Below are 254,853 nucleotides of genomic sequence, written 5' to 3'. Positions count from 1 at the left end.
CACACACACACACACACACACACACACACACACACACACACACACACACAGGTCCTGGAAGCCAGAACTCAAATCTTCCTGTACACCCGTGGGGAGGGAGGTACCCCCCAAAATCCCACAGGGGGAGAAAGGATGTGCTTCCTAATGGGCAGTCTCTAAAAAGTGCTAGATCCTCGGATTCCAGCCAAGTGTCCTTTCACTCCTCACTCCCCCCTTGCACACGCGTGCAAGAGTGCGTGCATGTGCGTGCATGTGCACACACACACGTACCCACATACAATCTCCCACGTCCTGGCACGCCAGCGTTTCGACATCTCTACGCGGATCTGGGTTTTTCTCTCAGGGCCATCTGTCGCTGACTCTGCTATAAATCTTGTTGTGTTTCCTTGCCATATGGCATAATTAATTACTTCAAGGCACAAAGGACCCCCCCCCCCGCTCCGCAGGCTGGGAGCCAGCTGGCTCCACGAGGCGCTGTTTGCCGTGATGCGGCATGGCCTGGCTGCTACACTCTGTCACCCGGCTCCCACCGCAGGACCTGCCGTGGCCGAAGCCCCCAGCCCTTGCAGCTGCGCCTGACAGCAGTCTGGTGGTGGCAAAGCCCTTCCGGGGACACAGGTGACATTTACATACAGTCAGGCCACACACTGTCTATTCCCATAGAACAGAGTGAGTGTCTGTTAACTCAGCCTTGACCCCTAATGTCATTAATATTTGTCATGTAATCACTGAGTCGAGAACACTCTGTGTATTCCAGTGGGGCCGTGGTTTGTTGGACTTCCCAGTCTTTGGAGGGCAACTGAGGGGGGATAATTATAGTGGCTAAACAGCCATGGAAAGCTAAGCCATGGAATGAGCACCCCCCCCCCCACCGCCGACACACACGCACATGGAGCCTCCATAAACAAGGAGGATCCCATGAGCATCTGGTTCCCTTCCAGCTCAAGCATGCCAGGACTCCTTCGACCAACCAAAAAACATTCAGCCCACTACCAGGCCCGTGCTAAGTGCTGAAGACACAGCTCTGACAGGGCAGACATGGCCCATTCGCATGGAGCTTGCTCCTGAATGAGGGAGAGCCATACATGCACATGCTCTCTCTCTCTCTCTCTCTCTCTCTCTGTCTCTCTGTCTCTCATACACAATACACACTTAAACCGACCAAATGATCACAAGTGGTGGCCAATGAGATGAGGGGCTGTATCAAACAGGGATCAAGTTAAATGACATCAGGGGCACCATCTTCAGAGAGAAGAATCCTGGAAGACCCCCTGGAGGAGGTGACTTTTGGTTAATCAGATTCGTTGAGATGTAATCCACATACTATAATATTCACCCTTTTAAAGTATCCAGTTCCGTGGTTTTTAATGTATTTGTAAGGTTGTCCAGACATCATGATAATCCAATTCTGGAACATTTCATCACCCAAAAGGAAACCATGTATCTGTGAGCAGTCACCCCACCACCACCCCCTTCCCACCAGCAACCACTAATCTGCTTTCTGTCCCAACGAATTTGCTCTTCTGGACGTTGATTATAAATGAAACCACACACTATGGGGCCTTCTGTGAATGGTTCCTTTCACTTTGCACAATGTTTTCAAGGTCTACCCACACTGTAGGCTGTGGTAAGTCACTCCTTCTTACTGCCAAATAATATTCCATTGGATGGACATAGCGCATTTCATTCATCCATTTGCCAGTTAATGGACCTTTAGGTTGTTTCCACTTTGGGGCTATTATGAATGCTGCTAAGAACTTTCCTGCCCAAATTTTCATGTGGAAATGGTTTAACCTTGAAGAGGTGACATGTAGCCTGAGATCTGAAGGGTAGGAGAGAGACAGGTAAACAGCTGGGGGAAGATTGTTCTGGGCTGAGGGGACAGCAGAGGCACAGGTCTGGACAGGAGCGGACTCCAGGATCCTTGGTGTGTCCTGCAGACTTTAGAGGAATTGAAAAAGCATCTCACCACGAGCGGCACAAATCTGACCCTGCTGACCCGTCTCTGGTCTCTTCCTGAGCCCATAATCTGTATTTCTTCTGTGTAAGGGTTCACTGTCGGTTCGGGGAAACACCATGGATGGGACAAATTGAGGTGATCTCCCGCAGACCCCACAGATCAGGGGGAAGTGTAGGGTTCATGGGCAAGAGGGAGTGGAATGGAGGGATTCAAGGTGGCAGCACAATGTGGAGGCAGAGGATTTGAATGACAGATCCTGGCACTGGCGTGAACGCATATACGCCCCCCCCACACACACACCATCCCACAAAATGCAGCCTGGCTGCCTTGCTCCAAATATCCTCTCTCGATTTCTAGATCACCTTGGCCACCAGTGAGATCGTTTTCCCTTAAGAGCCCTTCCATTTGGTCCCCACCACCCCCAGCCTTACAATTGACATGCGTTATGTGTACATTTGACATAACATTATGTAAGTTTAAGGTGTACACTTATTGATTTGATACACTTATATATTACAAAATGATTACCACCGTGTTAGCTAACACCTCCATCAGATCACGTAATTGCTATTTTCTTTTTTGTGGTGAGAACATTTAGGATCTATTCTCCTAGCAACCTTCAAGTGTAAAATGCAGTAGGAGAAACTATAATCACATTGCATTTGTTTTTCACCTGGCTTCGCCTGGATCAACCTGGCCCAGGTCGCAAGGGGGCTGAGCTTGCACCGGCTCGGATGTCCCAGGAGAGGGTTCAGGGAAGGCAGTTCGCCAAGTGCTGCTACAGAGAGGGTTTTATAGGAGTGTGTTAAGAGAGCAACAGGAGGCTAAATCTGCCTACTCAGCAGGGAAAGAAGTTGAGGCTGAGGGGAGTTAGGACCATAGAGCCTAGATCTAGATCATAAAGCCACAAAGGGAACATCTGGCTCTTGAAAGTGGATTCTGGAGCTCTTTGCAGCAACCCCTTGGTCCACCAAGTACACTCCTTTCATCGTTAACAAATCTTCACAGAAGACCCAGGCTTCTTACATCTTTCTGCTCTATCGTTTTTAACATTTCACCTCATAGTCCAAAATGGTGGCTGTGGCACCAGACATCCCTTCTGCATCATAGTTCGGGGGTGGGGGGGAGTAAATGGCAAAACTACTTTGACTTCCCAGTTAAATTTGCTTCTTTTAAGGAATTTTTCTTGAAGCTCCATCTAATAACTCTGACTTAAATCCCATTATATGCTCCTATCTGTAAGAAAAGCTAGGGAAGGGCGCCTGGGTGGCTCAGTTGGTTAAGCGACTGCCTTCGGCTCAGGTCATGATCCTGGAGTCCCGGGATCGAGTCCCGCATCGGGATCCCTGCTCAGCAGGGAGTCTGCTTCTCCCTCTGACCCTAAAAAGAAAAGCTAGGGAACATGCTTATATAGCCAGGAATATGGCTGAGCCCAGCAGCAGAGTGTGGCTGTTACTCAGGTAGAAGGGAAGGGTGGATAAGATGCAACTAATAGCCTCTACGGCAAGGTCTTAGTTTAGTCGCCTTCTTGGAGAGAGCTCCCCTGCCCACCCTCTCCAAAATAGCACCTTTCAGGCTAAACCTCCACTCTGATACACTCTCTGAAATAACTGTATTAGTTTCCTCATTAACCAACTGCCCTCCCCCACGAGAACGTAAGATACAGGAGAGCAGAAACCGGATCTGTCCTATTCATCTGGCTCAGTGTGGACGGCTGTGCAGATGTGTGGCTGACTGTTGAATAGCCTCCCCCCTCCCCCATCCTATAGAAGGACCATGGGCCTTTAATGAGATGCTGAGTACAAAGCATGAGCCCAGAGCCTGGCACGGAATGGGCTGGGACTGACTAGTGTTTGCTACACCATTTCCCTATTGCTGCCATTGGCATGGCCAGGGGACTGCATTCTGGCCAATGGAGTAGGGTCCGAGTGACATGAGCCGCTGGACCCTAAGCCTCTCATGCCACCTCCATGCTCTCTCTTTCCTCACTGGCCAACGATTCAGTGGAGGCGCCTCAGGATACAGTGGGACTATAACGTAGAAGAGGTCTGGGTTTCTGGAATGACGTTGAGCCACCGAGGTTCGGGGCTGTTTGTTATAGCAGCATGTCATTAGCCTTTGCTGTGCCAGAAACCACTCCAAAATGCACCTTCAAGCAACATCTTTTGTCTCTTGATTCTTTGGGAGGCTTCTGCCTTTTCCTGTGCCAGTTTAGCTTGGGTTCATTCACATGGCTGCTTTAGGGCAGGGGGTGGGCTGGGCCGGAGAGTCCCAGATGGCCTCTCAATGTCTAGCAGTGGGCGCTGGCTGCCTAGGGAGCCTCCTCTGATTGCCTCCACGTGGTCTCTCCCCTGCTAGTAGGCACAGCCTGGTGGTCCCCCATTCCAAGAGGGCAAGAGAAACGAGACCCAGCCTCGGGAGGCACCCAGCCTTAGCCAAGCCACATCCTGTGGGTCAAAGCAAGTCACGATTCGAGAGGGTGGAGAAACAGACTCCACATCCCGAGGGTAAGAGTACCAAAAGCCCGTTGCCAAGGCGAGTGGACCCAGAGAGACAGGACTCCTTGGGGGTTATTATTATATTGTCTACCCCAAGGAGCTCATGTCACGAGATGTGTACACCTGGCATTTCCACACCTTTCCCTCCTGTTCTTGCTCTGACCCCAAGTAACTCTGCTGTTTTGCCGGGCTCTCGTATGCACACATTCGGTGGCAACAGGGAAGTCAGTGGGAATTGACTCAGCAGGACAGAACTGCATTGACAGAGCTCAGGAGCAAAGGGAACTGCCCTCCCTGGGCTTGGCTTGGGGCCTGGAGCTCAGAGGAAAGGTCACCCGCTCCCCCTGGCAGGAGGTCTGAGTCAAAGAGCTGTTAAACAAAACAAACGAACACCCACCTCCACCACCACCGGCCACACAGATGTGACCGATTCTTTCCTTGAGAGAGAAAAGAAAAGACTTCTCTTTGTTGTTTGACATTCTGATCTCTGCAGCATGGAAACTAAAAATAATACCCATAGGGAGAGCGCTGTATGCTTTTCCTACTGTTCTTTGCACTCACGACAGCCTGTGCCATGGACACCTAGATGAGAGAGGAAAGAGAACTCGGGACATGAGCAGTAGGGTCAGGCTTCAGCTACTGGCCTTCAGAAACTGAAGCTCACATTTTTATGAACTTACCTTTTATGAACCCATTCATCTATATCACCCCACCTACCCCCCCACCCATCCTCCCATCTATCTCCTATCTACCCATCCAGCTACACTTCCATCTACCCATCTACCCACATACCTGCCCATCTACCTGTCTATATCCATCCATCCATCCATCCATCCATCCATCCATCCTCTATCTACCCATCCATCCACCCACCCAACTACCCATCGACCCAGCAACCCATCCAACCTTCTATCCATCCATCCATCCACCCACCCACCCACCCATCCATCCTTCCATCCATCCATCCATCCACCCATCCATCCACCCATCCATCCACCCACCCAACCACCCATCCACCCTTCTATCCATCCATCCATCCATCCATCCATCCTCTATCTATCCATCCATCCACCCACCCAACCACCCATCAACCCATCGACCCATCCACCCTTCTATCCATCCATCCATCCATCCATCCACCCACCCAACCACCCAACCACCCTTCTATCCATCCACCTATCCATCCATCCTCCCTTCCATCTACCCATCCATCCATCCATCCATCCACCCAACCACCCATCCACCCTTCTATCCATCCACCTATCCATCCATCCTCCCTTCCATCCACCCATCCATCTATCCATCCATCCATCCAACATTTATTGAGTGCCTTCTATATGCTCAGCACCATGCCAGGAATTCACTGGTGAACAAGACCCATTAGGAATCTGCCCTTATGGAGTTTATAGTCCAGAGGAGGTTCAGACAATAGCAAAGGAAACAAAACAATAAAGATTAGAATTGCTTTTTGGGTGGGCATAGTAAGCCACTATCCAGGGGATGCAATTTGAGCCCCTCTTCTCGGTCAGGCACTGCTATAAGGACACAAATACTTTCTCATTTAATTCTCATTACTACTTTATAAGGTTGTTACTATTAATATTCCTGTTTCAAAGGAAGACAAGCAAAGACTCAGACCGGCGAGGTGACAAAGTTACATAGCAGGCCGGTGACAGAGCTGGGATTGGAACCCAAGTGTGTCCACTGGTCATGGCAAAGCATTGAGTAGTGAAATCACCATTTCCGGGGCCTTCTGCCTCTGTTCATTCTGTGCCTTGCAGCCACATCAGGGCCAATGTCTCTGGGGTCTTCCTGCACAGTCACCCTCTTGCACCTGCTCTTGGTCTGATGACTCAAGTCTCTGCGAACAGGATAAACATTAACCTGGCTTGTCTCTGCCAGGCCACAGGACAGCCATACCTCCTGCTGAGCTCATATCCCTCTCTCCCAGGGTGTCACCGGCCACCAGCTTGGGCCCTCCATGGCCATCAGCACATGGCTTGCAGCCACACAGTCTCAGAAAAGTTCCTCAGGGACATAAACGAGGATGGTACTAAAAGACTAAGTGGTGGCCACCCCCAGGGGTCCTCAAAAGCATCCGACACGCATCCTGCTTCCGGTGTCCACATGGCCACAGACCTGCTGTGTGACTCTGGGCAAGTTCTGCCTCTCTCTGTACCTCGGTTCCCTGCCTGCATGCCAGTGGGGCTCAGACCCTGCTGAACTCACTCATCCTGATGTTGTTGAGAACCTACGAGGTTTCATGTTAGGCCCCGGGGAATGATGAAGCATGGACATCCAGTTACAGAGAAAAATCGTGAGGTGTCACGGGAGGGTAAAACAGGCTGCCTTGACCTAGATTAAAGGCCACGAAGGGCTCCCTGGGGAAGTGGCATTTCAGCTGAAACTTGAAGGAGGACTGACGATAACTAGGTCCAGATACAGAAAAGGGAATTCCAGGCCGAGGAACCAGCATCTGTGAAACTTCGATGTGGGAAAAAGTCCCGAACCTGGGAAACTGCAGAATGACAAGACAAGCCCAGGAAGGTCAGGGGTCTCGGGGTTCAGGTCCTTGGAGATGGCACTGGGATGGGGACCTTGAGCAGAGGGAGACGTGCAGCCACTTAGTTCCATAGGGCCCAGAAACTCACGCGACAGACACCACTTGTTGGGCTGGAGGCTGCACAGAGGGAGGTCAGGGGGGACACTGAGGTCAAGAAACGAACTTGACCTACTTCACAATGCTGTGAGAAGTGGATTCAGTAAGAGAGCTTGGGTTGGGGGGATAGGACAGGGACCAGTAGCTTGAACTGGAGCCTAGAAATTCACACTATGGGAGGGCAGGGCTCAGAACTTGGTGTGAACAACTGTAAAATTCTTTTATCCTTCTACCATTGGTTAGGGCCTCCTGTTGGCTCTGGGACCTGGCCTTCCGCTAGAGCTCTATCAACTGCAGGTAGCAGAGAACGTGACCTGAGAGAAGGAGATTTGTTGGCTCCTGTTTTGAACAGCCCAGGGACAGACCTTCAGGTGCGGTTTGATCCAGGGGCTTGAATGATGTGACCGGGACCCAATTTCTCTCTCCACTTCTCAGTGTCGCTTCCTCGGGGTTGGCTTCATGTAGGTCCTTCAGTCAAAACTAGTGTCGGTAGCTCTACATTCCATTCGTTCTTCATTCCTCTGAGAGCATCAGAAAAGAGGTCCCAGGCTCTTCTCTGCACCTCAAGCCATGCAACAAATGAATTGGGACCATTAAGTGTCCAGAAAGACAGAAGGCGCTAACTGCTTGGCTTAGGTCACATGCTCCACCGCATCCAGGGGGTGAAGTCGACTCTCTTGAAAGCCCAGAGAATGAGAGGATGAGTGTGAGCAAAGGGGACCCTCACCCCTAGCAAAATGAGGGTGCTGTTGCATATAAAAGAGGGGAGGGTAGTAACTTGGATGAAAAGAGCCTCACGTTTTCACCGCATAGAGGGGCCCTGCAATCCCCCAGAGGTGAGATCCTCCTGGGGACTTCCTGGGGAGTGGAAAAGAGCTGTCGCAAGCTTGCTAAGATTTGAGACAGGAGTGACATCGTTGCCAATGATGGGCTGGGCGTCAGTCAGGAAGATGAGGGAAGAGTCGGGGAGGAGCAGAGTCACCAGAAATCAGAGAGCTAGAGGAAGTGTACGCACGGGTTGAGTTCTGAGCACACAGATATGATATCGAGAACTCGGCCTGCCACCCGGAGAGCCGCTTATAACTGAGCCGGGAGGGGGGCAGGGGAGCTTGTGCTCCAACGCCCTCCCTCCCCCTCGCACCCCCAAACAGCTGAGTGGGGAGCTTCTCTCCATCACCTGCCAGTGTACAGGGGGCCTCTATGGGATTCAAGCATCCTGGGGTGGGGGTCTGAGAAGATCAGTGGAAGATCTGGGTCTCCCTCTGGGCGGGCTGTGGGCCACTCAGGGCCTCTGCGGCGGCAGGACCCAAGTCCCAGGAGCACGAACACTGCCGGGCGCCTACAGAGCAGGCGACACAACGCGGTCTCTGGAGGCCCGAGTGCTGCCTTCCGAGCCGTCCAGCCCTGGACTCGTGAAGCCGGCACCTCCTGGGCAGCAGCTACGCTCCCAGACCTCTTTGCAGTCTGGATCCCGTCCCTTCCCAGGACCTCTGTGCCTGAGGGTGACCGCGTGTCCCCGGCTCACCTGGGCCGCCTCGGTTTATAGAGTTGTCATCCCTGTGTCATTATTCACATTATTCATCATTCTCGAGGTGTCCTGGTGTGGATGATAAATCACCGTCACTTGATACACCCCTCCATTCCAAACTGGCCGCCCACTGTCTTTGTCACAGGAGCCTCGTTTGATTCTGAGAGCTCTTAAAACCTGAATCCAAACTATTAGCAATCAAAACATCCATTCCCTCCCCCGGGTTTCTTTATCCCCGGTCCCTGGAGGGGGGGGGGGCCTGCAGGCAAGGACAGGTGAACGATTCTTTTTAAAGCAGCAAAGAAAAGCGATTCCAATCAAAACAGTCCCGGTCCCAAGGGCTCCCCCGCGTCCACCCCTCCACATTCCTGTCCTCATTTGTCCCCACAATAAACTCCCTGTTTTTAAGGTAACTTGCGTGGGGCTCTTTTTCCTGCCACAAAAGATGGGTACCGAAAATAGGCCAGGGCCTGGGCCTGTGGCCAAATTTGGATGAAAAACTGGGTCAGGCTGGGGAGGGAGCGGCAGGCTGGGGAGGGATACTCGAGGCCTGGGCTAGACAGCCCCCGCTGATGGGGCACTCCTGTGTGCCAGGCACTGAGCGGCACATTTGACACTCACGAGCTCATGCCATCCTCCACTTGCCCAAGGAGGTGGGTAACATTATCTATAGCTGACAGAGGGGGAAACTGAGGCTCAGAGGGTCAGGATGGGGCTCTGCCATCCCAGTCTTCTGACTCCAGAGTCTGCGCTTTGGGGCACGGGGCAGACTTCCAAACTATGAGAGGGTGGCTAGAATCTTCAGCCATCTGGCATTTCGAAGTGCAGCCCAGCCTGGCCCAAGCTGGAGCTCCTTGGCACAAGAGTGTCTGAAATTTCCTTCACCATTTTTTTTTTTTAAATGAGTTTAAGGAATGAGAAAGGGCCACAGGCCATGGTTTCAATTTAAACAGCTTTAAGTGAAAGGAGGAATTTTTGCTTGCTTCAGGCATAGCTGGATCCAGGGGCTCATGTGATGTCGTCCCATGTGCCTGCCACTCAGTTTTCTATCTTTCCTCTTCCCTCGGGTGTTGATCTCTCTAGAAGGCAGGAGGAATGGCCACAGGCAGCCCCAAGGCTCATTGCTATGGCTTACAATCCCAAAGGAAAAGGGCTGTTTCTCCCTGTCTTTTTTTTTTTTAAGATTTTATTTATTCATTTGAGAGAGAGAGAAAGTGAGAAAGCGATCACGAGCAGTGGGGAACAGTTGAGGGACAAGCAAACTCCCTGCTGAGCAGGGAGCCTGATGCAGGACTCGATCCCAGGACCCTGAGATCATGACCTGAGCCGAAGGCAGGCACTTAATCCACTGAGCCACCTAGATGCCCCTCTCCCTACCTTTCTGTATCTATCTCTCTTCCTCCCCTTTTTTTCCCCTCCCTGATATAGGAATCCAAAGTACGGTGTGGATTGGCTCTGCTTGAATCACATGGCCATCCCAGGACCAATCACTGAGTCCGAGAGGATATGACCATGGTGTTAGGATTGGCTCAGCCTGGTCCAGGCTCTCCACCCTGTGAGGAAGGTGGTAGATTGTGATAAACAGCCTGGAGGTGTCTCGTGGGGTAGGGGAGGGGAGGCATGGTTCCATCAAGGAAAGAATGCTGGTGGTCGAAAACAAAACACCCACTGTTCTTAGAAAGGAAGATACCTTCCTGGGATAACTAATTTAAAAGTTTTTAATATGCTTGTCACTTGCTTCCCTGAGGGCAGCTTTTGATTTGTACAGCCCTGAGCATCTGTTAGTCTGGGGGAGATTAGAATTTATTTCACAAAACAAAAAGAGAAAGATCGAGGTGATGTCCAGACTTTGGCATTCAAAATTAGATGATGTCCCAGACAACAGCCAGAGAGGCTCTCCAGGTTCCTCATCTTTCAGCTTATTGATAATTGTGTCAGACGACTGAGAACATAGATTTCCCATGAGGTAGACGGTCTGTTCCCTCCAACTAGAACCACCGGACCAACTCTGGGTTTAGAGAGGAGATGAGGTACATAAGCAGAAGAAAGGTCAGCCCATTTCCTGACTTCGAGGTTATGGGGAGAAGTGGCAGCTGAATGGACAAATCCTGCTCCCGTGATGCTTCTCTGCCACGGGCATCGATGATTACTATTTCGGAGCCCTTGCTGTCTCCCAGTCACTGCTCTATGCAAGAACTCACTCATTTTTTAATTTTTTTTAATTTTATTTATTTGTTTGTTTTTTAAGATTTTATTTATTTGACAGAGAGAGACACAGCGAGAGAGGGAACACAAGCAGGGGGAGTGGGAGAGGGAGAAGCAGGCTCCCCGCCGAGCAGGGAGCCCGATGCGGGGCTCGATCCCAGGACCCTGGGACCATGACCTTAGCCGAAGGCAGACGCTTAATGACTGAGCCACCCAGGCGCCCCTCACTCATTTTTTTAATATCCCTATGAAGTAAATACTTGTATCAGTCAGGACTCTTGATTGCTGGCAAGTTCTGTCAACTCGAATGTGTTTAAAGCAAACAGGGGAAGGTATTAGATGACATATCTGGGACAGTGTGGTGATTAATTTCATGTGCCAACCTGACTCGGTCACGGGGTGCCCAGAGATTTGGTCAAACATTATTCTGAGTGTGTCTACGAGCGAGGATTCACATCTGAATCCGTAGACTGAGTGAAGCAGATGCACTCCCTAGTGTGTGGGGGGGGGGGGGGGGAGGGCTTCCCTAATCACTCAAAAGCCTGAATAGCACAAAAAGGCTGACCCTCTCTGAGTGAGAGGGAACTCCTCCTTGAATAATTGCCTTGAGCTGGGACATCAGTCTTCTGCCTTTGGACTTGAACTGAAACCCTTGGTCTTCTTGGTTGTCAGGCCTGCTGGCTTTTGGACTGGAACTTACACTGTCAGCTCTTCTGGTCTCCCTGACTACAGAACTTGAGATTTCTCAGCCTCTATAACTGTATCAGTCTTATAATTTCATTCCACATCCATAGCTGTTGATCAATAGATTGATATATCAGAACCAATATGGTGTGTCTATGTGCATGTGTGTGTCTGTGTATACAACACACACACATCCTATGGGTTCTGTTTCTCTAGAGAAACTCTAATACAGACATCCAGGACAGATTCTGTGTTGGCTTCAGGTATGGCTGGATCCAGGCGCTTTAACAATGTCAGGAGGCTCTGTCATCACTTGCCAGACCTTAGACAGGATTTCTTCCCATGGTATCCATGCTAGCGGACACTGGCAATCCTGGCTCATGTTTTCTAAACTTCACACTTTAAGAAAGAAAGAACATCTCCCTACATTCATCTGATTGGCCTCACTTGGGTCAAGTGTTTTTCCTGAGCCAATCACTGTGGCTGAGTGGATGTGCTGTGGCAGGGCACCAGGATCGACAGCACACATAGAGTAGGGGAGGAGTCCTACAAAGCAAAGTTGGCCAGACTCCAACTACAGATCAGGTGGGCACTGTTATTATGTCCATTTGTGAGATGAGGAAGCTGGCTCAGAGTATTTACGGGAATGGCCACTCACAAGCCTCAGAGCATAATTGCTAGATTCAAACCCAGGTCTGCCCATGGGCTCTAACCACTATTCCACCCTGCCCCTCACCCCTGAGTCCTCATCATAAAGCCAAAGTCCTCTGGCACGCCAATCGTTGGTCCTCATATACAGAGTTTTAAGTGCCCACCTTGTACCTGGCACAAAGTCGGGGTACAGGAAGCGTGAGTGAGCCCCTCCCGTGCCTCTGGACAGAGCCCTCAGTGCCTTGCCACACGCAGCTCTTTTCGGTATACCCCATCAGATCTTTGTCTGGATTCTTCTCCCCAGCTCAGTGACAAGGAGGGACCAAGGGACACGCTGAGTCTGCCGGGGGTTGGTATCTGTCCGCACACATCCGTTCCCATCCACTGATGCATTTTCATTCCATTCGAGAACTGCCTATTTTGGGCAGCTCAGGAACAGGTGTTTCTTAACGACCACAGTTTACCACGGGTATTTTTAGTCCCCTCATCTTGGTAAATTGTTGGGATTTTGTTGGTGCTCTGCAGAACAGACAAAACATCTGTCCAAGCCTCATATGAGATGCCGGCAGTGGGTGAGCATAATGATTAGGCATTAGTGATCTGTTGTCGCATATCCAATTGCCCCAGAACTTGGCAGCTTAAGACAATAAACATTTACTGTCTTGCAGTATCTGCAGGTCTGGAATGCAGGAGCACCTGAGCTGGCTGGTTCTAGCTCGGGGTCTCTCAATGCAGTTGCCAACAGGATGTTAGCAGGCTGAAGTCATCTAAGGGTTTGCCCGGGGCTGGGGGACCTGCTTCCATAAGGCTCCCGCACACAGCTGCTGGCCACAGTCCCCAGGTCCTCACCGCGTGGGTCCCTCTTAAGGCTGCTGGAGTGTCCTGACAACATGGTGGCTGGCTTCCCCAGAGGGTAATGCTCAGGAGGGCAAGGGGGGAGTCCCGGGGTCCTATCCTTGGAAGTGACCCCCCGCCCCCATCACTTCCATCCTGTTCTGCTCATTAGAAGGGAGTCAAGAAGCCCAGACCATACCGGAGGGTTCCACCTTTTCAAAGGAGGATCAAAGAACGTGCAGACATATTTTTCATCTGTGTAAGCACTCTTATAGAGCATGAGGGCTCTAAAAGAGCCCCAGCTCTTTCCCCTGCCTGGATTCCCACTCTTCCCAAGTGACCTTGCAGTTCCTTCTGCTAAAGGGTGGAGCATGTCCCCCCACCCCGCCCTGCCGCCCTTGATGCGGAGCTCGGTCCTTTAGCTTGCTGAGTTCAATAGGAAGAGGTGGGAGCGACAAGTGCTGGTTCCCAGGCTAGGTCCCGAGAAGCTTGGACTGTTTCTGGTTGCCTTCTTGCGCTCCTGCCGTTGCTGGGAGAGGAACACAATCCCACCAGCCCACTGACCCCAGGAGCGCCCGAGAGAGATGCGGGGAACAGAACGTAGCTGCCCCGCGGAGCCCAGCCTGGCTCAGCCAACACACAGCCGACTCATGAGCTAGATAAACACTTCTCGTTCTGTGGCACCGAGATTTTTTTTTTAGACCCCGCCTTATTAAAATGTTATTTTTCTTTCCATAAGGTGACACCCTTTCCCAAGGAAGTGATAAAATTTTGCACAATCTATAGCTGTCTGTGCTTGTGTTTCGAGTTCCTTCTGCAGTAAATGGACCACCACTGGGGCATCTTCACCTGGTGAGAGTCCCCCGCAGCGCTCCTTGTTGAGGACTTTGGTCTTGAAGCCCCGGGCAGGCTGCAGGCACGGCAGGAGGCGGCGGCAGGGGAGAAGCAAGGGCAGGGAGGCCATCACCATGCTGGGCTTTGCACCGATTGGAAATGCAGCTCGAGGGGTCCCCGCAGAGGAGTGGAGAGCACGTCAAGTTCTGCTCTATGATGGACTTTGCTGGAGCGGAGGGCTCGAGGCAGATACCAGCATTTTCATGACAAACACGGTTGTCTTGTTGTAGCCAAATCTGGGAAGAAGGCGGTCTGCCCCATCCTAAGGCACCGAGATTTTGGGGTCATTTGTGGGCAGTGGCCTGATACCTGTATGTAGGCTTGGGGGTCAGCCAGTTCTGCGTCCCAGTGTCAGCTCTGCCACCCACCAGGCTTGTGGCTGGGGTAAATCACTCCGCTTCCCTGAGCCTCAGTGATCTCATCTGTAAAATGGGATGATGATACCACCCCTCTCAGAGGTTTTGTGATGATTAAGATCATGCCTACAAAGTGCTTAACAGAGTGTCTAGCACCGTGGTGATTGTTACTAACAAAATACTCTGGGCCTATTGTCCCAACACGGGTGTGCAGCCAAGGGTATGATTTGAGCCTTGAGCTCAAGCATCTGCTATAGCTCCCTCGTTCCAAGTTCCCGACTGATCTCAAGGCTTCTTTCCTCCTCCTCCCGTGCTCACTGGCCACTCACCCTCACTCTCTTGCCCAACAGCCAGGACAAATGCCTGATGCCTGTCTTGGACCCAGAGCTCCAGCCATGCACATCCGGTGAGCTTCTCTCCACACCGGACCCCCTCTTTGTGCTGGCTCATCTCCTGTGGGACAGTTGCAACAGTCCTTAAGCCCCCTGGGTCTAGAGTCAAGCACATCGGGTGGGCTCTGAAGTCTGGCTTTACCCCTTTCCAGTTGGGCAAACTTGGGAAGTGACTAGACTTCTCTGTGCTTCTGCTGCCTTGTTTGCAAAGTGGGGATCAGGTAGCCGTGGGAACTGACCTTATCGGGGAACTGTGGGGATTTGATTTAGCACACAGGTAAAGTCATATCCCTACACCTGGCATGTTGAAAGTGCAAATAATAGTTAATAGCTCATATTCCTCTCCATAAAAATAGTTTCCCCAGCTGTGATTGAAGGGACTGGACTTGCCCTGTAGTGTCTTAGGGTGCTGACATTGGGAGCAGATGTTAAAGGGCTCCCATGGGTGGGTGGGGGAATAAGTTGGAGAACCCCCATTTCCACTCCAACACTCTCTTATCTTCTTTGCATATTGGGGTGCCTTCTGCTAGATTACCCAGAAAACAGTTTCTTTGCTTTTAAAAAAATTGGAAGCCATTGGATCAGATCGTCTTGCTGGGCCTTTCGGGCTTTATGTTTGGGTATTTCATGGCAGGGGGCCTACACAGGGCTGAGCAGCAGGAACGAGGGGCCGCCCGCCGTGCTGCCATGCAGCCCCCCAGTGACTTCAAGGGGCCAAGGCAAAGCCGCTCTTGGGCTCCAGACATGGCGTAGTGCCCGCTCCGCTCTGCCACCCCCAGCGCACCCCCTCGCTAATGATTCTCCTCCTCCAGACCGCGCCATGCTCTGTTTCCTTTTGTATATTTTAAATCCTGCTTCTTGGCTCCCAGCCCCAGAGCCCTGGAGGAAAACAACACTGGGGGGCGGGGGGGGGGGACGGGAATGCCTTTAAATGTAAAGATACAATGCAAACCAAGTCAACTCTATGAGCTGAAAGCCCAGCAGTGGGCATCAGCCCAGGGGGCAGCAGTTTGGGGGTGGGCTCTCTATGGCCCCCTTCCTTTTTGATCTTTTATTAAGAGCTTGTTTTGATTCTGTGGTTGCTATGTTACGGGCAGCATTTGGTGGCTGTTTCTGAGAGGCCACGTGGAAGACTGTTTGTATCAGTCCAACCCTGGAGGCAAGAACTTAGCGGGTGGCCGAGCTTCAGGTTGGGGAGGGGGTGGGGGTATAGAGCGGGTCTTTAGGAGGAAGCCAGCTGGCCACGGAATTCTGTAGCAACCACCCCAGGGACCCAACCCAGGGAGGTTGCCCAGAGAGAGTGCACCGACCCCAACATGCTGTGTGATCTGCAGAAAGTCTCTCCAGTTCTCTGAGTCCCAGTCTCCTGATCTGTCCAGGAAGAACAACATACGCCCAAAAGGAAGTGAGGAGAGACAAATGAAATCTTGTCTAATACACGGCACCCATCATCTCCTGAAATCTTTCCAACGCCCCATGTTGCACTTGTGGAAGGGAAGACCCAAAGAAGCGCCGAGACTTGTCCAAAGCCACACAGCCCGGGACGGGAGGCTGTTCCATAATCGCCTCCACACCGTCTCTGATGCTCAGTTTTAACAGCATAACGATTATAGGAAGCACGTGCAGTTTTAACAGCATAACGACTATAGGAAGCACGGGCATAGCTGGGCTGTCCTACATGCTGCCCCGACAGTAACATTGTATCACTCCTTCCCACAGCTCTGTAAGGCAAGAATTGCTCTTCTCATTGCTAGGAGTGAGAAAATTAGGGTTGCTTGGGCACCCTGCCCCATTATCCAGCCCAGAGGTTAGAGAGATGGGATTTGAGTCCAATAAGCCCCTTTCCAGTGTTCTCGCCACAGTGGCAGCCCTGGGGCCGCTCAAGGAGAAGTTAGAGAAAGTATTCCGCAAACACATGGGGGTTCACCGCAGTGTGGTTTATAGTAACACACACGGGAAGCAACATGAATGCCCCATCAGGATGGGACTCGGTCAGCAACTTGCATTATGTGTACACTGTAAAGCACTCCACACCAGTTTCTATGAAGGATCTAAATCTACTGCATGTTACAACATGATGGATATAAACATATAGTAAGAGTTGTAAAAAAATGAACTGGGGAAAAAAAAAGATAAGGCGGGGGTACATTAAGGCAGGGGAGGGAAGGGAATGGTTGGGGGGAGGTGTGCAGCACCGTATCTGTAACATTTTCCTTCTTATGAGAGAAACGTCTGAAAAAAGAAAGGAACAGATGTGCTTTGAGAAGTAGAAAGGACTGGATCGAATGGAGCTCCGGTAGTCCGCAAAGCTTCCAAGGGCCCCTTCCGAGGAGTGGGTGCACAGGAGAAGTCCCACCCCAACCCTCAGCGCACCCCCACCCAGGAGTACAAGCTGTTGGCCTCCTTCATTTAAAGAAAACAGCTTCTGCCTCTCTGCACGTTCCCCAACTCCACACACTAGCCAGAGGGAGTGTTCTCCAGTGCCAATCAGATGGTGTCACTCCCTTGCTCAGAACCCTCCCATGGCTCCCCAGTGCCCTCAGGATCAAGCCCCAACTTCTTTCTGCGGTCACCGTGTACCTCCATACTCCCGGTGCGGCTACCTGACCAGCCTTACCTCCCACTGCTCTTCCTCCTGCGCCCCACAGATGCCCCAGTTCATGCCCGCAAAACCACCGACATTTCCCTTCCACTATTAAAGTTTTTCTCACCTGGATCATTTTGTACTCGTGACGCCCTTGTCCTGGAAAGCCCTCCCCACCTCCCCACTAGCCTTGCCCCCGTGATGCCCAAAGCCAGACTCTTCACCCAGGTGCACAAGGCTGCGGGGGGGGCGGGGGGAGAGGGGGGAGCCTGAAGCTCTGTGCCAAAAAATTGGGGGATGGGCCCTTCCCCACTTCCCCTCCCTAACTTCCTGAAGTCTGTCTGCTGGTTAACAGCTTTGCATGTAACATTGAGGGTAAAAGTCAGCTCTTTTCACTCAAAACCAAAAGCATGCCCCCCCCCAAACAGTTGAATAAAACAAAAGGACAAACTGACACTGTCCTCTTGTTTAGCCCACAGGCGTCCCTCTGGCTGAGCACAGGGGCACCTGCCCAGGGGCACAGCCCTCCCTGCCCACCCCTCCCCCTCCCCTCTCTCCAAGGCTTCAAGCCCAAAGACCACAGGCAGCAAATGCACCCCAAAGTCCCTTCCATTGCCTCTTTCCAGAACTAAGGGAAGGAAGCGAGAAAGTCGGGCTGCTCATGTGTGTGCGCACACACATCGGTGCAGAGAGGCACTCTCTAGACTGAAACAACTGGAACCTCCTGGTAGCCCTGAGGTTGGAGGAGCATTGAAAATTTAAAAGAGAGAAGTTAGGTTACTTTTGCAGCAACAAGGCACCCAGCTCTGAGCCCACGCTTCTGAGGTGCAAATAAGCCTCGTGCACCCTGTTTTCAGATGAGAACACTGAGGCTCAGTTGCTTAAGGCACACAGCTATGAGGGGTCAGGAGTCAGTCACATCTCACCGTGCAACTGATCCCGGGGTCTGTGCTTCAGAAGGGACTATTGGGCAATTGGCACCGACTCAAGGAGGAGGAAGCGTTTCCGAAGGAGCCTGAACAAGGAGTTGGCTTCAGAAGATGGGGGTGGGGTGGGCACATGTCAAGAGAGCAAGACAAGTTTTTCCTCCTGGTGCCTGATTTTCATTGGACTGACAGTCTGAATTTTCCATGGCCTTCTGCCTGGACATGACTGATCCTAAGGAGACTGTCCTATTGGTTGGTCCCTAATCTCGGGGTTTGACCATTCATTCATTCATCCATTCATTCTATAAATATCTATCAAGTCTCAAGCATGCATGTACCAAGCTTTTGGATATACGGAATGCTAAATTAGACCTGGCTCTTGCACACAAGGAGACTTGAGTCAAAGAGGGAATGGAGATGAATCAAGGAATCAGACAAAGAAATATAAGACAGCATGTGGGATTAGGCCCTCAGGAGATAGGTGAGCAGAGCAGAAAAGTGGGTGTCATCAGAGCATTGGCCTGGCCAGTAAAGCCAGGGAAGACACCGAGCTGAGGTTTGAAGACCGTGTAGGGGCTCATTAGGCCAACTGGGGACACCCTGTGGCTGGAGGGCTCATGATGGGTGCAAAGGACAAGAAAGAACTAGTGTATTTGTGTAGGAGGAGGCTGCTGACATGAGGTGGAAATTAGTCCTTGAAGGTGTTGGGAGTCAGGGACCAGGGTCTTCATCCTGAGGGCAATGGGGAGCCATTGCAGGTTAAGGAGGAGGGTGTCAAGATCGGAGTTGCATTTGGAGAAGATCCTTCTGACGGCTGTGTGGACTATAGTGCACGGAGGGAGCACGGGGAGACCCTTAAGAAGGCTATTGGGATTGTGTGGACGAGGGCGGGTACCAACCTGGGTCGGGGCATGGCTGACAAGTGGGTGGATTTAACAGAAGTTCAGAAGGTCGAAAGGGTGCTGGAAATTCAGAAGACCAACGCAGGGAAATCATACACCCTTCCCCTTCTAGGCATTTCCTTCGGGACAGTGTGGCCAAAGCTTCCTGATACCAAGTCCATCACCACTGAACTACCTCCTTATGATGGGAGCAAACCCTCGGTTTTCAGAATACGTTGCCATGCCAACCATGGCCTGGCTTCCAGCCTGCACACCCCACAGAGCCTGTGTCAGCAGCCCCAGGATGCGGGGACCAGCCAGCCAGCCAGCATCAAAGACCCAAGGGAGGAGGGGCAAGGAAAGGACTATTCGTATAGCCGGGGTCAGGGTGCCCTGCCCAGCAGCATCTCTAGTACTGGAAGCTCCAAAGGGCAATCCCCTTACCTTCCAGAGAGGCTGATGACCCAGGGTTAGAGAGAGCCCTGGGTTTAAACTCCAGCTTTCTCCCTTCTTACCAGTGTGGCCTCCTGCAAGTCACAGCCCCCTCTCTGAGCCTCAGTGCTCATCTGCAAAATGGGAACAACCCACAGGCTGTTGCAGGTCAGAGAGTGAGTAAAGCAGCCAGCAATCCCTGAACGCCCACCATGAACCGGTCGTGGTACCAGCGACACTGAGGCATGTCTTAGAGCTTCCATTCTAATGGAAAACCAGCATTACATAAGTAATTACCTAGCTACCCAACTAACCATTGAGCTACCATCGTGATGAGTGTGAGGTGGGCATTTGTGGGTGGACTTGGGGAAGAGGAGAGGAGCTCAGAAGAAGAACTATGTAAGTTGGGAACACTGCATTTGCCCATGCATTCATGCAGACAGTCATTTAGGGTCGGGCTACCCCATGCCGGGCACGGAGGAAACTGGAATCGGGCCACCCTGGTCCGGCTCCCCTCGGTGGAGATCGGAGATCCAGTACATAGAGCTCTTTTGGCAGGTCAGTGTTTCCTCCCTATTGCACAGGCTGCATGAGCATTTGAGGACTAACCTGGAGGAGCAGGGGATCAGGGAAAGCTTCTCCGAGGGAAGCAGGAAGGGCACCGCGCATGAGCCCAGCCAATGCACCGACTGGCGGGTGGGGGGGTGCTGTGTGGGCGCGCTGGTGGGGCAGCGTGGAGTTGTGAGCAGGACCCCCTTCCCTGTCCTCATGAAGTCTCCAGTCCAGTTGGGAAGCAGGGCCAAACACATTGTGAATAATTACAATTGCATCTGTCATGAAGGTGAGGGGCTCATGGGAGGGCCTGACGAGCGGACCATTATAAGAAGATGGAACAAGTCAGTGATAATCATGAATATAAAGTACCCACTCAGGGTGCCTGGCTGGCTCAGTCGGAAGAGCGTGCGACTCATGATCTTGGGGTCGTGAGTTCGAGCCCCATGTTGGGTATAAAGATTACTAAAAATAATAATAATAATAATAATAATAATTAACGTTAAAAAAAAATAAAGCACCTGCTACTGTCTGAGGGGGAAAAAAGGATTTGACCAATATTTAGATTGATATTTTGGACCCAAACTTCTGACTGCTGCCTTGGAAATGGCAGTGAGGTCCACCTGGCTGGTCTTTTCCTCGTTCCTGGATTAATGTAGAGAAAGGAGATCCCAATCCACTCAAGTCTGTCTTCTTTTCTTTCTTTCTTTCTTTTTTTTAAGATTTTTTATTTTTTTATTTGACAGAGAGAGAGCACAAGCAGGGGGAGCGGCAGACAGAGGCAGAGGGAGAGGGAGAAGCAGGCTCCCTGCTGGGCAGGGAGCCCGATGCGGGGCTCGATCCCAGGACCCCGGGATCATGACCTGAGCCGAAGGCAGCCGCTTAACCGTCTGAGCCACCCAGGCGCCCCTAGTCTGTCTTCTTTAAAGGAAAAAGAAAAGTAACTTCCTGCAATAACAGGTTTAGTCGTAAAGTGTTCATGAACGTCATCTGCCTATTTTAAAGAAAGACGCAGAAAGGTAAACTCTTTGCGGAAATACAAAACCCTAGAGCAGTGATTCTCATCTTGGCCTTGCATCAGTGAAACACAGATCCCTGGCCCACGGTGAGGAGGTGAAGAGGTAAAGGAAAGAGCGAGGTGGGGAATGAAGAAAAGGTGGGGGCAAAGGGAATTCAGAGCAATAGGAGGAAAAGGGAGAGGAAGGACAAAGAAGGAGGAAGCAGAGGGAGAGGGCAGGAGAGGAAGAGCAAGGCCCGGGAAGAGAACAGAGAAGCAGGAGGAGGAGGATGGGAGTGAATGAGCAAACTGGCAAGTGAATGTGCTGAAGCACTTCCGTCCTGTGCCACCGGACGAACTCCTACTCGTCCTACAAAACCCGGCTTGAAGGACTTCTCCCAGGGGCCTTCCCTGACCTCACCCACGATATCATAGCCTCCCCCTTAGCACTTGTCACACTGGGTTCATTTACTGACTCCCTGCCTGTGGCTGGCATTGCCCCAAAGACCACGCATGACATCTCACTGAATCCTCACTGCAGCCTTAATAAGCCGGCGCTGGTGTTTCCCTCATCTCAGGGGAAACTGAGGCACCGAGCGTCTACTCTAAGCCATACGTCTGAGTGGCAGGATGAGGCTTTGCTATTTGCTTCCAGGGACAGTGGGAGAGACGGTGATTTGGAAGCACCTTCCTCATGCAAAGAATTGGCGCTGAGTTTGTTTCCCCTCCCAGCAAGCTTTGGGGAGGAGAGCTGCAGAAAGGAACAGGACCGTAAGACCTGTCGCTGCTCTGTCACTGTTCAGTGAGATCTCGCTCTCCCGAGCCTCGGTTGCCCCACTGTCCTGGGAGAGGCTCTGAGGCCCCGCCCAGCTCTGGCAGCCGCTATGACTGACAGGGCTCGGCTCCAATCAGGGGCCGAACAGCTGGCCGCCTGGCGAGGGAGCCTGAGGATGACGCTCTGCTGACACCTGGTGGCTGGAGGCGGGATTGCGCCTAGCGGATGGCCCTGGGGAGACCTGAGCGGAGGCAGAGGGGTCCACGCTTGGAGGTGTTGGCGGGGTGGGGAAAGGGACCCACAGAGCTCAGCCCCCGCTTGACAGAGAGAGGCGGCGAGGATGAAGGGGGGGGTTAGGAAAGGAAGCGGGAGACAGAAATAAACAGAGAGAAACAAAGAGAAAGAGGCAGTGATAGCAGCAAAGATAAAGTCCCAAGAGAGATAAAGATAGAGATAGAGGAAAATAGAGAGAGAGAGAGAGAGAGAGACAAGGAAACACAAAGACAAGTAGAAACAATCAAAGCAACAGAGGAGGAGAGTGACCCCAACCGGCCATCCTGTCCAGCCTTGTTCTTTCACTGAAGAGGACGAGGAGCCCAGAGAGTGTCCCACCCATGGCCGTGTGGACCCTGGCTATCTGTTCTGCCTTGTCAAAGCCCACTCCCCGTGTCTCCTTCCCCTTGGCAGAGTGTGTTTTGTAAAGATGGCCATGGTAATAGATCTCCTCCCATACACTGACCTTCCTCTCTTTCCTGGTGGGGACTTTGTCTCCTCCCCTCCAACTTGGGTCCACCTATGTGACCCCGCCCCCTTCCAATAGAGTATGGAAGAAGTGATGCTGTATGACTTCTGAGGCTAAGTCTTAATGCCATGAAGCTTCCACCTTCCTCTGGGGACACTTGCTCTTAGAACCCAGCTACCATGCTGTGGGGAAGTGAAGTGGTTGCACGGAGTGTCCACATGTGTGGGGGGGGGTTCTGATCTGAGAGCCATAGTTGAGGTCCTAGCCAACAGCCAGCACCAATACCCAGCCATGGGACTCACCCCCGGGCTTGGAGCTACCCTAGATGACTCCACTGGGAGCAGAGATGAGCTGTCCCCACGGGGTCCTGCCCAAATGACACATGTGAGTGAAACAAATGATTGTTGTAGTTTTACCACTAAGTTTTGGGTAGGTTGATATGAAGGAATAGATGAGTGGAAACCCTCTTGGTGCCACCTACCACACATCATCATCATCATCATCATCATCATCATCATCACCATCATCATCATGCAATCTCTCAGGACTCTGTGCTTAGCCAACTTTCAAAGTTTCCATGCCCTGAAGTGCCCATTATGCCTAAAACACTGGAACACACAATGTTCATCCCTAACTTTGCATATTCTGTTCCCTTTGCCAAGATTTTTCTCCCCAAGATTCGCCTGGAAAATGTCAACTCTTCCTTCAACAGCCCTACTTCTTTGGGAGGTGTGATGCCCCAGGCAGTCTCTCTGCCTTCTCTTGGTGTCCTTGGCCCCTTCCTCTGCCATCACTGCATTAGTGTCCTAGGGATGCCATCGCAAATTGTCCCAAACAGAGTGGCTTAAACAATAGGAATTTATTCTCTCACAATGCTGTGTGCTGGCAGTCCAAGGTCAAGGTGTCAGCAGGGTTGGCTCTCCATGAGCATATGTGCCAATCCAATATGAGACAGAGGTAGCATTGTTCCGCAGTGGGGGAAATGGACTTCTCAAGAAATGATTCCAGCACCCCAGTGGCCCAAAGTGGAAAAAGGGAGATCCGGAAAGAACCTAGATCCCTGCCACACGCTGTACGCAAAAATCAGCTCCAGAAGGATTGAGAACTTACATGTGAGGAGCACAACTTGCGAACTTTCAGGAAAAAAAAAAATATTGGAGGGTATAGTTGTGACCTGGGGTTAGAAAGAATTTCTTAAAGGTGCAGGGGAGGTGCAGACTATAAAGGAACAGATTGATGTTAGATGACATTAAAATTTAAAACCACTACATCAAAAGGTACTGAATCCAAAGTGAAAAGAAGCTGCCCTCTGGGAGTGGATATTTGTAATACAGATAACCAGCAAATGATGACCAGTTATCCGGAGAATGCCTGAGTTATCTCATTTCATCTCCACCAAAACCAGATTAGGGAGGTGCTATTTTTTCCCCAGGTACAAAGATGGGGGCTCTGAGATGCAAACTGACTTGTCTGAGGCCAGATCACTGGTCAGGGCTCTGGAACAGCCATTAGAATCCAGGCTGACCGTGATGCTAAGTGATCAAGCCCACCAAATGATGCACAGAAGGAGCAAGGAACACACAAATGCAGAAACATGTAATTAAGACTTGTCTCTGGGACGGGGTGAGATTGCAGGGTTTTTGGTTCCTCCGGCTGATCTAAGAAAACTGCCAGGCTCAAGGTGATTGCACACTAAGTGGGAATCGCAGGCAGCAGATACATTTTTAGGGACTGGAGCATCCTCCATGTGCCTCCACGAGTGGCGGTTCTCAACCACCATGGAAAAGGGAGCTAGGAGGTCAGCCAAGCAGCCACTCATGGGGCAAAAGTGGTTGTAAGCCAGGCAAAGAAACAAAGGCTCAGAGAGGTTGGACATTATGCCCAAGGTCACACAGCCAAGTAGTTACATAGAGTCTCCGTGAGGGCTCTGCAGACTTACCCCAGCCCAGACACTGTCTGGTTCTATTTCTCTCAGTCTCTCTCTCTCTCTCTCTCTCTCTCTCTCTCTCTCTCTCTCTCTCTCTCTCTCTCTCTCTCTCTCTCACACACACACACACACAAGCACGCACCCAACACCCACTCCAGTTCCCATTGGAGATAAAAAGCAATGCAACACACAAATTGCAAGTCACACTTTATTCATTCGCCAGGAGGTCTGGGGTGGGGGGTCCTGGGCAGCAGACCAAGCCCCTGGGAAGGAGGAAAAGGGGGGCACTAGTTGGAGGGGTGGAAGGCGCCCCGTTGGTGCCACTGCATGTCGCGGATGCGGCGCACGGACTGCACCTGGGGTTGGGGAGCCCCAAAGTCCCCGCTGTCCTTGTAATCTCCCTTCTCCAGCAAGTACTGCAGCCCGCGGTAGCCAGGGTACTGGTAGCCGACCCACCTGCAGGCCAGAGGTGAGGAGGGGGTGTGGAGGACAGAGGAGAAGCAGACGGGGAGAGAGAGAGAGAGAGAGAGAGAGAGAAGGAGAGCATCCTTAAGCCATTAGGAAGGGGGGAGTTCCCAGTCACTTCTCACTTCCTGATCGTTGAGCAGGAACACCACCCTTCTGGCATCCAGCCTCTGCTTTCTTCCTTCTCTTGATGGGGAGCTCACTACCTGCTGAAGCAACTTTTGACTGAAGGCCTGATACTGAGCTCAGAGGAAGGGGTGATCTCAAGCCCACTGAAGCCTAGAATAAGACAGGTCTCTTAACTGCCTCTCTCCATCTTCATCCCAATGCCATGCCTGGCTGTAAGGCCAAAGGAGAATAGCCTAGGTCCTAGGAACCCTCTGTAATCCCTTTGTCATGTGAAGTCATCACCATCTATGAGGGGGTCCTTCACTCTTGGGAGCACCTAATGAAAGTTACAGTTTCTTTGCCCCAAAATGTTACTAAGTCCTGGCCAACAAGGACCTGCCTGGCCAACCCCTGTGTGCACCTGCAGGTCTACCTCTTGGTCTTGTGTCCTTATATCTCTGTGCATTAGCAGCCTAGAGTTTGTAGAGTCGCTCAGACTCACCAGGCTCCTCCAACCACAGGGCCTTTGCCCATGCTGTTCTCTGTCTCGAATGACCTTCCTTCCTCTCTTTTACACCCGCACTTCCTACTCTTTCTTGGGATCTGAGTTCAAGAGTCCCTTCTTCAGGGAGGAAGTCCAGATTTGTGGTGGATTCTTAAATTATTAACTATTGACCCCAACGAGGCTGTTAGCTCTACGGAGCAGAAGCCAGGTCTCTTTAATCTACCTTGACATACTGAGCACCAAACATGATGCCTGGCACGTGGTGGCACTCAACACACTGAATAATGAATGAATAAATAAATGAAAAGGACCACGAACACAGAACTTTCACACTCTTTTAGGAGCCCGATGAACCCCAGAAAGCCAGTACATGTTGCTTAACCAGCTCTCTGGAGGGAAAGGGGGTCTTGATTTGTAACATATTCCAAGTTCTGTGGTGTAAATACTTCCACTACGGCCGATTTTTGAGCTACCGAGGATTCAACAACCAGCTCACAAAAATTCTGAAAATTGAGGAATCGGCTCTTGCAGGGTGGTACAAGCCGGCTCCAGCTCACCACTGCCCGTAGCCCATCTGCGGACCCCCAGAGAATCGAAGTTTTGCACAAGGAGAAATTCCCATGGATGATGGCCAGAGTCTATGTACCAAGGAAGTTTAATTCAATGGGAAATGACACATCCTGTTTCTAAACTCAGGGACTCATGCAGTAAAGAAACAACATTGGCTGGACTTCCTGCCACTCACAGCTCTGTTAAGACCACTCAACTCATCTCTACCCTTCCGTTCCCCCTGCCTCTGCCTCATCTGCACCCCACTAACGTTCACGGTCCTGCTCCTGGGGACTGAGGTTAAGGCCACGCCTTCTCTCCCCCAGAGGTAGGGTATTGGCCAAAAGGCAGATCTGGACGGGACCACAGGGGCTGAAAGCCACAGACAAGCGCCTGATTTCCATGCCCGTTTTCCAAAGGGAAGACCGAGGTCGCAAGTATACAAGATCAGCAGGGTCCAGGACAGAGCGGGACTCAGGATCCCAGCAGTCTGGGCTCCTGGGGCAGGGGGAGCCGGGGCTGGGGCTCCACTCACGTGCCACTCTGCACCCGCACTGACGACACCTTCTCCTGGTAGCCGTGGGCATGGAAACTGGGCACATCATCGTCTATGATTTCCATCTTCTTCCCCGTGAAGTTGGGGTTTTCGTAGAGGATGATCTTGTGCTCTTGGCTGTCCTGTTGATAGGGAGCGGGGAAAGTGAGTGTGGGAGAGGAGGCCAGGGTGAGCCTTCCCACCCATCCAGATGCCCCAGCATTGGGACCAGCACAATCCACCTATAGACTTCCTGCTCTGTAACCCTGCCACCCAATTGTCTCCAACAACAGCAGTTAAACACGGGCCGTTTGTTGGGGTCCCACTGGGCTGTCTTCATGTGACACTTCAGAGTCTACACTTTAAGGCACATTCAATTCTGATGTGTCATTTTCCCTCAGCTCCCTATAAAAACAAAAACAAAAACAAAAACAAAAACAAAAATGGCAGCCCTGATCTACACATGGGTAGGGGCCCCAAGCAAGCACGTGAGATATTTTGGCTTTCCTTCCTTGCCCCACCTCCTCTCATCCTCCTGTTCCTGTGATATCTTTCTTAGTCATCCCCTTTAATCCTTTAAAGGCTCTTATGCAATCTGGCAGATGAGAAAACCGAGGCTCAGAGAGGTAAAGCCACCTGCCCAGGGTCACACAGCTGGGAGCGCCAGAGCCAACGTAGGAACCCAGGTCCATGGGATGCTAAGTCCAAAGTTCTCCAATCTTCCGTCAAGCTCTGGGGAGAGCTGGCCTGCCTTGGGGAGGCTTGGGAGTGGACCCAAGCATTACCAGGCCCTGGTCCCTCCCTAAGAGTTCACGTTCTAGTAAAAATCAGGCTCAGAGAAGCACCAGAAGGTCCCGCCGGCATGAGTTATGACCACGAGCTAACCCACCTTTTCCTCCACACCCAATCCCAGATTTTCTTTTCACAGTTAGGATGGCTACCATTCATCAAGCAATTCATCTGTGATGGGTTCTAACCCCAGGAATCTCAGGGCAGTAGATCTGAATATCTCCATTTTACAGACGGGGAAACTGAGGCCCAGGGATGTGAACGACTTATGCTAGGTCACACAGCCAGGAAGTGTGCCCCGCCCGTCAGAAGTTCGCACACTGCCGGAGGTGAAGGCTCCACCCTGGTCCCTAGAGCCCCGGATCCAAGATGGCAAAGAGAGGAGGCAGCAAGAATCGGCAGGAGGCTCACCACTTTGATGGGCCTCAGGGAGCTGAGGGAGTCCGTCCTCCGACTGCTGGTCCATGAGTCCCAGCGGGGGTACTCGCCCTTCTCGAATACAAACTGCTCACCCTTGCAGTTGGCTTGTTCGTAGCCCACCCAGCTGCAGGGGAGACAGAGGGAGGGCAGGTCAGGCCAGCCCCGAAGCTTCTCCTGGCAGGACCCTGGCTAGTCGCTCGAGCTCCTGGGGCTCACACCTGCCCATCTCCCCCATCAAACTCCAGACACCTCCAAGTCATCCAGAACTCAGTTGGGAACCATCAACAATCCTTAATAAAAATATCAATAGTTCTATTTCTAAAAAAAAAAAAAAAAAAAGGAAAGCAGAGGGGGGTCAAGTCCATGTGAGAAATTCTTCCATCCAAATGTTAACATAAAAAGGCAACTGAGACTCAGATACAGTGTTTAAATGGTCAAAACGTCACTTGCCGGGGAAGACATGCTCCCAGGCGCACCAGATGCCCAGAGCGTGTCGGATAATGGAGGTTGGACGGGGCCGTTCCTTCAGCCGGGTTCTCCACACCCGCAGACTCTGACTCGAGTGACATTGCACTCTGCAGAATTCCCTGAGAACCTTGAGCTGTGGGGTGGGTCACCCGGGATCCCCAACCCCACCAGGATCCCTGACCTCTTGGGAGGGGGTCATGGGTGGCCACCCCTGATTCCTGAGGCTCTTGCAGAGAAGGAGAGGTCAGGGAACCACAAGGAACGGGCCCCTGTGGGCTGTGCTGAGCTATGCGCCATGAGCAGAGCAGGGTCATATCCTACCAGGTACGTCCCCTTCTCTCCGGGGTCAGGGACCCAAGGCTGCTGGCCTCCAAATGTGCCAGTGAATCTGCTGAGATCCAGTATGGCCAGGATTGGGGAAGGGGATTGGGGAAGGACATCTGGCTTTAAACCTCACAAGAGAGGGAGGACACTCCCAGAGCCAGAGATTGGCAGCTCTAGAAAAGTCCATGAGCGTCACTGTGTCATCTCCCTGCCTTGAGGAAGTGGCTGGCCTTGGGGTCAAGCTTTTTCCACAGAGGAGGAAAGCCAAGGTTCAGAAAGGGAAGTTGTTGGCGCAGCGTCACACAGCCTGAAAGTGGTGGAGCCTGGATTTGAACCCAGCTGTATCTGACCCCAAAGCACAAATTCTCTCCAGAGGCTGCCAGCCACCAAATCGCACGTTCCCGGGGCACAATGAGGGTAGATCCCCCCAGCTCCACAGCCCAGGTGCCTCACCCTGGTGGCGCCCAACCAGGTGAGCCCTCCCCTCCCCCTCCCCCCCTCCCCCAGTACATACGGTCCAGCCTGCACCAGGACAGAGCCTGCCTTCTCCACGCCAGTTTCTTTCAGGTTGGGGCAGGGCCCGCTGAGCTCATGCGAGTGGCCCTGGAAATTCTCCTGCTCAAAGATGATGATCTGCAACAGGAGAAGAGGGTCGGACCCATCATCATGGGGAAGTGGGAAGCAGGGCATTGGGGGTGAGGAGGGGGCTCTGAGAGCCTCCGGGGATGCTGCTGGGCTCCTCCCTTGGGAGTCACCGACCCAACACGAAGTCAGACAGCCCTGGCTCTGCCAGTTACCAGCTGTGAGACCTTGAGCCAGAACTTCCCCTCACTGAGCCTCAGTTGCTCCACCTGTGAAATGGGAAATGACAGAACCTACCTCATGGGGCTGCTGGAAGGATTCAGAGAAGCGTAACGGTTCTCACACAGTGTTTGCTCCGCGTGTGGGAGGCAGACTCCTGTGAATTAAGGGACGTCCTACAGAGCCCGGGTGCCTAAGTGGTAGAGCTGAGGTTGGAGTCCAAATTTGTCTGATGCCATTTCCATAGGGGCAGCACTTTGCAAACTCACGTGCACACAAAGCCCCTGGGATCTCGGTGAGACGTGGTTTCTGAGACAGCACGTCGCGGGGTGCGGCCCCAGATGCGGCATTTCTAACGAGCTCACGGGTGAGGTAGGGCTTCTCTTCTGCTAGAGCCAGCCCACCACCCTACACATGTAACCCCATTTCATCCCTGGCTCTGCGGGTCCCCTCTGACCTCCCCTGGGATGCTTCTTAAAGGGGCTCCACTCCCTTTGCCTCACCGGGAGCTCTCAGCAGCCCAGGGAAGGGGGCCAGCGAGATCCCCATCAGGGAGGTTGAAGGGGTCCCCCAAGAGCACTAACTAGGAGACCAGCTGCCACCTTCCCTGATTGCAGAGCACATTTGGAGGCGCAGAGGTTTTGTGGCCACACTTCCCCAGGGAGCGGCCCCGGGTGAAGAGGTAGGCCCCAGGAGGGGCAGCTGCGCCATCCCCACGGTCAGCACTGGCTGGGTAGACATGTCCCTCTCTCCCAGGCCGGGGATTAGCGAGATAAAGCCAGGACGGGGAGGCCCAACGGGGCTCCGAGACAAATTCCATGGGCTCAGTCCAGCCTTTATGGTCACTCACTTGACCACAGGAGGGTCAGGAGCCACGGGCTCTGATGTCACCCCGTCGCATCCGGCTGCACAACCTTAGGAAGCAACCTGGTTGCTTCCGGCCTCAGCTAGCCCATCTGTAAAATGGGGGAATCATGCTTCTTTTGCAGCATCCTGGGAACACTCAAGAACAGATACGTTAGGGACTCGGTGCTGATTACCCCGGCCTGGGAGACAAGGACTTGCAGCCGGGAGGACAAGGAAGGTCAGCAACCTCACGCAAGGCCTCGGAGAGCCCAGAAGCTCAGGACTAGTGTTACTGCTATTGTTTTTTATCACCCCACGGGGGCTCAACATTTTACACAATATCTAATCCTCTAAACGTGCGCTGCCCGATGCACGGCCGTTAGCTACCTGCCTGCGTGACGTGCTCGATCAGTCCAAATGCAGATGCTATCACGGAGGCGACACATCGGATTTTTGAAGATTCAGAATAGGAAGGGAAGAATCAAAAATTGCTTTCTTATAATGATTCTATTGATTCGACAAGAGGCTGTATCGGGTTTAATGAACTAGAATACGAGAGTTAATTTCTCCTGTGCCTTCTTTGTCCTCTGTTTAGCGTGGCTGCTAGGACGGGTTAAATCGCATGCGTGGCTGGCTTTCTCTGTCTAGGGGACAGCGCGGCTCTGAACACAGCGCAGAGGCCTTTGTGCTGGTCCTCAGACTCACGCAACTCGCTCCCACTTCCGGGCCTTTGCACTCGCTGCGCCCTCCGCCTGGAATGTTCTCCCCTACCCCCGCCTGACTCACATGGCTGGTCACCCGGGTCTCCACGCTAATGCCACCTCCCTCAGAGAGGCCTCCCTGATCACCTCTGCTAACACTGCCTTGCCTCATTCATCCTGACTCTCTGCACCCCTTCCCCTGTTTCATGTTTCCTGAAACACTTCCAACTCCTCGAAGTCCTAGACTTGTTTGTTTGTTGTCTGCCTTTCCTCTAGAAAGTAAGAATGGGGTTAGTGGGTGGGGGGCTGCGTCAGCTCAAGCTTCCCCAGGCTGGGGAGGCCCCATGTCAGACCAAAGGGCAGTGCCAGGCCAGGGGCCCCTGAAGCAGAGGGCCACAGGAGGGAGCCAGGCGGAGGCGACCAGGTAGATGGCTGCTGGTAGAGGGTTGGGTACAGATTGGGTAGGATGAGCCCCCAGCGATTGGGCGAGGACGCCCCCCGCCAGGATCCTAGGAGGGCGGGAAGGACAAGGAAGCAAAGCGGGCAATAACAACTGGTATTAGGTGGGCACACCACACGCCGGGCTGAGCTGGTTTCCTTGGCCTCTTCACACCCACCCTGCACCACGAACCCAGTTGTCCCCATCTTACCAAGGAGGGAACCGAAGTTCAGAGAGGCCAAGCGACTGGCCTGGGTCTCCAGGTCAGGAATCCCACCTCCCCTCCCGTTCACAGGCCCCCTCTCACACTGGACTGTGGGTCCGCCCCAGCTGTGGGGAGCCCCCCGTGGGCATTGGGGTACAGGGTAAAGCAGAGACAAATTAAGTCACCAACGCTGGAGGCCGGTGTCAGGAATCTCGGCGCGCCGGTCGTGGGTTTGGGAGGGGCCTTCAGAATCAGCACCCCTGTGTGCAAGTGGGGGAGACTGAAGCCCAGAGAGGGGGAGCTTCAGGAAGAAAGATGCCAACTCGACATTCCAGAAGAGAAACGGAGTCTGGGAGAGGTGCTCTGCTTGCCCCCCCTGCCCTCTCCCACCATGGTACCCACCTTGGGGTTGAGGGGCTGTGGTTTGCCCGCTTGAGTCTGGTGGTCTGAGGCCATAGTGCGTGGTCCTGTGCAGGAATGACCTGGAAGAGATTCGGGGAGTGGCTGTGAGGACCTCTCTGGGGCCTCGGCTTTCCCACCTGGGGGCCTTGGGGCCGTGCCTCTCTGGCCCTAGAGCCTGCTCTTGGTCGCCCTGGTCTCGGGTTGTCCCAGAGCAGCGGGGGTCATGAGCGGCGGTCTGAACTTCCAACCTTAGCTGCATTTCTTTGTGTCCAGGCCAGCTCCAGAGGGAAAAATGAGGTCCGCTAAGAAAGTGGTGATGAACTAGAGCTTCAGCCGGGTCCCAAGTGGGTTCCCATCACTCAGCTCCAGACAAGCAGAGCAGAACGCAGACCCAGCGATATGCAGAAATGTCCTGGTCATGGTAGGCAGCAGCTGGGAGCATTCCTTAGCTGGCAAGAACGTCAGAAAAGTCTGGAAAACTGGCACTGTCTTCTTTCCTGCACGAGGGGCAGTGAACCCAAGACTGCGTGTTCCCGCTGAAGACGGGAGACCTGAGCTCCTGTTCCAGAGAGAACGTCCAGCTTCCAGAAGCCCCTTCCACACTAGAGGCCAGGCCAGGACGTCCCTCAGAGAGAAGAAATTCGAATAAGCAGTTTGGGGACCAAAACCGCTCTGCTCTCCTATGTAACCAGCCTGTCACAGGGTCAGAGGCCCCGCAGCACAGCCCCGGTCATCGGCCTTCGCACGCTAAAGATTAAGCTCAGTTGGCTCAGCTCGGGGATGCTGGCTCCACTGTCCGTTGTCATTGCGGCCCTGGGTGGGTCATCCCCTCTGTGCCTCAGTTTCCCGTTCTGCCAAGTGGGGGCAGTCATGGCACCCAACAATATCTATGAACAGGTGGTGACGGTTTGAAGCCATGATGTGGGAAAAAGGCAAGCACTTGGCGGTGGCATCTGTAAATGGCAGCCACGATGGTATTATTAGGGTTATTGCCACCAACCTTCAGGGACCTTGAAATCCTCTGTTGCTGGGAGCGCCCAGAGACCTCCGGCAGCTTCTTAGCCACTGATGTTCCCCAACGCTGGACGTGTACCAGGCGCCCGGGAGTGGGGAAACAGGGAGAGCTGGCTCACCAGCCTAGAAATGATGCTGAACCTTCACGGGTTTGATTCCTTCCACATACAAACCCTCCCTAGTTACTAGCAAAAGAAAGGTGCTCATGGACTTGTTCATATTAATAGAGAGCATTGTCCGGGTCCGCACTATGTGCCAGGTGCTGCACCAGACCACCCACGGCGAAAGAGGGTTTATGACCCATCTCCCCACTTAACAGAAAAGAAAACTGAGGCTTAGAGCATAGAAGTCTTTGCCCAAGGTCCCCGCATCAGAAGGGGGTGGCATCTGGATTCGAACCCAGGCCTCCCACGTTTTCCATCAGGGATAAGGATGAGAGGAAAAAGGCAAGGCAAGAAAGAAAGGCATTCTTACCAGTGACACCAGCCCCCGAGAGTGCCCGTGGCGCCCAGCTGGTGGGAAGTGGCATTTATACCTTCCCCAGGAGCGCTGGTGCCAAGACGGGTGATCACTACGTCCCCACAGAAAGCAGGACGAGAATGCTGGATTAAGCCCACACCAAAGCCCGGGTCAGCAAATGCCCACAGACATTGTGTCTCTGCACAATAATGTCATTAGCTTTTGGATTCGGCCGCGCCAGGATGGTCAGGCGGCTGGGCAAGGGGATGCCCACTTTGCATGCATCAGCCATCCGGCTGCCAGGACCGGGGCCACGCTGGGTTCACTGGTGTGATCAGTTGAGCCCTGGGGGAAGGCAGACAGAGGCAAATCTCAGTGGCCCTGGGGAAAGAAAACAAGGAAAGGAGGGTGGCTTGCCAGGGTCCGGCATCCATCCATCCACCGACCCATTCATTCATTCAACAAATATTCATCAGGCATCGACTTGGTGCCAAGCTCTGTTACAGGGGGGTAGTGTCAGGGAGGGGATCCACCACAGTCTAGACGGTCCAGGAGAGCTCCCAGGAAGAGACAGAGTCCTCAGGGATGGGGACAAATCAGCTTGGGAAACCAGGCTGGGAAGAGACTTCCAAACAGAAAGGGACCGTGTGCGGGGGCTGGTGTGTTATTTAAAGACGTGAAAGCAGGTTAATATAGCTAAAGCATAGCAGGGCCCAGGCTCGGGGCCCAAGGTGGACAAGGGCCTGATCCTGCCGGCCAAGGAGGGTAAACTTCCTCCTGAAGAGCCTGGGCTGTCCCAGCACCTGCTGTTCTTAAGTGGGTACTCTTTGGTTTCTCCAAACCTCAGGAGCCCGGGGTCCTAAGAGCACCCACTGCCCCATGGGGCCCTGGCGTTTATGTACATTTCCTCCGGTGTGCATATCTTTCTCAAAGCCAGCCTGAGTCTTGACCAAATCCAAGATCAGGCAGGATAGAAGGAACAGCACTGTGGCTCAGAGACCAGGTTCGAGTAAGACTTGCTCTCCCCCACCTTCCATGCCCCCGACAGACAGACAGACAGACAGACAGACACACACACACACACACACACACACACACACTCAGCCATGCTGCTTCTGTCTGTAGCACTTCTCACCTCCTGACACGACGTTACTCATTTATTTGCCATCTTTCCAAGTAGAAGGTAAGCATCACGAGGGGAGGGCCACGGTCTGCCTGGTTTACCGTGGAACCCACAGAGTCCAGCACATGATGCATGGGAGGTGTTTTATTGGTTTTCTGGGGCCGTCATAGCAAAGGACTGAGACCGGTGCCAAATAGCGTGGCCTCTATGGAAACAGTACGGTGATTCCTCAAAAAATTATCAGCGAAATTTCCCTAACCCTCAGTGATTCTGTTTATGGATATACAGCCTCCGAGAATCAAAAGCAGGGCCTCGAACAGATCCTGGGACGCCCGTGTTCACAGCACATTATCTGCAGTAGCCAAAATGTGCAAACAACCCAAATGTTCCTTGACAGATGAATGGATCAACGAAATGCATCCATAAAATGGAATACAATTCAGCCTTAAAAAGGAAGGGAATTCGACCCGGGCTAGGGCGTCCTCGAGGACAGGGTGCTAAGTGAAATATGACAGTCGCTAAATCTAAATGAGGCATGATGCCCCTGATGTGACATTCTTAGAGGAGCCAGATTTATAGAGACAGGAAGGAGAACGGTGGGTGCCAGGGGCTGGGGGAGGGAAGATCAGGGGGTTAGTGTTCAACGGGCCCAGAGTTTCAGTGTGAGACAATGAGAAAGTTCTGGAGACGGAGGGTGGTGCGGGTCACACGACAGTGTGAATGTACTTTAATGCCACCGAACTGCACACTTCAAATGGTTAAAATGGTAAATTTGATGTTATGTAGTATATTTTTGCACCATAAAAATAATGTCTGAAAAAGCCCATCCCCCAGAAATGTATTGTTACCCAGCTCCGGGGGCCAGAAATCTAAAATCAAGCAGGACTATGCGCCCACTGAAGGCTCTAGTGGCGGGGGGGACCTCAACGCACTTGGCTTTTGGTGTGTCCTGAGCCATCTGCTCTTCTAGACAATGAGCTCGATCAGAGCTGGGCTCGGTCTCGTCCATAGTCCCAGCGCCTGCCTAGACCCAGCACACAGTAGGTGCTCAGAAGGTATTTGCTGACTGGTTGAATTAATTAGTGAATAAGAAATACAGAGATGAGTGAAGGTGTCTTAGTTTGGGCGTGACTGGAAGCAGACTCTAAGACAAGGGTTCAAGGGCATGTAGTTTATTTGAGAAATGACCCCAGGAAGAATCAGCAGGGAAGGGAAGGCAGCCAACAGGGTGTATGTATGTGTGAGCAGGTTGCCACCGGGTCTTCTTGAAATGACGTGGGGTCATGTGATTCATTCTGGTCAGTGGATTCTGAGATGTCTCAGAAGTCTGGTCATTTTATTGCATACTTTCCAGCCCCTTCTCTTCCATTCACTGAGATGCATCGTTGCAAGAAGGTGAAGCCTCTGCCAGCCTGGGTCTATGAATGACTGGGTGAAAGACCAGCATTAGACCAGCATTAGATATGTGACACAGGGTGAGAAATAAACCATTGATGTTAAACCACCAAGACTTGGGGGCTGTTTGTACCCAGCATAGCCTGACCAATACATGGAGAGGGAGGGCTTGACCTTCCTCTCTGCCTCACCTTGCTACAGGGACGATAGGCCTTGGTGTCCCCAAACACAGTTCACTCCTTAAACATAACAGGAGCCAGAGCCAGAAGAACCTTCGAGACCCTCAAGTGGAAAAGTTCTCAACTCTACCAGAACCAGCACTCCCTTCTCGTGACGATCATTCTGTAAGAGCCCCTCTGCTTTCCTGGAATAAAATCGATCGTATAATCCACCTACATATATGCTTTCAAAATAAATGCATTGTAAAATGCCCAGACTATAATATAAAGGAATAATCAAATGAAATGTGTAGTGATATGTACTTCGATATGAAAGGTTTGGACACAGCAATTATACCAGATGAAGTAAGAAAGGGATTTGAGGTGTTTGTGCTACTCCTCATAGACAGGTTTGGACAGGAAGGTAATATTGAACAGAACATGCATTTGACATGCTCACGTGCCTCTGAAGAATCATCTTGAACATAATACCATCACACATACAGACTGGCCCACCGGTAATTTATCAGTGATGCTAACTCCATGGGCAACACCACTACGGGCCCCGTGATTCTACAAAATGGGGAAGAATGCTTGGCAAAGTTCCCGCCTGAGGAGTGGGAGATGCATTCCCTGAGGCTTTCCAAGGCTGGGGTCCCAGGAGAATGCCCACAGAGCCTGCTGCCCAGCTCCCAAGAGTCCTTGGGCTCCAGTCCTGCCTCCACGAGCCCGGCTCACCCCCCGGGTCCCCTCCTCCCAGTGAAGCATTGCTGCTGCTTGCATTCTCACCATACAGCCTAGTAGCCCTATGTCCTGGTTTGCACCGGCATCCTTAGGATGAACCCCCGTTACTGAGTAATTGGGAAGCCCCTGCTCCACACAACCATGGAGCCCATCTCCAGGGTCACCATTTTTTGATGATGATGTGGAAGATGAACACTTACCTAGCAGTTCCTCTGTTTAACCCGTTGTTCTCAGCCCTTCCTGCAAATTACATTCGTGTTAATACTCACAACAACCTATGAGATAGGTAGTGTTGTTTAGCCCCAAGTTACGGATGACCAAGGCACAGAGAGGCTAGGCCACTTGCCCAAGGGCACACAGCAAGTGGTTAAGCCTGGAAAGGACCCCAAGTGGTATGGATCAAGAGCTGCACTCAGTCATTCTGCCTCTAACCCCTTGACCATGCTGCCTCTAACCGGGAGACTACACTGCCTCTCGATTAAACAGCTAAAGTGATTTCCTGACCCTCGCCCTCACCCGCCTGTCACGGAGAGATACTCTTACTTTACTAACCCTCTCAAGCTCTGTGCCTGCAGAAGCTAGAATTTGAGTCTAGGTGGGAGCTAAGAGTGGCCTTTTGGAGTTAGATGGGCCTGGGGTCCAATCTCAGCTCTGTGTGACCCCAGGCTGTGTGACCCCAGCAGTCAGCTCTCCCTCTCTGAGCTCCCCGGGCCATTAGGAGGATTGAATGGGAAAATGCCTTGGAGTCCTCGCAGAGAGCAAGCCCTCCCTGACCCAGACGGTTAGTATGGGTCTGAGGCTTTGGATAGTCGTTCAGACATCAGTGACCTCCTGGATCCCTCTGGATCTGGGTCCGGTGGCACCCCACCTCCAAAGTCAGCCCAGCTGCAGACCCCGGGCCAACCAGAGCATGGACAGCCCACGGGCGGGTGTTGGGAGGGAGATGAGCTTTGGAGGCAGAAGTGAACTTGAGTCCTAGCCCCACCCTCTAAAGCTCTGGTACTCAGGCAGTTTGCTGCAGAGCTCGGGGCCTCCATTGCTCTCTCTGCACACGGGGATCTGCGTCGCCTGTCAGTAGATTAGAGATGACACCGTGAAACACCCAGCAGTGTACTCTGCACACTGATGGGGACAGTCGGGTGGCTTTTATTATTATTGTTGCTACTGTTGATTTTCTTCCCTGCTGTGTGTCCCTGCCCCTGAGGGACACGTCACCGTGTGCGGGGCTCAGGAGCGAATGTTCTAGCATCTGCACACAGACGGCAAACCTCAGCTCTAGCACTTCTTGTATGTGCGGCCCCGGGAGGGTGATGCTGCCTCTCTGGGCCTCAGTCTCCTCATCTGTGAAATAGGAGGAGTAACGGTGCCTGCCTTCCAAGGTCATCTTAGGGTTCAGTGACCCAGATGATGTCCAAACAGCCCTAGCACTTTGAGTAAGGACCGATTTACAAAGCAAAACAAGGTCTCTGTCTGTAAAAGGGACAAGGGGGTGAATTTTGGGGGCAGGGGGAGGTGGGAGGAGTGGGGTGTTGCCATCCTTGCTGGGGGTGGGAGTCAACCCAGCCTTTGGCCCGCCTTGCTGGGGGCCCCTCACCTCCCACCCCGAGCCTGACGCCCCACCCAGTTCTCCCCTACACACCAAAGTAAAAATAATTCAACGTGATTGCTCGGCTGTGCGTATATATTTTTTAAAAATATACAGGCTGAAGTAACTGACAATTGCTGCATTCTTTTCAGTGTTTTCCTGAGGCCCCCTCAGGCCTCCCACACACCAGCTGCATCAGCTGCAGGGGCAGGCTGCAGGTGGCTGGGACTGGCTCTGGGCACAACAGGGGAACCAAGTCAGGGAAATACGCAGCACTGGCTCATGGAGGTGGGAAGGCTGAGGGCAGGTCCCTGGGACTGCAGGAAGCTAGCTGTCACCTGACTGGCAGAGGGGACACTCCCTCTTCTTCCCACTGGGGGCCAGAGGAGACCCCCGTTTATGGCTGGCACTGCCGTGGCAACCCCTTCAACTAGATGAAGGAACAGAGGCTCAGAGCTGTCACGGTCAGTGGCGGGAGGTGGGATGGGGTCTCGGTCCCCCATTCAAGGCTGCAGAAGACCTCTGGGATGTGGACAGAGCTTCCGACACAAGGAAAAGAGACAGTCCGGGAGATCACACCATCATGGCTCAGCTAGTGGCCTCCCGGCTTGTCCCCCTGCCTCCCCCATAGCCCCGTGGTCTAGACTCTGCTCCACAGCCAGAACAATCCTGTTAAGTCATGTCTCGCCTCACTCAGATGCTCCATGGCTCCCACCTACTTCAGACAAGAGTCTGTGGAGCCCTAACTACCCTGACCCCACGCCCCCTCTGACCACTCCCCCATTCTACCGCTTACTTCTTTCCAGACCGACTGCTTTCCTCGCCAAGTCTCCATCACCCAGCCACGCTCCTGCTTGGGTCCTTCACACCCACTATTCCTCTGGCTGGAATGTTCTCATGTTCACTCAGGTCTCAACTCAAATGTCACCTCCTCAGAGCAGAGTTCTCCGACCACCCCCCTCATCACCTGCCATCGTAATATTGCACTTTCCTGCCCATAGCACAGTTAGTGGATTCAGAATCTACTTGTTTGTCTCCTGTCTCTCTCCTAGAAGGTGAACTCCATGAGAGCAGGACTTTGTTTTGTTCCCTGCTGTGTCCTCAGGCCTTGGACAGGGCCTGGCATTTGCTGAATAAATTAATGAAAATAGACACTGACAGAGAGAGGGAGATGGAGGGGGACATGATGGATGGATGGATGGGAGAGAAATAGAATGGATGGGGGCGCCTGGGTGGCTCAGTTGGTTGGGCGACTGCCTTCGGCTCAGGTCATGATCCTGGAGTCCCCGGATCAAGTCCCGCATCGGGCTCCCTGCTCGGCGGGGAGTCTGCTTCTCCCTCTGACCCTCTTCCTTCTCATGCTCTCTCTCTCTCATTCTCTCTCTCAAATAAATAAATAAAATCTTAAAAAAAAAGAAATAGAATGGATGGATCGATGGGAGGATGGATGGCTGGCTGGATGGACGGACGGCTGGATGGGAGAGAGAATAGATGGATCAGTGGGAGAATGGATGGAAAGAACTGATGGATGAACTGATGGAAGGGTGGATGGAAAGATGGGTGGGTGGAAGGATGGATAGATGGATGGACAGACTGACAGACGGAGACACGGGAAAACAAACACAAAATCAGGGCAAGATGTGCATGTGATTCTGCTAAAACAACTAGAGCTTAGGGGAGGAACCCAGCTCACAGCCCCCTTGGTGGTTCTCAGAGCCCTAAAGCCCCAGTCCCCTCAAGAAGTGAACGCAGAGGAACATGGCAGGTGGGGGACCGGCCCCAGGCTTTATTGAGCAGATTCCGGGGAAGGGGGGACAGGCAGACCATCACCCTGGCCCTGGAGCCTCCTCTTCTTGCCTCTGTTGCCCCCCCAGGGCGGGCCTGGGCCACTGGGGCCTGGGTGCCCTTCAGCTGCTGAGGAAGCAGCCCCGCTTGTGCCACTTCTGGTCCCGGATGCGGCGCACGGACTGCAGCTGCGGCTGGTTGGCGTCCCACTCGTTCCAGTGGCGGTACTCACCCCGCTCGAACACGTACTGGCGCCCGCGGTAGCCGGGGAACTCATAGCCAACCCACCTGCCGGGCACCAAGGTCCGGGTGAGGACGGTCAGCTTCCCACCTCCAGCCAGACCAAGCCTTTTACAGCCAGCATCTGACCACGCTCTCTGCCTGCCTAAATTCCTCCCTGGCTCCCCAGTGCCCTCCGGATGAGTTCAAACTCCCGCCCCTGCTCACAGGTCCTTCGCGAACCATCTCCAGCCTCATCCCTCAACGTTCCTTCTTCACACCCCACACTCCAACCTCTCTGACTCTACTTTCCTTGAAGCGGAGTGTCTCTGAGCCCTTACACATGCCGTTCCTTCTGCCTGGAACACTCTTCCTCGTCTTATCATGTCCACCTCCCCTTCCATTCATATTCTTTACATCTCAATGTATATGTCTCCTCCTCCAGGAAAGCCCTTGCTGACTCCCCTGGGCTGAATCCAGTGCATGGTGGGGACTCCCAGAGCCCCAGTGTGTCCCCCATCATAAACCTGATCACAATGAATTGTGGATACCTGTCTACTTGCCTCCCTAGCAGACTGACATTCTTGGCGGCAGAGGCTGTGTAATTCTTGTTCTCCCCATACTCTGCACATAGAAATGCTCAGTAAAAAGTTGTTAAGTAAATTATCATCAGGGAAAGGTGGCATCTTTCAAAGCTCAACCCCAGATCTCAAGCCCATAGGGTGAGATGTAGTCACTGACAAAGGGAAGGTGATCTTAAGATTGCATTAACAGAGGTATTAAGCCTAGAAGGAAGGAGGTGATGTACTATGTACTCTCCTATGCGCTATTCAGGTCATACCCAGAGAACCACTATGTCACTTCTTACCCTGGTAAGAAGGACCAGGACTATGGAAAGGACCTAGAAGAGCAGGGAGCGGCTGCTGTGTAGGAAACACAGTGAACAGAGATTCTCTCTGGAGCCAAAGCCGGGGCAGGGACAGGAGTGGGGAATGGGTCCCTTACGTTCCGTTGATGGCCCGGATGCTCGCCACGCGATCCTGGAAGCCATGAGCCCAGAGGCTGGGCACGTCGTCGTCCACTATTTCCATCTTGCGGCCGCTGAAGGCTGGGTTCTCGAACAGGTGCAGCTTGTGATCCGGGCCGTCCTGGGGGCGGGGTCACAGGGTGAGCCGGCTGCTCCCATGCTCAGAGCAGGGGTCGTGAGGTGCGGGAAAGAGTCCAGTGGCCACAGAGCCCCCGAGCCCAATGCCTGAGGCTTCCCAAGAGGCCTGCAGGAGGGACGGGGACTAGGGCGGTCCCTCCAGGGCCACTCTCCTTAGGAATCTCAGAGCCAGGGAGCCATGAAACCCAGAGGGGACTTCTCAGCTCTTGTGAAACTCCATCATTTAGCAGATAGGGAAACTGAGGCAGAGAGAGGCCGGAAGGAGATAAAAATCAGTAACGTAGGAGGATTCCCTGTTTACTAAACCAGGTTCGGATGTGGTCTCCCTAGCTTTCCTCTCAGCGTCATCCAAGCAGGTAAATGTTACTGTGACAAGGAGAGAGGCCTGGAGCGGCCACCGAGTGTGGGGGAAGCAGGTGGGGGAGCAGAGCAACATTCAGATGTGTCACGGTGGACCGAGTCCCTTCCAGGTGTTTGGGAAAGGCAAGCGAAGACCCATTTACTTGCTGAAGCTCCTTTTTGAACATGTTGCTTTGAGCACAATCCTGATCCGAGGCTGGGCCACGAGGCTCCTGATTTGCAGTGGGGTTACGCAGGGAAGTGTCAATGCCGTGCTGGCGAATTCAAGATGTGAATCCTGGTGTCCCAATCTCCAGCCCCGGGACCATTCAACAGCCAACTTCCCCTCGCCCCATGCCATCTTTTAGGCCAGAGGTGAAGAGGGCCCTTCCCAAGCCAGGTCCGTACCAGCCCCGCCCTCCGCTGAGCTTGTGCGGGGAGCTTGGCCGACCAGCTTCTAGGAGTTCCCCGAAGCGGGCAGGAGCTGTACTTACGATGTGCAGAGGCCGGAGGGACAGGAGGCTGTCACTGTGGTGGCTGTTGGACCAGGCGTCCCAGCGAGGGTAGTCCCCCTTCTCCAGGACAAACTGCTCCCCACGGAAGGCTCTGCGCTCAAACGCCAGCCACCTGTAGGAGGAGGCCAGCCTGGGTGCCACGTCTAGCGAGGGAAGGGCCCTCAAGCTGCTGACCTTTGACCTTGAACCCTCCCTCCAACTCTACCGCGGACCCCTGGTCCAGGTATTTGAGCAGCTCCTAGAATATACTGGAAGCTGAGACTCTGAGCCAGAAAAATCATCCAGGGAAACAGTATGAAGAATCTGTTTTATGTGCAGCCTCTGTGTAGGTGTTCAGGAATGTCCTTTCAATGTCTGGCACATAGTAGGCAATCCAAAGACAAATTCCTCTCCCAGCTCCTCCTCTTTATTATTACATTGTTATTATTTATGTGCATCTTTCCATTCATTTTCACAAAAACTCTGAAGTGCATGCCACCATTAAGCCCATTAGACAGATGGGAAAACTGAGGCCAGAGATGGCGAGGGAGTCACTTAACGGCCCCACAGCACATCTAGAACTGGAACCCGGACCTCCTGACGCCCAGGAGGCTCGGGGCTGCGAGGAGGGGGCTGGGGGGGTCCAGGTACTCACGGCCCAGACTCCACCTGGATGGAGCCCACCTTCTCCAGCAGGCTCTCTGTCAGGCTGGGGCACTCGGCTGAGAGCTCGCATCGCTTACCCTGGAAGTTCTCCATTTCATACACGATCACCTGAAAGGGCAGCATCCTGAGCATCCCATGGGGGTCGGGCTCCCCCATCCAGCCCCCAGACCCTGGCCTGCACAGTCTCCCTTGGGGCAGGGCGGGGAGGTACCATCCCCTGGGCTCCATCCCCTCTGCCTTGGACGTGCCTCGAGCCAGCATCGGCCACGGGCTTGCGCTGCCCCCTCGTGGCCACGGAGGGGAACGCCTCCCGGAACCTCCAATTAAACCAGGGATTGCAACCAGTATCTGGCAGGAACCAGGCCCCAATCTAAGAGAGTGAAGTGACCTAGGGAAGGAAACGAAGCCGCCTATGGCCAGGAGGGAATGTGGGCCCCATTCTAAACTTTCCAAGAGAGGCCGGAAGACTATATTTCCCTGAATGCGAAATTTCCCTGTGGAGGACAAAGGAAAACACCCGTTGGCAACCTCTGGGTTGCCCTTCACCTGTCCCACGCCCAGAGAGAAAGAGGCTGCAAAGGAGGAGGAAGGCTTAGCCTCTCTTATCCACCTAGAAGCACAAACTGTCTTCGGAGAAGGTCCCTGGGGTACATCTGTTCTGGTCATTTTATAGAAGGCTCAGAAAGTGTAAGTCACTTGTCCCGGGCTGCACAGCAAATTAGGTAGAGGCACCAGGATTCAAAGAAGTGGGCTGGCTCCTTTCTCCCCTGTCCTGGTGGGCAGGGCATGGCCCACAGATGCCAGAGGAGCCAGGAAGGCCCGACAGAGGCACCCACCTTTGTGGTGGGCATCTGCCTCTGGGGCTTTGCAAAGGCCTTTAGAAGTCACTAGACCAGCCGTGTGCTCCCACCAATCAGGCCCAGGGCCAGGCAGGCCCCTGCTTCTTGGACTCCGTCTCAGATTAAAGCCCCCAGGGATAGCTCAGAGAGCGAAGAGCCAACAAATTCCAGCCGTTGGAATCCTCCTTGGCACCAGCTCTGGGGGCTGAGACAGGGAGCATTGCTCCCATTTTCCAGATGGGGCTGTTGAGGCCCAGAGAAGCCGGGGAACTAGCCTGAGGTCAGGCAGGAGAGTCAGCACCATGTCTCCTGAGACCCCCCGCCCCCGGGCCTCTGTGCCCCACTGAGTCAGGCTGCGTTTGTGCGACCAGTTCCCTTCTGCAGATGAGGACACAGAAGAGAGAAGATGCAGCACGACCGTGGTGAGCGAGGTGTCTCCCTGGCCCCTGATGGCTGGAAGGGCCGCTGCTCCTTTCTGCCTGGCAGGGAAGCTGACCCCGAGGCTCGAGAGCAGCCCCAGGCCCACAGATCCTGGGACCCCTCCCTGCCCTGTACCTTGTAGCTGCCTCCAAGGCCTCCATGGCTCTTGCCAGTTGCAGCCTGCTCCGGCGCTCCGTGCTGTTCTGCCATCTCCCCAGGAACACCTCTGGCTCCAACCAAAGGAAAATGAGTGAGTCACCAGCGCCCCCCCCCACCCCCGGGGCCACACTAGGTGTTGATGTGATTGAAGTCAAGGATGAGCTCCAGAGCCGGGCTGCCTATGGGATGTGGTCATCACTCACTGCATTCGGTCATTCAGTCATTCAACAAACATCCACCGAGCGCCCATCATGGCCCACAAGGACCGGGACAGTCAGTGGGCTCAGGATCCCTGTTTGATAGAGGGATATCCTGAGGCCCAGTGAGGTGAAGCCACTTCCACAAGGCACACAGTGAGGGAGCCGCCAAGATTGGGCCTGGCTCCAAAGTGCACGCCCTTCCCCTACACCCAACTGCTTCCCCCCTGAGACAGGGTTCTTCAAGTTCTGTGTGGATGCACCATCCCTGGACCTTGGCCAGAGGGTGGGCTTCAGCGGTGTCCCTCTACAGGGATCTCTCCCACCTCCACGCTCTGGGCCAGTCTTTTGTTCATTCTTTCCTCTGTCCACCAAAGATTCCATGAGCATCAGCTCAGTGCCTGGCCTGGTGCTGCGTGACCGGGATGAACAGGAGACCACAGACTGGTGGGAGATGGACAGACAGACATCTAGAGAACGCATGATGCGGGGGACTGAGTCTGGGACACCTGGGGCAGCCCAGTTTCCATACATTCGGTTATTCATTCCACATGCATTTATGAAGCACTTACTATGTACGAGCCACTTAAAGAGACACAGACAGAGAGAGACAGTTCCCCTTCATCCCTGTGGGGACCGTGACACACAACACTGGCCTTGTGGCAGTCATGACGAGGTAGTCATGGGAGGATTCTCATGATCCCCACGACACACAGATGCACAGGACTGTTCTCCAGTTTATCAGCACACACACACGCACACATGCACACACGCATGCACACACGCATGCACATGCACACACTCCTGTGATCACACAGTCCCATCACACCCACCGAACACGACAGCCCCCCCATCTCTCACATATGCCCCTTTCAGACACCCACAGTGGTCCACAAGGCACACACATCTACACCCCACACTCTGGCAGGCACAGCTGCATGGCCCATGTGCTCTGGACACAGGCCAAGTGAGGCACAGCCTGCAGGCTGCCTGTCCTGCTTTTGCCCAGCCTCCACAGGACAAAGGGCCTGGTCCAGCTCCTGGAGGACTCCCAGGATCCTTGGCAACCCCCAGATTTGCTCACTCCCCTTCCTCCACTGCGCTCAGTCTTTGGAGGCCCCCTTCCCTAAGCACATGCCCAGGGGCTCCACCCTGGCTGCCTCCCTCGGACACCAGTTGGTCTTGGTGGCTGGATTGGGTCCTCCCTCTTGGCTCCAACCCTTAAGTGAATCCCCAGTTTGTGCAGGGGCCAGCCGTGCACGCCCCACGGAGATCCCCAAAGGCCTGGGCCTGCCAGGGCAGCCCTCGCTTCCCCGCCCCTGCCCGTCCCAGAATGAACCTGCTGCTGTAGCCTCGGGAAGAACAGAGGGGCCAGCACCGTCTGCAGACAATCTGCCTTTGCTAGCAGTGCCCTATTTATGGGCGCTTTTCGACGGCCCAGCACATCCCAGCCTGCTGAGGCAGCGCCCTGTCCACCCAATTCCGTTCGGGCCATTTCACTCCAATAGCGGGCCCAGGAGGCCCCAGTGCCTATGTCCCTCCACCATGACCCCTGATGGCGTCCTGGGGACAGACGGACCTCATCAGCTTTGTGGGAAGTCTGAGCGCCGGCGGGCAGGGGGCATTGGGGTGTAAAGCTCTCCAGTGCCCCCCAACTCCCTTTCTGGGGCTTCCTGGAGCCATCACCTTCCTGTTTGGGCAAAGGACATCCTTGGAAGGACACCAGCTCTTAAAGCGAGGGACCCCAGAATCACTCAATTTTCCCATGGGCCACATGGCCTGAATTTTAAATCAGATCACCCTAAATATAACCCCCGAATTGGGTTTCCACGGGATGCTGTAACAGACCCAACAAAGGTTTATTTTCTTCATGTAGAAGGCATACCCCACGGACAGCTCCCACTTATTGAAGACCTACTGTTTGCAAGGCACTGCACCAGCTTCCTGAACATTATGTTTAATCTTCCCCCAGCCCTCTTGAGGGAAGGAATTGCCATCCCCATTTTATAGATGGCTCAGAAACTGAGTTCAGAGAGGTGAAGCCATTTACCCAAAGTCACACAGCAGAGAAGGAGGAGGGGTTGGCTTGCCACAGGGCCCAGATCTTAGCTTCAACAGAAATAAAGGTGATCATGATAGTCACCTAATTTGCGACCCCAAAAAACAAACAAACACAGACAAACAGAAACCAAGAAAACAATCCAAATCAAAATCCTAGGCCCGTGCATTTTCTAAGTATGATTAATGATTATCGGAAGACTAAAATGAAAAGAGCGCCAAGGAGTGAATTGTTACGGAACAGGGTTTGGTTTTGTTGTGATTTTTTGGCTAAAATCCTCCAGTCAGCCTAAAACTCAGTCCCCCCGCACCCCTGGAGATGGTGATGGGACAGTGTGGGTGGCAGCTGCCCTCTGGAAGCAGGTGGACCTGTGTGACCTTGGGTGAACTACTGGAGGTCAGCAACAACCGTAAATGGACAACCACGGAGAGATCGTGGAACAAAGCGCTTGGCTCGGGCTGCTACTTCCTTGCTTCCATTCACTGAGGATCCTGCCCACTACTGGCAGTTCAAACCCAGGGACTACCTCCTGCTGGGGACCACGGAACGCAGAGTTGGATTCGACCCCTTAACTTGGGATGCAGCCGTCACCTGCTAGGGATCTAAGGGGTAAGAAAGAGGTGGTGTGACTTCCTCGCATCAGATCCTTTAGGATCCCAAGGAACTACTGTGTGCCCAGCACCTTCACATGCCCTTCTTTCCTTCAACTCTTGCCCACTAAGGTCTCTCTCACCAACGCCCAATTTGGAGTTCCAATGCTCAGCGATATCCCACAGCTGGGAGGAGGCAGAATGAGGATTCCAGCCCACGCTGAATGGAAATCCTGCTTTGTCTCCACAGGTCCCCCTCTCCCAGGACCCCAGCTCCCCCCTTCCTGCCACGCGGCCCCCAGCTCAGCACAGACAACAGACCGACTCAGCTGGTGACGGGCATGCATGCATGGGAGAGCCCATTCATCCACACACTGACACACCAAGTTCTTCAGTGCAACTTGCATCGAAGCTTTATTTGCTATTTTCATGGTCTGAATGCAACATCTTTGTACATGCAAAGGTCATCCTGTCTAATGGCAGTTGACCAGATTCCCAACTGTTCTTCTGTGCGTATGAAACCTCTTTACAGTTACAAAATATAAAAGCACTTGTAGATACCCAATACTATGTGAGGTCCAGGAAGCCCCATTTGTTTTAACGTTAAAAATATAGGTTTTTCTAGATGAATGCTCAGTCACGCGATTAGATTCTTTCTGGGATTGGATAAAGTGCCTGTCGTCCACCTTCTTCTGTTCAGAACCCCCTTAGAGCTTGTGAATTCATAAGGCAATTGCAAGAACGCCAGCAGGCAGCAGGTGTAACTTTCCTACACACGGGACTCAAGTTTCTTTTCTACTGTGACTCAAATTTTATCTCCGGAAGGGACTCAGAAGAAATGCTAGGAAAATATATAGTGTATTTGTATGTATTTCTGCTCTCCGCCCCTTCTTACAAAGTGTTTTGAGGATCAGAATCATCTGGGAAGTGCATCACTTCTAGGATATTGGTATGATTTAGGAAACAACACAGTACAAAATATCTTCCGTAACACAATATATTACTTTTGCGAGCCCCCTATTTACAGGATCTATAAGGCTATTTGGAATGAGACCAGTAAAAAAGCTCAAATTGTTCTTTAGACAACGGCATGATTTTTGTTTGTTTGGTTGTTGTTGTTGTTGTTGTTGTTGTTTTGTCTTTTTTTGCAGACGTGATACCACTGGAGATTGTCAAAAAAAAAAAGGGCCGGTCTGAGTCATGGAGGGAGATGTTCAGGTACCAGGTTAGAGGGTGACTATTTAAGGAGATTTAAGGGAGGGGGAGAAGCTGATTGATTTTAAGGGTTAATTTGCCAGGAACCTCAGGCTGATTTTCCAGAACACAGATTTCTGCACCCCTCCCTGCAGGAACCAATCCCAACAAAAGAAAGCAAATTCTAGAGTGGGGGGAAGCCAAAGGGGAGAGCCTGGCGAAGACCCGGCACGCTTGTGCCCACTGGCTTCCCACGTGGCTCTGCATTTCCAGAACCTCAGCTTGCCCAAAACCCCAACAGGGTTGACTTGTAGCAGCCTCTCGGCAGAGCCCGGATCCACGGCTCCCTAGGTGGCTGTAGCCCAAGGTGGACCCCCTTCCAGATGTGGAGTGGGTCCCGCCTGCTTCAAGTGGTTCGCTCCATGTCAATACTGTCCCTCTTCCCCCGTGGAATCACGATGCCGTGGGAGTTTTGCTTCCACATTTGAACGCGTGGTGGAGGAAGAAAGGCACAGTTGAGGCTGCAGGAGGCTTCCCCATTTACTCTAGTGACTTGTCATGGTGTAAATTAGGGGCGAGGGTGTCCCCCCCTTGGATAGACCTTTTCTCCTGCCTCTACATCCCTCGGGCTCACCCTGAAATGCTAGTTTACACACAGGCTAAGTAATCTGGCTTCCTGTACGAAGGGACGGGACTGGGGGGTGCAGGGGGACCACAGGGATTGAGGGGGAAACACAGAACTGGAGAGCGAGAGGCAGGCTCAACAGCGTTCTCCGTGGGACACAGTCTTCCACGCCGGCCCAAGTTGCCTTTAAAAAAGCATTTAGTTTTGGAGGTGATCTGACCACACGCCTGTGGATTTTCAGCTGTATGATTATGCCTAGCTCCTGGGGCAATCTGGGGGCATTGTGATGAAAAAATGCACAAGTGTTAAGTGGACAAGGCGGCCACCAGGGCCGAGTGCGAGCAGCTGAGCTCCCCTCTGGGGGGCGGGGGCACACCATGGGGGTTTCCTCCACTCCCTTGCACAGCCTCTAAGCTCTGGGACCTCAGGCCTGCGTCTATTTCGATGCTTGCTCCTTAGCAATACCTAGAGTTGGCCTCACTTCCTTGGACGCACAAAGGCAAACACATTTGTCTGAGAGCACAGGACTTGGCTTGTCCCCCTGGAAGAGCTCCCATCTGATTGTCCTTTTCCCGAATCCTGGATAACCTGAGGCTGTCAGGTCTGTGTCACTCCAAACCCCCCCATGAAACAACACGAGGCTTCGGCCTCACCAGAATTTCTCTGGTGGCACCAAGGAATTCTCCGTAAAACTGATTCTTGAGGCCTCGCCATGGGATTTCATAGGCCAAAAGCCTCTGTTTCATCAGGCAAGGGCCACGAAGAAGGGGATCTAGATACAGACTTATCAAAACACCAGCCATCAAAATGCCGATGTGCAAAGGGTGTGTGTGTGTCTGTAGACAGATTGTACATACATAGAGATTTGCTTTCTGTGCAAGACTTTCATTTAAGGAGAGCCAAAGGCCCCCAGGAAGGTGATTGGATGAGGGCAGATGACTTGATTGCATACAGACAATTAAGGCATATTAAGTTAGTTTAAAAAGAGATAAATTTCCAAAGGTGGCTCCAGGCAAACTCAAGAAACTAGCATACAAACGGCTCGCTTGGCGCCAGAAAGCACTCGGCTTAGAAAGAGGGAAAAACCAACGACACGCTTGCCCAGCTATCTGCAAAAAGTTCCAAGCATCAGCCACTTCTAACCTGGTTGCAATGAGCATAGTGGGATCCAGACGTCAAGGGGAGCCTGCATGGAGAGGGTGGTTCCTGACCCACTGGGAGGGTCCGCTCTGCAGTGGAGAGATGAGGCTGCTCTCATCAGTTTCAAGGGGGGGTGGACTTTGTATGTCCTAATCAGCAAGGAATTAAATGGATTTTTGTTTCCAAGCAAGGTGTGGGAGGTTGGGCAAAAGATCTCCAGGTTCATTTCATGTTCAAGTGTTTTTCTTCCCTGTTGGATATACTTGGGCTAAAACATAACTAATTAAGAATTGGGGGGTTTTGCATGGTAGCTATAGTCTCACTGAACAGAGTAGGTTTATTCCTACTGTCCAAGATGGTACCAAGGGGCCCTTCCCACCTGAAGGAAAGACAGCAGCCAGGAAGAGTTGGTCAGAACATGAGGAGTGTCCTTCAAGGGGACCTATGGCCCTGGAGAGCCACCGCATCAAAATTGTTTTAAAACATTAACCAGATCTCAGGGAGCCTGGATGGCTCAGTTGGTTAAGCATCTGACTCCTGATCTTAGCTCAGGTCTTGATCTCAGGGTCATGAGTTCAAGCCCTGCGTTGGGCTCCATGCTGGGCGTGAAGCCTTCTTAAAAACAAAACAAAACAGAACATTAACTGGATCTCAAAGAAAGAAAGAAGGAAAGGAAAGAAAAATCACCCAAAGCAGCAGTTCCTGGAGGAATCAAATTTCCACCCAAGGGCCACAGATAACAGAATGACCACTACCTCGGGGAATGAAAAGAACACAAACTTATCAAGCAGGGCCAAAGCTCCGGACACAGATGCATGAGGCTTCCAGATGCAAAAGGCTGGGTGGGTGGCAGGGTCCGACAACAGCCCCTGGGTAGCCAAAGGTCAGCCAAAGTGCAGATTGGGGGAGGGGGCAGGGCTTCAGTCCCTGTCCATGGTGCTGAACCTGGAGAAACAGGATGGGCCCTCCACCCCTCACCCCCACCCCCAAGAGAAGGAAGAGATGGCAAAGGGTGAAGAAGAGATGGGGGAGACAAATGGAGACTCCTGGAGACGTGGCCAGGGAGAAGGAAGGTATGTTTTGACACCATTTGCAAATAATGGGTTTATCAAGAAAGATTTTCATGTCTTGGAAAAGTCAGTGGGTGGGCGTGCATGTGGCCCATCCCTTCCCTCTCTAGCCTCAGAAAACTCAGCCCTGGGGCCCCTCAGCAGTCACAGGGGGCCCTATGAACTGCCCCAAGAGTCTTTCTCACCAACGGGCATCTCCCAGGCAAGGTTGGCACACAGTTTATGGCAACTCCAGGCATGGCAGGTGGCCAGTCAAGCACATCTGGGATGTCTGCTGGAGTCTTGGTTTCAGACGTGGAGGAGGCTGGTGTTGAGGATTTCCAAAAAGAAAGACCACGTAGGGAGTGCCTACGACCCCCAGAGGTCTTAGAGATTCCTGGGAATGAGCTTAGAGCTAGCAAGAAAAAAAAAAAAAAAAAAAAGAGGCAAAGCAAAACCTGTACTTTGTCACCTGGCATCCAGCACTTCTGTCCAGAGAAGGATTTCAGCAAGACCCCTCCCTTCCTGCATTTGGACCTAAAGGAAGCACTTAGTCAGGCAAAGTTGGCAGGGGGTAGGGTGGGGGAGTGGCAGAAGGAAGAGGGGAGAGAAACAGAAGAACCCCCTCCCTCCCATTCACGCATTTGTTCCAATTTGGAATGATGCTTCCATCTTGGGCAGTGTTCAAAAAAGACTGGAGAAGAAGATTCTCAGGGCGGGTCTGATGTTTGGGTGCGAAAGGCACTGCCATCGGGCTGCCTTTGATGAACCTTGAGGCCAAGGGACAATGGTCACTCCACAGAAATCAGAGCTCAAATGAAAAGAAATCAGGAAAATATATATACAAAGGTGACAACTGGAATTTTCTTTTAAAAACACGGATGGGTTTAAGATAACCTGAGATGATCGGATACATCAAGCCAATTATTCACACATCTTTTCTTCTGCTCTTGAACGTAAAAAACGTATACATACCAAATTTCAAAGAAAGCTGGCTGAATTATTGCTTTAACGCCTTCTAAAGCAAACCAAAGTGATGTATAATGAGCAGGTCGTCTATGCGCACAGCCCCATTGTGACGATAAATACACTTGAAACAAGAAGGTGGTATGTTTAAAAAATTGGAGCTGCTGAGTCTTGGGAGAGGGAAGGAGATGGAACTCGCCCATAAAGCAATCACAACCCAACCCCGTGACCCTGCCTTGGGCCACAATCACGGCAGGAAACGGAGTTTCTTCTTCCTTGGCAAGAGGCTTTTGAAAGGACCTGCCCTGGTGGTGGGGCGGGGGGTGGCGAGGGGAGAGGTGCTCTCACAATACAGGTGTTTTCCAGAACCCGGGGAGATGGTCCAGCCTCAGACTGACGGTCCCGAAGTGATGTCTACGGTGGGTAGAAATGCACAGTATTCACATAAAACACAAAGCCACCAGCATGGACAATTCTGGGCAGGCTGGCTTCATCCTCAGCCTCAAGTGTTGTCTGGGGAGACGTGCAAGGGCTTGAGGAGAGCGGGTCTTCGCACCCCAATTGGCAGTGGGGGGGGGGGGAGCCTGTGGAGAGGCAGGAGGCACGGGGCCGTGTTCTCCACCCCACTGGAAGGGCCCAGGGAGGGAGCCTTGTGCAGGAAGGAATGGCATCAGCGTGGCCTCATCTTCGGGTTCTGACAGTTAAGGCTTCTGTTTGTTAGACGTGGCAGTGACCGTTGTCTGGAAAGGAAGGGACAGTCCTGGCGTCAGCAAGAGGAACATGGGACCCTAGGTGTCTCGGCCATCAAGCCTTTAAATCTTGTCTGGTATTCTCCAAGACGGCCATCCCCCCATCCCCACAGGCCACAGGCCACAGGCCAGGAAAGGTGACTTTTTTTTTTGGAGTCGGGTGAGGAAGGTGGCAGGTGGCCTGCTGCACCTGCAGTAGAACCCACGTGAAGTTTAGGGTCAGGTGAGGGTTCCAGCCTGTTTCCTCAAATGGATGGCTGGAAGGTTCAGAGAGATACCACATGTAGAGCACTACACACAAAAATCAACACAGGATCCCATTCCTTATCCGAAACCTTGAGCACAGATTACCTGGGAATTTAGAATTTGGGGGGGGGGGTATTATATACACAAATACACATGCATATGTGCACACATACATATTATGAAACGCCCCCATAATATACCCGCAGCGTAACGTACAGACATCCACACAGGTCAGGTTTTGCCACTAAGCAGGTCACGAAAACGCTTTTTTTTTAGGTCATGAAAACGCTTTGTGGTCAGTGTTTTCTGCATCTGAGGTCTCCGGCTAAGGGGCTGGCAGGTCTCCTGGGCTGCTCACATCAGAGCCAGCTTTCAGGGGGCATGAGCCATATGCTCCTACACCTAGGACTGACCGCCAGCACTTTAGTGCCTCCTCAGTGAGCCCCGGGGACCCCTCAGTGACATGGGCGCTGTTACCCATTTTACAGATGGGGAACCTGAAGTTCCCCTGAGATATGAAGTCATTTGGGATCCACACCAGGGCATATCTAATCATTTGACTTTTTTAAAATCCTTTTTTTATTTCAAGTTAAATTTTAATCATATAGGTTGTATATGAATGTAAAAATTGGAGACATTTCAGATTAAGCTAACCCCTGATGTCCTGCCTTTCCACTCCATAAAAGGGTTTTGAGATGCAGTGAGAAGTGTGTGAGCCCAGAGCTTAGGTTATCTGGCTCCTCGACCGGGCTGCCCACCTGGGTTTTTTTCCCCTAAGAGGAAACAGATCAGCACTACCCTCTTTATTGGAACCCAGAACACCCGCACCCGTTTTCCCTTCTCTCTCCTAGGATACAACACCTCGAGTCTCTGACCCTTTTGTCTCCTGGTCCAGGTTCCTCACTGAGTCCCCACTTCATACCTGCTCAAGCTTGGTTCTCATACAGGCTTTGCCTCTTCTTGGATTTTAGCTCCTTTAACCACTGGGGAGAGGGCTCTTCCGACCTGAAACCACAAAGCCAGTGAGAGTCAACTGCGAGCCAGCCTGAGGGCTCCTTGCAGGCAGGGCTGTGAGGTACCCGACCCCGCATCCTCAGTGCCCAGGTGATGCTGAGCCGGGCACTTGCAGGTGGTAAAGATGCCATGTTAATGTGATCGATGAGCAAGAAACAGGAATTAAACAAAGCACCCAACAACAAGGAAACATAAATGAATCACGGTATGCCCATTCTATGAAATAATCTGCAGCTGTGAAGTCACACTGACACATGAATGATCTCCATCCATCCGTCACCCCAGGCATGCCTCCATCCTTCTAGTTCTCAACCCAGGTAAATGCCCATGATGGTTAATTGTATGTGTCAACTCGGCTAGGCCACGGTACCTAGATATTTGGTTGAACATTGTTCTAGATGGTTCTGTGAAGGCATTTTTAAAGACGAAATTAGTATTTAACTCAGTCGGCTTTCAGTAAAGCAGATTACCCTCCTTATTAGGGGTGGGCCTCATCTAATCAGTTGAAGACCTTAATAGAAAAAGACTGACCTCCCCAGAAGAAGAGGGAATTCTGATCACAGACTGCTTTGGGGACTCAAACTACAATATTGGTTCTTCCCTGAGTCTCTAGCCTACTGGCCTGCCCTTCAGATTTTGCACTTGGTGGTACTACCCACGATTGGGGGAGCCAGTTCCTTAAAATCAATCTCAATTTCTAACTCTCTCTCCCTCCCTTCCTCCCCCTGCCCTGTGTGCGTCTGTGTATATACACAGCCTATTGGTTCTGTTTCTTTGGAGAACACTGGACTAACACGATGTCCACGAGACACAGATAGATGCCTTATGTTTACCAAACAGTAACACGTGACCGTTTGGGGGAGGTAAGGTTTAACTTTTTTAACGTGAAGCACACACATGCAGAAAAGTACTCAAACCGTAAGTGTGCAGGCCAGTGAGTCTTCTCGAAGGGGATATATTCGAGCAGCCACCACCTCAGTCATGACACTCGCGAGTATTTTAGTTTTCACTTTCTTTGTGGCCTTTGCTGTGTTCTCAGAAGTGCTTGTAGCGAGAGACCATACCACCCTAACAAAAGCCATAAAGCCGTGACTCTTCACAACTCTTTTCAAGAAAAAGATCGTTTTTATGAAGTGTGTGTAAAGGCCTTGGGAAAATGGCCCACATGAAACACGTAACAGGGAAAGAAGCTACATGTATGTTGTGATCTCAACTACATTTTAAAAATCAAAATGGAAGGAGAGATGGCCCGATGTCACACTGGTGGTCTTTGGGGGGTGGGATCATGGGTGACTTTGTTTTCTGCTTTATATTCTTTTTATATTTTCCAAAAAATTTTTTTAAAGATTTTATTTATTTATTTGACAGAGACAGACACAGCGAGAGAGGGAACACAGCAGGGGGAGTGGGAGAAGCAGGCTTCCCGCTGAGCAGGGAGCCCGATGCGGGGCTCGATCCCAGGACCCTGGGATCATGACTTGAGCTGAAGGCAGACGCTTAGTGACTGGGCCACCCAGGTGCCCCTATATTTTCCAAAATTTCTATGGTGAGCATATACTACTTTATTTTTTTAAATTTTATTTTATTATGTCATCACCATAGAGTACATCATTAGATTTTGATGCAGTGTTCCATGATTCACTGTTTGCATATAACACCCAGTGCTCCATGCAGAACGCGCCCTCCTTAATACCCATCGCCGAGCTCACCCATCCCCACCCCCCTCCCCTCTAGAACCCTCAGTTTGTTGCTCGGAGTCCATCGTCTCTCATGGTTCGTCTCTCCCTCCGGTTCCCCCCCCTTCATTTTTCCCTTCCTTCTCCTAATGTCCTCCACGCTATTCTTTATGCTCCACAAATAAGTGAAACCATATGATAATTGACTTTCTCTGCTTGATCTATTTCACTTAGCATAGTCTTGTTAGAATGGCAAAAACTGACAAGGCAAGAAACAACAAATGTTGGAGAGGTTGTGGAGAAAAGGCAACCCTCTTACACTGTTGGTGGGAATGCAAGCTGGTGCAGCCACTTTGGAAAACACTGTGGAGGTGCCTCAAAAAATTAAAAACAGAGCTGCCCTGTGACCCAGCAATTGCAGTCCCGGGCATTTACCCCGAAGATACAGATGTAGTGAAACGAAGGGCCACATACACCCCAATGTTCATAGCAGCAGTGTCCGCAATAGCCAAACTGTGGAAAGAGCCGAGATGCCCTTCAACAGACGAACGGATAAAGAAGATGTGGTCCATATATACGATGGAATGTTACTCAGCCGTCAGAAAGGATGATTACCCAACTTTTACATCAACATGGATGGGGGACTGGAGCATATCCTACTTTATAATCAAACACAAGTACTCACAAGATCCAACCTGTGTTTGATCTCAGAGAAAGTTCCTGACCCCAACCCCCAGAGGGCTCAGGGAACAGCTGCTGACCAGCTGGGGTGGGATGGGCGGTGTGCAAGGAAGGAGAGGTCCCCTGGGCAGACAGGGCTCTGGGGTGCCCCAGGCAAGCCTCCCCCGATGGCAGGGGCACCAGACCAGGCCTCCAGAGAGGTTCCTCTGAGACCCTGGTACGGGGGCTCCTCCAGCCCCGGAGAAACACTGGAGTGCCTGGCTGACTCCAGAGCCACCCTGCAATTCCGGTATCTCCAGAGCACGAGAGGCACCGTCTCAGCTATGGCCCTGGTTTCTCGTAGCCTCTTGTGTCCTTCTGCTTCCCACAGCCCGCTCTGTGCTCTGCTACTAGGCTCTGCCTACAGACCCCCTGTGACGTCAGGCCCCCAGGCCTTTGCACATGCTGTGACTTAAGCCTGGGAACCCCTCACGCTGCCATCTTTTTTGACTTTGTGGGTCCTGGGGTGCCTGCTACAACTAGTTAACCCCACAGCCCTAACAGGGGAGCAGCCCTATACGGAGAGGAATGGGTATGGCTGGGTGCCAATAAAGCTTTATTTACACAAACAGACGGTGGGCGGAACTTGGCCCGTGGGCTACAGCTTGCCAAACCCCGCTCTGCCGCAGCACTTACAAACATTACAACTTAGTGTGAATAATCCCTCACTTTTATGTGTTAACTTGCGGTAAGAAAAGCCCGATGCAGGGCTCGATCTCAAGACCCTGAGATCGTGACTTGGGCTGAAATCAAGAATCGGACGCTCAACTGACTGAGCCACCTGGGTGCCCCAGAATCCCACTACCCTTTCTCGAACATGTCTGCAAGCCAGCTCTGCACACACTTTCTCCTTTTGTCCTCATGACCACCCTGGAAGGTTAGAATGATGAGTCAACCCATTTTGCAGATAAGGAGACTGAGGCCCAGAGAAGCAGAGTGACCCCCCCCCCCACCCCAGGCCAAGCAGCTCGGCTGGACTAGGTCAGTAGTCTTCCCACAACACAGCCCTGGATTTCCATGTGGGACGTGGAGGGGGGTGGGGGAAGGGCAAGGCCGGCCGGCCTGATTCCTGGTCGTCTTCCCCCCACCCTGGCGTGTGTTTTTAGATCTCAGGCTGCTGAGAGTTCACGTGAACAAAGTTCTGCTGCTAGAGGGGAACACACAGCTGCAACTCCCCTTTGCAGCCAGCTCTAAGACCCAGACAAGCACCTCCCAGAATTGCATCCTGAGTCCAGGGTGGAGGCCTCATCCCCAAGACCCCTCACCTGTCGTCCTTCTCCATGCTGGAGGGCAGCACGCGACTGCCCAGCTGGAAGGGGGACTTGGGGGTCTTGGGCTGGGGGGCCCAGCCTGAGGCCTCGCTGGGACTGTCGGCCTCTGGCCTCTTGTGCAGCTGAGCCTGGGGAGAGAGGAGAGAGCCGAGTCTGTTACCACCTCGGGTCTGCGGAAGGCTCCCATCTGATGGCAACCGTCACTGTTTGGCAACAACAGGGCCCCCCGGCAACTGGACCCAGGCAGGAAACACAGGGGCGGGGGAGATGCCGCCTGACTTTGGAGGCTAAGAGAAATCGGAGGCCAGGCGGGTAGTCTACACAGTTACCCTTGGCCACTAGGATCAAAGAACCACCACCAAAACCCCACACAATCCTGTCATCTCCCCTTTGATGGAAAAGCCACCATTTGTATGCTCTTGGGACGGGATGTTCTGTCTCCTTTCACTTCCCAAGAACCCCGGCATGGAGGTAACGGCCCCATCTTGCAGATGACACTCAGCTCTGCGAAGCTTCTTGGTCCTGTGTCCACAGGGATATAATGAGATTTTGACTATCACGTTCCCACAGGAAAAAGGCAGGGCAGATTTCCCCATTTTGGGCGGGCTATGGTCGGGAATGGGATGACAGTATGATGTTCACAGAGTTCCCCTGGGGGCCCAGGGGTGTGATGGTGGCAGGTGACAGGTGTCTCCGAGGCAACGCTGGACGGCCCCCATCACCACTGTCCACCTGACACCTCTGTGCGCCAAGCACCCGCCATTTGGTGACCAGGCCTAATGTATGTGACACACATCAGCCGGAAGTAGAGGCTGGCTTTCCCCATTTTACAGAGGAGTAGCCTCAAGGTCAAAGATCAAGCAGTGTGCCTAGAGGCACACAGTTTTCAAGACCTGGGATTCACCCTGGGTCTGCCCAACCCCAACCCCAGGGCTCCTTCCAGAATGAGCCCAGTAGCCTCCCCCGACTGTTGCTGACTGCTGAGCGTTGCCCGATGGGAGCAGGTGCAGCTGCCCCCAGGTTCAAGGAGCTCACGCTAACCGTAGCAAACGAGTTGCAGGAGCCTCATCTCGACAGCATGCGGGAGATCTGAGTGGTGTCCAGGGACCCAAGGACCAGCCTCGGGAGTTCCGTGGGGCACCCGCCTGGAGCCCACGCCTTTGCAGCCTGCTGTGCTGGGCTGCCCTGGGACACAGCATTTGTTCCAATGCTGGAAACGAAAGGCAGGAAACCCCTGGCCTAGGGCAGCGGCCGCCAGACGGTCCCATTTGCCAGGTTTATAAATCAGCCACAGGGACAGGTGTGCCTGTGCTGTTTACTGACTTTTAGGTCTTGCAAAAAATGGCAGATACTGTGGCCATGTGGGGTATTACTGGGGGAAACTGGGTGGGGCACGCATGCCGACCCCCTGCACTATTTCTGCAACTTCTCGTGAGTTGAACTGTTTCAAAACTGGAGGGGAGGGAAGGAGGGAGGGAAGGGGGAATGGGGGAAGGGAGGGAGGGAAGGACACATGGGGCCTGTTCTCCTTGCTGCCAAGGTTGAGGGTAGCTCTGGGTGTGAAGCTCGGTACCTTTAGCACTGCCGGGTCCATGCCTGGAAACACAGGCATCCTCTGCGGATGGCTGGTGGGGGTCCTCTCAGCCCTGGAGGGCTTCTCCTCCTCATCGGACTCTTCCCTCCTGGGAGATTTCTCTTCTGTCGCAAAGAAAAGAGCACTGACGTCACTGGCAGCCACCGGACCCTCGGCACACAGTCCCTCATGCAGCCCTCGCGCCAGCCCAGCCCGGAAGTCGTCACTGGCCCGTTTTATGAATGAGGACAAACTCAGGTTCCTCATGGCTGACAACGCAGTATGACGGATGGTCTCCTGGGAGGAGGCACAGACAGACCCCCCTCCTGGCTCCTGGCTCCTTCCCAGTCAGGGAAAGAGAAGGAAGTCTTTGGCAGAGAGGCAAGGAGATCCCTCCAGCAAGGCACGGGGCTGGTGGTCTCGGAAGAGGGCGTGCAGGGCTTCGTGTGTCTCGTGGAAGGCCTGACCAGAAGCCACTTCCCTTCGCCAGAGGCCCCATTTCTGGGACTTCCCTCCATTGCCATGTTCCAGCCTCACAGGAGAGACTCTGGCGGCATGGGCCGTTCGTCCTCACTCCTCTGGGAGTGTGCGGTGAGGAGTTTCAGCCTCCCGGGGGCCCTGGGCCGAGCTTGGGGGCAGTGAGGAGTGCAGGGAGGACGTGGGGAGGGACGAGGAGGAACCAGGCCAGGCCTGCTCCCCTGGAGCCCCTAGGCCATGCAGGGAACGGGGGTGTGTTCCGAAGGCATACCCCCAGGCCTTCCCCAGCTCCAGGCCGGTTCCTCGAGGCTGCTGGGAACCGGCAGTCAGAGGGCTGCTGCCACGTTCCAGCTGGGGATACTGGTATGATTCTGTCCCCATGCTGGTTTTTATTTGCTCCAGGCAGCTGGGTGGAATTTAGCTCAGAAAACCCAAAGAGTGTGCAGAGGTCTCAATCAAGGCATTTAAACACTTCCTTTAATAATAAACATGAGACGGGGGGGGGGGGCGGCCTGGGTGGCTCAGTCGGTTAAGTGGCTGCCTTCGGCTCAGATCATGATCTTGGGGTCCTGGGATCGAGCCCTGCATCGGGCTCCCTGCTCAGCGGGGAGTCTGCCTCTCCCTCTGTGCATGCTCTCTCTCACTCTATCGCGAATAAATAAAATCTTTAAAATAATAATAATAATAATAATAAACATGAGGTAGGAGAGGGAATAATAAACATGAGGTAGGAGAGGGCAAACCCCATGTGAACAAAGGCCCTGCAAGTGTTTGGGGGACACACCGCTGCATATGTGCAGAGCAGGGAGGTCACCTGCTACAGTATCCAAGAGGAGATTTTGCTTCTTAATACTCCTCCATGTGTCCCCATCCACAGACAAAGTTGAACTCCTTAGCAAGGAATCACGACTGTCCATGAGCAGGCCTCTGCCCACCCTTCTGGCACGACCCCTGCTATTCCTGGCTTGAGCAGCCCTGAACTGCTTAGAGAGACCTCTGCCACACACAGAGATGGGCCTCCCGCACACCTGCCCCTTTGAGCCCACTGTTCTGTACGGAATACCCTTCCCTGGCTGATGCCTATTGGCTCTTTGAGATTCAGTTCAGGTTTTGACATAGGACTCAGCCAAAGAAGTCCTTGAAGGAAAATGAGTAGCCTTAAAATAATTCATTGGAAACATAAAGACTGATGATAAACAGAACTGATCTTTCACCTCGAGAATCTGGGCAAAGACCCGCAAACAAACCTCAAGAAAGTATCAGTGACTTTAGTAAGGGTAAAGGCAGAAACAGCAAAAACCTATTAAGTTGTATCTCTGTCCCTGACAACCCGTGGAGCCCCAGTGAATATATCATCCTGAAAAAAATCTTTTTCGCCTAATTTCTAATAAGGTCTGTAGAATCAGAGAGCACAGGTTCCTATGTAACTGCCTTCTAACATCCTACAAAGTCAAGAAGTTCTTGGTGTCTAACCTAAATCTGTCCTGCTGTTCAGTGCGGCATCTGTGGAGAAGGGAGGGCACGGTGTACCTGTTGAGTCCTTGAACATCCACACGTTGTCAGCCTCCTCCTCCAAAGGACACCTGTTCTCCGACTCACTAACTCGGCTGCGCCGGAGGGAGTGGGAGATGGGAGCCCGGCGGCGGCTTCTCTTGCTGAGCTGCACCCGGGTCTTGAGGGCACTTGAGTCGAGGACTGAGGTTTGCTTTGGGAGTTGGCAGGCAGGAAGAGGGAGAGAGCAAAGGGAACCATTAGCTGAGGGCGCCACCCACGGGAGCTTCCCTGACACATGAGATGCTGTCTGAGTGGTACGTGGGCCAACATCTTCACATTTTTATGGGCACCTCAACACTGTAAGCCCCCATTTCTCTGCGAAACACACCACAGAGGCTGGTTACAATGATCACATGAGCCTTGAAGGCCCTGGCACAGCCCCACAGTGGACATGAATGAAAATGCCTTCTCCCCGCTGGTGACATAGGAGCATGGAAGCTGGAACAGTGCTCGGTATACAGCAGGGGCCCAATCAGTGTTTGTATGCTCACTGAATGAAGAACTGAATACATCATCTAACTAAATTCTCACGGGAACCCTATTCATACGGGGCCCGGGAGCTGGGGCATCCTCGGTGCGGTCCCCCTCCATCCACAATAATTGGGGGGCAGGTAGAGGGTACAGAGCAATGCACTTGCACCAAGCCTTTGCCTACAAGCATCACACTCTGCGCAGAGGCAGGTGGACAGTCGGTGACTGAGTGACGAAAGGTGTCAGGGAGGCACACCAGCCAGGTGGGCCCAGCCAGGAGGCGGGGCAGCCCCTGGCCCAGCGATCGCCCAGGGGGATGATGGCGAAGAACTGAGAGCTCTGCGTTCAAATTCCCCTCGGTTCAAATCCTAGGTGTGTCAGCTCGAGCCGCGGACTTCACCTCCCTGAGGTGTCCCTCTTTGGAGAAAAGGGGGTCACAGGAGTCCCTGCCACCCACGGTGGTCGAGAGAATTCATGAGTCCGGGCGGGGCAAGTCCTGGTTTGAGACAGCGTCTGACCAAGGCTGACACAGGCAGGAGCTGTTACAGGCCATCTCCTGTGCGCGCCTGAAATGTGGGGTCCTCCCTCTCGGGTCGGCTGTGGACAAGCTCCGTCAGCCAAGGCCTTTTCAAGGAGCGATGATGATGGGCTAATTTCAGTGAATCATTTCCCACCGGTTGGTAAGCGGCAGACACCACACCGGGCGCGGGAGGAGGGAGCTGATGTTTGTGCAGCTTCTTCTGGACGTGGTCACAATGGCAGCCAGTGGGGGGAGCTGACGGGGGGGGCGGAAGTCCCAAACTGGGGGATCGCTTCTCGGATCCAGTTTTTCAGACTCAGAGAAAGGGGGAGGAAGGGGCTGGCTTGCAGGGCAGTTGGGTCTGTTTCCCCAGGGCTACCCCTTGGCCACAGGCTGGGGCAGGGCCCGGATGCCTTGGTGTCTCAGCTTTCCTTTCAGCCTCCAAACGGCCCCCGCAGGAGCCCCCAGTTCCGGTGGGCAGTGCCCGTAGACTTAAGTACGTGATAAATAAGCAGCCAGACCTGGGATCGGGGACGCTCGCATTTGAGTCACCCAATGGCCACGTTGGTTCTCCCATCTGCAGGATGGGGCAGGAATTTTTGCCTCCTGGGCTACTGGCCTATGAGCAGTCTCACCACTCGGGGACTGGTGGCCGTTGGTATTTATAATGGACCCTGAGAAAGAATGGCTTAGTGTTCTAAAAGGTAAGTCCAGCGGATTGTACCATGGCCCGGGGACATCATATAAGCACGTAAGCTACAGCCACGCTTGGCACACAGCTTGAGCTTGGCACATGTCTGTTGAATGAATACCTGAGCACATCACCTAACCGAATCCTTCCAACCCACACCATGTGCATGTTTATATAATGGGGTGGCCCAAGGGAGACCAAACTTGTGTCTTTCCCCATCTCTGCCCTTAATCCAGAGGTGCCAGCAAGAGACCCCGACTGTACTTAGAAGGGGGAATTCCCTTTGAGGATCCAGAGGAAGCCCCTTCTCCCAAAGCACTGAGGGTTCCTTCTCTGGGGGGGAATCTGGGTAGCCATCCCTAAGGGTGTGGGCATGAGGCTTTACTGCCAGGAGAGTGGGTTGCTTTTAGGTTCTGCACCATTTAGACGATGCATCCACAGGACGGTGGGCTGGGGGCGGGTAGCCCTACTGTCAGGGGGCAGAATAATGGGACTTTGAGGATTGAAAAGGAAACTGTGCCTGCCCCCTGCAGGTGGGGCCCGTGCGGGAGGAAAGAGGACAGGTACTGGTCTGGAAGGGGCTAGAGCAGGATGCCACTGGGCCTGGGCGACTGGCAGCTGGGAGGCTGGTTCTGCTTGGGACCTAGAAAAGCTGAGTTCTAGGGGCTGCCCCTGGGGACCCACGTGAGGGCTATCTATGCCCGAAGGGTCCCCCTTCCTGGAGCTGCCACTACCCATTTACAGAGAGACTTGGATCCGCGGGCATCAGAGACACGTCCTGCCGAGCAAGACCTTGGTGAGAACACCCAGCAGAATGGGTCTGAGCAAAACTCCAGACTCTGCACGCCTGGAATTGCAAACCTCAGGCAGCCCACCCCCCCGAACTGTCCCCCAACCCCCCGGAGATGAGGCGCCTGACTTCCTGCTTACCTAACAGGTGGGGGCTAGGATCAGTGTTAATTTGAACCCATGTGATTATATTTGAGGTCGTGGAGCCCACTGTGCTGGTTATCAGTGGGTGAGGAAGCCAAGGCTCAGAGAGGTGAAGGCATGTGCCCCAAGACACACAGCTGGGGTGTGGCAGGTGCAAGATACACACAGACATCAGTCCCATCGCAAAGACTGTTCCCTCTGCACCCACCACAGGGGTCCCTGGCACGCAGATTCCACCCCTGAAAGGGGCCACCCACTGGGAGATGCCAGAGCATCCCTTTAAGAAGAAAGGACTCTTTCCAACACACGCTCCCGGTTACGGACTTACATCAATGAAGGAGAAGTCGTCCACCCTCTTCGAGGGGCAGGGGTCTGGCGGAGGCAGCCCCTCCATCCCATCGGTGGATTCCAAATCGGTGCTGGATCGGTCCACGCTGGTGCTCCGCTGGTCCCTGGAGCAGCTGTGCTGGTCCCCGGCTGAGGTGGCCTCCGTCTGGGAGGACAGTGAGGACAAGCGGCTGCTGGGGAGCTGCTTCCGGGCCGACACGGCACTGCTGTCTGGGGACGGGGACTCGGGGGCCAGACTACGAGAAGAGAAGGAAGGGAGACATCATTTGTGCAGGTGGTTGCACAGAACTGAATTTCAAGCACAGCACTGAATTCCAAGTAGAGGAGGTACAGAAAGCAGGTTCAGGCTGTGCTTTCTAAGACACAGGACATCCCTGTAGGGTATGTCCTTTCTGGGCAAGCCTGGCACTGTTCGTGGTGCTTCCAGAACACCTGGACAGGGATGGAATGGGAGGAGCCGGTCTGGTCCCATTCCAGACCCTCCAACCCTGCCCTGGGCAGGAGGGCTGGAGACACTGGGCACACATGGCGACTGGGCCCTTGCCATGTGGCGAGTGTGAGCCCAGAGTATAGAGTCCACACTGGATTCCCACCACTTTGGAAAAAAAAAAAGAGAGAGAGAGAGAATATAAAATACTGATGCATGTTGAACTAATAATATTTCAAATCTGGATTCACTAAAATATTGTTATTTAAATTGTTAAGATGTTTCTTTTTTACTCTTTTGAGGTGGCTCCTGGGACATCTTAAATGACCCAGACCCCGTGTTTGCGGCTTGAGTTGTATTTCTGTTGGACAGCGCCGACATCGATCGAAAAATCACCAGCAGTCCCTTGTGGTAGAGCAGGAAGCAGGGGAACTTTCTGCATGGTTCCATTCATTTATGCATGCATTCAGTCAAGATTTACTGAGCACTTACTATGTGCTAGGCACTGCTACCCACTGAGTCACTGAATCCCCTCCCCAGTCCTACTACGGCCACCATAATAGTATCAAGTAGGATTAGCCTCAGGAAGTTAAATATGTAAAAATAAGTCATTAAGCTAAAAAGCACCCCCCATTAAAAAGACACCAAAGTCAAGAGCATGGGAGAGCCAACCCTGAGGAAGGGCAGCCGGGCACAGGACACCACCTCCTGATAGGAGGGTCTCCCCTGGAAGCCACCCGGGCTGCACCCCTGCCCAGAGCCTATCCTGGTGCTTCACGGCGGGAGCACATCCACGCTCTGTCCGCCCTGGGATGATTTTATTACTCGGAACAGGCAGGATGTGGGGGTGCGGGGTGAGACTGAAGCAACCTCCCCCTACGCCTCCCCGCCCAGACAAGAGGGAAATACCACCGAGGAGGCAGCAGATGGCGCTGCTGGCCAGGGCTGAGGACTAGCGGCTGCCGGACGGGCCGGGGAGGGGGCGCTGCAGTACCTCCGGGGAACAAAAGGGGGCGCCCACCCCCCACCAGGAGCGGCCCCAGGTCCCAGAGGCCAGCTGCCGGGGGGGGGGGGGGGGGGGGGGGGGACGACGGAGGCCCAGGAAGGGGGTAAAACCGAGACGCAGGCTTCCGGACTCAGAGTCCAGAGGGCTCTTGCAGGAAATCTTAAGTGAAGTCTAGTGACATTTAAGAACGCTCATTAACGACACCCCTGTCACGGGTTCAGCGAGAAAAGGCTTTCACAGGTACTACAAGAAACCTTTGCTTCCCTTTGTCTTCTTCGTACCCATTTTCAATTCCATCCACCTCCATCCGACTTTCACATCGTCAGCTGTGGGACATAACCCAGTAGAGGCTTGTGACGACCACTCCCGGCTGGGAGCACAGGGAAAGCAGGTGGGGGACCTGGGGCTGAGTGCACCCGATCCCTGGGCATACCAACCACAGGCGAGGAAACCGAGTCACACAGAGACACGGGCCAGCACAGGGCCACGCTGGAGGCAACCCAGGTCTCTCTGACTTCAAAAGACCATGCAACCCTGACCGTGGTAGTGTGCCCACGCGATCCTGGGGCCTTAGGCTAGGGAAGACGTGAGCTGAGAACACGGCAGTGTCCACCCCATGTGTCCATGAAGCCACTCCTGTGCTCGATCCCGCCCCAGGGGGAGAAGAAAAATTGTATTTTTAAAACAATGAACAGGGCCCATGAGCAGGTGCTCCTACTATGTGCCAGGAAATATGCTAATTGCCCACAGGTTCCCCTCCCAACAACCCCGTGTGGTGGGGTGCCTCAGCCTTCACCTCTGCAAGATGGGGCAACAGGATTAGACGTTAACACATTTACGTACTTACAACAGTGCTTGGCACGTACGCTCAGTAAACCCCGGCTGTTTTTACAAGCATCATTCCCTTCCTACAGAGGAGGAACGTCAACTCTGGAAGGCATATAACTCAGTTACCCAGAGTCCCATCGGCAGCTAGGGTGGAGCTGGGATTCCGAGCTGCCTGCCTCCTGTATCAGGCAGACATCTGAGGGCCCTACAAGCCATCAACTGGGGTGATGTTAAATGCAAGACACAGCTTATGAAGCAACATGTGGGGCATGCTCCTCTGTTCATAAACACACACGGACTTACTGGAAAAAAAAAAAAAAGTCTAGACAGACGTGTAGCAAAAAGCATCAGTGCCTTCGTTAATGACCCGTGTGCTGGGGTTACAGGTAGTTTTGATTTTCTTTGTACTTCCTTTCATCATGGTCAAATACACATAACGTAAAGTTGACTATCAGTGACGTTGAGCACATTGACGGTGTGGTGCAGGCATTACCATGATATAGTTCTAGGACATCTGCCCAAAAGGAAGCCTGGTACTTAACCCCCACCCCCCGCCCCAGCCCCTGACAACTAATCTACTCTCCGTCTCTATGGATTTACCTATTTTGGACATTTCCTATATCCTTTTAAAATAATTTTTTTGTACTTTCTCAATTTTTTTCAGACAAGAATGGATTACGCTGCTACCTACAGACGACGTGGGTTCAAGGGATACAGAAATGGGGGGGGCATGTGGGCCATGCTGCCTTCCATCCAGACGCCCCACCCTGCAGCCCGGAGCCCCGCAGGCCCTACCTCTCCCGGCTCTGGCGCTGGTCCGTCCATGTCCCATACTGGCTGTCAGCTTCCTGCACGAGGGTGTCGGTATCCTTGGCCTCAGGGGGCCGCCTGGAGAAACACTGCTTCAGCTGGTCCTGCAGAGACAAGCCAGAGGGGAGAGATTTCCATCAGGGGAAAATGCGCAGAACCTGGTCCCCCGGCTGACGCAGATCACACGGCACTGCCCCCGGCTCAAACCCGCCCCAGCTCTCTACTGTGCTCAGAGGCCGGTGCAGATGTCTGGGGTGGGCATTAGGGTGACCAACTGTCCCAATGCGCCCAAGACACCACAGGAGGCAGGACGGTCGGTGTTCAAGGCAAGCAAGCTGGGATGAAGGCGTCACCCGTGTAGGGTCCTGCTGGGCACCATGCTGCCCATCCTCAGTGCCCCTCTGTCCGCCTAGCACCGCATGAAGGACCATCTTCTCTCCATCTTCGGTCTCCCAGGACTTGTCCACCTGGTTAGGGCACTCCCTCAGCTGTCCCCCGCCCCCGGGTTCCCACCACCACCATGCTTCCAACACAGCAACCACGGAGCATTTAACTGTGCCCAGCGTCGACCAAGCTGTCTGCACACCACCTCACTGAACTGAAGTTCCATGGCCATCCTTATTACAATCCCATTTTCCAGATGAGAACATTGAGGCTCAGATTGGTGAAGAGACATGTCCCAAACCAAATAGCCAGTGCATGGCGAAGCAGACCTCAAACCCGGACAGGACGCTTGGGTCCACATCCAAACCAGTAACCACTGCACCCCAGGCAACCTGGGGTCCCTCGGCTGTCACTGCCTGCTTGCTCAGTTGCTGCCTGTGCCCTTGCCCGGGGCACTTGGAAGGAGCGCTGGCACAGCATGGGCAGCCACGGAGCTCCATTAAATGTCTGAACTGCTGGCTTCCCTACCTTGCTCACTTTCGGCGAATTAAAAGCCCACTCCCTGCTCAACAACCTTCAATGGCTCCCTACTGTCCTCCAGCGGAAATCCAATAGCCCTTGTAGTTGAGCCCCCAATTTCCTCTCCAGTCCCATCTCCCACCCCACCCCAAACAAACCCTTCCTCCCACCCTCCCTGACCTCCTCACACATCCCAGCCTCTGCGGGTTTGCTTGCACCCCTCCCTCTTCCTTACCCATCCTCCTGGTCAAAACCATTACAACCCAGTGATCTCTCCCCCTGCCGAGCTCTTCCTGCCTACCCTGGACTCACTGTTGTACCAGGTAAAGTTCAACATCAAAGTTATTTACTCCACAGAAATTTACTGAGTGCTTACTATGTGCCAGGCACCAGGGAACTGGGCTTGGTGGTAGGCGGGGGGTGTCACGGCACAGACGAAGCCCCTGAGAGTCTGTAACTTAGCACGAGGTCGGGATGTTCTATCATCTCTGCTCACACTCCACGCCTTTTCGCAGCTTCTACAAACCGTTTTTGGTGGAACAAGCCTGTGTGGTCCAGGGGAACGAACCGTTTGGGGATACTTGTGTACCCCGGGATGCTCAAGGGGGTGCTGTGGGAGGGGTGTGTGCAAGGACAGGAATTCAGAATTAAACCCTCAGCCGCCTCTGATAAACGGCCACGCTCGAGGACCCCAATAACAGCTTAATGTCCAAACAACCCCAACACCACTCACTGCCCACAGAATGCTTTCTCTAGTCACCAAAAGAACACGTGTTTGTTGTACAACATTTAGAAATCCTAGAAACGCACAAAGAGAAAGCCTTTAAAAATAGCCGTCACCCATGGACAATACTCTGGCACAGTCCTGCCTGGAATTTCCCCGGGGTCACTTCATCCAGATCCTCAGCTTTAAATGGCTGAAGAAGATCCCACTGGATGGACTCAGTGCCATTCATGGGACCAATCCCCAAGCGCTGGGCATTTAGGTTGCTAAATATTTTTTGCTGTTCTAAGCAACAACGTGACGAACATCCTTGAGGCTCAAGTGACACATCTCTGTGATTATTCCCCACAAGAGAGATTCCTAAGTACAGAATCACCAGGTCAAATGGCGGCCTATTTTTAAGGCTTTGGCTCCTGATGAGCGAGCGGGCCTTGGGACAGGCTGCCCAATCGCCAAGCCCATGGGCAGTGTGTGTGTTGGGGCGGGGGGGCCTGTATGCACGCTTTAGGGATGAAGTCAGTCTCCACTCGGGGAAACTTGGGAGGTTTTTGCCTTGAAAGATCACCTGACATTCTCAGACGCCCGCACCCTGAACAGAATTCTCCCTGGCACCCAGGAAGGGAAGTGGTCATCTGCGCATGCTCCCAGCTAAAATACTGTTTTTCAAAGATGTCACAGAACCGGGCATTCCCTAACTTAATCCCCTACATGGGTCAGATTCAGAAACCAGAGGGTGGGGCCTCAGGGGTTCCTTCTGGTGGGCTTGGCATTGCTGCCTGAGCTTGTGCAGGGGGCTTGGATGTGTCCCCCCCAACCCCATGCTAAGCTCAGCAGGAGGCACAGGGTTGACAGCTCTGGGTCACAGCTCAGGAGAAGGGGAGTGCTTGTTTGTCTCTGCTCTGCTCCTGCTGCATGGCCTGGCATTCAGGCCTCAGTCTATTAGAAAAGCAAGGGTTGTTGTGTGGCTTCAAAGAGGTCTCTGGAAATCATTCGGCTTAGGAGCCAGGAGCCAGGTGATCAGAACCATTTTTTTTTTAAGATTTTATTTATTCATTTTGAGAGAGAGAGAGAGAGACAGAGCATAAGCAGAGGGAGAGGAAGAAGCAGACTCTCTGCGGAGCAGGGAGCCTGATGCGGGGCTCGATCCCAGGACCCCGAGATCATGACCTGAGCCGAAGGCAGACGCTTAACCATCTGAGCCACCCAGGCGCCCCAATCAGAACCATTTTCATAGTCCTCTCCTCCCCGGGGGACGGGGGAATCTTTCAGTGCTCAGAGATGGAGGAAGGGAGGTCCATGTGGGGCCTCTGGAAATCGGAATGGCAAGGTGGGTAGGATGCTGAGGGTGGACTCAGGGCGGGAGGCAGGCAAGTTGCTTTCTGGCCTCCTCCGGATGGCCTGGAGGCAAGGGAGGCAGGGGCCAGACGTTAAGGGTGTTCAGCAACCACAGGTGGGTTTCCATCCATCCCTGTCTGTGGGCCTTCCTGCAGAGGTTTAGGATTTGCGCACGGGGGTGTGGGACCCCCACGGGCAAGGATGCATGCCTTCTGCCTCCACCGCCTAATGCCACACTTGAGATTCCCAAGGGCAGCACCCCTGACTCCTCTCTCCCTCACTCCCCCAGTCCTTCAAAGTCTCCTTCTGGAACTTTCTGTCCAGCCTCGGCCAGCTCCGGGGTTTCCCTGCCTCCCTCACTTCCGGTTCCTCCCATGACACGTCCCAAAACCAAATCTGGGCCCACAGGGTCCCTGCCAAAGCCCTTTAATATCCCACATCCCTCAGGGGGAAGTCCAAACACCTTAAAAATGGCTTGTGGGACCTTCATCAATGGGGCTCTCCCCCCCTCCCCGCCCCCTGCCCCTTCCACTAGCTGTGCCCCCCTTCATGTGCCCCAAGCCACTCACTCTCTCTCACCTCCAGACCTGCTGGAGCAGCCACCCACTACCTCCCAGCTACCCTTCAGATTTCAACTTTGATGGCTCTTCTTCCAGGAAGCCCTCCCTGAACCATCCCCTAGATCTCAAGTCTCTCTATCCGTGCTATTCAATATGGTAGCCACGAGCCACATGTGGCTATTCGAATTTAATTTAAATTTGTTCAAATTTAAAAATACAAAGAATTCAGTCCTTCAGTGGCACTGGCCACTTCAAGGGCTCCATAGCCACATGGGGCTACCACAGTGAACAGCACAACTACAGAGCATTCCCATCACTGCAGAAAAGTTCTGGAGGATGGCACCTGCTGTACAACTTCCCACAATATAATAATTATAATTGACCTGTTTCTTTCCAGTCTCCCTTGGACGAGTACTGTTTCTGGAGCCAGAATGTCTGGATTCATTACTTGAATCCGCAGCTGTGTGACCCTGGGCAAGTGACTTCATCTCTCTGTGCCTTCGTGTCTGGACAAAGCAGATGTTAAGTATTTGGCTGAATGCCATACTCTTTAACACAGACCCCCTAAGTCTGGAGTAATTCAGGGGTTAGGATGATCTAAGGGAATTCATCTTATAAATGAGGCTTAAGAAAGCAAGCCGTTTATCAGCACTTTCTCCGATGAGTATCCTGGTAACCTTGTGTGCACTGCAAATTATTCATGCCTCCTCCCTCTGGCAGACCCTGGCAGCTCTTCAAATCAAGCGAGGCTTGAGCTTTGCTCCCAGGGTTAGGAGGCCTTGAGATCAACCACCAGAGGGCCCCAAAACTCTTCTAGAAACTTTCTAAAAGTCAGATTTGTAATTAGCTCAAAGGCAGGATATTCTTCCAATTCAGTTTTGCCTCAGAAGCTGCTACAAAAACCCTCACGGTCCGCAGACAAGTAGATACCAACCGGGTCGTCTGAACACACACCTGACAAACTCACAATGAAGACGCACCCATCTGAGGCACATGGGTGTCCCGGGGAGTCCCCCGTCTGGAACATGAGCCGGGCTCTCCTGATGTGCACGCATGATGGATATCCACCCAATGCCCACTCACACTGCAGTTGCCATTTGTCACACAAGGATAATCAAATCGTGTCCTTTAAAGCAAGAAGGGCTGTTGAGTTGATTCAGTTGACCGTTTTCATATGAGAAACTGAGGCACAGAGACAGGAACTGCTGTCTGGCTCTTAGTTCTCCCAGTGAAGCAGCACTGGGATGCCGACTTCCTGTTCCGGAGGTCCTTCCAGCCCCCAACATCCACCTGCCTCTACCTTTCCCGATGCTTTGAGAGGCTCTGAGGAGGAAGTGTCCATTACAATGGGAAAATGTACATGAGAAAGCTCTTAAAAACTTCAACAACTTGGCAGGTTTAAAAACCACTTGCTCAGACCAATAGCTCACCAAACCCCCAGCCTCCAATGGGTGACGACCTTGCGTCAGCCCAGAGCCCATAATGGGTAACTTCGTAACAGCCATGCCGGGGAGACCAGGCTAACACAGGCCTTTAAAGGGCTGTGTTTAAACACGCTGTAACACACATCCTGAAACTTAAAACATGCATAACCCTCGACTCAGGAATTCTGGTTCCAGAAATTTATCTCAAGAAAATCATTAGACACGCCTGCCAAGATCTATGAACACAGATGCTCCCTGCAGGGGAGCAAATATTGCAAAATACTGGGAATATCACTGCAAAATCCTTGGAGACATCACTGCAAAATCTTGGAAATGACCTAAACATCCAATAAGATGGGGATCGGTGAAATGCAATATGATATATCCATACAACTCAATAAACACAGCCGAAAGAATATTTACTATCAGAAAAAGATATCCATCTTATACTAGCAAATGTGAAAAAAAAAAGTAATGCGACAGCATGTGTGTATGTGTGTTATGAGACCAGTTTTATAAAAATGCATAAATGTATAATGAGCATAAGTGAAGGAAAACCTCTGGAAGGCCCCCCAGCAAACCATTACCAGTGGCACTGTCCATGGGGAGTAACAGGCAATTACTGATGATGACTTTATGTAGCATCGGAACCTGTAGTTTTATATCTCACTATAATCAGACAGTACAATCAAAATCAAATAAAACTTATTAAATCACACCTCTAATACGATCATATTGTACACACCATGAATGGAGAACAAATCAGAAATCTTTACTTGTTAATCTGTATCAGAACCCAGCAAACTTTTTCTCTACAGGGTCAGATAGTAAATATTTGGGGCTCTGTGGGCCCAATGAGTCTCTGTCCCGATGACTCAACTCTGCCAGTTACAGACAATATGGGAGTGTGCGTGGCTGTGTTCTAATAAAACTTTATTGACAAAACAGGTGGCTGGCTGGATGTGGCCCACAGGCAGCTTGCTGATCCCTGACCTCTACCCTTTGGAGTACCAGCTGCATGAAAACGGGGACCGTTCCATCCAGTGCTGCATGCCAGCACTTAGAACAGTGCCTGGCCCATGGTAGTTGTTGAATGAATATTTGTTGGAGGAAAGTGTTTCCAAAAATAACTTTTTTTTTTTTTTTTGCAGTGAATAGGTGTGAGCTTCTTAACCAGAAAAGGCGATGCAGTTAGGGAGGGGGCGGGGAAAAGAGAAAATACGGCGCCTGTATGTATTCTGGGGTGTCTGACACATCCGCCCGGGAAAGAACCCTGAGTCAGGACGGCACTCTGCTGACAGAGCAGTTTTGAGCAATTCAAGATGTGCATCCCCTCCCCAGTCGGCAACTCTACACTCCCAGCTGTGCGGGGAGGCTGGCTGGGTGACACCTGCTGGGTCTCTGCCCCTGAGGGCCTGCAGCCCTTCCTCTCTCCTGGTCAACTCCGTCTTGCACAACAGCTGAAAAGAAACAGTAACAGTAGTATCGAGGGCTGATACTCCAGAGTGCTGGCACCGTGCCCTTCATCTTGCCATCTGATGGTCCCAAACAACCCTATTTGGGAAGAATGCCATGGACCCATTTTACAGGGGAGGAGACTGAGGCCCAGGGAGGCAACCTCACATGCCCAAGGTCATGCAGTTACAAGGTGTGGTGGAGCTGGGATTTGAACCTGGGTTAGTCTGACGCCCAAAGCCCATGCTGTTGTCTCCCAGCTCTGGCTTGACATGGAGAGCTTGTCGGGTCCTCCATGGTCATTTTACAGATGAGAAAACCAAGGGCTGGAGACAGGGAGGAAATGCCTGGCCGGGCCTGGCATCCAGGTGTCACAGCTCCCTGTCTCGAGCCGGCCACCGCACAGTCCATCTCTAGTGGCGCCCATCGTGGGGTCTCAGACCCAGAAAGGGGAGAAGGAGGGGGAGGCAGCCGGTCAAGTGTGGGCTGGGTCCCCCAGTTTGTCACATCCACCCTGTGCACCCCAGTCCAGGCTCTTTTCTTAAAAGCACTGTCCATCTTATCGCAGTCTGCTCTGAACCCCGAGGTCCAGGGCCCGCTCTCCTCGCTGCATCTGCTGCCCCTCACCGCCCCTCCCCTGCGGCCACAATGACGCCCCTTCGCACCACAGGCCTGCACCCGCGCTCTCCCCTCTGCCCAGGACACCCCTCTGCCTGGCCAAGTGCTGCCCCCAAGCGTCAGCTGCTGGGGCGGCTCCCTATAGCCCAAGTCCCGAGTCCCAGCTGAGTCCTCTCTCTGCGAGGCCTGACCCGGGCTGGGGGTTCCCAGCACTTGTATGATTCATGGGATGCCTGTCTGTCCCAGGACAAAAAAATCTCCCGGACTGGGCGAGTTGCATTTCCTCACCTTTGGATTCACAGTGTTATTTGCAGTGCCTGGCACTTAGTAAGTGCTCAATAAAGCAAACGGGAGGAGAGAGGGAAGGAGGGAAGGGAAGGAGAGGAGAGGGAAAGACGGAAGAGGGGAGGCAGACAGGCCAGAAGGAACTAGACGGGGAGCGGGGCCAGGCAGAGCCCTCAGAGTGCGCCCGGTGCTATCAGCAAAACCTCACACGGTGTCCCCTCCCTGCGGGCTCCTCACAGCCCACCACGCCACCTCGGGCTACAGCACACTGCCCAGTGGCGGGTGGTGGCGCCCCCCAGGGGAAGTCGGTACAACGGTTACCATGCCAGGTGCCGACCCCTCTCCGTGGGCTCCAAGAACAACTGTGCAGCCACGGTCATCTGTGGCCAGGTGTGGTGGCCTGGATCGGGGCCTGGCTCAGGGGTGGGCCGGTCACCCGGCTGCAGTCCACTCGGGACACGCCACGGGCTTCACTCAGCGGGGCAGGAAGGTCTTGAGGTCATCTCTGGAGTGGGTGGCAAGCTTGGGGTGGAGGAGGGAGGGTGGAGAGAGCACAGGACAGACATACAGACAGGCAAACGGAAGCAGAGAGAACAGCAGTGAGAACAAAGACAGACAGACACACTGGAAAGAGTGACCGAGAAGTGGAGGAGGGGGGTCCTGCCTGAACTGCGGCTCTAGACACCGCCCACAGACACACACCTGTTGCAGGACTCCATCCCCGGACCCGGAGTCATGGGCCCAGCTCCTCGTCTTGGCTGTGGCTCGCCTCTCCTGACCACCTCGAGCAAATCCCTCCCTTCCCTGAGCCTCAGCCTCCTCTCTCGGGGAGTCGGTGGCCAGGGATGGAAGGTCTCAGTGGCCCTTTGCAGCCTGGCGGCTAACCTCTGCCACTTGCTGGCATCCTGTGTCCACCAAGAGCGCCTGCGTGAAATGCCCACTGCTTCCCAGCGGACAGGGTTCGGTTAAACCGTGAAACCAGTGGGCCACACCTCCAACAGTTTCGCCCACCTAACTGATGAGGACATGATGCTCTTCAAGCTTTGAAGGCTTGAATAAAACCAGTTGTCATCAACACCCTATGGATAAGCGAACAGTCCCTGGTGATTAGCAACCGAAACCGCAAACTTTTAGGTTGCAGATGCGAAATGAACCTACCCCACCGAGGCTCTGTTGAGCTGGGAGGCAGGACAGGTTCTAAGATTGGGCAGAGAGGGGCATATCCAGCCCTGCCTTTTGCTAGCTGTGACTGAACATCTCTGAATCTTGACTTTCCCATCTGTATGATGGGGATGGGGAGGATGCAAGGACCCCTCCTTGGGTCAGGAGGACTCTGGGAAGTGTCTGGCGAGAGCTTGCACAGGCCCAGCATGTGGTAAGTGCTGAATGGCTGCAGGTTGGCTTGATGATGATGATGGTCATGTCCACTGGTTTGATTCCCCCAAAAGACACGTCATTTTAACAAACACTCTAACAAAGTGCAATCAGGCCCTCATGAGGCCCAACAGTCCCACTCCTCAGCTGAGAGCTGAAGCTGCCTAAGCCAGACCGCAGAGTTTTTCCCTTGACCTGGACATGAGTCAGCCACTCCTCTCTGTCACGAAATGCAAGGAGCTAGACCCCAGCTCTGCCCAGCAGACCTATGGCCCTCCAGGGCCAAGCGACCCACTGGGGTGTGCAGGCTGCAAGATGATGGGTCTGGCAGAGACATGCTGTCTCCAGGGGACAAGCACATCACCGAAAGTGATAGGAACACACATTTGCAGCTGGTGCTCGGGAGGCATGGGCATGTCTGGTTTTGGCTGGGAATGCCCACAGGACTCCAGAGCAAGGGCTTCCTGAGTCTCCCGTCGGCCACCGAGGCTGTACATAGAAATGACAGCTGGGCTGGGGGGGCCCAGGCTCTCGCCAGCCTCAGAGGCAGGGTTCTCCCAGACCCAAGAAGTCCAAGGGCACCCTGCTCTGATGTCAGAGGTAGGCAAGAGAGAAGTAAGAATTAATGACCACGAACACTTAAGGAGCACCAACTCTGTGCCTGGCACCAAGTCAATTTCTTACACGGATCGTCCAGTTTAATGCCCAAAATAGACACTACCAATGCCCCATTTCCCAGATGAAGAGTAACACCAGACACTTCTATGGCCCTTACTGCCTGGCCAGCTGCCACGCTTTGTCCTTCCTACAACCCTAAGAGACAGGTACTTTTAGTACCCCGCTTTCCAGACGAGAAGATGGGAGCACAGAGAGGGAAGCAACTTGCCCAGGGTCCCATGAGTGAGTGGAGACGCCCAGTTCGAACCCAGGTGGTCAGACGCCAAGGTTATGGCTTGTTCTCCTGTGAAATGCCTGTCTGGGAGGCTTCGTGGTATAGTCCGTCAGCCACTAGCCAGTGCCAGCCCGGGTTGGCTCAGAAAGTGTCTTTCAAACACAGTCCAGGCATCACCTCCTCCAGGAAGCCTCTCCTGACTGCCTCCATCTGCAGCTGGGCTCTGTCTCTCCTTGGGACCCACAGAGCCCCCCTGTGTTCATCCCACCACAGAACTTAATGCGTTGGCTGTGCTGACAGGAACACACGTTTGCAGTGTGTCCAAACTGTTTGTTTGACTGTCTCCTCCAAACTGTGAGCTCTCTGAGGGCAGGCACTGGGGTCAGTTCACCCTCAAACCCCAGTGCCCAGCTGAGACAGCACAGTGGTCAAGAAGCAACTGATAATGGATGGATGGATGGATGGATGAATGAATCAGTGAACTCAAATGATCCCCTGTCCCCTCTCTAATGTCTATGACTGATATTACTGTTTACTCAAACTCTCTTGACATATCATAGGACTGTCAGTTTTTATATATGCCCTTAAATTTTAATTTTTATTACTTTTAGACACAAACCTTTGTTCTAAAACACCATGTTCAGGGTGCTGACAAATGGTGAAAGTGGCTTTTTTTTTTTAAGGTGCAAAATAGGAAAGATTGATCCAGGGAAGGAAGACAATCCCCCAAAATTATCAGGAACCTTCCTGCGGGGCGGGGTGGGGGGAGGAGCATAGAACATTCTAGAAGTACTGCGATACTTTTTGCATGGAAACAAATTCAGTTTCCCTTTTAAACCTAAGCTTCTATGAATAAAAGGTGTACAGTTCTAAGGTTAAGATGGGCCCAGGGAAAAGAGAATTTGGGGTTTTTAAAAATGTGTTTAACCCAGGGGCACTGGGGTGGCACAGCCGGTTAAGCGTTCGACTCTTGGTTTCATTCGGCCCAGGTCGTGATCTCAGGGTCGTGAGATCGAGCTCCGCGTCCAGCTCTGCGCTCAGCACAGAGCCTGCTTAAGACTGTGTCTCCCTCTCCCTCTCAAATAAATAAATAAATCTTTAAAAAAAAAGTGTTTAACTCAAATGATAGAACAGCCATAACACAGAATGCTACTTAATTCTTAAAAATAACTGTTCAAAGAGATAAGGCAGATGTAGACGTACTGATCTGAAACGCCCTCCTTGCCTACACTGGCACGTGAAGAAAGCAGGTGGAGCGGGCTCCCATTTGTGAGGAAAAAAATATATTCTCATACATGTAAAAACACCAATATATGTGAATATTTGAAAATGTACGGACTACAGAGAAGGACACAGGAAAACTATAATAACACTTGTCTCTGGAAGGGGAACTGGGGGGTGGGGGAAGGGGAGAGAAGGAGACCTATTTTTTTATTCTACCTCTTTTTGTATTTTGTCACATTTGTGGTTAGTGATTTTTTTTAAAGATTTTTTTTTTTTTTATTTGACAGAGAGAGACAATGAGAGCCGGAACACAAGCAGGGGGAGTGGGAGAGGGAAAAGCAGGCTTCCCGTGGAGCAGGGAGCCCGATGTGGGGCTCGATCCCAGGACCCTGGGATCATGACCTGAACTGAAGGCAGACGCTTAATGACTGAGCCACCCAGGCGCCTCTTTAAAAAAATAAATGTTAACCATGTACAGTTCTGTATAAATATGTAGTTCTCTTAGGCTTCCTAGCATTTTCTCCCCATGGACTGGCTTCCCGCCCATCCTGATTTGGCTCCTTTCAGAAGGATTCTTAAAACAATCTAAGCCAAATTTGACATTTTTTTTTTTTTGAAACATCACACGTCGAAACGTCCCTGTCATGTTTATTTCAGGCTGGAGCTCAACTTGTCAGGTGACAGAATTGTAGCCCTGACACATAAGTGTGAGCCTGACAAATAGGCGGGAGGCTGGGCGTGTATCTCCCCCGCCTTAGGGGCCTGAACCTTCCAGCATGGCTCCCCGGCAGCACACAGCCGCCGTCTCCTCCAGGACCTGTGCCGGTGAGCACATTCTGATGTCCCAACATTGCCCCAACACCCCTGGTGACCTGCCCAAGAGCTATGCAACACAAACACACAGGCGCGCACACACAAACTCACACACATACGCAGAAATATACGCACGTGCAAATATAGACACAAATACACATACACAGATGTGCACAAGACACACAGACACACAAGCACAAAAACACAAAACATATACACACATACATATGCAGATGCATATACACAAAAACACACAGATATATGCACAACACACACGCATACACAGAAAACACATACCATGCTAAAACACATTCAAATACATGCCCACACAAATACGCAACTACACACAAACATACAAATACACACACACACACAGTCACACACCCTGGGATGTTCACAGCAGCACTGTTTTTGGTAACAGCAAAAACACAGTGGCCTTTCCATCAGGGCATCTGATGCGTAACCTCAGTCTATCCCTGCGAGGCAATGCCATGCTGCCATTAAAAACAATGAAGTGGAACTTTACGAGCTGATATGGAAAGATGTCCAAGCCATTATAGGTAAGGTTAAAAGGAGCAAGGGGCAGAAAAGTCTGCCTTAGATCAGCCCCTTGGCCATCCTGGGCCCCATGACTAACAAGGGTGTCCTATCCCAGGTACTCCTGGACCTCAGACAGAGCAGGGGAGAGGGCACTCCCCTGGGCTCTGGAGTAGTGGGTGACAGAGGGCTTCACGGAGGGCAGGTGACGTGACCTTGAAAAGTGGGTCCAATCTGGGCAGGTGGGGATGAACAGAGAAGGGACTGCAGGTGAGGGAACAGCCTGGGGTAAAGTGAGGCAGGAGGATGCGAAATGTCACCTTCATCAAGAGCCTATTGCGTTGCAGCACAGTGCCTGGCATGGGACAGCCCTGTCCGCCCCATCCAGCCTGCGGAGCATGCCACACAGGAGGGGGAGCACCCTCCTTGCCGAGAAGGGACTGGTGTGCAGAGAAGGGGGGTGCTCAGAGCACAGAGCACGAATGGGGCGCCTCTTCCCCTGCAGCGGGAGCCAGGCAGGAGTAGGGGCCTGGCCTGGAAGCTCGCTGTCATCAACAGGCATGGCGGCTCCTGTGTTGGACACCCAACCCTGGTGGAGGAAGAAAACCAGTCTGGCTGGGCTGACATTCCATCGCCCGGGACAGAGCCAAGGGCTCTGTTTCCTTCTGGGGCCCGGCCCAGCTTGTGGCTTTGTTCAAAGACTCTGGCCAGGGCTCAGGGTGCTGGCTGTTCTCACTCAAAGCTAGATCCGTCCCCCGCTTCCCAATCCTGCCCTGGGTGAGCCAGAGGCCCTGGAAAACGCCCCCAGTCGGGGCAGAACTGCCCCCTGCAGTCTTCCTGTCTGCTCAGCACATGACTCCCTGGGTCCCCAGCTGGTGAAAGCACTCACAGCTTCCACTGTGAGCTCCGGGATGTGGGGGTCAGGCTCCATGCCCCACTCAAAGCCGGCTGATTGGTCGGCGGCAAAACACGGGCACACCGACAGAGCCCAGAGACCTGTTTGGGCAGGCACCACACCTTGGTGAAGCCCACAAACAAAACCACAGATCCATCCTGAAGGAGCCGGGGCCCGTGCAGGCTTCCGGGCATGCCAGAGAAGCCCTTGGGGTCAGAGCTTACTTGGCGGGGCTTAGGAAGTCCAACCTGGTGACCATGAGGCTCTCCGAGGCTGCTGAAATGTGTGTGCCATGTCCCGCCTCCGGAGGGCCTGTCTCAGGGTGGGGGTCACACCCAGGCACTCGGGCCTTTGGCTTCATCATGGGTGAGCGTGCTGGGGTCGGGTGTTGAGCAACGTGCTTCGCTGCCTCAGCCCCCAGGGGTCCCCCCACCAATCTGTGAAGTGGGTTCTAGTGTCGTAGCTCCACTGGGCCCCAGATCCCGAACCCAGGGGTTTAACTTGTGCCCTCTAGTTTCTGTTTCCCAGGCTCTGGTGTCATATGAGACCGCACCAGGAATAGCCAAGAGGCCAAGGCCCAAGAAGGGAGCAGGCAGATTAGGCCTCAGAGAAGGGGGCGGGGGTGGGGGATGGGGGAACAGCCCTGGCATAGCACGGGTAGGAGAATTTCCACCCCCTAGTCCTGCTGGGCCTGCCCTGCACCCCGACCTGCCTCCTCAGCTCAGCACAGAGAAGGGGTCATCAGGGCTCAGACAGACCTCCTAGGCCGTGCCTCTTATGAGCTGTGTGCCCTTAGGTGGGTCACTGTCTCAGAGCCTCGATTTCCCCCTCTGTAAAATGGGGGTCATCACCGGGGTTGTGTCACTGGGTTAGGATATCATCCAGGGGCTCTGCTGCCAGACAGACCCTCTTGGACCAACGGTGGCTCCCTGCTGGGCCCCGTTGTCTACAAAACCACCACCAATGAGGAGAGAGGCAGAGAAAACACCATGTCCACTGCACAAGCCGTGGGATCTGAAAGGGGGCTCAGAGGTAGCCAGGAGCTTGCCCAGGACAACAAGCACTTATTTAGCACCTACTGTATGCCAGCACTCTGCTAAGGATGCCCAGGCTGCCTCAGGCATCTGCCCAAGGGAAGCTTAAAATTGAGCAGGGATGTGGACGTGTAAGTAGATCATTTAGACAGGGTGCATGCAGGAAGGGCAAATGGACTCAAATGGATGCAGCACAGAGGAAGTACATGGGGGAGGTCAGGAAGGCTTCCTGGAGGCTGTGACTCTCGAGTCAAGTCTTTCCTGAGGAGTAGGAGTTAGCCTGGGGAAGGCGAGAGGTGCTTAAGGCAAAGGGCACAGGTGTGTGATGCAACAAGGAAACTCTATGGGGCACCGTATTTATTCTTTGGGCATCAAGTCAGAAGTGAGGGGAGCGAGGCAGGGGCAGGGTCAGGCAGGGCCTTCGGGGCCTCGCTAAGGAATTTTTATCCTGGGAGTGATGTAGAAAGCCGCTGGAGGGCTTTGAGTCAGGGAGGGACAATATATACAGCAGAAATCTCATTCCAAGGTGAAGAGAACACCACAGCCGCTGTGCGTAGAATGGGCTGGAAGGGGGGCAGGAGAGGAAGCCAGAGGGCCAGTGGGGAGGATGCTCACCGCCACCGTCCTGGTGAGAGACTCCGGAGGCCTGACCCGGGGCACAGCAAAGAGATGGAGAAGCACCGGCCCTTTAAGGAAGATGTAAGGAGCTGAAACTAGCAAGGAGCTGAAACTAGCAAGACCTTGCAGGTGAGAGAGACAATCAGGATGTGCCCTGGCTTCCAGATTCAGCAGCAGACGGGGAGGTGGGGGGCGGGGGACACACGCACACAGGACTGCCACCAACAACCAGGCTGGAGAATGTGCTAAGGGTCCCCAGGGTCCGATCTCGGGGAGGGGTGAGGATGAAAGGCTCTGGGGAGGAGCCAAGATGCAGGGGAAGAGACAGGGACGAGGCAGGAAGGGGAAGGCCAGGAAAGGGGAGGCAATGGGGTCTAAGGCAGAGATCGTGACCAGCGTCCCACAAAATCAACATGCAGCTTGCCTCCTGCCTGATGCCTGTCTGCATCTCCAGTGAATTCCTAAGGGCATGGAGAAGCCAAGGGTTGGTTCCTCAGGCCTCTGAGCCTCTTGAGGGGCTGGGATGTTAGCTGCAAAGCATGCAAGTCACAGCGATTCAGGGAAGAGATGCTGGGTTGGCAGGTGCTTTGGGGCCACACGGACCTGGACTCCAACCCTGGCTCCCTGGCACTTAGAAGCTGTGTGGCCTTGGGTAAGTCCCTCCACTTCTCTGAGCCACCCTTATAGCAGGGAATCACTCCCATGTCCAGCGCTGATGCCGGCATTTCGTGGGCTAATGATCTATGTAAAGGGCTGGGCGCCGTGTCTGGCAAATGGTAGGTACTCAGGAAATGACTGCAATTACGATGATGCCCATAAGTCGGAATCATCTGTCTCTGGCTCAGAAACCAACAGGAGACACAGGACCAAAGAGGCAGGATGATACAAGGAGCTCTTAGTAATGAGGTGTGTTCGGACTTTGTGGTGTATGGATCACCGCAGCACCCCAACCCCCGAGGAGCTGGCAGAGTTTATAGGAATTGCGAGATTCTTACAGCAAAGACTACCCTCCCACTTCCAGAAAATAAGGCCTGATACTCTAAATGCTGTTCTCTGGAGGGTAAATCCAAGCAATTACGGGGGTGAGAGGCACTTGAGACACAAGACACTATGGGGAATCCTGAGGCAGGGCAGAAACCTCAGCTGCAAGCCTTTGCAAGGGTCCAGGGGCAAAAATCCCAGGAGAGCTGGAAGCTCCTGGGCTGACACCGCTCCTGGGGCTCATGCCGCCTGGAGAAAGTCCGAGCTCCCTGGCTAGGCGCTTGCAGCCCCAGGACACCTGCTATGCCTGCTGCTGGCTACTCCTCCTTGCACAAATCCCACTTCGAGAGGCTGCACTGTGTGGGACAAGCAGCACCAGCACCTGCTGTGGCCACCTACCGCCTGGAATGCCTGGCCCCACCTCTTCTGCCGGGGAACTCCTACCCTACCCTCAAAACCCCACTCTCCACAGCCCAGGGGAGCATGCAGTCCTTACTCGGAGTTCTCCTAGAGTGCTTAGGACCAGGGCGGCAGGGGTTTGCATCCGCTCTGACTACCCCACCCCAAGACAGAGCACCTCTGAGGCTGGGACCATACTGGGTTCACCTCCCTTTGCCCAGGGCCAAACCCTGGGCCCAGCACAATGTAGGGGCTCAGTGAATGTTTGAAGAAGGAGGCAGGAGAGAAGGAAGGGAAGGAGAAAGGGGAGGAGGGAGGGAAGAAGGAAGGAGAGAAGAATCAAGCACTAGGCTGTGGATAATAGAAAGAAGGTATCCAGGTACTAAGGTATCACGTTCTAATGTTCTCATCAATAAAAATGGGGACAATAGGGGCACCTGGGTGGCTCAGTCGGTTCATCGTCTGCCTTCAGCTCAGGTCATGAACTCAGGGTCCTGGGATCAAGCCCAGCATTGGGCTCCCTGCTCAGCGGGGAATCTCTCTCATCCTCTCTCTCTGCCTCCTCCCCCTTGCTCACGCTCTGTCTCTGTCTCTTTCAAATAAATAAATAAAAATCTTAAAAAAAAAAAATGGGGACAAGAGAACCCACCTCTCCAGGCTGTTAAAGATCACATGCAATAATCAGGGCAAATGCCCTGGCACCCAGGAAGCCTGTCCTCCTTTTGTGCATTCGTCTGAGCACCTACTGTGCACAGGCACTGGGCATGAGGCAGGAAGGTCCCTGCCCTGGGGAAGCTGACACTCTAGCACGGGAAACAGACCAAATGCAGCACAGACTACAGATGACACCGCAAGGGGAGATGTGCGGTGGAGAAAAATAAAGCAAGGCAGAAGCCGAGGAGCTGCAGGCGGGGGGCGGGGGGCAGGGCAAGGGGGGCTGCAATTTTAAACAGGGCTGTCGGGGTCAGGGGATGTCTCTCTTCTGAGACATTTGAGCAGAGACCCAAAGGAGGTGAGGGCAACAGCCAGGGAGATGCCCAGGAGGAGGGACAGGCCAGTGAAATGGGCTGCAGACAGGCTATCACGCTGAACACTCTTTTACTACAGATGGTTTTTTTGGCATCTGGCGTGCTGATTTAGGAGTCAAGGCTGAGCATCCCCACCCCCACCCCCATTTCCCCAAATCACATTCTAAGTCTAGCATCCCCACTGCCCACTCTCAAACCTCCAGCTTCCCCAATAAAGACACGAACTGAGCACACAAGCATTAGGTCCTTACTATATTCCCAAAAGAGGGATATAAGCCACTGAGGACCCTCATGGGCTAAGGTCGGCCTGGCTCATCCAGTTCTTCCGATGCCAAATAGTCCCCGCCACACAGGGTTCTTTTACTTGCAAACACCAATTAGGCACCAACTGTCTACATGCAAGACTGTTTGCTCGGTACATTCATAAATGTCATCTCCAAATGTGAAAACCAGATCTGGGGGGCTTCCAATATTCTGCTCCCACTGTCAGTATATCCCCTTTTCCAGATGGGGAAACAGGTTCAAAGGGAGGTGACCCGCACAGGGACACATAGGAATCAAACCAGGGCAGCCCAGGCTCAAGTGTGTTTCCTAGGGTAGCTTCCTAGCCTCTACTTATTTTAAGCAACATTACAGCAGAGGGAGGCTTGGCCCTGAGAACTGCTATTGTCCCCCAGATGTTTTCATTATAAATAACATTTCAGTGATCTGCTGATGAGGCCCCGGGGCAAGGCTGGGAGAGGCAGAGTGATTCTTGAAAGAAGGGCAGGCAAGGGATTTGTCTGAGCCAGCACACCTTGGGAAAACTACGTGATGTGCAAGTCCAAGTGTTCTGGTGGTGGATCTGAGGTCAAGAGGATCTGGGTTACATCCTGCCTCTGCCCCACACCAGCTGTGTGACCCTGGGCACCTCGCTTCGCCTCTCTGATCCCATGCCTGCTGGTTCTGACGACTAGAACTGTTATTCTCATTTATACTATTATTACATTCTACCAAACACTGCTGACACGGTCCTATCCGCAAGGGGCCTTCCGACCCATGAGAACTTGACAGAGTTAGGCAGAGATCACCTTCTGAGTGTGTCACTGGGTTTCTTAACACATGCTTTGTGAAGTGGATCGTGTGCACACAGGTGCATCTGTCACGCATACCCCGGGCAAAGGATGGCTGGGCTCCCCCACCTGAGTCCTCCATCCCTGCATCAGAGCTGCCTGGGACCTCAGTTTAGGGACAAGGAATGTGCAGCCCAGGCAGGGGAAGTGGGCTGGGCAGGTGACGCAGCACATGGTGGCACTGTGCCAAGGGGACACAGAGTCTCTTGCTGCTGCTGCCCTCCTAGACGAAGCACAGGTAGGGGGTCACCAGGAACAGTCCCTCCCGATCCTAAACATCCCTAGGCCACGTCCCCGGAATATGTCAGCAGGGCCTCAGTCAGGCTGGGGCCACAATGTGGCCTTGGAGAAATCGCAGTCACGGTCACTGCCCAAGGGGCAGGTTGCTGGAGGAGTCTCCTCTTTAAAACCCAGTTCTGCAGCTTGTGCTGCCGATGGGAATGGAAACAATGGATAATCTGCGGGGGGGGGGGGGGGGCGCTGTGGCCAACCTCCACCCCCTCAGGCTTTCCGACACCAAAATGCCACTAGTCCAGTGGTTTTTTAACTCAACCCACCCCCACTGGGGAAAAGAGCCAGTGGCTTTTTTTTTTTTTTTTTTAATTCTTCCTCCAGCTCCCTATTTATAGCGTGTTGACAGGCGAGGGATGGTTTCCAGCAATAATTAGGGAACCCACACTGGGCTCCAGGCCTCAGGTGGGCCCTGAGGCTGTCAGGTGGCTCTGGGGACCATCGGGATCCACGCACTGTCCCTAAAGGGAAGGGATTCCTAGCCGCACCCAGACTAAGGTGCCCAGGGTCAAGGGGGACTAAAAAGCAGGTTATAAGGGCATTTCCCCCTGAATTCAGAGGTCACAGGCCTCCCACAGGGGACACAACCTTGCTCCTCCTCTGTTCTCTCATGGAAATCATCAGATATCATTATTAGCCACAGGGGGACCTTGGCAAGGTTGCGGCTAACTAACGGTGAGTGGGGCTTACACAGGGCTTCCGGGGGAAAGAAGGAGGCTCAGAGTGGGGACCCCTGGTATGCCCAGGCCTGGATTCCAAGTCCCTTGGTCTCCCTGGGCCTCAGTTTCCTCAACTGCACAACAGAGATAATAGTCCCACTCCCTTTACTCGGCTATTGTGAAGACCATCCAAATAGTTGATTTAGGTTTGGCGAGTTTGACTCTCCTCACAGGGGAGGTACGTGACTCTCCAACCCTGTCCCAGCCCAAAGTCCATACTCTTGTTTTGCCAAACCCTAGAACTGCTTTATGAGCTTGCCCAGTGGCCTGGGGGTGAGGGAATGTCATCTGTTGAACTGGGCCCAACGGAGAGCCAGGGGCCAGGAGTCGGTAGAGAACATTTACCCAAGGGGTCACCAGCCCTTTCAAAGGAGTATCAGGTGAGCCAGACATGTGTGCATATGTATGTGGTAAGTGCAGATGAGTGTGTCCCGTGGGAGATGATGAAGCAGGGGAGGCTACCCAGAGGAGGGGGCATGTGACCGGGCCCTGGAGGATGGGGCACTGCCAAGAAGTAAAGATGAGGGGCCGGGGGCAAGGGCTTTCCAGCAAGGATCATTCTGCAAAAGGGTAAAGATAGAAAAACCTGAAGCATTTAAAAGCCTAGCTAATAGTTCCATAAAAAAGGGGGGGAGGTGGAGGAGAGAAAGCACATGTTGTGCTTCTGTTAGCCAGGAAGACACACTCATAATGAATTCCCTCAAAAACTCTGCGATGTGCTATTATTACCATTCTCATTTTACAGACAAGGAAACCGAGGTTCAGAGAGGTTAATTCACTTGCCCAAGGTCACACAGCACATAAACGGCGGCACCAGGATAAACCTGGTCCAGTCTAATCCTAAACCGAAGTTTCTAGACCACCAAACTGTCCTGTGTTTTCAGGGCTTTGCTGGGGGTTGGGGGCATATCTGCCTCAGCTGAAGTGCAAAGAAAACTGGGCTGAAGGCTGTCAGAGGTGTGAGTCAGTGGCTGCGGTTCGACCATGTCCAGGCTTAGGAATCACATCTGTCAGATGAGAAGCTGAAGCCAGAGGAGCGGAGGCCAGCGTTTCACAGCCATGATCATTCACAGAAGGGAAGGAAGGGAGGGAAGGAGGGAAGGAAAGACTGACGGAGAGGGGGCTACACTGGGCTGCCAACGTTCTAATCTGCTACATCAGGACCCACCCCTCCCCCCTAAAACAAAACAAAACAAAACGGTTCGTTTCAAAATGGGTTTTTGGATGATTTTAACACCCTCGAATAATGACAAACATCACTTCCAAATAAAAGGCAGTCCTTTCTGAATGAATGGAGTTTGCTCTTTTTTCTCACACTGGCCGCAGGTGCACATGGGCCCGGGCTGTCTTTCTGCGGCCTGCTGGAAACTCCATGAGGGAGGGGCTCATGCCAATCACCACCGTCCCCCTGGCACCTTGCCCAGTGCCTGGGACAGGGGAGAGGCTTGAAAAATATTTCATACAGTTGACCCTTGAACAACACAGGTTTAAATGAGCGGGTCCACTCATAGGCAGATTTTTTTTTTTGTACAATAGAGTACTGTAAACGTCTTTTCTTTGCCTTAATGATGTTCTTAATTACAGTCTTTTCTCTAGCTTACATTTTTAAAAAGATTTATTTATTTATTTATTTATTTTAGAGAGAAAGAGAGGACACACAAGCAGGGGGACAGGCAGAGGAAGCCGGAGAGAATCTCAAGCAGACAGACAGCCCCTCCCTTCCCCCCACCGCTGAGAACAGAGCCTCAGGCAGGGCTGGATCCCAGGACCCTGAGATCATGACCTGAGCTGAAACCAAGCGTAGGCTGCTTAACTGACCACAGTATGTATACACGCACTGCCGAAGTGAGAACAAGAACACAGCAACGGATACACGTAACATATAAAATACGTGAGAATCGACTGCTGATTGTTAGCAGCAAGGCTTCCAGTCAACAGCAGGCTGTTCGTAGTTAAGTTCTGGGGGAGTCAGGGGTTATACATGGATTTTTGACTGCACAGGGAGTCGGCGCCCCTAACCCCCATGCTGTTCAAGGGTCATCTGTGGATGGATACAGGAGGAAGGCAGGAGGGCAGGGAGAAGACCAGGGCAGACCTCTCCAGCCCGTGGACCGGTGTTTGGAGACCGTATGTCCAGACGACACCAATGAGGACTCCTCCCATTGGAGGATTCCCAGTTTGAGAACCAGAGATGCTGGTAACTCTGCCTCTAAAGGGGGAGGAGGGGTGTCCCTCTTCAGTTTCCATGTGTGGCATGAGGACAGCTTGGATTTCATCCACCTGGTCTGAAGGGAGCCCACATGCACTGAGTGCGACAGACAACATCCCTCTTGTCTCAGCCCAGAACCCCACAGGCCAAGAGGGCAGCTGGTGCTGGTTCTCGGCTACAGCTGAATATCCGTGGGGATCATGCGCTCCCTGTCGTGAGAGAACCGGTTTCCTGACCCTTCTGTGGCCTCCAAAATTTTGCTTCTGGCTTGAGAAGGCTCTGGGAAGGGACTGGATTCTGCAACTTGACACTGCTCATTTTGTCCTTCCCATGTAACTGGATATCAGCGCCACCTCAGCCCGCCCAGCATTCCAACAAATTAGAAGATCCACCGGGTTCCCTGTTGCTAGGCGACCAGAGGCTGCAGCTACAGCACGCATCCCGCCCCCTGCCGCCCACCCCCCTCCCCGGGACTTGAGTGTGGAGTTCGGGGTGCCGCAGATGTTAAAGGTCTGCCCGCGGAAATGCCTGAGAGAGAAGTTTGCAGCTCATTAATTCTTAATCTTGCACAAATCACCACCATTTTTGTGGTGCTTCCTCGAGACTCCCCTCACTGCAGTCTCCCCCTCGCCCGTCCCTATGAAGCAAGGACTATCATTACCCCATTTAAAGCCGGGGGCTGAGGCTTGAGGGGAGAAAATTAGGACACAGTGGAGCCAAGGGTTCAAATTCACGTGTACTTCTCTAAAGAGCTTGCACAGACCCCTGAACTCATGGTCTGAACAGAATCACTGGAATTAAGGTTCAGAAGGCTGGCAATTAGAAACCTACTTCAATGAACCACCTCTTTCAATAAGATAAATGTGAGGAGACGTGCATCCCCCCGATCAGCCGTGCTGAGCATCATGGGGAGGGCAGTGAGAGAAGGGATATATCACCCCAAAAACCCTGGCAGTCGGGGTTTTTCTCTGACAAGAGAAGGTACATATTTTTGCTGTGAAATAGAAATATGGATCTAGACACAAAGATACGTATTAACAACAGGAAGTTATAAAGAGGAAAAAAAAAACCACCCACAACCCCACCATCGAAAAGAATCACTGTTATTTTAAAATGTGGGCAAATTCACTCCCTGTCAGTTTTTGGATCGTTATTTTACAAAGTTGGGATCAGACTTCAGGGGTGATTTCCCAGGGTGATTATCTGCTTAACGTCTGATTCTTCCCACGCAGCTGAGGAACTCCTAGGCGCCAAGCCCTGTGTCTCATCTGTTTCATTGTCTCAAGAAGGGCAGAGGCTCAGAGAGGTGATGGTCTTGTAGGAAGTCACACAGCATGTTTCAGGAAGAGCCTGAAGGAGAGCTCTATTTTTCCAATTCCCCTTCGCTCTCTCCCTCCCATATGTACCTGGCCAATGTCCTGAGCAAGAGCTGAACTGTTGATAACGGCAATGACCATTTCTGGAATGCACACCTTGAAGCAGGCACAATTTCTCACGCTGATTCCCTGCTCAGGAGCCTCCCATGGCTGCCCGTCACATGCAGAACAAATCCCAACATACTCACTGTGTCCGGCTAGGCCCTCCTCACTGCCTTGCACTCCCCACCTCTCCCCCCACCCTCACCTACTGCTGGTGGCAGACAGACTCTAAGGTGCCCCCCTATAGCCCCCACTTTGTGTGACCCCCTCCCCTTAAGTGTGGACAGGACCTGTGACTGACTTCTGACCAACGGAATACAGCAAAGGGGATGGGATGTTCCTCCTGTGATTCGAGTATATAAGACGCTGTCTTGCTAGCTGCCTCGCTCTAGAGATTCTCTCCTGGCTTGAGGAAGTTGTGGACCAGGCTGAGAAAACCCAGGTGGCAAGGGACTGTAGGCAGACCCCTCTAGGGGTCTCGGTCCTTCACTGCAAGGGACTGAATTCTGCCAAACAGCAAAGAGCATGGAAGGGGATCCTTCCCCAGTTGAGCCTCCAGATGAGAATGCACCCCAGCCCTCACCATGATTACAGTCTTGTGAGACCGTAAGAAGAGAGAACCCAACTAAGCTGTGCCTGGATTCCTGACCTATAAAAACCATGAGAAAACACATCTGAACTGCTGGACACCAAAAGGTTCTTGGTGGTTTCTTATACAGTGGTCGTGACTAACACAGTGCCCTCGCTCCACGACTCAGCTTCTACCTGCCCCCACCCTCTCCCTGCCCCAGCCACAGAACTCCCTGGGGTCTCTGAAGCAAGCCAAGCACGGCACACCCCCAACTTAGGGCCTTCACACATGCTGCTTCCGGTTCTGGAATGTTCTCCCTCCACACACCTGCATGGCTCCATCTTTCATTCAGGCCTCTGCTTGGATGTCCCCTCTTGGAAGAGGGCTTCCCTGACCATCTGTATAAAGTACACATGCCCCCCATGCCTCTCCACCCCCTGACTTCTCTTTATTTTTCTTTGCAGCGCTTGCAAGCACTTGATAAATATCTTTTGTTGTTATTCTTCATTGTGCCCCTTCCCCAAGCCAACAAGAAAGGAAATTACGTGAGGGCAGGGACAGCGTCTGTCTCGTCCTCTGACGTACCGCCAGCACACAGTAGTTCCCTAAGAAGCACTGGCTGAAGAGATGACTGGTCTCATTAAAGCCTTGCAACGCCTTCAACAACTGAACAAGTGCTAAGTTATTTTTTAAGACAAGGGGAGATGAAGGCTCAGAGAGGCACTGTGACTTACTCAAGGTCACACAACAAGTAGGTAGCAGACTCAGGATCTAAGCCCAAGTCTGTTGAACCCCCACCTACACACCATACAGCCTCCCCTCCTACCTCCTAGGACCCCCACCACCACCACCACCACCTGCCTCCACCCCATAACCAGGGAGGCCTGCTTCTGATCAGGCTCCACTTCTTGGGAGCCAGGCTGGAGGCTACAGCCTGCCAAGCCTCCATCTTCCGACGGTCCTCCCAGGTGAGCCACATCAAGGGGGCCTCGACTCCCCCGCCTTACTATGTCAGTGCCACTCTGAGTACCCCAGGAAATGAGAGTTCCTTTTATAAATATCTTCTGAGCGGCATCCCCAGAATCCCCAGCTGAGAAGAGATGAGCACAAATGCTCAGGAGGCCCCTTAAGACTATGCCTAGACTCCGTATTAATTGTTTCTCCACTGCTTCTCAGTCGAGGCCTGGGAGGTGGGGGGGGGGGGGGCGGGTGTACAGCTGGCTGGGACTTCTCTCTGCTTAAGCACTGAAGCTGGCATTCCCTTTCCCCCAAAGGGAAGAATAGGCAGGCCATGGAATTCTCAAGCCCCCAAAGACAGAACATCTCCCCGAGCAATCTAGCACCCTCCTAAGGTGGCCGGGTAATCACAGACTGGTCTGATACTGGCTTAGAAGCGTCTGGTCCACAGCCCACCCAGGGTACAGCAGGACCCAAGGGTGAAGGCAGCAACACTTTGGTGGCTCGGAGAAACGCGGGCCTGAAGTTCCTTAAGAGAACTCTGGTATTTGAAAGTTGGTTTTCTGCGACAGCGTGGCAGTCTTCTGGGATGAACCAGCAGACGAGTAAGTGGATGGAGATGTCAGGTTTAGGAGATTGTGCTGTACTCGAGAATGGGTATGTGGTTGACTCAGGGCTCCTGGACAAATCCAAGAGATAAGGACAGAGTTAATCCGGAAGGGTGGCACACACTATCAAGAAGGGAACAAAATGGAGCATACATATTTATGGCCTTTCCCTGCGAAAAAGGGTACAGTCATGTGACTTGCCCTCGCCAATGAAATGTGAGCTAGAAGTGGTGTCACTTATTTCCAGGCAGAAACTTTAAGGGCCAGGGACGGCTGGCCATGCTCTCTTTCCCTGTGCCATGTGGAGGGCCATGTCCCAGGCAAGCTGCTCCATCAACCTGGGCCCTGGAGTGACAATGACATGAAACACAGACAAGGCCAATGTCAGTGGACGTGCAGGGCACTCGAGAGAGAAACCTGGTTTTCTGCTTTAAGCCCCTGAAGTTTTGGGGGGCTGTCTGTTACTGCAGCATAACCTAGCTCATCCTGACATAACAGAGGCAAACCGTTTTTAGACAAAGAGGAGAAAAAGGAACCATCGTGGTACTGAACATCCGCTGCTGCACAACCATTCACTTGACAGATTTAAGAGCAGGAACTTCTGAGGCAGACAGGCCCACCTCTGCTGCTTTTAAGCTGAGACACTTAGCCCTCAGTGTCTTTCACCTCTCTGGGTCTCGGTATTCCCCACTGTCAATCATCCACCTGCTGGAACTTCCCCAGCTATCACAGGTCCTGGCAGGAGGACAAACTCTCCCAAGAACGTTTCTGCAACTTTTATTTTGCTTTGAAAGGAAATCCCTTGATGAGGGTATGACGGCTCATATGAGCAGGAGGAGGAAAGAGACTTACATAATCTGGTAACCTAGGCCCATCTTGATTCCCCAGCACATGTGCAATTTACCTATCGATGAGGGATAGGCTTGGAAAATTAGGCAGGCATATATTGGTGTCCCTGCAAGACACGGAAGAGGTGAACCTCCAATGACCTTGTTTATACCTGCCTCTGTTGAGCTCAATTACCGGCTACTGCCAACTTCCCCAACTGAGGGAAACCAAGGTAAAGTAACGACCACTCCGTGATTCCCTGACACTTTCCTGACCACCACCCCGCAACCCCCAGAAAGACCCCACGGGCCGGGGAAAGTAATAGGATGGAGAATTCTGGGTGTGGGAGCTGGGGTCTGTTGCTGCTATGGCTGTGGACATCCAAGCCCGCCCGTCCCTGGATTTTAAAATACAGAGTAAGAATTTCATGTTGGAATCAGGAACTGTTACCCTTTAAAAGGGAAACAACAAAGATAAAAGTAGAAAGTGGTAATAGCCCTGCCTTACTTGCCCCTGGCAGACATCAATAATCAATTACAGAACTGAGCCCCCACAAGCCCTGAGAGTCTGCAACAGCCCTGGCAGCCCCTGCCAGTTTAGAGTTAGCAGGTGGGCGGAAGCCTCTTTGGTACCCTGCTCTAGGCTCACCAGCAGGTTATCCCTTATCAGGATCATGGGATTACAGAGCTGAGAGGTATTTCAGAGGCCATTCTGCCTTGCATCTAGAGCACCCAGCCTCTGCTTGCTTTCCTCCAGAGACAGGAGACTCACCATTTCACATTCTCTAATGTGAAGGGAGTGTGTAGTTGGTTGTATAATCTTGAATGTCTACAGCCTCAAAAATGTACCCCAGTGATGGGACCTGTCCTTCTGCTGCTAGGGAAGAGTTTCTTGTTTGTTAAGTAAAAATCCCATTATTCGCCTACGTTCTGCCTTGGAAGACACACCGAACAGAGGTGCTTCATTCCCCTACCGCAAGTACAGTCTCCCAGAGGTCGGCTGGTCGGCCCTGAGCTTCATCTTCTCCAGGATAAACACTGAGGCATCTGATGCTCTAATCAGAATACACACGAAATGTTGGCATGCAGAAGAGGCTCGGAAACCGGGGAGACCAAGACCTTGTGGTACAAATGGGGCAATGAGGCAAAAGCAGGGGCAGGATTTACTCTGGCGCCACAGCGGGGTCCTGTTAAGAGTCAGACTAAGTACCAGGCTTCCCGACTCCTGGTCTAGGGCCATTTCCATGATGCCAAGCTCTGGGTCCACATTATCCCTTCTCCTCTGTGGGGACAGGATCAGGAATGCCACTGTCTGGCTCAGTGTGGGGAAAAAGCATGGGCTCAGCATCACCGGACCTGGGTTCAAATTCTGGTGTTTACAGGCTGTGCAATCTGGGTAAACCCTTTATGTCTCTGAGCTTTGATTTCTTCATCCAAAGAGAGAGGGGGCGGGAGAGAGGAGTATATAAAGAAAGGAATGAAATGGTAGCTACATGTAATAGGCTCAGAGAGCCCAGAGTAGCGTCATAAGAGTATCGGCTCCCCAAGATGTCCATCGACAGACGAATGGATAAAGAAGAAGTGGTATATATACACAATGGAATATTATGCAGCCATCAAAAGGAATGAGATCTTGCCATTTGCAACGACGTGGATGGAGCTGGAGGGTGTTATGCTGAGTGAAATAAGTCAATCAGAGAAAGACATGTATCATATGACCTCACTGATATGAGGAATTCTTAATCTCAGGAAACAAACTGAGGCTTGCTGGAGTGGTGGGGGCTGGGAGGGATGGGGTGGCTGGGTGATGGGACATTGGGGAGGGTATGTGCTATGGTGAGCGCTGTGAATTGTGCAAGACTGTTGAATCACAGATCTGTACTTCTGAAACAAATAATGCAAGATATGTTAAGAAAAAAGAAAACGAAGAAGATAGCAGGAGGGGAAGAATGAAGGGGAGTAAGTCGGAGGGGGAGACGAACCAGGAGAGACGATGGACTCTGAAAAACAAACTGAGGGTTCTAGAGGGGAGGGGGGTGGGGGGATGGGTTAGCCTGGTGATGGGTATTAAAGAGGGCACGTTCTGCGTGGAGCACTGGGTGTTATGCACAAACAATGAATCATGGAACACTGCATCAAGAACTAATGATGTAATGTATGGTGATTAACATAACAATAAAAAATTAAAAAAAAAAAAGAGTATCGGCTCCCTCCCCTTCTTCCTCCTCTAAATAAGGTCAGGGCAGTTTCCAACTCAGAGCTCAAGCAGGCTGCAGAGTTTATGGCTCTGGGACAGCACCGTGGTGATGCTCATGTGCTCAAGTCCACAGGCCTCGGTCGAATGCTGATTCTCTGGCCTCCCGGCCGTGCAAACTTGAGCTGGTCATTTCACCTCCCTGAGCCTCAGTCCCCACCACTGTGAAGTGGGGTAATAAGACCTAACTCACAGGATGCCTGGAAGGATTAAAAGCATCCAAGCACCATGAAGAACCTGGAACAGCACCTGGACAGAGCCAGCGCTCAATCAATGTCATCTGCCAATAGCCTTGTTATGACTGTGGTCCAGCCCGCCCAGGGACCCAGAAGGTGCAGGACTCAAGAGGACAGATAAGAGGGCATAGCGTGCGTGGTCTATTTCTGGAGCTGATGCCCACCCGACAGCCATGGGGGGGGGCAGAATCACCTTCTTTTGGTGGCTGCCATTTTAATGACATCTAAAAGGTCACCTTCCCCCCACTTAAGAGGCGTTAATTAGTCACACGTCTGGCTTTGATTCTTTAGACTTCAAGAGTGGGAAGGAAAATTCAAGTGTGAATGCAGAGGGAAAAACAAGCAGCCAGCACTACTAGGAGAAACACACAAAAATCCATGCAATAAAGGACTTTCCAACAAACAGCCCGAAGTGCTCGGGATCCCTCAAATCCTTGGGTATAAAGTAGAAAGGAGATGGCAGAGCCTGGGGGCTGTGTGTGTAGGGAGTGTCACAAACAAATGTCTACCCGTGATGTTCCATTAACCCTTTGGCAAGTCAATGAATTTCTTCAAGACTCGGCTGTCATCCCTATAAAACTGGAATGTATATATAATGATGATTAGGATAACCACCAATACTTACAGAGGGCTTGCTGTGAGCCCTCTGTGTGTGTGTGTGTGTGTGTGTGTGTGTGTGTGTGTGTATGCATTTTATGTATTCCCATCTTCCCTGAGAAGATATTGAGATCCAGAGATGTTAAGGCATGTGCCTGCCCCAGGATACAGAGCAGGCGAGTGGCAGATCTGCGATTCAAACTCTGGTCTGCCCAACTCCGAGCCCTGCGGCCATTCTGAGGTCCTGCCTCACAGAGCTGCCAAGTGCTCGGGGTGGCTCAGCTGCGATCTCCAACTGCCTCCCGCATCCCAGTTCAGCACAACAAGGTTATCTGAGCTTTGCTGCTCACCAAAGGAGCCCAACGTGGCTTAATATGCTGGACAACAACAGAATTAACCAAATTGCTGCTAGGTTTGCTGACGTGAGAGCCATTTCTGTTTCTGGGGTCTCCAAGGGACGATTCCGTTTCAACAAATTGATAAAGAATGCTAAGGCCAGCGCTTTTAAAAGCAATAAAGAAAATCGTATGCAGTCTTACAGGACTCTAAAGAGGGGTGGGGGAGGCAGATTTCAGGGTCTCTCTCTCTCATACAAACACGCACACCCCCCACCAGGAGGGTGGGGGCTGGTGAGGAGATGGACCCCACCCTCCTACAGTTCCTGAACTGCATGCCAGCCAAGCCTGTGATAAACACAGGAATCCAGCTGCCAAGCCCTCTGGCACATTCATTAATTAAACACTATGGATTCGCTCTGTTCCCGGAAACCTCCACTCATTTCAATAATGATCAGAGGCCAACCAGGCTTAGGCTGTAAAAACAGCATGCAAGGTACTCAGCCAGGTGGAGAACAGCAGAAAAAAAAAAAGCCCCACAAAACCCAAAAAGCAAAAAAACCCAGGTCCAGAGGTGAGGTTTTCTGGATTCCAGGCCTCCCCGAAAGGGGCTGCAGGACCTTAGCCAAGTCATTTTTATCTCTGGGTTCAGCCCCTTCTCTGAACAAAGAGGGGAGAGCTAGACCAGATGGAGAGTTCTTCTTCTGGAATTTCAAGGCCCTCTGGGGCCTGTCCCATCAATGGCTGGATGGGAGTGATTCACATATCTATACATGCACTTTCCTCTCCACCCAAGAAAAATAGAGGAAGGAATTGCACCATTGTTGACTTCATATAAAGGCAGTTTGGACAACAGTCCCTCAGTGGCAGCCCATGTATATAATTCTAGAGGGGGAAATGAAAACGACTAGGTGCATTTCCCAAAGTGTGTTATGCAAGATATCAATCCAAGCGGAGCACTCTGTGAATCCACAGCCAACGCATACCACCGAATTCCTCCAGCTGGAGACACATTCCCCGCCCCCCACCAAGATTTAGCATTTCTGAAAAGCGGATGTCTTAAAACTGGTGTGTCCATCCACCGCCACGAGACGTCCCCATTCAGGTGAGCAGGTGAATCCATAGCACTTCTCTCGACTGGGATCCCAGACATCCAGGATGCCAATGATGGTCTCTGGAGGAAACTAATGTATATTTGCACAAATAAAAGTCCTGCGTTAAAAACATCGTTTAACCACGTGGCTCTGAAATGTACTGTCACTGGTATTCCTTGTGCACGGAACATCTATTGTGTTAAGTGTAGCAGAAAGAAATTCTGGGAACCTCTCAGACCAGAAGAGTGAGGGGAGAGACCGCAACAGAAATCCTCCATGGGGACAAGGTGGGAATGGCTGGTTGGACAGGTGTCTTCTCTGGCCCGCCCTGATACCCAGGGAACACATCTGTGAAGGTCCACTCGGACTCATGACCTTATAAGAGATACTGTTCACATGGGTCTTGGGCAGCTTCTCGAAACATCTTACCGGTAAGAAAACCAAGGCTCCAAGAAGTGTACGAACTGGCCCCTGGTTGCCTGGAAGCCAAGTGGCTGACCTGGGATTTGATCCTGGGTCTGTCTTACCCTGAAGCCTGGGTTCTTTAGGTGACGCTGCCTGACTCAGTGGTTCTCAGGCTCTGGCAGCATCACCTGGGATGCTCTGAAGACCCCACCTTCCAGGCCAGCAGCCCAGACCAGTTACATCAGACTGTCCAGAGGTGGGGCCCCAAGCACCTGCATGTTTTGAGAACCTTAGTTCTCTTGACAGTGGTTTGCAAATCAGGAGGCTGAGAGCCTTACCGGAGTGAAGGTTTGGGAAGCCACCCACATCCCGCTTACCAATTATGTGTCTTGTTGAATCGAACTCATTTAAAACCAGTGGGGATCCAAGAGGGAGCAAGTGTGTCTGGTTTGTTTTAGGGTTGTTTTTTTTTTTTAAAGCTTGACTTAAATCAATTCTGGGGATAAGGCAAATGTCATTCATAACCATCTCCCCTACAATAGAAATGACAGCCACTGCCACCACCAGAATCACAACAGAGACTGACAGGTGCCTCCGAGGGCCCAGGTGTTGCACTAAAGTGGCCTCACCTCAGCCTTATCATAGAACAACCCTGGGAGCTGATGCCTCCATCACCCCCTTTCAGAGAAGAAGAATCTGAGGGACTGAGGAGCAAAGTAACCAGGAGGTGGCACACTTGGGATCTGAACCTGGAACCAGTCTGCCCCACAACCCCAGGTGTCTCCGTGAGAGAAAGGATCGCATCACCCTGTTCTCAGACAGCAGGGAGGAGACCATGTCTCCACCAACCACAGGGCGCTCCCTGAGCCCGCCCCACATAAGAAACAAAAACAGGACACAGGCGCCAGGCGGGCAGGCAGCCAGGGCCGAAGGTGGCCCCCAGCACTGAATGGTTTCCTGGGATGACATCAGCCGGAACGGGTACAAATAACCCCTTCACCTGACCAGCCACACAGCGCAGGGGTGTGGAGGGTGACTTCATCACTGCCTCTCCAGAGGGAATGAGCAGCCCTGTGTGCTGGCTGCCAGGCCCCGAAGGGAGAAAAACCGAACTCAAGCCCCCCCTTAGCAGCAAAGCAGAAGGAACCTGCTCAGGCCCGGGGGGAGGGGGCGGAGATCAGGCACCACCTGTGGGCTCACCTGTGTAGCCCAGATCCCTCAGTGAGCATCACAGGGGCCCGGCTGCAGGCAAGCCCCCTAGACTCAGCTCTCCAGGGCGGGACCACAGTGGGGAAGGCTCAGAACTTGGGAGTTAGCAGCCCAGGCTCAGAACCCACACCGGCTACTGTCAGTGGCAAGGCTAGCCCTGTTTGCACATCTCCTCCTCTCTGATGGAGGGCAGTGGATATTTCCCAGCTTTCCTTTTCCTTTTTCAGCTTTAGGAAAATCTCTTAAAACACTATCACATTAGTCATTACAAAGTTATTACAAAGATCAAGAAGCAACCTGGATTTGGGGCATGGTGAGTAAGGTGTGGGGGGCTGGAGCCCTGCCACGACCCCTCTCCTCCTGGTCCCCCCCAACCCCATGAAAACCACTAGGAGAATGTGCTCTGGAAGCTTCTCCACCTCCCATACTCTGCAGGTCTGGGACACTAGGTTCTGCTTCCCCGGGGACAGGAATAGGTTTGGAGGGCGGTGGGGAGAGGGGCTCTCAGCCTAGAGGCTGGGGGCCCTGTGTTGCTGCAGGTGCCAGGGAGGGCACTGGCCGTGCCCGAGCTCTTGGGGGAGGCCCAGACACACGGGGAATCCTGCAGGGCACATGCCTTCCGGACCTTGGAGATTTCTCCACCCCAATAGGATAGGCATTTATTTTTTTTAGCAATTTATTTTTTTTAGCAATTGGCCTTTATGGGATCTTTTTAGGATGTGAAATTTTCCTAGTGTGATGACTTTCTTTCTGCGCTCCTATTTCAAACATTCACATGACAGCTAATCAAGTTAAGTAATGATCACAAGCACAAGCGGCCTGAAGAGGTTTGGGATCAAACAAAACGGATTTCATTCATTCATTCATTCATTCATTCATTCATTCATTCATTCATTCAAAAAGTGGTTGTTAAGTGCCAGGTCAGGCAGACTGATTGGAAGGGGCATGAAATAATTTTCGGGGGGAGGGGGCTGAGAATTTTCTAGATCTTAAGACAGGTGTGGGTTACATGGGTATGTGCATTTGTCAAAACTCATCAAGCTGGATGCTTAAGACATACACGTTTTGCTGTATGTAAATCACACTGCCAAAATATTTCTTATAATATTTTGCGTATTTATTTATAATATTCTTATAAGTGACTATGATAATAATCATATCAATACTAAGCACATCTATTTTTTTTTTTAAGATTTTATTATTTGAGAGAGAGCATGTGCATGCATGCACGCATGCAAGGGGTAGGGCAGAGAGGTTGGGAGAGAAAGGGAGAGAATCTCAAGAGAATCCTACAACCCTGAGATCATGACCCAAACCGAAACCAAGAGTTGGACGCTTAACGAACTGAGCCACCCAGGCACCCCAATACTAAGCACACTTAGAGCCAGCTAAGTGCCAGGCATGGTCCTCGGTGCTTGAGACACATCAACCGATGCATCCGTCAGGACAACCCTGTGAAGTACTGATATTATCCCCCTTCGAGGTCAGGACACTGAGACACAGAGCCGGGAAGTAACTTGCCTCTGTCACTCAACTAGTAGGCTGCAAAGCTGGGATTTGGACAGACACTTCTGGCTCCCAAGTCTGCGCTTTACCTAACTAGCTTGGTCTGACTCTCAACAAAACAGAGAGAGGCCACTATCCTCACAGCACTTACGCTCTTAGGGGAAAGACATAACGAAGCACCCCAGCAGCTTGGCTCACGGGAGCATAAGTGCAGAGAAGTAGAAAGGAGAAGCCCCAGCCTCAGTGGGCAAGGACCCCGGCCACTAAGCATGTTCCTCCCTTCCACTCGACCCTGGAGGGTGACCACGGGGGTAGAGTGATGTCAGGCACGTGGATGCACCCAGTACCGTGCCTGGCACACAGCAGGTCCTTAACACAGGTTAGCTGCATAAATGAGCAGAGGGCAGAATCGACATCAGCTAGTAAGAAACCTTTCTCCTATTAGTTCAGAAAGGATTCCAGATTAGGTCCAGGGAAGGCTATCTGACTCCAACCCCACGTTCCCACACAAAGACGGGTGAGCCCAGAGTAACTGCAAGAATCCTGGGGTCCAGAGAGATGACTTATGACACAGAGATGGGGCAGGGGCCCAAGTGGCCCAGAGGGTACCAATTAGGGATGCTGAGAACAAAACTGGAATTTCTCTAGCTGGTCAAGACAAGGTCTGACCCTCAAGTCCCTGAGACTTGACCCCTATAGGCCCCGTAACCCTATGGGGAGGACACTCTGCTGTTGAACAGAGAACTCTGATTTAAATCTAGAGCCTCTCCACACCATGTTCCTAGCAAGAAAGCCCAGCTCCACTGAGCCCTATAAGTTATCCACCCAATGATTTTGGCTGGTGGCCACCCAGGAGCGTAGAGTCCATTCCTGTGTCTGTTTGTGTTCACTCATTCATCCGACCATCAGCTGTTTATGGAGTAGCATGAATGTGCCAGGTGAGTGCTGAGCTTGGAGGACCAGAAAGAGCAAACACTTCTCAGGATGGCCTTGTGGTCCAGCAAGAATCACTAGGGAGAATTTGGAAGAAAGGGCAGAGACACCTCTACTGTCAGAACAGGGGTGCTGACAATCCATGCAGCTATGCCTTTGTCATTCAGTCATGCATTCATTCACCCATTCATTCATTCATTCAAGTACAAGATGTCCGTTCGAGCAAATCCGCAGCATGCCCTCCTGTAACGACATACTGTCCTCGAGGGCTGGAACCTTCTCTGCCTTGTTCCCTGCTGGATCCCCGGGCCCCCAACTGTGCCTGGCACCCAGTAGGTGCTCAAGAAATATTTGCTGACTGAGTGAACTGCTTGAAGGAACTATTTGTTTCCACCTGGGGCTCCCGCTACACAGGCAGATTCTGGGGCCTGCCTTAGCCCCGTAAGAGCCCCACCTGAGACTCTGCTCAGAGAACCAGCACCCAAGGTGCCCTCCAAAGTCTGACTTCAGTCCTCCCGGTGTTAGCCCCTTTTGGCACCCAAGGACAGAAAACACTGCTCGAGGAAGTCAAGGCCCTTGGCCAAGGCCCATGACAGAGGAAGTAGCCACAGCAGGATTCGAACCCAGGCCTCCCATCTGTACCACCCCTGTGTTTCCTCCATCCCCCACCTGCCCCGGCCAACAGACGCCCACTGAGGCAGCACCGACCCTTCCTCATGGTTCGGCTCAGAGGAAGGATTACATTTTCCCACCGATGGCACGGAGTTGTTGAAAATCCACGGGGCTCCACATTATACAGAGCTCTGACAGCCTGTTTCTTTTTCCAGCCCTCCCCCAAAAGGCCCTGGATTTATGCATGAGGAAAGGAAAAAAAATCTCCGGCGTAGGCTATGAAAAACCTCCAACTGTTGTTCCCTCAGTTACAGAGCAGAACGCCTCTGATTAACCCTTTGTAGCCACTTCCTTCCTAATTAGCAGTGGCTGTTAATGACCCCCCCCAAATATGTTAATGACCCCACGCACCAAATATGCTTCCCTCATCAAGCAGCAACTCAGGGGCGGGCGGGAGGGCTCAGAGTGGTGTGTCCTGCGAGGTGGGTGGGGGAGCCACGTGGAAGCAAAGGAGTCTGGTATCTCTGTAGGCCAGGCCCACCTGCTCTCCTTGAAGTTCCACCAGAGCCTGTCTCGCCATTCCAGGCAGGGGAACAGCCTGTGCAAAGGCCAGGAGGGGGAGGCTGGAAAGGGAGACCAGGTACGGTGAAGCACGTGTGATTACCAACCACTACCACGTGCCAGGGGCTCTGTGGGGCATTTTACACCTGTGACAAAGGAATTCTCGCTGCCCTAAGTATGACGATTCCCTTTTTATAGATGGGGAAACTGAGGCTTCAGCAAAGTCACACAGCTAGCAGGTGGGGGAGCGGGGATTTGCATCCAGGCTGACTCCACTGGGGAGGCCCTAAAAGGTCACACCACAGCCTCCACCTACAGATAGGGAAACTGGGGCCCACAGCGGATGCTATGCAGAAGAGGCTGGCTCAAGGCCGCAGAGTTTGCATATGCACCTTAATCACTTTCTGAACACTTCCCAAAGGTAGGAACTGTCTCATGATCTTTAATGCTTCACACAGAGTTTTGCAAACAGCAGGCTCAGTCAATGTCTTTCGCTCAGCTCTGAAGGTTACCAAGGTTGAGAACCACATGGCCCCTAAATGCCCCAACTTTGAATTTAGAAACCCAAGTTCCAGGTCTGGATCTGTCACTGACTTGCTGCGTGACTTTCTGTAGGTCTCTTTCCTTCTCTGGACCTTGGTTTCCCCAACATTAAAAAGGTCGGATGGAATGATCTAGATGTTCTGGCAATCAAAGCCCAGGAGCACCTTTCGGAAGAAGAACTCTATGCCCAAGTCCTGTCCCTCGGTGATCTGTTTACACTTGTTTCCAGGGCTCATATAAAAACTTTTACGGGCAATGAAACTCTGTTTACCCATCATCCACCAGGGCAGCTACCTTGGTACAGTCTCTGAACTTAGCACCAGAGGTTCTAGAACCTTCCGGGTACTTCCTGCCAAGATGTCTGCAGAGGGTGGGGGAGGCAGCTGCCTCAACACAGCCCCACATCTATCCGTCCCCCTCCCTAGAGCAGAAGACAATTATCAGGAAGAAAGAACAGACTTCTAGCCACTAACTGAGGAATTACAGATGTTAAATTATAGGTGTGCCTAGGGAGGGGCCATTTCTAGAAATCAGGCTGGTGAGTGACAGGAATGTGGGCCGCCGGGTAATTTCTGGCTTTGGCAGAAAGCAAATATTTGGATGCAGAGCCTGACGACACAGGGCTGGGAATTCAACAGATCGAGAAAAGTATCTTCAAATGCTGGGGATATGCCCCAGCACCAGGCTCCTGTGACAGGTCACAACTGGAATGACAATAAAGCACCGACTGTGTGTTGAGAACCATTCGGGGCGCCCAACAAAAGTGTCATGTCATCCTCGTAACACCTTTGTCAGTAGACACGATTTGCTCCATTTTGTAGCCAAAGGAAAAAATGCTTTATCAGAGTCAAAAGATTGCCCAAAATCACATCAGGAGTCAAAGGTTATCTTACCTAAAAGTTAGGAAATTCCAAAGCCCTACCGATGTCTTGGCTTCTCTCAGAGTCTGTTGGCTAAGGCCACGTGGTTATTGAGGGCCTTGCAGGGACCTCAAGTCACATCTCTTGGCTCCCATGTTGGACTCTTACATTCATACATCAGTGGTTCTCAACTGTGGGCGATTTTGCCCCCAAGGGACATTTGGTCAAGTCTGGAAACACTGGATAGAGGCGAGGGGTGCTGCTCAACATTCCACAATTCACAGGACAGCCCCCACCACAGAGAATGATCCAGCCCCAAGGGTCAATGGGGCCGTGATGTGAAAACCCTGGTCTACATCATGGTGCCTCTCAGGAAAGGCACATCAGGTCCCTCCACCCATGGCCTTGATTGAGAGGGACAAGAAATAAGGCATCAGCGGACCTGGGCTGGAGGCCAGGTTGTAAACTGGGTGACTTTGGGCAAGTCCTATCTTTTCCCTGAGCCTCGGTTTTATCATCTGTAAAACAGGGATGACAAAAATAACACCTACTTCATGGGGGTGCCATGCGGGTGTGATAAAGACAGTGTGCTTTGTTCAGTGGCTGGCACGTGGGACGTGCTAAGATGTGTTACTCTATAAGCCTTAATTTCCCCACCTGTGAAATGGGACAATAGCCCCTGCCTTGGAGTGAAGCTGAAGCTTTCTTCCTCCCACACTGTTACACAGACGTCCCGTTTTCCCAGATGGCTTTGCTACAAGGTGCTAACAGCCTGGAGGGGAGGCAGCCATTCAGAGCTGCTGAACCAGCAGTAGATTTGGTGTGCGTGAGATATAAACATTTTATGTTGAGCTGCTGAGAGTTGGCAGTTTGTTACTGCAGCATGACCTGCCCTAACCTAACATGTCAAGACTATAGAAGCATAATGGCAGCTAATATTTATTACACACTTTCTAGGTTCTAAGTGCTGTGCTACGTGCTTCACAAGGAAACCAAGGCTCACAGAAGTCAAGTCACCTGTCTCAGGTCCCATGACTTGTTAGTGGCAAAGCTGGGATTCAAACTCAGATCTGCCTGAAGGGAGAGCAAAGCTCTCTTAACTGGATTGACCTAATTCCACCTGCACCTTTTTTTTTTTCTCCATCAGGAATAAGCAGCCAAGGACAGCAAATCTATGTTTAAAAGCCAAAAGTAAAAACTGTCCACAAACTTTGCAATGTTTAACTCCTGGCAGTAAGCTCTGTTTTAGGATCCTCCCTTCCATGGAGTGGGGGCAGTCTGAATGTACTCTCCTGGCCTAGACATTGATGCTGGAGGAAAGCCACTCTCGCATACGACGCTCCCAAATCGGTGCCGAGAGTTCACTGCTGTGTATGGCTCAGCCTTTATGATGAATGTTTGATGAGTTAAATGTGGGTGATGAGCACTTAGGATCCAAGAAATGGATTCCATCCCATGCCAGGAGATTCACGCCAACTCCTAAAAGGGTGCATTGCTCAAAAGCCTCTGGGACCCTAAACCCAGGCTGGCTGAGCAGCCTCCTTTACAAGCAAGAACCCGGAGGCAAGAAAAGCTTCCAGAGGCAACCCTGAAAGCTACCCTATTACAGACCTTGGGCAAGTCACTTGAGTTCTTCCCACTTCAATTCACTCATCTGTGAGAAGGAGTAAGAAATACTCCCTAGCCACTCTCAGACCATTGCTTGCAGTAGGTATAAAAGAGAAGAAAACTGGTATTCATCATCTATTGCTACGTAACAAATAGTCCCAAAACGTAGTGGCCCGAAACGACAACCATTTGTTATCTCTCCCAGTTTCTGGAAGTCAGGGATCTAGGAGGGGCTGACCTGAGTGGTCCTGGCTCAGAGTGCCCCATGAGGTTGGACTCGAGCTGTTGGCCACAGATGCAGCCTCACCCGCAGGCTGAAGGATCCGCTTCCAAGCCCACTCACGTGGCTGGTGGCAGGTCTCACCTCCTTGCCACGTGGGCCTCTCTACGGGGCTGCCAAGCATCCTCCAGGCATGGCAGCTGGCTTCCCCCAGATACCCCCAGAGCACATGCTCCAGGAAAGGAAAAGTGTAAATCAAGGGGGCAGCCGCAGGGTCTTTGGAACTTGACCTCGGAAGTGACATTGTGACTTCTGGCTGGATTCAATCGGTCCCTCACGCAAGCCCACCTGGACTGGTGGGGGAGGCAACTTCACCACGCTGAACATCAGAAGGCAAGAATCCGTGGGGGCCACTCTGAGGCTGCCTATGTGTGCCTGAATGTGTCTTGCCAACTATTAAGCACTAATCCAAGAACAACGATGATGATGATGACAGTAACCATCTGCTGAGATCTTCCTATGCGCCAAGCACTGTGCTCTGTTCCACGGGCATCACCTCAATATAACCTCCACCACGGCCGGGGGGTGAAGTAAGATCATCATCCCCATCTTACAGAAGACAAGGCATCAAGAGACGAGGGAGACTGCCCAAAGTCACATAGCAGCTGAGAGGCAGAGGCAGGATTCAAACCCATGACTCTGGACTCTCTTAACCGACTGCGGGGTGCTGGAGCTGGCCTGCCCTGGCTGCCCAGAGACAACGGTGAACAGCTCAGGAGTCCGCTGTGAGCCTGACGGTTAACACAGCCATTACATTACAGAAACACACAATTAGGGGCGCCTGGGTGGCTCAGTCAGTTAAGCATCTGCCTTCAGCTCAGGTCATGATCTCAGGGTCCTGGGATCGAGCCCCGTGTCCGTCCAGCTCCCTGCTCAACGGGGAGCCTGCTTCTCCCTGCCTCCCTCTCTTGCTCTCTCTCAAATAAATAAACAACCTTTAAAAAAACTAATTAAATGAACGCACAATTAAACTAATCCCATCAAAAGCAAGGGTAACAAATATTCAAATCTTATCATTCCCTAATTACCACCTTCTACTATCACCTGTGGTCCCGAGGTCACAGAGGTAGGTACTGAGTCTGTGTGGCGCAAGGACTACATAACAATCTGGCACTGTGCGTCCTTCCCCAGCTCTGTGTGCGCTGACGGCGAGCCGGTAGCTTGCCATTGCCCCTGCTGGGAGGATTTACACCATGGGGATAGGCAGATGCTCCAAATCAGGGCTTCCCCCCGCCTGCCAAAGACCCAGATGTAAAGCATCTACCAGCAAACCACTGTAACTAACTCAATACACCACTTCCTCTCCTAGGGAATTATCTTGATGACTCCTTGCTAAAGACCCCATTCTTCATGAAACCCCCAAATATAACATTCCCTGTGATATGTATCAACCCAGATTTCCTTCCTGAGATGTTTGACTTCCTGATGAGGAAGCAAGCGGCACTTGTCTGAACAAAACATCTGAGATTTGAAAATGCTGAAAGAGAGAGAAAAAGGAAGAGTCCCAGAGGCCCCCCCCGCCCCGGGGTCACAGAGACAGAAAGGGGTGTGTTTAAACCTCAGGGACCGCACAGAAATCCACACAAGGGAACACAAGCGGGACCCACCTCTGCAGTCACTCCTGACAGCCGAAAATGGGAAACGACCCACATGTCCAGCCGGAGGGGTTACTAAATCACGCTGCGTGGCCATGAACAATGTTTGTTGTTGTTGTTGTTGTTGTTGTTGTTGTTTTCCTAAAGATATGTAAAACCGCTACATTTTTGAAAGGTCAGAAAGACATGGGAGATTGGCAATTTGGTTTGAGGGAGGGAGGAAAAAAGACAGGAAGGAAATGCATTCGAATGCCAAGAGCGGTTCTCACTGCTGTTAGAATAATGGGTGGATTTTGTTTTCACTCAGTTTTTCTATACTTTCCAAAGAGGAGATGAGCGCACCCCACTTTCTTAGTTGGGGGGAGGGCAGCGGAGACTGCGTGTCTCTCCAGGTCTCCCCCAGAGGCCCCGGCCCAGCCTTTGGCCCCGGCTGGATCCATGAAGGGGCCATTGTTCCCAGGGTGACATCATTCTGTTGCCTGGAGGGTGAAAAGGAGCCCTGAGATTGCGTGCGGCCAGGCCAGCCCAAGAGAAAGTGGCCCGGCCACTCCATGCTGGCCTCAGGGGCTGCAGTGAAATCCAACACGCCAGCTGGATGCCCTAAGGGCCAGCCTGGGAGCAGGACACCTGACAGAGCTCTGGACATGCCCTGGCAGGCAGCACTTGGCACTGACCTCGGGAGATGGAGAAAGGGGTCGTGGCAGCTGGACCCTACTCCCCTCAAGGCCAGTCTCAGGAGAAATGTAACAACCTATACCTGGCAAACAGTAGGCGCTCAATAAGTGGTAGCGGCAGAGGTGAAGAGAGCCAGAGGAGTGCTCCAGGCAGAGGGAACCAGGAGGGCAAAGGCCCTGGGTCCTGGAAAGAACTCCAGACCTCCCTGGGCTGGACTTCTGGGGTCCGCTCTTAGAAGGTGTGTAGCCGGCCTCAGTTTACCCCTCTGCAAGATGGAGGTGGCGCCACAAGGGGAACACAAAAATAAAGGAGAGGGGATTCCAGGAAGGCAGACACAACATCGCAGGCCTTGCCTTCTGGTGGAGGACACAGGAAGAAGGAAGCACAACTAAGATCGGTAGCAGGAAGCCATTAATGGGGGGGCGGTGCAGAGCAGAGAAACATGGCGGGGGTTCTCCCCCAGCCTCGGCTGTCAGGAAGCCTCTGTGTGGAGGCGAAGAGAGAGGGAAGGGCATTCCAGGCAGAGGGAATGGTGAGGGCAGGCCCTCTGGGTCCAAAAGGAGCTGGCATTGACTGAAGAGCAGGAGGTCAGAGCGGCGGCAGTAGAACGTGCGTGGAGGACAGCAGTACGAGCTGAGCTTGACGGGGAAGGAGAGCCAGATCTCGCACGGCCCTGAGGGCCACAGTAAGGGCTTTCTAAGTCTGGGACAAGGCAGGGGAGTGACCTGGCCCCTTGGGTGGCTGGATGGAGGATGGACTGGAGGGAATGGGCCCAGAATGAGGACAGTGGTAGGTTGACTAATGACCTCCAAAAAGATCCATCCACATCCTGGCCCCGGCACCTGTGAATGTGACTTTACTTGGAAGAAAGGTCTTTGCAGATGTAATGAAGTTGAGGATCTCAAGGTGAGATCATGCTGGATTATCTAGTGGACCCTAAATCCAATGACAAGTGTCCTTATAAGAGACAGAGGACAAGGCCACGTGAAGACAGAGGCAGGGACTGGAGTGACGCAGCCACAGGCCAAGGAGCACCTGGAGCCACCAGAAGCTGCAAGGGGCAGGAAGGCCTGATCACACCTGGATGGGGGGCTTCTGGCTTCCCGCTGTTTCACCCACCAGGTCTGTGGTCATTTACAAAAGAAGCATTGATGAAATCGGGGCTTCTGAAGACGAGAGCCACAAACATCCCTTTCCTTTCAAAATCCCTGCCCCTTGCTAAAAAAAGGGTGGGTGTGCCTGTGTGCGTGTGTGCATGTGCGTGTGCGTGGAGTGGGGAGACGCTGGGCCCTGCTGAATATTTTAAGCATCCACTTCACTCCATAATTGACACAGAACCAAGTACTCCCACTCAGCCTCGACTGGAGGACTGAACACACAGCCCAGGTTCCAGTGTTCACACGGTGGAGCCCCCAGTGCAGGGCACAGCTGTGGGCCCTGCAAGACAGACCCACACCACAGCGAAGTCCTGGCCTCACCCACCCACTCCAGCTGTATGACACCAGGCCTGTGACTTGACCTCTCTGTGCTTCAGATTTCTCATCCATGAAACATGGGGCTATCCCCCCCATTTCCCTCAGGGACACCAGTTTCTGGCAAGTAGCAGGTGCTCGATGATGTCAGATCCCTGCCCTTCCTTCTTCCCCCGACTCTGGTGACAGGGGAAATACTCAGGCTATGGTGACAGTCCTCCAAACCAAATTAAATACAACCAGTTCTCAGCCGGGGGCTGGGGGTGGGGGCCTGGTTTTGCCCGCAGGCGACACTGGGCAGCATCCAGAGACATCTTTGGTTATCATGACTAGGAGGGTGCTCCTGGCACCTCCTGGGGAGAGGCCAGGGAGGATCCTACAATACACGGGACAGCACCCTCCCCGCCAAAGAATGATCTGGCCCAAGACATCCACGGTGGTGAGACCGAGAAACTCTGATATAGAGCAGCAGTTTGATGGTAAGGACTGGTCTTTGCTATTTCGAGATCATTCCCTGGCTTGCAGCACGTGCGTTATGTAGTCCTGTGCTGATGTGTTTTATTACCTGCCCCCCTGGAAAGTACCTTTAGGGAGGCAAGAGCTGTGTGTATGTGTTTGCAACCGCCTCCCCAGTGCCGGCACCCTTGGGACGCGCTCAACCCATGCAGGTGCGCTGAAAACACACGGGAATGAAGATACACAGGTAATACACACCTCGCGTTCAGCGCAGGGCTTGGCGCACGGGAAATGCCCATGGAAGGCCGGCCAGACTCTTACTCTCTTTCCTTAGGCAACCGGTCCGGCCACCTGGGCAGGTGGGACTTAGATCCACAGGGTCCGAGCCCCAGCCCCTGAGCCCCCGGGGTGACTGGCGATGCATGCTCTTGAAGCACTTCCTGTGCGCTGGGCGCTTAACAGGTGTCAGGGGTGTGCTGGTTCTTACTCGGTCCTACTGCACTACCCACCAGATTGTCCCAGGTGAAAACCCACTTTACAGATAAGGACACGGAAGCTAAAAGAGGTGATTTAATGTGCCCAAGGTCACTCGGCCAGCACATGGAGGACCTGAGACCCGATCTTGAGTCTGTCCCGTTCCAGAGCCCTCTGGGGAGCATTCCATGACCCTGGAGACCCCCACTTCCCGCTTTTATTCCAGTCTCAGCCTCTGTGGCACTGCCATTGTTCCTGGGTTCTGGAACGTTCTGTCTGGCCTCCACGTGGAATCCATCTTAGTCTGCTGGGCTTCCTTCTCAGGCTCGCTGGGCTGCAGTACAAACGTGTCCCTTCCTGCCTTTGTCGTTCAGAGACAATGCGTTTGTTTTTCCTTCTTTCCCCCTTTTATTCCTTGGACGCAGAGGCAAGCCATTAGCAAATTATTTCAAGGCTGGCTTTAGAAAACATTTCAGGGCACGCCTTTGACGGTTACTTTATGCCTGTGATGGATTCTTCCACGGTGCTCTGAGTAAATACGAGCCTGAGGCAGGACTTGGAACGGAGCAGATTTTTTGGATAAATCATGTTCAAGTCCAAGTTGTCAAGACCAAAAGCCCGCTCCCCTCCCCACCCCAGCACGGATACTCTCCTTGTCCCCAAGCTCTTAGGTAATTGTGGCTTTACAAAGTTTCCTCCTATAAAACAAATATTTTAAGTGAGGCCCCCCAGTAAAAGGGGGCGTGTGTGGGTTTTCCAGTTCACTGGGAATCTTTGAAGGAACGGCTGGAGAGAAAAGATCTGGTTGTCGCAGCGGCGGACTTTGAAGGCACACCTAATGACATGCTAGGCACGGCCGCACATTCACAGGCACATCTGTGCCCGTGAATAATAATAATGGGGATTGGCAACGCGGAGTGATGATAATCCCCATTTCTCAGATGCGGAAGCTGAGGCTTCCCCCATCCCGTCAAGTCCGAACATCGTGGTATCCAACAGGGAGAAGGCGTTTACAAGCGCATGCATTCTCTGTAGCTGGCACTGCGCCCGGCGCTCGTTTCAACCTCCACACGATGCCATAGTTCACCCCATTTCACAGAAGAGGAAACTGAGGCTAGCTCCTAACGGGTCAAAATCCCTCGACCAGGACATGGCAGAGTCTGATTCAAGCCCTCAACCCCAACGCCAGCTGGTGCTCCCCACTCAGTAGATGCCAAATGCTAAATTCTGGGCAGGGACTGAGGCCCGGAGTTACTTAGCGCGTACGTACGTGGCTACAGGCACCGTGACACAACAGCGAGCAGAGAAGGCAAGGCCCCTGCGCAGCCTAACTTCATTCATTCCTCCAGCAAGCTGGGGAGGCAGGCCACACAGCAGCTAACACATGAGCAGGGCGACATGGCCAGGGCGATTCGAGCCAGGGCCCAGGGTCCCAGGGCTCTGAGGGCGAGAGAGCTGAACGCTACCAAACCCCATGCCCTTAACTGCGCTGCCACAGAGGGGAAGAGAGGGACATTCATAGAGACAGAAACAAAGAGAGAGACACAGACGTGCACATAGAGACAGAAATAGATAGACAGAGAGACAGAAAGAATGAATAAGAGGTCCTCTCTCCCTGGCCCAAGAAACCCCTTCCAGAGGTTGGTTTGGAGGAACTGTCTTATAAATTCAGGCCCCACGGATTTATCCAGGGCTAGAAAGCAGCACAGACCCACAAGAGAACATGTCACAGACCCACGTGTTTGCACCAGACTGTTCTACTTTGCTGTGTGACCCTGGGAGAGTCACCACACCTCTCTGGGGATGCTGAATCCGTGCACCTGTCAGGGCAGCTGTGAGCTTTCAGTGACCGCAAGTGTGCAGAGGGCCGGCTCAGAGCCCCGTGGACCCCGTGGCTCCAACCCTCAAAGCTGGGGCCCATCGTGACCATCAGCACGGTATCACCATGCTGAGCCCAGAGAAGGAGTTGGCCTAGCCCATCACCTGCCTTCGGGCTCTTTTGAGCTGGGCTGACACTGTCAGGTGGCAGAAGGTTCCTCTGTGAAAACAGTAAGCCCTCTCTTTGAGTTCAGCCCTGGTCAGTGAGCTGGGCTTCCCTGAAGTTATCGGGGAGGTCTGGAGAGAAAAAAGAAGGAGCTTAGCTGGAGAGAGCCTGGACTGGGGTGGGGGTGGGGTTCCAAAGCCTAGGATCCTGGCCCTGGTTTTGCCATTCACTCACTGTGCCTCCCCAGGCAGGTGCCTTTCCCTCTCTGGGCCCCGTCCCGCCTCTCTAAATCATCCGTGAGTTCCTTGAGACCGATTCTATACCATCCCCTAGCAGGACGCAAGCCAGGTTTTTAATCATTAGATTACTCATTGCACCCTGCTCTCCCAAACCCCATCGAGCTTGCCCGAGTGAGAAAGGACAGAGCCCCCCAGGACCCACGCCAAGCCCCAGGTTCGCAGCCCAGCAGGCGAACCTGCCCACCCCCTTGGGTCTCCTTGGATACTCGGGAGACGACTTTGCAATTTCACTTGACGACAAGATAACAAAAGCTACAACTCAACACGCACGTGACATGGACACTTGGCCATCCTGGGAGGGTCAGAGGAGATGAAGCAGGTGCTAACTAATCCTCCCCTAAAAATAGGGGAGCACAAGCATTCGTGTCTGGGGCCAGAGTGCTGGCGCTTCCAGATAAATCAACTGGCACGGCAAGCCCAACTCACGTGCCGGCCCCATCCTCACAGACGTGGAATACACTTCCTGACCGCTTCGGGAGACAGAGTAACTGCATCGTCTCGGGAATCACCCCCGATGCCTCTTTTCCCAGGCACGGGGAACAGGAAACGGCTGGGGCTTGACTGACAATGATTCTGGAAGAGGCAACTTCCCTGGTTGGATCTATGGGGACCCCCTCCCCCACTCCAGGGGAGCACTGGAGGGTAGGAGTTTTTACGGTTGCTTTAATACTTAAAAAAAAAAAAAAAACCACGTAATAAGCTTACAAGGTCTGGTGGCTCCGAGTCTGTCTGCCTTTTCCTCAGGGAAGAAAATCTCTGTTGGCTGCGGGCAGAGAAGCGGCGGAAAGACTCCCGACTGCGGGAGGCGAGGTGTCGGAAGGAGGAGGTGCGCTTGAAGGGGGTCCGGCTGGCGGGCTCCCCGCTCGTCCGCTCGTGGCCCACCGTGGTGGTCACTAAGTTGAGGGCCTCCTGGAAGGACCTCCTCACTGTGCCCATCCACTGGGTCATGTGGGTTTGGGCCACCGTGAGTTTGTCTCCCAGGTAATCCATGGGGCCGGAGGAGGGGAGGAAGGAGGTGAGCGAGGGACAAAGCAATTTCGCACTACCAGGGTCCACTCCCTCTTTCTACTTTCTGCTCCTGCAAGTTCCGGGCTTGCTTGGAGAGAAAACCCGGTAGCCCTCTTCAGCCAAACCGGGAGGAAATCACCGTCGCAGAGCCAGCAGCCGGCAGCACCTGCAGGTCTCGCTGAGAATTCGGAGGCAGGTCACAGTCGGGGCCGGGAGTCCACCCGCCCGAGTTGTAAAGTCAACACGCTGGGCGGTCCCCACTCCAGCCCCAGCGGCACTCACGGGCTGCATCGGCTGCGACCGGGAGCTTGGGGAAATCGAGCAGCACTCGCTCCCGGGTGTGACGGTCCCCGTGAGGTGGGGGAGGAAGAGGCGGTGGCCCTGGGCACCCCGGTGCTCACCGTCCCTCAGGGAGGCGGCCCCTCCCGGGCGCACACAGGAAGGACCCGGCGGGCAGGCTGCCACCTGCCGCAGCCCCCAGCTGGACCCGGCTCACCTGACCCATGCCACGCAGGTTTTTCGTCCTCTGGCCAGAGACTCTAAACCTGTCGGCCGGCAGGCAGCATGCTCACTTCCGGAGGCAGCCACCAGGGCCCCCGGGTCCCCTGGCTCGGCGGCCCAGGATGACATCAGTCCCCGTCTTAGCGAGGGGCTTCGCTGCCCAGGAATGCAGGAGGGGCCTCGGGGAGGCGGCCGCCCAGGGAGCTGACGTCCGCCCCCATTTTTTTTTTCTCCCCCAAGTCCCAACTCGCTCACCGTCCCTCAGGGCTGACGGCGACTTCACGTGCCAACAGCCTACCCGCCCTGTGCCCTCACCGCAGGCTGCACGTGCGTGCACTCGGGCTCGGGGATCTGGCAGCCCCGGGAGGGTCGGAACAGTTGGGAAACTGCCTCCCGGGTGACAGGCAGCACCTCGGGACCTCCTCGGCATCTCAGCTGTCAGTCTGTCTCCCTCTGCTGGCCTGTTTCTCGGTCAGGTTTTCCGTTCCCTCCCCATGTCTCAATTTCCACTTGTTCGTCCCTAAGCTTGTCTGTCTGTCTGTGTCTCTCTCCCCTTTCCAGCCTCCTCTCCCTCCCTCCCTAGAAAGCAATACCCAGCCAGGTGAAACAGCCCAGAGGTCCCCCAAGGAAGTGAACCAGGCCAGGCTGTACTGGAGTGCAGGAGGGGTTGCCATGGCAACCCCGGGGCACAGCATCTGCCCCATCCCGGGCGGGGGGGTGGGGGGGTGGGGGGGGCTGGGCACAGGGAGCAATGGGAATGATTCATGGTTTACACTCGGTCACATGAGCTCCTGGGTTTTAACTCTTGTGCAGCTAGAGTAGTTGGCACAGGGGGGTGGGATTGGGGGCACAGACAGGACAGCAGCTTCTGAGACAGGATGGGATGCTTGTCAGGAAGGGTCAGCAGCAGCTGGATAACAGAGGGGAGGCACACTTGTTGAAGGAGCTTTCCCCCTCTGGCAGGGATCCACACCCCTGTTCTACAGGTGAGGAAATGCAGGCTCAGAGACGTGGGTTCACTCACCCAAGGTCACACAGCAAAGATACCACTGGGGCATGGATGGAGGCCGCTCCAAACCCCGTTTTCTGGATCTGACATGGCACCTGGCCTGGAGTGGGAGTTCAGGAAATATTTATTGTTCGAACGCCAAGCCCAAGACTGAAACCTTGATAGGTCTGATGGCATCCCAAATGCCTTCCCCCACCCACGAGACCTCAGTTTTGAACAAATATTTGCTCCCTAGATGCTGATCAAAGGGCCTCGCTTGAGAAGGTTTTCCATGAAGGCATTTCTGACGACGCAGCTGACCCAGATCTCTTTCTACTCTGGATTTCCAGTCCTTATGGCTGTTCATTCATTCGTCCATTCACTCATTCACTTCAGTGTTCAGAGAGTACCTACTCTGGGCCAGGCACCGGGTACAGAGACTAAGAACGGGCCCTGCCACTGAGGCAGGCAGCTGTGACGGTGGCTAATATTCACGGACCGTAAAGCCGAGTCCCCAGCGCCATTCTAAGTGTTCATGGGAATTAGCTCATGAATCTTCGCATGAATCCATTTGACGGAGGAGGAAGCTGAAGCTCAGAAAGGTAAAGTCATCTGCCAAGGTCATTCAATGCGGTAGGAGCTCCAAGATGGCCCCCAATCTTCCTTGCCCCTGTTATTCACACCCTGGCCTGGTCCCCTCAGAGTTGGGTCTCTGAGCCCAAGAAAATCAGGCAGGAATGACAGGGTGTGACTTCCAAAGCTAGGTCACAGAAAGTTATCAGTTTCCACTCTGCTCCCTCAGATGGTGCTGGGGGGAAGCCAGCCACCGTGTTAGGAGGACACGCAAGCCGTCCTGTGGAGAGGACTCTGTGGAAGGAATCAAGACCCCAGCCCACAGCCAGCACCCACGTGCCAGTGAGTGAACCACTTTGGAAGCAGATTCCAAATCCCCAGTCAGATGACTGCTACCCTTGACTAGCACCTAATGAGGCTCCCTGAGCCAGAGCCACCCCACCCAACTGCTCCCAAATTCCGGACTCACAGAAACCACACGAGATACAAATGCCCAGAGGCAGGGCGGTATCTGGCTCATCAGGAAACCAAGGGCTGGTGCAGAATGAGTGACTGGGGAAAGAGGCTGACAAAGGGTTCTTGCAACAGCCTGCAGATCCTATATATTAGGAAGCATTACCCCATTACAGAGACGAGGAAACACGCATCGGGCAACACATTCCATCTCCATACGTGTCTCCGGCTCTGCCCACCACCCCCTGTGCTCTCCAGGGTCCCAGGGCTTCTGGTCTCCAGAGTTTGCCCAATTCCTCACATGGAGTGACCATGGTCAGCCGCCTGTGGCAGGCAGGCCACTTCATGGCCCTGCTCCCTCCCTCAGCGGGCTAGGAATGGCCAGCGTGGGGGCAGACACGAGAAACAGCCGAGTCCTTCCCACCGGGCTCCAGAAAAGCCACACCAGAAATACCTAAAGAGCTGGAAAAGGACACAGCTTTTTAATGGACCATCTGGACACAGAGGTGGGAAATCTGGGAACCTTCGGGAGGGGGAAAAAAATGCTAAATCAGGGGTGCCTGGGTGGCTCAGTCGTTAGGCGTCTGCCTTCGGCTCAGGTCATGGTCCCAGGGTCCTAGGGTCAAGCCCCGCATCAGGCTCCCTGCTCGGCGGGAAGCCTGCTTCTCCCTCTCCCACTCCGCCCGCATGTGTTCCCTCTCTCGCTGTGTCTCTGTCAAATAAATAAATAAAATCTTTTTTAAAAATGCTAAATCAAAGCAGTATATAAATCACCTTAAAGTGATAATACCCAGTGTTGCCCCAGCTGTGACGAACAGGACACTTTTATCCGTAGCAGACGGAAATGGAAATTGGTATATAATTCCAAAGGGAATTTAACACCCAAGATCAAAAAAGTCTCAAAAACAATGGCCTGCCAGGTAGTGACCTACATGCGGAAGCGTGATGAGGTCTATAACTTACTTCGATATGCAGCAAAAAAAAAAGGTGTACTAGGGAATGGATGGATGGCTAGACTTATAAAGCAAATTTAGCAAAATGGTAGCAATTATAGAATCTAGCTGGTGAGTCTATGTGAGTCCCCCATATAATTTTTCTGTACGTTTGAAAATTATGATAAAAGATTCAGGTGGGAGGATGTGCCTGCCTTTTGACCCTGTAGTTTATGATCCAATTCCATGCCCAGAAACCCATCTTTGGGAACAAGAAGGATCTACACATTTTGCTACAAGGATGTTTATTACAGTCATATATGAGATTTATATTTCTGAAAAATTAGTAGGAGCCTAATTGTCCAACAAAAGGGGACCTTGTTCAGTGCTGTGCTGAGCCATACTGTTGTGAAAGCCAAAAGGAAAAAGTCAGTAATACTGATCCTGTCTTGATTTCTAATGTTAATAGTTTGTTCATCATGGATTTTTATACTAATTTTTATTTTTTAAAAATACCACATTAAGAGGTGCCTGGGTGGCTCAGTGGTTAAGCATCCAACTCTTGATTTTGGCTCAGGTCATGATCTCAGGGTCGTGGGATCAAGCCCTGCGTTGGGCTCCATGCTCAGCGGGGAGTCTGCTTGTCCCTCTCCCTCTGCCCTTCCCCCAATCTCTTTCTCTCTCTCTCAAAAATATAAATTTAAAAATAAATCTAAAAACAACACCACATTAAAACTTCATTTATCTTGATTACTGATTTTTTTTCTGTGCCTCCTTAAATTTTGCAATATAGGCATGTACCTCAGTCCCCTCACCCTGGTCCCAGCCCTGGATTTGCTAAAACAATACAGGATCCCAGTTAAGGACCTGGAGCCCTGCCTCTAGCTCTTATTAGCTGCGTGACGCTGAGTAAGTTACTTAACCTCTCTGATGTTAAGAGATGAAGTCATCCAACTCATCACTGCTGTTAACACCATTGCCACCATTTCCTGGGTGCCGGGCATTGTGTTAGATCATTGCATGATACCATCTGCCCCCCCCAAAAATGAAATGAGATCTGGCCTATGATTATCACCCCCACTGTACAGATGGAAAAACTGAGGCACAGGGAAGTTCAGTGACCAGCCCAAGGGCACACAGCCATTGAGTGGTGGAGTTTGCTACCCCCCCGCCCCGGCCCCACACCTTCGACGAGGCAGAGGATGTCGTGGCCCCGCCAGATTAATTTGGATGGGGGACACGCATCCAGGAGAGCAGAGGAGACCAAGTAGCAGGCAGGACTCCACAGTCGCACCTCCTTCCATACGGGAAGAGTGGTACGGAAGTGAGCTGAAAAGCCAGATTGCCTGCCTGCTCCCTCCTGGCTCCCTCTAGGTACAGTGCGGTCTGAAAGTGTGACTATAAAAAGCGTCGCTCCCTGAAAACTGGGACAGCACAAGCACTTTCCCCCCAGAGGGCTCTTTCTGCAAACTCTTCTGTTCTCTCCAGGAAAACTCCTGGGACAGTGCTGGGCATCAAAAAGGAAAGAAAGCCATCCCCTTACATAATGAATCCCCAAAACACTGCAGACGCTGCGAAGATCCAGGAAACGAATGGGAATTTGATCCACGATGTGAGGTGGGACCTAGAGATCACCAGTTCCAGACAAGCGTGTGCAGTTCCCAGAATGAGAATGTCGGTCATTCATTCAGTCGACAAATGCTCCCTGTGCAATGACTTTGTGGGAGCTCTGTGGGGGCCCAGACGGGACCAATAGTCCCTAAGGAGCTCAGGTAGCTTGCTCTTCTCGGTCATTAAGGAGGTGGGAGGGTATTCCAATGGACCACCTCAAACTTGAAGCTACATTTTCTCCCAAGAATCTGATACAAACGTGCACGCTCTAGAGAATTCCTCAGGTAGAAGAAGCCAGAAAAGACACGAACAATTGCAACACAAGTGCCAAGGGCTGTGATGGCCAAATGTGTAACATGCTGTGGGAATACAACAGGGCTCCTAGACAGGTGGGATGTTGAGAAAACAAGAGCAAAGAGAAGGTGATCATTTACTGCGGATCTGCAATTGGGAGAGGGGGTACCTGCGTGGGGTTTTGAAGGATGAGTAGGAGCCCTCCAAGAAGGGTGAAATGAAGACCAACAGATGCAAAGGCCAGGGGTCGCGACCATATTCAGTCTTGCCTCTGGGCTCTTGAACTTGCTGTAGCCCTGCCTAAACCTGCCTCCCCTATTCTCCCATCTCTCCTGGACCTTCCCCTGCCCCAAGACCACCATCAGCAACTTCCGCCTTTTCCACAGCAGCCCCAGGAAGTCTCACTTACCTGACCATCTGCACATCCTGCTTCCCAAAACACTGCACATACCAGGCCTAGAAGTACGCCCACATCACACTGCTGTGGACACTAGTGCAGTGGAAATCGCAGCAACCATGAATTGATGATTTACTACATCCCAGGAACTAGCTACCCACACGTCTCATCTCATGTAACTCTCACAACAACCCTGTAGGGTGATTTCTGATATTAATTATTCTCATTTTGCAAAGAAGGACAGTGAGGTTTAAAGAGCCAAAGGGACTTGCTCAAGGTCACCAAAGTGGCAAGTGGGGCTCTGGGACTTGAACCCAGGCATGTCTGATTCTAAAGCCCTCCCTAGAGTGGAAGCCAGACTCTGCCCATACCTCTAGGACCCCTTAAAATGGCCAATTCTGCCCCCAACCCTGTGGCATGAGGGTGGTGACTATTCCCCATGCTTCTCTGGGTTGTCCCCAGACCTCCTGGGGTCAAGAAGCAGGTGCAGGACTGGTCTGCTTGTAAACCAACCAGTTTCCTTGCTCGCCACCTGGCTTGCAGAATAATTCCAGGGACCCCGTGTGGGAAGGTCTGACCTGAGGACCCAGTTTAAACCTGTTTTGTCTCCCCCTCAGACAGAGCAATGCTGTCAGAGAGCCAGCCGATGGCTCGGGGTCTCCCTCCAAAGCTGACATCCATTGTCTCGGAGTCATGGTTTCCCTATGGTAACGAGAAGATCATAAAGCCCAGCCCGTTCCAAAGGCTGTGGCAAAGAACCAATGAAGATCGTTCTTGCCCAGCACATAGAAGACAATAAATGGCAGCCACAAGGGGTGATATTTATTCTATTATAATTGATATCATCCCATTGTCCAGGAGAGTCATAGGCTCTTGGAGAGTCAGAATTGGAATGGACAGGAGAGACAGACCTAGGCCAACTTTCTCATTTCCCCAAAGAAACAGGCTGAGTTGGAGGGCTGTGTCTCAGGCACCACAGTAAATCTGTGGCAGGCACCCCCTGATTTCCCATAGGAGGCCTGGAGTTCTGGACTTTGACAGGACCCAGCTTCTCCCCAACCCCCAGCCAAACTGGACAAACTGCCATCCTGGGCTACGCCACACCGTCTCTCATTCAGCTCTTTGCACATGCTGTTCCCACTGTCTAGGACACCCTTCCACCCCTTGCTCACCTACTCGCCATCTATTGTCCTTTAGAGCTCAGCTTCGGCGCACCCTCCTCCAAGAAGCCTCCCCTGATTTCTTCATGCCCATAGGAGGCCACCTCTGGGCTCCCACCTGGCCATCTTGCCCCCACTGCATCATTAGCACACTGCGCTGGATGGAACTCAATCCACCCATCAGTCTCCCCTCTGAGTCCACAGGTGGCAGGGACGTGTCCCATGCACCCTTGATTCACAGCGCGCCATGCCCAGCAGGCAAGAGACCAGCCTACTGTGTGAAATGAAGGAACCACTGAGGCTTGAACCCGAGTCATACAACCCCCAACATCCCTCTTACTAGGCTTGTTTCCAAGGCAACAGGGAAAAGAATTCTGATATGAAAACAAAACAAAACAAAACCCAACAAACTCAGAAACGGCTTGATCTTCCAAGTCAACCTCAGATTATTTATAAACCAAGCCCGACATGATTTCCTGTGTTCCTTCACCACCTTCTTACCGGAATAGCCCTTTTTATCACCTAAGATGCCCTTAATTAACCTTGGAAGGGGAGGCGAAAAAAGTCATCTGGAAAGGAAATCTTTCTGGAAACAGCCAGGGTCTCATCACCCTTCCTCATCAGGCCCTGCCCTGAGCTCAAGTGGAAAGTAGCATTCTCCACGCTGTGGGGCCCCGCCTGGCGTGGCAAGGCCTGTCTGTAATTACAGCCCCTCTTCCGAGAGCGGGCAGCTAATAAAGCTGCAGGCCCTGGCCTCCTCTAAAATGTAACGCAGGGCCTCATTCACTCCACGGAGCCCCTGACGTGCAGCTGCCCTCTCCTCCGGCATCCTGGGGAGAAGGGGGTGCCCTGCTGTGGTCTTTGGTTGCCCCGCCCGGGGTTGGACGACACGTTTCTTTCCACCACAGCAGATGAGTTTCCACATTTTGGGATCCGTTAGCAAAAGAGAGCCAGGATGTTCTTGCAGAACAACAAATCAGAACTGGTGGGGGGAGGGGTACATGATGTCCTCTAAGAAACGTATTCCTGCGCAGTGAGCTTGCTGGATTTGGCTGAACTTGCCCCTCAGCAGCACCCCAAGATTTTAGGCATTGGCATGAGGCTAATAAAAGATTAGAAGAATGGGGGTGGGGGGTGCGCATGGGGGGAGCGCAGTCCGCTGAGGGTCCGACTCTTGGTTTCAGCTCAGGCCATGATCAAGGGGTCGAGGGATCAGGTTTTGCGCTCAGTGTTGCGTCTGCTTGAAATTCTCTCCCTCTCCCTCTGCTCCTCCTGCTCATGCACTCTCTCTTTCTCTCTCTCTCTCTCTCTCTCTAAAATAAATAAATAAATCTTAAAAAAAAAAAAAAAGAATGAGTAAAAGGCCTTTCTTTCCTTGCTCTCTGTGTCCCTTCCTTCCAACTTCAGTAAGCACTGCCTTGAGCACCTGTGATGCGCCAGGTCCTGGGGGAGACGACAAGCAAAGGACGAGCCAAGACTCGACGGCCCCTAGATCCTGGAGTGGTTTTTTTTTTGCAGTCTGCAGCAAGTATAAGGACAAATCACAGTGGTTCTCATTTGCCAGGGCCTACTGTGCACCCTGCCACCGCCTTGACCCATGTCACCCAGGACAGATGTAATGGCCGCTGTAAGGACCCCCTAGGGGACAGGGACTCCAAATGACAAAGTCACAAGCCCGTGTCACACAGCCAGGTCTGGCTGAGCCCAGAGCCTGTGCTCTGACCCCCTGGACAACCCTGCCCTGGGGAGCAGCTCTGTTTATGTCAGATGGAGGCAGGCTTGTGGGGTGCATATAGCATGGTCATGGGAGGAAAGGCTTTACCCTGTGTTTCTCCTTCCCGCTCTCCACTTCACTTCCTCGGGCTTGATCAGCCATGAACCCCAAGTAAAACCTGATCGTGATGAGCACAAAGTCCCCCAAGATGGCCTCAGGGACCCCCTCCTGCCCCCAGTTCCAACAAGGGCTCAGCTGCATCCGCAGCTCTGGTGACCAGCACATCCGGTGGCCTCAGAGGGCACTTCGTATCCCCCCCTGCCCCAGTGCAATGGTGGGGGTAGTGGGCATGCCCTGGGCCGGCACACCCAGGCTTGGGGCCCACTAGCCTCTGCCCTCAGTTGCTGGGGGTCTTCAGGCAGTGCTCCCCTCCTCTCTGGGTCCTGATTCCCCAAGGAGACTCCTCCAAGGATGTCCATTAGCCTTGGAAGGGGAGGCGGGAAGGAGAAACACAGGGTAAAGCCAAGGATGCCCCAAGGCATCCTCACTGATCCAGTGATGGTGGCATACCAAGCGTTGGTGAGAATGGGGAGCATCCAAAACTCTCAGGAGGTGAGAAGCAAAATGGTGTGACCACTCGGAAAAGAGCTGGCAGTTTCTTAAAAAAGTGCCACTCTAGAAAACAGTATGGAGATCCCTAGAAAAGCTGAAAATAGAGCTACCCTACGACCCAGCAATTGCACTACTGGGTATTTACCCCAAAGATACAAATGTAGTGATCCGAAGGGGCAGCTGCACCCCAATGTTCATAACAGTAATGTCCACAATAGCCAAACTGTGGAAAGAGCCCAGATGCCCTTCAACAGATGAATGGACAAAGAAGAGGTGGTGTGTATATACAATGGAATATTATGCAGCCATCAAAAAACTGAAATCTTGCCATTTGCCATACATGGATGGAACGAGAAGATATGCTAAGGGAAATAAGTCAGTCAGAGAAAGACAATTATCATATGATCTCACTCCTATGTGGAATTTAAGAAACAAGACAGAGAGAAGGGAGGGGAAAAATAAAACGACAAAATCAGAGAGGGAGAGAAACCATAAAAGACTCTTAATCGTAAGAAACAAGGGGCGCCTGGGTGGCTCAGTCATTAAGCGTCTGCCTTCGGCTCAGGTCATGTTCCCAGGGTCCTGGGATCGAGCCCAGTGTCGGGCTCCTTGCTCAGCGGGAAGCCTGCTTCTCCCTCTCCCACTCCCCCTGCTTGTGTTCCCTCTCTCGCTGTGTCTCTCTGTCAAATAAATAAATAAATAAAATCTTTAAAAAAATCGTAAGAAACAAACAGGGTTGCTGGAGGGGAGGTGGGGGGATGGGGTAACTGGGTGATGGACATTAAGGACAGTGCATGATGTAATGAGCTTGGGTGTTACATAAGACTGATGAATCACTGACCTCTACCTCTGAAACCAAATGTTTTATGTTAATTCATTGAATTTAAAATTTAAAAAAAAAGTGTAACATACATACGGGCATGGGATCCAGCCATTCCACTCCTAGTATTCATTTACCCAAGAAAAATGAAAGCACGCATCCATACAGAGACTTGTGCACAAACGTTCACAGCAGCTTTGTTCCTAAGAGCCCCAAACTGGAATCAGCCCAAATGTCTACCAACAGGTGAAGGGTTATGCAAACGGGCACATCTGCACAGTGGAATGGGCCTCAGTAGTGAGAAAGGATGAGCTATCAACATCCGCTACAGCGTGGATGAATCTCAAAATACTTGTACGAAGCACGAGAGACCCCTCCAGAAAGCCCAGAGCTCTGGGCAGAATCGTCCCCCCCTATATTTACACAGGACCGTTCTGGTTCCGAAACTCATACTAACACTCGACGTTAACTAAGTGGAATTTAAATAAAAACTTGAAACAAACGAAAAATCATAGCAAAAATATAAAAATAATCCTAAGATAAACAAAGAGGACAGTTCTGCTCCATTAATCCAGCTCCTTCCCTCGTCCCACCAGGAAAGGTCCGATTCGTTCTGACGAAACTCCTTTCTCAAGAGGCTCTGAGTGGACACTGTCTGCTTCTAACAAGGGAGCCGCCACCTTGCCTTCCCAGGGGGCTTCCTAGGGCGCCCCAAAGTGGAAACTCCTCAGGGCGAGGCAGGGGCTGACCAGGTCTCTGTGGGAAGCGGGAACGAGCGGGGACGGGGGGCAGGGGCCCAAGTGTCGGGGAAGATCCCAGTGCCTCCCTGTTCTTACCCAAACAAGTTCTTTCCAGCATATAATAATAACTACCACCATACTACCTCCCGTCCCCCCTGCCAAGGGTTCTCATTTCGAAATGGACTTAATGAAATCCTTTAGAGGAAGGACCTCTCCGAGCAATTGAAAACGTGCGCAGTAATGAGATGCCAGCAACGAGTGTCACTTTGTGGAAACCAAGTGAACAGAAACAGGTCAGCGGAGGGGGTGGCCATCACTTACACGCCTCCCGTAGGCTGAGCACAGTGTCCACCAACAGCCCCCCGATGTCCCGTCCCCTCTTGAAAAGACAAAAAATGTGGACTTCAGATCTGATCGCCAGCCAGCCTGGAAAGCACGGCCCAGAGTGACTGGGCGCAAAATCTGGCCTGTCCACAGGTATGCTGTGTGACCTTGGGCAAGTCGCTGCACCTCTTTGAGCCTCAGTCTCCTGGTCTGGAAAGGAGGATGATAAGAGTAACCGCCTCAGGGGGCTTCTGTGAGGAAGAAGTGAGATGCTGCCTGGGCATTGCTCGGCACACAGTGAGCGCTCGATGAATGTTAGCCCTTATTAACTTGTCGGTGGGCGAAGGCTGGATTTGAACCCAGGCACTTTCCTGCATCTAAAACGTAGTCAATTCACCCTTCCCCCTCATCCCCAAATCTCCCTTCCTTTCCCCCTCTGCACTCAGCAGTGACCTCACCTCTCACTTCACTGCAAGAAATCAAAGCAGGGGAAAGACCCCACCCTCTCTTGCCCCCCTGCACCCGGAAGCCCAGCCTGCCTCCCCCTCCCACTGCCACGAAAGATGGGGCTGCTTGCAGCCCAGGCCAGCCCTCCTGTTGTGCCCCAAGGCACCGCCTCTCACTAAATTCGGGAGACCATCCCTGTATCCGACTGTCCCTCGTCCCCCTACCAGGCCCCCTGGGCCCCCCCCTCTGCTGGGCCAGCCCCACTGGGAAAGCCTCAACATCACCCATCTTTAAAAGCCAGATGGAACCTCCTTCAATCCCACCCCCCTCTCTGCTTGGAAAACTAATGACATCTGAAATGTACAACAGAACAGAACTCTTTATCCCCAGCCCCGAATCTGCTCCCTCCTCACTGCCCACTCTCCTCAAAACTACAGCCTGCACCAGATCACTTCTTCCCCATCCCTCCATCCTGCCTCAGCACCAGAGCCAAGCCCCCATCACCCCTGTCCTCCCTGCTTTACCTCCTGCCCCTCTAGGGCACCCCCACACACAACAGCCTGGATGAGTTTTATAATCCTCCGTGTCATCATGTTAGCCCCCACTGAGGGTGCTCCCTCAGCTCCCCACTACAACCAGAAAAAACTCCTGGCCCCCCCTTAAGGCCCCCCACCTGTTTCCCCCACTTGCTCACTAGCAGGCCAGCCATATCAGCCTCAAACCCTTCAAGCTGGTTCCCACCTCAGGGCCTTTGCATGCGCTGGTTCCCCGTGCCTGAAACACTCCTCCCCTAGGTCCCCACAAGGTGGCTCTTTCTTTCAGATCTTTGCTCAAATGCCATGCCCTCTGAGAGCCCTTTCTAGTCTCTGCCACACTATTCTGTTTGATGGTCTTCAGGCATTTATCGGGACTTGCTGTTCATTCATGCTTGCTGTCTCTCCCACTAGAACACACGCTCTGCTAGGGCAGAGACTTTGCTTTTCTAATTCCACGCTAATGTTCAGGGCCGAGACCAGCATCTGGCACACAGAAGACGGAGCCTGATGGCCAGGGGCCCAGGAGATGCTTGACAAATCCCTGCTGGCTAAAGCACGTCAGCCAGCAGAGACTCGACAGCAGGACTCACCTCTCAACCCCTCACTGCAGAAAACGCACTTCAAAGCCGAAATTCTGTAACTGAGCTACAGCGGTTGAAGGTCTCGTGGAGACCGTATGTAGGAACACAATCCACTGTATTACCCCGTAGCCATGGCAACTGAAATCTTCAAGTACGCTTCTCTCTCGCTTCAACTTTTTATGCAGAAATTTCTAAAGGAAATGTTCCGATTCCTTTCTCTGGTGACATTCTACGGGATAGACATCCTCCTTTGGCTCCCAGAAGAAAAAATGCAAAATGTCAGATTCCTACGAGATAAACTGGTTTGCAAAGAAAGATGATTTTCATTTTCAAAAATGTGAGTCTAATTCTGAGTGCAGGAACCAAATCCTGATAATAAATGCTATGAGAAGCAGAACAGCATATTGTTTGTGATCAAGCACTTTAACCTTGGTGAGTTCACTTAGCCATTCAACAAATATTCACTGAATGCCTACTGTGTGCTGGGCCCTGTGCTGGACTCTGGGGGTACAGCAAGTGGGTGAGACAGAGGAACATCTCCCCACCCTCATGGAGCCTCGGGTCCAAAGGGATAGACATCCGGTGGAAGAGCATTCCCAGCAAGGAAGAGCAGCGAGTAACATGGTAGAGGAGAAAGGACCGAACTGTGGGATCACGCACATCTAGCTATCATTGGCTGTGTGACCCTGGGCAAGACACTACCCCTCTCTGAGCCTGTGATAAAAAGGCAGTGACAATACTTTTTGATGGGGGTGCTACAGGAACCCAATGAGATGACAAAAAAAGGGCCTTGCGTGGTGTCTGGTACACAGCAAGCACTCAGTAACGAGTAATCCCTTTTGCCTTCCAGAGGAAGAGGGAGCCAGCCCCTGGCAGTCTCTCCCATAGGGGCCTTAGGAAGGTTCTCGGGGTGTGAGGTTTTCGCAACAGAATGCCCATGCTCTAAAGGACCAGGGGACTCTGGAAGACATCTGAGATTTCACCTTTCAGAGCAAACGTGCAGAAAAGGTTAGAGGGAGAGGACACAGGGGTTAGCCATTAGCTGACTTTGTCCACCCGGTACCCGGGTGCCCCCCTGGGGCTGGAGGCCTGGGAACATTTCAGGTGGGGAGCCAGGCCGAACCGGCCAAACACCTTTTGAAAGCAAAGGGGAATGCGAAGAGAACCTGCCACCATGGGCTTCCCGTTAAATTAGCCGTGCGCTCGGTGAGGCCCGGGCCTTGGAGACTTAAAGGGAAACATCAAGATCTCTCGATTTAGACGGCGTTGGCGCTGAGGGCTCCAGAGCTCATGAGGCCCAGAGATGAACCCTGAGGACCAAGAGCAGAACCCTCGTCAAGAGCCGCCTGCATCCCGTGGATTCTCAGAGCTGGAGTGAGACTCTGGCCAATGACGTGGCTTTGGAGCATCAGGCTGGAGCCCAGGCGTGAGGGCTCCGACCACATTTATGTGTGAGGGCCAGCCACCCTGTTCTCGGCTTCCAGCCCCTGTATCCACCGAACACCTCCCCAGCCCCCTCTCTCCTGGCCCACTTAGAAAACCTCTACTCAACCTTCAGATGACCCAGCGAGTCCATGGCTGGGCACTTCTCCTGCAGATGCAACCCACCAAGGGCACCAAGACACCTGCACAGGCGTGTTCATCGCGGCCTCGCTTATGGTGCGTGAAACTGGAAACGACCCACGTGTCCACCCAGAGGACACACTAAATTACAGTGCGAGGAAAAATACAGAGCTGTCAGACAGAATATTGTGCTTACAGGAAAGATCTCGTGTTTGTGAGAAAAAGAAAAATCAAGGCACGGAACACCACATATAGCACAGCTAGGTCTGATCTGTGTTAAAGACACGTGTGTTGGGGCACCTGGGTGGCCCAGTCAGTTAAGCGTCTGCCTTCGGCTCAGCTCATGATCCCAGGGTCCTGGGGTCGAGTCCCACATCAGGCTCCTGGCTCAGCGGGAGTCTGCTTCTCCCTCTGCCCCTCCCCTTGCTTGTGCTCATTCTCTCTCTCTCTCTCTGTCAAATAAATAAATAAAATCTTTAAAAAAAAAAAAAGGCGCGTGTGTATATACGTGGGAAGACACAGAACATTTCTGGAAGGACACGTCCGAAAACGGTCACCAGGTTCTGGGGGAGCAACAGCAGGCTGGAAGGGCAGGGAGCGATTTTACTTTACTATTTTGCACTGCTGGAAATGTGTTTACCGTGTGTGTGTATCGCTTTTTCAATTAAAAAAAAACAAATGACTTATATTTTAACATTTGGACATCACTTGTCTTTTTTTTTTAAAGATTTTATTTATTTATTTGACAGATAGATAGAGAGCACAAGTAGGCAGAGTGGCAGGCAGAGGGAGAGGGAGAAGCAGGCTCTCCGCTGAGCAGGGAGCCGGACATGGGACTCGATCCCAGGACCCTAGGATCATGACCTGAGCTGAAGGCAGCCGCTTACCGTACTGAGCCACCCAGGCACCCCTGGACATCACTTGTCTTAAAACTTTTCTCCTTCTTCCTAATCTCGGCTTGGTGCGTGGAGACGTTCCAGGTATGGTGCGATCACCCGTGTGCCCATTTATGAGGGGGTCCCCCCTCCTCGGAGGCAGGGAATATGCAGGCCATGCCTCTGCACCCACACCACGAGCCCAGCACCTCATGGGCTTGAGGAACGAACAACATGGTTAATGCTCATTTATCCACCTGCATCTCCTGAACAGATTTTCATGTTTACCACGTTACTATTTATTAAGCGCTGACAACTCTAAGCTGTCTGACTGTGTTGAGTCAGTAACCCTCAAGCCCAGCCGGCTGCCGTAGATGCTGTCAGCGCTGCCCACCCAGGTTCCCTGGACAGGCTGGGGCACCCATCCCCCCGGTTCTGGGGTGCCGACGGCCACAACAACAGACCTCGGCCAACCGGGCAAGAGCCGCCCGGCTGCTCCAAGGTGGGACTCATCTCTGTGGTGCTGTTCACCCTCCCAGGCTCCTCCGGGGATCGGGCCAACTCTCAACCTCTCCACCACTAAATGCTACACACGTGAATCCCTGTCTCAAGCTCTGCTTCTCGAGAACCCAGCCTGAGATGCTGCCTCCCGGCCTCAACCGGGGCAGGCAGTTCGTAAAGCACAGTTGCTGGGAATCTGCTGAAATCCTATCTCTGGGAGTATGCAGCCTTGGCACACGGAGTTTGAAAAAGCAACAGACACGTAGCCAAGATTGGGAAACAGAACCCTAGGGGGGGGGGGGGGGGGGGGGGGGAGGGAAGGTTTATTCCACCCATTTACTTAAAGTCAAAGAGGGAGATTTGAACCCTGCTCCCTCGGACCCCAAAGCCTTGACTCTCTTCTGTGCCTGATGCTGAGCTGCTGGGGGGTTAACCTGCCTGGCCGGTGTGAGCACAAGGTGATTCTGGGGGCTGGCTCTGCATAGAACATTCTCCCAGGCTGCTCTGGCCAGGTGCGGCACTAGGATAGAGACCACTCTCATGGTCAGGAAGAGGGGTCTCGGGGGGTACTGTTCCACAGTCAGGGCCCTGGGACTCGGAGTTGTGCCTTGGTCCCACTCAAGGCCAGCCCGGCATGAAGAAAATCGGGAAGCGGCTCTCGGGCAGGCTTTCGGGGACTTCCTGTCCACCTGTGCAGATTGGAACAACAGGAAAAGTCTGCAGTGGGGCCCGGCAGGCAGGGCAGGGGGCAAATCAAGACAGGCGAGGTCCACCCAGCCAGCCTTCCCTTCTCAAGCCTTCTCAGGGACCGACACTCCTACAAAGGTCAGGGCAGCCCAGGAAGCATCTGCTGAGTACCTGCTGTATGCCTGGCCCTGTACTAAGACCTGAGGAAAGAAATGAACAAGATACAGGCCCTACCTTCCCCCAACCCCACAAAGTTTCATTTGTTCACTCATTCATTTGTTATTTATTGAGCACCAACATACATTTATTGAGCGCCTACTGTATACCAAGTCCCTAGGTTCTAGGAAGTGGGGAAACAAATAAACAAGACGTTTCTCTTTTCATTCATTCACTCACTCACTCATTCATTCCGCTGGACGTTCATCAAAAGCGTGAATGGGGGTCAAATGCTGTGTTATGTGACAAGGACACAAATACCTGGCATAGTCACGGCTCTCAGGCTCATCCACCCGTTCATTTCTTCATTCGTTCGGTACAATGAGCACTTATTGAGTGCCTGCTGTGTCAGGGGATGTGCATTAAGAGAGAACCTCTGCCCTTGACCAGCCAGTGTTCTTCCCTCCTTCATCTCTGATGAGTTCAGCTCGCCCAACAACTACTGGGCGCCTACTGAATGTCAGATCCTGGAAGGTGGATGAAGGAGACCCAAGGCTGGACTCTGGAGGAACAGAGCCCCAGGTGTTCACACAGGGTGAGTGGGGCCTTGGTTCCTCCATGGGGACCACGAGGCCCCACCTGATGGTTCCTCAAAAGCCCCAAGAGAGGCAAGCAGCTGGGAAGTGTGCAGCGTGCCCTCCTCGCGGGGCTGCCATGGGGAGCAGGGGTTACGGGGGCGGGGTGTGGGGGGCAGCACTCAGCACACAGGGAGAGAAACTGCTCAAGATGAGCACCAAAGGCAAGCACGGGTGAGCGGGGACGAGATGAATCAGACACCTAAGTGAGAATTTTCAAGAACTCAAGGAATATTCTAAGTTTAGAGAAGGAAGGGAGAAAAAAAAAAGTCAGCCCACAACTTCCGACTGTGGCAAGTGCACCACCGAACTGCCAACAGCCTTGTTGATTTCCCTCGTTCCCCCCCCGCCCTCTCCAGCCAACTGTGTCGGGAAAACAACAGGCTTTGAATCCACCCACTCCTGGGGCCATGGGGAGGATCCTACAGGTTCACCCCTGTGAAACCCTGGCACATAGTAAGTGCTCAATAAATAACACCAAGTCACCTTTCCTTTGAAACATGGCTGCAAAAGTGCTTGGCACTCCTCCCATTGAAAGGTGGGGTCCATGTCCCCGCCCCCTGAATCTCCTTCAATCCACAGGGAACAGCAGAAGGGACGCTGTGTCCATCACAACACCACTGGGCTGCAACACCTGCTCTGGGTGCCCTGAGCCGCCGTGTTGTGGGGAAGCAAGTTGCAGTGGCCACATTCGGGTGCCCACTCAATGGTCCCAAAAAAGCCTGGCTCCCGAATCATCGCAGGCCCCAGACAGCGAGATGAGAAGCCTCCGGATGATCCCTGCCCACAGCCATTCAGGGCTCCCAGCTGACCTCCAAGTATCACAGAGCAGCTGTCCCCACCGAGCCCTGCCCCATTTCCTGACCCACCACATACTATGAGCGTAATCAATAGTGGTCTGTTTCCAGCCTCATGTTTTGGAGTCTTTCCTCAAGACAACTGATTGCTGCCTATCGAGTCCCTGCCCCGAGGATCTGGCACAATCCGAGAGGATCCGCTAAGCCAGAAAGGGTGGGACAACTTTATAAAGTGTAAAGTTCTGTGCACACAGGAGCCCTCCCCCCCGCCCCGCCCCGGCCCCAGCACTGAGGACACAGGAAGGTTCTGCTGCTTTCCTGAGCCCACTGAATTTGCTGCCCTGTAACCAAGGCTGCCTGCTCCCCGGGTAGCCTGGGAGCGCCTGCAGGCTACTGGGGCTGCCCTGAACCCATCCGGCAGGTCAACGCTTTGTTCCCCGCTTAGGTCATCCCTCCAAGGGGAATGAACTAGAGGACAAAGGCTGCTTTCATGGGCCCAGGCTGCTCTCGGCAAACACGGGTGGTCAGGGGCAGAGCAGGGAGCAGGTGGGCCCCCGGCACGCCCCCCTGGGAAGGTGGCCAACAGGCCACCAAGCTGGGGCAGCACCGGGGCCCCGTCTGGGTCTTTTCCAACTACACTTACAACAAGGACGGGGCAGAGTCCAGAGTCACACGGAATGTGAAAGACTTTTTAAAAGAGGCATGGTCAGGATTAAAGTAAAATTATAAACATAAACTGACATGGAGAAGCCTCCAAGGCAAGACAGTAGGGAATCCAATCCTAGCTCCACCACTGAGCAGCTGTGGGATCCTCTGCAAGCCACTTTACCTCGGAGCCTCAGTTTCAGCATCTGTGAAATGGGGACGATAAAAGCATCTCCCTCCCAGGACCGTCGTGAGGATAAAATAAAGCAATGCAACCTGCTTTGCCTGGTGCCCGACTGCTAGGGGCTGAACTGTGTGTGTTTCCCCAAAATCTGTACACTGGAGCCCTAGACCCAGGACCGCAGAATGTGACTGTATTTGGGCTCAGGGCCTTTAGAGAGGGGATTACGTTAAAATGAAGCCATTTGGGGTGGGCCCCCATCCAATCTGACTGGTATCCTCCTAAGAAGAGAGAATTGGGACCCACACAGAGACACCAGGGCTCCTGAGCAGAAAGGGGAGACAGCGTGAGGACACAGGGAGAGGGCAGCCCTCCGCAAGCCAAGGGCGAGGCCAGCAGGAGAACCCAGCCCTGCTGACTGACACCTGGATCTTGGGACTTTGAGCCTCCAGAACTGAGAAGAAATACATTCCTGCCATGTAAGCCCCTGGGGCTGTGGTATTTTGATACGGCCGTCCTGTCAAGTACATACACCGGCCCCACAGGAAGACATAAACAAACTATTATATGTTTATGGTATAACTGTAATATGATATGAGGTTAACATGATTGTGCTTATGTTTTATGAATATATGTTCAATACAAAATATTGACATGACATTGAACAATACATCTGCAAACAGTTTTCCCTCCCTACCTCAGAGTTTCTACATAAAATAACGGGTTTTCTTAAAAAGAAAGCAAGATGTTTTCTTTCTTTCTTTTTTTTAAGCGAGATGTTATCGGAAACAAATCTTGACGACCTTCTCATGCATATGTTACCTCCCCCTTGAGGAAATACTTACGTTGTCACCTTCAGGTTGCAAATAAAGACACCCTCAAATGTCCCACCTCTTCCAGAGGAAGAGGAACCCAAGGTCTTACTCACCCCGTGCAAGCATGTGCGGGTCCTGCCAGCCCAGTGCCCTTCCCCTCTCTGGTCCTACTCAGGCGGTAAGACCCAGCTGGGCGCCCAGCCCAGAGCAAGCACTCCGTACACGTGCACAGCAAGCCGACTCTGAGACAAGCCAATGACTGCATTTCAGAGATAAAGATGCTGGGCCCAGAGACGGGCAGTGACTGGCGCCAGGTCACACAGCTGGGACCACACCCCAATATCCTGGCTCCTGGGCTGCCTCCCCACGTATCAGTGCCGCCTCCAACATGGAAATCAGACATTCATTCAGTTTGAAAGTTCCAACTCCAAGTCCCTTTGTGGCTCTGGAGAAAGCCCTTTTTTTTCCTGCCAGGGACAAAAGTGGGTGGCGGAACGGGTATTAGCCTGCATCAAGTTTTTCATTCCTCCATTACTAATGGTCTGAAGCCAGATTTGCTACCAAAAAAAAAAAAAAAAAAAGTAGGTGCAATTTCTCTCCAAGCACCAACATCCTAGGATTTAGCAAAACTGACCCAAACCCCTGTCGATCATTCAGACTCCACACCATACTCCCTTCTCCATACTGGACTGAAATAACCAGGGGTCAGGAGCTGGCTGGCTCACCCCACCAAGGCTAATCTGAGTGGCAACAGTTTTCATGACTTCTCAGGCTTCATGGGCCTTGGAACTCAAACTTTGGTAGACCTAGGGGTGCAGAGGGAGACCGTGGGCTCCAGGTGAAAATGCCCTGCCCCAGAAACCTGGTTCTGAGGTCTCCCTGCCGTGCGACCCTCAGACAAGTCAGGTTTCCCTCAGCGTCCCCATCTGCAACATGGAGACAATTCAGACACCTGCCTCGCTGCAAAGGGTTACACGCACTCAGGTGTTTAAAGGTTGCAGCCCTGCCCGGCTTTTAAAAAGGCCACCCCTGGGCGCCCAGGTGGCTGTTGGTTAAGCGGCTGCCTTCGGCTCAGGTCATGATCCTGGAGTCCCAGGATCGAGTCCCGCATCGGGCTCCCTGCTGGGCGGGGAGTCTGCTTCTCCCTCTGACCCTCCCCCCTCTCATGCTCTCTCTGTCTCATTCTCTCTCTCAAATAAATAAATAAAATATACAAAAATTAAAAAAATAAAAAGGCCACCCCTGTTCAAGGCGATTTGTTAGAACAAGAGCGCCCTCTAGTGTCTCAATCTGGAAATCATGCTGCTACTAAGGCAGCCGTGAACATCCCGAACCACGTCCGTTCATATAACAGCCATGGGAGGCAATGTAAAAAAGGCGAACAGCTCCCACCTATTTAGTGCCTACTGCGGGCCAGGTGCTCTCCCTACTGGTCTCCGCAATGAGATGCTCACATAATCCCCACTGAGAAAGGGGGATTTCTCATCCCCAGAGAGAACACTGAGGCTCAGCCACTCACTCAAGGTCACACAGCAGGAAAGGGGGGGATTTCAACCCATGTCTATCCAGGTCCGTCCGACCCCGAAGCTCCATTCTTTACTGGACCCCTAGAATTGGGAGCTTGTGCACAGTAAAAAACTTTAAGGTGAATCCAGTCCAATACTTCATTATGCTAATAGAGAAACTGAGGCCCAGAGAAAGCAAGGAATTGCCTTGGGGTCACACAGCAATCATGCTTGGGACTCCTGGCTCCCAGATGTGTTTTGCCCATATGCCCACCCCTCCAGAGGTCCTACCCTGCATTTATCATTCCTTTTGGCCGTCACAGAATTGGTATGTCCCTTCCAACTGCTTGAAGCTGTGGAATGTCTGAAACTCAGCAACGGGTCCCGTGGGACAGCCAGGGCTGCCAGCCTGAAAGCACTCCATCCCAGAGCAGGCTTCATTTCAGCCGGCAGCACGTGGTCCCTAAAGGCACGGGAGGGTGGCTGAGACCCACCGAGGACCCGGGAGGGGCCCTGCAAGCCCGGGGGGAGCCCCCAGCATCACAGGGTTCTCTTTCCATTTTACGCTGAAGGTCCTGCAGACAGACAGGGGATGGTGGTCCTGCCGGGAGGGGCCGTAACAGGCGGGGAAAGAGTCAGCAACTGTCACAATGACGGATGTGCCAGGTGAATTTTCACAAACCCTACAGTGGAAGTTAGCAGGGCCTGCATGCGCTCTAACGGCTCTGGGAGCTTCCTCCTGAGGGCTCAGAAATGCAGGGAAGTATTTAAGCAGCTAAAGAATCTTACCATGTGGGCTTGGCATTTGAACCCTCAGTGGAGGTCCTTTAAAATGCTCACTGAAGCCTCAACTCCCGTGAGACACAGGCAGGGCAGGAATTACCCTTCCTATTGTACAGAAGGGGAAAGCAAGGCTGAGGAGAGGATGGGGAATGACATGGGGTTCTGACAGACATTCTCCACTCTCCAAGTCCAAAGCCAAGCCCTGATCTGCCTCCAAGACCCACCCACCTGCCGTTTTCCTCATGGAAGTCAGTGGGCTCCATCCTTCCAATGGTCAGGCCCCAAACCGTCAGTGTCTTCAGGGCTCTTCTCTTTCCCTCCCACACCACATCCAATCTATCAGCAAAATCCTGTGGCTTGACTTTCAAAACAGACCCAGAACCTGCCCCCTTCTCCCCATCTGCTCTGCGGCCCCTGGTCTGAGCCACCATCTCCCAGCTGTACACCTGCAGTGGCCCCCCGCCGTGCTCCCTCCTCCTGCTGGGTCCTGCTCCAGTGTGCTCCCTGCATGGCAGTGGAGGGGTCCGTTCAAACCCAAGCCAGATTGTGTCACTTGAAGCGACACCCCTCCACCGCTGCGTCACCTTCCCAGCACAAGGCCAACTCCTTCAAGTGGCCTCAAGTCCCTGCAGACCTTACTACCAACTCTCCTCCCCTCACTCACTCTTCTGCAGCCACCCTGGACTCCTTCCAGGTCCAAAGAAGTGCCTGGGCACACTCGGACCCCAGGGCCTTTGCACTGGCTACCGCCTCTTCCCTCAAGCTCCCCTGGCCTATTCCCTCCCCTCTTCCAAAGTCTCTGTTCAAATGTCACTTTCTCAGGGAGACACCCCCCAGCCCCACCCATCTAAGTCGTCCTGAGCCTTCTTACTTGCTTACTTCCTTCTTTCCTTAGCACCCTCTACCCCGACGGGGTATCCAGGTTCTTATGTATCATGCCCATTGTTCATTGCCTGAACCCACTAGAATGTTGATCCCTGAGGCAGCGATCTTTGCCCATCTTGTGGTTCACTGATGTGTCCCACTTAGATCAGGGCCCGGCACATGTGTTTAACTGAACTCAATCGAGGGCCTATTAATCTAGGTGGCGTCAGGTGCGACCACTTATTCAAGACCTACTCTGTGCCGGCTTTGTTTGCATTGCCTCCTGGAGTCCTCGGGACACCCCAGGAGGGACATGTTGTCATTAGTCCCACTCTACGGATGGCAAAACTGGCTTTCTGAGAGGTTAAGAGACTTGCCCAAAGCCCCACGCTCCGCTAGTAAGCAGCTCAGCGGGGATCAGAAGCCAGGAGAGCCTGACTCCAAGACCCTGTTCTCTGCTCTGCGACTTGGCTTCATGCTCACAGCCCGAGTCAGGTGCCAATCTCTCACGACTCAGGCTGTCCTGTGGCCCAACCCCCAGGCCCAACTCAAACAGCACAAAAATAGCCAGTTCTTCTATTTCAGCTACAAACACTGCAAGGCCAAACCAGGCCCTCGGCACACCCTGAAGGCACCCAGATCTAAGATTCAGAAGCTAGTAATAAACATAACAGGAGCAATGGTGATGGTCGACGGGCTTGTGCTGAGCGCCAGGCACCACGTTCAAGCTCAGGGCCAGCTCATCCTCACAACACCTCTGACACACTGGGTCAGTCGGGTGGTCCATCAGCCCATGTCTAGCGGGCAACTAGTAGATGCCAGGCACTGTGCCAAGGGCTGGGGACTCAGCAGTGAACTCGGCATGTGAGCTTCGATGTCAGACTTCCCAAGTTCAAATCCCAGCTCCGCCCCTTATGGGCTTTTTAGTATCGGGCAGGTACTCAACCTCTTGGAATTTGTTTTCTCATATATGAAATAACCGTAAAACCCACCCCTGGGGTTGTCATGAGGATTGTCAGGATGCCACCTGTGGGTGAGTCTGGAGGAAAAAGACCTGGACATGAGTACCCTTGTCTCCTAGAGGCGGTGACGAGGCTGAGTGAGGATGTAGCGACATAAGCCAGTAGCAAGGAAGCCCAAAGCAAAAAATAGCCAATCTCACCACAATGAGACATCTGGACATTTTTCCATTAAAAAAAAAAAAAAATCTGGTCGTGGAGTCAAGTGTGGGGAGATAAAGCTTGCCGACCAACCACAGGGAGAAACAAAATGGTCTTCCGCATCACTCCATGGAGACCGGGCCATTGCACCACCGACCCTGGAGGGGAGGAAGGAGCAGGCGAGGGACCCGCACACAAAAGCACAGGGGACCGACCTTGATCTCGGCCTCCATGTCTCGTGGCGTCTTCCTGAAGAAGCTACCAGAAGTGACCTTCTGGTAGCCCCCTTTGCTGTGAGTGACAGAGAGGAGAGGCAGGCAGTCAGCCACAAGTCAGCCTCCCAGGCTCAATAGGCCTGGGAAAGTCTGTGTGTGTTGGGGGGTGGGGGGTCCAGGGTGTCTGCGCCATTGTATCAGAGGTGTCTCCAACTGCCAAAGAAGCACATCTAGAAACAGAGCACCCATTCCAAGTCCAGCCGTGTGCCAAGAATACTAATGTCCCTTATCTCAGCTGATCCTCAGCACAGTCCTGCAAGGTGGGGCTGATCACCTCTACTTACAGACAGGGAAACCGAGGCCCAGAGCAGTAATGGGACGTGCCTTTGGCGAAGCTGGGATTCCAAGCCAGGGCTCTCTTCCTCCAGAGCCCAGCATGGCCCAGTGCAACAATCTTCTCTCACCGTCCACCTTGCAAAGCTTGGTGAATAAAGAGCTTTTCCTGTAGGCTGGCAAGTCGCCTCAGTTTCCTCTCTGAGAAACCAGAAGAATGGGCTCCGTGAAGTAGTTAAAGTGACACACAGGGAGAGCTGGGCTCCGTTAGACACAGGCTCTGACAATTCCAGCTGGGGAACCTTGGATGAGCTGCTTAACCTCTCTGGGCCCCAGTTTCCCTAACTGCAGAACAAGGGTGATCATGAAATCTATTCATGGGCTTCTCGTGAGGTTAGGATGAGACATCCATGAAAGGCACTAAGCCCAGGGTATTCTAAGTGCTTGGTATGAATGGTGGTGGTGCTGATGGCCATTATTAATTATTATTCTTAATTACAGGGGTGCCTGGGTGGCTCAGTCAGTGAAGAGTGTGCCTTCGGCTTAGGTCATGATCCCAGGGTCCTGGGATCGAGCCCCGTGTCGGGCTCCCTGCTCTGCGGGGAGCCTGCTTCTCCCTCTCCCTCTGTAACCACCCCCCCCCGGGCTTGTGCTCTCTCTCTCTGTCAAATAAATAAATAAAATCTTTTTAAAAATTATTATTATTACCAGCACTACCACTACTGTTGTCAATGACAAGCTCAAGCAAGCAGCCTGATGTCAATGCCCCCCAAAAGGCCACCAGCCTTGGGACCGTCTGGCTAGGTTATCCCGGCAACAAAGGAGATTAAGTAACTGAAAAGAGCCATGGTGGCTCAGCCACAAGCTACAGTTACTAATGATGTGAAACAGAAACAGTCTCCATCCCCTACCTCCCAGCTGATGCTGGCTGGCGACAGGGCCTGACTGTGGGGGTGGGCAGTTTCTCCCCCCAGAAAGAACTGCAGCTATGTGGCAGACTCAGGCCGCCAACAGGAAGCCACTGACGTCCCATCAACAGATGACAAGTCTGCAGAAACCTGTGGTGGCCCACACTTGGCCCCCAGGAAGCTGACTTAGGAAAGAACCTGAAAAGTAAATAAAGATTTAAGGCTGAGCGTGCACTTGTCACGATGAGCGGGGGGGGGGGGAGATGCACGGAAGTGTTGAATCACTATATTGTATGCCCGCACCTAAGATCACACTGTGTGTCAACTAACTGGAATTTTAAATAAAAACTGAAACAGGTTAAGATTTAAGGCTGAGAACGACGAAGTGGTGGGTATGGCAAATGCCTGGGAGCGCCTGCTTTCCAGCCACGGGAGAACGGCTAATAAATCAAGGCTGGTGACACGTGGGAATACTAAGCAGCCATTAAGCATCATGTCTGCAAGGTGTTTTTAAGTGGTGCGGGCTTCTCAGTGGGCAAGCACTCACTGGACCAGCCCGCAGTTAGCCCGGCCCAGCTAAGGGTGAAACTTACAGGCAAAGTACAAGCAGGGTTTTCTCAGCCTCAGGGCTGTGGATGTTTCCGGATCACTCCCCGTGGTGGCGTTTGGGAGCTGGGCGGCCAGCCCGTGCACTCCAGGATGGTCAGCAGCATCACTGGCCTCTACCCACCAGAAGCCAGGAGCATTCCCCCATTCCCCTCAGTTGTGACAAAGAACCTCACCAGACATGTCCCCTGAAGGTCAAAACTGCCCCTGGACGCCTGGAGGAAAGTTAGTTAACGGCTTCGTTAAGAGCGTCACGCCAGTTTCTTGCCTTAGATAAATGTATGGTGAGTAGAGTAAGATGCTAACACGGAGCAGGGGCAAGAAACTGGGTGAAAGGGTATCAGGAACTCCCCTACTGTCTCTGCAACGTTTCTATAAATTAAAAAGTAGTCTATGGAACACTACATCAAAAACGAATGACGTAATGTATGGTGATTAACACAACATAATAAAAAAGGTATTCTAAAATTTAAAAGTAACTTTTAAAAATTAGGGTAATGAGGGTGCCTGGGCAACTCAGTGTCTTGAGTGTCTGACTCTTGTTTTTGGCTCAGGTCATGACCTCAGGGTCCTGGGATCAAGGCCCATACACGACCCTATGCTCAGTGAGGAGTCAGCTTGAAGATCTTCTCTCCCCCTCTCTGTCTGCTACCCCCGCACTCTAAAATAAATAAATAAAATCTTTTGTAAAAAAAAAAAAAAAGGCAATGGGACAATGAATGGGGAGGAATACAGCTGTGGCAGAGATGGGAAGGGAACCCCCCCGCCCCCCGCCCCAGGCCCTGTGCCTGGGTTAGCTGGTCATTCTCGATCTGACCGTAGGTTTCCAAGAAAGAGGAAGAGCTAACATTTGCTAAGGAGCAGCTTCTAGGTTTCAGAAATAAGCTAAAAGTTTCACAGGAATGTCTCAGCAGGCAAATGAGGAAGATGGCATGTCCCCACTTCGAAGATGAGGAAGTTGAGGTCCGGTGAGGTGAAGGGGCTTGCCCAATGCCACCTGGCTCTGTTACAGTCCAGTTCTGAAGCCTGAGGATTTTTCCATGTTCCCAAGCTTTCTCAGAAGCTCAACAAGCAAGAGTTTCCAGCTTAATGTTCCAGACACCGGGCTAATCCTGTTACGGGCGTGCCAGGCTGTCTTCGGCAAAGCGGAGGGACAGACTGATTATGGGTAAGTGCAAAGCCAGCAGTGAGAAGACATGGCGTCTCAATATTCCAGGATCTGGTCACCCACAGGCGGGGGCAGAGCCAGGTAAGGAGCCATGTCTCCGTCCACCTGTCCCCCACAGCTGCCCCTGTGACGCTGACAGCATCCTCCACCCTCCCACCTCCCACCAGCCAGGCTGAGCTTATGCTGGTTCCTGGGACAGGTCTTGAGCATGCCGATGGTTCTTGCCCTTTGCCACACCCACCCCAGCCTGATGCACATGCACACATCCCCTCCCCACCAGCATCACCTGCCAGTTCCTCCCTATCCTCTGGTGCTCAGCTTCCCCGGGCGGGGGGGGGGGGCCTCTCCCAGACCTCCCACCCTGGATGAGCCCGTGTCCTCCACAGCTCTGGGCATGATCTCATCCTAACACACATGTGGTCTTTGTTCCAATTCCTTGTGCGGGGCCTGTGTCCCCACAAGGTACAGGGACCACGTCTAGCTTGTTCACCCCTGCCTGCCGAGCATCTGACATCTGTAAGTGTGTGTTAAGTGAACCTAAGATGGTATCTGGATGCCGATGTGGCCAGTGCCCACACCACGCTCCAAGTTCCCGGGGATGGGGATCGTAGCTCAGTCATCTCTGTGTTTCTGATTCTGATACCAATTCCAACGTGCATGTTTTTTTCCAACACTCCCCAAACAATTGTGTCCTATAATTGCAACTCCATTCTGACACCATCAGCCTGGAGGCAGCATCTGATCCCACAGGTTAAGGGCACGGTCCTGCAAGACTGCCCCCTCTTCAGACGCCAATCCCAAGTCCTGGCTGTCACCTGTGTTTCTGGCCAACTGGCTCTGGATCGGTGGTTCCCACGACCTCCTCCGAGCATTCAATTAATTTGCTGGAGCGGCTCACAGGACTCAGGGAAACATTTTACTTACCACTTCATTATAAAAGGATGGAATTTGTGAACAGCCAGATGGAAGAGATGCATAGGGCAGGGTATGGGGAGAGGGTGCAGAGCTCCCGTGTTCTTTGAGCTAGCTCATACCTCTCTATGGATCTCCATGTGTCCACCAACCCAAAAGCATCCCCTCCTCCCCGATGTCCTTTTGGGGTTTTTATGGAGACTTCATTACATAGGCATGATTGATTAAATCATTGGCCATTGGTGATTCATTCAACCCCCAGCCCCTCTCCCTTCCCCGGAGGTCATGGGTGGGACTGAAAGTTCTAATCTTCAAATCACAGAGTTGGTTCCCCTGGCAACCAGCCCCCATCCTTAGGTGGGGTCCAAAAGTTACCTCATTAACATAACATCAAGACACCTTTATTGCTCCTCATCACTTAGGAAATCCCAGGGTTTTAGGAACTTTGTGCCAGAAACGGGAAGGAAGTCCAAATGTGTATTTCTTATTGTAAATCACAGTATCACAGCCTCCCTAACAGCAAGCCCAGAGCCTGACACACATCTGGGCACATCAAGGTCATCAGGACCCTGTGGGGGACAGAATTCAAAAACATAAATGATTATGTGTGACTTAATTTCTTCCTTCAGGCATGCTCTTCAGGATTTTTCAGGTTCTCTCCCATGTCTGTGTTATTTTTATAACTAAAAAAACGAAAATCAATAAATGTTACCTTGCATTTAAAATGTGACCACAGGCTATGGATCAGGAGGGTCTCCTGTTTTTCCAACTGCTCCAGGGGACTGGGGAGGGAGCACAGACGTTGGGGGAGAGACGGGTGTAGAACAATCATTTCCTAAAGTTGTATTTTTAGGAGCTCCGGAAAATTCCCTGGGTGAGAAGGCATCTGAAATATTTGCAAACATTTGGCAGGGGTATATATAATATTTCCCAAGTCTTTCCCTTCTGGGCATTCTCAACCTGGTGGTAAATGTTCTGGAAAACTCCGAAACCCACTCAGGACAATTCCTGGCTAAGCCCCTCTGTTCACAGAACCCTGATGAATGTCACCTAACTCCCCATGGCCTACTGCCCCCACCCCACAGTTTCACAGATGAGGCAACAGAGGCCCAGAGAGAGGAAGCCACTTCCCTGGTCACACACAGCACGTCAGAGTCAGAACTAGATCCGAGAAAGCACGCTGTACCCCACAAAGCGCTTCTGCGTGGGTTCCCTGACTTTGGCATGTCACCAGAAAAAAGTTGTGTTTTTTTTTTTCTCCCTCTGGTCTATAGAGGAGAGAACGCAACGCAAGGATTCTAACTTTTTTCTTTTGCTTACTAAGTTCACCGAAAGAAAAGCGAAATCTATTCTTTCCATCTAGTAAAAGACAGGATGTTTTCACACACAAAGGTGAGAGGGATATAATGTCAGAATAAAGAATAGTCCTTGAAATCAAAGAAATATCACTTTCGGAAAAACCTCCCTAGGGCTGTCCCTGATTTTCTTGTTTTCCCGAGGACCGGAGGGGAGGCCACTTGTGACCGGCTCCCCGGGGCCAGCGATCGCCACGGTCTGGACTCTGTGCTTTTCTAAGCCTGCTCCACCTCCCAAACCAAACCCCCAATCCTTTCTCTGACACTCCGCCTTGAAACAACCACCATTTGGCAAGAAAAAAGAGACTCTGCTAGTCAGACAGAGCCCTGACGCCGACTCAGCATGAGGCAGGAGAAGAAAAACAAAGTACACGTCCAGCCGGCCACACTCACCCAGAGGTACCCTGAGAGCTTCAGCAAGCTGGGGCAGTAGTAATACTCCATTTCAGGCGCCCTGGGGGTATGCTGCCAGCACTGTGGGCACTTCCAGTTTTTCTCTGGAGGGGGCGGCTCTTCCCGCTCGGCTGGTCACGCCGCCGGAGTCAAGTTCAAGGCAGCATGAATCATTCAGAGGCCGGCTGGCAGCCAGGGGACCGGCCAGATGCCCCGCTGATGGCCACGGCCACCTCTAGGGTGGGGATGTCACTGCTCAGGTCCTGTGAGCCTGGCCTGGAACATCTCAGATGGCTGGGGGGGGGGGGGGCGGGCCCAGGGGCAACTCCTCCCAAACCCAGCTGAGCTGTCCGGACCCCTGGGCTCTCCCCGCCTCTGGGTGCTCTGGGCAGGGAGGGTTTCTTAATGGTGTGGCAAGAAGAGCCTGTGTGTGTGTGTGTGTGTGTGTGTGTGTGTGTGTGTACACTTCTGTGTGTGAGTGTAACTGTGTGCATATGTGTTTTATGAAAGGGTCTGTGTATGTGTGCGTGTGTGTGAATGTGAGAGCACGAGGGTGTGTGGTTCCTCCCCCAGACCACACACACCGAGAGGGCGCACCCCCATCCAACTCCTCACACGGAAAGGAACTAAGTCAACTCAGATGGATCCCATCAGTATACACAGCCCCTCCTGGCTCCCATCAAGTTCCTTCTGGCTCAGCTAAGCGTCTAGCCCTGGAAGGAGGGCCTGGTTGTCCCCATTTTACAGAGGGTACAGAGGGGGGAGCCTGAGGCCCAGAGAAGGCTAGGGACTTGGTCAAGGTTACACAGCAAGTTGGAAACTGAGCCAAACCTGGAGCCTGGGCCTCCCAAACACAAGTTCTGGGTTCGGTCCACATCTGTGGGTGGTGGGGGCTGCCGAGGAACGGAGAGATGGGCTCCCAGAGTCACCAGCTGCCAGCTGCAGGATGTGTGGGGGGGTGTGAGGAGCATCCATTTGCAGAATAAAAATGCAAATTACAGCACATCTGAGGCCCACCCAAGGTGACCTTTCTTGGGTGTTTCCTTTGAAAAAGATTGATCTTGGCAAGTCCCTCCACCTCCCCGAGGCTCAGTTACCCCTTCTGTAAAATGGGATGAATTATCCCCGCATTTCAGGGTTTGCAAGTGCAGTGAGGTATAATAACACCAAAATATCCAGCTTCATTCAAACAGCATTTCCACGAGGGGCGGGGGGGGCATTATCATCCACCAGCCAGATGAGTACACCAAGACTCCCAAGAGGCAAAGGGAGTTGCCCCAGGTGAGCGGCTACTAAGCCACAAGGCAGAGCCGGGGCCTCCTTCTCCCACCCCCAAGCCTAGGTCAGCCCCAGAGATGGGCACACAGTGACCGCACCCCCCGGGAGCCGTGCCTGAGGCAGGCCTGCTCCCTCAATCCAAGGAGAGGGAGGGGTACAGCCCTTGGCAGAGGCCTTGGCTCAGAGCCAGGCTCCCGCCCTCCAGACCCCTGGGCCCATCCGCACTGCACACCAGCCCCACAACCCAGTGCCGGGCTGAGCGGCTGACAGGAAACCCGCTTGAACACCACGGGGGAGAGCTGAGCTCAGCAGCCGAGGAAACCATGGGGTGAACTTCAAAGCTCTTCAAAAGCAGGCCTACGGTTTCATCAGTTCTTGGTACCCCACATCCGGCAGGCGATGGGTCCGGGCTGCTCACTGCCCGCCTGACCGTCAGTCGGGGGGATGGTCCCAACTGAGGGTACAGCTGGAAGGTACAGGTAGTGCCCCTGCTCACTGACTGACTGGCTGACGGTACAGCTGGAAGGCCAAGCCCCGCTCGCTGACTGACAAGCTGACGGTACAGCTGGAAGGCCAGGCCCCGCTCGCTGACTGACTGGCTGGCTGACGGTACAGATGGAAGGCCAGGCCCCACTCGCTGACTGACTGACTGACCGAGGGTACATCTGGAAGGCCAGGCCCTGCTCGCTGACTGACTGACGGTACAGCTGGAAGGCCAGGCCCTGCTCGTTGACTGACTGATGGTACAGCTGGAAGGCCAGGCCCTGCTCATTGACTGACTGACGGTACAGCTGGAAGGCCAGGCCCCACTCACTGACTGACTGATTGACGGTACAGATGGAAGGCCAGGCCCCGCTCGCTGGCTGACTGGCTGATGGTAGAGTCAGAGGGTCATTCTGGCCGAGTTAAGAAAAGCACAACTGGAGGATGCGGCAGTCAGGGACACAGAGAACAGAGCACAGTTGGGGAGAGAGCAGGGCAGGGGTGGGGAGGGAGGGGGAGAGACAACGGAGCCTGGGACAGGGGTGGGAAGGAAAAAAAAAAAAAGAAGTGAAAAAGCCGGACCTGGCAAGTCTGAGATGCAGACAGAGCTGACCCAAGACCAGACAGGTGGGAGTGGGCAGGCACGAAAGCTGGAGTCCCCCAAACCCCTGCTCGCGCAGCCCAGAGATGGTCACAGTCACCAGGACATGCCCCCGGGAGCAGCACCCCCCACTCTAGGCCAGAAGTAACCTATACTGAGTCTGGGTCAGTCCCTAGTAGGGGACCCATCTCCACCTAGCAGGGGGTGCTACCTGCATGCATGTGACAAAGGCACCCCCCCCACACACACACCTTGAACATCTTCCTATCCCTGGCTCCCATCTCTCCCACCCCAGGCCCCTGCCTGCCTCTCACCCACCTGACCCCACACCAGCCCCTCCCCCACCCCATGAGCCATGCACCCACAGGGCTTTTGCTCGTGCCGTTCCTCAGTCGGAAGCTGTCTTCCTCCCGGTGGTGAGTTGAACGGTGGCCCCCAAAAGATACGTCCACCCAGAATCTGTAAACGCAACCTTGTTTGGAAAAAGGTCTTTGCAGATGTGATCAAGTTAAAGATCTTGAGATGCGATCATCCAGGATTACCCGGATAAGACCCTAAATCTAATAAGTATCCCTGTAAGAAACAGAAGAGAAGATGCAACCACACGGAAGAGACACAGACTGGGGCCAGGCGGCTGCAAGCCCTAGAGGGCCTGGAGCCACCAAACGCTGGAAGGGGCAAGAAGGGAGACTCCCTTAGCATCTTCAGAGGGAGCCTGGGCCTGCCGATGCCCTGATTTCAAACTTCTGGCCTCCACGGCTTTGAGAGAGCAAGTATTTATTGTTTTTGAGCCACTAAGGATATGGTGGGTCCTTATGGCAGGCCTAGAAAACGAGAACACTCCCCCTCCTCTTCGCGCGGTTCCCTCCTGCTGGAGCTGAGCTCTCTGGCTTCAGATCTAACCCTCCCACCCCTTCGGCAGCCCCCAGCCTGGGCTAAGAGTGGCCCCCAGATGCGGGATCCCAGAGCACCTCCTCTGGCCAAACGTGCTGCTTCTCTGTAAGTCCTCCTTCAATCCCTGGTGCCCAAGGGCCCACGCCTGGGCAGCCCGTCTCCCCACATCCCAGGGCAACGCCTGGCCACAGGAGGTCCTGGGGCAGCTCTTATTAACGTCACTCAACCACTCAAACACCAACTGAATGTACAACCACCATACAGCCCTCCGGAGAGATCAGAGCTTAGCAGAAACCTTCCAAAAGGGACGGGAAGTCGTTAAAACTGCCATCAGCATTTGCACAGAGAGATGGAAAACCGGCAGCCCCCCCAGGGAGGCATGATTTTGTTTGGGCGCTGGGTGCGAAGGTAGGCACACTGTGTTGTTTTATTGGAATACAGTTGCTAATGAGTAAGCCTCAGAAGAACTATGTGTAGCAAATGCAGATTCCGGGCTCCTCTAGAAATACAGGCCCACCTCGTCCATGGGCCTGCATTCCAGTGGGGACACGGCAGAACAGCAGGGTGCTGCCTGGGGACCAGATCCGCCATATTCCTCCTGCTGCCCACAACCCAGGCGTGGACCATGCCCCGGCCCTCCCAGGCATGGTCCTCCCAGGACCCTGTAGGAACAGAGCCCACTCATCTGTCACACACTCCCTGTGCACCTGCTGTGTCCAGGCTCTGTGCCAGGGGGTGGACAGAGATGGTGTTGACACGGCCCCCACCTGAGACACTAGAGGGGCCTGCTTGCTCCCCAAGCCTGTGGTCCAACAGAGTGTGCCTCGCTCCTTGGCTCGGGCTTCAGTGCCCTTAGCCATACAGCCTCCAGGTACTGCCCCAGCCAAACCCATTCTCTCAAGCATGTGTGGACCCCCAGCCTCCCAGCCGTTGCTCAGACAGGGTCTTTGGCCAGGAATGATGCCCTTCCCGTCTGCGGAAATTCGATCATCTTCCAAGCCCAACGCATGTTTCCAGGAAGCCCTCCAAGCAAGCATGAGTCACTAGCCCCCTCTCCGAGTATGTTAGGATGCTCGGTGTGGTGAGAGCCGATCTCCTCCACGGGGCTGTGTGCTCTCCACCGGCAGGGCCTGGCACACAGCCCAGCACTTAGAAGGTGCTCTGTAACCATTCCCCGAAGGGCTGAGAACTCCCACCTCTCCCAGCACTGGTGCCGCTGACAAGGAAATGACACTTGCATCTGTGTGCCCGGAACACGCCGAGAACAGACCTACTGTGTGCACAGCACCCTGTCAGCCACCGAAGGGACCCATGGAAGCCATACAAATGCCCCCGTCTTCCAGAAGCTGACAACGTCTGAAAGAATCAGGGCACAGATGGAGCAGAAGGCAGTCCGAGGGGGAAACTGAGACCCAGGGAGGGGAGAGCAGGTTGCAGAGAGGCAGCCCGGGGTGCCAATGAAGGGTGTAGAGGCTGCAGGTGGACAAGCCCGGGTTCCAGTCCTTATCCCAGCACTAGCAAGCTGTGTGATATTGGGCTGGTTATTTAACCTCTCTGTGACCCGGTTCCCCAGTGTAAAATGGGGGTGAGGACGGTGCCTGCCCCACAGGGGCACCAGGAAGAGGAAATGAAGTAGTATGTGTAAAGTGCTCAGGGCTGGGGGCTCAAAACACCTTGGCCATGATCGGCTAGTGGCAGACTGAGTTCAGCACCGTGGCTAGTAGGAGCCCAAGCTGGGGTCAGCCCATCAAGTTGGGGGTTTATCTCCCCCCCAAAAAAGCACCTCTGAGCCCATCTGGCCAGGGCAGAACCAACCCACAGGGCGTTATCAACTGTAGGATATTTGAAATCACCTAAAACACACAACTGGGGCCAGGGGGGAGGGGGGAGGGTGGAAAGCAGAACATTCTTCATCCCTTCGCACCCAGCCTGACCTGGCAACAGACCCTCAGGGCCCAGCGGGTTCCGTCCACCGTGAGGAGGGGCAGTCCGGGTTAGGGAGAGGCAGGGAAGATGGCCATGGCCGAGGAGGGGCCCGCCCAGCACAAGGGGACAGAAGCACAAGGATGCACGCAACAACATGGCTGCGAGAACCCCCTGCTCCAGGAAAAGGCCGGACACAGCACGTGCTCTGTGATTCCACTGATGGGACAGGCCCAGAAAAGGCAAAACTATAGGGACAAAGAATAGGTCCGTAGTTGGCAGGGGGCGGGGGGGTGGGGGGGCAGGGAGCGTGGAGAGTGGCTGCTAATGGGTAGGGGTTTTCTTTCAGGGGTGATGAAAATGTCCTGGGGCTGGTTGTACACCTTTATAAGTTCACTAAAAATTACTAAACTGTAGAGTTAAAATGAGTGCATTTCATGGCACGCAGATTATATTTCAATAAGCTTCTGGAGAAGGAGAAAAAAAGGGGGGGCAGCGGGGAAGGGCAAATGTGTGCTCAGCAGCCCTCAGACCCCAGCTGGAGAGCTCCCTCCACACGAATTCCTGGAGCCCTGCTTGAGCACCTGCAGGAAGGTGGGGTGCAGAGCTATCTCGAGCAGGAATCTGCACTGAGACAAGCCTGGGTTCAGACCCTGACTCCAACCCTGCCCACAGCATCATCCCGGACAACATGCTTCTCCTCTCTGGCCTCAGTTTCTTCAGACGTAAAACGAGGCTGATAATAATTCCTTCCCCCGCAGGGCTGTTGTGAGGGTGAGGTGAGGTGGTGTCACAAAGGCCACTAGCAGACTGCAAGTGCGAAAGCCTTGGGGATTAATTGTGGAGCAGTGGGGACATTGAATGAGGCATGGTCCTTGCCCTCAGGGAGCTCAAAGTCTGCGGGAGAGAAGCACTACAGCACTGGGGGCTAAAGGGCCTGGAGTTCACAGGAAAGGGTGCAACCTGGGAGGGCTTCTTAGAGGAGGTGGCATGGAACCAAGTCTTGAAATATGACCAAATGTTCCTCTTCTCAAGAGAATTCGTGTTCAAGGAGGAGATTCAGCATCTCTGGAAATACTTCTGCTTCAGTCAGAAATGCCATTTCTATATTCATAGGGCTCTCGTTATGGGCTGCCCCTCCCCCAGACACACACATATGCCGCACTCCTTTTGGAAAGAAAATAAAAACAGAATTCTTTTTCTCCCAAAAAGTAATTTCTTCAGAAGAGAAACATCACCCATGAAGATAAGTGGGGCGGCGGAGGCAGTGCAGGCTGCAGGAGAGTGTCCCCACCTCAGCCCTGATGCAAGTCTAGTGAAACAGAAACCGGCAAGGGACCTAATGGAGGACGGAGCTGAGCGACACGTGACCAAAAACAGTGGGATGTGTTAAAAGAAAATCTAAGTGGTCGCAGAAGACTTGGCTTTTTCAGAGTGAAGGCCCCGAGGCAGAAGGGGTTAAAAACTAAAAATAACACGCAATGTTGGAACAAGATTGCCTCCATCTCGCCCTCTAGTGGTCACTTTGGAGTACTGCACAAGGAACACGGGGCCTTTCTTTCCTTTTTCAATTTTTTTTTTTTCCCTAAATGGTGTCTATTTTAACGTCAGGAGGATGGCCAGGAACAAGGGACAGGGGCGCAAGGAGGAGGGATGGAACAGGGCAACTGCAGCTAGAAAACCCTCTGGAGGACACTCGGGGCATTTCTGATGCCCCCAGAGTCCGACAGCCCTGGATTGAGTCCCACCTGTGGCACCTGCTCTGGGCGTGAAGCCTGCTTGATTCCCTCTCTCCCTCTCCCTCTGCCCCTCCCCACTAAAACTTCCACCTTCACATGCACATGCTCTCTAAATAAATAAATAAATAAATAAATAAATAAATAAATAAATAAATAAATAAATTTTTTAGACGTGGGTGCTACTTCATTCACTCATTCCATACATGTATGTTGTATGCTTCCTGTGAGCTGGGCACTGGACTCAGAGTTCCCTGCCTCCCAGAGCCTCCACTCTGATGGGGGAGGCAGACACTGGGCGATGAGAAGATACTGCATGTGACAAGGGGTGCACTGGGAGAGAACAGTGGGAGCCAGGGGTCCTTCTATAGACGTGGCACCAGGGAAGGCCCTGCTGAGGGGTGTCATTTGAGCTAGAGATGACCTAAGAAGAGGGAAATGAAGACGGAATCTGGAGGAGAGCAAACAGCATGTGCCAAGGCCCTGGGGCAGAAACACACCTGACATGCATGTTAAGGGAACATTCTGAAGGCCAGTGCGCCTTGAGTGGAGTGAGCATAGGACATGTACTGGGAGAGAGGGTCAGACAGACACACAGTCTTGTAAGCTGTCATATGGATACTGGATTGGATCCTGAGTGCAGATGGGATTTCATCCTCCAAGAAAAGGTGTGACTCTGACTTCTCTCTAGAGCACAGTAGGTGCTCGGCAAACATTTCCGGAATGAATAATAAAGTCTGCCTAGCACCCTGACTACTAACTCCTGCTTGGCGAGAGACAGCTTTCCAGTGTCTGTCTTACCTGCTCACGACAGCCTGTGTGGGACACAGAGCTGGCTTCTCTCACCCCATTTCACAGATGAGGAAGCTGAGCCTCAGGAAGCTGTCCAAAGCCACAGAGTGGCAGCAGAAAAAGATCAGATTAGAATCTGGGTCTAGTGGGGTTTATTCCTGTTTGGTGCAAGGGTGTCCGAGTCCATGTATGCAAATGCAGCTGCGTGCCCTCAGGAAGGTGGAAACAGGTGTGGACCCCAGCAGCTTGGCCAAGGGAGGGTGCCCTCTGGTGAGTCTCAAACGGTTGTGACAGGTGAAACAAGCAATCGTGACTATTAGCAGGGGAAAACGCATACGTTTGTTATTTATATTCTAACACACAATGAGAGTCAAGTCCGGATTAGCCTGCTACGGATTAGAATCATTCTCACACAACGGATTAGCATCATTCTCACACAGCGGTGTTTCGACATACTTTCTCAAGGAGGAGAAACAGAAGGACTAGAAAGATCCTCATCACCTCGCTGGGCCTCCATTTCCTCACCTGTGAGGTAACCACAATGGGTTAACACACAGAAAAGGTTAATTCGCTCCAGGACCAGGATCCCACAGCGAGGCGGCCCCAGCGCTTGCAATCCCGCGCAGTCCCACCAGGGGGCGGGCACACCAGGTCGCCGGTCTGGCTCCGGTAGGGAGGTTTTGCAAGGGCAACAGGTGTCCCATTGTTCATCAGCCTCCTGTGGACACCTGGCTGGGAGCCCTCCAACGTCTTGGTCCCCAGGAGCCCCAGCAACACAAGTGAAACAAAAATCCAGCTCCTCCTTCCATACAGGGAGCCTGCCCCCAAAAGCCCTAACCCTCTCCTCAGCTCCAAGGGATAAGTCCACTGGCCAGGGATCAATCTACGTGTTACGGTTTCCTTGCTGTGTGTGCTTGGGTCAGTCACGTCCCCTTTCTGAGCCTCAGGCTCAGCATCTCTAAAATGGGCATGTTCCTAGTACTTCAGGATATAGTGAGGTCACTTTGGCAAAAAAAAAAAAAAAAAAAACCACACACACACACCAGGAAATGGCACTCGGCAAACCTCAGAAGGGCTCAAGCCTGTGTCCTTATCTATAATATGGGGACGATACATACCCATCTCTTAGAGTTCGTGAGGATTAAATGGGACAATGGAATAATGTTCATACAGTGAATAATCTTAGCACAGTGTCTGTCAGGCAGATACTCAATATATACTATATGGTCATAGTAATAGAAGCAAAGTAATAACTTAAAAAGAGACACAACTGTTCATAGTGCCTTACACACATGAATTCATCTAACCTCACTGCATTTCTTTTTTTTTAGAGAGAGAGTGTGTAAGCAGAGGGAGGAGCAGAAAGAGAGAGGGAGAGAGAGAGAGAATCCCAAGCAGGCTCCACGCTGAGCATGGAGCCCAATGCAGGGCTCAATCTCATGACCCTGAGATCATGACCCAAGCCAAAATCAAGAGTCAGACACCCAACCAACTGAGCCACCCAGGTGCCCCTAACCTCACCGCATTTCTAGTAAGTAGGTTCCCTTATTACCGCTATTTTACAGATGGGGAAACTGAGGCTGAGATGTTAACCCATTCAAGGTCACATAGCTAAGTAGCAGAGTTGGGATTCAAAGCCAGGCCATCTGGCTTAAAATATGTGCTCTTTTCTGTATGCATATTACCCGTCAATTTTATAAATTATCTTCCAATGAAAGAAAAAGTAGATAAATTGGTCCTCACCAAAATTAAAAATGCTTCTGCATCAAAGAACACTATCAAGAAAGTGAAAAAACAACCCACAGATGGAAGAAAATAATTGTAAACCATACAGCTGGTAAGGGATTAGTATCCAGAATATATAAAGAACTCCTACAGCAAACTCAACAGGAACCAAAGAGAATAACCCAATTCCAAAATGGGCAAAGGACTCAAATAGACATTTCTCTAGAGAAGATACAAACACATGAAAAGATGCTCACCATCATTAGCCATTATGGAAATGCAAATCAAAACCACAATGAGATACCACTCCACATCCATTTGGATGGCTTTTATCAAAAACCAAAGCCAAAACCATAAAATGGAAAACAGCAAGTGTTGGTGAGGATGGGGAGAAATTAGAACGCTCGTGCATTGCTGGTGAAAATGCAAAATGGTGCAGTCGCTGTGGAAAACAGTTTAACACTTCCTCAGAGAGTTAAAGATAGAACTGCCTTATGATTCAACAATTCCACTCCTGGGCATACGCACCCAAAAGGACTCAAAGCTGGGACTCAAACAGATACTTGCACACCCATGTTCACAGCAGCATTACTCACAACAGGCAAGAGGTGGAAACCACCCAAGGGTCCACTGACAGATGGATAAACAAAATGTGAACTATAGATACAAGAGAACATTATTCTACCTTGAACAGAAAGGAAATTCGGACACCTGCTACAACAGGGATGAACCTCAAAGACGTTAGTGAAATAAGCCAGGCACAAAAGGGCAAATATCGTATGGCTCCCTTTATCTGAGGTATCTAGAGTAGGCAAATTCACAGGGACAGGAAGTAGAACAGAGGGTGCCAGGGGCTGGGGGAGGCGGGATGGGGGGGTTAGTGTTCACTGGGGACAGAGTTTCTGTTTGAAAGGATGAAAAAGTTCTGGAAACAGATAGTGGTTATGGCTGCACAACCCCGTGAATGTATTTAATGAAACTGAATAATATACGTAAAAACGGCTAAAATGGTGAACTTTGTTATATTTAACCACAATTTTTTTTTTTTTAATGGTCTTGCTCAGATTGCAGCAACAGGTTCCTACCTGGTCTCCCAGCTTCCAGCTCACACGCTCCAACCTCTAAAAAATGTCCACTAGGGGGCGCTCCAAGCCTCGCCTTCGGCAGTGTGTTAAAAAGTCCTATCTTTCGGCTCCTCTGGGCCCCTGGCAGGCCTATCACCAAGCCCTTCATTCTGACTCTGACGGGTGTTCTCACCCCCCGCTTGGCCAGCCTTCTCCTGCATCATCTCCACCACTCTCCAGGTAACCCCGCCTTGCAGCTCCCAGAAAACCCCATGTTCTCCAATGCCTCTTTATGTATGCACATGCTATTCCCCTGACCTGATTGCCTTCTTGTTGGCTAATGCCTCTTCCATGGAGTCTGTCTCTGACATTCTTCTGAATTCCTCCAGATGGTAGGATGCTTCCCTCCTCTGTGCTTACCAAAGCAGCCTGTACTTACCCAAAACCAACCTCTTTACAGTGGCCATCAAGGCAGTGTGACCTGGCCCCTGCCAACTCCCTCACTCCTCACTGTCCACTCCAGCACCAATGCCATCATCATCGTCATTAATAGTAGTATTACAAAACACAACAAGCCCCAGGACCTTTGCACTTGCTCTTCCCTCAGCCTGATGCTTTCCCTCTGATTCTTCCACATGGCCAGGTGCTCCCCTTTCAAGTCTCAGCTCAAATGTCACCTCCTCAGAAAAGCCCTTCCTAACCCCTATTAGTAATGAAATAGCTTTCAACCACCCTCTTCCCCAGCTACTCTTGATTCCCAGCACCCTATTTTATTTTCTTCATAGCACTTGGTACCATCTGATAGTCTTTCTCTTTTGAGTCTGGCTCCTTGTTAAATGTCCATCTTTTCACACTAAAGTATGAGCTCCAGGAGGGCAGGAACCACTTATGTCTTGTTCACTGCTCTACCTGAAGAACTAAGAACAGTGCAGGACACATAGTAGGTGCTCAACAAATATCTGTTGAATGAATGGGTGGATAAATGAATAACTAGTATTTATCATCCTGGATTCTATAATTACTTGTTTATAGTCTATGAATGTGAGAAATTTGAGGACAGAAATTAACTTATTTATCTTTATATCCTTAGAGCTTTGTATATATAAAGAGGATGGATGGATGGATGGATGGATGGATGGGTGGATGGATGAGCAGATGAATGGGTGGGTGGTAGCTGGGTAAACATATGAATACAAAATACCCCCAACACAAAATCTCAGGCACAATTGAGCATTTGCATTTAATACCTAGGAATCAAAAATCTTCTGGTCTGGTTGGTTTTAATCCAGAAAAGGAACTTTAATCAGTTGAGACCTAAATTACTCAGCCTTCTCCAGCCCTTTCAACCCAGTGATGACAGACAAGAAATAATTAAAAATGAAATTAGCCACAAGTTGGGATTCCTGAGCCTCCTAAGAGCACAGGGTGTCAATGAGTTTCTCACCACTCAGGCTCCACACTCACACTCCTAAAGGGGGCATGTCATCCTGCCTCGCCCAGGAAGGAAGGTCACTCTGGCCTCTGAGCCAGTTACCACCCAGCCTGTCTCTTCCACCTCAGCCTTTCTTCCCTTCTCCGAGCCCTACTTCCCAGCAGAATGGAGGCCCTGGAGGGCAGAATTGTGCCTTGCCATCCCAGAGGCCCGGCACCCCACACACATCTCACGTCACAGCGTAGACACACTGGGCAGATATTCTCTCTTGTCCCGCATCCTGGTTAGGAGGCCAAGGCTTCCTTGACAAGGATCTGACAATCCCCATTTTATTTTTCAGACTGTGTACTAAACAATACTATTTGTTGAAAGACAAATGGCCATATTCAACGTGGCCACCTTCCATGATGGAGGCCAGAAGTCTTGAGCACTGACTGTCCCAGACTCTCCTGCTGCTTAACAGTGGCCATGTGACCCAGTTCTTGCCCATGACATGTAAGTGAAAGTCTTCTGGAGGGTGACTGGGGGAAAGCTTTTGTTTTCTTGCAGACTCAGCTAGCATGGCCCTTCTGGCTTCCCCCCACTTTTTCCTGCCAGAGAGTAGACTTATTTCTTGGAAAAGTGGCAGCCATCTTGGGACCGTGAGGCACAAAGCACGAGGGAAAGCTCAAGAGACTCTAGGAGATGCTGAGCCAAGCCAACAGCTGCCCACCTCAGTACATCTTGCCACGTGTGATAAAGTAGCCCTCTTAATTAAGCCAGTGAGCCGCATTCCTGAGACATTCAATTCAAATGACATCAACACAGGCCCAACATCAAACCGGGGAACGCCAAGCAACACATCATAGGGAGAAGAGTCCATATCCTGGACAAAAAAAAAAAAAACCCATCAACTCTTTATTCACAGTTTTTAAAGCACAATCTCTGATGAGTTATTTCTAGCAGTTCATATAGACTCTTCCATTTTGTTTTGTTTTTTTCCCCTTCCCACTTGAACGCTTAGTCAACCAAATGAAATGCAAAGAGAGTATCTAACCAAGACCAACAATGTATCCACTGGGGGCCATTGCACAAATTCCGTCTTATCTCAAGTTGACTGCATTCACAAGTCTTGGCATTGGAATCCCAACTGGTTTTTCCCTCCATCCTCCAGTCATTATAATGAAGTTATCGGGTTCAAGTGCTTTCAAACCTTCAAGACTGCTCTGGCAGATCCTTGAACGAAGATTGTGGCACAATGGCAGAGCTGCCAGGAGGTGGTGCCATCTTTCAAAAACAAGCATCCTGGTTTCCTCAGCAAGAGATGTAGGAAAAGTCTGAACTCGGCATTAAAACACACACCAGGGATGTCCAGGAATGACGCATCAATGTTTGTAAGACTCCAGCCTGTCTCTTGGACTCTAGATCACATTCACTGCACAGAACAGTTTCACGCCCCTGAACCTTTGCCCAAGCTCTTCCCTCCATGGGGGACAAATCATCTCTTCCCAGACCACACCCATCTGGGAAACAACTGTTCATCCTTCAAGACTTCAAACAAGTGGGCCTCCTCTCTGAGAGGCTTTGAACCTTGAACAAATTAAATGAAAGAATGCCAGTAAAGCACAGGACACAGTGTCTGGCACATAGTAAGCGCTCAATGAACAGAACTGCAATTGTTTATCTGCCTTCTTAAGTACCTGTGTCTTGTTTTATAACTGTAGCCCAACGCCCAGCACAGCACCAAGGACATACAGATAAATATTTGCCAAAAAAAAAGACTAAGACTCTCCCCAACACTCCATCTCAGCCAGACTGGTCTATCCAATGTTCCCCAGGCATGCCTCTTACATCACCCACCCCCATACCTTTGCATATGCTATTTCTCCTTCCCAAGTGCCCTTCCTCTCCTCCTCTTCCACCTAACTAGACCCTCCTAGACCATCTTCAGGTACCCCTGGACTGTAACCCCAGGGGGGCTGGGAGAATCTCCAGGACCCCTCACTCAGGGCTTAGCACACAGTGGGCCCATGAGAGAATGAGCCCATCACCAAATGAGCCAGCAAATGCTGGCCAAGGGTTTGCAGATTCGGGAGAACATTCTCAAGGTTAGCAGAGGCCCGCCACCTGCCCCGTGACAGGGAACCCCCGCAGCTGGTGAATCTGTACCTTTAGTCACGGGAGGGGCCTCTGGGGCAAACTGTGACCTAAGGCCATGGTCCACAACTGAGTCACTGTATTTTATAACCCCTGCATGAGTGCAGACCAAAAGCTCATTTTCTGGGGAAAGGAGGGTACGCCCATCCATGGGTGGGTGAGGGACGAAGCCCGGCACAGGGCTCAGATTTGCCACAAGGATCCAAAGCCCTACCAAGTGTAGCCCTGAAAGCAATATGGGTGGGGGGAGGGCAGCGAGCACTAGCCAGCGAGTCAGAAAGGTGGTCTGCAGTCCTAGCTCTGTCCTGGCTGCTGTGGGACTCTCCCTGAACAAGACACCTCCCCCTGCTGGGCCTCAGCTTCCTCAACAGCAGAAAAACTTCCAAAAAAGATTGGAGGCGCTTCCCTGTTCCATCGAGCAGCTCTTCCAGAGAACGTAGAAGAAAAACAAACTGATAGCAAATAATAAACAATACAATAATAGCAGGTAACATTTAACAGGCAGTTTCTCTTTACCCGGCACTGTGCTAAGTGCTTTATAAACATCATCTCGGCTCGGCTCCAACCTGGGAGAGGTACTTAATGGCTACGAGCCTCAGTTTTCCCATCTGTAAAATGGGGATGATACTAGTTTCCATACCACACAGGAAGCACTGTAAGCTGTTAGGCATTATTACTACTATGATTTTAGGGAGGAGGAAAAGAGAGGCCCTGAGTGGTAAACTCACTTGCTCACTGCCTCTATTAAATGCCAGGACCACACTGGTCTGACCTCGTGCTCTGGGCCTGACCAGCCTGTGGGTCAGCCGGGTGTGGGCGGGGCTACGCAAATCAGCAGGGCATCAGCCCTGGCAAGTCCCAGGCATCTTTCAGAGGGCAGCCGTGGCAGAAGAGCTGGTGGCCAGCCCTGGGCTAAACAAATACCACATTCTCACCCCCAGGGCCGAGGCTGTCTTGCTCCCTCATAAGCTGATACGCGGAGTGCTGCAGGCCCAGAGACGGGCCAGCAGGGGCTGGTAGCCGGCCAGAGACACAGTCCCATGGCAAAAAGGGCCCAGGTCCAAGGCTGGAAGCAGAAGAGGCCTAGTTTCCAACCCAGCTCCCCCACATGCTGTGTGGCCTTGGGCAAGTGGCTTGACCTCTCTAAGCCTCAGCTTCCTCCTCTACAACATGGGATTCATAGTCCCTCACATGAGGAGTGGAGTGGGGATGGACAAGTCCTAAGACACAGTCTCAAAAAATGGATATGAACCTGAACCTAAACTGGAAACCAGCAGCACAAAGCCATTAATCGAGAGCGACAGGAGCAGTAGACCCGGTTTACAGGGGAACCCCCCGCCAAGCCCGTCAGGAAGTACGACACACAGGTCTGATTGCCTTCCAGAGGAGTAGGGGCGGCCAGCAGGACCGAGGGCTCAGGACCCCAGTCCTCACCCAGACTAAGTCAGGCTTCTCTCTGGGCCTCAGTTTCCCCTCTTACAATGAGAGAGCTGAAGAAAAGGGAGAGAGGAGGAGGGGGAGGTAGAAGGAAAAGCCATCACTGCAGCCCCAGCATTCACTGAGGATTTCTTCTTCGGAGTGCTGAACGAGCTCATCCACTCCTCACAGAAATGCTCTTGCGGCCAGATAAGACCATTCTCATCTTACAGAAGCAGAAGAAAAAACAGGTTCACTGAGGTCCGTCAAATCACTTGCCCAAGGCCACACAGTGGCAGAGCCAGAACTGGAAGCCACTTCTCAGCCTCCAGAGCCCAACGCTGAGGTCCCCTGGAGTGAGGCTTTTGGAGCCATGGGAAAGGGAGCTGGACACCACCACCCCCTGGTGGCCACTCCTTGGAATTGCAGGTGTGAGTCCTCAAAAGCTGGGAAAGGAGGCCTCAGGCCCCCACCCTCCCCACTTGCATCGGAGAAGAGGAAATCAAGCAGGCAGCAACAGTGCAGGGGCCTGGGGAGCCACAAGGACGGAGCCAAGGAAGCCCCCTGGGGACTCCAAGGACAAAGGCTCCTCAATAACAGAGTGGAGGAGGCGGAGCCGGGCCACCAGGGAGGATGCCAGCAAGCAGAGACTATAAAAAGACAAGCCTTAAATGCTTTTCTCTCCGTAACCTCTGTCTTCGCATACACACACAAAAGTTCAAGTACAATCAGATAAGCTGAGTCGGTGCCGCCAGGGAGGCAATGAGAAAAGAATAAGGAAGAAATCAGTGGAAAAGAATGTTAAAAAAAAAAAAAAAAAACCAGGCAGGTTTCAGATGTGCGCACATCTGTGGCTGGGATCTGAACACCCGAGGAGGCTTTCCGGGGCCGCTCAGCAGACGGCTCGCCGAGGTCTGCATTCCTGCTCTGGCTCTCTGTGGCCCCCAGCCCCACCGACAGCCCCGCTGACTCTGGCATAGACGTTTTCCCATCTAGAACCCTGCCAGGGGTGTCTTCTTCCCCCCCCCGCCGCCCCGGACCCATGTTGCAGAGGAGCAAACGGAGGTTCAGGGAAGTGAAATTTCTTGCCCGTGACCTTAAAGCCAGAAGGGATGGAACCTAGTATTTCAATGCTGGAGGATCCCAGGTCTCCAAGACATGAGACCAGGCACAAATACCCTTGAAATGCACTGAGCTTGCGATACAAATGACCTCCTGAGTAGAACTGCAGTTGCCTCATTAAAGAAATGCCTATCTTAGGCACCCCGCACAGGGCCTGGGGACAAGAATAATAATAATAATGGTAATGATAACTCTCAGGAAAGCATTTGCTGTACACCCAGGACCATGCTGGACACTTGCCGCATTATCTTCTCTGAGCCCTGCAGCAGCCCTGTGAAGTAGATGCTGTCATTATCCCCATTTCACAGATGAAGAGACTGAGGCCAAACACCTGTCTGCACACAGAGCTAGGGTCTGCGCCCTGGTGATCTGGCTCCAGGACCAGCTTAGTTAAATTAACTCACCAGCACAAAAGAAACAGAAATCAGGTTTCTAGGTAAAGAAACCAAAGTACAAAGAAGTAAGTCACTAAAAGAGACTGAGAGGAGCAGTGTTGGGATTCGAACCCAGAACTTTCAGACCCCAGGGCATGTTCTTATCTGCTCCATGCCAGTCAGCTGGGGTTACCTCTCTGCATTGGGCCGGAAACCCAAGAGGGGCGAAGGCAGAGCCACCAACACCCTCCACGTCGAGATCCACCACACAGCCAGTCTGGCAACACCAGATTCCTTGGACAGGACCCCGCCCCCCTCGGCCTCCTTGGGCCCCTGGGCCAGCCTTGACCGTCCACACGACCGCATTCCCAGTGGTGTCTGATGCTCACCAATCCCACGCAAGTCCCCGTCCGGCTGCGCCGGCATCACTCACCACAAACGGCCCGCTCCTCTTGTCCTTGCAGAAACTGTGGCTCCTCCAGGGGCCCGAGGCTGCGGGGGACCCCTGCCAGAGTGGCTGCTCCTTGTCCGGCAGGGCATCCTCCTTCCCCAGGTCCTGTGGTGGCACCTGAGGCACAGAACACAAGCAGAGGACTTTACTGGAGCTCTCCCATTTATGGGAAGAATATGTCACAGCGAGAGAGTCCATTCTGTGCCTAAAAGGGCAAAAAGAAAATTAAGGCACCAGAAACCCCACCCCACGGCAATCCACCTTAATGAAGGGGGTAGTATATGGGGTCTGGGTTCAGGCCAGCCTCAGCCACTTAATAACTGTGTGGCCTCAGGTTAATGCCTTAACCTCTCTGAGCCATGACCACGTGGGGAAAGACCCCTAATAACAGTACTCAGCTTCTAGGCTCAGGGGAGAACCAAGTGAGGAGTAGCGCTTGGAAAGTGTGTGACACTGTGCTGCCCCCAGGGGGCGCTCTGCACGAGTCCTGGGCACCTGGCTTGCTTCAGGCTCCTCTCCCCCATGGCTGGTACATGGGGAGCCCTCCATAAGCGCTAGCAAGCCTCATTATTGTCATTGGTAACTTTTGGTGACCTCATGTCAGACATTTCTCCAGCCTCCAAACACACATGCACAGAAGCACAAATACAGAGAGAAACGATCTAGGAACAGGGCAGTACTAGATACCCTAGTCTGAATTCTGTGGTTTTGTTCCAGCCAGTCATATATAAGGCATACACTCGCAGGCCATAAATATGGGACTCCAGAATTTGTAGTGCACATGTCTCACACTCTCCCTGCACAGATAAGGGAAGGAAGGCCCAGAGAGGGAAGGCATCTGCTTAAGAACACACAGCACAAGTAAAGAGCAAGGCTGGATTCTGGATCCCTTGCGTCACAGACTCTTTGTTTGATGCCTTACGAGACCCTCTGTGTGCCCTCCTACTCCCCTGGCTGTTCCTTCTCAGCCTCCCCGCATCTCAGAGGGATGTCTACTCATCCAGGGCCAGCCCTAGAGCCTTCTCTTTTCCTGCTCCATCTGACTCCCTCGGGGTTCTCTCATAACACCCCCTTGCTTTAAATAAATCCCATCCGTGCACAGGCAACTTCCGATTTTGTCTGTCTATGTTGGGAGCCCTGACTTGCAGATCCCACCATTCACTCCACATCTCCCCACACTGCTCACGCTCATTTCAGCCTTCACATGCCCCAAACAGACCTCTCCATTCCTTCCCTCCAAAATTCCAAAATTCCTCCTCCCCTGCCCTGCCCCTCACCCAGCTGTGCTGGCCAAGATCCTCAGGTCGCCCTCCATTCTTTTGCTTCTCTCCACCTCATCAACAAAGCTAAGACTCTGCCTTCGAAATATGCTGCAAACCTCACATCATAAACCAAAATCAACTCAAAATAGATCAAAGCCCTCAATGCCAGAGCAAAAGCTAGAAAACTCTCAGAAGAAAATATAGGTGTAAATGTTCATGACCTTGGATTAGGCAGTGGTTTCTCAGATATGGCATCAAAAGCACAAGGGACCAAAGAAAAATAAATTGGAGCTCATCAAAATGAAAAACTTTTGTGCTTCAAAGGGCACCACGGACAAAGTGAAAAACACAACTCAGAGAGTGAGAGGAAATTTCTGCAAATCCTATGTCTGCTAAGGCACTTGTGTCCAGAATATATAAAGAGTAATTACAACTCAATAACAAAAAGAACAATAACCCAATTAAGATTGGACAAAGGATCTGAACAAAGAAGGGATACACATGGAAAGATGGGCCATGGAAAATGCAAGTCAAAACCATAATGAGATACCTTCATACCCAGGAGGATGGCTAGAATCAAAAAGACAGATAAGTGTTGGCAAAGGATGTAGAGAAATCAGCCCTCATGCACTGCTGGTAGAATGTACAATGGTGCGATTGCCTTGAAAATCAGTGGCTCCCTTATGCTCTGGCCCCAGCCCCCTGTGCCAACTGGTGCTCTTCCAGCATCCACAGGACCAGCTCATCCCCATGATGGCCATCACTCAGGTGGCACCTTTCAGGTCCCCTCCCCAGGAGACCTTCCCCTGACCACCTCTTAGAGTCATCTCCCCATTGCCTCTTCTATCTCCCCAGGACTTAACTACTCTCACTCACTTGGGGTCTGTCTGCCCCCTGGACCAGAGCCATCCACTGGAATATTCTGTGGTTACAGAGATCTTCTTTATCTGGGCTGACAATACACTTGCCATGAGTCATCCGTAGCTTTTGAGCACTTGAATGTGGCTAGTGGGACCGAGGAACTGAATTTTTAATCTTGTTTAACTTTAATTTTCATTTAAGGAGCCACATGTGGCTGGTCGCTGCCTTATTACATGGCATGGCCTGATACCGTGGGCTGGTCCCTCCCAGCAGCCCGGGTGCCTAGAACAGGGCCTGGCACAGGGTTAGCCCATTCATTAAATGTAGTAAATGAGTGGAGGTCTGGAGGTGCTTCTCTCTGATCCCCTCAAACCCCCTTCACATCAGGCCCTGGGCCAGCAGCTTGACCACATATTGCTTCACAATAAATCTCCAATAAACCGTGAAGCAGGCAGGATTCACATTCCACAGATGAAGAAATTTAGGCTCAGAGAGGTCTGGCAAGATGCCCAGAGTCACACAGCTAATAAGTCACAAAGCTACGGCCTGATTCCAGGTCTGCCCAATAGGCAGTCCAGGGCTGTTTCCAGGGAGAAATCAAATCATAAGAGTACAAATGGTTCACCTTCCTAATAAAGAACTCCAACAACTCAAGGAAAAAAGGACCAAGGACGAGGTTCCAAAAGAACAGTGGGCAAGAACATAAGCAAGTGGGTGACCGGAAGGAAAAACAGAGCCTCATGCACGTGACAAGAGGCGGGGTGCTCATCAGGGGCATGACATCCCCAAGTGTGGTAATGCACCAGGCTGCTCAAGCAGAGGGGAAACGGGGCCCTGTCATTGCTGGTGAGGATGTTACCAGGTACAGCCCCTCAACGCTGGGCACTCGGGCAGGATCCTGCAAAATTACAACGGTGCTGGGGCGCCCGGCTGGCTCAGTCGACAATCGGCTGCCTTTGGCTCGGGTCATGATCCCAGGGTCCTGGGATCAAGCCCCACATCGGGCTCTCTGCTCGGCAGGAAGCCTGCTTCTCCCTCTCCCACTCCCCCTGCTTGTGTTCCCTCTCTCGCTGTTTCTCTCTCTCTCTGTCGAATAAATAAATAAAATCTTTAAAAAAAAAAAAATTACAACGGTGCTCCCCCTAGACATTCGCCACCCTAAGCCCATGGAAAACCTGCGCATGTGCAAAATGACGTCGGAACATGGTTGGTAATTAGCGAAAGATCAGGAATATCACCCATCTCTACCGTACAGCAATCAGGAAGAATGAGCACTCCCTGTAGGATGAATCCGAAAGCTCTCGAAGACACATATAGGGATGTGAGCCTGGGTGGCTCAGTTGGTTAAGCGTCTGCCTTCGGCTCAGGTCATGATCCTGGGGTCCTGGGATCGAGCCCCGCATCGGGCTCCCTGCTCAGCGGAGTCTGCTTCTCCCTCTGCCCCTGCTTGTGCTCTCTGTCTTTCAAATAAATAAATAAAATCTTGAAAAAAAAAAAAAAAAAGAACATGTGTTCGTATTTGCTTGCATTTTCAGAAAGAAACTCTATACGAATTTGGACCAGAAAAGCAGCTAAGTGGTCCCGGGATGGGAGGCATGCGGAGGTGGGCGAGAGGGGGACCAGGGGGTTGATACTCCATTCCTTGAAGTATCTTCGGAGCCTCTTGACAACGTCCTCTCTCTTGAAATTCAAATAAATCAGTTAATTAAATAGAACACTGCAATCCAGCATGGGACAAAGTTTTGATAAATGTTTCTTAAGTGAAAAAGAAAAAGAGAAAGGAGGGAGGGAGGGGGGATCACTTTAAGTACAGTCGCACCCCGCGCGGGGTACGTGGGCAGCACTGGCTGTGAATCAAGAAAGCCTCGCCCAGGGGGGGAAGCGCTTGCACCAAGATGCTCCCGGAAGCCCTGTTTGTGACACAAAGACTCAACCAACCCAAATGTCCACCGACAAGTGTCTGGATAAAAAAAGTTTGGGCTCAGTCACTTAACAAAGTATTTTGCAGCCAGTGAAAATAATAAAGTGATTATCTACATACTGGTTTGTTTTTGTTTTTGTTTTTTTTTACTGTTAAGTTAAAAAAAAAAAAAGCAAGTTGTAGATTGTCTATAGAATACTGCCATGTTTCCATTAAGACAGCATGTGATTTACCTGTATCTGTCCGTGGCTGGCCTTCCTTACCTGTGGAGCCACGTGCATTAGGGGCGGGATGATTCTCAGGGGCTGGGGGTTGGGGAGCCCATCTGTGCATGGTAGGATGCTGGAAGGCTGTACCCCAGACTCATCATTTAGGGGAGCTTCTCACTCTAAACTGTGTGCTTACCATAACACGTTCAACCTCACCCAAGTGTGCACTGCTTTTGCAGTAAGGAAAATACAACTACAGAGATGCAACTCTGTGGTGTAGGAAAGCCCCAAAGATCCCGAAAATGAACAGTGGCTGCCTGGGGTTGGCGGCGGGGGGGGGGGGGGGGTGTCCAGGGATACACTTTCTTATACACTCTCGTTAGGTCTGAATTTTTAACAACCAACATTTTGTACTTCTGTGTGGCTCTTATTTATTTTTTTCAAGATCAGGAACCAAAGCTGGTTGGGCAGGAAAGAAGGGAAACAGGGAGCTGGTCCAAGGTGTCCAATCCCTCGGTGAGAAAACAGATCCTCTGACAACGAGCACTCCTGGGGCCTGCGCATCCCGGGCCGGCATCCAAGGCCGGGCCGGGGGGGGCCCCCTCCACGCCGCCCTGACTCTCCCCCTGCCAGAAGGCCCCTGAGCAAGGCGCTGGCAAATGGATTAGGTGTCACATTTCCTCGTCTTGCCCCGTCTCCGCTGTGCCCACAATAACAGCCTCGTGGAACCCTTTCTGGGGCAGCAGAACCCACGGGCCGGCCCTGCGCTCGTACCCACCGGGCCTGCCCACAGAGCTGCCGGGCAGAAACTTCTGTCTACTCTGGTGAGGGATCTGAGGCCCAGGGAGGCAAAGTCACTGCTTCACACACAGCTGGTGAGCGGCAGAGTGGGGTGTGAACACGGGACCTGGAAAGCCTTGGGTGACCCTTTGTGTCATGATCTGTATCGGCATCAGCCCACTGTTTCATTTCTACCAGGTCCCTCTCCAGGTTGGACCCTCTACTTTCTTTTTACAGATGAGGAAGCTGAGGCACCGGCCCTCGGTGAAGGGGTTCGCCCTTCCTCACTCAGTCTAAGAAGCCGAGGTGGGTTACATCCATATGCAACCAAAGTTTCAACCCCCTGTTAGAGAATGCTCTCTTTGATGGAAAAGAGAGGCAAAAATAAGAATTTGTGTTCATATTTGCTTGTATTTTCAGAAAGAAACTCGATGTGGATTTGCACCAGAAAAGAAGCTGAGTGGTCATAGGATGCGAGGAACGCGGAGAGAGGGACAAGGATTGATCCTCAGATTTCTTCCCCATCTTCAAGGTTCCTCCTTCACCACCGAGGAGCCTACTTGAACGCTTGGGTGTCGAGCCAGACCTGGGTTCAAACACTAGGTTGCCATTTGGTGCTGTGTGACCTGAGACAAGTTACTTAACTTCTCTGAGCCTGGGTTTTTTCCCCATCTGTACAAGACGATCACATCCGCCACTGACATTGTGGGCGCCCTGCCCTACCCAACACTCAAGTACATGCCAATGGCAATGGTGTCCTGCTGTGGGAGGAGTTTCCTCTCCGCCACTGAGCGTGGCACCAGCCAGGATGGAAGAGTCTGGATGTTGACAGCCCCAGAAATAGCCTCAGGCGAGGGCAGAAGGGAACTGGAAAATTAAGTACTCCAGGTTCCTTGCCCCTGGGCCAGGACAAGTCAGGGGTGATCTATGCCACTTCCCAGAGGTATCCAGCAAGAAGAAGCCTCAGAGGCCACAGGGGAACGGTTCTCATTAGCCTTCCCCTTCCCTGCCTCACTTCTCCACTGGGACCCTGCCAGGGATCACCTTCTAAAATAACTACCTGCGGGACACCTGGGTGGCTCAGTCCGTTAAGCGTCCGACTCTTGATTTCTGCTCAGGTCACGATCACAGGGTCGTGAGGTCGAGCCCTGTGTCGGGCTCTATGCTCCAGAGGAAGTCTGTTTGTCCTTCTGCTCCTCCCCCAGCTCATGCTCTCTCTCTCTCTCAAATAAATAAATAAATAAAATCTTAAAAAATAAAAACAAAACAACTGCTTGCAAGGGTCTGCTTCTACGGAAACCCAAACCACCACAATCCCACAAAAGAGGGATTGGCCATGAGACTCACGTAAGATTGCTCCCTCACTCATTCAACAAGTATTCCTTGCATGTTCACAAAATGTCATCCATGCAGTATGCTGAATATGACAGACAAGATAATGACCTGGAAACAACACATACAGGAACGGACAGTGGGTGCTCAATGAACGATTATCATCATTCTGGGCCAGAGGTTTCAAACTGGTGGCACATGGACTAAATGGAGCCAGCACGTGTGAAGAACCAGCCGGGCCTGAGTGGTAGCTGCCTCCGCCCCCACCCCCCAGGAATGAGCTATTTGCCACAATCCCCACCACTCCCTAGAGTCCCACACCCAGCCTGACTCCATTCATTTACATACCCACCTGGCCCACGTGGGATGGGAGTTTGAGACCCCTGGCCTATGTGTCTAACCAACGTTTTACAAAAACCAAAACAGCCTTCCTGCTCACCTTCTGACCATCTCGAGTCCCCGACTCTCGCCAGCAGGGCCCCATTTTGGTCTCCTTGGCCTCAGAACTGTCTCCAGGGAGGCTCGACCGCCCTTTGGGCTGCTCTTGCCTCCTCTCTCTGGCTTCCTGCATGACAGACAGGCCCTCTCGGACTTTGGCAGGGGGCCCCTTCTCCGAAGAGGCCCTCTTGACAATCAGCGGCGACCTGCCACAGTCGTATGGGTGATCACCCCGCTGGACCGCACTGTCCTCCTCTCCTCTCCCGATGGATTTCCTTGGGGTCCCTTTCTTCTGGTCAGTGGGAGAGGATCTAGCCAACACGCTGGCCCCACTGCTCAGATCCTCCCAGGGAGTGGGCTTTGGCTCGTCTGGGGAGTTCGGATACTTTGCACTCTGAGGTTTACTAACCAAATCCTTTCTGTCACCCTCAGGGGTTCCCAAAACTTGTCTCCAGGGACCTGCGGGGCCAGAAGAGGCCCCTGGATACTTTTCATTAGGAGCCGAGAGTGGCAGAGCCCACAGAAGAGGGCTGAGTGTGGGGTTCGCGGCTGCCCCCGGGGCATCTGCTGGCTGCTTGCCCAAGCCAGGACTGGAACCGTGGTTTGCTTCGGCAAAACTGGCTTGTTTCCGGGGACCCTCAGCTTCAGACCTCTCCTTCAAACTCCTCCTTCTTGGGTCCACCCTGCCTTGCCGGCCGGGCCTCTCCAGAGTCGAGCCACCGGGTGCTGCGGGCGTCCCCACCGCTGACTCCTGGCCCTCCTGCTTCTTGTAGTCTGCCATCAGGGCGTCAATGTCGAGAACGCTGGATCTGTAGCCATCTTTGATGTTCCCTGGGACCCTCGCACTGACCACCTCAGGGTCCCTTCTGATGAGGAGATCACTGGCTTCCGGGTGGCTTTTGGGGGCATTGCTGGGGGGTGTACTGTTCCCACTATCCTTCCGATTGTTCTGAAAACCAGTGCCATCTTCTGGTCCCCGGCGGACCCATAAAGCATCAGCATCCATGCATCTTTCACTAGAAGGATCCAGAGTCCTGCCCCCAAGAGGTGATGGGTGGTCTGTTGGCTTCGGAGGTTTTGAACAGCTTGCGCTGTGGCGCTCTTTGCCCTTAGCCCAGTTGTCACTGCCCTTGGCCTCCAGTGGCTCGTCATGGTTAAGAGAAACCAAGGTGGATGTTAGAGGACGAGGAGAAGGAGGCGGGACTGTTTTTCTAGAATGTTCCATCAAGTTTTCAGGCCCTGACTTAACAACGCTCTTTGCTTTTTGAGTATCGGGAACCTGATATGTCACTGCAAAAAATGTCGCCCTGGGTTCCAAAGAGGACCCCTGCTTCACCGCTGGCCGAGTCGGGTCTTGGGAAGCACCTGGGCTCACCTCCTGGGTCTCCACCCTGCGGTGGGATAGCTCAGGTTTTCTTAAGGCACTGGTGGTGGGGCTCCAATGGTCTGTTCTTCTCTGCTCCACCTTCCAAGAGTTTTCTGGGGCCAGGAGGCTGAATTCATCAAACTTCACGTCGTGGGGCAATGTCCGCCGCCGCCACCTCTCGAACCTCTGGTCCAGGGGACCCACCTTCCGCATCTTGGCCTCGGGCTCCGGTGCCTGGGCCGGCCGTGGCTCACCCTCACCAGCAGCCACAGCGAGGGGTCCCTTCTGCACCCGCTCTTCTGGATGCGACCGTGCCTGGAAGTCAGACGGCTCGTCCTTACCCCTGGGAGGAGGATCCAGAAGGCACCCCCAGGGGGGACCCCTTTCTCCCACTGAGCTGCAGCCTCCTGACTTATTCCTGGCCTCATCAGGCCCTTCCTGCAGGGCCTCCCAGACGGCGGCCTGGGTGGCCCTCCCAGAGCTGGCTTGGGGGCCACAGAGCCTGGCTGAGCGCTCGCTGTTGACCTCGGGGCCCGGTTCTGAGCCTTTCTCTTCACTGGCCACCACGGTGACTTTATGCCAGTTCATGGTCACCCCACCTGTCCATTTGGGTGACAGGCAATTGCCCCCAAACGTGTCCTTCGGCTCTCGGAAGTCCGGCTTTGGCCCACTGACTTCATGAGTCCCTCGAGCTTCCCAAATCACACTGGCCCTTTGGACAGACCCCGCCTGACCTCCCAGCCTGCACTCTGGGTCAGCAGGGGTGACCTCGTGGGACTGCTGCCTCCCCTTCGGGGAGACCTGAGACCTGCCACTTCGCAGGGTCACGGCTTTTTCCTCCAACGCCGTGGAGACAGCCTCACTGTGCACACGCTTGCCCACCGTGTGCACGATGTCATACTTGGGCTCGACCCTCTGGGATGGGGGAGGATTTTCAGAGCGTTGGAGGAAGGGGTTTTTATGGCGTTTTTCATCCAAAGGGTGTTCTTCCAGGAAGGGCATGTGATACTGTTTGGGTTCACCATTCGAAAGGGTGGTCCGTCCCCATTTCTCGGTATTGGTATTTTCAACCCATCTGGAGTTCTGTTTCATGAGGTTTGTGTTTTCCGGCAGGTCCTTCCCCAGCCAAGAGCTTCTCTCATGCCTGGGTCTGACTTCTGAGACATGGGCATCTGCCACATCTCTGCGGGGCATGGCCGAGGGACAGTGTCGCGACTGGTCAGCCACTGTGTGTCTCTCCACGTGATGCTCAAACACTGTGGCCCACACGGTCTGGAAGCTTCCATCATCTTCTGGAGTGCTGTCAGAAGGGCTCAGAGCCCCCACCGAGCTTTTACCCCGACAGTTGCTGGGGACTTGGTTAGAACTGTCTTTCCACTCTGTCTGCCTAGACTTCTCCCGGAGTGAACCAGGCTTCCAGGGGCTTCTTGGGAGGGATGCTCCATCCACACCATGCCCTTCCTTTTGCTGAAAAAAAAAAAAAAAAAGAGAAACAATCCAACTTAAGTTAAGGGACTTGAAAGAGAAAGGAAGCGGTGAGATGATTCAAATGGCTGCTTTTAAAATCACAACTGTGAGATACCATAAAATTCCAAAGACTGAACACACCCAGTGTGGGTGAGGATGTGGGAAAATGGACACTCTTGGATACTGCTGGCAAGGACGGAAATGGGTACGACTTTTGGACGGTTCAGTATACATGCCATGATCTTAAAATACTCATTTCCTTTTAATCTGGCCAATTTCCTCCCAAGACTCTTTCTTGGCCCAGATGCCCAAGTTTGGCTAAACAAGAGCGCTCGGGGAGCACTGCTGAGAGAGAGCGCAAACGACACAGAAACAAACCGAAATGCCCAGCTGTAGGGCTCAGGCTAAATGAGCTCCAACATAATCCAGACAATGGAATGCCACAGGGTGCCTGGATCCTGAAGGGGGGTGGCTCCTAATGTCACATCTGACAACACACAAAACACTGTGGTGTGGGTGGGAGAAAAGCAGACTGTGGAACAGGGTATTTATAAAACAATACCGTTTCTCATGGAACACTGCATCAAAAACTAATGATGTAATATATGGTGATTAACATAACAATAAAAAAAATTAAAAAAAAAAAACAATACCGTTTCTAAACAACTGTGTGTGTACATGTATACACGTGTAGATAAACAGCAGAGAAAAGACAGAAATCAGACTGTGAGTAAGGGAGTGGAAAGGGGACGAAGGCATGAGGAGGAGAACATCGTTTTTCCTCTTGCACACTCAGTTCTGTTCGATTTCCTAATATGCGTGAATTCCTTAAGTCATTTCTTGGTCTAGAAAGAAGTCTACTTCAACAAGGTAAAGAATTAACCATCTAACCCAGCAATCCCGTTCCTGGGGAGATACCCCAAAGAAGTGAAAACAGGGGTTCAAATAAAGACTTGCACACCGATGTCTACTGAAGTATGATGTACAATCACCAAAAGGTGGAAACCACCCAAATGTCCACCAGAAGAAGAACAGATACCCAAATTGTGGTCTATCCGTACAATGGGATAGTATGCAGGCATAAAAAGGAACAAAGTACTGATTTATGCTCCAATGGATGAACCTTCAAAGCATTATGTTGGGGCGCCTGGGTGGCTCAGTTGGTTAAGCGACTGCCTTCGGCTCAGGTCATGATCCTGGAGTCCCTGGATCGAGTCCCACATCGGGCTCCCTGCTCAGCAGGGACTCTGCTTCTCCCTCTGACCCTCTTCCCTCTCGTGCTCTCTATCTCTCATTCTCTCTCTCAAATAAATGAATAAAATCTTAAAAAAAAAAAAAGCATGATGTTAACTGAAAGAAGCCAGACACAAAGGGATAGGTGTTTTGTGATTCCATTTATATGGAATGTCCAGAATAGGCAAGTCTGTAGGGACAGAAAGTAGGCTCGTGGTTGCCAGAGGCCACAGGTGGGAGACGGGAAGTGAATGGCTGGCTCAGTCAGCAGAGCGTGCGACTCTCGATCTCCAGGTCATGAGTTCGAGCCCCACGCTGGGTGCAGAGATTACTTAAATTGAAAAAAATAAAAATATTTAAAAAATAAAAAAAAATTAAGAAAAAAATAAAAATAAATAAATTCTGGAACTAGATGGTGGTGGTGGTAGTACAACACTGAGAATACACTTCATGTCACTGAATTATTCACTTTAAAATGGTTAGGATGGGGGCGCCTGGGTGGCTCGGTCAGTTGAGCGTCCAACTCCTGATTTCGGCTCGGGTCCTGATGTCAGGGTCCTGGGATCGAGCCCTGTTCAGCGGGGAGTTTGCTTGTCTCCCTCTTCCTCTGTCCCTTCCCCACCTCGTGCTCGCTCTCTCTCTCTCAAATAAATAAATCTTAAAAAAAATAAAATTAAAATGGTTAAGATACACACAGGGTCACAGTTTGCTAATCTCTACTGCAGATGCTGGAATGCCATTAAAGAACTGAAAATATATTTTCATTTGAAGTTTTTGTTTACATTTGATTACATAAACTTTGCATAAATAATATATGAATCCATTCCTTCTAAACAATACAAAGCTCAAGTCCTTTTTGAGACTTCAAATATCCAAATACCAGGACCCTTCCTGGATAACAGCTGTTATCAATGGGGAGCAGGATATCCATGAAGAATTTTCCAGAACTTTCTCCTAGTATGTGTGTATGTGTGTATTTTTATATATGTGTGTATACATACGTATAAAGACTGTTTTTAAATTTAAAAATATATGCATTGTTCTTTAAAAAATGAAGATTGTATATTTTATGTTATGTGTCTTTTACTACAATAAAAAAATTACCAAAAGAAAAATCTATTTACAGAGATCAAATCTCCGTATTAAATAAAGCAAGGGTTCCTTTATTAACTTTCATTTCTTGAAAGTTTTCTCACACATACAAAATTATAGAGAAGATAATAAATTCACCCCAACCCATTCCCTCAATTCAAGGACAACCAGCATTTTGTCCCACTTGCTTCACAGGGTCCTTTTCGTTCCTGTTCTTACCACTATACCATTTTAATGTGAATATAAGAGGCTTTACTTCAACTGGACCCTCTCTCAACGGCTTTCAAAGAAGTGACTCAGAACATCCAAGGATAAAAAGCAGGGCAAACCCCCGCCCCCAGGAGTGGTGGCACTGCCCTTCAGATCCAGCTCCCCCGGTACAAACGCTCTTGCCACCAAGCTCTGGTGTTTAAAAGTCCGCATAAGTATCTTAAAAAGTGAAACCTACAACTACCATACTACCCAGCCATTCCTAGGCATTTATCGAAGAGAAAAGGCAATAGATAGCCCTACAAAGCCTTGCCCACAAATGTTCAGAGCTCTTTTACGTGCAATAGCTCCAAAATGGGAAAAACCCAAATGTCCATCAACAAGGCAAAGAGATAAACAAATCACAGTCTACCCACACAATGGAATGCTACTCAGCGACAAGGAGGAATAAACTATTGATACACATGCACATACAACATGACACAACTCAAAGTAATTATTCTGAGTGAAAGAAGAGAGGTCCAAGAAAAAAAAAAAAGCACTGGTTGCATTTATAGAAAAATCTAGAAAAAAATCTAGAAAATGCAAACTGATCCATAGGAACAGAAAGTGGATTGGTGGCTGTTTGGGGGTAGGAGGAGGGGCCAGGAGTGGTTACAAAAGAAGAAACTTGCAGGTGCTGGAGATGTTCTGTATCTTGATGGTAATACATTTTCACCGAGTGCAACATGTATATGTCAAAACTCATCCATGCACACTCAAAATGGGTACAGTTTCCTGTACATCAATTATACCTCAAAAAAAGCTGCTTTAAAAAAATTAAAACCCTGCATGAGGCATCAACCACAAATGGGTTAGACCTAGTAGTTATTTTATGAGCTTCTCCTTATTAAATAAGATTAAATAAAAATACTTTTAAGCAATTCAGTTGCTGGTAGTTTCCCTCCTTCAGCTACTGCTAGGTGACAAGCCAAGGTAGTTGGGAACAGGGACCATACTGAGGGAAACTGAAGGAGTTTCTATGAACAGTTTTAACCTAAATTTTAATTTCTTAATAAAGCAGGCATTCATACTTAAGAAAGCCAGGTCCCTCTTGCTCTTTGCACAGGAAAAACTAAAAAATAAAACCTGGCAATTACATCTGTAAACAATATTTAACACGAAGGAGTGCAGAATCACAAACCCAAAAGGGACTTGAAAAGTCCCAGCATTAAAGAAAAAAAAAATGTTTCATTCTTCATGAGAGGCTTCTGATTCTTTCCCGGGCTCTCTTTCCAGTAAGGGAAGCTACCCACTGGAAAACAAGATGTGCCAAACCGGGGGGCTCTTTACCTTTTCTCCAGGTTCCTTAGGAGGCTCGCCACTTAGCTCAGAACACTTCTCATACTTGACTTCACTGCTAGACGCTGGACTCGAAAACCTGGTACAGAGATCCACGTTACTTGTTTGGGGCCAGAATCTGTGACTCCCTCCAGCCCACACCCTGTAACTAGCTCAGGAACCCAGGGGTGAGATTAGCATTGAGATCAACAAAGCAACACCGCCTGGTTTGCTTTGAGAAAAGATGCGTCCTTTCAGTTCACCAAACCCCCCCCCGGCCCGGTGGGGGACGGCTTACCTTAAACACAGCATCGTTGGGTACCAGGAGCCCCAGGCTTGGGTGAAGGGACCTGGGTCCTAGTCTGCCTATACTGTCTCCCCACTGCAGGAGCTTGGGCTGTGCCTGTGACCTCACGTGAGCCTCTGTCTCTTCATCTATAAAACGGGGATAATTAACACCTCCCCATTGTCTTTTGTAGGGCAGAGAGGAGGCTACCCAAGGCCCTAATAGCTATGTGAGGGCGTTTAGGGAAGAGTAAAGATGCCCCAGGAGGGATAATTAATGGTTGTTGTTAGCAATCCCAGGCACAACAGAAGCCCCACCACAGACCTGCCACGGGACTCAAGGGTGGTGGGTCGTCATGGAATGTGTGGGGGCACGGGCCTGTCGCTGCCTCTCTGGGTAAGCTTGGCCAAGTCATGGTCCCTCCCTGGGCCTCAGTTTCCCCACTTGTCAAGGGGAAGAGAAAGAAAGGGTATTCTGGCGCTAGAACGTTCTCATCTCTGAAGAGCTCCCTGGAGTGGATGTCTAATGGTGAATTCGGGGCTGGGGGCTACAGAGACAAGGGAGGGGAGAGAAATAAACCACTTCACCTGGTCCCACTCTACAGTCCTCCAGGGTCTGCCTCCCAGGAGGCATGAGGCCGTGGGTGTTATTCCCACACTCAAGCCTCAGTTTCCCCATCTGTCAGATGAGAATAATCCGAGGCACTGGGAGGACACGGGAAAAGGTGTGTGAGGTCCCCGGGATGGGCACCTCTTTCTCTGTTATCTTAACTCGGGCCTGGCTGCACATGACAATCACTTGGGAAGCTTTTGCAAACAACTAAGATATGAGCGTCCTCCCCAGACCAATGGAATCAGAATCTCGAGTTGGGGAGGAGGGGGGGAGGGTGCGCCAGGCCTCAGGATTTTTTTCCAGATGATTCTCTCTCTGCTGAGAGCCACGGGTCTGACCCTGGCCCAGCTGGCTGCCCTGGTTCCCTGGGCCCAGAGGTGACCCCTGGAAGCTCCGACCTGACAAAGGTATGTCAGTGGCATGTGTATCATTAAGGAGCTGGTGGCCACACCCAGCGGCATCTCCCTGTTGAAGCCGGGAAGCCACTTGTGGGAAAGCAAAAGAGCAGGAGATAGCAGAGGCCGGGGGAGCTTAGAAAATCCTCAACTAACAGGATTCATCGTGTCATATGGAGCTACCACGTAGTGATGGCTTCCCATGGGCAGAGTGAGTCACAGCGTTATCTGTGAGCTTTTGCCTTAATCCTTCAAGGAAGGTTTCCGTTTTAAAGACAAAGAAACCAAGGCTCAAAAGGGGAAGGGACTTGCTCAAGCTATCTTGACCCATTTGATTTTACTTGGGGGCCACTCATGGAGGCTCAGGCCATAGAGTAACGTCCTCAGGGCTTCTGGAAAGGCAAGCTGAGCCAGGGACCCAGGCCGTGCTGGAGTTAAATGGGGCTCCGGACTTCCTCACGGTACTTCACCTCTCCTATCCGCCTCTGTGAAATGGGCACGATACCTCCCACCGCAAAGTGTAAAGAGGAGAAAGGACAAGGAAATGGAGCTGATGGCACACACTGAATCTGGAGGGGGGCTGTGTTACCTCTCTGCACCTCAGCTCTTCGTCTGAGAAATGGAAGCTAAGGCCGCCTCCTCTTAGAGGCTGTGGGTAAATCCAGAGGGGGGGCGCTGTAAGGTGCCTAGCGTGGAGCCTGGCACCCGGTTCCCTTTCCCGAGGGGCCTCTGGTAGGCGGTCTGAGGCAGCTCAGGGCTGAGCGAAGCCCGTAGAACGTTCCCACTTACAGTTTAGTCAGATCCGCTGACAATGGCCGTGCCTGGAAAGTCTTCCTCCTGATCTCCGGCTTTGCCTCCGAGCTCTCGGCAGCCCAGCCTTTGATCCGCTCCTGGACACTCACACCCACTTTCTCAGGCTCTGGGGCAGCTGACGGGGGCTCAGGGGTGGCCAGTGGGGGTCCAGATTCTGCTGCCAAGGCCAAGGTGCTCTCCTCCCCGAACAGGCTGATGCGCTTCTTGACACTGCCCCTGGGGGCCCATCCTCCCTCCAGCCGGCTTTCCCCGTCAGTTGCTCTGCTCTTGACCTCAGCAAATTCTTGGTCTTTCCCCGGTCTGGGCAAGGGGGACAGGGGCACCTTCTCCGGCTCCCTGAGCAGCTTGGCTTTCTCTTCTCCGGGATGCTGGTCATCCGTGGGGGTGCCCCTGGCTGAGCCCCCTGCAGTTCTGAGGCTGTCTGTCTCTGCCTGCTTGTAAAGCACCTTCTCCTTCTGTTCTCGGGTCTTCTTGGCTACCTCCAGGAAGTCTGAGTCTGAGTCACGAAGGCGAGGGTTTGCTCTGACCAAACACTCCATGTCCACTTTGGGCTCCGGGTCGGCCCTCTCCGGGCCCCGACACTGGACAGTGGACCCTGTGGTGGCCTCGTCGGCCACCTTCTTCAGCAAGGCCTCTTTGCTCTCAAACCGGGCCGTGAGGTCCATGGACAGAGGCCTGGGCCTCCTCATCCATGTCTTCTCAGGCGGGGTTGGGGGCGCCTTCCCCGCCGCGGCCACCCCGCCAGGGCCTGGCTTCTGAGGCTGAATGGAGTCGATGAAAATGGCCGACACAGGCCTTCTCCTCAGGCGAGGCTTGGGCTCCAGAGCGGGGTCCCCCGTGTCCTCCACACTCCTGGCCTTCCACAGAGTCTCATTTGGGCCTGTCTCCTCTTGGGGGGCAGCTGGCTTGATGTCCTGTGACAGGGAGGCCGGTCGGGGAAGGGTCCCAGGCTTTCGGGAAGGCAGGGCAGGCTTGACGGCCACCTCGGGCCGGGAGCCCAGAGCGGGCTCCTGACACACACCCGTGGTGGCCTCCCGAGCCCCCTCACTGATCCCCTTTCCCAGAGCGGGGCCAGCTTTGGTGGTCTCAAAGACAATCATGGTGCTGGATCGGGGCCGCGGGAAGGTGGCCTTGTTGAACAGAGACGAGCTTCTCCTCAGGCCCTCCCCGTTCCCCACCTCCTGCCCCACCAAGCTGGGCATCTTCTCGCTCAGGTCCCTTGCCACCACGTCCCGGGAGCGCCCACAGGGAGGAGACGGGCTAGTTGGGCCGGGCCCCAAGGATGGGACAAGGGATTTCACATCCGCGGCCGTCTCCCTGCAGAAGGGCTTGGGGGCAAGTCTGGGCAGCGGCAGTAAGCGGGCCGGGCTCCTAAGGGGGCTTTTTCCTTCCAAGAGCAGCGCTGAGGGCGCCCCGGGGGTGTCGCCAGCCTGGCAGAAGTAGGTCCGCTTCAGGGTCTCCTCCTTGGAGATCTCGCCGAGGCCTGGCACTCCTGTCAGGGAAGTTATGGAACCGACCTCGACCCGAGTCGCCATTGCTACAGCTGTGGATCCATGGGGATTAAGAACATCCAAACTAGGGAAGCAACCACTAAAAGGAAAAAAGCAAAGGAGAGGAAAAAAATAAATTTAAATCTCAGTGTCTGAGTCTAAGCAAAGCGTTTTGGGGGAATGGGCCCAGGAGGCTGGAGGCTTGGATGCTGGATGACCACTCTCCACTGACCTCACTGGGGAAGCCCGGGGCCGGCCTCTCCACCTCTCTGAACTCCGGGCCATCTCAGAAGTTTGTTCCAGCCCCAACGGTCGGGAAAGGGTGGCGACATTCTCTAGGACCTTCCCCACTCAGCTAGTCTCAAGGCCAGCTCTTAGTAAAAAGGGATTATCTTTGCTATACAGAGAAGGAAACCAGCTCAGAGAGGCCAAGGAACGGCCTGATGTCACTTAGAGAGTAAGGGGCAAAGTCGGGATTCGAACCCAGGTGGGACTCCAAACGCACACCACACACTCCCAGCAGAGGCCCCGGGGAGAGCACCCTCACGGTCCCCTCACTCTCGTTACCCCCAAGTCATTTCCCATTTCGGAGCCTGCCCACATCAGGCATCTCTGCTGACCCTCCTCACAACCCTGTACTGAGCACCAAGCACAGGGAGGGTAGGGGACCAGGCCCAGCACACACAGCTGTACCAAGAGCTGGAGTCCCTGAGGTCACAGAGTCGGTTAGTGGTCCCCAGCCCCACTGGACTGTCCCTTATCTCCATTCTCCCACAAACACCCTTCCAGATGCCTTTGAACAAAAAGCCTTTTTTTTTTTTTCACTCCACCTGCTGTTTTTCTTGGTTTGCCTTTGGGTTCTTTTCTGTTGAACACCTATTCCGTGCTGGCTGCCTTCAGAGCCTCTGTAAGAAGAGTAACAGCTAACCATGAGGGCTCACCAGGAGCGGGGCCTCGAGGTAAGCCAGGCGCTTCATATGTTTTATAAATCACATCCTCTTTATAACCCTACGAGGTGGGTGTGATGATCATCAAACCGCATTTTACAGCGGCTCCGGCGTAAGCCCCTTGCTCATCCAGCTAGGAGCTGTGTCCTCTCTTATAAATCCCGCACAACCCTGAGAAGCAGGGGTCATCACTATCATTACGAGGATGAAGAGTAAGGGACCAGAGAGGTCACCCGACTTGCCAACATCACACAGCTGAAACTCAACTTCATGTCCTCACCCCACTCAACCAGGCTTCTTAAACATCACATCGTATTCTTTCTGGTCTGAAAAAGTGCCAGACAAGTCACTGTTCTTGATCCTCCCCCCCGCCACCAGCCTGCCCCCACTTTCATGCCCATGTTCCCTGTCCCTGCAAAAGCTGCCCCCAGCCTGCCCCCATCTCGATGGACTAAAAGTAGAAGGTATTTCAGTTAAACGCGAGCCTCCTGCTTCCCTTCCTGGGGCCCCACTCTGCTGCCCCCAGCTCTGACTCACTCAGCAGCCTGCAGGAAAGAAAGGCAGACAGATTTTGATATTTTCTCTTCCTTACACGCTCGATGGTGCTAACAGATTTCTTCTCCCCAAAACCAGAGAATGCTGTCTAGACAGCGTTAGAGGCAACAGAGACGGAGAGATACGGAGAATCGGAGAATGGCAGAGTTGTAAGGCATATCGGGGTCCTGCCCCAAATCAGGACCGTTCCCCTTTAGAGCCAGTCCCCATGACCTCTTGGAAACCCTGCTCTGGGATCCACACACACGCACATGTAGCCCGGACATGAGACACAGGGCAATAACGAGATTCAAAAGGCAGAGAGAAAATTCCCTGGCAGAACCCGCAGCCGCCCTCCACCTCCTGGACACTCCAGGCCCACTTACCTGGGCTGGCCAGCCCTGGCTGGAGATGCGTGCCTGCCTGACAAAGCCAACGGTGTCCCGTCTCATGGCGAATGGGGCTGGTTGCACCCTCCCATGGCAGAAGCGGGTGGGGGAAGGGAGGCTCGCCCCCTCCCCCACCCCCACCCCGGGACTGTTTCAGCAGGTCTGGGAGACACAGAACCACAGCCTCAGTTCTGGAAGTATGTGCACAGACAGCACAAAAGCTTTGGAGTTCCAACTGCATCCGTTAGCATCATCTCCAGCTTGGAAAACGCACACTCCTTGCGGCTTCTCAATATTATAGCAGAAAGAGGGCTGAGTCCACGCTGGGTGCTCAATAAAAATCTCCCCCGTTCCTCTGCTACATGTTTACTGAGCACCTACCACGTGCACAAAGATGAACAAGAAAAATCCCGAGTTCAGGGAACTCGCCGTCTTGTGTAAGAAACACACACACACACACACACACACACACACACACACATACACACACACACACGCACACCGAAGCAATTACAACTCTGGGTAATAAACACCATGGTATATAGAGGGGGACGTGGGGGCACAGGAATAGTATTCACTGCTTAGGATTGGGAATGGTGATCCCAGAAAACTCCCTAGGCTGAGAAGTGATGCCAGAGAACTCCGGTGCTGGCTAATTTGGGAGCTGTTTCTCCTGGCTCAGAAGAAGTATTTGAACATTGCATCTGTTGGAGGTCCTGAAACGCCGCCTCAGGGCCTTTGCACATGCTGTGCCTGTTTCCAGGATACCCTTCTCACTCACACACAGACACAGGCCCAGCCCTCAGAACACAGCTCCAACATCTCTGCCCCTACGAATACACACACACACACACACACACACACACACACACACACACACACACGCACAACCTGGTACAATCTTCATTTTACATGTCCATGGAGCACCAGACATCCTCAGCAGGACTCATCAGTTACACGGTTGTATTGAATGCTGCGTGAGCCTTCAGTCTTTCCCATCCAATGGGAAGCCCCCAGAGGGCACCCTGAGTCCCCAGAAGCGAGCACGGCAGCCTGGCCTATTGCAGCTCTGAATACATCGTTGTTGAGTATATACATAAAATAACAGTTGGTGGAATGAAGAAATAGGTGAATTAAGAGATCTTCTTCTGCTCCCCAGGCTCCTAAGATTCTAAATAAGGACAGGTACCACGAGTTTCATGACACGAAGCAATCGAGGACACAGGAGGAGTTACTCTGGCTCTGGGAAGCTGGGTAGTGGCCATCAGTCAGTTGCTACTGGATGACAGACCCCAAGAGCTGGGAAGAGCTCAGCTGGGAGCTCAACCTGCCTACCTCACCAAGAGCACCCCACCCCACCCCCAGTGTCTCTGGACCACAGGGAGGTGCTCTACTGCCCCGGATAGGCCCCTGTCAGAGACACCTGCTGTGATCACATGAACCCCACACCGTCCTGCCCCGTCGCCCGCTCCTCTGCCCAAGCGTGGAATGAGTGCTTCTCTGCACAGCTTGTCCCAAGAAGGAAGTCATCCAGAGCAACCACTGGCAAATTAGGATCGACAGTGCACACATGTCACCCTACTCTGGGATCCTTGAACCCAGCTCACTAGCCACCCTACAGAGAAGTAAAGGGGGAAAGAAGACTCTTGGTCCGTACCCCCTCTTAACCGGAACAGTGGCTCTGCTATCTGGAATCTGCATCACATCTTGGGCTTCCTCTCGAGTTTCCATTTAAAATGCCTGGCAAATACCTGGTATGTAAATATGGCTGCACCAACGAATCCACGAATTAATGAATCCATCAGTGAACAAAGGGGGGGAAAAGAGACGGGTTTGGTTTTTTTGTTTTTGGAGGGGTTTTTTTTTGAACCCCTGCAATCAACAGCTAAATAACATTCTGAAGTCTCTCCCAAACCTAGAAACACAGGACTCTCAGGGGTTCACTTAACCTGTGGTAAAAAACACAAGGAAACTGATTGAAATGTGCGCTTTAAAACCTTACTTTAAATGCATCGCATATGTCATGCTTAATTTAAGACATGTCGGTCTCTCTTCCAAAACACTTCAGAAGCTCGCTCACGCAGAGGCCAGCTGCTATGCCTTGTGTGGCCTCGCTCGCTCTTTGTAAATGTATGAGCACTACAGCCAGAGCCAAGCAAACAAGAGCTCCCTGAAGAAGGAAGGGGCACAGAGTGCAAGCCACCTCTCTGGTCGTATCTGTATGAATCATCATGGGGGCGGGGGGCGGCATGGGGGACAGACAGGAAGCAGGGCTGACCTGGGAGGTCAGGGGGCCACGGTGGCCCAGGGGGCCACGGAGGACCCCAGTCTGATCTCCAGTAATGGGGGCAGCAATGGGTACGTCCCTGTCGCTGAACCTGCCACATCTACAGGCTGGATCTCCCTGGGTGGACCTGCAAAGTCTGAAATGCCCATTTCCTGCAGCTTTAGGCCAAGAAGCCCATTTTCCTGGGAACTGAGGCACTAAGGCCCAGAGTGGCTGAAATTCGGCAGGAGTCATTCATCAGAGCATCTGTTCGTCCATCTAGCCTTCTGACTCCCCGGCAAACCAGGCTCTGGGCTCGGTGCTGGGAGGGGGAGGGGGGTGCAGCCATGTTGCTCACAGCCTCCTCCTCCCGACAGAACCGCACAGCGAGAAGGCAGGAGAAGCACCTCCATTCAAAACCAAACAGTTTGGCAGCTTTTCTCTTCAGATTCACAGGCGTTGATTCGGTCTAACAGCTGCTGCAGATCTTTCGTAATTACACCCTTAAATCCGATCTGGGAGCTCACCAGCCATTCACTCAGCCGTCTCTGGGTGCCGCTTCCCGGGAATGCCACCATCTGCTGAGGGGTGCGAGCCAGTCCTCACGCCTTCCGGTGTCTTCCGGAATGCGACCTGGCCTCCCGAATCTGCAAAGCCACCCTGCATGGTGCGCCGTGCCAGGAGCCAAGGGCATGCCCGTGGCCTCCCTGGAGGGCAGGGCCCCACCCCCCACGGCAGGGGCCCGATGGCTAATGGCACTGGAGTGAATGTGTCCTCTCCTCTCTATCGTCATGGCGACAGCCCTAGCTCGTTCGCTCGTTCATTCATCCATTCATTCACGCCAGTACGCAATTGTGGAGCACCTACCATGTACCAGGCTCTGGGCCAGGCGCTGGGGACACAGCAGCAAAGAAAACATGTGGCAATGTCCCCTGCCCCGCCCCTCCGGGAGCTGGCCGTCAAGAAGACGGGAGCAAACAACATAAATAAGCAAGAGACATAGAAAGTTAGACCAGGGACAATAAAGAGGGGAGGGGCCGGGGGAAAACTTCACAAAGAAGGGACGCGGAAAATCCGCCTCCTCGCTGACATTTCTGTCTCTGCTGGAGCCTCCCCCAATCTACCCCAGCAGCGCCGGGGGGAGGCTCTGACATGCAAGCACCATCACGCCACGCGTGTCAAAGGCCTTCCCTGAGACCCAGCAGGACCCGGATCCCCATCACCTCCTCCCTGTCCATCTGTCCGTCTCTCACACGCACGCACGTACTTACTTCAGCACAATGAACCCCCGGACAGGTCACAAGACAATGCTACGCTCTTCCTCCCCCACACCTCTCCACTGCCATTGCCTACTGCCTGACTAATCCCTAGTCATCCCTCAGTCCTGAGCTCCAAAATGCCACCTCCTACAGGAAGCCTTCCCTGATGCCCCAGGGCAGCTTCTGGGGCCTCCTCTGTGCTGCGGCATCTACGTCTCGGCATTTCTGCCTGGCTCAGCACTGATCACACACGTGGTGACTGCCTACTTCATACTCCACCAGACTGGGCAGTCTGGGGTCCTGGGTCCAGTTCACAGCTGCGTCCCCAGGGTCTGACAGCAGAAGGGACATAAAGCCAGTGCGCAAAAAAGTATTTGGAGGGCGAGCATCCCTGAGAGAAGAGAATAATAGCATCCAATTAGGCATGGCTGTGGGAAAACTGATACCCTCATCTGCTCCCAGGGCCAACGTCAGTTATAGAAGCAATTTGGCAATATTCACTCTCAACTACTATTTTTTGAGGCTCCATCAAGAGTCAGGCACCAGACTACGTGATTCCGTGTACCTTCTGCCTCCCCCCATTTAATACGTTCAACAACCTTGGGCTTCTCAAATTATTATCACCATTCTAGAGATGAGGAAAAGACAGTTTTGAAAAATGAGCCGGATCACATGCTAAGGAGGGTCAGAGCTAGGGTTGAAATCTGCTGCCCTATAAATCAAGTGTTTTTCCCCAATATACTCACCCCCAAAGCACACATTTCTTTTTGATTCAGTAACCCTGCTTCTTTTTTCCCCCAAAGGCTCTGTCTATCTATTTGAGAGAGGTGGTGGGGGAGGGAGAAGGACAAGCAGACTCCGCACTGAGCGCGGAGCCCAATACGGGGCTTGATCCCACGACCCTGGAGATCATGACCTGAGCCAAAATCAAGAGTTGTACGCTCAACCGACTGAGCCCTCCAGGTGCCCCCCAGTAACCATGCTTCTTAAAAACTTATCCTATGGAAGGAATCTAAGGGAAGAGCAAGCCACCCTACAAAAAGATGTCCATTACAGTGTTACCTATGCAAACATAGCCAAAACCACCCCTACCTAGACTTAGGGTGACAACCCCTATTTGAAAAAACCCAGGACTCACATGCCATTTGAAATGTCACAAAAGTTGCAACGTCAGCAGGCAGACCAGACCTCCAGTGTCCAGCCAGCCCAGAACATCACGAGTGGCAGAAAAATCCTGTCCCGCTGCAGAAGAAGGTCCTGCTGTGACCTCCAGCTTACAGATGAGGAGGCAGGGAAGTGACCTGCCCAGGGGCAGCTAGAGTTACGCTGACCCCACACTCCTCCCTGTCAGAGTTCTTCCGAAGTCCACATGGGCTTAACTAGAATAACTGCTTTTTTTTTTTTTTTTGAAGGACTTCAGATGTGCTTTTTTTATTTATTATTTTTTTTTTTAAAGATTTTATTTATTTGACAGAGAGAGATACAGCGAGAGAGGGAACACAAGCAGGGGGAGTGGGAGAGGGAGAAGCAGGCTTCCCGCCAAGCAGGGAGCCCGATGTGGGGCTCGATCCCAGGACCCTGGGATCATGACCTGAGCTGAAACCAAGAGTCAGATGCTCAACCAACTTAGCCACCCAGGCGCCCCTAGAATTACTGTTTTTTATGATGTTCAGATGTAAAGGACACTTCACACCCATTAGGATGGCTATTATAAAACACCAAAAAACAAAAACAAAAAAACGGAACACAAGCAGTGCTGGCAAGGATGTGGAAAAATTGGAAACTGTATGCACCATTGCGGGAATATAAAATCGTGCAGAGGCTGTGGAAAACAGTAGGGCAGATCCTCAAAAACCGAACACAGAATTACCATATGGCCCAGCATTCCCACCCCTGAGAGCAGGGAGTGGAACAGAGACCTGCACGCCAGTGTTCACAGCAACATTATTCACAATAGCCGGAAGGCAGAAACAGCCCAAATGTCTACCAATAGATGAATAAACAAAATGTGGTATCTCCAACACAGTGGAATATTATTCGACCTTAAAAAGGAAAGATATTCTGACGCGTGCTAAAACATGGATGAGCCTTGAGGACATTATGAGAAGTGCAGTAAGCCAGTCACAAAAACACAAATACCGCATGACCCCACTTACAGGAGGCACTAGGGCAGTCAAATTCATAGGGACAGAAAGTAGAATGGTGGGTGCCAGGCGCGGGGGTAGAAGCGAACAGGGAGTTAGTGTTTAATGGGGACGGAGTTTCAGTATGAGCTGATGAGAAAGTTCCAGAGACAGATGGTGGTGCTGGTTGCACAACAGTGTGAATGTACTTAATGCCACTGAACTATACACTTAAAAACAGTTAAGATGGTAAGTTTATGCTGTGTTTTACACTTTAAAAAAAAAGAAGCAAGAAACTAAACACAAATGTAAAGTAAATCTACTGCATAAGCTCTAATGACCACGTGACTCAGCTCATGGGGACCTGTGTCCTTTAGGCAAATCTCCATTAAAGGCAGTCAGCAAAGAAGACCCCGACCACAATGGGTCACAGACACAGTCGAGTGGAGGAGGGGGAGAGGAAAGACCGTAAAATCTGCAGGGTGTCCTCATGGGGGCCAGAAAGTAAGGCTATAGAAGGAGTAGTCAGGGATGTCTTCCTGGAAGAGGTGACGTCTCCATGAACGTGGTAGGAGCCAGCCAAGCGGAGAAAGCCAGCTGAGGAGAGAGCATGTGCACAGGCCCCAAGCTACTGGAGAAACAGTCCTACAGCGTGAGCCTGTTCGTTGGCCCTCCTTGGGGCAACGTGGGGCTCTCTTGGGGGCAAGTCTGGGAGGCACAACTTTCTAAAACTCATGAGTTTTGTTAACCCGAGTCAGAATCACACGGGAGAATACAAAACACTGGTCTGGGAGTCAGAACTGGGTGGTTTTCCACACAGTCTGGCTGACCTGGAACAGACCAGACCCCTCGCACTGTTACAAGTGCCCAGGTGTGGAGATAAATTATTCCGTCATCCTATTTTTTTTGTAGTTAATTGTGGTAGAAATCACGTAACATAAAATTCATCATTTCATAAGTCAATCAGAGAAAGACATGCATCAGATGACCTCACTGATATGAGGAATTCTTAATCTCAGGAAACAAACTGAGGGTTGCTGGAGTGGTGGGGGGTGGGAGGGATGGGGTGGCTGGGTGATAGACATTGGGGAGGGTATGTGCTACGGTGAGCGCTGTGAATTGTGCAAGACTGTTGAATCACAGATCTGTACTTCCGAAACAAATAATGCAACATATGTTAAGAAAAAAGAAAAAGAAGAAGATAACAGGAGGGGAAGAATGAAGGGGAGTAAGTCGGAGGGGAGACGAACCATGAGAGACGATGGACTCTGAGAAACAAACTGAGGGTTCTAGAGGGGAGGAGGGTGGGGGGATGGGTTAGCCTGGTGATGGGTATTAAAGAGGGCACGTTCTGCGTGGAGCACCGGGTGTTATGCACAAACAATGAATCATGGAACACTACATCAAAAACTAATGATGTAATGTATGGTGATTAACATAACAATAAAAAAATTTTTAAAAATTCATTATTTCAAAGCATATAACAACAGCGGCATTTGGTAAGTTCACAACACTGTGCCACCATCCCCTCTGTCTAGTTCCAGAACATTTTCATCACCCCCAAAGGAGTCCCCGAACCCCATAAGCAGTCACTCCCCACTCCCCTTCCCCCTACCCTCTGGCAACCACCACTCTTGCTTTCTGCCTCTGTGGATTTGCCACTTCTGGGTATTTCACAAAAATGGAAATCACGCAGTACACCCCTCGTCCTGGATTTGGTCTCTGTTCCTCCACTGACTTGCAATGAGAGCTTGGGCAAGTCCCTGCCTCCCTCTGAGCCTCAGTTTCCCCACCAGCAAAACAAGAGGTTGAACAAGGGGTCACTCAATTCTCCGGGATTTTAAAGATTCTGCCATTCTGACTCGGCTCAACCCCAGGCTCTTCGGGGCTGCATTAGACGCTTCTCTCTGCACTTGGCCCATCGTCCGCCATGGAACCAGCTTTCTGGATCCTGAGATGTGTGTTCTAAATCTCCATGATTCCCGGGGCGCCTGGGTGGCTCAGTCAGTTAAGCGTCTGCCTTCAGCTCAGGTCATGAGCCCAGGGTCCTGGGATCAAGCCCCACGTCGGGCTCCCTGCTCAGCGGGAGCCTGCTTCTCCCTCTCCTCCCCGTTCATGCTCTCTTCTTGCTATCTCTGTTGTGATCTCTCTCTCTCAAATAAATACATAAAATCTTTTAAAAAATAAATAAATATATAAATCTGCATGATTCCTTATAAACAAGTGGTGCTCTGTAAAGGGTTGTTGAAGGACTAAATAAAATTCCTACCCCCCTACTGAGGAAAGTAGTTAGAGCAAAGCTTCCTACTGAGTGTGCACTATCTCTTTAAGAACTGCCTTAATTAGCATAGGCTTGACTTCTGTGTGGATTTCAAGTTCCCATGGATTCCAGTTCAGCACACCTGCCAATCCAGACTCTGGGATCCAGAGGAACAGTTTGAGGGGCCTTTCTCCAAACTCGCCTTGGAGCACCAGATATGGGTAGGACACCTTCCCACCCAAAGCATCACCCAAACTGCTTTGGCCCAACACCCCTTGGCCAGGTACAAATGCTGATCTGGAGAAGGATACAACTTATCTTTACGCCTCTATTTAAACATCCGCCTTTTCAATCCTCATTAGCCTGTTCCTTCCTACTATTTGTGCTATTTCTGGACTGGCTGAAGCACTCACTGAAGCCATTAATCAAGCTGCTTTTTTTTGTTTGTTTGTTTGTTTTTCTCTAGATCAGGGATGGGCAAACTGCAGGCTGCAGGCCACATCTGGCCCACCACCTGTTTTGGTAAATAAAGTTTTATTGTAACACGCCCATGCCCATGTATTTATATATTATGTACAGCTTCTCCCAAGGTGTGAACACAGAGCTGAGGGGTTGCCACAGAAGCCATACGGCCCAGAAAGCCTAAAATATTTACTATGTGGCCCTTTACAGAAAGAGTTTGTGGAGCTCTGCTCTAGATGGTGGAGAACGCAGTCCCCCAAGACTGGACTCACTCAAGGATGTGACAATCCCCTCTTCAAAACTCTTATTTACGCTATGCTGGCTGCGACTTGCCCCTCCATTAGATCTCTTCAGGTGCTCCACATGATAATTATAGAAAACTTCACAAATACAAGTAAGCAAAAATGTTTTTAATAATCGGAAATCCTACCATCCACCAGCTGCTATTGGCATTCCCATGTATATCAATCTGGGCATTTCCCTTGTAGATGGGAACTTTCTGTCAAAACTAAAATGGAATCAGACCTGCAATTTAGGAACCTGCTTTTTTTTTTATTTCAAAACCTATCACAAACGTCTTTCACATCAATAACTGTACAACCTACACCGTCCTTGCCAATGCTTCTGCGGCATTCCATTTTGTGGGTATCTCATCATTAGATAATCCATCCCTCGCTACAGACCTTTACACTGTTGCCAACCGTTGACCATTAAAACCAACATAGCAATGAACACCCACATGCACCTATTTTCCCAAGACAAAATTTTGCCTAGAAGTGGGCTGGCTGGTTCAAAGGATGCACACCTTTTTTAGAGCTTTTGATATATACAGAATAGACTTCCGCACCTAAGGGAAACACATCCCAGGCTGACTTAATTCAAAGCTTAGGACGTCAGGGTTCTCAACCTCTCCCCCGTGACAAACCCTATAAAGCTGTCTAATGAGCAATAAACCAGGGCCCCTGGCTGGCCGTGCCCTCACTTGCAGCTTTCCTGGCTCTCATTTATGGCTAGATTATCACAGACTTGACTATAAGGTTTGCAAGGGCAATTAGAACCGCTCATAGAGAGAGGTGAGCCTGGGCCCAGCCCAGAGACTCGTCCAAACCCGGCGGCAGAAGAGGGAGCAGGAAGGAAGTCCCAGCCCTGGGACGGATGTTCACAGCAGAGGAAACTCAACCCCAAAGCTCAATTCCACACAACACACAGCACGATGCCCACTGGACTCACAAAGATGTGCACACAACACGCTCTCTCTTTACGGAGGCTGAGAAGTGCATATTGCATTTCAGAAAAATTTTAAAAATTTCCTCCAAGTACAAATAGATTTCTGGAGGAATTAGCTTATTTTGGCCCAAGAGCTGCCTTATGTGCAAAGCTCAAACCCTAGAAAGGTGTGATCATGTCTCTCCACATCCCTAAAATAAATGGCTCTCACCATCCATTGCCTTGGGCAAGGTATTCAAGGGCCCGCCAAAAATAACTAACTTGGTCTATACTGCAGGCCCTGCCTCCACTCCCAGATTCCCAAAGGGGTCCCATGACTTGAGTATCTTTTTCACTTACTCCTTCTCTTCGGACAGCTTTTTACACACAGCACAATTTCCCTCTGCCCAACTCCCACCCACCTTTTTAGAGCACTTTGAGGGACACCTCCTCCAAGAAGCCCATGCTGATCCCCCAGGCCAAAGTGACTTCCAATCAGCTTTGGCAATGCACCTGATCCTAATGCCTTGTGTATCAGAGATAAGGCTGAGATTCTCCCTCTTTCAAGATTTAGAACCCCCACTCTACCCCATCCAGGGCATAGACCCCTCCATTCCGAGTTCTCCTTCCCCAAACCTAGTTGATGCCTGGGTTCCCTAGAGGTGGAAGGGTTCTCATGATGTGGGACATGACATGGTCATAGGTTAACACTTAGGATGCTTTGATGTCCAGGTGCAGCACAGCATGAAGCTGCTGTGAATGACCTCGTGTGACAGCTGTATCCTTCTGACTCTCCTGGGTGACTTCTCGAGAAGTCCCTGAGATCGTCTCTGCCTGGTGCTACTATGACTTAAACACTTAACATTTCCATTATGCGGTAATATCCCAATTTAATAAAAGCCACCCCAAGCTCAGACCATTAGCTGCAGATTTTTAAATATTATTTTGTTTTCATTGTCTTTAATTTTACTGTTATTTTCTATTGAAGACAAGTGACGCTAGCTATTTACAACAGAGATTTTCATAAAGGTTCTTTTAAAAATTTACTTAACTTTAGGAAAAGCAAAAACTTGACAAATAAAATAATGGTAGCAGGGGTTGTGTCGATATGGCAAAAGGCCATGAGGCTGAAAGTCACCAGTAAAATGGAAAGAATATAGAACTGAAGTCAAAACATGAAGGTGCAAGCTCTCAGAGGTAGCTTTCCTTCTTAAGGCTAACAAGCCAGAGACAGCTTCCTGGTCTTTACAGCTAGAAGCATGGCCATGTGATCCAGTTCCGACCAAACAGACATAAGGGGAAATGGCTAGATTTCTAGGGAAGCTTTTGCTTTGCTGATTAAAAAAACAGGCAGATGCAGCTGACAGTGCTCCCCCCCCTTCTCCTACCTGGAACAGAGACATGATGCTTGGAGCCAAGGCAACCATCTTGAGACCCGGAGACCACAAGCACTATTTTAAGGACCGTGGCATGGAAAAGACCTTAACACAGCTGAGCCACTGCACTGACTCTGAACCCCACCCCCTGGATTTTTTTTGTTGTTATGCAAAGAATAATAATGTACTATGAAGCCATTGTGAGTTTGGGTTTCTTTCCACGGAGACAAAAGTATTCCTAAGGGACACAAGGAGTTTGGCACGAATTGGCTAAGTGGACAAGCATCTTCTAAGCCTTTGACAAGCCACTTCACCTCTCAAAGCTCAGTGTCTTCATGGGTAAATAAAGTTGCATGACACACACCTCAAAGCATTCTGATGATTAAAGGAAATAGCCCACCTCTTGGTAGATTTAGCACATAGTAGCTTTCTGTTAATGCATGATAAATGAATAAGCAAACGGGCAAACAGAACGTGAAGCCTGCTGGAGGTCTTTGTGGGGTGGTGAGAATTTTTTTTTTTTTCCAGGGGCAGGAGAAATCTGAATTCTTTAAGATGCAAAGGAATAGCTCTCTACTGCAGGAATCTGAGAGACAGCGATTCGGGAGAGTGTACCCTTCCCCACTCTCAGACCGTCCCCGGTTTCACAGCTGGGGAGAGGGGAAGGAAGGGCAACTGGCTAAGCAGATGCTATTCACAAGGCCAGCCTCACATCCCACAAGAGCCTGTCACCTACACCAGCCTTATGAACAACAGAGAAAGTGCCAAAACAACGTAAACACCAAAGAGCATCCCCACAAACCAGGGTGCGAGAAATGCCTGAAGGGACTGTCAGGACCAAACACAGGTCCCCACGGATGCCAACGGTCTCAAGTCCGTCTCTCTGGCCGCTGCACGGCACCCACCCGACCCCATGCCCATCAGCCACTCGGTCCCTGTCACACGCATGCCATCCGTGGCAGTGAACCTGCACGGACAGCTGACATGTCCTCTGCCTGGTTTTTCCCAGGAAGGTAACTGTGCCTCCCACGCCCTTCAGGCAACCAACCGACCCCTCCTCCTCCTGGACCGGCTTCCCAGCATCCCCGTAAACCTGTCTGGGCCTGGCACCGCCAGCCTCGGGGCACAACAGACAGGCCCCACTCTTGGCACAGAACCTGGGCCTCGGTGTAGCTGAAGACATATACCTGGCCCGACTACCTAGAAGACACCCAAGGGAGCCGTTCCAAGTTCATTCAGTTGCTTGGTCCTCTAGCCTCCCGAGAGCCGGGCCCTGGGAAAGCCTGGTATTAATAATTACCATCGTTCAATCACTAACAGTAATTGAGCACTGATTTGGTGCCAGATGGCACCGTCATTGCATTTCCCCACTTAATCCACCCTCTGAGGTGGGTTGTGTGATGAGGCCCCATTTGATGGATGAAGACAGTGAGGCCTGGGGAGGCTTAGCAATTTGCCCAAGGGGTGGAGCCAGAATTTGAACTCAGGCGGCCTCACTCCCCAACCTACCCAGTTAATCCCTGCAGCGTCACCAGCTGCTGTGTTCTTAGGTGCCACCCGGGTGCTGGGCACTGTGACAAGGGCTCTTCCATGCATAGTCTTTGTCAGTCCCTTCAAAGACCTCCTGGGGTCAATACTAGGGTTATCCCCATTTTACAGGTAAAGAAACTGAGGTTTCAAAGGCAAGGTGATTTGCTGAGGTCAACTGCTTAGTAAGGGAGCAGACCTGCGACTGTACTCAGGCTGTTTGTCTCCGGAGCAGGTAGGCTTTGCCAATGGCTCATTCACCCCCATGGTCTGGCACTAGGCTGGCCCGGCTCAGAGCAGGTTTCTAGGCAACACTGGGGAGCAGAACACACTTTTGCTTGAAGTGCAGTCTGATGGGGGAAGCAGATGTGGCCCCAGACATTGAGGTAAGACTGAGGCCCATGGGATAAAGAGCTTACGGTAGACAAATAATGCCCCCCAAAGATATCCAGGCCCTAAACCCCAAAACCAATGAATCTGTTACCTTACCAGCAGGAGGGACTTTGCAGGTGTGGCCAAATGAAGGCTCTTGAGATGGGGAAGGTTACCCTGGATTATCTGGATGGTTCCTGTGTCATCACAAGGGTCCCTGTAAGAGGGAGGCAAGAAGGTCAGTGTCAGAGACAGAAAATGTGATGAAAAAAACAGATCAGGGGCGCCTGGGTGGCTCAGTCGGTTGGGCAACTGCCTTCGGCTCGGGTCGTGGTCCCAGGGTCCTGGGATCGAGTCCCATGTCAGGCTGTCCCCTGCTCTGTGGGGAGCCTGCTTCTCCATCTCCCTCTGCTGCTCCCCCTGCCTGTGTTCTCTCTCTGTCAAATGAATAAGTGAAATCTTAAAAAAAAAAAAAAACAGGTCAAGGTGATGCAGGACCACAAGCCCAGGATGCAGCAGCTTCTGGAAGCCAGAAAAGGCAAGGAAAGAGCCTCCAGAAGGAATGCACCTCTGATGACCCATACTAGACTTCCGACCTCCAGAATTGTAAGGTAATAAACTTGCTGCAGCCACTGAACTGTGGCCATTTGTTAGGCGGCCACAGGAAACTCACACAGAGCTCAACCTGGCTGAGGAGAAAGGGAGGGGAGGGCTTCCTGGAGGAGGCAGCATGCAGCCGAGTGGCTGCGTGAAGAACCCCCAAAGCTCAGGCCTCCATGAGGTTCTTGGGTTGTTCCTAGGTCTACACTTGCCGTGTGGCGACTAACATTTACACTTCAGTTCATTAAAATGAAAGACAATTCTGAACTCAACGCTTCAGTCATGCTAGGGCCGGTTTTAAGTGCTCAACAGGCTGGGGAGACCAGGGACCTTAGTGGATGGCACGGACAGCACCATACAATCCTGATACCCAGTTGCATCAAGTGAGGCTTGGGGAGGGTGAGTGCCGGGGGCAACCTGGCACTCAGTCCTCAGAGCTAACGTCATCCTCAGCCTTGTCTCAATGACTGACTGCCCCCACCCTGGGCCCAACCCTTTTTTTTTTTTTTAACCGGACCACAAATCACCCACCCGCTGTAAGGAATCGCGACCTTTAGCATCACTGAGAAGAATTCATTTTGACCTCCTTATCCCTCGGCCTTAAACGCCGGGTGTGCCACAAGGAGGGTGGAGGAGAGGCCTTGGTTAATCAAAGGTTCTTCTTCATGGAATGACTCATTACAGACCCGGAGCATTTGTGGTTTAGACTGAGGAATGCCACACGTTCTGGTGATGGACCGCGGGCGCCTAGAGCCCCCAGATCCATCCTCTTTATTCACTGGCATACGGGGCACTAGGAAAATCTCTACCAACGGGGCCAGGATGACCAGATAAAGACGTTAGGGTAACACGGTTCCATTTCTAAGGTAACATCCACCACTTACAAGGAATTCTCTAAGAGTCATTGAGTGACAAACATAATGAGTTATAATGAGTACAATCAACTCTTTCACACTTTCAGCTGAAGGCAGCTACAAAGAGTTTCAGAGAAAGTCTTTTGACTTGGTTACAATTTCTACATTTCATACAATGAGAATAAGAACACAGTAGTTTCTATTGACTGTGTGGCTGGGTCCCCGGGAAACACTCCACAGACAAACGCTCATTTCTCTCAGCAACCTCTGGGGTAGGGGAGTATTTCACCCTCCGTTTTACAGATGAGCAAACTGAGACTCAAAGACACTGATGAGGAAGCCCGCTCTCTTGCTTCCTTTGCTGTGCTTCCTTCTGAGAAAAACCAGTGTGTATGCAAGAGAAGACAGGCAAGTTCAAGAAACACTGCATAACTGAAAGCACAAAGCAAAAGAGACTGAGTTGCTGACCATACGAGCGTCAGAGGGCTCGTATGTTTTCCAGGAGGGTGCAGCACACACCTTCACCTTCAACTGCTTCCGCACACAGCCCTGGATGCAGAAGGCTGCCTACAGAAGGTGCCTGCAATTCTCTGGCTCAGGGCTTGGTTTCTGGTCACGGGGACTCACTTGGCCAGCAGGCAGCACAGCCCAGAAGTGCCAGTAAGTCAATGCCCGCCCCCGAAAGACAGCCCCCCACCAACAACTGAGGGAACAGGTGTATCAATACCCCAGCTCCCTCCCTTCTCTTGGGGGAAAACTCTGAGGTTCTGTAGTCTTGATCACATGCCCTATGTGAGGCTCCTTGCTTTTCTGTCTCATCTCCACAGGTACCCCCCCAAAGAACTACAATCATGCTCACACCCCTGCCTCAGGGGGGAACCCAACCCCAGAAGCACCCAACAGTGTTCAGCATCCCTGCCTTGCCCAGTGGTGGCCAATGGTAACAGGAACAGCACCCCACACCAACCAAATTGCCAAGCACTCCCTAGGTGCTTGGGAAAAAATTCCAAAGTGATTTCCTTCCTGGATCATTAAACCATGGCACCTCACCAAACACGGAGTCCAGAAATGAGAAGAGCCTGCTTGATTTTTAGTGCAGGAAAATGGGAAAGAGGGGATCCCAGGTGTGTCTGTGCCAGAGAGAATGATTTTCCTAACCCAGAGGTGGGATACAAGCCAGTCAGATCTCCAACTAGAATCTGGTGCTCCTGATTCATAATGTAATTTTTATGTATACATAAAAACTTATATATAAAACTATATATAAGTATGCATTGCTTATATATATTATGTATAATATAGTGGCATATGTTACTATATGCATTATATACTTTCATATGCACTATATATTTTATATAATACATATCTATATAATATACAAGCCTGTACTTATTTATATGACACAGAAATTGCTTTGGCCCAAGGGTTCTATAAATGAAGGTTCTCCCAGCTACAGGAATCCTGTGCTACCTGCCCACAGGATGACACAGCAGGCATGATCTGAAACCTATCAGCCACTTGGACCTGGAATCTGGCTGGCTGGTTGGTTGGTTTTTAAGGACAGAAGGCTTAAACGACCACTTCACAAGACACAAATACACATGTGAACACACACACACACACAGAGAAAAAGGTCTCCAAATGAGCAATAAGCACATGAGAAGATGCTCATCTTCACTGGTCACTGGGGAAGCAAAACCATACTCACAATGAAATACTATCCCACATCTCCCATAACGGCCAAAATGACAAGGGCTGACATTAGCAAGTGCTTTCAAGGACGCAGAAGTGGAACCGGTTTTAAACTGGCACACTTTGTTTGGTAGAGTCCACCAAAGCCGATCTGCACCTAACCCCCTGCTGGGTACACACCCAACAGAAATGAGCACTCGGTCCACAGAGGACGCATACACGGATGCTCATAGCTGCTTCATTCATAATAGCCCAAACCTGGAAACCACCTAACTGTCCATCCACAGTAGACTGGATAAATAAATTCTGGCATATTCATAGAGTGGAATATAATACAGCAATGAAAAAAAAAAGCCCACAAACTACTGTGACATGCAGAACATGGATAAATATCACAGACATTACGGTGAGCAAAACAAGCAGAAGCTGAAAGGGTATGTGTGGCCAAGTGCACTTATATGAAGTTCAGGAAATATGCAAAGCCTCCCCATGGCAACTGAAGGGAGAACAGCAGTAATAACCTTTGAGGATTATTGACTAAAAGGGGTATAAGGGAGCATTCTGGGGGCCTAGAAACTTTCTATATCTTGATGGGAGTGGTGGTTACAAGTTATAAACATAGGTAAACATGCATCCAATTTATAGGTAAGTTATGCCTAAGAAAACAAAGCCTAAAACTTCCAGGGGCCTGCAGGTGCTCACCAAATAAAGCCACACCCCTCACCACAGCTCTGCGCAATCTGCCCCTGTACACCCCCAGGGACTTCATCTCTTGCCAACTCCTCCCCACCTTCTCTCCTGGCTCTAAACTCACTCATTCTAGAAACAGTTTGCTTTGACACGGAGGGAATCAGGATCTAGAAAGAAAGCCACCCTCCAAAGGGAAAGAGACCCGCGGGGATTTACCGATCACCTTCCCTTCTTCCTGAGTGATGTCAGTACCCACATGCGCTAATGGAGAAACAGCTTCCTGTTAAGATGCCCCTTCCTCCAGGAAGCCTTCCCCACACCCCCACCCCTGCCCCAGATAGGATTCCCACAACACTCTGCTTCTTTGTGACATTGACCCCTCTGTTTTAAGCCTGTTTATTTGTCTGCCTTGCCCCCTGAGGGCGGAGATCTGTCTGTTGCGCTCCCTGTTTTATCACCAGAGCCTAGCAAGGCGCCTGGCACTAATAGGTACACGATAAACATGTGCTGAAACACATGGATGTCTGAATGAGAAAATGAGTGATTTGAGGAAGAATAAGAAGGGGATGGAGTAAACAGTGATCCTGTGCAACCACCTCGGTGTACAGAAGGTGAAATCTGGGCCCAGAGAGGGTAAGCGGCTTATATAAAGTCACACAGCCAGCTAGCGACATATCCAGCATAGAACCTCCAGGAGACATTGTTGTACCCTCCTGCTACCAGATCCCCTCTCCTGGTGCTGCACCTTTCCCTCACCTCCTGCGAGAGTGGTCTGCTAACAGTTCAAGGTACACCCTTGTCCAAGAGAGCTATCCTCCAACAGGCTGGCCCATGACCCCCATCCCTGCCTGTAAGCCCCCCACGAATCAGGGCATCCATAAGCCAATGACAGACTTAGATGGGACACACAAGGCTGCTTACCCTTGCCTCCAGGCAGGATTTGTTCTGTGGCTCCAGAGCTCCCCGGGGGAAACCAGGCTAAAGCTAAACCTGGCTGAGATCATACCCCCTCCTCCTTCGCTCACTCCCTCCTTCCAGGAGCTCAGCCCCAGGCAATGCACACCTCCAGCTCTGCTTCTTGGGATCCCTACCTGAGACAGAGCCCAAGGCTCTGCCTGGTGTCCAGGAGGAGGACACCAGAGATGACCTCCGGACATGCCAGGAGCCCAGCCATAAAGAGAGGCGACACCCATAAGGTAGGTGTGTGTGCGCACACGCGCATGCGCCAAATGCAGGGAAGGCTCTACCCTCTGCTCCCAAAGCCCTTTATTCTTATCTCTAGAAGGTACGCAGAAGGACCCCATCCGAACATCCTTGCTTTCCAGCCACCAAGAGCAAAGCTCTAAAATGTCCTAGAAGCTAGAGAGTGCCCTCCACCAAGAAATCCTGCCCAAACTTCAGCTCCTAGAACAGCCACCTGGGCCACGGGGAGCGGGGGAGGATATCCCATGAGTCACTGTGAGCCCCTCCCCAGAAGCCAACTTACCAGACCAGGTTGCAGAAAACACTATACCATCTCCTAAATTCGGATAAACACCACCTGCTCTCAGTTCTCCCAGACCCTACTTTGCCCAGCGTAATCACCAGTTATTAAGAGCTCAGAGGATGCCCTGTTCGGGGGATAGCATGCAGGACTGGCGGCCAGGAGCTCCCCCGTCTCCTTGCCCTGTCTGTGGCCTTCTGTATGACCGTTCAGAGCGTGGACTTCCGGAGTCAACAGCTTGGCGTCCAATCGCATCTCAACCTCTACTAGCTGTGTGGGCCAGTCGCTCCACCTCTCTGAGCCTCGGCTTCCTCATCTATAAAATGCAACCAAGGGTATGCACTCCACGTGCTTTGGTGGGGATTAATTGAGATCACACGTGCAAAGTGCTTATTAGCACAATGCCTGTGGTCACCACACGTGTCAACGACTGTCCTCATCCACAGTATTAAAATCACTCATTTAGACTGGGATGAGGTGGGAGCCTGCGGAGTTAGACCCCTGGACTTCTGCACAGATGCAGGAAAGCAGTGGGAAGCAGGAGGAAGGACAGCCTTTGTGCAAGGACAGCCTTTGTGTCGTGAAAAATACAGGGAGGCAAAGAGCCCTGGAAAGTGTATACAGCAGGCGCTCAGTATACAGGCACTCTTATCATAGAGCAGAAGGTGAACCCACGGGGCGCCTGGGTGGCTCGGTTGGTTGGGCGACTGCCTTCGGCTCAGGTCATGATCCCGGGGTCCCGGGATTGAGCCCCACATCGGGTTCCCTGCTCCTCGGGAAGCCTGCTTCTCCCTCTACCACTCCCCCTGCTTGTGTCCCCTCTCTCGCTGTGTCTCTCTCTGTCAAATAAATAAATAAGATCTTAAAAAAAAAAAAGAAAATTATATCAATAAAACAGATAAAAGCTGAGCTGCTACGGTTTAATGGCTCATTTAAAAAAAAAAAAAAAAAAAAAGAAGGTGAACCCATGAAAAGGACCTCTCTGGGTCAAAGATCCTTTTATGCCCAAAGCGGCCACTTTGTGCAAACAGCCCCAGACCCAGGGCGGAAGCAGGAACCAGTGGTCTCTCCCCATCACAGCCTCTGAGCACATGCTGTGCTTCCCATGAGCCACAGTCGCCCTCTGGCCACGCCGTGCCTGCCAGCCACTGTCACAGCAGATGATCCTGGAGCCTCACCCAAATCTGCTCGGCGCAGGTGGACAACTTCCTACCGGTGGCGTGACAACCCAGGGGCGTGTTCGACGGTCTCCCCAAGGTCCCCAGCTGCCCCCAGGGTAACCTGCTCCATTAGCATATCCTAATGGTGTACCACCACCCAAATAAGCCACCTGCCCTTGCACCCCTGACTCCAGCTCTGGTTCTGGGGGAGCCCGACTTAAGACACCCCGCATTCCTAGAATCAGACTCATAAGAGATGGGACGTGCTCAGAACACCCGTTCTCCCCTAAGGCGTCTGACACAATGGTGCGACATACCCCATTGTGAAATGGGTCCACAGCCCCTGACTGCCGACCAAGACCATGTGAAGTTCCACTGTTTGCACTAGCTGACTTTTTAAAAGTTGCTCTTTTCACAATTTTTTCAAAGAATGTATTGACCCAATATGAGCCAGACCCACTGCTTGCTGATGGGGCCACAGTGAAGAACTCAAAAGTCGGGGTCACCATGTAGAGCGAGCCTGGAGTTGGGAAGTAAAAAGGACAGGGAATGGAGAAGCCAACAGCCCAGGACAAAGATGGCAGCATGTGGCAAGGGAGGTGATGGGAATGGGGTCTCTGACAGCAATCACAGCTGGACTAGGTGATGAAAAAAGGCTTCCTGGAGGAGGTGACAATTCAGCTGCATGATCTAAAGGACCAGAGGGAGCCAGCCAAGGGAAGACCAAGAGGTCCAGAGTCAGAAAAGAGCTCAGGAACAGAAATTTCTGCTAGCAGGGCTAGGGCGGAGTGGGAGAAAGTGGCACGGCCTGAGTCTGGAGAAGGGGGTGTGGACAGATCTTGTAAGGCTCTGAAGCCGCCAGGGGAGTGCATTTGGGGCTCTCGCAGAATCACCTTCCTCTCCCTGCTTCCCCTGCACTCTGATCTGCTTTCCCGAGTGGGAGAGCGTGGAGTTGCCTTCTGCCTACCAGGAGGCTCCCCAAGTCCCCCAGTCCCAGGGGGAGGGCGTCTCGTATGTCACATCCTCCATCCTGGGCGTCAGGGTGAGAACTGCTGGCTTCAAGGCAGGGAGAGGGAGAGGCGGGGAGAGCCGCTTTGAGACCGGCACCTGGCAAGGGGGCGTCTGAGCTGGAGGGAGAGTTGCCCGGAGCGGCTCACAGCACACACACTCGAATTCAAACCCTGCCTTTGGGAACTTGGCCCAGCGTTTGTCTTCCTCAGCCTCGGCTTCCTCACCTGTCACAGGGGCTAATAAACCTATCTACTTCCAAAAGCAGCTGAGAGATTTGCTAAGAACATTCATGTAAAAGCGCTCGGCACCGTTTATGCACTGCTCCCATGTTTACTGCTCTCCCACCGTGCACCAGGCGCCGGACCTGGAGCCAAGACATAGCTGTGAACAAGACGGGGCCAGCCTGGGCGCAGCAGGGGAGCCTCAAGTCAGGAACCCCAAAGACGAGATTCTCTGAGCGCACGGTTAGGGGAGCCCCTCACTCTGAGACCCTGTCCCCGGCTAAAAGCCCAGAGCCTACGGCCACGACATGAACCCTGCAGGCTAGGACTCCTGCCTCCTGGCAGAGACCCGAGCATGGGCATCCTTAGCGAGTCCAGCTCTTTAGGGGCGCCCCCGTCAGTTGCGTCAGGGTCCCAGGCCCGGCCCCCACCCCCACCCCACTGGCAATATCCCTAAAGCCCAAAGACGGCCTCTCGGGAGATCAGCGGCGGGCGCGGTCAGTTATGCCAAGGGTGGCGTCTGCCAGTGCGGGCATGAATCACGTCCTGCCTGCTCCGGAGAAGGGGAGGGCCCACCAGACGCATGTCTGAGAACGCTGATGCGGTGTGGCCAGGCCAAGCGGGGGACGGGAGGAAATGGGAGCAGGCAAGAGGGGGCAGGGCAGACCCGGGACCCGACCTCCCCACACTGGTGGAAGGAACCACCCCACCGCCAGGCTCACCGTGCTTGTCCCCAGCTCTCACATCAGCTCTGGACAGAGGTTACCTTCTGGACTCCTCACCATTACCCAGCGACTACAGGTGACTGTTGAGACAGCAGGAAACTGAGGCTTACGGAGATTAACTGCCTTGTCCAAGGCCACGCATCTTGCCAAATTCCAAAGGCCAAAAGGCTGAATCACCGGCAGGAATAAAGAGAGGGGTCAATCCTGAAAACACGGAGGGATGGGTCCCCAAAGCCAGCCTGAGAGACAGACCCTGCCTGGGGCCAGCCCTGCAGCAAGGCGGTGTGACCGAATGGCCAAGGGGAGGCCTGTGGTCCTGGCTTGTGACTTTGGCTGTGTGTCCTGAGCCTCAGTTTCCCCACCTGGGCAAAAAAGGGTCCAGCACAGTGCCTGGTAGCGCCACTGAGCCCCGGGCCCTTCCCACAGGTGAGGAGGGAAGAGTCGGCATCCAGGCTACCACAGAAGTCTGAGGCCAGCGTACCTGACGCTGCCCCCCGCAAGGCCGAGTCACCACAGGGCCACCACGACCCCACCCCTCAAGGAAGGGCAAGGCCAGGATGTGAGCCACGCCTGCTGACACCTGAGGTGGCCCGTGCACCCCTGGGGCCGGGCTGGAGGCCGCAGTCCTGCAGGCTCAGCCCGATGCGCCCACCCCACGCTGCACCTGTCCCACACACGTGAATGGGAGGGCCTGCGGCACGCTCAGGTCCAAGCAACAAGTTTCCAGGTGGCTGGGGGGCTACCAGATGCATGTATATTTGGATGGCGAACCAGGCTATATGGGGGATGCCTGGGGACAAGGCTGTTGCGACAGTGAACGGCATAAAGCTTCACTGGTCAGCGCGGCCTGGGAAGGCGGGGAGCAGTGTGCGGGATGGCGGTGGGTCTGTGTGTCCCGGTGGGTGTGCAGGAGAGGGAGGGAGCAGGTGGGGGCAGGGGCAGTCGTGGGGGCTTGCCAGCTGGGTATGCAGCTGTGGGTCTGAGTGTTTGTGTGCCCAGAGAAGGGTGTGTGTGTGTGTGTGTGTGTGTGTGTGTGTGGCCATGTGATGGAGCAGGGCTGTAGTTAAGAGCATGGACTCTGGAACCATCCTGCCTGGGTTTATATCCTGTGTGATCCCGGGCAAATTACGATACCTCTCTGAGCCTAGCTGCCTCATCTGTAACACAAGGATAATAATAGCACCTCTGAGGATGAAATGAGTCTGTTCCTGAAAAGCACTAGCACAGTGCCTGGCACATACTAAATGTTCAATCAAGAGCACCTCTTATTATGACTGAGGCGACAATGACATCTCTGGGTCTCCATGGTAACCGCCATGATCATGCGGGGCCATATGTGTGTGGTATGTCAAGGGAGGATCGGATGAGGTACCATGTGTCTGTGGAGGTCACCTCCATCTTTACCTCATGCTCTGGGGGCCAAAATAAAAACGTATTTCCTACCCCTATCATAAAATGTATTCACCCCCAAATCAACCAATTAAAGCACAAAAGAGAAGCCAAGGTGCCATGTTTACAGCTCAAGAATGACCGTCTGGGAAGCATGACACTAACAGTCTTCCCACCTCCCCCACCAGATCCTCCAGAGGCAGCAAGAAATGGCATGCAGTAGCACCCCTGTCCTCAGGTACCTCACAGTCAGGGAGGGGGGAATACAGGCAGAACTCAAAGAGAAAAAAACCCAAGACAGGTGTCAATACAAACTGATGAGAGGGAAAGCAGCACATCAAGAAGGTCCAATAGAGAGCACGACAGCAGGAACAGCCTATGCAAAGGTCCTGAGGCGGGAGGCCCTTGGGGGAACCAAAAATTCACAGCACCCCAGGGCCAGAGGGTACCAGGTGCATGAGCCTCTAGACATAGACCAAGAAATGTGAAAATAATCTGAATGTCCAGCCCCTGGAGATAGGTCAAGCAGACTATAGTATTCTACTGCAGCAATTTTATGCACTTGTCCCAAATGAAATTTACAGACACTGGTTATGGGAGAAACCAGTTCATGGCACGATGGTAAGTGAAAAACAGAAAGCTGCAAAGCTGTATAGATCTGGGGTTTTCCAAAAACAAAAAAAAGTAATAATAATAATCATAATAATAGTAGTAATTATAACCAGCGCAATCCATTTATATGAGAAACAAATGCACCCTCAAAAATACAAAAATCCCCCTGCCAAAATTTCACAGTGCTTGTCCCATGGAGATGGGCTCCTAGACGATATTGCGTCTTCCCTGCTCTTTGGCATTTACAATGTTCTATCCAAAAAAATTTTTTAATGTTTAGCCAAGAGTGAGAAAAGTTCCCTACCATCTCCTGCCCAGATCCCAAAATCCCAACGAGCTTTCTGGAGCTGTGCTTTTCTGAGGACAGCCCTTTTTTTGTTCAAATCTCAAATAAACAAAAGCCCATTTGGCAGAGGGCCCTGGCGGGTGGTCATTCACCCTGTGCACCCTCCCAGCACCAACACTGCAACTAAGACAACAGTGAGGGTTTTCACGGGGGGCCCTGTGGGCAGGGGGGCTCTGGAACTCTAAGCCTCGGGAACTCGTCCCAAATAGTTTCTTCTCCACCCAGGGACCCTCCCTTTCTTGTGGCTCAGGGTCAGCCCTCCTCCCACACTCTTGCCTTGGGCCAGTGCATCCCCCAAGAGCCCTGACCAGCCCTGAATTCCTGGGCCCTGGGAGCCCAGAATCTTCCATCTTAAAGACCACACAGTCCAAGTTCCAAGGAGACTGAGCTCTGAGAGGGGACATCCAGGAAGCTGGACCTCCTCACGAGGACCATTCATCTAACGTATATGCATTAAGTAAGCACCTACTATGTGCTGGACACGGCTCTAACCACTGGGGATATAGCCATAGGGTTATGTGATAAGATTCAGGGGTTGGGGGAGCAACTCTAGCCTGGGGTTGGGGGGGGGGGAATGAGAAGGACTCTCTGAGGAGGTGACAACTGAGCTAAGATCTAAATGAGCCTGCCATGCAAACAGCCAGGGAAAGAGTGTTCCAGAAAGAGGGCCTGGGAGGGAGGGCCAGGTAAGAAAGGTCATTTTGAAAAGCAGTGTCAGGCAGAGCCTCTCCAGAAAGGAGCATGGGTCCACTCCTACGTGGGACAGGAAGTCACTAGAGGACTTTAGTGACCCTTCTAGAAGCTCCCTCTGGGCACCCAGTGGAGAATAAATTGTGGAGGGCAAGAGTGGAGGCCGGGGACCAGAAAGTAGCAGCCTGCGGCCTCCTGGGTGGGAGATGGGGAGTGGTCTGGACCCAGTAGGTGACAGGGGGATAAAGAGGAAAGACAGTGTGACTTGAGGCCATCCACATACAAGGGAGGAAGAGCATGAAGCCCACCCCCAACATGAAGTCAGGGGGAATCAGAGCCAAAGGGATCCCAGAAAAGTATCATTTCAACCCCCGCCCCCCCAATGCAGAAGCAGTGAGCATGCTGGGCCTACTAATCCAACACCAGCCCAAAGTGCAGGGAGTCAGAGAGACCTGGGTTCAAATCCCAATTCTACGCTTACTAGTTGCATGGCCTTGTAAGTCAATTCCCCTCCCCGAGCCTCAGTTTTCTTGCCTGTGGAATGCGGAGAATGATGCCAAATCCAGCCGGACCTGGAAGGCCCCAGCACAGTACCCAGTGCGGAGGGGCTCCCTTCCTCTTTACGTCTGTCTTCGGGTCTGATGCCTGCCCGCGATGCCCACCTGAGTTCAATCGCCCCGAAGACCAGTTTTGAAGAACTGCCATGAAGAGTGACTTTCTTCCCAAAGGATCACATGAAGCAAAAATGAGAATCCTTCCCACTGAGGGGGTTTGGAACAGAGATACCCTAAAAATAACAAGCGCGCTCCCAATTCTGGGACTAGAGCTTGGGGCGGGGGTCTCGACTGTCCTGGGACCTGCGGACGGGACCGGGCTGGGCAGGGCAGGGCCAGCCGTGCATATCCCTCTCCTGCCCTGGGCGAGTGGAGCAAAGACGAACGCGACTCAGGGTTCAGAGGCCACGAGGTCAGGCTCAGATTCAGAAAAAAAACACTCCCCCGCCCCGTGCCTCAGTTTCCCCACTTATAAAGCAGAGAGAAGGAGCCCAGCCCTGCGGGGGTCTGGAAGCTCAGCTGCCAGGGAATGCCTGCACAGGCTGGAGCCCCGTGCTCATCCCTGGAAGCAGGATCCCTCTGCCGTACGTGGAAAGGCACCTCTGCGGATGGACTTGCGTTAAAGATCTAGAGAGGTGAGGAAAAGCCTGGATGATCTGGGTGGGCCCTAAATGCAATCATGCGTGTCCTTGTAAGAGGAGAACTGCCTACAGGAAAGGCCAAATGACAGCCTCTGCAGAGACACTGGAAGGTGTTGAGCTGTTGGCTCTGCAGATGGAGAAAGGCCAGGGGCGGGGTGGGGGGGGGCAGCTTCTAGAAGCTGGAATGGGCAAGGAAATGGACACTCCCCCAAAGCCTCTGGAGGTGGCCGATTTCTGCTCAGTGAAACCGACTGTGAACTCCTGACCTCCAGAACAACAGCAGAATCAACTTCTGTTGTTTTGAGCCACGGTTCATGGCGGTTTGTTACAACAACCCAGAGGCCTTCACAACGTGCCAAGCCAGAAGGACTGGATCAATATTTATAGCCAGATGCGGTGCTTGGCTAAATGAGGATTTCTGCAGGTGGAGCCCAGACACGGGTGGATTTTAAGAACTCCCAGAGAGATGTCAGGGTTCATCCAGGGGTGAGAAGCACGAGTCTGGGAGCTAGAGGGCTCAAAGGCACAGCCACCCCATACGCAGGCTCCCCAGGCTCCTTCCCGGAACCGTGGCCACCTGTCACTCACGGGCCTCCCGCCAGGACCCTGAGCACTTGAGGGCAGGGGTCCCGCTCGTCACCCTTAACTCATCATCATTAGGTAACAGCCAAGTCCTGTGGATACAGAAGTGAACAAGACACAGGCCCAACAAAGACCAAGGAAGAAGGCCAGCAGCAAGCCCTGCAGCACTAGACCCCAGGGCGGGGGTCTGCCCGGGGGCTCCGGGAGACCAGAGGAGGTAGGACCAGAAGCTGCTGGAGGGAAGTGTCTACAGGGGAGACATCTGCGCTAGGTCTTGAAGGAGACACAAAATCCCACTGCAGTGGTGCCCCATCCGCAACCCTGTAGCTCCAACCGCTTCCAAAAGCCCTTAAGTCCCTGCCTGAGGGCTCCTCTCTACCCTGCGGGCCAGGGGGCCAGACAGGCCAGACGCGGCCAGGAGCTAACCCCCCCAGAAGCAGCCTTCAGCCAGTGATGGAGAGGAGCTGGTGTATACATACCCCAGCTCCCCCACACCCTCAGGGTGATGACTGAGGTGCCCATTCGACACGGTCCCCGGAGGTCCCCCGTGGCGCTGAGGCCCTGTTGCCCACAGAGGTGACCTGTCGATGAACACACCCAGCAGCGGCCTCTTTTCCTGCTCTGTCCGGCTTCCCTAAACCCTGGGCAGCCTTTCCTGGGCCCACTGCCCACACAAAGCATAGGCAATGGAATCAGCAATGGAATCACTGTGTCTGGGTCCACTCTGGGGAAGCCCAAGGCCAAGCAGGTGATGTATTCCACACGGAAGACAAATGTGAGGAGAGGCCCATGGCACGAGAGAGGGATGTCAGCGTGACCATCCACAGCCCCGCTGCCACCGCTAGCAACCCCACGTGTCGGGCACTGCCTTCAGCAAAACATCTCGTCCTCTCGTTACTAAAGGTGCTATCACCATCCTCATTTACTTTCAAGCAGGGAAAGTGAGCTGAGAGAGGGGAAGTCTTCATAAAAATCTAAAATGGCCTCACCGCTCTCCCCTTCGCTCATTAACCTTCAGACACACACACTTTCCTGTTCGTTGTACACACCGCCACCGCCCGCCTCCCCCCTCCCCCGGAAACTGCCTACCCCAGGACCTTTGCTGTTCCCCACAGCCTGCAGCAAGGGCCTGCCTCCTCCACCTTCAGTTCTCTGCTTAAAAATCATTCTGATTTTTAAATCATTGGGGAAAAAAAAATTTGAAAGGAGACTACTTCGTGACACATAAAAATTCTATGAAAATCAAATTTCAGTGTCCATAAAGAAAATGGGAGTGGAGCATGCACTCAGTTACATATTGTCCCTGGCGACTCGGGCAGTAAATGGCAGTCAGTTGTGATGGGGCTCATATGGTCCAAAAACCCAAAAATATTTACTATCTGGTCCTCTACAGGAGAAGCTGGTCGACCCCTACCCTAGGGTGTGGGGGTCTTGTCTGTCATTCCCATGGATGAGTCCCCGGGGCCTAAAAAGGGCTAGGCCCAAGCAGGTGCACAAAGAAGGAGTGTATGATTAACATAAGGCCCCGCCCCCAGGAGGGAGTTGAACATCACCTAGGATTGCAATGGGTGGATGGATGAATGAATGAATGAATGAATGAATGAAATGAATATATGCACCTCAATGGGAAGCCACAGGCATCATCCCTGTGGCCCAAAGTCCCTCCATGGAGTTGCAAACCAGAGTCTGACATCCCCTGGGCGGGCGTCCCTCCAACAGCACCAGCCTGGCCTTGACATTCTGTGGGCCCAGAACTCTAAAGACAGGACATGATTCATTCCACAGAGCCTTTTCACCAGGAGAGGAAGGAAACCAGCCCTCAGATCCGGAACCAAATTTAACTTCTCTGCTCCACACCCCCCACCCCCAAACACACAAACACACAGAGCATCTCTCCACCTTGCTGGGGAAGGGGTCCATCTCAGCAGCCAGGGGTGGGGGAGGTCATCAGCAATTACTAGCTCAGCTTTCTCCCGAAGAAGCCACCCCACTGCTCTCTCAAAACACAGTTGGAGAAAAATCCTCAACGGAAAGAGGGTATTCCAGAGTAATTCCTCCCTCTGGCTCTCAGCCCTGAGACAAAGGGGGAGCTAAAAAAAACAAAAAACAAAAAACAAGAGACTAAGCAGGAAATAAGGGCCTTGCCCTGCATAGGGGATTTCTGGTCCAGCAAATAAGCATCCTTATTAGCATCCTCAGTACCTGGGAGACAGCGCCTGATTTATGTGTCACGTCCCAGTGGGGGGACATTGATATGTTCACTCTGTGGAATGTTACATCTGAAACAGATATGTATTTTTATTTCCCGTGAAAAAGAAAGTTCTTTTCCATGCCAATACACATCCCCAAAGTCAGAGAAACATCAGCTCAAAGGTTCTGGAATGGTCACAATTATCCTGCCATGCCCTTTGGGCCTTGGCCCGAGATTTTATCACATCCCTCCCAAATGCTCTCTGGTGGACACGTCAGTGTTTACTGTTCTTCGCCTGCTTTTTCTCCTCCGGAGCTCGGTTCTGAGTGGGGAGGATCATAGCAGCTCAGAGATACAAGGGAATTAATTCCACACTCATTAAGTTGCTAAGGCTACCTTATCACCAGCCCGCAGCTAAACCTTCTGTTGGCTGGGCAAATAATTCAGCACAGGCAGGAGTGTGGGTATAAAAGCAATGGTCCCTGTTCCGGGTCATGTTCCCTGCCCCAGAATCCCAGCTGTCTCTCGAGGACCAAAGACCATCGCATCCACGTGTGGTAACATTCACAAGACAGAAAGCGCTGGCAGGGACCCCGCGTGCTCTTTGTCCTAGCTGTGTGACCCTGGGAAATCTGCTGCCCTCTCTGAGTCTGCGTCTCCTCCGGAGTATTGCTCCTATCCTAGCTACCTGCCAGGAGGTAAACGTGACCATCAGTCACTGCCATGCACCTTCCCAGGCTGAAGTTAGATGAACTTTTCCCAAAAGAGAATCCGATCACATCGTGCCTCCTGCCTGGATCTTCGGAGGGGGTCAGAATTAAATCCATCCCCTTTCCATGGCTCTGTGCCTGGACCCCCAGTCTCTCTGCCCTTAGCCCCCAACACTCCCCTTGCTACTCTGGCCCCGCCACAATGGCCTCTGCCATACTCGCACACGAAAGCCTTCGCACATGCTGTTCCCTCAGCCTGGAAGGACACTCTCTCCCCTCCCCCTCACCCCCGCCAAACACACATCCTTTAGGTCTCAGTCTTAATGGACCTTCCTCAGTGTGGTGGGTTGAATAGTGAGCGTGCCCCCCAAATTCATGACCACCTGGAATCTTAGAAGATGACCTTACTTGGCCTTTGCAGATCTAATTAGCTCTTTACTGAGGTCACACTGGATTGGGGGGGACCCTAATCCAATGGCTGGTGTCCTTTGAAGAAAAGAAGAGACAGATATACAGATAGGAGCCAAGACGCACCGAGAATTGCTAGAAGCCACCAGAAGCTGCAAGAAAGAAGGGTCTTCCCCTAGAGCCTGGGAGGGAGCTCAGCCCTGCCAACACCTTGACTTTGGACTCTTGAGCCTTCAGAGTGTGAGAGAATAAATGTCTCTGTTCTAAGCCACCCAGAAAAGCCGGAGCCAAGCCCTCTGCGAAACTACCTCCACCAGACTTTCTTCAAAGCATCCGGCTCCTCTCCCCACACCCCTGCAAGGTTCTGCCCCCTCCCCCCGCCGCCAGCCCATAAACTCCTAGAGAGAAGGGATGCTGCCTGCCGGCTTTTCTGCAGCAAACAGCTTGGCTCCTGACCCACAGCAACCATCCAGTGGTACTTTCCAAATGAGTTCATTTGACAGACGCACCAAGGGAAGCTCAGAGGTCAAGGGACTCACTCAAGGTCACACGTCAAGAAGAGGCAGGGACCAGCACCCAGACCACAGGCCTCCGTGCCAGGGATCCCAGAAGCCAGGACGCTGGGGACTTGGGCCCTGCAGCAGACGTTCTCTCTCCCTCCCGACTCCCAGAGGCCAGGCCCGCGCCCTCTGGGCCCTGCGCCAGACCGAGAGCCTCACCTCCTTGGCAGGGGCCTGTCTCAGCTCAGTGAACCTGTAGATAAACGCTTTGAACCTCTGAGGTTCTGGGGCCACCGTGGGGCAAGGGATGCCCTGGACTCGGGCTGCCCCAACACCCACGGGGCAGTGCCGGCGATGACCAGGCAAGAGAGCGGGCCTCGCCCACTGGGACCCCCACTCGCTGCCCCCCACCCCCAGGCTCCTGCCTCACACCCTCACTGCCTGACTCTGCATTTATGAAGCCTGACAGGCACACGGTCCCAAGGCTGGACGTGACATAGCACTGACTCATGGAAGACAAGTAGGTCCGGCTGGGAGAAAGTCTCTACTGGGTCTCGGCTGTACTCAACACTGGTGCAACACTTTTCAGTGCAAGGCCTCCCGCTCAAAACCCATCGGGATGGCAGCATTTATGTACTTGGAACCACAACACGTTTGGTCTCCTTTGCTTGTATTCTTTTTTTTTTTAAGATTTCTTTATTTTAGAGAGAGAGAGCAAGAGCGAGCAGGAGCAGGAAGGGCAGAGGGAAAGGAAGAGAGAATCTCGAGCAGACTCTGCACTGGTGCAGAGCCCGATGCAGGGCTTGATCTCACGACCCTGAGGTCATGACTTGAGCGGAAACCAAGAGTCGGAGTTTAACTGATTGAGCCACCCAGGTGCCCCTCCTTTGTTTGTATTCTTAAAACAAACTACTAATGGCCAGAGATGCTGGTTTTCTCGATTTATAATAATGATACAAAATATTAATATTTTGTACTATTAAAATATTAGGCGAACAATAATGTTGGAGGCACATAGACATGGCAAAATCGGGATGGTGTGTGAATGACAGAGCTTTGAGGGCCTCTGTACACACTCATTCAGCCACCCACCCATGCATTCACTCGCTCAAGCCAAGACGCAGACACACACACACAACACACACACAAACACGTCCCTTGGGTAGTTCTGGGATAAATCCCTTACCTGTAGCCAGGGTCAAATAATATGTTATAGGGCCAGGTACCCATAAGAATCACCTGGATGGGACACCACGGGGAGGGGGGGTTTCTTTCTTTCTTTTTTTTTTTTTTTTGAAAGATTTATGTATTTGAGATAAAGAAAGCGAGAGAGAGAGAGAGAGAGCGAGCATGGGGGGAGCAGAGGGAGAGAGAGAGAAGCAGGCTCCCCACTGAGCAGGGAGCCCAAAGCGGGACGAATCCCAGGACCCTGGGATCATGACCTGAGCCGAAGGCAGACACTTAACCACTGAGCCACCCAGGCGCCCGGGATTTCTTTTTTATTACAGATGCTCAGGCTTCATCCCAGACTTACTGAGTGTGAGCCTCCAGAGGGTGGACCCAGCAGCACCTGGATTTTTTAAAGCTTCCTGGAGGGTTTCTTCGGAGTAGCCAAGCTCCGGGTACTTAGTTGCTACTTCTTCCCCAATGAACCAGGAGCTGGGTCCATGGTGTCTGGAGAGCATCCTGGAAGAATTAAGACCCAGGCCTAATGCATTTCTCCCCAAAACGACACATGCCAGGGCATGCCCTGAGTCTGTGAAAAACAGGTTCTTTATTATTTCCAGGCCAGCCCTCTGCGGGGCACTGGGTACGTCCTGTGAAAGTTCACCATCGGGTAAGGGAAGCCAAAATATTTCCAGAAAGCACATCATGATGCAACAGACGTTCTAACAGGAACCAAGGCCCAACAAATACAGATCCTAAGACTCTCCCACAAAAAGCAGGTGCCAGTCACATCTATTAGGATGGCTGGCATCAAAACCACAGAACAGGACAAACGTTGGTGGGGACATGGAGACGCTGGAGTCCGTGCGCATAAAATGGCAGGAATATAAAATGGCGCGAACATGAAATGGCACAGCTGCTGTGTGGACAACAGCATGGCAGTTCCCCCCGGAGAATTAAAAACAGAATTACCATGGGGTCTAGCAATCCCACGTCTGGGTATATACCCAAAAGAATTGAAAGCAAGGTCTCGAAGAGACCCAGCTACCTCGGTTCATATCGCAGTTCAACCACGTGCTAGCTAGGTGGCCTTAGGTGAGGTAACATGTCTCTCTGTGCCTCAGTTTCCTCATCTGTAAAATGGGTATAAAAACACGGGGCCATCAGGAGGATGAGGTTCACGGCATGTGTCCCACACATTGACAGCCGTATTTTCACAGTGGTCGTGAATTCTACCGTTCCCCCCTCCATACCCTGCTGGAGCTCTGAGGTTCTCGAGGACACCCACATGAAGAATATGTGGGTCCGGGGCGATGAATCTTTGGCCTTGTGGTTTGTGTAGTACCAGGTGCCACTTATGAGTAAGGACCAGGCTATGCGTCCCATGTGGGAGGTGCCGAGGTCAAACTCAGTGAGGACAGAGGTTGATGAGGTGCAAAGTAAGATGTCCCTGCCCAGAGCCCTTTGCCCTCGGTTCTCTGGGCAACGCAGGCCAGCGCCCTGCCCTCTCGGGGCTTCAGCGACCCCTGCTTCTCCAGCCCCAGCCTCCTGTGAGTCTGAGAGCAAGAAGTCAAGCCCTTGGTCCCAACGGTCAGCACATCCGACCCCTGGGCCCCCCTGCCCGGAACCCCAGGGGTGGGGTGAGGGACGGCAGATGCCCCCAGGAGGCCATGGGGTTAGAGCATCTCTGAAACATTCAGGCCTTTCTGTTCCTGACCCACAGGCTCCAAGAGGCCAGACTTAGGAACTGCTCCCCAGGAGAAAGTTGGGGGTGGAACCGTCTACCATTCACCAGCTAGCCTCACTCAGGCCACAGGTTTCGTTTATCAAGGGCCCAGAGGGGCAGGACACAGAGTCCCTGGCCTCAGGCCAAACATTTTATTCCAAATCCCCAGAGGAGGAGCTCTGTTGGTTTCCCCTTTGTCAAAGAAACACAACCCTGATATTGCAAGGTCATCCGATAAATGCAGACACGTTTGACGTGCATACTGTGGAAACGTTATTATTATTACACTAACAGTAATCATAGTAACACCTGCCAAAGACACACCCAGCACTAGGATGGTAAGAACGTCACAGACAGCATGTCCGTCTATCCGGACGACAGCCCGCTAAGAGGTGATTCTACAATCATTTCCATTGTACAAACACGGAAACTGAGGCCAAGGATTGGACTTGCCCAGCGTCACACAAACAGCAAGCACTGAAGACAAGCCCTTGAACCCAGGCCTGCCTGAGACAAGAGCCCACCCGCTCTGCTCCTTCCTCCTCCCCAATGCCATGGCCATGTGTTGAGCTCCTACTACGGGCCCAATCCTTAAGCGGCCCTTTGAAGGAGGCACCGCCGTCACACGTGACTTGTCCAGAGGCAAGACTGGAACTCGGGTCTGTCTCTCTGCGGAGCCGTGGTCATCCTCATTGGGCTGTGACTCCAGAGGGTCTTGTCCCATTTCTGCCTCCCCCACCTCTGACTGGCAGGGTCCCCACAAGGCTTTGTCCACCCAGGGCAAGGAAGGCAGTGGGTGGCATTTCTCCTGCAAAGCCCAGCAGACCCAGGCCCAGCCAGAGGCAGGGGGCCATGGACCAGGCTGGGGGTGGACCCTGGCATGCGGGGAACACACAGGGAAGGGGCCCAAACCCATCCCTCTACCCACCGGGGTGCTGCATGTTGAGAGCATCTTCATGTCTCTTTCAACCTGCCTGGTGGGCTCTCCGAATCACCCAAGGGAGTGTCCGAGGTTTGCAGGTGGCCAGTGGGTGTTCAGGCTGCACCTAGACAGCTTGGGAGCTTTAGCATCCCCTGAGCCTGTTCACACCGCCAGAGGGGGGCAGCATGGACAGCTCCCTCCAACAAGGATGGGGCATAGAAGGGGGAGGGGGCACCGGGAGGGTGTCCCATGGAAAGAGTATGAATTAGGAAGCAGGAGTCCTGACGTCTTGTCTCTGCTCTGCTCAGCTCCTAGCTGGCTGTGTGACCTGGAGAGAAACACTCATCCTCCTTCCGTTCCCTCCCCTAGAAAGGAAAACTTCCAAAGGAGAAGGCAAGAAAATCCAGACAGCCTTGTTAGGGCCCAAATCCAATGCCTGCCCCTGGAGATTCTGCCGCCTCGCTCCACAAACAGGGCACTGCCAAATGTGGAGCCATCCTCCCCAGGGGGACAGGCGGGCTCGGCATTCCCCACCCCCACCCCTGGGCTACAGGACGGGGAGAGGGAGGGCCGGGCTGTCAGAGGCCCCGAAGACCACAGATCGGTAAACTTGCTGGGTCCCCGGCCAGCTGCCTGGCCAGTGTGCACCGCAGGACACACGGACGCCACGCTGCAGCAGGGAAGTGTGGACCGTGCAGGGAAACCCAGCCCTGCAGCTGAATCAATAAGCCAAAGTGCCCATCCCCCACGAGTCAGCAGTGCCGCTGCCAAGTGCCAAGCGAGGCCAGGGAGGCCAAAGGAAATGAGCAGGGACATGGAGTACCAGTGCTGAGTCACCTCCCTCCCTGACCCTCAGTTTTCTCATCTGAGAAAAGGGATCACTATTGCCCACCTGGTGGGGTCATCCTGAGGTTGTACCATACGAAATTACGATATTCCACCCTCGTGGACCTGCAAAACCAGCACTTTGGGGTTTCAACCCAATATACAGACGGGCACAGCATACAGCCCAGGCACAATAAATGTTGGCAAAACTGAGCCCAACAGGATGTGCTTTCCTCATCTGTGGGACGAGCATAAAACTTCTTGTTGTACCGCTCCCAAATCCCAAATATAACAAGCACGCAGCTCACCTTAGTTCATAAGGCAAGGTCCCAAGTACACCAGAGCGTGTGTGTGACAGGCTATTGATATACTTCCGTGTGTATTACATCAAATATAACTAGCCCATCGGACATCTTTAAAATGTTTAAGTTTAAAAAAAAAAAAAAGAGTCAACATGTGGTACATCCATACAATGGAATATTATTCAGCCACAAAAAGGAATGGAGTCCTGATACTCATGATCCGGGTGAGCCCTGAAAATGTTATGCCAAGTGAAAGAAGTCGGTCACAAAAGGCTGCACGTTGTATGACTTCACTTGCATGAAATATCCAAAACAGGCCAAACATTAGAGACAAAAAGGAGATTAGTGGTGGTATACCCATGGCTGGGGTCAATGGAGGGAAGCAGGCAATGATCCCTAACAGGTACGGGATTTCTTTACCCGGTCAATAACAATGTTCTGAAATTGATCAAGGTGAAGGTTGCAGAACTCTGTGAATATCAAAACCACTGAATTGTACACTTTTTTAAAAATTTTTTTCTTTTGGGGCCCCTGGGTGGCTCAGTCAGTTTAAGCATCCGACTCTTGGTTTCAGCTCAGGTCATGGTCTCAGGGTCATGGGATCGAGCCCCATGTTGGGCTCCAGCCCCACGTTGGGCTCTGCGCTCAGAGCAGAGTCTGCTTCAGATTCTCTCTCCCCCTCCCTCCTCTCGGCCCCTCCCCACTCATGCGCAATCTCTCACTCTCTCTCTAAAATGGGTAAAGTCTTTAAAATATTTTTTCTTTTTATATACTTTTATTTTTGTACTGAAGTCTAATTGACATAAAACATTATAATTACTTCAGGGACTCAACATAATGATTCAATATTTGTTTGTTTGTTAATTTATTAATTGATTTTAGAGAGAGAGGGAGAGAACACAAGCAGGAGGGGCAGAGGGAGAGGGAGAATCTCAAGCCGACTCCGAGCTGAGTGCAGAGCTTAACAGGGGGCTCAATCACATGACCTGAAATCACGACCTGAGCCAAACTAAGAGTCAGGCACTCATCCGACTGAGCCACCCCGGCACCCCAATGATTTGGTATTTGTATATATTGTGAAACGATCACCGCGATAGCTCTAGCTAACATCCAACACCATAGTCACAAAAATTTTTTTTCTTCTTGTGATGAGAACTTTTAGGATCGATTCTCTTAGCAACTTTCAAATATGCCAGACGGTGTTATGAATTATAGTCACCATGCTGTATATTGCATTTCCATATGGATTTTACAGCTGGAAGTTTGTCCTTTTTGACCCTCTTCACCCACTTTACCTACCCTCCCATGCCCCACCTCTGGCAACCACCCATCTGTTCTCTGTATCTATGAGCTTGGTTTGTTTGGGTTTTTTTGTTTGGGGAGGATTTTTTTAGATTGCACATATAAGTGAAATCATATGGTATTTAACTTTCTCTTATTTCATTGAGCATAATGCCCTCCAGGTCCATCCATGCCACAAATGGTGTTCTTTTTATGGCTGAATAATATTCCTTTGTCTATAGACCACATCTTCTTTATCACTCATCTATCCAAGGACCCGTAAGTTGCTTCCATACCTTACCTATTATAAATAATGTTGCAATGAACACGGGGTACCTGTATCTTTTTGAGTCAGTGTTTTGTTTCCTTCAGATAAATACCCAGAAGTGCAATTGCCGGATCATATTACCATATTTCCTTTTTTTTTATTGACATATAATTGACACACAGTATTGTTAGTTTCAGGTGTACAACATAATGATTCAACAATTCCCTACATTACTCAGTGCTCATCACGATAAGTGTAGTCACCATCTGTTACAAAATGACATTATTACAGTCTTATTAATACTCTTTAGGCTGTACTTTTTACCTCCATGACTTATATATTTTATAAGTGGAAGTTTGTACCATATTTCTATATTTAATTGTAATTTGAATTTGTACACTTTTTTTTTCAAGATTTTATTTTTAAGTCATCTCTATACCCAATGTGGAGTTCGAACTTACAAGCCTGAGATCCAGAGTCACATGCTTCACTGACTGGGCTAACCAGGCTCTTTAAATGGATGAATTGTAGGGTACATGAATTATATCTCAATAAAACTGCTGTTTAAGAAGCTGAGTCAAGGGCGCCTGGGTGGCTCAGTTGGTTAAGCAACTGTCTTCGGCTCAGGTCACGGTCCTGGAGTCCCAGGATCGAGTCCCACATCGGGCTCCTTGCTCAGCAGGGAGTCTGCTTCTCCCTCTGACCCTCTTCCCTCTCGTGCTCTCTCTCATTCTCTCTATCTCAAACAAGTAAAATCTTAAAAAAAAAAAAAAGGTGAGTCAAGTTCAAGAAGAAGGTTAACTGAGGAACAGTCCAGGTGGCACAGAAATATGAACAATGCTCAAGGTGATACAAGAATGACCGGAACTTGGGAAACACTGAATCAATAAGCTGTAGGTAGGTTCAAATCCTACCTCCTGAGTGGCCATCAGGGCTAATGACTTTGCTTCTCTGGACCTCAGTGTCCTCATCTAGAAAACAGGAACAAGAAGAGTTCCCACCTCCTGGAGCCACCATGAGAACTAAGTGAGGTATCACTGTGTCTGGCGTATCCTGGGGGATAGATAGACGGCAGCATCGTTACCTGTCACCCCCTGGCTTTGCAAAAAAACGGAGGCTCACAGAGGTGATGGGACTGCCTGAGGTCACAGGCTGGGAAAACTGGGGCTCACCCTCTGAACCTCTGTGTTCCACTGTACACAGGTCCCTCCTACCCAGTCAAGAGGCCTCACCCAAGCCTGCCCCACCCAGGCTGGTAAGTCCTTTCCTGAAAGTGAGCCCAACCTGAGCCAGCCAGGGACTTGCTGATGGCCTGCCAGGTGACAGGGCCTCCGAGAGCCGCCCAGACTCTCCAGCCCAGCAAGGAAGGTGCAGGTGCACAGGCGGAGGGCAGAGGGAAAGGCAGGAGCCTAGCACAGCGTGTTCCACACAGGCTTGCTGCTATTATTATCTGGTCATCACTATTATTCACTCTCCTCGTTGTTATTTTCACCCAGATTTTCTTTGGGACACACCAGTCATTCATTGGACAAATATTTACTGAGCGCACCTACTGTATGCCAGGCACCGTACTGGGGACAGGACACTGAACGAGACAAAGTCCCTGCCCCCTGAGGGTTATAGTCCCATAGGGAAGACATACATTAGAGAAAGAAATACATAATCCTCAGACTGCAGGTTGGGCTATGTACTAAGAGGGGCAGGAGTTGCGGGGGAAGGTCTTGGGGAGGGTTGTCCTCCACCTCTGGCCCCATCCTCTCTCACCTGCCAGACGACCGCCTCCTCACTGTCCTCCAGGCTTCCACCCAGCCTCAATCCTAAGTCCACTCTCTGCTCAGCAGCCAGAAGAATCTCTTTAAAACCCAAACCCACATCCTATCGTGAAGGGCCTCCACACTCACCATAAACCCCACGGCGCCCTGCGCTGTACCTCCTGCCTTGCTTCCTCTGCTCCTTTGGTTCTTCTAGCATTTCCAACTTGCTCCTACCTCAGGGCCTTTGCACTTGTCAGTCCTTCGGCCCAGAACACTGCCCCCCAGGCTCTTCAGAGAGCCCCTTTGTCGCCTTCAGGCCTCAGCTCAAAGTTAATTTCCTCAAAGAGCCAGTCCCTTATTCCCATCTAAAACAGTTACCTGGGGGTGCCTGGGTGGCTCGGTCAGTTAAGCCTCAGACTCTTGCTTTTGGCTCAGGTCATGGTCCATGGTCTCAGGGTCCTGAGACTGGACTTCTCACTGGGTGTAGGGTCTGCTTGAGATTCTGCACTGGACTTCTCACTGGGTGTGGGGTCTGCTTGAGATTCTCTCTCTCTCTCGCCCTCTGCCTCCCCCACCCCCGACCACTGGCACGCACGCGCTCACTCTAACAACAAAAAAAACAGACACCTGACTTTCATATCACCTTTTACTTTCACCACTGTTCTTAACCACTATCTAAAACTGTCTTGGGGCACCTGGGTGGCTCAGTCGGTTAAGCATCTAACTCTTGATTTTGGCTCAGGTCATATCTCAGGATCGTGGGATGAGCCCTGCAGCGGGCTCGTGCTGGGCATGGAGCCTGCTTACAATTCACTCTCTCGCTCTCCCTCTCCCCCTCTGCCCCGCCCCCTCTCAAAAAATAAATTAATAAATAAGTAAAATAAAAAATAAATAAAACTGTCTTATTAATGGGACCATGTACCTGCTTCACGCCACTAGAATGTCTGGCCCATAAAGGCACTGAATCCTGTTGTATCCTTAATAGAGAGGTGCCTGGAGCAGAGCCGGTGCTCAATAGTTGCATGGGATGGATGGATGGCTGGCTGGATGGATGGATGAGGGGTAAATAGGTGGGTGAGTGGATATATGCACACATGGATACATGGATGGGTGGGTGAATGGCCAGAAGGGTGAATGGGTAGATGGTTGGATATATGGATGCATGATGTATACACTGATGGACAGACAGATGGTGGGTAAATTAATGGGTGGGTGCATGGATGGATGGATGGACAGAAAGATGGCTGGATGGACGGATGGATGGAAGGATGGATGGATGGATGGATGGATGGATGGATGGATGGAAGGATGGATGGATGGATGGAAGGATGGAAGGATGGATGGATGGATGGATGGATGGATGGATGGATGGATGGATGGAAGGATGGATGGATGGATGGGTGGGTGGAAGGATGGATGGATGGATGGATGGGTGGATGGGTCGGTGGATAGAAAAAAAATAGATGGGTAGATATAAGGATGGACAGAAGAAGAAATGGAAAAGTAGATGGAGGGTAGATGGAAGAATCAATGGAGGACCACATCCTTTGGGTGGTTCTGACCATGTATTCATGAGTACAGGGTCCTGAATTCAAATCTCTCATGAGTATGGTTTTCTGAAGGGGCAAAATAAAATAAAGCATGTAAAGCATTTAGCAAGTGCTCAATAAACATTAATCATATTATTTTAGTTACTGTTAAATACTGTAATATATATCTAGGCAGTTCACATTTTGGTTGATTTTCGTGGGGTATTGTGTGTGTGTGTGTGTGTGTGTGTGTGTGTGTGTGTGTTTTGCTTGTGTTCTACAATGACTCTGGATTGTTTTTGCAACAAGAACCACCCTCTACAATAATTCTATATTGTTTTTGTAATAAGAACCACCTACACAGTTACACTTAGAGCTTAGCATCTCTCTCTAGCATCATCTTGGGTTTCAGGCCTGGTCCAGCCGCCTACCCTACAGCTACCCCCTCACACTAGACACACTCTAGAAGCTGCAATCCCCCAGGATCGTGCTACCCCTGGGAGTACTGTCAAAGAAACCTGTCTGGAGACAGTAGCACAGGAAGGGCACAGCCGGGTCAAGGAGACACAAGCCAGCCCAAGCCAGCAGCACACAAGGCCTACAAGCCAGACTCCTTCCTCTGTGGTCCACCCCCCAAAAAACACAGTTTCTGGCTGCGAATTCAGTACCACATCCCACAACAAGAGCCAGATTACCCATTCCCAAGTTTGGGAGACATTTGGGATGTGCCATGCTGTGGGTACAATATTCGATCTGGAGAACCCCAGGGGTACCCCAGGATTCAGCAGCCAGCCTTCAGAATAGCTGAGGTGGGTGAACAGGGCCTGGGGCACCACTAATGGGGGGCAACGGACAACGAAAACAAGTAGTGGGTTTCAGGATCAGCCTCTGGAGCAGGCGCTCCAAATTACAGACATTGGCTCGGGTTATCTGCCTTGCATACAAACAGCCCCGCATAGCACCAGCAAAATAAAAATAGCGAACCACTATGGCTGCCTATTATTGGTCACTTACTGTGTGCTGGATGTTTTATCACACAGTCAAAGGTGTGGAGCCCTGGTTAAACACCCTCTGAAGCAGGGGCCCCTGGGTGGCTCAGTCAGTTGACCTTCCGACTCTTGTTTTCGGCTCAGGTCACAATCTCAGGGTTGTGGGATCAAGCCCTGCATCAGGCTCCATGCTCAGCGTGGAGTCTGCATGAGATTCTCTCTCTCTCTCTCCCTCTCCCTCTGTCCCTCCCCCTGCTCACGCTCTTTCTCTCTCTAAAATAAATAAAATCGTGTAAAAAAAAAAAAAAAAAGGTATTCCCAAGCAATGCGGAAGCAGACAGCAAGACGGTAGCGTTATTAACAATTACAACTACAGTTTATTACAAGGATTCCATGTGATGATCACAGTGAGTACTTAGCACCTGGCCTGCTCAGTCAGCGTTTTTGTTACAAATGTTCTAAATGACAGCAATTGGGAGGGGGCCCTGACCGTGCACCTGGCTCTGCCCGGAGACTTCACATATTGTGGCACAACCGCCTTATAAGGGGAGACCTCCTACTAGCCCCATTTTACAAAGAAACTGAGGGTGGATCAAGTTGCCTAACTCACCCACGGTCCCAGGGTCCCAGATCACGTCCCTCCATGGGTATCACCAACCCTAAACTCACCTCTGAAAGCCAGGCCCCATTAACCCCTTCCTCTCTCTGGCCCTCCGGGTCCCCGTGACGTCCAGGTGACGCCCTAGTGTTCAGACCTTCTTAGAGGTGGCTGGCTGACCCTGCCTCTTGCTCCAGGCGGCTGAGCCCATCCTGAAACACAGACGCCGCCAAGGGAGGAGGAGGAAGGGTTCCTGGTGAGGTCATCTTACAGGGGCCACTTCCAGCCCCCTGGGACCATCCAGCTGCTTTAACTTGGACAACGCCCAGGCCTCCGTGGGGACGGGAAACATCCCTGAGCGATAAAGATCAGGACCGGCTTGTAAGAGCATCCAGATGCTTTGTGTGGGCCAATACACCCGGCCCAAGCCCCATTCTGAGCAGCCCCCATCTCTGACACGAAATGGAGCAGCACGGAGCACTCCCTGGAGGAGGTGGTCTGGGGGTCTCCCCAGCCTAGTGTCCAAATCTACCAGTTGCACACCGCAACATTCCTAGGAAGGGGCTCACCGCTCAACACCAAAAAAAAATACACATGCGTATAAAATGACAGCTAGGAGAAATTACGCATTTGCTGTGTGCCAAGTACCTCTAATCCCTTCACATGCATTAACTCACTGAATCCTCACGTAGCCTCCCTTTACAGAGGAGAAACGGAGGCTCAGGGAGGGGATGGGACCTGCCTAAGGTCACACAGCTAGGAGGTCCCAGAGTCAGGACTGGAACCAAGCCAGCTGAGAATAAAGCCAACATTCTGAAACCCAAGACATGGTGCTGACATCTTTCAATCATTGGTACAAACGCACAGTGCGACTGACAAGTTTAGAAATCATACTTCAAAATATTACCACTGGTTATCTTTAGAAGTGGGGTTATAAGAGTTTTATCTCTTCCTTTTGGGTTATCTGTATTTCTAAATGCTCCACAATGAAAAAACGTATTGTATTATAATGTAAACGTATGTAATGTAAGCGTATTATAATAAGGACAAAAAGAGGATAAAAATTATTAATTTGGAAAATGAAACGAGAGTCACTTAACAAGCAGTAATCTCAAGCCACCACATGCCAGGCATGGAGGGGACAACCGAGTAAGGCAGGAGGACCCGCCAAGGGTCACTAACGAAGGTATGAGAACCCCACAGTACTGCGGAGAGAGGCATGCACCAGGTGGGGGCCTTACCTAACAGCGCCACCCACCCACCCACCCAACCAGACAGCACAGACAGCGACTCGCCTTTCACCCCACATTCACCAAGCTGGGAGGCAAGCATCGACATCCCCATTTCACAGATGTGAACACTGAGGCAGATTAGAAGGGCAGCCACTCCCGTGGTTGGGGACCCAACAGCCAGGGCCCCATGGCTCCAAACCTGGGCAGTGTCTTCAGGCCGCTGCTGCCGCCCATGAAAAAGCCACCTTTTGGAGGTGACTCAGGCCTTGGAACAGAACAGGGTGACACCCAGGGAGCCCCCGCGGAGGCCCAGCCGATCCCGACTGAAGCCAGGGCAGATGGCTCACACTTGGGCTGCTGGGTCAGCCCGCATGCTGGGCATTCCAAAAATTCCTCCAAAGCTTTTTGCTGCACCCCACCCCCGTTTCCAACAAAACTCCCCTTTTTGATGAGCCAAAAGAAGGAAAAGCAGAGGGGCTGTGATTAAGGCATGTGGACAAAGGCGATCCCAGGAGGCTTGAAGGTCTCTTTTCTGGAGTTAGTGCCAACAGTCACCGGCACCTGTAGCCTCTCCAAGAAGGTGGTCCGCTAGTTGCCAACACTTCCCCTCGCATCCAAACCCTGGGTGCATCATGGGAAACAGTTTGGCTGCCCAGCTGACAGAAGGCGGACCAGGAGAACGGTGCCCCCGGGGGCCCTGCTCCGCATGAGAGCTCTGAGCACACCACTCTCCGCCTCTTCTCTCTCTCCCCCGAGAGGCAGGGGCCCTCGTCCCAGGCAGTCCCAGGCAGCCCCAGGGCCCCGTACAGGCCCTGGTACACAGTGGGTGCTTAATAAATAACATAGATGAAAAGGATCAACCGTCCCAGGGGAGGAAAGGAAGCGCTATCCTGGAAATTCTCAGGGGAGGGATGGTATTTCCCACGGGGCCAGGGGAAGATGGGGAGAAGGCATCGGGCTGCCTTGAGTGTTACTATAGGGAGGCTGGGCTTGCAGGAGGCAGGCCTGAGTTCAAAGCCAGGCTCTGCCACGTCTACCTCAAGCTGAGTGCGTAAGAGGCTCTAGGAGCTACCCATCCAGTTCCCCTTCCTCGGTGAAAGAGGTCCAGAGAGGGGAAGGGGCTCACCCAAGGACACACAGCAGAGTAGCTGGTATTAGAACCCAGAGTCCTGACTTCTGGCCCAGAACTCATTCTACTACACCCCGTGTCCTCTCCCATGACCTAGGATCCCTTCACGCGCCGAGTCGAGTGCCTGGTAAGCAGGTAATCAGTTCCAGAAACACAAGCAAGAGTTTCCAGGGCTGGGGCCTAAAATGAAAGAAACGATCGTGGGCAGCTTCCCAGGCCAAAGGGCCCCGGGAGTCCCCCACCCACCAAGTGACGGCTGGCCCAGGGCCCAGGGCAGCACTCCGCGGGCAGAGTGCCCACCAAGGCCCAGGCTTCACGCCCGGGGAAGGTCGGACAGCGCCAGTTCACAGGAGGACCTCAGTGTCCCCAACCCGCTCGCTGGCATCCCCTTCTGCTGGGAGGCCCCGCACACTCCGAGTTTCCTTCCCCCAGCAGCGTCTCACCACCGCCTGGGTAAACAGGCCGGTCCCAGAAAGGGCTTTCGTCACTGAAGACACAAAACAAAAAAGAAAAGAACTATAAACAGTCGGCTGGGACCTACAGCCTGACCCGGAGGCTTTGAAAATACAGCTGTGTCCCCAACGGGCGGGACACCACCTAATACATTCACATAGGAAGGGGCCCCGGGGCCCCCTGTCTGCCACCCAGCCGCGAGGGGGGCGGGGGGGCCAGGCACTCGGGCTCTCAGGGGCTCAGCCTCCTCATCTGTAAGATGGGAACCACACAAACACCGGTCTTCATAGGCTGAAGAAAGGATTCCGTAAAGGATGCGATAAAATAATGCACAAACCCACGTGTCCGTCCGAGGAGCTGGAATATAAGCAGTCAATCCAAGCTAACTGTTACTTCTTATTATAGCTCCTGTTACTATTTCTGCTGCTACCACAAGCAAGAGAGATTTATATCGTGATTTATAGAGCAAGTCCTTGGCGTATCTTACACACATTTGTTTTAAAGACCCTAAGGTGATCTTTTTATGGGGGAAGGGTTCCCGTATTTTAAGTGCCTACTATGTGCAGGAAGCTTTATATGGTTACCTCCCCCAGTCCCACAAGGACCTCACAGGGAAAATCTTAGCCTCTTCTTTCTGTAGATGAGGACTGAGGCTTAGAGAGGTCAAGCCACTTGCCCAAAGTCACACAGCAATGACGTGATGGAGAGAGGACAGAATGCTGGACTGGTCCAGTTCTGTTCTGCTTTACCACCCGGGAGGGGGCAGGGGGAGGGGGTCAGGACCCAGGGGCTGCAGTCAGGCTGCCTGGACCTGCATTCACCCTTCCCAGTAGGGGCTCTGGGCATGCGACTCCCTCTCTGAGCCTCAGTTTTCTCTTCTGTCAAATGGGGGCCTGAGAATCAAATGAGACACAGATGCGCACAATGCCTAGGAGAGAATGAATACTCTCTACTTCTTGGTTTTATTTTACTATAAATAACAGCAGTGTTCTCAAAAGCCGAGTCTCAGCAAGTGGAAGAAAGGAAGCCTCAGTCATCAATCCCAAACTTCTTTTTTTTTTTTAAAAAAGATTTTATTTATTTATTTTGAGAGAGAGGGAGGGAAATCATGCACAAGCAGGGGGAGGGACGGGGAGAGGGAGAGAGAGAGAATCCCAAGCAGGCTCCCCCCTGAGCATGGAGTCCAATGTGAGGGGTCAATCTCAAAACCCTGAGAGCATGACCTGAGCCAAAGCCAAGAGTTGGATGCTTGACTGACTGAGCCACCTGGGCGCCCCAACCCCAAACTTCTGAAGGCACAGAGGACTGGGCAGAAAACCACCAGGTTCACACAGGTCAGAGGCTATCCTTTCTTGCCTCCAGTGACATCTTGGCCCATCTGAGACTCACTTGACGGATAAGGAAATGCTCAGAGAGGTGAAGTGACCTGCCCGGGGTCACACAGGAATCCCACGCGTGGGGCACCCCAGAATCTCTACCTACTCCACCCAGCTTCCTTCAGAAACCCACCCCTCAAACCCAGCACAATCCCATTTTCCCCAGCACAGGACTGGGCACACGATCCACACAGGATCAATGTTCATCACATGAATGAAGGAAAGAGTGAGTGAGTGCCCTCCACCCCTGTGCCTAGCTTGGGTGGCCTCCACGAATACTCACAACCATGGGCTCCTGAAGCCCGCCGTGCACTCCCACCACGGGCACTGGGAACATTCCTGAAACGCAGAGCTTCCCGGGCTCCTCCCCAGCTGGACTGAGAGTGCGGAGTGGTTTATAAAGGCACTTGGTCCCTCCCCAGCAGGTAATGCCTGCCCTGGGGGAGACAATGTCCAATCAACAGGGACCGTTAACAGACAGCCCTCCAGGGGCGCCTGCGTGGCTCAGTTGGTTAAGCGACTGCCTTCGGCTCAGGTCATGATCCCAGAGTCCCAGGATCGAGCCCCGCATCCGGCTCCCCGCTCAGCGGGGAGTCTGCTTCTCCCTCTGACCCTACCCTCTCTTGTGCTCTCTCTTTCACTCTCTCTCTCTCTCTCTCTCAAATAAATAAAATAAAATCTTGGGGCGGCTGGGTGGCTCAGTTGGTTAAGCCGCTGCCTTGTGATCCCAGAGTCCTGGGATCGAGCCCCACATCGGGCTCCCTGCTCATGCAGGAAGCCTGCTTCTCCCTCTGCCTGCCGCTCCCCCTGCTTGTGCTCTCTCCCTCTCTCTCGCTATCTCTCTCTCTGTGTCAAATAAATAAATAAAATCTTAAAAAAATAAATTAATTAATTAATTTAAAAAAATAAAATCTTAAAAAAAAAAAGCCCTCCAACTGCAGCAGAGGGGGGCAGAGCACTTGCTCAGAAGCAGAGGTCCTAGAAGCGTCCCTCTCCTCACCCCTTTCCCCAAGGCCCTGCGGGTTCCCAGGACCAGAAGCAACCCGCCTGGGCCTTTGCAGACTAATAACAATACGAGATAACAATGAAGATAAGGCTGAGCATGTGCATTCATCAGCACGCACTAAGTAGCAGCCCAGTTAATGAGGCAGACGCTAGTTATCACTCCCAGTTTGCAGATGAGGCTAGTGAGGCACAGGGGGTTTAACCGCCAGGCCCAAAGTCACACAGCAGGAGAGTGGTGGCGCTGGGATTTGAGCCCAGGCAGTGGGAATACAGATCCCCCACAATATTCCCAAGGGGTACTGGGAATGTCCAATTCTGCAGAATTCCACAATCTACCCCAGTCACGCTCCAGGCACCAGCGGGTGGATCGTCCACTTGGTGCCAAGTGCCGCACAGCTTGGCCAACGGTCACAAGCACGGACCCTACATCCACTTCACAGACGGGAAAACTGAGGCTCAGAGAGGTGATGCGACTGGTGGAAGGTCACGTGACCCACGGGGGCAGAGCTGGGATTTGAATGTAAATCTGACTCCTCCCCAGCCTCCCCCTGGCCTCACTGTGCTCCCCCCTGCGCTGGCTCCAGGTACCACAGCCTGAGGAACTGTAAACCAAACCCAAAGCAAAAATCAATCAAGGGGCGCCTGGGTGGCTCAGTCGGTTAAGTGTCCGACTCTTGATTTCGGGTCAGGGTCGTAGGATCGAGCCCCGTGTCGGGCTCCGTGCTCAGCATGGACCCAGCTTAAGACTCTCTCTCACCCTCTCCCTCTGCCCCTCCCCCCGCCAAAATAAATAAATAAATCCTTAAAAAAAGTCAGTCAAGACAATGGTGCCTCACCTTCACACCTCACATCACATACACAAAATACCTCATTAACCCAATATCGTGTTTGAGCTGCCCAGCAGCTCTGCTGGAGAGGGCACATTATTCCCATTTTCCAGATGGGGAAACCAAGGCTCACACCTGTGAACCGCCTGTTCTGGGTTATCACCTCTAACCAGGTCTCCTCGCGCAGAGAGAGCCCTGCTCTGATGTGTCCCACACAAATCAGGCTCCACGATTCTCAACGCCCTCTCCGGGCGGACCCTCCCCCCAGACTCTATCCTGCCCCGTCAGAAACCTGATTGTGACAGGCTGTAGGACTGCTCGGGAAACATATACTCCCTCCCTCTCAGCCTCCAGTGGGGGAGTATGTGGCTTTCTGCCTGACGCTGGGCTCGGCCATGCGACTTGCTTTGACCAACAGAGAGCAGAAGGAACCCCGCCCGAGTTCCTAGTAGAGACTTTCTGAGGCACCACGGTCCCCATTGAGCTCCTGAGCATCTGCTGTCCACCAGAGAAAAGCTGCTGCCCATCAGCCTGGGTATCAAGATGAGGAAGATACATGGGGCAGACACGCACCCAACTCAAAGCCTGATGTCCAGGCTGCCCCCCAAAACCCAGCCAAGTTCAGCTGAGTCATCTGCTGACCCAGGAGCATGAAACACACAGTTTGCCATTAAAAGCCACTGCAACTTGGGAGATGCTTGTTACACAGTATTAGCATAGGAAAACCAGGCTGATACAAGGCCACCTATTTCTAGAGGGAAGCAGGTGGGCAAATATCTCCCAGGACATGGCCCCCAGCAGGCTGGATTCAAACCCAAGGGCTGCAAAGTGTGCTGCCTGCAGGAACTATCACCCTCCCTACAGTCACGCCATATACTACCTCCATGGCCACCAGTAAGACGGAGCCACCCGCTGTTCCCTCCCCCTGAAACACACCAGCAGGCTCTCTCTCCAATGGCCTCAGGAGGAATGTGAACGGTTCAACAGCTCAGGAGGGAAACGGGGCAGGCTAGATCCGCATCCCAAACCCCCTACACTCCAACAGCTCCACATCCTGGAATCTGCCCTCCAATCGGAATGCAAGGAGCGTGCAAACACACAGAACAGGGATGTCTATTACACCACTGTGTGTCCCGGCAAAAACCAAGCCATTCAAAGCCCATCCACAGGGGGTCTGTTCAATAACTAATAGCGCCTTCAGGCACTGGGGTATTATTCAGCTGTTTAAAGAGTAGGGTTCAGTCAACACATTCCGAAATGGGAAAGTACCCAGATCTATTTTTAATTTATGTGTGAAATTCTTTGTTTGATCATCGCTGTTGTTAAAAGACTATGTCTACACGTGCGGATTCATTTGTTTATTCCATGACTGTTTGCAGAGCAAACAAGTGAAGACAGACAGGGTTTCTGCCTTCTTGGAGCATAAAATCTAGAGGCAGAGGAGGGTAAGGGTAACAACTCCACTACAACATGTAACAAGAACAGTAACAATCAGCATACTGAGCACTGACCACGTGCCAGGTCCCTCATCCTTTACTCTGCACAGCAACCCTCAGAAGGAAGACCTGCGATTTACCCCTGGTCACTAACGAGGAAACTGGGGCTCAGAGAGGTTAAATCACCTGCCCAGGGTCACACACCCGGGACGTGGCAAAACCAAGATTCAATGCCTTCCATGTGGCTCCAGAGTGAACATAAAAATAACTTAGATAATTAGCAGAATGTGACAAGGGCTGGTGCGGGAAGACTCACTTGTCACTTAAAATAATATCATTTTGCCATCTTTGAAGTATTTGGTGTGTTACCTATTTCACAATACAAACATATATATGGCATACATATGTGTATCACTTCTGACTTAGTGATATAAATATCCCAACATCACGCTTTGGGGACACAGTTATATTCTTTTTCTTCTCTTCTTCTTTCTTGTTTTATTTATATTCTTAATAGAGACAAGGCTACAGAGCATTTCAAAGGTCATCTGACTGAGCAATTACTGACGGAGCAGTGGTATGAAGCAGCAGTCAATCCATGATCATTTGCATACCTGTCTCCCTTGGCTTCCCTGCCACTTTTTCCTCCCATCCGACTGACCAGATTCCTGAGGAGTGGATTCCTGAGGGCAGAGGCTCCTTTGAATTGCCCACATCCCACATATGATGCTCAATAAAATATTCATCACATTGAAGGGAAAAAAATGTGTGCGTGTGTGTGCACGCACCGTGTCCCCCTCAAATGAAAGTGTGTCAGTGTCCTTTTAAATGATAGGAGTTTGAATAGTGGGAGTGGATAGGACTCCCAGAGCCTCAGCTTCATAAACTGCAAAATCAACTGTCCCCCAAACAGGCATTGCCCAGGTTTGTTGTGAAAAATCAAAAAAAAAAGAACAAAGAGTTTGCCCAGAGCCTGGCACATATGAGGGGTTCAGTGAACAGTGGATATTCTGATGTGGTCTGTGCTTTACTTACATTCTCTCCAACAATCCCATTTTCCTGAGTATGAAACTGAGGTTTTAAGAGGGAAGTAGCTTGTCTGGGGTCACAGTCCTATCTGCCGACGTGGGTGGGCTAAGGAATACTGAACTCCTAGCCAGGGATCTCCCTGCCCTCTTTTTTTTTTTTTTTCTTTTTAACTTATTCATTTGAGAGAGAGAGCAAGAGCACGAGTTGAGGGAGGTGCAGAGGGAGAGGGAGAAGCAGGCTCCAAGCTGAGCAGGGAGCCCCACGTGGGTCTTGATCCCAGGTCCTGGGATCATGACCTGAGCTGAAGGCAGACACTTAACCAACTGAGCCACCCGGGCTCCCCCTTCCTGCCCTCTTTTATATCCTAAACCTGGCAAAACCTTCCTGCTTGGGTATTTAGGGAGTGGCAGGGGGTGTAAAGAGAAATTTTATCCCGATGGTCTTTCATTCATTCAAGTGTGCTGGGCATACCAATTAGCATGCAATTCTCCAGTTGAGCGAGGTCTTCGCCTGGGCTACTCCTTATGCCTGGAATGTCCTCCCCTTGCCTCCTACTCATCCTTCAAGACTCAGCTCAAGTGTCACCTGTGGCTGCCCTGCCCCCCCCCACCCCTACCCCGACACACACCAGGCTGGGAGAGGCGCTCCCTGCCTGAACAACAACCTGAAGACAAGCCAAAATGATAATTACCATACCCATGACTTAGAGCAGACTGGTGCACACACTCTACCTGGCACTTCCATGTACGGCTTCTCTGAATTCACGTAACAACCCTCTGAGTGAGGGGAGCAGCCCATCGTGAGCCCATTTTACAGATGAGAAAGTTGAGTCTCAAGCCAAGTACGATGCCTGAGACCACATACCACAGGGTAAGCCCCCAGTAATTCCTCCCACCCCGCCCCGCCCCGGGCTCCCTCCTTTCTATCCCTGTCTCCTCCTGGAAGCCTCCCTGGATTTACCCTGCTGCACAATGCTTCAGCCTCACCATCCTGAGGCTTCTCTACTCCACCTCACAGATTCCAAACATCCACAAGCTGCAAGTTGGAAGCAAGTTCAAATCCCTGCTCTGCCATGGTGACAGGCAAAGACCTTGCCCCATTACAGAGTCCTCTGTCTGGTGAAATGGGAATAATGAGCCCCACTCCCTCACATGGGAAGGTGGCGAGTCCAAGTGTGAAGTCCCAAGGATGTGGATGTTTATAACCATCCCTGGGCTGGTAGCGCAGGGGCACTCAGCAAGGTCTGCTGAACTGGACAGAATACTGGCATGATCTTCAGGCCACCTCCTCTGGGGGGGGGGTCCCTCCTCCCAAGAGACTGCTCTGCATCCAGGAAGGGTCTTCAACTACGTGGCTCTCCAAATAGCATACTGACCAACATCCATATGCAAGCTCAGACAACCACCTCTCATCTGGATTTTTCTAGCAGCTCCTCACTGGCCTCTGAGCCGCCTCCTAAGAGCAAGACAAGCTTCCCAAAACACACATCTGACCCTCACCCACAGAGAAACTTCCATAGCACCCCACAGCCCTGGAATAAAGTCCAAACCCCTGCGAATGGTTGACCTGGCCCCGACCAGCACCTCCGCCAACACCCCACGCTCCCTCCTGCGTTCAGGCCGTTCTGTTCCCTTTTTCTGGCCCACAACACCAACCTCTTCCCGCTGGCAAGCTCTCCAAGAAACTAAACCCCCTGACCCCCACCCCTCCCCTGGCCAGAAGGGAGGCATCACCCCCTCTGCCCATTATCAGAGCTCTCCCCTCTAGACAACTGTCTCCTTTCACCAGGCTTTACCCTTCAACGTTGGGACTGCCGGCCTCCTCTTTGACACAATGCCTTGAAATATTTATTGCATGGCATGCATACATGCATGAATGAAGCACATTTAAAATATTCCTCAGGGGTTCCTTTCTGAATTGGTCAGAGATGTATTCTGGAGAGGCCGTGAGGGAAGATATGCTCAGGACCACACAGTGGGCTGTTCCATTCTCCTGTCAAGGTCAGCCTTGAATAAAAGCCCCCAGGACCTCCAAGTAGGAGTGGGGCTGTGGGAGGGTCCTCCACCCTCAGAATCTGGGGTGAGGGTTGAAACCCCAACATCAAGAATCAGCACAGCTGCCTCGGTGGACTGCTGGAATGTAATGCCAGGAGGACAGGTCCTACAATGTCCTGTGTCGGCCACATAGTAGGTGCTCAAGACACACACTGGTTGATGGAATGAGTGCGCTCACGTGTCCAGCTGAACCACGCGCCCAGACACCGTGGTGGAACCCTGCACTTGTCTCAGGTAACTGCACCCTTGTCAAGCACACAAATCCTTTAAAAATGATTCCCCCTAATCGGGCTCCCTGCTCCTTGGGAGCCTGCTTCTCCCTCTGCTTCTCTCTCTCTCTCTCTTTTCCCCTCTGTCTCTCATGAATGGATAAATGAAATCTTAAAAAAAAAAACACAATTCCCCCTAGAATCACCAAGCCCGGGGCTAGTGTCTGCACCACTTCCTTGGGAACTGTCCCAGGGAGGAGATGCCAGTGTCTAGAGGTGAACACATGTTTGTCCAGGAGCCTCCATGGATTAGGAAAAGGAAAGCTGAGCCAAGGGAGAAGCCTTGTCCAAATGCCCTGGTTACTGATTAGCCAAACCCCAGAGCTTCCCTCGGCAAGGAGGATCAGAGGGGCCATAAACCCCTCTGCAGGAAAGATCGAGTTAAATGTCTCTCTAATCCTGCAGTTTAAAAAGACAGCAAGTTGCCTTTCTGGAGCTTCCCAGGGAGACCGTAAGGGAAGTGCAGGGGATGGGACCTGGGAGAGAGGGGGCCGCAGAATGAGGGCCCACTAATATTTACAGAGCCCCTACCTGTTTCATACCTATCACACCTATTAATCCAGCCAGCCACTCAGAAGAGGGAGCACTTTGACCCCCAATCCCACCCCGTTTTGCCCCGAGGGGAGCCCGGGCTCAGAGAGGCTAAGTGTTTTGCCCAAGGTCACAAAGAAGCTGCAAAGAAAAAGCTCTTTCTTTGTGCAACAGGTACAGCCCTTTCCCTTCCAAAAGGTAATGGCTGCTCCTGGCTAGAGAAAGTTCAGTCCCGGGCGGCAGGAAGCCCAGGCCACCAACTAAGGCGGCGCGCGGAGGTCACACACCCCGCTACAGGACGTGAGCAGGGTTTCAGGGCGCGGCGCCCCGGCTCCCAAGCGAGTGTGTGCCAACAGGGTGTGGAAAGGTCGGGGCTCGGGTGGGGGTCAGCAGGCTACTTCCCCTCCCGAGGGCCCCGCCTGTGGCCCGGAGCGGCGCCACCAGCGGGATGAGGGCCATCCGAGCCTGCCCGGGAGCAGGGGGACCGAGCCTTAATCCCAACAGAGCGCCTCAGCCTTGGGGAGGCGCGCGGAGGGGAGCGCAGGCCCGGCGGGGAGGGAGCGTCCAGAGCCCCGGAGACCCGGCGCCCGAGGGGCCCCGCGCGCTGCTCTCTCCACCACCCCCGCTGCCCGCAGGATCATCTCGCCCCGGGCTCGGCCTCGCCGGGCACTCCCGCTTCCCAGTGCCCACCTCCGGGCCTCCAACCCGCACGGACGTCCAGATCCTAGCCGCTCCAGGCTGGGTACCCGATCTCCGGCGATCCCCCAGCTCCCGGCCACCAGATCTCCTCTCGGAATCCACTGCCAAGGCTCGGACAAGCGTGGGGGGGGGGAGGGAGGTGGGAGGTGGGGATCAACTAGCTCCCAGTCTCCAATCACCGACCCCCGCCACCCCCAGGCTGGAGATCGAGTGGGACCTCAGGCCGCCAGTGCCCGATACACTCCTGGGATCGACTCCCAAGTCTTCAGCCTGTTGGTGCGGGATCCATTGGCTGCCCTGTGCGGGATCTTCCCGCGGGATCCACTCCCAAGTCTCGGGAGACAGATCCCCAGGCTCCCAAATCGGGATCCCCCCTCCACGCAGATCCAGAGCCGGGGGAGATCCACCGGGTCCCCACCTCTTCCTCGGCCAACTTTGCCAACTTTTCTCCCGGGGCCTCAGCCGAGCAGAAACTTGGCGGCCATCGCCCACCGCCGCCTCCCCAGCCCCTTCGCGGGCCGGGCACTGGGGGCAGACAGCCCGCCCCCACAGCCGGCGGCCGCCGCACAACCTACCCTGCAGCCGCCGCCGCCTGCCCGCGCCGCGCCGCCACCTGCCCGCAGCCCGCGGCACCTGCCCGCGCCGCCGCGGCCCGGCGCAGCCTAGCCTGCTGGGGGCGGGGCCTCGGGCGGGGAAGCGCCCCCCGTCGCCATGGGAACCGCGGCCGGCGGCGCCTGCGCGGAAGGGCCCGGGGCGGAGCGCGGCCGGCCCGACCCGCGAGCACCCGCAGGCTCTTAGGCCTGGGGACTATCCGGCGGGTCAGAGGTCGCGAGCGCGGCGGGGCCACTCCTCCCGGAAGCGCTCCGGGCCTGCGAGCTCGACCCCGCAGCGCGCGACTCGGAACGTGCTCGTGGTCCCGGCCCGCGTTCTCAGGACCACCCGACCTCGGCCGGGATCCCCCGGCAGCGGGCGCTGGCCCGCCGTCGGGCCTGCGCTCCCGAGAGCCTGAGGCAGCCGGGGAACTCAGGAGGCGCTGAGTAAAGCCTCGCCCATTGAATCGACCCGGCGGCGGGCGCCTGCCGGGGAACAGACGGGATTTGCGCGAGACGCTGGCGCCCCCTCGCGGTGGGCAGGGGCACTGCACGGCCGGGCTCGCGGGCGTGGCGGGAAGCTGTTCATTGCACCGGGGGGTGGTGCCTACCGTGTGGGACGCTACTGCCACTGTGTTGTGGTTGGGGGGCCAGGGGTATGAAGACTTTGGGACAAGTTGAGAGACTCGTAGGAATCCGCCCCTAAACAAGAAAATGCCTGTGTTGCTTTCACTCATTTCATGCCATACATCTTTATTTAGCACCTACTGTGTGCTGGGCACCCAGTGGTAAAGCAGCTAGCAATATTCGGGCTCTTGTGGAACATACAGACACTTAAAAAATAATTGCACAAGTAAACTGAATTGCATTGGTGACACGGCCTTCTAAGGAAATGCACTGGGCATGAATAACTGGAGGTCCTAAAATCCTGTGCATTTATTGTAAGTCAGACCTCAAAAAAGGTAAAGAGAGAGAAAACATCACACTGTGGCTTTGGGAGAATTGGTGAGAAGCTCTCTTGCCTCATCTTTCTCTTGATTTCTTGGTGTCTTTGTGCAAGGGAGGGTACCCCTGTTGCTGGAGACACACCATATCCGTTGTTTGTACAACAGTCTTTTTTTTTTTTTAAGATTTTATTTATTTGACAGAGAGAGACACAGTGAGAGAGGGAACACAAGCAGGGGGAGTGGGAGATGGAGAAGCAGGCTTCCTGCCGAGCAGGGAGCCCGATGTGGGGCTCGATCCCAGGACCCTAGGATCATGACCTGAGCCGAAGGCAGACACTTAACGACTGAGCCACCCGGGTCCCCTGTACAACAGGGGTCCTTTTGAATTGAGGACCACCACCCTCCATTTTACCAAGGAGCAGCCTAAGGCTCCCTAATTAACTAGAAAGGTGAGGTAGAGGCCTCATGCCATCTTACACCTTAGAGTAGTCTCCTTTATCATCAGGATGTGTTGAACACAATTATCAATAGGACCCAACTCGGTGACTTTTAAATATGACTACCACCCCTAGGGGTAGGAGACAGAGAATGGTTGCATTGAAAGTTAAAATCTGTCAAAATCCACGTTTCAGCACGGTTTTTACAAGACACCTGTATGTTCTAGGAACAAAGGCAAATAATTGTTTATTGTCTGCTCCCTTCTCTAAAGTTCCTGGAAGCAGAGACTTTTGTCTCTTTTGTTCACTCCTGAATCCCCGTGTCTAGAGTGGGGCTTGGCACATAGTAAGCACTCAGTAAATATGGAGCACAATAAATAATTGCCTTAAATGCATGAATGACCCAACAGCTGATAGTGTATCATCTACCCCCTCTCCTCTCTAACCTTAAAGGAACTCCTTGTCTCTCCCAGGCAAATCTTGATTAACAGGAAGGTGTGGACAGAGGGTTCTGTTTAACCAAATGTTGCGTGTTTCTCAGCTCCCAGCCAACTTAGTACTCTACCTTGGCATCTCCTCCCTATCCCAGAATGTAAGCACCACGGAGAAGACAATCCTTCTCCTGCCACCACCCACAGAAACCCCAAGCCCAGGCATATCCCCAGCTCTGACCAACCCTCCCCAAGTCTTTGCCCCAAGAGATGCCCAGCCCCAGTCCAGCATCAGCCCTTCGGCTTCTGTCAAGCTTTGAGGGAATCCCAGACGTGCCAAACTACAACTCCCAGAGTGCTCCTGGCCTCTAGAGGGGGAAGACTTCCTGGTTCAGCCCCTCAGCCGATTTCCCCCTGCATTCCTGTATCCTCCCATCCAGGAGAGAGGCAGCCAGCACACCCCCCGGAGATTATACCCTGACCAAAGAGGTGTCAAGTTGTACATTGTTTCCAGAGCCAACACTCCCACCCCTCCTCCCAGCTCTGGCTTTTTTCTCTTCCTGGGGATTGAGGACAATGGCCCCTGGGGACTTTCCCAGGACCCCTCCTCTGTGATCTGCCCCTTCCTCCAGGAAGTCTGCCCTGATTTGGCAGCTCTACCCAATAGAACTTTCTGCAATGATGGAGATGGTTTATATCTGTCCTGTCCAACATTAGCCACAGTTGACTGCTGAGCACTTGAAATGCTGCCAGTGGGACTGAGGAACTGAATTTAAATTGTATTTAATTTTAATTAATTTAAATCTAAATAGCCACATGTGGCTATGGCGACCATATTGCACAGTATAGTTCTAGAACTCACACACTTCTTGGCAAAGACCATATTCATGCATTTTCATTAGTTCATACTTACCCATTTTGTTTCTCTTGTAACTTGCCTGCTTCTTGAGGGTGAGGGCCAGTATATTCTTTGAAATGTTTTCCCTTCCCACCAGGCCTTTGCCCATGCTGTGCCCTCTGTCTGGAGCACTTCACCTGTCACCTGCCCATCGTCCGTCACAACTACATATCCTTCAGATCTTTAACATCACCTCCCCTGAGAAGCCACTTCTGATTACCATCCCTGATTACCATACTGCGGCCTCTAAGTCTTCCACCCACCACTAAAGCACTAATCACACAGTAGTGCCCAATCACTTCCCCACCTTACTTTCTAGACTGTGAGCTCCTTAGGAGCAAAGACTAGCACAAAGTTGACACAATAAATATCCAGGGAATTCAGTGTTGAATAACTGGTGTCCCACGACGCAATCCAGCACCTGGTTCACAGCAACGACAGCATATGTTGAGCCAAGTACTTTGCCTGTGCTGGCTCCCTAAGTGCCACAGCGATCCTTTTAGAGATTCTCTGTTATTACCTACTGTTTACAGACTCAGCATCTGAAGCTCAGAGAGGTAAAGTAAATCGCTTGAGATCACACAGCTAGAGTATCTCAGTCTGGGTTCCCAAGGCAAAAGTCACTTGCTCATGCTTTATTGGGAGACGGAGTCCCAGTCCCACCAAAGTGAAGGAAAGGGACACTGAGGCAGGAAAGAGCGTGAGCCAACACAACACGTGCCTTACGGGGTTGGCCACAGCTGCTCCTGGAAACACAGCCGGGAGTCCCAGCACTCGGGGCATCTCCAGAGAAGCCATGAGAACTATTGCAGGGATGGAAGGCACAGCCCAGCTCCTGTCCGCCATTAGTCACGGGTGGGTCAAGCTACTCCTTGCTTCTGGCTTGTGTCATCTCTGCCTCCGAGCAGCCACAAGGGAAGCCAGTTCTAGAAGAAGAGGCACCAGAGCCCCCCCCCTGCCCCCCACTGCCGCCAAGAGTCCGGGCCCGTCAGCTGGGATGACAGACAGCTGGGGATCTGGGGAGGCTGGTCCAACCCTCAGGCCACGTCCCTGCAGGCTGAGCTGGCCCAGTGGCTGCAGCAAGTGACCCGGGCCACCTGCAGGGGGGAGGCGAGCCGAGGCTGGAGCGCGGCCAGTGCAGCTGGGTGGCTGGGAAGGACGCAGTGGAGCACACCTGAAAAGGTGCATCTGTCAAGCCTGAGACCGCCGGTAACCATCAGAACTGGGATTCAGATCCCGTTTGGACCAACTCCAAAGCCCTTCAGCAAATATTGATGGAAAGAAACAAATGAAGAACTGGATGACTGAGTGAGTGGAAAAATCCCTAGCAATAATCCACTCCAGATGCCTCCATTTTACGGGTAAAGAAACTGAGGTCCACAGAGGTGGAGTTGCCCTGACCAAGGTCACACCACGTGCAGGTGGCAGAGCTGGGACCTGAGCCCCAGCCTCAGGCCTCACTCATGTTTCCTGGACTTAACTTCCTGGACCGTCATGCTTCCTCAGCACCAGCTGCCATGTGCTCATTTGTCATGGCAGCATTCATAGCCAGCATTAGAGCGATGTCTCTAGTTCCCCCCTGCCCAGCATCCATCCCCCATCCTCAGCTAACCTCGGTTTTCCTCCTGGAAACCACCCCATTCCCCACCTGTAGTTCATATAGTTCCAGTGGGGTGAACCTTGGGACCTGCCTACCCTCTCCCCAGTCCCCAACCCTGTACTCCCAATCCTAGGGTACAGGACTTAGGTCTGGCCAATCAGAACATCCCATCTTGCTGGCCACGATAATTGGTTCATGGGTAGGCATGTGACCTGAGCTTCTCCCTTGAGAGTTCATCACAACATTTGCAGCAACTATGTGCAAAGAGAAGCTTTCTTTTCTTGGATTGCTTTCCTTTGGCCTCAGAAGGCCAGCCAGAAGCCAGCACTGCAAGAGAGAATCTGCTTGAGAGTGAAGCCAACCCCACAGAAAACAGAGCTGAGAAATGGGAGGAAAGAGAGGTCCTGAAGATATTGCTTGTTCACTTGGATCCCGCTGTGCCTGAAGCTGATCACAGAATTTTTAGTTTGGTAAGCCAATAAATTTCTCATTTCTAACTTGAGCCAGTTGGAGTTGCACCTCCATCATTTATAACAGAAGACAAGACAAGCACCTACTCTGTGCCAAGTCTTATGCCAGATGCTAAGGATAAAGATTTTCAGAGCCAGTGCCCACTTTCTGGAAGTTCACAGTCTGTAAAGAAGATCCTCAGGTCCCAGGGAAATATGTAAGTCGGTTCCCTGTACTAGAATTACCAAGGCAGAAAGGAGAGCACAGTGCCAAGAATTTCAACAACTAATGTTTAACTGTAGATCAGTTAATCCCTATTCATGCCTTCTCCTACCCAGGAAACACCATACCCTTACCCCATTCCGATTTGCCCGCTTTGCCCAGCCTATCCAGCAGCCCGGAGTGAAGGGCGGTTGATTTAAGGAACTGACTGGGAAGAAACACACACACAACACACACACACACACACACACACGCACACAACTCAGACCAGCTTATCATCCACCTGGGCTTTAGTCACCAACCTGAATGTTTCCTTCATAGGGAAGGAGACATTTTACAAGGTCATAGACGTATGTCCAAAGCTGGAGCCTGAGCAGGAGAGGCCACATTGGAAGCTCTTGACCTCAAGTGCGTTGAGTGTGAAGGGAAGAATCTGAAGGGGGGAGAGAAGAAAGTATTGTCCAGGGGCCATAATGAGCTTTAGGGGCCCATGAACCCCTGAAGTAACATACACGTATGTGTGTGTGTGTGTGTGTGTGTGTGTGTACACAAGCCTGCATGGGGAATGCATTCATAGTTTTAAATCATATTTTCAAAGGAATCTGACACCTCCTAAAGGTAAGTCCGATTGGTCTAGAACATGGCCATCTTTTGTAGGTGGGTGTCTTAGTCTGCTCAGGAGGCTATAACACAGCACCACAGATTGAATGGCTTATCAACAACAAACATTTATTTCCCCCAGTTCTGGAAGCTGGGAATTCCCAGATCGAGAGGCAGGCCGATTTGGTGTCTGGGGAGAACCCACTTGCTAGTCTACACCGGGGGCTGTCTTCCTGCTGTGTCCTCACATAGCAGAGGGCGGAGGGAGCTCTCTGGGGTCTCTTTTATGAGGGCACTAATGTCTTCATGAGGGCTCCATCCGCATGACCTCCTCACCTCCCAGAGGCCCCACCTCCTAATACCATGCCCTTGGGGGTTAGGATTTCAGCATATGAATTTGGGGGGCACCCACACATTCAGCCCATTGCCATGGGAAACCAAGGCTCAGAGCCATTACTTTGTGTAAGTTCACTAGCTCACACAGCCAGCTTGTAACAGAGCCTAGACTAGCAGCAGAAATCTGGCTTAGCTGGCTGTGTAGCTCAGAGAAAGAAAAAGGTGTGCAGGTCAAGGTCCTCCCCAGTCCCAGCTGGCCCAGCAGATCTCAGCCTGGACATCCCCTGCCCCTCTGCCCCCGGGCTGTGTCAGATGCCCCTCCTCTATCCTTGTGCCCAGCATCACCCTGCACTTTCTCTTGGCCTGAAGCTGCGCCTGTTGGTTGATGGGTTGGCAAAATGTACGTCCGAAACTTGACTTAGGCTACGTCATGTTCAGATACCTCTTCCTCCCGGAGCTTCCTTAAATCAACAATGGCAGCTCCCCCATCCCAGGTACAAAGGGAAAAAGCCCTGGAGACATCCTCATACTCTGCCTAACCCATAAGCACATCCAGTTGGCTTGACCTTTGCCCTTTAACATAGATCCAGACTCCGCCCCTTTCCCCTTCCCTCTCTCTCTGCCCACCTCTCTGGTCCACCATTGTCTCTCACCTGACAGACTAAAGTTGCTGACTACTTCTCCCTTCTGCCTGGCTCTCCACCCAGCAGCCAGAGTAAACTTTTTATTTTTATTTTTATTTTATTTAATTAATTAATTTAATTTATATTTTTTAGAGAGGGAGAGAGGGAATGGGGAGGGCAAAGGGTGCAGGAGAGAGAATCTCAAGCAGGCTCCACGCTCAGCGTGGAGCCAGATGCAGAGCCCCATCTCATGACCTGAGCTGAAATCAAGAGTTGGACGCTTAACTGATGAGCCACCCAGGTGCTCCCTGAGAATTCTTTTGAAAACACAAGACAGGTTGCCACACTCCTGCTCAGGCCTATCTGCAGATTCTGCATCTCACTCAGAAATTAAAAGCCAAAGATCTTCATTGCCGACAAGGCCCTCCACGCCCCCTGCCTTCCCCCAGCTTCTTTTCTTCCTGAAACTTGCCAAGCACATGCTCACCACAGGGCCTTTGCACCTGCACCTCCCACTGCCTGGAATATTCTTCCCCCACAAATCCACATGGCTTCCTCCTTCAGCTCCTGCCCAAAAGTCACCTTCTCCTGGCTTTCCGTGACCTCTCTGATCACTCAGCCTCTCCCTTCCCTGCTTCATTTTTCTCTATGGCATTTATTAATATCTGGTATCTTATATACTGACTTGTTTATACCCTTACTGTCTTGCTTTCCTTCTAGAGTATAAGCTCTGTGAGGACAGCAGTTTTGTCTGTTTTCCTCACTATTAAATCTGCAACACCTAGAACACTTCCTGGAACGTAACAGATACTCAATAAATATTTGTTGGACGGACGGATGGATGGATGGATGGATGGACCATATTGTTCTATCCTGTTTGTGTGTCTTGCCCACAAAACCCTAAGCTCCTAGAGGGCACAGACGGTGTTCTGTTCACTGCTGTATCCATGAAGGTCACATTGGGCTGGGCACATAAAAGTGAATGAATGAACAATCCACCCCTTTGGTTAACCGATAAGGACATGGAAGCCGGGAAAAAGAAAGGGACTTGGCCGTAGGGACATACCCAAGCGCTGGCAGCCACCTCTAGCCTCCCAAGCCCCATTGCTCGCCTGCTGTGCTGACTTTGTCTCCTCTGGGACCCTGCATGCTCCCTGGCCAGATCAGGTGGGAGGGCGGACCAAGCCCTAACCGTGGACCGCCCAGGAAGCTGCTGTGTATCTATCTGACTTTTAAACTAACTTTTTATTTTTTTTTTAAAGATTTATTTATTTGAGACAGAGAGCACGAGCTCAGGGGTTGGAACAGAGGCAGAGGGAGAAGCAGACTCCCTGCTGAGCAGGGAGCCCGATGCGGGGCTCAATCCCAAGACTCCAGGATCCTGACCTGAGCCGAAGGCAGACGCTTAATGACTGAGCCACCCCAGGCGCCCCAGAGTTCCCATCTGTACAGAAGACGAAAGGAAGGCTCAGCAAGTAAGTGGTAAACAAGGAAGCAAGGGTAAAGCAGGTACTCAAAGTCAAGCCATTGGACTTCCAGCTCTGTGCCCTCAGCCCAAAGTGAGATTAAAAGGTTAGTTTAGGGCGCATTGGGCTCCCTGCTCAGCGGGGAGTCTGCTTCTCCCTCTGCCTCTGCCCCAACCCCCCGCCCATGTTAGCTTGCTCTCTCTCTCTCTTGCTCGCTCACTCTCAAATAAATTTTTAAAAAAATCTTTAAAATAACAATGGGAACTGTGATAAGAGCACCTGCCGTGGAGTGGCCAGGAGGCTTACATGAAGCAAGGTGTTTCCAATGGGGCTTGGCGAGTGCTCCAGAATCCCCGACTGCCCTCAACAGTTAGATGCTGAGATGGAGGAGGAAAAAAGGTTCAGCCCCTTTCGAGCTTCCCGTAGGTGGATTCCAGCTAATTGGAGCCTGCCCGGATGTGGTTTCAGGTTATAATGCCTCATTGAGGTTTCTGGGCACCTGGACGGTCGGCATGATTTTCCCAGGTGACATTGAGCACATTATCTGGAGAACAAAACCCCTTTCAAGGTCAGAAACGCCTGGAGAGTCACAGGGGCAGCCAGAGAGAGGCAAAATCACGGGCCCCAGTCAGCTCTGGGCTCCCCGGCTTCCTGGCTGGAATTACACCCCTCGGGATCCTGCCAAACCCCCAGGAGAGGCCAATTTTGGTGTAGGAATTAAAAAAATCCATCCTCACTCACTCAAGGGGCTGTATCTCACCTGCTGGCTAGCAGCCACCAGGTTTTTCTAATCCTGGGAATAAAACATCTCTGCACTGTAACCCTGACCTCCCTGCCCAGGCTTCTCTCCCCCTCCCCCTGACACATGCATTCTATCCCCCTTGAACCTTGCCAATAACCCCCAGCCCCTTATCCAGCGAGGTGAGGTGGCCTCCCCAAGATCACAGTGTTGGGAAGGGAAGATGTGGTCTGGCTGCTTCTTTCTACAACATCACCCTGCTCAGTGATAAACCCAATGCTCCCTACCCCCTGGGATGTCCAGTCTGCTTTTAGAGATAGGGAAACTAAGGCCCAGAGCAATGGGGTGCCTTGTCCCAGGTCACACAGCTGGGAAGTGGTAGAGTAACTGGCTAGCCTCCAAACCTAGGACTCCTGCCACATTTGAAGTGCTAGCCAGGCTTGGAGTCCCAAAGTGAAGCTCAAGGTTGAAAAGCACCGGCCCTGGGGAGTCCGTGTGGGTGCCCTTGGCTTGGTTGGCAGCTCAGCCGCTTTTGACCCTGCGTGCCCTTGAGCTGGCTCAGCCTTACTGGACTTCACCTCCGGTCATCAATAGCAGTGCTGGCTATCAGCAAACCACCTTCTCCAGCGGCCTCCTCGTCCAGCCGCCTCTATTATTATTTAGATACGACTGGGCTTTAAGTTAACTCAGTTTTTCATTAAAATACATTTCAATTCTAGGGGCCCCTGGGTAGTTCAGTCGTTAAGCGTCTGCCTTCGGCTCAGGTCATGGTTCCAGGGTCCTGGGATCGAGCCCCGCATCGGGCTCCCTGCTCAGCGGGAAGCCTGCTTCTCCCTCTCCCACTCCCCCTGCTTGTGTTCCCTCTCCCGCTGTGTCTCTCTCTCTCTGTCAAATAAATAAAATCTTTAAAAAAAAAAAATAAAATAAAATACATTTCAATTCTAAATGGACAACCAGCATCACAGCAAAACATAGAACAAAACCACCACAATAAATGTAAGGAAACCGCAACCACACTCCTGAATTCTCACTCGACTTTGTTTCCTGTTCAAGGCTCCCCATCATTTTTAAAATGCGGGAGCTTGCGGGCATGTCGGGGGCTCCGTCGGTTGAGCATCCGACTCTTGGTTTCGGCTCAGGTCATGATCTCAGGGTCGTGAGATGGAGCGCTACGCCGGGCTCCACGCTCAGGGTGGAGTCTGCTTGGGATTCTCTCCTCTCCCTCTGTCCCTCCCCCTGCTCAGGTGCACACGCTCTCTCTCTCAATAAAATAAAATCTAAATAAATAAATAAATGGGGGAGGCTGACAGATGTTTGAAAGGTGTTTAAGACTGATTAGCTCCAGGGCGCTTGGCTGGCTCAGCCGGTTGAGCATCCGCCTTCAGCTCAGGTCATGATTTCAGGATCCTGGGATCGAGCCCCACATCGGGCTCCCTGATGAGCTGGGGAGCCTGCTTCTCCCTCTCGCTCTGCTTTCCGCTCTACTTGTGCTCTCTCTGTCAAATAAATAAATAAAAATCTTAAAAAAAAAAAAAAGACTGATTAGCTCCAACAGGGACGTTCTTCTTGATGTAAAGAGAAGTAATGAAGGGAAATCGGAAACTCAGTAACTTCGGCACTTTATGATTTAGTGACATTTAAGTGATACCCTGGATATTCTCCAAGGACCGTAGCACGGTTATTCTCTGGAGGCCCTTGCCGTGCTGGGCTGTGTTTGTCAATGAGTGTATCGGAGGGGCTCGGGGGGGTGGAGGGAAGGGTGTCATGCCCAATCCTCCCAGGAGGGATCTAGGGGTCACCAAGGGCAGAGTAGTGGGTGTTTGCTGGTCAGTGGTTGAAGCAGGGTCTTGCCTTCCCTTTGGAGCAGTTTGCAGCCCCCCCAACCTCACCCTCCCTGCCCTCTTGGGTAACTCAGCTCTCCCGCATCACTGGCACCCTTCCCCTCCCCTCCACCCCTTTCTTCCCTACCCACCTGCCCCCTTCCCTCTCTGCGAGCAAGCCAAGGGGACAGACACTGGGGAACAGGAGTTGGAGGGATGTCGTCAGGGAAGGAGAAGGTGTTTCTGCTTATCAGCCTGGGGGCTGGAGTCTTGGCTTTGATCCGTTTACCCCCTGATTTGCCAGGGGATCTCGAGCAATCTGGGTCTCCATTTTTGGTTTTTATCTCTTGGAAGTGTCTGCTAATCCCAACTGGTATGAGCAACAAGACAACAGCTATGAATACTACTAGCACTACTGCAAATAATCCCACAGCCACCACCCGGATCACCACCATCATCATCATCACGACCATGTACGGAGGACCTCCTGGGTACAGGGCACTCCGCAAAGTACCTTCTAGACGTCTTCTCACTTAATCCTCCCCACAACCCCTGAGGTAGGTACTAGTATCAGGCTTGTTTTACAGATGAAGGATCGGAGGCTCACAGAGGGTTAAGTGCCCGGCCCAAGGTCACACAGCCAATACACATGAGAGCCAGAAATTGAACCTCTGGGGCCTCACAGCCTATATGCCTCCCCCAGATGAAAGCATTTACTTGGGCCGTAAATGGTTGGAACATTGGTTTGTAGCTGGGACTTTCAGAGAGGCGCGGGGGCAGTCTCAGGGTAAGAGAAAGGAAATTCTCTTGGGTGATGCCATCACCAGGCCAGAGAGGCTTTCTTGGCCTCATGAGGGGGGAAGCAACAACCCCTGAGCAGAGAGGGACAGATACACGGCCTGCCTCAGAAGAAAGGTAAAAGCTGGGCTGAGGAAGACCGCAGAAAGAGTAGAGGTTGGGGCCGAATGAGGCCGAGCAAGGAGATGCGAAGGAGCATGGTTAAGTATGGACCTTAATCCTGGTTCAGGAATTAGACAGATCCAGGTCCAAGTACTGCTGTCCCACATCTTGGCTGTGAGATCCCGGGCATGTCCCCTCACTTCTCCAAGGAGCCACTTAGACCAGGGCCTGGCCCGCAGCAGGTCGATGATGCTCGGTAACTATTAGAACCCTTACCCTGGGGCTCTCAAGAAGGACAGCTGCCGACTCATCAGGTCTGGGTACGAACCCCTGGCCCCTTAGCCCCTTCTAAGGGTGTCCTTGGGCTGAGTCGCCCACTCCTCTCTGAACCTTGGTGTCCTCCCTTGTCAAACACGAGGTCAGAGCACCCACCTGCAGCCCGGCAGACGCACGAGTCTGGAGGGGGGCTCTCCTCCAGTCAACAAAGACCAGCTCACTCCGGTCCTCCAGGCTTGTGGCCGGGGAGTCACAAAGCACATGAGCTGGAGGATGTGTATGAATTGCCTGGCATATGACAGTGTGTGGACGGCAACCCCCCCCCCCACCCCCCCCCCCACACTGGCCTCCTGGGTCAGTTCGGAGGAGTCTGTTACTCTCTCTGGGCCTCTACCTTCCCACCTGTAAAGCGGGAGGAGACTAAGATGAATGGGCTCGTGAGCCTGCAGGCGCCTTCAGCACGGAGGGGGACACCATGGAATGGTGCAGCCATCCCCGGGGCGGAGTCGGGCTTTCTCGCTCAGAGGAAACAGAGCTGTACCACCTGAGAGAGCAAGTGTGTTCCCAAGTGTACGCGCCCCCCCCAAATTCTGGCTCAAGTCCGGGCACACGGATGCTCACGGCAGAGGGCTGGAGTTGGTGAAACGCGGAGGGAACGGCACGCAGCAGGTGGCAGATCCGGTCACGGTCAGCTGGTCAGCTCCGTACCCCTCAATGTCATCGAGTCTCCGCACAGCAGTGGCCTTTCAACTGCCCGCTGCGTGTTTTATTGCTGCTCGATTGTTGGTTCCTGTTGGAGCCCATTTGCCCACCCACCCCACCCGCCTCCCCCGCACACAGAGCTGCCACCCAGTGCTGGGGGCAGCCCTCAACCAATGGCTGGCAGAGATTGGTATGTGCAGTCCACACCTCCCTCTGCTCTCGGGAGGGATAACTCGGAGGTGCCGGGTGTACCCTGTCTCTCAGAGCCACCCTGGGGACAGCTGGCTTTGCAACACGCTCTTAACTGGCTGCCTTCTCCCCCCATCCCACTTCTTCCTCCACGGGACCACCTCCCAAGTAAACTGCCTGCACCCAAACCCTCGTCTCAGGATCAGCTTCTGGGAAACTCAAAGTTAAATGGAATAGGCATACACACAGCAACGTGCATCGACCCTAAAAGCATTATGCTTGGTGCCCAAAGTAGGGAGCAAAATGCAACATACAGAATAATGTCCATTACATAAATTAAAAATACACACTGGGATGCCTGGGTGGCTCAGTCGGTTGGGCGTCTGCCTTCGGCTCGGGTCGTGATCCCAGGGTCCTGGGATTGAGTCCCACATCGGGCTCCTTGCTCGGCGGGGAGCCTGCTTCTCCCGCTCCTTCTTGCTCATGCTCACTATCTCTCTCTCTCAGATAAATAAGTGAAATCTTTTCTTTTAAAGATTTTATTTATTTATTCATGAAAGACAGAGAGAGAGAGAGAGGCAGAGGGAGAAGCAGGCTCCCAAGGGAGCTCCCAAGGTACCTTTTAGAAAAAGGTACCCCCTCTGGGGAGACGCAGCCCTTTCGGACAGTGCAAGCCTTGAGGGGCTGAGGAATGAATGAATGAGTGAATGAAGGAAGGAAGGAAACAGAGGAGGGGCCCTGCCTGGACTGGGGATGACTATGTCCCATGCAGAGCCAGAGTGTTCGAAGTTCTGTTTAAGCACTAATCTTTAGTCTAAGATTTGGGGTTATTCTACTCCCAGAACTTGTTAGGGCAAAGCCCCACCCCCTCCCCAGATACTAACACCTCCCTTTGCATCCGCAGGCAGAAAGGAGGCTGGGGACCTGGCGTCTGAACACAGGACCAGGTCCCTAACTGGGGGCTCCTTCCCCAGCTCCTGTTTCTCTCCTTCCCAGCAGCCTCCACTCCTCATCTCGCCTGTTGACTGCTAGGTCATCGATGCTCCCTGATGGCGGGCAGCATGTGGGCAGCCCTGGGACTCTCTCGCTGGCCTGCATCTCAGCTCCTTAGCCTCATCTCTCCCGCCTGGTTCCAGTCCCACCCCTTCTCCTTTGGCACCCTCACCTACTGCTCCCGGCCTGGGGGGTGACAGCTGGAACCAGAGCTGTGGGACCTTCGGGTCCCTGGATGATATTCCTGACTTTGCCTGGAAGGTAAGACCTGGGCTGGGACCTCGGGGGCTCTATCACGTCCACCAGAGGGGCGGGGAGTGCGGGGGGTGGCGGGGAAGCCAAGGTCTGGCCCCCACCGCCTACCCCACACTGAGCCTCTGAGTCTGTAGGTGTGCGGTGGAGTCTGGCGATCTGCATTTTAGCAAACACCCAGGATGAGTCTGAAGGCAGCTGCAAGTCCACCCAGCACTTAGTACACATTAAGGAAAGGGTCCCCTTCTTCAGGACGCTATACTGCCATCTGCTGGAAAAGAAGTGTAATGAATATGCAAATCTATGATGATCCCAAGGCATCTCCAAGGGTTGTGCCGTGTACCACCTGCACACACCTACCTGGCCACCCTCTGAGGGCTGCTAAGTCGGCAAACCACGGCTACGGTGTTGAAAGTCTCTGTTATGAGGCACATTACCAAATTCGACAATGTGGACAAGGAGTCAGGACTCCCAGTCCAACACTTCTAAGGAAGATTATACAGCCTCGGCAACCGGTAATTAAAAAGGTGCCTCTCCTGGTGATCCTGCCGTATAGCAGGTACTCGGTAAAGGTGGGGTATGGTGGCTGTAAATCTGGATCTTAATTCTGGCTTTACCACTTAATTAGCTGTGTGTCCTGAGGCAAATGACTCCACCTCCTTGGGCCTCGGTTTGTGTATATGCAAACTGGGGATAATAATAGCACAGATCTCTTGGGTTTTGAGGACTCAGTAGCTGGCCAATAAACAGACATACCCCTGCCCCTATCTGCCCCATTCAACACCCTCCCTCCTCTTTCTTCCTGACAGGTCTCGGCTGCAATTCTCCTTGGAGGATGGCTCTTGTTGGCCTTTAATGCAGTTCTCCTCCTCTCTTGGGCCCTGGCCCCCCAAGGACTGTGTCCCAGAAGGGCCAGTGGCCCAATGCCAGGGGTGCAGGCAGCGGCAGGTAAACCCACTGTCACATAGTAAGCATTCCAGACATGTTTGTAGAATGAATGAATGAACGAATGAACGAATGAATGAATCTGTGAGCAGAGTCTGGCCTCCCATGTTGCACCTCAGAGATAAACCCTAGGATTGAAGACTTTCTGGTCCTTTAGCAAGCTAGAAATGGTGGGGAGGGAATGACATACTTAACCCTTAATACTTAATCCTGTCCTTAGCTAAACCCAGTCCTACTAGTCTGTCCCCCTTTGTTTCTCTCTCATCCACCCACTTTGTATCATCTTTACCAGGACCACCATACACAGTTGAGCAGGTTGTGCACTGCACAAGGGAGCTCAGCCGAGGGCTGAGAGATGCTGAAATCTAGCCTATGCTCCACTTGCTAAGGTGTGGAATGGCAGGGCTGCACCTCCCCAGGAGGGTTGCTTTTCTCTAACTCCCATCTAGGCTCTGGATGGCGTAGCCCAGGGCTTGATTGCAACCCTCATGCAATTAATCCCCCACCACCTCTCACCTGGATTAGAGTGACAACCACTTCACACGTCTCTCTGCTGCCACCCTTTGCCCCTTAGAGTCTGTCTGCCACGCTGGCCGAACAGGTCCTGTTAAAACTGAAATCAGATCGGGCCACTCAAACTGGTTTATCTAGCCTCTAGTGACTTCCTGTTACACTCAGAGTAAAATCCACACTCCTGGTCATGGCCGATGAGGCTCTGCCTGATGAAGCCCTCGTTCCCTTGCCAATCTCACCTCTTACCCCTTCTGCCAGGCTCAACCTGCTCCAGCCACATGGTTTGCTTTCTGTTCCATGATACCCCACACTTGTCCCCTTAGCCTGGGATTCTCTTTTCTCAGATCTTACATGTCTTGCTCCTCTACGTTGCTCAAGTATCACTGCCTCAGTGAGATCTTCGATGGCCTCTAGGTAAGGGAGCTCCCCCCTCTCCTGAGATTCTCCTACCTCTTCCCTTGCTCTGTATTTTTCACAGCACTTACTTACCTCATCTGCCTGCTTGATTACTGTTCATCTCTCTCCACTACAACATCAGCTCCTTGAGGGCAAGGCCATGTCTGTCTTGACATCACCAGCTCCTGGCATGGTGCCTTCGCACGTAATAGATGTTCACTAAATATCTGTTGAATCAATGGCTGGAGCTATAGTCCTTGTCCTAGGCTTGTGCAGTGTCTGGGGGCGGGGGGGGGACATCAGGCAGTTACAACTCAATGGATATTTGATAAGATAGGGATGAGCACAAGATGCAAGGAAAAACTCCAGGAGGGTGGAGGATGTTAAAGAAGGCTTCCTAAAGGAGGTATCACTTGAGCTGAGTCTGGAAGCACAGCTGGGAATTGGTTAAATAAGAGTAGGGAGCTTCAGGTAATGGGAACACGGCGGGGCAAAAGGGGAGAGACACGCGAGCGAGCCATGTTCGCAGAACTGTCAGCAGACCGATGTGGCTGAAGAGCAGCAAGAGGAGCTAGGGTCATGTGATTCTCGTGCACTGAGTGTGCCCTGAAGGTGAGGAGGTGTAAAGTGTATTTCCTTACTGTCATTAGTGCACACCACAGCACCTGTAACAGTTTTGATGAATGAATGCATGTACAGATTGGTGGGTTGAATGAATGAATGAATGAATGAATGCATGAATGAATGAATGAATGAATGAATGGGTGGGTGGGTAGGTAAGTAGGTGAACTGATGGATGGATCTATGGATATATTAGTGGATGACAGATGGTTGGGTGGATGGATGGATGGCTGGGTGTGTGGATGGATAGGTGGGTGGATGGATGGATGGTTGGTTGAGTAGGTGGATGGGTGGGGGTTGGGTGGGTGGTGGGTGAATGGATGGGTGGGGTGCATGTGGCTAAGTGGGCAGACAGGTAGATGGATACGTGAATGGATAGGTAGAGAGGGGGATGAAGAGATGAGAGGGTTCGAATATGGTTGAAAGAATGGGTGAGTAGATGGATAGCTGGGTGGAAGACTAGTTGAGTGATGGAATAAATGGATAGATAATAAATCAATATATTAAGTGAATGGATCAATGAATCGGTGGGTCGATAGGAGGGTGGATCAGTGAGTCCTGGAATGAGGTTAGCCCAGAGACCCTTGACTGACACACTGGTGTTCCTTCCTGCTGTCTCCAGCCACTGCCACCATTATGGGCCTGCTGGTTTTCCCCATCAGCCTGACCTCCCCATTCGCCAAGCAAGCCTGCGGAGCCTCCTCTCTGTACCACGGTGGGCAGTGCCAACAGGGACTGCCATCCTCAATGCAGTCCCAGCCAGCTTCCTGCCTGTGATTGGGTGGCCCCGCATGACCAAGGTCCAGGGGAGGATCATCCTCTTCTCCGGTGAAACTGAGCAAATCATCCTCATGCCAGAAAGGAGCAAATAAAAATTTCCCAGGAGGAGCAAAAAGGGCCCACTTCAGAGTGGTATGAAATCACTGCAAGTCCACATTCAAACCTCACCTCTGCTGCCTCTGTGCTGTGTGACCTCGGGCAAATCACTTCACCTCTCTGGACCACTGCGCATTCCGTGAAATGGGAGGGGGAGGCGGGGGGGAGGGATGTGTGCGTGTAAAATAATGCCCACCTCATAGGGTTGTTACGAGAATTAACTTGAGATGCTCTGTGTAAATAAAGCACTTAGCACCATGTTAAGGCCCATTGTATTCAATAAACTTCAGCTTATTATGATTATAATCACACTTCACAGGACTCCTCAGGAGGAGAACTACATCTATTCGGGAAGCATGCCCGGCGGCGCCCGGCTGACTTAGCCAGTGCAGCGTGCAACTCGTGATCTCAGGGCTGCTGAGTTTAAGCCCCCCGTTGGATGTAGAGTTCACTTAAAGAAATAAAAGCGTACCCAGGGCTTCTGAGTCCAGGCTGTCCCTCCAATACTGCACCTTTCAACAGGCGCGTGCATATTCCCTTTCGCGCCCCTCCATCTTTAGAACTCCTCTTTTCTTGGAGAATTTGAGAATTCTTTCTTTCCCAATCAAATATTTAGTGAGTCCCCAAACGGACAAGAATAGTTTGTACAAAAGCGTGTCCGTGTTGGGGTGGGGATGGGGGGACCCGTCTCATCCTCCCCCCAATGTAAACAGCCCCACTGACGTGGAGCCCTCACTGTTACCTGGGGCACAAGAGGCCCTTCCGGATCCCATTCCAAGCTCTCTCTTCAGCCTCTTTCTTGTCACACAGCCAACCCCTGTGCCCCTCCCTCTGCCACACTGAATTCTGGGCTCACGGAAGGCCTCTTCACACTTCCAGCCCTTGCACACGCTCTCTCTGCCAGGGATGCTGGAGTCAGTCTTGGCTTTTCCCTATCATGACCCTTTGCCCTTCTTTGGGAACAGCACCTTAATCTTTCCTTGGGAGATGACCCCCAGGAACTCTCTGACTATCCCACGTTATGGATAAATGAGCCCTTCTAGCCAATAAAGCCTGGTGGGAGAGACTGGTTCAGAGATGGGCATTGAATCGGTGTACATCAGCATGCAGGAGAGCGGAATGATGACATGGACCCAGGTGGAGCTCTAAGGACCTCATCCGAACACCTGGATCCAGCCACACCTGCTCCACTACATGCAGGAGACATGGTCACAGGCAGCTCCAGGCTGGCCTCCTCCTAGCTTGGCCGCTGCGGAAAGAAAGCGTGAATGGCTCTTTTCCCAGGGAAGGAATCCGACTGGTCAGGACAGAGTCATGTGCCCCCTGGGGGGCGGGGCATATCAGCAGTCTCCCTAGGAGACCATGGTTGTTACGTAGGAGATACAGCTCCCCAGAATGTGGGAGAAGGTGCTGGTACTGGAACGGGGGAAGGATGCTGGGTGGGCAAAAACATTCGATGCCCAGCTCCCTTTTGAAGGGGAGCTTTATTATCCCCAGTTCACAGAAGTGAAAACTGAGGCTCAGAGAGGTATAGTCACTTGCCTACGTCTGCACAGCCGACTGGGATTTGAACCCAGGTCTGTCACCCTCTGTGGTGGAGGCAAAATAAGACCTGGATTTGCTCCCTCTGCCCGACCGAGCTTATTTTGATCAAACTCTTTTAGCTTTAAATGCTCCACTGAGAACATCCATAAAAAACCCCCAGGAGCGACTCCATTATCTTGAAAACACACAGACTACAGAAGGCAGCTTGCATACACCTTCCGGAGAGAACAATAAAGGTGACTTGACAGCTTTTTTAGAGAAAAGTAGAGGGGCATCTGGGTTAGTCAGTTAAGTGTCTGACTCTTGATTTTGGCTCAGGTCATGAACTCAGGGTCCTGGGGTTAAGTCCTGCAAGTGGATGCTGCCCAGTAGAGGCCCAAACTCAGCCTCCGGCCCGTCACCCACATCCTCTCTGTCGTAACCTCTCAATGGCCCCCAAGTCCCTTAATTTTCCCTTTGAACTGTTTCAGCAATGCCAAAGGGAGCAATGCTCCAGCCCCTAATGAGAAACAATTTACAGGGAGACCCCGGTCCTTACTTGAGGCAGAGGGATCTCTCAGTCTTATTTTCTCTTGATCAAAACAAGGGGTGTCCACTGTTTCAAGGAGCCTGTGTCTATAAAGGCTGGAAATCACTGTGCCCACAGGTCTGAAGAAAGAAAGCCAAGGAGACACTGGAGAATTCCTACACGGCACCCGGACGTAACGGAAAATCCCCAGGGAACCGCATGGCCCCGTGGGTCATTTGAATTCTGCTCGGGTTTGGTTTAGCAACAGATCGGCAAGCTGGCCCTTGAAAACAGATCAAATTGTGCTCCTCTCGTCTACACCTGTCCTGGGCTCACGCTCCCAATGTGCCCGGTGGCTTAAAAGCCAGAAGCATAGAGACCTGTCAGCCTTTTCCCGACTCAGCGAAATCAGACGCTAACTGCAGAGTCAGCGCGGGCTTTGCTCCTGCCAAGGACTGACAGCCTCCCCACACCTAACTGCTGTGTTCCTCTATCACTGCCTAAGAGGCCTGGGAGCTCACCCCTTCCCGAGCTCTCCTCCAGGAGCCATATTCTCTTAGGTTTCAAAGCCTCACCTGAGAACCTGAGCTAGGTAGATGCTGGTAACTCAGGGACACTGAAGTCTCAACCAGAAAATCATGCCCCGGAGATGCTGAGGAACAGAGGGGTCCCAGTGAAAGAAGGGGGTCAGGGCTGCATCCAGAATAAGGGGAGGCATTATTATCCTCAGGGCACAGAGTGAAAACTAAGGCTCAGAGAGGTACAATCACTTGCCCAAGGCCACACAGCCAGGAAGGGGGCAGATCTGGGATCCGAAATCATTGCTCCCCAAACACGTGGACAGAGATATATGGGACATGATTTTTGGAGGCACCATGAGAAAGCCTTTCCCGCTTCAACTGTCCTTTATGTCCGCCAAGAAGAAAGGCTCGTTTGGTGCCAATATGTCTCTCACACCCTTTTGAACTCCTGCTACATCTCCTCTTAACAAAGAGAACGGGATT

At 52.4% G+C, this 254,853-nt stretch overlaps 4 protein-coding genes across 11 annotated transcripts; 1 reads left to right on the top strand and 3 right to left on the bottom strand.

The window, feature by feature from the left end:
• Positions 1-24,764: 24,764 nt before the first annotated feature.
• Positions 24,765-32,088, bottom strand: CRYBB2 (crystallin beta B2). Its single transcript, XM_025858105.2, has 5 exons — positions 32,035-32,088; positions 29,155-29,273; positions 27,840-27,972; positions 26,640-26,782; positions 24,765-24,933 (listed from the first exon to the last, which is right to left on the bottom strand). Exons 1-5 carry the CDS (start codon positions 32,086-32,088, stop codon positions 24,765-24,767), a joined length of 618 nt encoding a protein of 205 aa, XP_025713890.1.
• An 8,249-nt stretch (positions 32,089-40,337) lies between these two features.
• On the bottom strand, positions 40,338-44,649 carry CRYBB3 (crystallin beta B3). 2 transcript variants are annotated; one of them, XM_025858247.2, is made up of 5 exons: positions 44,575-44,649; positions 43,170-43,288; positions 42,515-42,647; positions 41,522-41,664; positions 40,338-40,585 (listed from the first exon to the last, which is right to left on the bottom strand). In XM_025858247.2, exons 1-5 carry the CDS (start codon positions 44,647-44,649, stop codon positions 40,420-40,422), a joined length of 636 nt encoding a protein of 211 aa, XP_025714032.1. In that variant the 3' UTR covers positions 40,338-40,419. The 2 variants fall into 2 exon arrangements, with proteins under 2 accessions (XP_025714032.1, XP_073742928.1); XM_073886827.1 differs by lacking the exon at positions 44,575-44,649 and having other exon boundaries at positions 43,170-43,411.
• Positions 44,650-47,837: 3,188 nt separating this feature from the next.
• KIAA1671 (KIAA1671 ortholog) lies at positions 47,838-234,635 on the bottom strand. 7 transcript variants are annotated; one of them, XM_025858253.2, is made up of 13 exons: positions 234,550-234,635; positions 193,632-193,731; positions 177,280-178,893; positions 175,210-175,297; positions 168,511-171,342; positions 161,689-161,823; positions 67,718-67,836; positions 64,642-64,897; positions 61,675-61,849; positions 59,668-59,792; positions 58,089-58,222; positions 54,336-54,418; positions 47,838-53,158 (listed from the first exon to the last, which is right to left on the bottom strand). In XM_025858253.2, exons 3-12 carry the CDS (start codon positions 178,836-178,838, stop codon positions 54,340-54,342), a joined length of 5,502 nt encoding a protein of 1,833 aa, XP_025714038.1. In that variant the 5' UTR covers positions 178,839-178,893; positions 193,632-193,731; positions 234,550-234,635; the 3' UTR covers positions 47,838-53,158; positions 54,336-54,339. The 7 variants fall into 7 exon arrangements, 6 of the variants coding, with proteins under 6 accessions (XP_025714038.1, XP_073742860.1, XP_073742861.1 ...); XM_073886759.1 differs by having other exon boundaries at positions 193,627-193,731; positions 234,550-234,629; XM_073886760.1 differs by lacking the exon at positions 58,089-58,222.
• Positions 234,636-248,169: 13,534 nt separating this feature from the next.
• LHFPL7 (LHFPL tetraspan subfamily member 7) lies at positions 248,170-251,792 on the top strand. The gene is given in 5 exon segments (XM_025858112.2): positions 248,170-248,381; positions 248,383-248,454; positions 249,255-249,393; positions 251,543-251,653; positions 251,656-251,792. Coding segments are annotated over 5 exon segments (591 nt in total). The 5' UTR covers positions 248,170-248,249.
• The last annotated feature ends 3,061 nt before the right edge of the window (positions 251,793-254,853 follow it).

This window comes from Callorhinus ursinus, unplaced genomic scaffold, assembly GCF_003265705.2.
Source record: "Callorhinus ursinus isolate GAN/ISIS: 27379988/994484 unplaced genomic scaffold, GSC_fseal_2.0 scaffold72, whole genome shotgun sequence".
In the NCBI taxonomy this organism is placed as follows: Eukaryota; Metazoa; Chordata; class Mammalia; order Carnivora; family Otariidae; genus Callorhinus; species Callorhinus ursinus.
Note: the sequence above shows the minus strand (reverse complement) of the source record. Positions and strands in the feature narration are given on the sequence as shown.

Excerpts from the sequence above, each read along its gene's own strand:
- KIAA1671 (XM_025858253.2), bottom strand. The coding sequence starts at position 178,838 with ATGGCGACTCGGGTCGAGGTCGGTTCCATAACTTCCCTGACAGGAGTG. Across the intron at positions 61,850-64,641 it reads ACGACTTCTCCTTCATTGAT|CAAACCTCAGTCCTCGACTC; the intron begins GTAAGTCCGTAA and ends CAACTCCCAAAG. Across the intron at positions 54,419-58,088 it reads AGCATGGAGAAGGACGACAG|GTCGGAAGAGCCCTCTCCCC; the intron begins GTGAGGGGTCTT and ends TTGTGGTTTCAG.
- CRYBB2 (XM_025858105.2), bottom strand. The coding sequence starts at position 32,088 with ATGGCCTCAGACCACCAGACTCAAGCGGGCAAACCACAGCCCCTCAAC. Across the intron at positions 27,973-29,154 it reads GTCCTGGTGCAGGCTGGACC|CTGGGTGGGCTACGAACAAG; the intron begins GTATGTACTGGG and ends TCTCCCCTGCAG. Across the intron at positions 24,934-26,639 it reads GTGCGGGTGCAGAGTGGCAC|GTGGGTCGGCTACCAGTACC; the intron begins GTGAGTGGAGCC and ends TCTGGCCTGCAG.
- CRYBB3 (XM_073886827.1), bottom strand. The coding sequence starts at position 43,408 with ATGGAGCCCAGGGGATGGTACCTCCCCGCCCTGCCCCAAGGGAGACTG. Across the intron at positions 42,648-43,169 it reads ATCCAGGTGGAGTCTGGGCC|GTGGCTGGCGTTTGAGCGCA; the intron begins GTGAGTACCTGG and ends CTCCTCCTACAG. Across the intron at positions 40,586-41,521 it reads ATCCGGGCCATCAACGGAAC|GTGGGTTGGCTATGAGTTCC; the intron begins GTAAGGGACCCA and ends GGTGCCCGGCAG.